Genomic DNA, 260,237 nt, shown 5'->3' with positions numbered 1-260,237 from the left:
TCCATCTCTCTCTCTCTCTTGCTCTCTCTTTGATTTGCATCACACAGATGTCTACAGTATTCTATAAAGCTGAATATACAGGCTCATGTAGCAACTAAATACACAGAGGTTAACCAGTTCATCAATACTATGTATGCAGGATCTCTTAGCTCCCTACATCCCCCAAGAATATTTTCACCTCAAAGTGTGTGCATTTTGTGTACCTAATAAAGTGACTCACCGGCCACTTTATTAGATACATCTGTTCAACAACGTGTTAATGCAAATATCTAATCAGCCAATCAACAAGGCAGCAACATGGCAGGTGAAAATACCTTGTTGATGCCGAGGTCAGAGGAGAATCGCCAGGCTGCTTGAAGCCTGATAGGAAGAAACAGTAACTCACATAACCACTCGTTACAACCAAGGTCTGCAGAAGAGCATGTTTGAATGTGCAACACATCAAATCTTGATGGGCTACAGCGCAGAAGACCACACTGGGTCCCACTCCTGTCACTTTAGAGCAGGAAACTGAGGCTGCAGTTCATGCAGGCTCACCAACACTGGACAATAGAAGACTGGGAAAACGTTGCCTGGTCTAATGAGTCTCCATTTCTGCTGCAACATTCAGATGGTAGGGTCATATTTGACACACACAATAATACCACCCCACATGACCCCATATACATCAACAACTTGCCAGTGGAGATAGTAGACAAATACCTTGGCATTACTCTGGACAATAAACTGAACTTCAACTAACACACCACAGATATCCATAACCACTGTCAGAAGAGACTCCATGTCATTCATACACTCAGGTCCCTTTCAGTTAAACCTCACCTTCTGCTCCTTCTGTATCATAGCCTTATTGAATCTATCCTTTTGTACTTTGTACTGTGCCAAGCCTTACCAGCCCTTGTTGACACTCAGTCACAAAGCACAGATCAGAGCACACAACACCTGCCACCTCTATCCCCATGTTTCACACCCTCCCCTCTGGTATCAGATACAGACAAATAACCTGTAAAAAAAAAAAAAAAAAAAAAAACACACTTTGGAAAAACTTTGATTCCAGCTGCCATCACAGCTTTAAATAACCTGAGTAGAAGGTAGCAGTGTTTGTTGTGGAGCTTTGTCTGTGTAAATTGGTTGTGTTTTTCTGTGTTAAATGTTATGTTATGACCCTGTTACTTGTTAGAGTGCGTACAGACGGTGAAAACACATTTCCCCTTGGGGGAATGAATGTGAGTTAGAATCACAATTTGGCTTAAACAACATGAAAGCATGAATTCATCCTGCCTTGTATCAATGGTTCAGGCCGGTGGTGGTGGTGTAATGTGGCTTACTATATATATATATATATATATATATATATGTGTGTGTGTGTATATAGGAAAGGACTTAAGGAAGGACTTATTCAGTGTCAAGTTAGCATGCAGCTTTCTAACATTATATAACTATTATTGTCACAACTGCACCAGGCTTTCTTTCCCTTTCACCTGACGCTGAGGAGCTGGTCAGCACTCTGTGGTGCTGTAAGGCCCAGTATGCGCCCGTCACAGCGGCTCTTCAGTCCGGTGTTCTTCAGCATAAGGGGGTGAAGGAGAGACGAATGTGGTTATGGCACTAGTTTTCAATGTTAAAAAGCTCTAGCAGCATTCAAACTCAATACAGTTAATGCCACAACCTGTTCACAGTGTTCAACTGTGCATCTACCTCTGAGCTGCTGCAACAGGCTGGTGTGTGAGTGTCCACACCACCAGCACAGCTGCTGCAGAATGATTTTATTATACCCTCCTTCAGAGAGCGAGAGAGAATGGGAAATACTGGCCTTCATATTATGTTTTGTTAATTCATTGACATAATTTCAATATTTCCGGGGTTCTCCTTCACCTTATGCTGATGAGCACCAGGAATGTTCACAGGTTAGCATCAGCTCTTCAGAACTCACTCGCAGAGAACTCTGAGCTCTGACATTAATGCTTAACTTGATAAAGCATTAACATCAGCTCTGAGTTCACTCATCTGGGACTAGAAAATCATTTCTGTTGCTAGGTCGTTACTAAGGGTCTGGTTATTTGCTGTAGTGGTAAACTCGGTTCCATTACACATAGGAGTCCACTGACGTGACTGATTGTGTTCCAGTTATTAGTCACCCATGTATTTCCATGGAAAATCCTTTTCATTTTAAGAGCAAATTGCTGACAGATTAAAAAAACAAACACATTCTCTTACATAAATGCCCTATTTTTGGTTGTTTTTCTTTTTCTTTTGTTAGATTATTTGTTATTATTATTATTAGATTACACAAATTAATAGCACACAAAGTTCAGAATTAACATTTTTGTGACTGGTCAAATACATTAATTAACAATGTATCCTTATCATGTATAATAGAATAGCAGTACACTTCCTTGAATGTTTTTGCTGTTTCAAATTGGTTGTGTAGTAACATAATTTATAGTTGGACAAAAACAATAGCAGAATTGTGATTCAGAACTTACTATTACTTTCATCCTTCCAGGTCACAACTCCCCAGTTATCTTCCTCTACCCAGTCCGTGCACTTGTCCTGCTGGCTCAGTGCTCCTGAAAGATCAGATCCCTGAGGAACAGTATGAGGAGCTGGCCCAACGCCGAGCTAAGGAGTTCCAGCAATACAAGGCCAGGTAGTAGATGGGTGGGTGCTAGGATGGTTGGATGGGGTGAATTATTTAATTCTTCACAGCAGCAAAGTTAATAAGGGAGTAATATCAAATAATAATAATAATTATTAATAATAATAATTAATAATAATTCAGAATATTTATATAGTACCTTTCAAAACAAATAATGTAATATAGTCACTGAGCACTTTGTAATTAAATTCTAATTGTAATTAATAGTAATGGATAGGGCCTTGCTTTGCTCTCAAAACAGCCTGAATTCATCTTAGCATGGATTCCACATGATGTTGGAAATATACTTTTGAGAGGCTCTTCCATGTTGACATGATTGCATCATATAATTTGGCAGATTTGTCAGCAACACTTTCAAATTTGGTGTTTATTTTCTGTAACAGGCAGCTGATGAGGAACTTGTAAATCTAATAATGTCCACTCTTTCTCTGGCGAGCCTCTTTTTCTGGACAGACTGAAACAAAGTGACCTGACTGGTAACAGTAGTGGTAGTGGGTAGTGGGTGCTGGCAACTGGTAGACAGACCAGAAATGAGAAAACATGATGAATGAGGTGAAAAAATGTACGGTTGAAAACTGCCATTTGTGTTGCCAGGTAAGAGGTCAAAGCATTTGAAGTAAAATTTCAATGATATTACCTTGAAATAGAAGAGTGGTGTGTAGTAAGGGAGAGAAAAGGAATTTCAACATTATAACTAATAATAAATTCCTGAATCACCACACTTATATCATCCCATCAATGTGCTGAAAACAGTAACTATTACAGTGTATAGGTAGAATGATGCTCTTTTTGTGGTCCCATTACCATTTAATTACAAGGATTGTACACCCAGTTATTACTGAGAGCACATTATGCAGATGAAGTATGATTATTGTGAACAGATTAGCCTATTGTTACCACACGTAACATTCTTAAATGTTCTGTCCCTAGTTACTCTCATATATGTTTCCCTAATACTACCCTGTTTACTATGTTTATTGTCCCATCAATACCCTAATTACAGAACTTAGAATCCAGCGTTAACCTGCATTACCATTTTTTCACAAAGTATTACTAGGTTATTACCTCATTAAGTAAAATATTGCTAATTAATAACACTTGTCTAGTCAGTCTCCTTGGATCTAAATGAACAGCTTTTTTTCTGGGCCCAGAAAACAGACTCAGTGCATGAAAACCAAAACTGTAATGAACACTTTTTTCTGAATGACAAATTCTAGTAACAGTTTAATATAAGTCTATCTTCTGACATTTTGTTATTACAGTATCCGGACAGTCTGCTGCACAAATATATTACCGCAGAGTTACATTGTTACAAAGATAATATTCTCTCATTGCATTGTTGTATTGTGAACTGCAAACCACTCACCCATCTACTATGAGAAAAATCAATGTAAATTTTTAAAATTCTAACCCAACCTCCTCCTCCTCCCGCCACCCCCACCCTCACCATCTCCCCCACAGGACAACCTCTGTACTATCCAAACTACTATTTGCTGCGCCTAACTCTCCTCTACAGTATCCTATCCAGGGTTTTTACAGTACAACCTTTGACTACCACTCACATACCAGGTATGTCTGTATGTATTGTAACTCAGGGGACAATTTGTCGGTTTGAGGTTTTTATATTGCACAACAAAATAAAAAAACGGTAACAAGTTTGAGAAGGTTGGGTTCATCTGAGGTATGGAAAAATAAATTGAAAAATAATGTTGCATTACAGACTACAGACGTATACCTTGCTGGGACAAAAGCTGTAATGTAATTTGAAGCGCTTTGGAGTGGTCAAAGGTGTATTCCTGACGCAATGAGAGCTTAACATCAGGGTAGCATAACTGAGATGGATGTGTGCCCTTACATGGAAAGTATAAAAAGTACAAGGTCATTCCGCTTTCAGGTTTAGCGTTGTACGCCAGAACGAAGGAGCAGCTACAAGGTTGGTGTGATCCTATGAATAAATGGGTAATTTTTGTTCAAATTAGCCTGGTAAGTAATGAAATGGATGTACTGTTTGGCTGGTTGACACAAGATGGTTGCTGAATGTTTGACTTCATTCATAATAATTCATAATAAATGTACTACACATTGGATATACTACATATGAAACACGCTGCATGTAGCAGGTCATCCTATTACATCACATTACACTTTCTGGACACATGAAACATACACAAAACTGTATAATAAGGAAGGCAAAGTTCTGTTATAATTTAATCAGATTGATTACACTAATGACTTTTGTTGCCATAGAAATAATTACTCAGCTGGTAAAAGTGCTACTGTATTTCCATGACTTCATTTAACATCACTGCACAAGCAGCCATCTTGGTGTTAACCTTGGAGATAGGGGCAGGAGTTCTTCTACAACTAAGGGATACTGGTCCTGAAACTGCTGCAATAGATGCATATGGATTTGATTTTGAAAGCCAATATTTGAGTTTTAATTTGAAGCTGTCATGTCTTCAGTATTGCTTTCTCCAAAACTGAGTTCCTGTCAAAATGTCAGGAAAACACATTCTTTACCTGAATAGTCAAAATTTAAAGTTGATGAATATTTTTTTATAGTCTGATTGTGAACAAGAATAAAAAAAAAAATCACTTTTGGCTTTCAAAAATTCTTAACCAATGCAGCCTGAATTTAAGGGCAGTGGTGTAACTGTCCGCCCTGTTCTTGCAGCCTGTGCTAGTTGTGTGTGGAAAGATCTACACAGCAACAAAGCTTCAAAGACTGTGATTGTGCATCCTTGGTGCAGGTATGTTTACTCTGAGTTCTCTCTAGTTTACTCAGGTGTGTCTACCCTAGGTATCTTTAAATGTGTCCAAAGGCATCCTGTCCACAGAGATCCCAGCTGAAGGGGTAACAGTCCAAGGTGAGATGCCAATAACAGAACTAACACAATATAGTTTGTAGTCTGGGTCAACTTACTTCTTACAGACAACTGGTAAACAAAACATGTATTCAAATCAAAAACCTCATTCACTGTCTTCTTTTGAAGTAACAGTCATAGAGCTGCTTCTCTCTCTGTGCAGCATTGTTATTGTGAAGAAACATGATCCACATTACCATATATTATTCATTTTTTTCTTTTTATATTGTTATCATTTCTGTTTCACATTATTATACTTACATATTATTTGTACTGTCTCATTATCAGCTTGTCAGCACTAATCTGTATGATAAGTATAGAATTTATTAAAGTGCAAATACAGTTACTTATTGATAAATTACCATTGAAAAGAGTATTAAAGAAAAGCATTCATAATCTGAAGTTGCTTTTCATGTCATATGGAAGAAAATGCATTTAACGTGTGACATCACTGTAAGTCATACAAGCATCCATCATTTTTTATCTAAGGAGCTAAAACACTGGTATTACCTTTGAAGGCACAGCCATTTGATAGGCATGATTTCAACAAACTGAATACAGCTGGCATCAAGCACTCAAAGCATCAGAGTCATTTTGTTAAAATCCTTTGAAATGAACTCTTTTCATGTTGTGGTAAAATGACAGGTGACGGCCAGACGAGCTTGATTATGGAGTCCAGCAGCCTGTTGACACTCAATGACCTCCTGGCTAAAGTGTCCTATACCAGCACTGTCTACCATATACACACTGGAGACCTTGGTATGTGTCCAAGAAATGGAACCTGAGCCAGAAAACAGAATTTTTATCTGAAAAATCTAAATTCAGTGGCAGAAATTTTAAAGCACAATATGAAATGCAAAAGTACTGATACAGTAGATGCAGTTAAAAAGAATTAGCGCACTTGCCAATTTACAGTGTAATTGTGTGAATCAGGTATCAGTAAAGTACTTATTGGTTCCTATTAGTAGTTAAATATAACTATAGTGGCCATTTTAGATAAAAGGCCAAGTGTGGGTACCCAGTGGGAGACAGTGAGTAGAAAACAAACATATCTTTCTCAAGTGGCTCAAACAGTAAATCTTTAATGTTTAATGAGTAACCTATAATTATTATTTAGATGTTTTACTACACAGTACAAACCAGGAATGTGGGCTGTAATATTAGTGTTCACCTTTTCTCTCTTTTTCTCTATAATTCCCAATTGTAACAAACTGAAATTATATGTTGTTCTCTGTAGTCTTGTTCTTTGTCACTGTACCTACATTTAACTAGGAACCAGTGAGTATGTTATTAGTACCGATTCATAAAATGAAATGAAATTGTATTTTATGTGTTACCTGAGTTAACCTTGTTTCCTAAATGTCATAATTTATTACCACCTAGCTGTTCCTCTCTCTGTGCTTAGCATCCTTCAAGTTTGAAAACCATGAAGCCGTGTTTCCCATCACCATCAAACAGCCTCATGTACCAGTCCTGTATGACATGGGAAAAGGTAGGAGGGCACTCATTATAGTGGTCTGAAGTTAAAAATCGAGTTCACATTCAGTTATTTATGTCAGTAAATTACTGCTTATGTACTGTGTGGAAGAACCTGTGTGGAACCTTCAGAAAATCGTCCTGCAATGTCCTGCAATCTAGTCAAAATTAAACCATAAATAACAAAGGGAGCACAAAGATGACCCCCTGACTGACTATAGACTAGTTTCATGATGTACATTCACAGGAAAATTTGATGTGTAAATTTAGAGTTGAATATTTAATATAGGATTTTACACTCATCAAACAACACTTCTCAGTATTATTTGTTATAAGAGTGTTAGTGTAATGCTATTCATTAATACACTGACAATGAAAAATGTAGAGAACTGAAACCCACCATGTTCAATTGAATTGAATTGAATTGAATTACTGTATGTGCTATAAAAACATCCCATACTTTTAAAAATATGTTATATCTGCCTGGGGCACATTTGCCTTGAATAATGTATGTTTAAGCATACAGCCTTTCAATTCAATGTGATTTTGTTGGTGGAAGTGTTTTCCGTTAGTTGTCAAAATAAGACATCTGGCATTATGGACCATTTTTGAAATGCAAACTGCAAAAACTGCTCCAATAACTAGCTAGCAATCTCATTTTAAATCCTGCTGAAAATTCACGCTGCCTTGTGTACTCACCTTATCTTTTTTATTGAAATGATTCTTTGCCTACTTCCCTGTGTGTCAGACATCAGCTCTCATGTCACCATCATCACAAAAACATTCCTGCGGTACACAGAGCTGAAGGTGTTGTTGAACAGTATCCGGCAATTCTATAGCAATATAGAAGTCATCATTGCAGATGACAGCTTTGAACCAGAGCACATTACTGGAGAACACATCCGACACTACATCATGCCTCCAGCACAGGTAGACACATACACTTTTATTTGACATTTTGGTCTGAAGTGGCATTTACAAAAGATATATGTCAATTAATTTAATTCTTAAGACATGAATCAATCATTTCAGTTATAAAACCAAGAGACCCCTTCAGACTGATAGAATTTGATTTTGGCTATTAAGTATTAACCAAACTTACATGTTCAATACATTAGCTTCTATCATATTTGATACATATTGACCTATCAACCATCTTCAAACAAGTACAAGGACATGCTTTAGAATAATACAGCACATAAGGAAGCATTATATGGAATTATAGTGTGGTTTGTGAAAAGGCAGTCAAGACACTTTGAAAGGTTTTATTAGTTTAAAGTGTTAAAGACAACAGTTACGTCAACTGTTTTTTTTTTTTTTTTTTTTTTTTTTTTTTTTTTGTTGTTTTGTTTTTAATGCTGTGGCCGGGTATGGTATGTTTTGGAGAGTGATGTTTGACAGCACTGTCAGCCATAACATTATGACCACTGACAGGTAAACTGAGTAACATTGATTATTTGGTTACAATACAATGTTCTCCTGAGAAACCTTAGGTTCTGGTATTTATCTCAATGTTACTTTGACACGTACCACCGACTAAATATTGTTACAGACCAAGCACACCCCCTCATGGCAAAAGCACTCCCCAATGGCAGGGGCCTCCCCCAGCAGGACAATGCTTCAACCACACTGCAAAAACTGCTCACAAATGGCCCTAGGAAAATGACAAAGAGCCTAATGTGTTGACCTGGCCCACAACCTCCCCAGATCCCAACGTGATCCAACATCTGTGGGACTTCCCTAATATTGTGTAGTTCCCCCCTTGTGCTGCCAAAATAATTCCGAGCCGTCAGGGCATGGACACAGGACCTCTGTGTCCTGTGGTGTCTAGCACTGAGTTGTTGGTAGCAGATCCTGTGGTTTGTGTGTGGGGCCTCCATGGATCTGGTTTGTTCCAGTGCATCCCACAGATGCTGGATCAGATTGACATCTGGCGAGTTTGGAGGCCAGGTCAACACCTATTTTTCATGTTCCTTGAGACTCTCTGTGGTTGAAGCATTGTCCTGCTGGGGAGGCCCCTGCCATTGGGGAGTGAATTTGCCATGGGGGGTGGGGGGGTTTGCGCTTGGTCTGTAACAATGTATTGTCAGTGGTAAGTGTCAAATTACCATCTAGACGAATACCAGAACCCAAGGTCTCTCAGCAGAACATTGTATTGTTACAAAATGATCAATGTTATTCACTTCACCTGTCAATGGTCATAATGTTATGGCTAATCGGTGTACAATATAACTACATGCAGAAAGAATCAGACCAGTTCCAAATGTTACAGGTATCATAGGTAAGGATATTAAGCATCTGCAACTTCTTTGCTGATTATCCTTAGATGTATATACTACCTTGGAACAGTTCATTTTTTTTCCTTTTTTCAAAAGTTTAACAACATTTTGACATCACATCAACTCCTCTGTGTTCTGCATTTAATTGCACTTGTCAAATGAAATGAACATTACAAAAGATTTCAGATGTGAAAAATGTCTCCTCCCTCAGGGCTGGTTTGCTGGCAGGAATCTAGCTGTTTCCCAGGTAACCACCAAGTACTTCCTCTGGGTGGACGATGACTTTGTGTTTACGGAGAACACAAAGATAGAGAAGATGGTGGAGGTGATGGAGGCGGTCCCAGAACTGGATGTGGTGAGAATAAAATGGATAATGTCTGAGGGGTTGGCTTGTGTTTGTGATGAAAATCTTGTGAGCTGAAGAAAAGCGCTCTAGGAGTTCAGAACTTTTATGCAGAACAATTTATTTAAGCTTATTGAATACAGACTAAAACAAATAGAGTTAATGAAAGAAAATAAATCTAAAAAAGCAAAATAGTTGACAGTGTCGGCTGTTTTAAATAAATGTAAAATGTATTATTTATGTAATCAGGTTTGAACAGATTTTTTTGTCATGTATTCAGTGGAGTTACAGTGGTTTTATGTTATTCACTTGTTATTGCACATATTCCAGTTTCATATCCGACTCTGAGTCCTCTCTGATTTTAATTTTTGATTAAACAACTGATTAGACAACTAGAGCCTATCATAGTATGTGGTCTGTCTGTTCTCATCAGGTGGGAGGATCAGTACAAGGGAACCAGTTTTACTTCTCTATTCTCTACGAACAAGGAGAGGAAATGGAGGGTGGGTGTCTGTACAGAAAATCTAAAGGAAAATTCCATTCACTTCCTGGCTACCCAGAGTGCTATCTGGCCAGTGGGGTGGTCAATTTCTTCCTGGCTCGTACAGATGCTGTACAGAGAGTGGGCTTTGATCCTAAGCTCCAGCGGGTAGCACACTCAGGTAGGTTTACCCCCAAACAGAGTTGTGACACCAAGTCCACATCCTTCAAGTTTTTGTGAGTCATGATACAAGCAGATGTTTTTCTAAAAGGGTAAATATCTTTCACTGATTCTAGAGTTCTTCATGGATGGGCTGGGCTCCTTGATGGTGGCCACGTGTGGTCAGGTGTCCATTGGCCATCAGCCCAAAACAGGCAAAAACCCAGATGCAGCTCGCTACGCCAAATTCAGAGCCTCCTCACGGAGCGACAACACATTCAAACTGCTGCTTCACTTCTTCAAAAACCACCTGAAGTGTATCCGATATGGATAGAAGATGACAATCAGGTCATCAGCTATAGTTTAGACTTCTCTAAATGAAGACATCATTTAGAGAAGTCAAATGATGGGGGGTAGGGGGTAACACTGAGTTGTAAGCATAAATGTCAAAATTTCATGGCTATGTCAATTCATTCCAGTGGAATTCCTGTGGTTATTGAGGAAGAGGAGTTGCAGGTACAGATGCATCTTTTGAATAAACTGTGTGACCTTATCATCTTGTTAGATACTTCACTGAGCTGAGCTTAGACAATTTTATTTTCCCTTTTACTATTTTTTATTGAATAAATTGTGTAAAATGGTTCAAAAAAAAGAGAGAGAAAGTTTAAGGGGAGCAAACAGAACAGAGATGAAATCTATGACTGACTTGCAAGAGATTAATTATGGGTTTACTAATGGGTTACTAATTCCTGGTTCGTTCACCAGCTACAGCACTTCACTCACTAGCTCTGATAGTATATTCTCTATGTCACAAAACTTCTAGCACCACATACTTTGCAAAGAAGAAGATTATTTCTGCCATACCACTTTCTGGTGTGACCAGGCCTTTAGTATGGCTGCTGTATAACAGGACCACCAACACCACTGATGGTTTCATTAACTGCTTCCACAGAAATTTTGCTATTCAAATGAATGCTTCAGCTATTGGCTTTAACTTCTGCATCTACCCTTTCTCTCTGCTAATTTCCGCTATTTTAAGCATTGCTTTAGTCGTTACTTTTGACTTTAAACTTTTCCGTTTTTCTTCTGCATTTCAACAATAATTTCAGCCTTTCAGCTTTTAAGTTCTTCTTCTGCAGTTCAACAATTTCAGTCATTTTCAGCATTGCTTCAGCAGTCCATTCAGCTCTCAGCATTCACACGCATTTTCCACAGGAAATGCATTTTCTAGTTTATGATCATAGTTTTGTTATATTGAATTTTAAATAAACTTACAGTGATTAAAAACGGTACTTAGTGCATTTTTCATTAACTACAGGACACTTGCCTGTTTTTTCCAAATTGGCCATATCTGTGTAATGATTCTAACAGGACACTTTAGTTTTTTCATTGTCATTATAATTGATAAGTACATAAGACAAACATAAGCACAAAATCTAATATCTGATTGATTACCATTCTTTAACATGCTGCTATTGGTAAAATTCATACCAGATATGCACCCGTCAAGAAAGTTTGAGTTTTTAGTATATAAAACAATGTATTTTGTAACACTGTATTTCTACTGTTTATCTCACTATTGCAGTGAAAGATAAAATATTTGTTGCTTCCAAAAGTTTCCAAAATTGTAAACTCCTGTCTGTGAATGTAACAAATCTCTGAGTGACTCAAGCCTTTGAACACAATAATCTGTTACTTAACTTGACTCATATTCCACTGTCAACACAACGCACACCCCCAGCAACACTCTTTGGTAGTGACCTATGTCTCAGGCACACCTGGTTAACTGATTTGACTACCAAACATAAAAATGAAATTATACTGGGAAAGAGGGAAATGGATAGATGAAGTGGGCCATCCACTAAGCATAGGGTCTGGGGTTGGATCTCTGTCTCCTCCAGTCAGCATGTTGACATGTCCTTGAGCAAGATACTGAACCCAAAATGCCCAGGTATGAATATGTGTGAATGTACCACATGAATGTGTGTGTTGATGGGCAAATGTAACATGTAGTGCTCTGAGTGGTCGTTATGACAAGGAAAGTACAATATAAGTGCAGTCCATTTAGCATTACCATTTACCAGGATAAGCAGCATAAAATTACTCCTTATTGAAAGTCAGTGTGATTCTGAAATGCTTGGTAAATACAAGTCCCAGACATAGATGGTGTTTGGTCTGAAGTACTTTAATGACTCTAATATTACACCCAAATACTCCCTTTGGCATTTAAAAGTGCATTAGAGCCAGGACAAGAAAAGTTTTCTCATCAGCTGCCAGAAATAAAATTTAAAAAAGTAGTAGTGTATTAAAACCTTTACTGCCTGCTTTCACAATTCTGCAAGCAAAACAACAGTCAAATGGCAAATTCTTTCTTTTAGTATTATTTTTCACTATTTTATACTTGTGAATTTCTCTGACAACATAAATACTGATCAAAGGAGAAATCCAGCTATTTAAGGAGGCGCACTTGCAAGTGAAAAAGAGAGGTCCTGCTGGATCCTAAATTTCCCACATTGCAACTAAATGACAACTTTCTGGTAAATGCCAACCTCTTTCAAGCTCTAACCCATTACTTATATCCTCTAAGGGTCACAGAGGAGCCATTCCCAGCTGACACAGGGTGAGATTTTGGATACATACTGGACAGGTCGCCAGTCTAGCACAGGGATCCTTCCAACTCCACAGGCCCAATGGTAATGCAGGCTTTCTGTTAAAAATGTTTAGTTCCTGAGCCAGAGCCAAGACAGCTCTGATGACAGCACTACAACATCATCAGGACTGTTTTACCAAATTATAAAAAGGTCCCTCTAGAGCCACAGAGTACATCATATGGGCAACTGTTTTTACAGTCTTCATAAGACTCATTACAAAGAGTAAATTAAGCTCCATGAGTAAAAGCAGAATTACATCTGTATTGTGCACTTAGATGTACTGGAATTCAAAATAAGTGATCACAGAAAGATGTGCAGGCATTACAGTGCCTGGCTGTGCTTGTGAAAGCATACAGTACAATATGATGGAAAAGCTCAGTTTACCTGGTCCATATTATAAAGTTCTCTGAAGAATATTTAGTGTATGAAAAACACTAGATTTATCAGGCAAAAACAGACAGCAAAAGTTGTCTTTTCAAATTACACAAACTTGTGTACATGTCATTAATGTTTCTTGGAAATACTATAGTCTATATAAGAACTAGAATGCTTAGAGCTGCACACAGCTTTAAAAATAGAGGATGATTTAAAGCTTGTCAAAATACTGCATAACTCTCCACAACACAGGAGGTTCAGTTATGAAGTTTCAAGGTAGAGAAAACCCACAGTAAAAAAATCCCCATCAAGAAAAACACCCGTCACAGTAAAAATGAGAAAACTATCCATAGCTCTCAGGGTGAACAAGAAACTCCAGAGCCTCAGAGCTAAAATAACTACAGTGCTAACAACCAGCAACTGGGAGGAGGAGCTTCAAGATCCTGCAGCAGGTGGGGGGAGCTGCTGGGAGGTGGTGAGGGAGGAGGCGTGGAAAGAGTCAGGAAGGTTCTTGGCGTACTCCACCAGCTCATAGGAATCTCTGATGTCTGTCAGGCCAAACCAGAAGACGGTCCACACTCCATTAACAAAGCTCCCATCACAGTGTTTAAAGTACCTAGACAAAGAGAGGGAGAAAGACTGCGTCAAATAAAATAGTTTATTTTATTCCTTTAGCTATAATAATAATAATTATTATTATTATTACTATTTACATTTTGACCTGTGACTTGATTATTATTGATTATATTTTTCTTTGGTGTGCCAATTTCTACCATTGACCTGTCACCCACTTAAGACGGAGGCCTGTATTTTGTTTGTGCCACAGCACTACTGAGAGGAATGTCAGTTTGTGCCAATGCTTAGACCTTGTCTTGCTATTTTCTGGGTGGACCCTGCACGCCTACAGGTTATAAGCCTGTTCAGGTTTACCACACTTTCATGGTGTGTCTGAAGTCTGGAGAGTCAGGCTTCTTAGTCTTTACCTTGAGTTAGCCACTGCACCCCTTTGCTTCTTGTTGGTTAGCCATCCCATCATCCCTTGCAAGCTCTTCCTTGTGTCATATTTTAAAAAAACACATCACTAAGTACTTGCTCTCTAGCAGTGGACATGCTTTCAGCTATTTGTTTAAAAGGCATACACCCCCAATTTTGGATGGTATCTAGCTCTTGCTCATATGTGGCTTGAATACACTTATTGTAAGTCGCTTTGGACAAAAGCATCTAATGTAATATATACAAACATGAAAATGTTAAAAAGTGTATGTGTCTTACCATGGGTTGATCCTGTTGGTAGCTCTAGACCTCCAGAACAGTTTGCCCAAGTCCTGTCTGATACACTCCCAGAGGATGTGGCTGGTGCCTTGGCCCTGCTTACTGCTGCTCACTACAAACTTGTCAAGGTAGGGAGTACCGCCGTTCACTGGCTCCATGGTGATGATGGCTGCCGCACTGTAGCTGCAGGGGACAGAGGCATGTAAAATCTTTAAGAGAGAGGCTAACTTGGTTCACTCATATATTTGAAATACTCACACCCATGGGCCTTTGTTTAGTGATGAAGATAGGATGCAGGCTATAAGTGGATATATATATTTTTAAGGATTTGTCTGATGGACATTTAAGACAATTGGACATATTTTTTTATTTTTTTCCCAGAAAGATGCACACACCCTTCAGAGAGATAGATGGAGTGCAGTCGTCCTTTCAGAGAGTCAATGTAGTCTCGCCTTAGAGTTTTATCAAATGACTTGTTGATAAGAGCCAGCAGACGCTCCACATCAATCCCCTCCAGAGAGCTATACCTGCACACACAAGGGAAACAATCATCTACTTCAAATGCTATAAATTACTCAATTGCAGTGCTTTTTTTCTTTGCTTTGAGAAAACAACTCAATACCTTAAAAGGGGTAATGACTTGAATTTAGCGTTAAGGTTGAGATTACAAATATTTGTGTGTATGTGCAATACCTACTTACCGGTGTATGGGGTCTCCATTTTTAAAGAGTGTCCCAGACCCTAAGGAGTGGGGACAGCAATAAGAGGCAGTTATGACAAACCTATCAAAAAAATAATGAATGTTGATTGCTGTTGGGTGGTCAAAATTAACTAGCCGTATTGGCTCTTGGGTTCACCTCAAAATGGAAAGCTCTCCGTGCATGAGTGTGTTTAAATGTGGGAGAAGCTCAGTGAGTCAGTCAACAGTCTCACCTCTGTGGCTGAACAGCTCGGTCAGCAGCGTGTCTGCGGAGGTGATCACTGCAGAGGATTCAGTCGGGAGCTGGTTGAGCAGTCTGGCTATGGCGGTCACTTTGCGGCGCTCTGCAGTGCTCAGCCACGGTGCCGTGGACAGACTGGGCAGGTCGCTTGGCAATGACACTGTGTCCAGCACCTGGGTACACAAATACAAAATGTTCAGGAGAAGCTGATATACGGTTTCCTGGATTTATTCTGCAAAGGGAGCCCTCAGTGCACATAGTCAAACTAGACTGTTTCTGATTGTAAAATCAAATTTGCAAACAAATACAAATGCTTGTACTGTCCACACTGTGTCTATGGAAACAGTCAGAGCAGAAGTAAATGTTTGTACCTTGTGCTCTTGGCTGCGGAGGCCGCCTGAGTTGTTCAGGAACATGACTTTGTGAGGCTGCAGGGCTCGGGAAATAGCTGCTGTCACCTCGGTCGGGTCCAACACTACTGAGCAGCCTCTGTCATCCCTCCCCACCGGACAAACCAATGGGATTATCCCACAGTCCAGACTCCACTGTAGTAGGCTGTTGTCCACAGCAACGTAGGGTGGTGCACTGAAGGGAAGGCAGAGGAAGAAGATGAAGACAGGGTCAGAGGGATGTCAGAGGACTGTAAACACGATTGGGATGAAGAGAGAGGAAAGAATGAAAGGATGGAAGAAAAACAGAGAGGGAAAATCACATTATGAAAAAAATATATGTGAATATGTCAAAGGAGCATTCTGTCCACTTGCTTTTGCAGACTCTATGAAAGTAGTGAAGAAAAACATTTTTTAAAAACAGGGGCAGGACTATTCTATTCAAGATTCTCTAAGTGGTTTGTCTCCTCCTTTATAACGTCTTTGCGTTCACCTGCTTCCTCGCGGTGCCTCATGCAGTAGGAGGAAGGACTCAGCGGAGAAGAACGGGAGGACGGTGGTTGAGTGCTGCTGCAGAGCCTCGGTCAGCTGCTGGCTCCGCTCCACCAGCCCTCTGCTGCACCAAGACCCTGCCACAGGTTCAGCGGGCCCCATCTCCCCATACTCAGACCAGCTCATCACTACCACAGGCTTCATATCCATCCGCTGCAAGAAGGAGAGCCCAAAGGCCAGGCTCTGAACCATCTCCCTGCTGTCAAACACAGACCTGTCCACCTGGGAGAGACAGAGACAGGCACACAAGTGGACAGACAGAAAGACATTACATTTTTTAGTTAAGCACAGTATCAAACTAAGCAGTTCGCTAACAAAAGTTTTCTCACGGTCTGAACCACAAAGCAGGTTTGATACAGCTAGCACAGCAGTCCATTTCTTATATGTGTCTAAAGAGCTTCTTGTGATGTCACAGTATGCTGGGCTTTCTCAGTTTTCAAGTGACCCCATAAATGTGGGGTTAAGGTCAAGTGGACTGTGGAGGAAAGTCCATGACATTCAGGATGTCTTGGTCTTCTTTGGTCTGCATGTAATTTTTGCAAAGCTTTGCAGTGTGATTGGGGTCCTTATCCCGCTGCAGAGTATCTCTGAAGAATGGACTGGTACTTCTCATTGGTTAGGATGTAGTCAGTTCAGCACACATGTCCAGCTCCAGAGTAGGAAAAACACACCCAGACACTTTCACTTGGTTCTGATATCATTTTCCCACTATCACAGTGCTAATTAGTAAGCAATGATTTGCTGGAAACTTAAGGCACACAGTTTAATCATCAGGTGAACACAGGCTGCAAGTTGAGGCCTCTGGTGAGTGGAGCAAATACACCTGAGTGTCATTTATAGCAGTGACCTTTTTAAGCTCATCAATGTCCCAAATTTGCTAAAATGTTGTTAATTATCTAGAACAATAAGATATAATATCTTAAATATTTCCTCTTCATTTTACATGACAACTTCTTGTATTTAATTTTTTTTTATCCTTTGTGATTATTTAGAGTTGTCCATTCGTTTGGACACCACTGCACATTTATGTGACATTTTATGTCGGATACGTACTAGGTTTAGTAACTAGCCATGTCACGGTTTTAACAAAAAGGGGGGGGGGGCTTGCTGAGGATGAGGTCTTTTGATTTCAAATATTATATCCTGAAACATTAATAGGACATTCGTATGGATATTCGTCTCATAAACTAGAACTCGTGCGGCTTTATTCGAGACAGAACTTTTAAACAGTTTTCAATGTATCTCCATGTCACTACCTCCAGTACGGCAAAGGCAGGAGACTGGATCGAAGTCGCTCTCTGAAACTGGGTCAGCCAGTAGCGAGCCTCCCGAGGGTCTCCACCAACTTCATTTAGAAAAGCCTTAACGTCCCGGTAAATCAAATTCCGGTTCGCCAGCACATGTCGGTCTGCGGCGGAGAAATACCCCAGGTGCTCCTGCTGGGCCAAAGCCGCGGTCTTTCCTCCCGTGCCGGCCGCGTCAGAGCTCACCATGCGGCCATGGGGACTGAACATCCTTCGTTGTCGCTGGCCGGAGCTCCGGGTCAGTACTGGGGGAGACGGACTCGTTAGATACTTTCCTGCCATAACCATGGCCCGACAACCGGAGGAGCCGCTGTTTACTTTGGCCATGCTGCCTTGATATCCGAGTCCCGAGCCCCTTGGGCTGACGTCTGGAACTGGGGAGCCGAGCGATAGCCCTCGGGGCCCGTAGACTGTTTCATTCAGCGCGCTGCTGCTGCGTTGGCATTTCTCAGATTTCACCAGAGCGGAACATGTAGTGACAGTGGGGTGCTCTGCAGCCACACTCAGGATTGTGTCTGAATGTTGCAGTTTTGTTCAGTTTTAATCAGATTTTCTTCTGGCTTTTGACTTGACAAAACTGCAACAATGGGAGAAAAATATTTTGAGGCTTGTACGTCACTCAAAATATAGCCCAGTTCTTTCTGTTAGTTTACATTGAGAGACTCAAATCATAAGAGAGATAACTGTACCTTTAACTTTGACATGAAATTGTAGACTGTTTTTGGAATAAAGGACATAAGGGGAAGCAAAATATATCACATTTTATATATTAGGGTGGTATTTGGTTTACAAATGTACATTTCACATTTAATGAAATAATACCTTAGAGGAACATGAAAAAGAGCCCAAGGTGTTGACCTGGCCTCCAAAGTCCACAGAACCAAATCTGATCCAGCATGTGTGGGACCTGCCTAATATTGTGTAGGTCCCCCTCATGCCACCAGAACAGCTCTGACCCGTCCTGCGATGTCTGGCACCGGGACATTGGCAGCAGATCTGGGTGCATCTCACAGTTGCTGTTTGGAGGTTGGAGGCTGGAGGCAAGGTCAATACCTCGGGCTCTTTGGTCAGACATTTTTGAGAAGTTTTTGGGGTGTGGTGGGAGGGCAGTCCTGCTAGGGGAAGCCCCTGCCATTGGGGAGTGTTGATGCCACAGAGCTGTGTGCTTGGTCTACAGCAATGATTAAGTGGGTAGTACATGTCAAAGAAACATCCAGATGAATGTCAGGACCCGAGGTTTCCAGCAGAACATTGTATTGTAATGAAATGATCAGTGTTATTCACTTCACCTGTCAGTGGTTTTAATGCTGTGGCTGATCAGTGTACAGCCTAATACGTGATTAATGTAGCAATTACATTTACTGCCCTGTGTGTTAGTGTTGAATTATCTTATTAAACTTGGCATATACTGCTTATTATACTTAAGCATCTCACCACAGGGTCCACTCAGGAGGCTGGCTGTTCTGGAGCTTTCAGTTAAATTACAGCATATGGAATGAAGGAATTACAGATGTAAAAAGTTTTCAATCTCAGCTTCAACACTGATTTTAATTTGTGGTCAGTGCATCTTAGTTTTATCAGGATATGATTGTTTTATCTTTAAATTCAAATGCTTGGGATTAGTGTGGTTTTATAAGCCCTTACTGGGCAAAATGTTTTTTTTTTTTTTTTTTTTTGTATTATAGTGCCTGGATGTAATTTCTGTAAATTTTGTTTGTTTGTTAACAGGATTAAAATCTAGGTCAATGTCTACATCCATAATATAACAACAACACTGCTGTTGTTATTGACAATGGTCTCCATTATATTTTTCTATATACTTTATGTATTTTGGCCCATGGTTAAGGTAAGGGCTGGGGTTTTACTATTTAGTGTTAGAGCTGTGTGGTCTCAGGGCCTGCATAGTTGCAAAAATGTATGATTTGTTAAACTCATGTTTACAATATGACATTTTTAAGTTCTCTAAAATTTGTATGTGTAAATTTCCGTATATAATTAGGTATGCAATGCTTGTGCTAACTATAATTGCAAGAAGTTGACATCTCAAAGTTTTATTTTTTTGCTATTTATTTGGTGATCTGACCAAATGTGAATGCTTGTGACTAACCTAACTTTGTGTGCTTTGTCACAGTGCCCTCTCTTGGCTCTAAAATCCCAGTGGTCTGTTGTATACAGCACAAGCGATGACTTAAACCCCCAGTGCCATCTATCATAGCCACAGTGCTCTGCTCCCCCAGTCTTCCTGTCAGCCTTCCTCTGGTTATCTCTGGCCCTTTCTACCACAACACTTTCCCAGCTTCTCTCTGGCCCCAACACCATATCGAGCACAGGTTTGGCAGTGCTTGTCTGTGGCCCCAAGAGATATCTTTGGGCTTAGTGGCCTGTCTGCTACAGGCATTACTCTAGGGTACCTCAGGTCTTTCAGTCTCTGTGTCTACCCCTGACCTTGCTCTAGTTCTCTATGGCCACAGTGATCTAACTGGGTTAATGGCCCACAGGCCTCTCTCTGGTCACTGTGGAAGTTGTAAGCCTTGGTCTTGACTCATGGAGATGTAGTGCCGGTTTTAGACCACTAGGAAGTGCCCTCGACTTACCGACCACACTAGGCTGTAATGGTGATGTTACTGTTTCTAACAACTGTTCTCAGAAGCCTGACTGAGAACACTGTACAGGGGATTGCAGTGATATCTATTCACTGCAAGTAAAGAATGATAAAACTTCTCTCTGGTTATGTTTAGGCATTAATGGGACCTATTTAGGTTAGAAAAACGTATGCTGTGCAGATGTAGTACTGTCCCTCAGAATGTTTTTGGTTAAACAAATAATGTGGTAATGCCATTTTGAGGAGACAGTGTTGGATATGTGAAACCAAAAGATATTAACCTTTTGGCATCTAAGCTCTGCACATCTGGTCGATCACTGTGCCAAGGGGTGTGTTTAATTGTCACTATTTAGTATTGACTGAAAGTTTTCTCAGACATTACAGGAATTGTTCCCTCCAATTTTGACATTGGAAATGAACTGTTCAACCATCCAACAAGCACTTTCCTCCCAAGAAGAATGACAGCATCAGTAATTTCAGCCATGCGCCCCAAAACAGTACATGTGGACGCACAAGTGACAAGAAGCCCACTGACGACCACAGTAATTATGGTCACAAAGTCTGCACAGGGAGGAGATCTGCGTTGATGGATGAGTCACCTAAACATCAGACTTTAACAGGAGACCACTGTTTCTTTGCTGTTTCCAACCATCAGTCTGTTTGTTTGTTTTTTTTAAACCTTAATCAACCTTATTATTGATGATGTCAAAGGTATCCTAACCATTTTAACCCCACCTCATGTTCGCTTAAACCTAACCAGTTTTTGTTTGTACCTCATCATAGATCAGAACATTAAAAAATATATTTTTCAACAATTATTTTTGGTTTTGGAAGATACAGATGAAAATGCTCCTGTGTGTCATTCTAGATGGCATGGACAAACAACTTATTCTGTGATTTAATTAGAATGACTTGTAAACTCTTCTCTAACTGATCAGAGTAGTCACAATAACTATGATATTAATTTCTACTGCTACAGTACCACAATACTTATTAAAGCTCATATGATAGATTCCATATATTTGTATGAAGTAAATACAGTCCAGTCTCTTGCAGTGACACCAACACAGCACAGCTGATTTAGTTCTGTGGTGATAGTTTGGCAGTAGGATTGTGTAATGAGGAAAGAGATCCTTTTTATTCCATCACAAAGTATCAGAGCAGTTTTCATCTCCCAAGCCAAAAGCTTCTGCTTACTGTATCTTCAGCTCTGCCTCTGTTATTCCTCAGATGCCTTCACTGCCCCCACAAACCATAATAATACTGAGACCTGCCAAAGTCATACTGACAACTAGCTCACTGACTTTGCCATCACTTCCATTTGTTTGTTTTTGAGTAAAAATGCGCTGACTGTTTTTGGCCATGCAGTTTATAGACTTTATGCACTTCAATATGGCAAATTTATTTATAACTTTTTCTGGTCATCATTGCTTGATGACATCATGCTTCTGTCTCTGTTTGCTCCCTATCTCTGTCTGTCATCAGGCAGGACACAGTGGACTACTGCCCCGGCTGCCCTCAGGCAATCATGCGCTCCACTCTCAGACACACGCGCACACACACACACTCAGTGAGGGCAGTGCAGAGGTGCACGTACTGTATAATCTTCAGGAAGTGATTAGGGGGTGTGAGATCAAAGGTTTTGTGCGACAGGAAAACATTCCTCACTCCATCTCCCCTTGAGGCCAGGAGGACAGACAGCTTCCTCATGTTTGACTCTGACTGCTTCGACACAACTGATGCTTTGGTAGCTTTCATGGTGCCGAAAGTCCTCACAGAAAACCATTACGGCATAAAATCATTTAAACCAAAATGCTTGATTCTAAATGGTTTTAAAAGGGACTTTAATCGTTTTAAACAAACTTCATGTTCTCTGTAATTTTGGGGGCAGGAGGCACTTTTAAACATAATGTAATGTGGGATCCACATCCTAAAAAAGTGAGTGCACAGATAAATTACTGAAGGTGCTGAAATACCTGAAAATTTTACTTCCTTCAAAACCACCAACATCACAGCAGACGCAGAGTCTTATCATCATCAGTCTTATCAACCGAATGCTTATAGATAATTGTAATAGCTATACACACACACACACACACACACACACACACACATATATATATATATACACACACATATATATACACACACACACACATATATATAAGCTATATATATGTGTGTGTGAAACTGAGAAGGCTTTACGAAATATGCAATATACATATGGCAGGTATAAAATCTAAAGAATCTGTAAACATGTATCATGTAAAAACTTGATCAAATGTAATTGAATATATCAAAGTTAACTGAAATATCAACTGGAAGTGGTGGAATGTTATTAAGTACATTTACTAACTGTAATTAAGTTTAAATTTAAGGTACTTTTACTTTCTCCATATTTATCTGAGAACCACTGTCCCTCTAGTTATTGCACTGCAGATTAATATTTTACATACAAAACAGGTTGTCATCTAATAAATGATAAAATATTGTTACAGAATAATCTAACCAGTGTCTTAAGTAGTAATAATCATTGAAATGCTGTTTATATGTCGATACATTAGTAAATATAACTCTACAATATATACTGTATTGATGTAACTCAAGGTCTTGGGAAGTACCACTACATATGTAAAAAAAAAAAGTTGTCTAAAGCCTTTTGTGGCTCCAGAGGGAACTGTGTCTGATCAATGTCCTCAAGTGATGGCAAGGGCAGAAAACCACAAGGTTAAAAGTGAAAAAATCTGAAGGTGTGGAGTTTGAAAGAAGTGAGTTTACAAGATTGTAGCCTGCTCCTGCCTCAAGACTACACCAGCAGCCACTAACAAAACTGCATTATGGGTAAATTATGGGTCAGGTGTCATGTTTTGACAAGGAAGAAGAATGTGAGGAATAAAAAAGATCTTGAGTTCTGATGCATCAGTTTTGCTGCAATGTCAGTCTAACAGTGTTATAGGGAGTACAATCCTAAACTGGTGGACTACTCTTTTAACATTTTAATTGCAGGAGTTTTACTTGAATGGGGATATTTTCATATTGTGGTATTGCTACTTTTAGTTGGATAGATGGATCTTTATACTTGTACCAGCACTGGAAGATCTTAAATCTATTCATAAAGTAACAGGATTTTTTCATGAAATGACAAATGAATTATAAAATAAATTAGTTATGAAACAAGGAACAGGCCTAAATTTCTCAGTAAGTGGTGAGATTTTCGTTTTTCCATTGTATTACAGGTGGTATTGCTTCCAAAACTGGAGGTGTGACTGAGGTTGAAACTGACATTGAGTGAAATTTGTGGTTTTGAACCTTAAACATTTCTGTCTACAGAATGTATTATTGTGAATATTCCAGGATTTTATTCTATGCAAACAGAAAGGATTGAGAGGATCATCATGCTTAATGTCTGTTCATTTCAGGCCCATGCACATATGCATGTACACAATCTTTAATGAAATGATTCTTTGCCACTTGCTATCATTGACAGCATTTGTCTTTTGTCTTGAACCCAAGATATGAAAAGTATGAAGAACAGTAGAGGGCAGTAGACACCAGGGGCTGTATGTGTATGTCTGTGTGCGAGTGTGTGTGTAAGTGTATGAACGTTTATCATTGCAGTGTTTCTAACTCTCCTGGAAGTTGGCCCAGCCACTGTTTGACTGACAACAATGAGCAGCAGCGTTAAAGTCAACATAAACTGAAAATATGATGATATGGCTCAGTGAATATTCAAGTTAAAACAGCTTTCAGGACTTTTGAAGTGACGTGAGCTTCAGACGTAGTTTCAACATTCTTTACAAAATGTGACATTTATTGTACACCAATTTTCAAGGAGTCTGATATCAAAGTACTGCAACATGATTTTCCTGAACTAAAACAAATGGGAAACAACAGATTAGTGCTTGGTATTTGTAGGTTCTACTTGCAGGATTTTCTGCTTTAAATTGTCCTACAGTTAAGTGAATATCTGGGGGCGGTTTTTGGCATTTCATAGATTTGACTGTTAATTGAGAAAATAATCTGCAGATTTGGTGTGATTTAAAGTAATAAGCAGTTGCATCCTTACTGTAAATGGATGGATATGCTGCAGGGGATGGAAGTAACTACAAGTGTTCAAAATGCAAGTTGAAATGTAAAGACATGCTTATGGAAATGATCAGACTTCAAAAGTGAGAGACTTTCAGATAATAAAGTTAGTGACCAACTGTCTGAACAGAGGACCGGTTTAAACTTGAAATATCATTCAGGTCAACCCACCTGCACTGAAAAATGACAATAACTATGTGGCCAAAATTGAGTTAAGACTCAAATGTGAGCTTTTGACAACTCCTTTACCACATAAGAAATAATACCATAGAGCTGCTGCAGTCAACTAGACAGCCAAAGCAAGCAAGCTATATTAAAGCAACATTATGCAACTGTTTCACCTTAAAGTAACAGCTTCAAAATCTTTTTAATGGTACACTGAGTTGTAACAGGGCGAATAACACATTCACACCATGCACTTGGGTTAAGTGGGCATGAACTCTCACAAGAGGTGTGTAACACTTGCATAAAGTGTGTAATATTTTATGGCACTACGTCACACACACAAGAAGCTAGCTCGGTAATTTTTTCTTTCATTTATCAACCCCTTTGATGAATTTTGTGTCTGTTGCCTGAATGATTGACAGACTTTGTTTTCTGTACATGAACTGTTCTAGCTTCTAGCGGTACACTGCTTCCAGTACCCATAACTGCTGAGACTCAGTGCCCAACAGAATCTAATGTGCCAGCATCTTGTAATTACCACATGTAGCTGCAGCTGCCACTGTTGCTGGTGCTCAGCAAAAATTATATAGTGTTGCTTTAAGTGAAAGTGGGCTAGCACTGGCTCCCCTTAGCAAGGTAAAGATAAATTTACTTATTAAATTTTTCCTAGCTGTAAATGAAAACTAGACATTCTGATTAACATTCTGATTGTAATTCAATGTGTTATTCCACATAGCTAGATGAAGTGGTAGCTAAATCCAGGCTACATGACCTATGTATCACTAGTTAGGAACTCCTTTGCTGTCTAGTGCTAATTTGCTTTTAACAGGGACTGAGAAACTTGAGAACCCTGGACCCCAAAAAGTTTTCTGTTGTTCCACTAAAGGGGATTAAATGCAAACTATGAGATTTGCTTTAATCCCTTTAATAGTTTGCTTTAAGTTTTTCTTCTATCTTGAAAATCTTTCTGTTTTCCTCTTCTCCCACCTGCCTGCTCACTCTGCTTGTTTCCTACCTGTCTGCATGTCTGTCAGCCTGTCTGTGTGGGTGGTCATTTAATCACAGACTGTATGTGGTCCTTCATCCTTCTGAGGGCGAGAGGGCAGATGGAATTAGAGCTTTAGAGCATCTCTGATTAGACAGGCAGCAGCTTGTGTGTGTACAAATCCATCAACAAGGGGTGTTAACGTGATATTTCTCTCTGGAACAACAGTTTCATCTTTTCTCAAACACATGACAAAACTCTACTAGGCAGTAAACATGTGAGTTTTGTTGGTGCATGACATATGGTTTCGATACTGATGTGTTTCTAATTCAGTTTTTGTTGAAAACAGGGCAAAATATGTTTGAAAAAGTCTGGCCGTCACCCACATCACAAACACAATAAAGATATTCAAAATCTCCTTACTCATTAGCTACACTTCTTATGCTATTACATTGAGTAAAGAGTGTGAAGTGCGTGCTAACAATATGAATGTTAGATAACTGCTGGGAAAAAATAATGGCCAAAAAAAAAAGTCATAAAAAGAAATCACTATATGAGGTGGCAATAGTAAAAGGGCACAGCACATATGGGGATGGATTTTCAACTTGCAAAACAATTTGGGGAAATTTTGGCTTGTTAAAACTGAATGTTTTACTCTAAAAAGAGAAGAGAAAGGCAAAAGAAAATATATTTCAACTAGAAATAGACTTTTTTATGGTAATATTACTTTAATGCACTGTGCACACTACTATTGGTTATGAGGCTATATTATTCCTTGTATTTTAATGTGTCAATTTGGAAAAAAAAGGAAAAAAAGAAGAAAGAAAGAAAGGATAAAAAAGGTCCCTCTCTCTTACTTAATGGTATGGAGAAGATAGATGTGGTTCTCTTTGCCCATGTTTAAAGAATAAAATATATTTATATATGGAATCTAATTTGTGGTTCACTCAGCTTATAGAAGTTCCATTTAAATGGTATTGCTGGTGATACTCTATATTTTTTTTATTGTCAACCAATCCCATGGAAAGACCAGAACCAACAATGACCTACTAACTACTACTGTGAATCTAAAACCTGATCTATCTCCATTGTTTTAAAAACACATCATTGAGCCACATCACTGCACTGGGTAACATGTTCCTTCATGACCATGAATAATGGGGGCTGTGGTTTATCTTAAGTCAGTCCCACATACACCACTGCTACTGCTGCTGCTGTAAATGCTCACTAAAAAAACCAAATGTGAAGCAATCCGCAGCTGAAAATAGCACCCAACAAATGTTCTATTTAATCCTTTTTGAATAACTTTGGATAAAAAATAACAGTGTGTTCTGTGCATTGCTGCAGGTCAGAACTTGCTATTGAATCTTTATCACCACGTTGGTCCAGAATGAAATATCTCAACAACTACCAAATGGATTGCCATGCACATTCATGGTCGCCAGAGAATGAATCCTACTGACTTTGGTGATCTCATAACCTATCCTGTAGTACCACCATGAGGTCTACTGGATGGATTACCATGAAATTATCACACAATTAACACATTCATTCAACTTGTTCAAGACTTTGCTTTATGACCAAATACCTGCAAAAAATAATGGCATTCCCATTAGTTTCAGCTGTAGTTTGTGTTTATTGCCAATTAGCATGCTAGCAAGCTAAACTAAGATGTTAAACATTGTATAAACATTGCTCCTGCTTAACAGTAGCATGTTAAGGATTGTTATTTCACAAAACCTGGGCAAATAAAACTAAAATAGCTATATGCCTAGCTAGATTTTAGAAGAGGTAACTAAGAACAGATATTGGTTTTAATTATTTGGGTGAACTGACCCTTTAAACTGTGTACTCTAGATTTCAGTGTTTTTTTTTGTTTTGTTTTTTTTTGGTTTGTTTTTTTATTCCAGGCCAAGTATATCTCTGACCCTTTGTTCTAAACATCGCTAAAGAAAGAGATAGTTACCAACATCTATACTAGCTGTTTTGCATACCTCCCGTTCATGCTGGCACCTGCACAGTAACAACCTAAAGCGATGAAGAGTTAAAAAACAACTTCACAACGGTAATTCCTAAAGTACTCAGCAGAAGTGACAGTGTATAAAATGTAACATTTTTCACCAAACAAAATGAGAGACTGCTTTGAAGCCTGGCAGACAGCTTGTGGGCACATGCCCCCCTGACAGCGTAGACACCCACAAATCCCCAGCGGTGCCACCCTGCCACTCTGCCACCCTGGTGCCACACAGAGACTTGAAACACTAAATTAGAGTCAGTTGGGATGGCAGATTTCGATGCAGAGTCAGGGTGGGCCCATTGGTGTGGTTGGATATGTTGGTGAAATGTGGTTATGTGTGGGTATAAAGTATTTATTTTGGTGATAGAGGGCTGCCTGTGTGTGTGTGTGTGTGTGTGTGTGTGGTCTGTGTCTGTGTGTGTGTCTAGCCTGTATGTCCAGCCATGTGATCTCCTAATTAAAATGTCACTCTACAGCAGATTGAGATCTAAACAGGCTATCAGGTCTAACTACTGTATATTTTACTGCAAACAAACACCCATATCTCCCCACTTTATTTGTATTTTAGTGAAATGCAGTGAAAATGTGCTTAAAAAATTACACATTTCTAACTGTTCTGGTTTTTAAAGTTTATGGATGTCCTCTTCAATCTCATATATCTTGTGATTTTCTTGTACAAGAACTGTCGCCCCCAGAAATATTGGTGACACCTCATATTAATGCATATTAATGCCTTCTCTGTAAGCTATACTGCCACATGGTGCCATTTTAGTTTATTTGGTTAATTGTGTGGATATTATTTAGTGTTGGGGTTTTAACAGTTTTGAATCATGTAACTTCATTATCTTTTTCATTCATTTCATTCATCAAGCGCTCATGTCTCATCATGAGAGTTGCACTCTGAATTTGAAATGCATCAAACAGAAGAGGACAGAATCACTGCAGAAGCAATGTTGTGGGTATTTATTATTTATTTATTTATTTTGAGAGTTTACGTTTATGTTAACACATTTGTTCTATTGCATTCATGCTGATGAACAGCTCAGTGATTTAGAGCTTCTGTTTCCCTCACAGGATCATCACTGGCTGTTTGACATGACTGGAGTCAGTTAGCTGCATGGCCTCAGTGGAAACTGGAGCAAAGTACATCAGATGAAATTTGAAATGATTTAAATGCTTAAGGTGTCAAATTGTTACATTATTCATAAGCAGTTGTTTTTATTATGATCATATTTTTCTGTTTTGTTTATCCCATTGAGATATTGCTGCACATTTAAATGAACTCAGTGTGTTAATAACATGCATAATTGTATTTCTAGTGTAACAGACTTTCTGCATTTGACCCTGGGTATATGATATCATTTATTGGTCATCGGGATTATTTTGATAGTCCAGCACTGTTAAATTATTCAGATCCAGTCTAACCAGGACATTGATTGGACCATTTTAGATCATGTAGCCAATATGAAGCTGTTCTGCTGTTAGCTATAAAGCTAAAGAATGCATACTGTCTACATTCATTTGTGCATAATCGCTAAAAAGCCCTGTTGATGATGGTAATGACATATTTCTATCTCCCAGGAACACTCAGGAAGGACATCAGTGTGATGCTCACATGACATCACACCCAATCTCAAAATAGGAGCTCACTGTTTTTGGCTTAATTTTACACCTTTGACATATCCAGACAAATAAATATAAAAAATGAAATGAATACATATCCATATTTACCAGAGTAAGTATCCCAAATATTAACTTTAAGGGTATACAAGCATGATGAGTGTTGCCTAATTTCTGGCCTGAATTTTCCAGAATAAAGGCCATCAAAGAAGGAGAGTTTGAGTTGTTAATAGTTTCTGTGCCCTGTAATAAGAACAAAAAACAAAACAAAAAAAAGCTTTTTTGTTGCTGTTGTTATTGTTGTTATTTCTGGTGTTTTCATTTTGGTGAAATCAAATGCTCTGTGTACCTTTGTGTCCTTTCCTCAAGGGAAGAGGGAAGTATAGGGAAAGTGTGGGATAAACACATCTGTTGAATTAATTCCATGTGTCAATTTAGGCAGTGCAAATTCATAAAATCAACATTTTAAAAAACGGACTCCTAATATATTTATTTATTTGTTTATTTATTATTAATTTTTGTAAAATTGCAAGAAAATCTGAAATTTTGTTAATATCTCATATAAAGCACAGTACTCATTTCATTTTTGTCAATTTTATCCAAACTAATAAAGTTTGTTTTTTTAAAGAATATACAAAAATCTAAAGAAAGGAATTTGACTGTTTGAATGACAGGTGATCTCTGGGAATGGAAGTGCAGAAAGACTACAGCCATGTCCGCTTAAATTGTTGCCAAAATAGAAAAAGACAAGGAGCTTGTGGAACACCACTTCAAGTTAGAGCAGTTATTCATTAAAAATCATTTGTTTTCACTTAGTGCTATGTCTTTTGGTAGGAGTAGTGCCTGTTACAAAAGAAATTGGTACCCATTTAATTCTCCTCACGACTTAAGTTTGGATCTCAGCATAGCTATTAGAAAACACCTTTCACACGCACACACACACACACCATAAACAGTCACTGAAAAATGCCCTCCTTGTATTTCATCCAAGTGTTTTTTTTCGTACGCACAGAACACCCGTCTCTTTTGTTTTTACCCAAACTCTGGTGAAATTCCAACTCGAGGCGAATGGGGCAGGAGAAGGACGAAGGAAAAACATGTTGGAATTTTCTTCTCCTCTCAGATCTTCAGGGTTTCACAGCAGCAATTACACAGAAGTGTTACCAGATGCTTCTCGCCATTGTCGGACCAAAAAACCACGTATCTGCACAAAGTCAGTCTGTCTTTCAGGATTGGGAAAGGGAGACACTTTTTTCTTTTTCTTTTTTCTTTCTTCTTAAATTATGCCAATGCAGTTTTGAAATTTCACTTTGGATTTTTAACAAAATACCTCAGGGTTGATGAGGCTCACTCTGCATACAAACCAACGGTGAAACATCCGTTCTGAGGAAGAAAAACATTGAAATTGTAGTTACATGGTTATTTCCTGACAGCAGCATTTGGTTTCTGCAATCTTATCTTATCCTTGAACCTTGACTCCTAGCTCTCTCCAATTAGTTTAAGAAAAACACACTTAGATGCACACACACACACACACAGATATGCACATATTCATGCATGGGCAAGTTGTGGATTTTACTGTTTTTATCTTGACTGTACACACATGTATTAGTATAAAATAAGTATGTAGATATACCTGTACTCCTACACACAAACACACACACTTATGTAAAACTACATTTTCCACTCTCACACCACATTGCAATAAGCAATTAATCATGTGCAATTCACTGTGTCATCCATCACACAGCTAAAACAATACAGAGTGAGAATAAACACTGTTATCTCTGTCTATAAAGCAGCACGTATAAAACAAAACCTCTTTGGCCATACATGTGAAATATTGTAGGATTATTAACACTACTGTTTACTGCAGAAAGTTTACTTCGTCAGGTGAGTTTAATCTGCAAAAAACTCAAAAGACAAAAACTGTAAAGACATCTCCGTCTAAAAACCTAATTTTGCAGTGCAGTAAGAATATTTAATGATTACTAGAAAAAGGTTTATTTTTAAAATTGAAATAAAAATTCATATAAAAGATCATGTTACTAGAATTGTTGCTGATCTTACTAAATTCTTGAAACAAGATGTCTGGCTCTCTGAGATCATTCCACAGCATCTCTGTTGGTTTAACATCTAGGCTCAGACTGAGTCTCCCTGACATTATCTGTAAGATACAGTACTTTGATAAACTTGGGGATTTCAGTTCCTCCCCCTTGATAATGGCGAGCTGTCCAGGCCCAGAGGCAGCAAAGCTCCAAATCAAGATGCTCCTTCCACCTAATTTCACCACTGGGATGATGTTTTCATGTTGGTATACAGTGTTCTTTTTACACCACGTCATGCTGCTTTTTCAGTTCACAAAACATGTTCCCAGTAGTGTTGTGGTGTATCGAGGCGCTTTTTGGCAAATTTCTGGCACATAAGGATGTTTTTCTTCTTCTTCTTCTGTGGTGTCCACGGTGGGACACTATGCACTGTTTAGCCAGGATTTGTGTATGGTAGACTCATGAACAAACCCCTTAAACTGTTGGAAATCAGAGTAACTCTAACCAACACCTCCAATCTGATTTCATTGACTCGACTGATTTGCTAACTCCTGACTCCAATTAGCTTTTACTAGTCTCAGGGTTCAAACCTACACTGTGAATGTTTGAAATATCATTAATAATCTCAGTATTCATTATAGACAAGACCTATTATTAATTATTAGTCAAAATCTGACCATGTGGGTTAAGGTTAAAGTCTCCACTTACACTAACCTGCTGCTGGCTGAAGCTGTATATTTACACACAGACATGACTGGCAGCAATTTTCTTGCAATTTTCAACTTGCAGCAAGAAGAAAGTGAATAGTTGTATTAAAAAAAATAATGGCTCCTATTTTATTTTTCAAGCTCTAAAGATGTAGAGAAAATGTGCTGAACTAAACTAACAAACAACAGCATAGTCAATGACTGATCCACTCTACAGGTAATTGAGCTTGAATCTACCTGGCGTAGCCAAACAGGTTATCCCCACCAGCTGTACAAGGCTAATGGAAAAAAAGGTTGATTATGACAAATCAAATATTTCTGACACTGGTCGCTGTCTCACTGGCTTAACCTCAGAGTGTATCAGCTTTCAGTTTTCGAATGCTGGGGAGCTGGAGGCCGTTTGTAAATGGGAAACTAAATACCTAATGTGGGCACACAGAGGGATTATGGGTATTTTTGGTTATGTGGGTAAGCTCAGTTTTCTGACACTGGGGTTTTGACCCAGAGCAGAGACACATTTGATATGCGCACACACACGCACGCACACACACACACACACACACACACACACACACACACACAAATGCATACTATAGTATACTGTAAGCATGCACATACATTACTCCCACACATAGCACCCTTCCTTCTCAACCCCACCAACACACTACACACACTCACTCACTCATTCACACACCCACAGAGAAGCCGCCTATGCTCTCAGTTTCTTCTGGTGTCTCGAGGGAGAGGGTAATTGCTGCGGAAGCCAAGCTACTGAGAGCCAGTCGTCTCTTTGGTTGATAGGGATCAGTGGGCAAAGACGTGTGGAGTCTAGAACTCTTCACAATCTTAGAACACAACAGTTTCCCACCTTCTCTCCTCTGATTTTCTCTGGAACTTTTATTACCTGTGTTAGCAAGCTCCCCCCTGAATGCATCATTAAGCTCACTAGTTACAGATTTAGTTACAGTTCAGTGACAGATGGAGACTGTTTGAATCCAAACAGTCAAGGGCTGTCTAAAGATGTGAATTTTTGTGTTGAAATATTTGCACAGATTTGACTGCTGGACAATGTTTATTTGGCCGGTCAGCAGCCAATGTACCAAATGTACAGATATTAGATATAAGCTAGCTAGTAGCTAGTAATGGATGTCCTGACCATGTTTAGTGGGAGAATTCCTTTGTGCTTTTGTTCAGCTCAACCTCTGACTGATCTGAAAATTCATCCCCAGTTCCTTCCTTTCTTTTCTTTCAGTCTCTCTGGTGTCTCACCTAATCTCTGTACATTAAGAAGCAGATTTATAAAGCCACAGGAATACGTTCATATTTCTTTGTCATTGTGAGCATGTTATGGTGACATTAGCAGATTAAGAGCTGCCAGCATCACTGTAGAGTCTTGTTTACATTTGTTTTCTAGCTGGTGTCACAGTTGAACCAGAAGCCCTCTACAGAGTCGTTCTTTTTTTTCCCCTTAAAACGCTCATCTGCTCCAAGAGAGTGCCAACTAGGAAAACCACACCGGTTTCCCCTGGTGTGTTGACTGTCCGCCTTGTGCTGCATGCAAACAAAGTTTCACCACCTCCAGCCAGCAGCCACCTGCACAGATCATCTTCAGTGCTCTGCACAGGGGGAAATTTAGAGCATGTGTTCCCTGTTCGATGCAGTCGTGGTATAAGCACATCAGTGTGCTTCAGAGATCAAAGTTCTGCCTCCATAACCTTTAGATCCCTAAAAGTACCAACTGCAATTTTTCAAACCCAGTCTTTCTGTCTCACTAAATGAGTCATTTTCCTGTCCCACTTCAGTCTAGTGACAAGATTATCAGAGCTATCAGTAATATCAGTTTTAAATTTGAGTTTAGATGCAGGATAAGACTTTATTGAAACTTAAATGAAAATATGTCTTACTACTATGACTACTACTACTACTACAACTTCTATTAGTAATAATAATAATAATAATATTATACTGAGTATACACAACTACAGTATTATCATGTGCCTTGTTAGCGAACATGTTGTTAGCTGCCTCTTCATATATCTACAGTCAGTTAAAGAGATGCAGAGTCACACATGATTTTATAGAATTAATCAGCTCTGGACCACCATTGAGTTTGTACAGCTCTGATTGTTAGGAGTAACTACATTAAATGCTGAAAATTAAACACTGTGATCAGGAATTAAAACCTGTAAAAATACCACAACATATTAAAATTCCCCACTGTATTTGTAACCACTGAACTACCACCATAAAAGCAAATTCTATTTATTACCTTTCATTTCTGCTGTTATCTGCTGATTCATATCTTGAGCTGAATGTGACAGTTTTAACTCTGAAACTCATGACTAGGCGGCTGAGAGACAGAGTGGAGGAGAAGTAAAGAAGGGTGAGGAGTAAAATAGAGAAACGAGAAAACAAAAGTAAGACATGGAATGAAGAGTATAAAGAGATTGAAAGTGAGAATGAAACTAACAAAAAGAAGGGAGAAAAGAGCTAATTTAAAAAAAAAAAAAAAAAAAAACGTCTCTGACGCTAAAGTGAGAGTAGTGACTCAGCTCCAGAACCTCGTGGGAATTTATTCATGTGACTGATTGTGGTATTCTAGGGAGTTTTGAGTATGTGTGTACAGTATGTGTTTAATGTAAGGTATTTTCCTTAGTTTTTCAGCATATAGTCTCACTGACTTGTTTTATACACATGATATATACAAACAGGATTTGCAAGTATACAAAGTCACACAATGGAAAGGAAGTCAGGTGGAAATGTGCTGTGACAAGCAACCACCCTGGCTTTGGTATAAATTAAATTGTAGAGGAGCCAACATGCACACCTCCTAAATACAAGTATAAAAGAAACACACATGCAAACATCTCCAAACATCTGTATGTTTGCTTTTGTGCAGCCCAGAGAAGCATAATTCTGGCTTTATTGGTAAGCCTTAAGTCACGGAGGCTTGTAGAGAGGCCAGCATCTCTCAGCAGCACTCTGTGGAGCTCTCATACCAACCGAATTGGATAATAGACCTTTAGAAATCAGACGCTAAAAGAAAAAGTACCGACAGAAAAAAAGTGCAATATTTACAGGCACAAAAGAAACAGTAATGCCAATGTCTCAGAACAACACCTGTGCACATTCAATTACATGTAGCCCAGAAAATCGTGTTACAGCCAGATGTATGATAGGGTGGGACACACATGGCAATCAAGCAAACTACACCTTTGCACACACTTTGATCCTTTATACCTTAAAGCACCATTAATTGATTAATTTCAGCCACAGGAGAACAGGTTGTAAACAAAGTGCTGACAAATCATCACCCTAAAAAGCTAAAATGTCAAATATGTCAGCAAACAGTAGCCTAATTACAGTCCAGTTTCTGGCCACCCAGAGCATGAAAGTTGTCGATTCATTGACTGTGATTCTTTAATTTCTCTGGACTTTCCACTCTTTTCACCTGTTAAACATGTTCACCTGCGTCCAGCAGCTCGTGCTTTTGAGCTTAAAATGTTTTGTCACAGCACATCACAGCTTTTTAGCCAAAACACACTTGACTTTTGTGGCATGGTTGAATTTGGAAGGAGTGATTTGGAACAGTAAACCATAAACAGGAAACCAAAACAATGAGCTTAAAGATGCTAAAACATTGTAGCACTGAGGGAGAGATACAGGGTTGGGTGATGATTCTCTGTGGGTTTGGCTTTACATGTAAACCCTTTCAGAAAACATAGGGTTAGGGTTAGGGTTAAATGTACAAATAAAATTTAGAATGAAGCAGCTATTTGTAAAACTAGAGGAAGCCCTCTCACGTTCAGGCTTATCCTTACAACTGCAACACTCAACAATACTAATTACCATTTAGTGAATACAACATCCATGTTACTGCATCGTCTTACCTCTAAAGTATTAAACCAGGATATTTCAGTTAATTTCACAATACTGATTAAAACTCTACACATGCTGTATCCCTGCTTTTTGACTTCTCTCAAAATCTTTGGGCATTTTTTTCTAAATCAGCATTGTGTTCATTTTGACCAGTGAGTGATATGCTGAAGTACTTCCTCTCTTACATGTGGTGGCCATGCTCTGCACTAACACTGGAGGACATTTGTCTTTTCATCAACTCTACCTTGCAGTAACGAACTGTAAATTGTCATCCTCAGCACAGCATCAGGGCGGTTTGAGAGGGCGCGGCATAAACAACCTTTCAGAGGGATTCGGTTTGATTTGATTCCCTTCACAGTGGGAGGACGTCTGCACACGGGTGGACAGCATGTTTTGAGTTCTGAAGCCAAATTGAAGAGAGGATTACCTTCGGCAACACTAACAACAGAGTAACTGAGAGATACAAACATTTCTCCAGAGAAACCACACATGTACACAAACACACATGTGCTGAGATACAATGTTGCATAAGAGAAATGGTTACATTTACACAGACAATCCCAATGCACATGTCCACAAGAAGATATGAAGTGGTGTATGTTTAAGACACAGAAGGGGAAAGATGCCAGCATTTACAGAGGAGAAAATAAATGCAAACACACACACACACAGATGGTGACAGCAGGGCAGACCCCCTAGTCTGTCCACATATGGCTGCAATTGACCAATAGGGTGGGTGGATAAATGGCAGCCGACCAACCGGTGGTATAATTATCTGACCAGCCTCTTTATGTAGCTTTAAATAGCAGTCTTGTTTACACTAAAAATAAACTGTCATCTCAGCCTGCCGACATTTGACCCCTGACACCTGACCCCAGGCCAGAAAGGACAAAGGTCGGCCATCTTGGACTTGGCGCTAAAAATAGGAGGCACACCTCTCTTCACCCTTGAACCTGAATCAAAAAAGAAAGGTGTTTTGGTTTCCTTGTTAGCCCAAAGGGGGTTAGCAATCCACCATTTTCAAAAACTGTGCCACCTCCTCTTACAGTTCAACTGAAAACACAAAACTAAAACTCTTTGGCATGGTACTTCAGGGAAACTCTTAATATTTTTCAACCTTGTGTTCATTCTAACTACAGTTCATGTTAACTTTGAACCCATTACTTTCACTGAAGATGAAGGAAATGCTAACTCTGGCAAAACATGTATTGGTGCAAGTAGTGTAAGCTGCCTAAAGCTTTCCAATAAAACATGAGTTTTACATATGTCATTTCAAACACTTGTTCAGAGTTCAACCAAAAGTAAACACATTCGCCCCCTGGATTAGCTAATATAGTTAAATGTATAGGTCTACGCCCAGAATAACTTAGACTAGAAACTAGATTGGTATTCAGTTTGCACATGCCATTTTGTTGACATATGTGAAGCTGTAGATTGCTGTCAGTTGTAGAACAATTGTTAATACTAACTGGCACTAAAAGTTGTGTAACTTAACTAAACTGCAGCAGTGTGTCTCTCTAAAGTCTGCAGGCAGCAGGAATAGTACCCACAGACTAACAAGCTAAAGGCTAACAGGCTAACAAGTATTACTTTAAGTAATATTTTGGCATTATTTTTCTTTCAAAGTTGAACATTTTCGACAGAAAATTTTGCTGTAAATTTTGGAAGCATTTAGATTATTCTCCAAAGCACTGTTGGTGGTGGAAATGTCAAGGTTGAGATCCTATTGCACCCCAGCATTCTCCATCATCTGAGCCATCATTTTTTAGGGACAAAGAAAAGTTGAACTCAGTCTTTTTCACTTTAACGCACTCTTTCTACTCTCTCGTTCTGTGTCTGAAAACCAGATCACCACCTGTTCACCCTCAAAACACCCTCCCTCTTTGTGTTTCACACACACACACAAACACAGAAAAGAGTTAATGACCCTGACCTGTGATTATGATAGCCCGTGGCTTTCACCTGCAGCTCCGCTCCAGACACACTCACACAAGCAGCGGCTGCTCAGACTCAGTAGACCCCTGACCCTGCAATAACACAGAGGGCCAGATGTGGTGGTAAAAATCTCTCTCATACACACATACACACACTCCCTATAGACACACAGAAACACAGTATAGTGGATGGAGGATACAAGTGATTCATTCTCACATCTGAACAGCTTCTTACATGTACCTCATTGGAATCAGTGAGGGTAAGCAGCCTACATCCTCCAAAATCACCATACCAGTGAATCAACACCTCTCTGAAATATGCTGAATAAGACTGTCATGACAGAAGATTTATTGCAGGACTGCATAGTTTTAGATTAAACTGAGTGTATAAGTGTATTGTATATTAAATGCTGCAAGATTAACATTCTCTTTTCATATATTGAAACTTCTTACTGTTCAACTGGCCAAAGTCAAAATAGACAGCAACATATGTGTGCAACAGGGCAACAGAAATTTCTCCTGTGTGATCATATTTCCAGTTCATGGATAAGTATACTGTATGCAGGGAGTTTTAGCCAGGTTTTACTAGCATATCCTGTGAGTATTAAACAAAAATCTTTTTTGCCAAAAACGTTTATGTTATTATATGTTCTTTGCATTGATATGGTTGGCATGTGTCTAATCTGTTTGATTATCTTAAGGGAAACTGTTACACTGAACGTGAAGCAGCCCAGACACTGGAGAATGGAGCATGGGGTAAAGTACTCTTTCAACAACGTCACATTTGATCAGATATGACATGGAAATTACTCTTTACAAAATCACCGCCTGGGCAAAGAGTTCATTATAATACCACAACTCTGTTCTAAGGTTAAATATTTCTCTTTTCCCTTCTTTGCTCCTCTTTGGAAGCCCATCTACTATTTCAAATAACCACACACATACAGTATACTGTACACCTCTACACATTTTTCATCTGTACTGTAAATTCTCTAAATTATTGCACAGAGTTTACAACACAGAGGTCTATACAGTAACTTCTCTGAGAAGATCAAATTATTGATGCGGTGGCATACTGCACCATAAAAACTTTTAATTAACTTGTAAAAAAAAAAAATTCTGCCCATGTTGTCCCACTTTCTTTTGTTTACATAAACATGAGGGTTGAACATTTCTGTTTTCAGAGGAAATGCAACAGTCCATTTACTCAGTATTTCAAGAGCTTGCAACCTATCACTTAGTACTCAAAGACAAAGAAGCCCTAAAAGTGCTATGTATGAAAACATAACAGCTACAGAGCTTGCATGTTAACAGATCCATCTCCATGACAACAGAGCAAGCTCCATTGGCTAAAGACGACTGTGTGATTTGGTTGAAAGGTCCAGAAAAACCTAGTAAGTGCACCCTGAGTTGGGATTAATATTCTTGTGTTTTGGAAAATAGAACATTCTAATATGATGTAATGATGTTTGCTCAAGGATGGTGAGATTTGTCAGCTGTACTTTCCACAAGGAGTCATAGTGTTTGGTTTTATGGATGAGAGAGAGCCTTATTACATCATTCATAATTCATGAAGAGGTTTCAGCACATGGCTCTATACTCAGTATGTCACTAGGTATGTTACTTTAGGTCTTACAGTGGTGGTACAGAGTGATGTGTCTTTTCACTCATGTACAATCTGCAAAGAGTACATCAATCAAAGAACAGACAAACTTTTCATTTGAACTCTTATGGAATTGTAAAGACGATTCCAAAGTCATTTGAGATGATACATTTTGAATGACTTTGGGGACTTTAACTCAAGTCCCTCTGCAACGTTGATGTTTTTTGTGAAATGTCTCTGTAACTATCGGATAGACTGCTAATAAATCTAGAAATACATCAATGTTCCCCACAGGATTAAATGTAGTTAATGCTCGGTCCACCCTACTCACCTAGAGCCATCATCCAGTTAAAATTTTAGTGTGTTTAATACTTCAGTTTGTGACCAAATACATGCAAGTCATCATCCGTGGTTATACTTTATGTTTTATGCTAATAAGCAAATGTTTACATGCTGACACACTAACCTTGTGAACATGGTAAGCATTATGCACACGTTAACATGCTGGTATTAGCCTTTAGCTAACCTAACACAGCAGGTACACTAAGAGATATAACAAGAAGATACACACACACAGCTCAGACTTTTTTTTGTGCCATATTTCGTCACACACTCTCATACTTCCTCTTCCTCCTCCTCTCTATCTAAAATCACATCTGTCTCTGCCACCTGCAACAAAACTCAGACATCCAATGGACTGATCTCCTGATCTGTAGATTTTTCTTTGTTTTTTTTATCGTCATCATTTAAGGGTCACCTCACAGGTCTAATTCCCTACAGCGTGCAGACAATTGGGTCAAGAGGCCCAAAGTTTGGGGACACACTAAAGGACAGATGTCTACACACAGAGGAAGCTGGGAAACTAAAGGAAGCTATGGTGACAAACCATTTCCCCTGTTCAGCAATTACCAACCATTCAACTCTGCACTGAGGCTCATTACATCCAGGCCTGGAATGACATTTGGAAACGGTTGAAGGAGGCCCGTTCAGCGCTGCACTTTGTTGTTGTTATTATTATTGTCTGTGCTGAGAGCAGCCCATTAGCACATACTCTGGTCCTCCCTCTGCCTCTCACCACCTGCAGCTGTTAAAGAAGCAGATCAAATTGTTGTCCTTAATCGGAAATTGGGTTGGGTTGAAAGTGATTTGCTGTCTTCACTGGGAAATAGCACAGTCCTGCAAATCAGGAAAAAAGAAACTATATTAGTTTATACAGTGGTAAGGTACTAAACAGACATATTTAAGACCTATGAAATAAGGGTCAGGGTTAATGGTTGTAGAGCTGAATAAAGAATTTTAACATTAGTTAAATAATGTTCTGGTTGAGAATAATTATTATTTATCATTATTATTAATTTAAAGTTAATCTCCATTTTTTTCTTTTTCTTTTTTCCAATGATCAGATAAACATTTAAAAAAAAAAAACCTTATAACTATATAACTATAAGCAATTACAGTGTTCTGCCTAAATATACAAATATATCCATTAAACAGGACATTTTAGTTTTCCTCTTTTTTCTGACAAAGAAAAACCATTTTAACTATCACTTTAGGAAATATTTGTTCCTCAAAAATACACACTTCTATAGGCTCCCTATCTTTTTTAATATAAAAAGCGTGTATAGTTTAAAGTAAGTATAAATTTTATATGATGCACAGTGATGCTGTATGGTTTAGGTGAGATTAAAGACATGGTCCATTTCATGTTTAATCCATGTATGATTTCAGGATTTCCTGTTATATACAGCATAAGAAGTTCTATGTCTGACAATTATTTCACCTCTGTAACAATATTTTTACTGTCTTATAATGACACAATATATGAATATATGAAATAAATGTATTTGATCTCGGTATACTCACTGATCATTTTTTATTAAAGTATGTATTTTAAAATATATTCACCAGGCCATGAAAAAGATGGCATCTTTCTCCGCTACAGAAAATATGAAAAATCAAAGTGAAGACACTGTAGGTGTATACAGGCTCACAAGTTGATGTGCTTCACCACTGTTAAGAGAAAACATAGAATAAGTATTAAGGTGTTCAAAAAAGTTTAGTATAAATAAAACAATTTCTGCTTAGTGTTTGTGTGCCCAGTTCAAGCTACTTTTTTTAAATTTAAATTTTTAAAAATGTATTTATTTATTTTTGACCTAATGGAAAAGAAAGCAGGTGTTACCAAGCTATTCACATCTGAAGTGAAATGAGATGAATTGATGGTTTTCAAGAAGTGGTGGAGGAAGTACTCAGGTTCTTCACAAAGTAACAATAAAACCATAAAAACATCACTATACATAAAGTCCGGCATTCAAAATCCTACTTAAGCAAAAGTGCAGATGTACTATCAGGAAAAAAGCATCAAAAGTACTTGCTCTGCAAAACATGACTAATTGCAAAGAAATTACAGATACATATATTTATATTAATTGTTCAGACTTTTCTCAAATCTTTTTGTGAAATATTGGTTGGACTGGAGGGTAACAACCCAAACATGAAATGTGACGAGGGGCCCCACCAGACACTGCTGAGGGGTCACGTTCCAAAAAAAAGTTTAGATTTTTAAGTAGAATTGTATTTGATAAGCTTATTATATGTTTAATAGGGCTGCACTACTTGCCCATTATTACTTTAAAACCTACATATTCAGTCTATGTGGAATAAGATAAACACAGTAAATCCATTAAGTTGGGACGCTGGAACTTAAAATATTTTTGGCTTTACTGCTGGATATTAACTTAAATGATTAACTGATTATTTCAGTTTACTAATTGATTAATCAACTAATAATTTCAGCTCTAATAGTTTTAATGTAAAATCTTAAATAAAAAAGTAACATGTAACTATAAAACTATAAAACATGTAACTGTTGTTTGCAACTGTCAAATAAAATGTACAGATAAACACATTCAAGTACAGTACAAGTACCTGAATGTTGTACTCAAGTACAATAATATGTACCTAGTTACTTTCCAAGAATTATTTTAAGAATAAATATCTTTAACATTTATCTTATTCTGGCTGTCAGTGTCTAGACAGATGGCGCTGCACTGCAAATACAGATTAGGCTTTGAACACAGTGATTCTTTCTTTGTCCTGAAGAGGAAGCATGACGGCAAACTTACTGTTTTATGTAGGACACAGTTGTTTATTTGAAATGAAAATGCCATGTGCAGTATAAGAAGTTCTATGTCTGACAAATATTTTACCACTGTAACAGTACTTTTACTGTCTTATAAGTACATGTGGGGTGAGCACTTTTATGACACAGTAACTAAATTGCTACACAGTGCAAGTCACTGTAAATATATTTTCTATATCTCAGTATACTCACCAATGATTTTATCCATCATTCATCTATCCATTCATCTGTTCATTTGTCCTGAAGAAGAAGTGTGAACAAGACAAACTTGTATACCAGTCCAAGTCCTTACAGTATCTCAGTATCACGATTGAAAAATAGGTTAAATGGAAAACAAAAATGATACAAAATGATACAAAATTTTAAAAAGTAAAAAAGCAGTAATAAATTCAAAACAGTAAGTTCAAAGTAAGTGTTGATAAAGTTCACTTCTTTGTTCATGTCTGCTCCCTCGACATAGGTCGGAGTGGTCCACCTGACTGGACCAGAAAAAGTGGTAAACATCCAGATACAGCTCCAGACAACAGAGTCAGTTTTAGAATTCTACTTTCTTCTGATGAATTATCTCAAATGAAAACTGACAGTTTACTCTGTTGATTATTCAGGATCTGGAAAGAGATGCTGATGATTTAAAAAAAACATGAAAGTTAAGTTACCTCCACTGTATTGGACTGGCAGAAATGTCTGCGATATAACCATTAATGTGGGTAGATACTGCTATAGGTAAGTTAAAAGACAGACAAACTCAGTCTAACCTCAGGAGGGAGGTAGAGGCTTCCAAGTTTCACAGCCTCTTTTATGGAAGGAAAAGTGTCAAAATTTCCCCCCAGCTTTTTCCACTGCTGACATGCTGTGCAAAGAACGAGAGACACGCACGCACACACACACACACACACACACACACACACCAGGCTGGCCTGTTAGAGCTGCAGGAGAACAATATCACAGACACTGAAAAATCATTTTGCACAGTTGTTTGTGAAGGCAGTGAGGAGAGCGAGGTAGGAAGAACCAAGATGTCTGCCTCTGCATGTGAGTGTGCCAACAAGTATATGTGTATATGTGTGTGTGCTGGGGGAAGGTAAGATATGGAGACTAATGTTTACTCCATGGGAATACACATAACAGTTCAGCTTTGTTTGCAACTGCTGTGGAATAATAAATCCTTTCACCCTTTTGTTAGGTTGCTGTTCTAGTTTTATTTAATACAGTTTTTACATCACTGAAATATCCAGACTTATTCAGTTCAGTTAAGACGTGGTAACAAACGCTGGGTGCTTTCCATTCTGCTAACTATTATTACCTCACTTCCTCACTTTTTTTTTTTTTTTTTACTAGACGACAATACCCCTGCATTTAGAAACGGTTTATGATGGGTCAGCTGATAGCAGTCCTCCACTTTGGTCTGAACTGAAATATCTCAAAAGCTATTGGATGGATTAACATTCAATTTGAACATTAATGGATGAACAAAGGATGAATCCTGTTGACTTTTGTCTCCTGATTTTTACTCCTGCACCATAATGAAGTTGACCTTTGTGGTTGTGAGTGAAATGTCTCAACAATGGTTGGATGGATTGACATGACATGACATGACACACGTTCAAGTCCTCCACAGGATGGATTGTTACAACTGTTAAAACTGTGATGACTTTTCATCTAGAGCACTTCATTATTTTTGCTATGAGAGCTACAGTGGCAGAGCCTGAAATAATGAAAACCATGCAGTGTTGGGAATTGGAAGTTAGCCTACTTTGCTGGTAACCATAGCAGGTTTCTTTGCATATTACACATAAATGTTTGGATGCATTTAAGACAGTATTCTTGAAATTTCCTACGTTCATCTGGTATAGCTCGAATCTTTCAATTTTTTTGTTTTGTTTGTTTTTTTATACCACCATGCAAGCTGCCAATTAAAGCTTGGTGCTCTGAGAATTAATGATCTAGCGTTATCATCAGGTTAAAATCCTAATTTGTCCAGTGCTTTGGTTTAGTAACAAGCATTTGTAGCTTCTGCAGTGCTACGTTTTTATGTGCTAATTAGGAAATGTTAGCATACTAAACTAGTTTATCATGGTAGAGATCGTGATGAACTTGCTAGCATGTTTGATATAATGACATTAGCATTTAGCTTAAAAAACACCTTTTCCTAGGTGTTTGTGCTTAGTCAGCCTTTGTCAAACCCAAATTCTAGAATTGTTCCCTGTTCTCCAGTCTCCACTTACAGAAAATGTCAATGAAACAGAAATATTGATTATTAGTATTAGATAACAAGAGTTTTAGATTCTTGATGGTGACACGAGGGACACACTCTTTTTCACATACACAGAACTGTTGGCAGCAAGATCAGTACAAAACATCAAGCGTGCACTCATATCTGATCTCAGCTTCTACAGTGTAGTTCTGGTCTGCTGACTCTATAGCCAGGAGGGATATGTGTGTGTGTGTGTGTGTGGTCTAGGTATTACTCATGTTGTGGAGACCTAAATCTGCTTACACAGTCACATTATGGGGACAAAAAAGCAAGTAGCCATAATGTAAACATTTAATTGTAATATAGGTTTTATGGTTAGGGGAAGGTTAGGTTTAGGTAAAGGCTGGGTTAAGGTTTGGCATGTAGTAGCTATGGTTAAGTTTAGAATAATCTCCAGGGAATTAATGTAAGTCAATGTTATGTCAGTGTGTGTGTTTGTATTTTCAGTATGCTCTCCAGACTGTTTGGTTTGTGCTGCCAGTGTGCTTGTGTGTATGTGTATGTATCATCACACATGTGTGAGGTTTTGTGTACGTAACGTAATGTGTCTCTGTCCAGCTGCATGGGTGTGTGTGGCCCTGTGTATGTGTGTGTGTGTGTGTGTGTTCCATCTGGGTGGTCAGCCAATACATTAATGAGCACACACGTAAACAACAGCCAGCTAATGAGGCACAGTAGCCATGAACCTGATGTTTATTTGTGTAGTTACACATCAAAATGATGCCGTCAGCTACAGAGCCATATTATGTTTCTGTTGATTTTTGCTACATCACTCCCTTGGTCTGTAAACTCAAGTTCAAAGAATTTAATCCCAGAAAGAGAATCCAAAGTACAGAAGAAGATGTGATTTTTACCCTCCAACAACTGTCAACGCAAAAAAACATAATATTAAGAAAACTATGGTAAGAAGAAAGTAAGTTAGTGAAAAAGTAAGTAAAAATGTGCTTGGAATAAATTAATTAAATAAGTTGTGAGTAAGTGTGAATGTGCTTTTGAGCAAAATGTGGACCTGCATATAGAACAATAGCAGAAGACAGCAGCTGTTTGTGCAGCTTCATATGGTATTCTGAATATTTCACAAAAACAAAAATTGAATTTGCTTTTCTTCTCTTTGCAGATGATATGCTTCTGTTTGTCTTTATTTAACTGTGACCTTCAGCATACACTGGTGAGGTTTTCAGTTTTCTGAAAAACTGTTTATTCCTCCCACCAGGGTTGGGAATGAATTGCTGCCCGAAGTGAAGGAGTATCTCAAGGTCTTGTCCATGAGTGTGGATAAAATAGAGTGTGATATCGACAAGTGGATTTGGTGCATTGTCAGCAGTAATAAAATATTGTACTGGACTATTGTGGTGAAAAGGGAGTTGAGCATGAAGGTGAAGTTCTCATTTAACCAGCTGATCTACAGTCCAACACTCACCTGTGGTCATGAGCTTTAGGTAGTGACCGAAGGAATGGGATCATGAATGCAAGTGGCCAAAATGAATTTCCACCATAGGTGGCAAGGCTCACCCTTAGAAACAGGGTAAGGAGTTCAGACATTTAGAGAGAGCTTGGAGTATAACTACTTCACATTGATAGGAGCCAGCTGACTTGGTTCAAGCATCTGATGCCTCCTGGGCGTCTGAGCCTGTCCAACAGGGAGAAGACCCTGGGATAGACCCAGAATACAGTGGAAAGATTGTATATCCCATCTGAGCTGGAAATACCTTGAGATCCCCCAGGAGGGGCTAACAGAGATATGTGTTCTGTCCACATCAAAACCACAGAGAACCTGGAATCTACCGTTGAATTTCTGCAGTGTATATTTTCATTGCTTTGAGCAGCACTAGAACTAATACCTCAAAACCTAAGCCAAAAAGTTGCATGGAAGGAAGTGAAAAATAAATTGTGTTTGTGTGTGTGTGTGTGTGTGTGTGTGTGTGTGTGTCTGTGTGTGAACTTGACCTGGATGAAACTGACCCTTTATATCAAATTTATTCAAATTTTATGATAAAAAAACAATAGCTGTCATATTTATTTAGATGTATTTGTAAACGTAAATGAAAAAAAAAAAAAATTGTACTTAAACCTACAAACTGATTGGCATTCATTTCCCATACCCAGTTTCACCATGACACTCAGGGGATGTGAGGTATAAGGAGCGAGCAAAACAAAGCTTGACAGAGTGAGAGAGGATGCCTAAGAAAGGAAATCTTCTCTCACTGTCACTCTCTCTCTGTGTGTGTGCATACATTGTTGAATTAAGAGATCAGAGAAAGAGAGCTGAGATTACCGGAGAGACTCTGAGGATTAAAGTGTTCAAACATGACAGCCAAATGCCAGATTTTTTTCTGAGCATCACAAACATCACGTGAGCAGTTATGGAGAACCGTTACAGCCCTGCTGCAACATTATAAAAAGGGAAATGTCAACCTAAATTAGATTTTTAAATCAGATGAACAAGAAGAGTCCATCCCAAGATTCCAACTGTTGGAATTTATCTAGCTTCAACAAAAATGTTCTCGTTCAAAGCTGGTTACATTCAATATTCATCAACAAAACATCATCTGAACATGCTAGCAGTAGCCAACTACTTTGCTCATGTGTATTAAATCTCATTGATTAACACTTAGTCAGTCATGGACATGCGTGTTTCTAAGGTGAGAAGACTGATGTATCTATAAAAACAAACTAACATTGTGCAGTGGAAACAGGCTTGGAGAATAAATCACGATGTACATGACGCATATGACTTAGAATTCCACCTAAATCTGGGCAGATGAATTGTCATTGTGAGTACACTGGCATGCTGGTGTTATTACTTGAAAGTGCTTAGGTACACCCTCACAGAGCTACAACTGTATCCTCATATTCTTGTTTTGCCCACGCCTAAGCACAGGCAGGACTCAGGATGTGAACTCTTGTGTGTGTAGAGTCAAAATCAATCTGTTTACTCAACATCCACCCTGAGCACCTTCCTTTGACTTCAGTGTTGTATAAAAATGTTACCTGAAACATATATAAATAAATATAATCCCAGCATGATGAATGATGTGACAGCAGGACAAATTCGTGGTATACACGTTATTTCTAGATGACAGGGTTGCATCAGGTTTGTTTTTATTTTGAGTGATCGCTCTGGCAACAGAAGCATGACAAGCATTTTAACAGTGAAATTATGATGACTTTGTCTATTTCAAAAACAAAACAATGGGACCACGAGGTGTGTCTCTGTATAGGCACAGAATGCTGTACCTAATTGAAAGAGGAGACACACACACCCCGAATGCTACACACCTCTTACATTGTAAGTTTCAACCAAGGTGTTCCCTCACAGTTACACCTAAGTTTCCACATCCCCAAAAATAAAGCACTCTGATCTGCTCTGGCGCTTGGGTAAAAAGTTATTCTCTTTCAAGGTTTCAAAAGTCCCCATTTGGATTAATTAAAATCAATCTTATATTTAATAACATTGTCAAAGTAATGAGTCAAATCAGCATTCTTGAGCTTCCTCACGCCTCCGTGTTGAGGACATGTGCATCTAAGACCTCTGTTGGCTAACTTAATGATATGGCACTTCTAGACTCTTTTTGGGCCAGTGAACTTCCGCATGTTACATACGGAAGTTGTTTGGTCGCTATGCTAAAACTGCTTCACAATCCAGAGTCAGTGCCAGAGGTTCGGTATATCTGTGTCCAGCTCCCTCTATTTAATCATCTGGTAAAACATGCAAACATTTACAGCGATTTAAGGCAGCTTCACAAATGTAACCCATCAAATGGGATTTGAGATGACTAGCCAACTGTACCCACCAGCAGCCAGCACAGCACAGCAATGTGATAGTGATAGTGATTTCAACTAGAAAAATTTGTTTACATTTCCAAAAAATATGGTCACTAAGTTATGCCTTTAACTCATATTGTCCCCTCTTGATCTAACAATGCAGGCAAGTGAGGCAAGTGAGGCAAGTGTTGGTGGTGGTGAACAGGTCTACAGCTCCGTGTGCCACTGCATTTGCTATGTCTCACCCACTTTTGACCAGTCTAATCACATCGGGATCTAATTTAAATCCCTCTTGTACATCAACCCCAAACAAATATTCTGTTTCACTTGGAAATAGAGAACTTCTGGGTTCTGTTCCAGAAGTAAGAAAACCTCTGACATGTGTAGTTACTCTAATAACTAAAAATCCAGACTTGGAACAGGCCTTTATCAACAGTATGTCATGTGGATCGCCTCATATGTTTACATAAGGATGGTAGATGGTAAAGGATGGTTAAAAAAAGAAGAAAAAAAAAGATCTAGTATCATTGTATATTTGGCCTTGAATGAACACCATTTCCCACATTGCACTTTACATTTGTGGGTTAAATGTCATAGATTGTCAGACAGGACTGAATACTTTAACATTTTCAGTTCGCAGTGATTACAGTTAGCACATTGAAAAAATGACTTAACTTTGTGAAAAAAAAAAAAAACAATGGCAATTTCTTGCAGCAATTGTTGCCGTGGATGCTAATTTTTCTCAGCATACGGAGAATAAACTCCAGGTAAAAGACTGAATGAGAAACTGAATCAAGTTACGGAAGATGGTAGAACAGAGGCTTTCCTGGACATGACATTATGACTATATATCACATACTAAAGTCAAAGACTTCAACTTTGCTGTGACTTAAGGAATCCTTCCATCTGGTCAGAGATGCAGGATTTTGAAAATAAGGTGCAACAGGTTCACATTTTCATCTCTCTCATGTGCAATAAGCACGTTTAATTCTATTTACTATAAATGTCCTCTTGTTTTCTCACTCAGTGTTACATTTTAGCTTATCCCCATTGTTAGTGTTACTTTTTTCTTTGCTTATATTACATTAACCCATGTCTTTAATTGTTGTTTTTAGCATGTTTAAGTTTTATACTTCCATACTGTAAAATAATTTCTTCTTGTGGGATAACTAAGACCTGAATTTAATATCTTTTAGATTATTTAAAACTAACCTTTGGTCATATATGAAATCAAATTGGTGTTACTTATGACTTTTTTTTCACGTACTGTCATGGCAATGATTTTACTGAACATAAGTTAATTCTTAAACTTGAAAACAGTAGTGTGACAGTGCAGACTAGAGCAAATTTGGAGTTGGAGTCTGGACTTCTGCAGCCATCAAGTAGACCTTGAGTTTAAAAAAAAAAAAATTCTCAAATTCCACATTTTTTGGTAAATGTTTTGTACACGATACATGTGTGCATTGTACAAACAAAAATTCATACAATATGGAGAGTACTGGCTCTCACTCACTCTCTTTCCTAACAGTATGGGAGTCAGTCTGATTTGCATCTGATCTGTAAGCCGTGGAGTTCAACTCTGGACAGGCTGATAAATGACGGCAATTAAAGCTTTCTCATTAATGTTGTTTTTAATTCAGACCATCCACACAGGGTATTCATCATCTCCCTGTGGTACTGCGCGTGCACCTGCATGTGTTTGTTTATGTGTGTGAGTGCGTGTGTGTTTTGATAAAGAGACAGAGAGAGTGAGGGGAAGAAGGAGAAGCAAAAAGGGAAAGTGAGAAAGAGAGAGAGAGAGAGAAATCAAGAAACAAAGAGACAGACAGAGAGAAATGAACATTAACTGTCCACCTCCTTAGTCTGTTTCTTTTGGCTTAATGTCTGTTACTTGAGTGGAGTTGGAGAAAGGAAGTGAGGAGTGAGAGAATTGCTCAATTTGTACAGATGCACGCAAGATCCACGACAACTGCGCGCACACATCTCTTAATGACGAGTCTGTTAGATTGAGGTTTCTTGTTTTCTTCTTCATATACAGTCATTTAGCTCCATGATAAAGTTGAAGATAAAGTTTCTCCCCTTTTTGGAAGATCTTGTATTATTATCATTACTCTCATGAATAATGTTGATGATGATGAAGAATTTGGTCATGATGGTGATCTTAATGATGATGATTGCAATGGTGATAGTGGTGATGGAAAAGGTGTGTTGGCCATGATGACAATGATACATTCATCATGCCCAGTGTTCACCAGTAACACACTTCTGAGTAACACATGTCAGTAATGTAATAAACTGTAGTGTTACAAGTTGAAATTCTGTTAGTAGAGAGAATATAATATTTTCCAGATGGAAGGGGTTCATACAGATGATGGTATGGGTGTGTGGGGACTTTACAGATACTGGCAGCTTTTCTGAGGCAGCAGTTGTAAATGTCCACCAGGCCTGGGAGCTGCATCCCAGCAATCTGCTGTGCACTGGGAACGACAATACTACACGGAGAGCTGCTTTTGATCAGTGCAGCAGTGTTAGTGCACCAGGTGAGGTCTTCTCAGATGTGTATGCCCAGAAACCTGAAGCTGAACACTCTCTTGAACTTGTTATCCCAAGACCTTCCAAAGATGATGGTCTTTGTTGCATTAAGGGGCAGGTAGTTCTCTGAGTGGAAGCTCACCAGGTTCTGCACCTGTGCTCTGAAGGCTGATTCTTTGCTGCTTAAGATCAGCCCAATTACCACTGTGTCATCCATGAAGATAATGATGCTGAAAGCAAATACAGGAATCCTTGTGCGAAGAAGGAGAAGAGGATGGGGCTCAGTACACTTCCTTGTGGAGTGCCAGTATTTGCTGTTATAATGGAGGACAGGTGGGGGCCCAGTCTCACCACATGACAATGCTCTGACAAGAAAATTTGGGATTCAGTTGCATAGATATGAAGCGAGGTCAATCTGGTGGAGTTTGGAGGAGAGCTCCCTTGAGATGTATTGAAAGGAGACCTGGAGTCTACAAATACAAATCTCACATATGTGTCCTGTCTTTTCAGGTGAGTCAGGACAGTGTAAAGAGCTAAGAGAGATGGTATCTCTGATCTGTTAGCTCTGTAAGGAACTGGTGTGAGTCCAGGCAGGGATGATGGCTCTGATGTTGGGAGTGGACCAGCTTTCAAAGCAATTTGTATTTTATTACACTTTCATTTAATGTTGGTGTGAGGTAACTGGATTGTAATTACATTCATATTCTAACTCTTACATGACTTTGACAATTTACATTCCAAGGTAGTGTAATGAGTAATGTCTTCACAAAATATTGGGTTCTTGAAGCTTGGTGATCACTCAGAGGGCTAACTGACAAACTGTAGGTGGTGACCAGTGGCTGACAGCTTACACACTAGCTAGCTGGTGTTTAGGTCACAAGCTCAATTTTCTCAGCACTGTGCTGTTCACTGCTTCTGGTATTTTGCTTTGCTGTCACCTTTCTATATAATCGCTGTCAGTAAGATAGTTGGCTCAGTTGCTAATGAAACAAGTTCACCACTTAATTTAAGGACATATTGTCTCCTACCTGGTAACAGTACAGACTCCAACAGAAGAGGTTAAATATGATGCAATACCCTCTCCAGGTTTTGACTTTCTACTTACTACTTTCACAAAATCTATATTGCCAATAGAATCATCATTGTTAAAGTGTGACATTTTGGTTACGCTGAATTCCCTGAACCATTACTTTCTGCTGCTACTGTGACAATGTCATCATTAGATATACATATACATCTACACAGCCTTTGTGGCCTGAGTTATTGTAAAGTTAAAAATGGAAACAACAAAAACATCAATGGAACAATGGAAATAAGACTTTGGGCTTTATAGTGTTTTTAACCTCGATGATTTTTGGATGTGTGTAATGACTACAGTGCAGTGTTATATGTGTCTTTAATCATCAAATAAATTCAATTCAATCAATCACTGTGGCAAGACAAATTCAGGGACAGGGATAAAATCTCCCTGAGTATAGTGGGAAACAAGCAACCTTATTTTCATCCATTGGTAGAGGTATATATAAACTGTTACAAAAGGCTTATAGTCATGAACTCAAATGAACTGGAACCCCTGTTGGAGCATAACTCAAACCCAAATGGTGTGCCAGCTGATATTTTAAAAATCTAGGAGAACATGTAGCAAAGGAAGTGCTTTGAACTTACCATCAACAACAACAACAAACAACAACAACAACAACAACAATAACAAACCTGTTTTAATTGAAGGTATTGCAGTTAGCATAAGTTAAACCGTATACATTATTTTAATCTTATAATAGCACCTTCCATGTTAGGTGACATAAGTACTAACAAAGCTTTCTTCTGCTGTGCATGTAAACATCTCATTCATCACATTGTTACATTCACTGGAGTACATATGTGGATGTGTGCTTATAAACATAAACTGTGTTCAGCACAATTGTGTGCATAACTGCACCATCGTCAATTGAGTACGCTGGGCTGTGGAATGTCTTCTTCTCTTTATCTTCTTCTCAGACCAATTAGCTAAATCTACTCTTCAAAGTGGACACACCCACTGCAACCCTCTGGCACACAGTATTGTTCAGAGGATGCACACACACACACACACACACACACACTGAACCACGACCTGACATTTATGCATACTCACAAATAGAAATGTCTGCTCTCTCACAATTAAACACGCACATGCATAAGTACACACCTAGAAACATCAAAGCTAACACACCTATAACCACCAGGCTATGTGCACACACCTTGAAATGAACGTAGGGTGTGCAAATGAAATAAATATGGAAGACATGATGGTGTGCACACTCACACAGACAGGAATAACAAGTACACACATTCCTAAGGACCATTGCATCTGATGCATTTAAGGATTTGTACTGCAGGTGATTAAGTACTATATCTGGTGACCTCCCTACTGCGAGCGCCAAAGTGGTAAAAGATTCATTTATGGTTCATTTATGTCCAGATCTGAGTTTGTGTGTCCTCCTTCCCTCTCACCCTGCTGCTCTGCTGGAACACATTAATAGTTTTCCAATCCGTTGTGAATTTGCATATTGCTTTCCTCTTCAAAGTGCAGCTGTTTGTCGCTGTTGCCAGGGTACAATTAGAGCACCTGTTTTGACATATGCAGGGAAAATGAGAAACAATATACAGGCAGGCAGAGACTCAAAGCAGCACGACCTGAAAGAAGTTCAGTCTTTACAACAATCTCCCACATTCCCTTCCTGGAAAAGCCTCACCACTAAATATTCTTAATAATGTAAATATGCACACATAAACTTACTTTTCTGGGAGTATATATAAGTCATATTACAGTTGTCCATAATTGGACAAAGCAGGGTTAGGTTTGGAAAAGGTGTTCATTTAACACATTTATAGGTGAAGTACCCATTACATATGGTTTTTAAAAATCATATGTTTAATAATCTATTTATAATCAGTATAAGCAAGTAGTGCCTTATAGTCTACTCTGTGTCTTTGTAAAATGCTTTCTCTATTTGACCCATTACACCAGGGAAACTTGCTGAATGGATTTTGACACCAAACCTTCTAAAGGCATATTTACAGGATCTTGCACTGCACATTCTGAGTAAGTTGGCACCATATTTACACTTCAGAATTCCTAGTTAGGCTGCAGGACGGCAGAATAAAGAAAGCCTTCACCAAAGTATCCAGGATTCATGTATGACAGCAAATACAAATGCTTCTGAAGTGTCCTTAAGCGAAACAATGAATACAGTGCCTACCAGCTCCAACAAAACAAAAGGATTTGAAGGACCACTTCAAAACAAATTTGCCGACAGTGGAGATGATGATAATTACGAGGTATTTAATTGCTCTAAAGTGGTTCAGCAGAGTTTTAACAGAGATGACTTACAGGTAAGTTCACTAAGTAATCCATGGATTGTCATGTGCACATGCAGATGAATGAAACAAACACACTTAAGTATTTTGTCAAGTATTGTGTCATAGATTTATACTCTTGATAAGTAGAGGTTTTCAGACTGATATAATTTCACACACTGTTCTTTAAACAAACAGTTCTCCAGCCTTTGAGCAAATATGGTTCCTGCAAACCTGAATAACAAAGAAGTTACTTGGGCTGAAATTAAAAAGAATGTATGTTTCACTGGCTGTGAATGTACAGATGGTTGGATTAATCAATCAGCAATCATCCTCTCCAACAGATAAAGGAGCTTGTATGAATATGGAAATTATTCAGATAAGTCTTAAAAGCTGTGGAAAATAACATTATTATAGCACAATTTCTTCTTCCTCTACAGGATGGATGTGAAAGTGCTAAGTAAGCCTTATCCCACATTACTTTCAGAATTTGCTTGGTCTTTATAATAAAAATTGTAATAAATAGTATGAGCATCTTTGCAAAACATAATGTTAGCTATTGAGCATGGCATGTCGTTTTTAGCTTTGAAGCATGGCTTCTCGGATGGCAGTGTTGGTTTGTGGGACAGACTGGACCAAACTGGTGTAAGTTTATTGTTGGAGCAGTCCGATAAACATATAAAGGTAAGCTGGTTTGGGCAGTTTGCAATTTAGAAGATGTCTAGGTGCTGATTAAGTTACGTTAAAGTTTTTACATTTCTAGGTTAAATAACTATCGTCTCAACAGCATTTTGACTTTATAGAATCACTACACATCCGAGCTGTAGCAAGTTCTAAATGATCTGGACATATACAAAAGCTCTTACAAACTGGAATATATTGCATACACTTTAGTGATGTTGTGCAGGTTTACAAGTGAGGTGTCACTGCAGTAATCCACATTTAAACTTAGCAATGACCTCTTATTCACCAGCTGTATTAGTTTTGCTATTCAGTGAGGCTAACTTGCTTATCTACACTGCATTTTTTATGTTGTAGCTTGAGTGCACGGCTAATGTTACTATGGCTATGTGGTTCCACAAAGTGATGTTTAACTCACCCAGACTATTTCTGCCCTCGGAGCTGCTCTTTCTAAAGACCAGTTTGAAGAGGTAAATATCTAATCAGCCTCAAATAACGGCAGTGGGCATGTTCTTTAACAGAGAGGAGCTGTCTGTCATGATGAACAACCAGCATTTCACTGATAAAGAGTCACTGCATCTGGTCCCTCTGTCAGCTGTGCGAGGGGACAATTAGGACATGCTACACTTTCCTCCCAGGCATGTTCTCAGTGTTAGTAGACTAGTTTAAATTGTTTCATGAATACGCCAAGGTCAACTGGAGGATAAGGGCAACATCTGAGAACACAGCTGCTGAAACTGCTATCATCTGTTCTTTCATCTCATTTAAGTCATTTAAGTAGACTGTTAAGTTCATGCAATGGTCAGAATTTAGTAATTGTAGTATCACAATATTGCCTTTAATAAACATCTTTGTCAAGTAAAATGAGCACCGACACCTGACGCTGAATTTCTGGTTTATTCTCAGTTTGTTTCTACACACCTGTTAATAATACCTGCTGGTGTGCAAGAACATTTTTTAAAACAACGGATTAAATAGGCAGAATTGACTTGACAAATTGGAATGAACCTCTAACATGGCAAACTACACTACACTGTAGAATTAAATCCTTTGAATGCCTCCACTTACTTTGGAGCCTGAGCTCACATTTCAAGTCTCCAAGACTCAGTGCCAGCAAGGTTTAACAGACTATCTAAACAGAGTGTCAGCTAGCCATGGTAAAACTTCAGTTATACTATTGAATCCCTCATAAGGACTTCATTTATATTGTGTCATTTTGATGATGACTGTGACTGTGCATGTTTAATGTAAGCAATATGTCTTTTCTGGAGTGTTGTTGCTGTCATTGTGGATGAGGAGAAATGTAGAGCACTTCTGTGTTCGCCTGTACATGATGGTTAGACAGAAAATATACCGTAACCTCCTACAGTGCCAACATCATAACACAGCATTCAGTAAGTGTACTACTATGCACTCATTTTAATAATATTATAAATGACAAATGTTGATTTTTAATACCAATGTGTAAGTAGCATTTTACTGTTGTGTCTGCCTGAGGTGAAGCTAGTGTTCTTTAAATGACTGTGAATTAGGTAGTCCAGACTGAATCTACTCATTGTATTTTTTAAAATAAAATCTTAAAAGTAATCAGTAGCTACAGAGAAATATAGATGAGCAAAACAGACAATATTTCCCTTCACATGTAAAGTAACATGTATTTAAGTACAGTACTTAAGTATAGGTACTTCCACCACTGACACCAATGCACTTCTGGTTGTGCCTGGGCATGTAAAGCACAAGCGTAACCTTGCTGTTGTAGACAGCTGTTTTCATACAAAAGTGTATCAGATGCAAATGAGGCATTTGTCTGAAAATGATCACAATGCAACTGATTTAGCCCCATTAAAACAGAGTTACACTAGACACACAGATGCCACTTTAGGGAGAGAGATATATGAGCCAGAATGAGCACTTATATACAATTTTGACTTGTCTATAAGGAAAAACAGAGGCATAAATGATGACAACAATGATGGCTAAAATGTATTTACATGTAGCTGTTTCAGTTTCAAGGGCAGCATGGTGGTGCAGTGGTTGCATGTCCTCCCTGTCCCTGTGTGGGTTCTCTCCAGGTACTCCCACAATCCAAACACATGCAAGTAAGGTTAATTGGTGACTCTAAATTGCTGTAGGTATGAATGCTAGTTTGTCTAAATGTGTTGGCCCTGCGATGGACTGGCGATCCGTACCGGGTATACCCCACCTGTCACCCAGATAGCCCAGGATGGCATACTGAGACAATTAAATAGAGCAGATCCATTTTTAATGTTGTTAGTATCACCTATCCCTCTATGAGTCTGAATGGTAGGACCTACATCCCTCTACTGAAATACACAATTCAAACACATGAGAAACTACTTGCCTATGTTCATATCATCCATGTTTGATCTCCTCAGATCAAACCTGCTGTATGGTTTTGTGTCAGATTGTCTGCCAAACTATTAGCCTCAAGTTAAGAGGATGATTGGCTCATTTTACGGATGAACTCAGCTTGGTAAACCACACTTGCAGCATTGCAGTGTAAAATAAATGGAGGAGGACTTCAAACCTCAGTTGTCCTCAAAGTCTCTCTCTCCTGTCTTTCTTTGTCTCACACACACCCTCTCCCCTCCCTCCCCTCTGTCTCTTGCGTGCACACTCACACACACGCACACACACAAACATGCAAGGAGACACACGTGGGAGGGTAGACGCCATGCTGTCTGCAGTGTGTTGAGGAGTATTGTTATTAACTGTGGTGTGAATAGAGGCAGCGGTACATCCCCTGCTCTCCGGCTGCTGCAGGGCTGCAGGGCTCGCCTTTGTTCTGCACTCCATAATGGCACGCCATAATTACAGTCTTAGCAGAGAAGGCACACAGGCAGCATCTACCTTACCCCTCGCCTCACCTCACCTTGCAGGGTAAGAGAGGTATACACAGGCACATGTTTCTTTCATGTGTACAGCCATGTCAATACAGTCCTGAAAAAGAAAGTGCACCCTCTTTGAATTCTAGGTCATAACAAAAAAAATCATATGGTCCTGACCAGGTCTTAAATTTAGGTAAATACAACCTCATATGACATATTACACCATGTCATTATTAATTAACAAAAACTAGACCAGAATGCAGAAGCTGTAAGAAACTAAGTACAACCTATGATCCAGTAACCACCTTTGGCAGCAATAATGTGAAGTAATTGTTCTCTGTATGACTTTATCAGTCTCTCACATCGTTGTGGAGGAACTTTGGCCCACACTTCTTCAAAACGTTACTTCAGTTTTCAGCTTTGACTGGTCCATTGCAGCACCTTGATTCTTTTTCAGTCATTCTGTTTCACATTTGCTAGTGCGCTTGGGATCATCGTCTTTTTGGATGACCCAATTTCGGCCAAGCTTTAGCTGTCGGCCAGATGGCCCATTTTACTTGAGAATACTCTGGTATACAGAGGAGTTCATGGTCGACTCAATGACTGCAAGGTGCCCAGGTCCTGTGGCTGCAAAACAAGCCCAAATCATCAGCCCTCCACCACTGTTGTTGTTTGACAGTTGGTATGAGGTGTTTGTGTTGACATACTTTTGGTTTTCGCCAAACATGGCGCTGTGCATTATGGCGAGACATCTCCACTTTGGGGTCATCCTGTCCAAAGGACTTGGTCCCAGAAGTCTTGTGGCTTGTTCAGATGCAGCTTTGCAAACCTAAGCTGCCATGTTCTTCTTAGAGAGAGGAGGCTTTCTCCTGGCAACCCTTCCAAACAAGACATACTTGTTCAGTCTTTCTCTAATCATACTGTCATGAACTTTAACATTGAAACATGCTAACTGAGGCCTGTAGACTCTGAAATGTAGCTCTTGGGTTTTTTGCAGTTTCTCTGAGCTTTGCATGGTCTGACCTTGGGGTGAATTTGCTGGGACATTCACTCGTGGGAAGATTGGCAGCTTTCTTCTCAGTCTTTCTCACTGTAGAATGATGGACTTCAAATTATTTAGAAATGGCCATATAACCCTTCCCAGATTGATGGCCAGCAACATTTTCTGATCATCATTGCTGATGTCTTTCCTCCTTTGCATTGTGTTAACACACCTGAATGACCTGCAAAGTGTCAAACTTCTGCTTTTATAGAGGTGGTCACACTTCCTGATGATTAATTAATCGAGGGCATTTGATGAGCAGTACCTGGCTGCTGCTCACCCTCTTAATTCCTATGGGAGCAGTAAGGATGTACTTAATTTTTCACTGCTTCTGCATTTTGGCCTAGTTTTTATTAAATAAATAATGACACAGTGTAAGATGTCATGTATTTTTTTCATCTGAGGTTGCATTTACCCACTTTTGAGACAGACATTTTTTTTATTATGTCCTGATATGTAAATCCATAAAATTCAAAGAGAGTGTAGTTTCTTTTTCACATGACTGTATGTCTGTGATATTACTGTCACCAAGACAGGTTCCCATGCACTTGTTGCTTCTGGCAAATTCTAAAGGGTGCTGGTCTGTTTATCTTCCTCAGGCAGCTCTTCTGTTTTCTCAGTCATGGACAGTGATCAGCATAGACTAGCAGTCATTAAAACTGCTCCATAATTGACTACTGATGATGACACTTAAAGGACAAATAAAACCTCTGCTCTCTCTTTTATTTCCTCTGTCACCAAAGGGTACGCTTCATCTATCATCTGTCTGTGTAAAAGCAAAAATATTTATTGCAGCTCTGAATAGTCATACTCCAAAGCATGGTGCAAAGCCTGTCATCACAGAGGCTCAATCATTTATTGAAATGGGGATAATGGCGCACACTTTCAAACAGTCTCTCTTTAGGGGCATTCATGGCATTGGACTTTATTGTATACACAACAAATGACTGAAGTACTTGTGTAAAGACTGAGGAAAGAGTTTTCAAGAGAAGGTTAGACCCTCCCCTCTCATCTCCTCACACCTAGCCAATTGCTGTGTGAAGCAGGCATGGTTGTCAGATTGTTGGTTCTGAAAAGTTACAGAATTGACTGATGTAGAGGCCCCAATTCTGGTAATTGGAAAGGCGGTTTCAGACACTATTTAGGCATATTCAGACAGAAAGTGAAGAGAATATTTTGCCTTGCATTGTTTGTCCAATGGTCCTTCAATGCAAACAGCAACATTGGCCGTAAACTAGCTAGTGACAGTCACACCAACCCAGTATGTGGGAATGTGCTTTTCTGTGTTCTTTCTTTTATTTACCTCCATTGCTCCAGATTCACGAAGCCTTGCTATAATTGAAACTGTTATTACTCATGTTGAAACATTTTCAAGGCCAAGGCCAGATAAACACACTTCAGAGTCTTGGGGTAAAAGTAAGCTGTGGGTCACACCCTTTACCCTTTGCTAAACTGGTGTGAGCTAATTTGATTACAGTCATTATTTTTAAGAAGGTGCACCATGAAAATGTGATATGAAAAAATATATTACAGGTGTAAAAACTAGATTTTGACACAGGGCCCTCTTATAAGACAAGTCCTCAAGATTAAATTAAAATGCAGGGAGCTTAAACTATGGTTTTGTGGGAAACCAAACCATCATGTAATTAATTAGATTACCACATAAATAATGCACACAGTAAACCTGCCAAAGGGTCTGAGCAGTTACCTGTTACTAATGCAGATATTCTAACTGAGTCTGGAATTTTAAAATTCAGCTTACAACCTGGGCCTTGTATTTGGTCATCATTGCTACCAGTTATGATAACTTGATTTGCTGAGATCTGGGGAGAATTTGTCCAACAGAGCAGGAACACAGACAGTCTGACCTCCAGATTTACCAGCTTTGTTTGAAGAGAAAATGAAAGCAGTTATTTTAAGTTATTACCACCATTCAAACATCCATTATTTTTAGCAGATGTACTGTTGTTACCAGTGCAGTGCACACATATTTTTTTTTTATCCAGTGTCTCATTGGATAGAAAATATGATCAATTTTGGTTTCACTTGGAAATAAGTGTTTTACATAATCTATCTAACCAGAGGTGCCAGCCTGTTCCATCATCTGACTAGTCATGCTTCCAGCCCTTTTGTGGCTTTATTGTCACATCCTCAGATCTCAATGTAACTTGGTGAATGACATGTTATCAACCAAAATGACAAAAATAAGACAGTGGTTATTTAAAAAAAAAAAAAAAAAAAAAAAAGATACGTCCCTGATTTTATGAGTTCCAAACTACTTTGTTTCCCATTATCAGCTCTAAAAGCTCAGTAATCCCAGTCCAAAAGGAATCATTTAAAAGTCTCTGTGGAGTGAAAAAAGGGAGGAGATGTAGAGAATAAAATGAGGTTATAGAAAGGAGGGGAAGATCATTTAAAGTTTGGTTTGGGTCAAGCTCAGTACTTTCTTTGACAACAGTATTTGTTTTTCACTTCTTCCAATATAAAGGACATGGCGTCCATGGAGAAGGATTGCCAGGCCACAGCTGACTGAGCATAATTCAATATTGCTGTTGTGTATTCAAGATTTACTATATTTAGAAGACTATTTATACAAAGTGATTGCACACAGATATGCGGGGTCATCTAAGTATTTTAAAGTTGTTTTCTTCTCCTCACTCCCAAAATAGTAAGACATGTTCCTGGAGAATTAGAATTACACATATAGACATGATTTGGTGTAGGCTATCCTCTTTGAATAACTCTGTGATGAGTTGAAGGGTTGGTCTTTAGATATTTTTCTCTTAACAATGGTTCAAGTGACTAAGTGTTATTTGAAAAGGGTCACAGGTAGTAAAGAATCAACACAGAATTATTACCAACTCTGCACTTTCCCTCAGCTACATAGATATTACTTTATTGTCTTCCAGCTAAAAGCAAAAAGCTCTGATGGACTCACTGCGTACTACAGACATTTCTAGACACACAATGATGGCATTATTCACTACTGTATTTTTTATTATCAGTAAATTCATTTCATTTCTTTCATTCATTCATTCTTTATCTTATCCTATGGAGCCTATCCCAGCCGGCATTGGGAGAGGGGCGGGGTACACCCTGGACAGATCGCCAGTCCATCACAGGACTCATTCAACATATATTCCTGCTGAATTCATGTCTTTTAATGTTACTCAAACTGGAAGAAAATATGTATTTGCTGGAGACTTTTTTCAGTTGCAGCGTAATAAAGATTTGGTGCTCTAGTATTTCAGGCAACAGAACAGTACAAAATATGGGGTTCGATACAAAACAAACTACAGTGTGTGTGTTCATAGCAATAACATGTCAACCAGTGCAACACTGATGTGTTTTTAATAGTTTTTGGACAACACTGGAGCTCTGAGGTACAGAGGAATACAGAAAGTACTTGTATGATTCACTGTTGGTTTTGGTCTTTTAATGGAATTTTTTTGACAACTCATTGAAATTTTTAATAATAATAATAATTTAATATTTTATCTACCCCCATCCCTCCCTCATCCTCTCTTTCTTCTCCCTGAAGCTGTAAACTGACCTGCATGTGTTCCCACAAGCTACTGTATACAAGCTCCATCTCTCGCTGTCGGACAGTAACTTATCTCCCCCTGACACTGGATGACAAATTGCCTCCCTGCAGGCCAACAAATCAGTGTGGTTGTTTGAGCGCAGTCATTAGCTTATGTTACTTATTGAATCAGAGCTGTTAGCAATGTACATCACACAAAATGACTTCAGAACATACAATCTGTGCAACCAGAATAAAACCTATACCACTTTTGTGTTGTGATAAAAATACCCAAACGAGTCTTTCAGTTGCTTTCATTTTGACATTATTTAAGAGAAATAACCCTCTGTTTAGTGCCTTATATTCCAGTCCAAGTACCTCTCTCAAAACTAAGACTGAAGTAAATTCGGAAATGGTTGGACACCTGGAAACCCTGGGCCTGAATGCCAAAGAAAACCTTCAATTTTCAGACTTGCACAATTGAGTTTTAAGAGAGCGATAATGTGCTCCCATGTTGCACCTCTCTCCAGCCCTGCCAACTAACTGCTTCACCTTTCAGTCTGCACAGGGGGGTGGGGGGTTAGAAAGAAAATTTGACGACTTAGCAAGATTGTGCCACTAAATAACAGCATTGACACAGTGAGGAGGGTGTGCCCGGCGCTCACAGAGGTGAAGTCAGGGAGGGGAGGAATGTTGGCTGCAGATGAAAGCAGGAGCGCAGGCTGGGATGTGTAATAACTCTCCACACATCAGCCTGTTGGTATAATAAGCCGGATCCTAGAGGCAGGAGAAGAGAAACAAGGAAGAAACATGCCAAAACATCTCTCACTCTGCTGTGTTTGTGGTGTGTGTGCGCTCTTCTCCTTCTCCACCTCTGTCTGCCTCCGTCTTTCTCTTACTGCCTGCAGTAGGTTCAAATTGTTATTTTTGTTCCAGTTGGCATGACAAACATTTTGCTGTCAAAACTGTGCAACTTCATTTTGATGGGAGTCACTGAGATTAATTTTTAACATTCATACTTCATATTCATTTCGGTGAACTTTCTAAGCAGAACTGCCTTGAAAATAGGGAAATCTGAATTTTAGAAAATCTCTCCTCTCTCTCTCTCTCTCTTTCTGTGTGTGTGTGTGTGTGTATGTGTGTGTTACCTCCTTGCAAGCTAGAGTGACAGCAGAGTCTTCAAAGAGTCCTGTCAAAACCAAGATTAGTGACTAAAGAGGGACCCGCAGGCCTCGGGGCAAATATAAAAATGTCTGTATAGCCTAACTTTTACCTCATGGTGGAAGAAGTATTCAGCTCTTTTACTTTGACTAAATAAAGGTGCCTTTACTACACATCAAAAATACTCCATTACAAGTTAAAGTCCTACATTAAAAACCTTAATCAAACAGATGTATTATCGTGAAGATGTTTGTCTGTCCAGTGTCTCAGTCATCCAGGTCATGGTAGTCTTAAGTGCTAGAGTTGAAGGCAACTGGACTTCTTTTAGGTTTCTTGAAGATGTTTCACCTCTCATCTGAAAGACTCCCTCAGTTCTAGAGGCTGGTTGGGGAGTCCCAGGTATTTAACCTCTTGGAGGTTATTATCCCTTATTACCCAGTGTACATAGAAACATGTCCCATGTGACTGATACATTACTATATGTGTATATATAGTATTTTATCTATATAGCATTATTAGATTGTTAATACTGATGCATCAGTGTGTCAACAGCATATACTAATTAGGTGGAGCAACATGTATTATATTATATTATAAGCTGTGTACAACCAATAAATGTATGGTTTATAATCATAGTTTATTATCAACAATTATGAGTACATATTATTACTTCTATATTATTACAGTATTACAGTCTGTTGTAAACCATGTATTAAATGTTTTCTATGTGCTTGTAAATGTAAAATAAAGTATCCCCATCTTGCCCACTTTAGTTTAGTCCTGTAGTTCAGTAGTTCCCTCTCTGAAGGTCACTAGATAAACCTGCTTCAAGGGGAAAAACAAACTTCTACCACACACATTTATGTTATTTTTGGACACTTCTCTTCTCTAGTCTTTGCTTTTTATTAGAAATTGGATACTCTTACCTCTATGGTGAAGGTAAACAGTTTATCTGAGACAGAACTCACTACACACAGTTTTTGTGTGGAAGCACAAACCAAAAAGCTGTGAACTTACGGTTTAATCTTTAACAATGTATATGAGCTTTTGTGTTTTTAGACAAAATCTACAGCTGAAAAGGAAAATTAGAATAGTTGTCAGACAGATATCACGGAGTGAAAGGTACAGTATTTATCTCTGGAATAAACTGAAACAGAAGAATAAAGAAGAATAAAATGGAAATACTCGGGTAAAGCAGCCTACAAGTATCTCAGAACTGTCCTGAAATAATAACTGCTACATCATTTTTTCCACAGCTGAGCACCGGTGTACCCACAACACCGGTCTGATTCCACGAGACCTCGTTAGCTTGAAAAGACCGATTGCATGTTGTGTTTATTGCTGCTTCAAAATAAATGTAATGATGCGTTCAAAGTGCGTCGCTGCTTTCCTTGCGTTCGTGTCAGTAAAATTCACTGAAGCTAAAGTGAAATTGGTGCAATAACTGGCTTCATATAGACTGACCGACCTGCTCAGAAATCAAGACTCCACAATATTAATGGATTTCATTAGCTAGCCAACATTTTAATGCTCTATCTAATCCGCTCATTGGAATACTTAGCAATAGTTTACTGTAGGGTTTATATGTAGGGTTTGTATGTGGCCTGTAATAAATCCTATTAATAGACTTCAGTGGCATTTTATCATTGTTCTTGTGCAACTGGTGATCAAAACCGATTAATCCGGATGTAAAGATCGCTCTGAAATAACTTCATTCTACATTTATTATTATTATCTTATATGGATCTAGTCGTGCTGAGTTTTGTTTGTTTGTTTGTTTGTTTTTGCTTTAATTTGAAAGCAGGCCCACAGTCCGGGATTTCCACCTCAGATGAGCATAATGACCGTGAGCTGAGTGAAATTACAGTGTCCGAGCCTCTGCTCTGACAAAATCACAAGTTCTGAGTTTCTCTAGAAGAGCGATGTTTGTTGTAATTGTCCCCCGCGTGGGACCACAGGCGGTGTGCTCAGCGCGCTTGTGTGCGTGCGCGCGCGTGCGTGTGTGTCTAGGCAACGGTTATTACGTTGGCGTAAATTCGGGTTGATCGGGTCGATCTTAATTTGGTTTCCAGAAGGAGTCTTATCGCTTCAGCTTCATTTTGAGCCAAAAAAGAAAGAAAGAAATGGAACAGTAAATGATTTTTTTTTTTTTGGTAATCTGATTCTTAAGGATCAGTGTAAGTGTGTGTTTAATAAAAATAATTTGGATAAAAGGGTCTGTGGCCTTTAAAGCAGCAGCTTATGAATCTAATTTGGTTGGATCCGCCTTATTTTGCTTTTGGCATGGAGGAAGAATTGTATTTTGGAAAGGCGCTGCGGTTTATGAGCCAACCTGCCTTGGTCCTTTTTAAGACTCATGCCCAGCATTGGTGGATAGTTATTCTGAATATGTAGCCTCGCGTCTTTTCAATCACTCGCAATTGCAAACATGATTTCTGATTTTACTTAATTTTACTTGAGAAACGATTATGGCCAGATATATTCACCTACAATGCGCCTGTAGACTTATTTATAGATGATGCAGATGTTTCTGACTCAAAGGCCACAAACAGTCATTTACCTCCTCACAGATCGTATGAAATAACTGGCAACCTATTCGAACTGTTGATAGTTTTTTTTTATTAATAAACAGTAACAAACCTGTTCTTCGCCCTTATTTTATTTTTCTGTGGGCTGGATTATTTTTTATTTCCTCAGTCAGTCAGTTACTTCATTTTAGGCAATTGCTCACCTAATGAAATCAATCGGTCTTGTTGGTTTTCCGCCCAGAATTGAATACTTGCAGAGATATATTTTAATGGTTAAAATGGCTCTTAGTTTAAGGCCTCTATTGAAAGTGGATATTAAGGCCTATTCTCTATTCCAGCGCCGAGGAGAGCCGGCGGTCCAGCGCTGCAGCTGATTGTGATTTGTGTGACACGGTGAAGCGCCGCAGCCAATGAGCGCGCTGTGTGTGACAAGTGGAAGCAGAGAATGGTCTGTGGAGAGGCACAGCGCGCTCTGAAGGAGAGGAACACACTCCGCGCTCTGTGCTGCCAACAAGCTGCCTCAGAACACAAGAGAAAACGAACTCCGGACCGGTTGTTTTTGGACCGAGAGAGGAAGGAAAAAGAGCCCGATTGAAAGGATATTCAATGTGTTTTTCAGCCTCCTCGTCAGGAGTTCCTGTTTTGCTCTCCAAGTGCTATCCTGCTCCGCACGTTGGCTTGTCATGCGTCTGGTCCGTCTCTGTCGGACTCCATGGTTTGGGTTTGAAACGCTGAGCGTCCTGGACCCGTCAGCTGGGATGTAGCGGAGGGTAGACCCCCTTAAACCAGCTTCATACCCGCCTACCCCATCAGACAGGAATACAGGTGACATTTGTCGAAGGTAAATTCAGTTTTAAAAAGGTTGATGTTGGTTTATGGAAACTGAAACACTTCTCTGAGAGTCTGCTGACTGTTTTAAACATTGATGATGACTCTCGTCCGGAGGTCATAGCTGACCCTTTTTATTTCCCGCCACATCACTGCCCCTCACCCCAATGATGACTATGAGCTCTATATCAGACACTTTAGTCCCGCCTGATCCGTCCAAATCGGCGTTTTTGGAGTTCGGCGGCCACAGCTACCCCGGACACCCCGGACACCAGCAGCCCTCCCCCGGCTTGTCCCACAACCACTACCCGGTTCACGGTCTTCACGCCGTCGGACCCTCGCAGCACGACGGGCCCTTCTCCTCCGGCGCGACCTCATACGGTCGCCCGCTGGGATACCCGTCCTACCACAGCCCCGTGAGCGCGCACCACCCCGGGGCCTACTTGCCCTATCAGCACGGGGGTCACGGCAGCGCGCTTGGACACACCAGACTGGAGGATGCGGGTAGGTTTACGCAGGACATTTTAATGGGGGGAAAAAGTCGAAAGATTAGTGTTTGCACTTTTCTTAAAATGTTACTGTTGTCACCAGTAGTATGGCCTAAATGTTCACCATGTGGATTCAGAGCACATGGGCCTAACAATTATATAAACATCGGTCATTTAGCCTATCAGTGTCTTTTCAGGCGGTGTTGAGTTGGAGTTGAAAAAAAAAAGAAAAGAAAAGAAAAAGAAAAATGAAATGAAAGGAAACGAAACAACGGTTTTTAGTAGCGCAGAATCTTTTGTTTAGTTGGGTCATGGCTGTTTGGTTTTTACTGATCCCACTCTACTAAAAATACATAGGCTTTGATTTACTAATGATTGTGTGCTGCTTTGAATAAAGACCAGTGTGACGGTTATTGACTGAACCATCACACAGAACATTAGATGCAACAATAGGAACAAAATAATTTAAGGAAAAGGTTATTCCTCACAGATGTCTTATTTAGCTCCATTAAAATAGTTGAAGTGCGTCAACAGTTTAAAAAAACACATGAAAATAAACCACAGCAGAGTAGCTATAATAATTGGATCCACACACAGGTCTGCCACAGTGTCGTGTTTAGTGTACTTTGGGGTTGGACAGAAGATGAGTTTAAGGCCTGCACAGACCGTGCGACTCTCCACAAGAAGCAGCCGACACCGGCCCTGTGGTGTCCCGCAGCGGCCCGGGATCTGCTCTCTCTCCAAACCCAAATCCTCATCCCATCATCTCCCAAATAACAGCTGCCCGCGCTCCCTCTGCACAGACTGAAAGGCCTGGGATAATCACATATAGTAATAATTATGATAACTGCGTACCTTCTAATACTTTTACACCCAACAAGATTAACACAAAAAAATGTTGACTTAAATTAAACCAAAATGTTACCAGAACCAAAAACTTTTCCTGTGCGTCATAGATTTAACCTATCCTTCAAAATAAAATAGCCACTGATCCCAACCTTTGTGAAAAGACATTTAACTTCAGATCAGTTTATTTCGAAATACAACATTATTTTTATTTTTTGGTTGTTATAATGACTGTGGAATATTGATGACTCATATGCACACCATTCATATATAGTAGATAGTACATTTTGTAGTTTATATATAAAAAGTTAGGCCTACATTAAAAAAAAAACAATAAAATCCCATAAAACTAATAAATCAAAATTTAATAAAATGAGAAAGCAAAAATCCACTTTACACAGACAAAACTAAAAGATAAAAATTTATACAATCCACTCATTTTTATAAAATCCTTAATCGCTCAGATATTTGAGGAGTATCTTTTACTGCAGGCTGAAGTGGCTGTCTACTATCAAATACATATGTTACATTAATTGATAACAGATGTAGAGTTTGATCATATACCACTGCTAGACTAGGCCTACTACTAATATACAAGCGGCCACAACACAAAAACCAGTCAACCAACCATCTATCTATCTATCTATCTATCTATCTATCTATCTATCTATCTATCTATCTATCTATCTATCTATTCTGAATACATCACCCATTAAAACTGATAACTGGTTTTAATGTTGTGGCTGATTGCTGTTTATTATTCTTATTCTTATTATTACTACTACTAATAATAATAATTATTATTATAATGCTAATAATAATATTGAGGAGGAGCTGGAGAAGAAGACAAGATGAACAAGAATACAAAACACATCTCAATTTTCTGTTAAAACTCAGTTTCTTTCATTGTTTCTCTCCGTCTTTGTAGACACACATCACTGCTCGCTTAATGTTCTGATGTGGGGTCCTGGAGACCCGGGCCGTCTTTAACTCACAGTCCTTTTTGATTCATTTTTGCTGTCTTTCTACTGTATCCGCGCTCGTGTCAGTTTGACAAAATATGAAGCTGTCAGGAACCCAAAATACAAGAAAAATGACACATTGTCTAGAGAAATATGGGCATATATATATAAGCACATTTCCAAATTTATATACAAAAATACAACAAAAAAATTATATTCAACTATAATACAGTTTATCCACATGTTAAGTGATTTCATCCTAACTTGTTTTTATACCTTGTTCATTGAATGTCTGTAAATCACTGAAAATATGGATTATTTAGAATTTTAAAAAAGTTCTTTCTGAAGAGTTTTTGTGACAGACGGACAAATGAGACACAACAGCACTTTCAACTGGTTTTCTCAGCCTCTTGTTACATGGTATATAAATCAAATTCCATAACTATAAATGAAACACACTCATTGTATTCATCAATGAATAGACAGACTCCAGCTCAAGAAAGCCACTTGACATTGTTTTATTATCATTATATTTCATGAAATTTCCCAGTCTTATGAGAAGGATTTTGAACCGATGACATGATACTTTCTATATCAGTGATTTGTGTGGACAGTTCTTGTTATACAGCGCTATGTGTTCTAACGCCCAAATCACACACACTTTGTTACTTCTGTGTTTTCTATCGTGCATCCAGTTTGTTGCAAATGGGCGGGATACCACTTGACCACACTTGTACATATTGGGTCATAATAAGGTTATGGTCAAGATCAGAAAAAATAGTTGATTTTACAATTATTATTTTCATTTTATTTTATGTTACACATACAGCAGTGCAAACACAGATGATGTAAAGCAAATATCAACAACCAATTATGCTAATTGGAAATGTATACCCTCTTAACCTAACTAACACAGATGGTGAGGGTCTTTCTTTTTCTCTGTCTCTGTCTCCATGCCTTCTCAGTGGTACAGTGGTGCTGTCTCTCCTGGTCGCATTAGCTGCAGCTCAGTTACAGAATCTGAACATCTTGTGGGGCCTTGGCTTGTCCACAGCTGTTCTCTCCTGCCACTGCAGGCTATGAGCTCATGTCATAACAAAGATCAGTGTGGGCAGAATGTACACTGTTGTGTAGCTTTCTTTTAAAAAGAAAGAAGAAGAAGTAGTAGTAGTAGTAGTAGTAAGCCCTTTTGGCTGAGTTGCATGTATGACTAAGTAACTGAAAACCTAATTGGTTAGAAAGGACAAAGGGGATTTATCTTTTTGCCTGCACCCACTGTCATACATATCATTCTACAGCATTCTTAATAAACCATATGTTACATACTTAATTGCACTTGGTTTATAGAATTCCATCTCAGATGTATACAACATATTTTTCCTTGACATCATAGCGGCTTGGACTAATAAAAATCCACCAACACAAGTTCTCATCATACTAAAAATAACTGGGTCAGTGTTTAACCTAGAGTGGGTTAATGTAGCCCTGACACAATACTGCATTGACTTTATGCAGTACCAGTGGATTTTTTGTGTTACTGTGGGGTTACTGGATCAAACAACCATTATGGGTGTTTGGGTGCTATATGACCCCATGTTATAGGTTTTTTTTTTTTTTTTTTTTTTTTTTTTTTTTTTTTTAGCAATTCAGCAATTTATTTTTTATTTATTTTCATATCCATAGTCTACATATACAAAAATGCAACAACTACTATTGTAATTTTTCCATTTTGTGCTAAAACTTTGGTTGAGTTTTAGATGACTGAGGTCAAGTTCACTTGCTAGTTTTCTATGCTACGTGGACATACTGGACAAAAAGAAAAGACAACTTACATAACTTATAACATATAAGTACAAATTTCCTGTGAGATCAGGCTGAATATTCAGTGAATAAGCCGACAAAGCTTTTTTCTTTAAAAGACTTTAGGTTAGCCATGGAAAGATCGTCTCTGCAATGCGAAAGTCAAACTTGTGTCTCCACTGAAATCCCATTGTTGATATTTATCTTCTCTCCTCTCCTCCAGAGCACGAGAAGCCCACGGCGGTCATAGAGAACGGGGAGGTGAGGCTCAACGGGAAGGGGAAGAAGATCAGGAAACCTCGCACCATTTACTCCAGCCTACAGCTCCAGGCGCTCAATCAGCGCTTCCAGCAAACCCAGTACCTCGCCCTGCCTGAGAGGGCCGACCTGGCAGCCAAACTGGGCCTGACGCAGACCCAGGTAACATGGTGGATGACACACAGAAACAGACACAAAATAATAATGTGGACTATGTCTCCTCTTCCACATTCAGAGTAGAACACACTCAAATGATAACCTAACATATATTAGCCTTTTAAAACAGTTTATAAACGCATGGAAACAAAGGAAAATACACTTCCTGATGAAAGCAGGTACTAAAGGAAGAATTTTATGAGGAATTTTTATAAATCATTATATTGGTGAAGGTAAAAAACATATATAGTTGTAATGACGAGTTGGAACCATTTACAGTTTGAACTGTTGGTTAATTTTTCTAATTGAGGGTGTGTTCACCTCATCCTAATTTTATATGAGACACTGTGAGAGGGTTGCCTAATAAATCACTGGAACACACGATCATATTTGTATTGATACAACATATGGACACAAAATATACACACATTCACAAAAGTGACATTTGATTTGATCTATTATCCAGATACATCACGTCTTTGATAGGTTCAGTTGAGTTGTAATTAAAGTTTTCTTTGTCTCACAATGAAAGGTCACTTAGGGCAGAATAAAAGCCCAAACAGGCGGTGGTGCATTTTTGTTTACTGATGTCATCACACATTCCTCTAAGTTTAATTAGATACTGACATTTACAGAGATATAATTATATGTTATGCGAAGTTTAGTCATGGATTGTTTGTCATGAAATCAGTCTTGAAATACAAAGGACATGAAACCAATGACAAGAAAAGACAGAGGTAGGAAATGAACATCACAGATTCAGAGGAACAGGACTGTAGCCTGTGTGTGTGCCTTTGTGTGTGAATGTGTGTATATGTGTTGGGTATTAATGCCTGAAGACTTGTTTCTGCCACTGGTCACCTTCCCCTCTCCCCTCTATTTGTCTGTTTTCCATCTCTCAGAAGTGGACACACACTCGTGCAGTCACAGGGGAATAAAAGTCTAATGGCGGCCATTTTGTCTGTCACATGAAGTCAGTGAATCCACATTGGATGCTGACTTGTTGTGTGTTGATTTCAAGCCTATTGTTTCACCAGTATGAACAGCATTCAAGTTCAGAATGGATTTTTATTTGTAACAATAATCCTGTAAACAAATATCTGATTTCCCACACACATTGGTGTCAGACAATAGCAGCCCCACTTCTCTGCATTTCATGAAAGCATTTTTTGTTCTACAATTTGGGAAGTGTGGGAAAAATCCCCTGATGGACAGAGAGAGAGAGAGAGATTCTGATATTGCACTTATTGCACATATTGTATTTTTTAAAACCTTTTTTCCTCTTCTTTCTCATCTGTGAATGACAGAATAGTCTAAAAAGACTTTAAACCCATATTAATAAAATAATAATGATGATAATATTACTACTACCAATAATAATAATAATCTAAATAAATAATTTCCATTTTGAACTAAAAAATATTTTTTTAAGGTTACAGATAAATGATCATTAAGGAAAGATATTTTTAAGGTTGACTATGACAATAGCACCAGCTGACTTTCACCTCATACCAGTAGGTATTGCTAAATTGATTTTAAAAAACTGTTTTTGCAGGTATTATACATTTCTATGACATGATTTAATATCAGTGGTATGCAGTGACTTTTACAGACAGGCAAGTTGAAGTAGTGAATAAGTATTCAAACTGACAGTAAACAGATTGACTGTGCTGTGTAGAGAAAAAAAATCACCTTAATGGAAATTTTCTGAATATTTACCATCAGCTGACAGTGACACACTCCCATGACAATGCAGAAACTAAAAGGCAGAACAGAATAAAAAGGCTTTGGCTTTGTTACATGTTCAACTCTAAACATGTAAATTGAATAAACATATGAAACGTCAAGGAAATAATTAAACATCAAGGTGTAGTGAAATTCTCTGTAAAAGCTTTCCTTGCAAAAGGAATTATTAAAAGCTAAGTAAAAAGCTAATGTTAGGCTAAAAACAGACTACCCCTGCTCACTTGATGTCAGCGTCACCGTCCCTAAGCCTCCAACTTGTAATTTAATTTCCTTCTAGAAAGTTAGTAATAGTTTGCCAAAGCGCAACCATGAACACAACGAGGCTGCAAAGGTGGACTGGTGAGGAGATACGTTTTTGTGTGCGGCGTTATGACAGCAACAACCTCTGTAGTTTCATTTAACCATTTTTAAGACACATATAAGCTTAGAGCACCACAAGTGGGGTATTTACTGGTGTATTTTACGCTGTAGAATAAAACATGTAAATGTCTTGAACTTGTTACCCACATACCATATTTCAGGCATCTGACCAAAAACCCATTCAAAAACTCATTGAATTTGGGACAAGGGAACCAGAAGTGCTAAAATGCTAACTTTTTAGAACTCACTGCACCACTCTTAATCCAGATCCTTTATGGGTTAGAACAATGTTCTGAGATGTAAAGAGAGATATTGTGTCCATTGGTATTGTTGTAATTGCTGTCTGTTACTAGATTTAACTGGTCAAGCACTGCTCGACCTGGTATGCCACTGCTTAATAAGCTAGTCAATGCGTTTTGACTTTGTAGACTTTGTACTTATAATATATAAATCACTGGCAAATGAAATCTTTGACATTATTTACAGGTGTTATTTACACCAAACATATCATGACCTGCTTTCTGCACAGGGGGAGCACCAGGTCAAAAAATGTCAAAAAGTTGAAAATAAAGGTTTGAGTATTGAGCAGGTGTCTCACTGAGGAAACATTAGATAGGATTGTTTGGGAATAACGCATCTGAAATATGATACGTGTGTACTGACGATACATAAGCAGCTGATGTCATCAGATGAACTGCCCTAATCCTGTATGAATTAACTACAGCAGCTTTGTTTACATTGTGTGTAAGAGATGATCCATTCATTTGTCTTTGCCTTTTGTAGTGGCGTAGTGGGTTTGAATGTGGTCTGCTGCAAGTCATACATGCATGAAGCACACTGTTTTGTTTTATTTTTACCTCTTTCTCTCTCCGTATTTTGGATCAGAGAAAGTAGGCTTTAACTGACTTTACAGTATGTCAGAGTTCAGCTGATACTGTAGTGCAATTAAAGGATAAAATGACTGTAGTTTGAGGACTGCAGACATATTTCTGTGGGTTTGGAACAAAGAATGTGGGGGCTTTTTTAACTGCTGCAGAGGGGTTTTGCACAGTTTGCCTGCAAAAAAAATACTTTGGTTTGACATCATGACTTAATTGTGAACTGGTTTTACAGCTTATTTAACAATCTAAACTCAGTCCAGAATCCTGAGGAATTATGTTCATAGTTCACAATGTGAAGGACTATTTCTTGGAATCCTGTCTTTACTGTGAGGTTGTAAGGTAACCAGCAGGTTACCTGGATGTCCAGGAAGTCACTGCTCACAGAGACGATCCAGCACACAACCGCTGGTAAAAACACAATGTGTTTATTTCACACCTTGGCAAACGTCAAGGTGTGAAATAAACACACAAGAAATAATATGCTAATCAGAGATTCTTGGAGGTGCTGGTATGTGGATTTTGTAACTTTTTGGACAGAGTTGTTTCCACCTGTTTCTTATCTTTATGCTAAGCTAAGCTAACCAGCTGTTGGCTGTACCATTAGGCCACCTTCATGCCAACATTCACTCTTTATGGAAAAAAACGCAGCCCTCGTCATTCATTTGAATGGAGGAAGCAAGCATGGGGGCGATGGTGGGTCATCCAAAACACAGCGTCATACAGCAGAAAAAGCTGAATCTGGTTCAACTTTTACAGAAACTCCACATGATGTCATGTAGCAAGGCTCTGCAATACACATAAACTGAAGGGCACATTCCTGGTGGATTACTTAGTAAAATGAATGTGTGTTTCTGCTGTTTACCTCGAGATCATCATGATGAAAGATATAACAGTAGCTGCTGATAATTTTCCAGAATTGTAAAATCCTTTCTGTGAGGACTACAAACTGCTGTGCTGTGTTTTTCTTTCTAATAAGCTTTTAAACACATAAATCCTCTCCTCCATCTGACTTCATTTTCTCATATATATTGTCTCATATGTAAAATGTACACAGATGCTCCCACAAATGTGCTATTTAAAGCTTTTTCAGTGTGAATGCTGCCTCATATTTCCTGTTCCCAAAATGTGGAACTACTCCCTCACCCAGGCATCTCAGTTTCCTAACTTTAGCTCTGCCTTAACCATAGTTTATCCACTTAAACCATGGTCTTCCATGGTCTTTCACTAACCTTAAATAAAAAAGGAAAACTATGGTTTATTACAACTTTTTGTTTTGGTTTTATTTGAAATGATACTGCAATTTTGTTAGCTTGAATGGATTAAATTCTCACCACACAGAGACTCATTTCAGGGTATTTGTGATGTTAAGAAAAAAAAGCATTCAGTGTTACACAATTGTTCCTTTCCTTGCGCATGGAAAACAGTCTTTCTGGTCAGTTTGTTACTGCAGTACTGACAGTAGCCACTATGCCAAAATCGCCTTACACACCAGTGCTGTTCCTGGCAGCTTCGTAGACTGTGATTTAGAACAGACAGTTTAAGTCTCATTTTCATTTTCTCCTCCAAAAATCTGTCTCTGTGGCTGTTCGTGTTTGTTGCCCTATTGGCAAATGTCTGACTGTACTTTCTTCAGTTATGTGCAAAAGTTAATTAGTTTCTTTCAGGAACAATAAATCCCAGCAGAGCTTATTTACCGCAGTAAATACTTATTTGTGGAAAAACAAAAATATTACTTTTAAAAATATAACACAACTTATTTTTTTCAGACTTGTTTTCTCTCTTCTGGTGGTGACATAGAGAACAGATGGAGACAGAACAGCTTCTATTGAAACACACATTCATGTTGCTCTCAGTCAGCTGTAATAAGGCTAGCGTTCGTATACACTATGTACTGTGCATATGCACACATTCCTCGCATGCATGGGTACACTGTAGTCTGTACGGACACACACACACACACACACACACACACACACACACACACCCATGCATCTACTCAAACATGTAGCTTTTTCTTACACATATAAAGATGGAAACATAAACACACACAAACACACACACTTTAAGATAGTGATCGTACACCACATCTCTATCCTGCCTCTATGCCATTAGGCTGCCAGCCAACCACTGACCACTTTCCATCGAAATCTCTAATGTTCCCAGACGCAGCTGAGAAATGGCACGTAGCACAGCTCTAACATTTTTCCCTGAAACTCTCACTCTATCTTAATTCATCTTGCACACATACACACACACATGCTCACACTGCCCATACGGCTTACAGCACCCACCAAATGGAAATCTTTTATTTCTAAAAACCTCACACAGCACCACTGATCATGGTCCATGCACTTAAAAATATACAGACACACACTGCAAATCATGGGTGAATATGTTCACACGGACATATACACACACTCAGTGGCACCTGGCCTGTGTCTCAGCCACCCTCCTCCTCCCTAATGTGGGTGTCATTAGCCACGCTCTCAGGGAAGCTGTCAGCTCCATGTTGCTGCTGGAATATGAAACCAATAATTACAGCAGAAATCCTCTCACTGAGGCTGCATTAACTTAACGTGCTGTTGATTGACTCCTGGGCTCATAAGCTACACTTCACATACTCACTTTAGGTTTTCATCTGTGAGCTACCACTGTGATGTACCACTCCAGGTAATTATTATAGATATTTTTTTTATTTTTATTTTTTTTCCTGGTAAAAAGTTTAAAGTGCAGCTACAAGTTTATTTCTGAATGACAGCATTATGTGGTATAATCATTGCAGTATTGCATATTTATGAAGTGATAGTTTAATTTTATGTATTTGCCACCATCCATACTAACTTCTAACAGGCTGTGATTGACGTCAGCAGATACACTGGAACAATAGAGATCAAATTAAAAGTCAAATTTTGCTCTACATGACTTCTTGGCTCTTTAAGCTAAAAGCTGGGTGTGAAAGTTGGGTGCCTTTTTTGATTATTGGGTAAGGGGATCATTTTTTCCATATATTTAGAGTCAATTAAACCCGTCTGAAATTAGTTTTTTATAGAATAGAATATCTTCCATAAACCACTTCAACCATCTTCATAAATACCCATAAAATCCCAGGGTAATAATTCCCAGGACTGTCAGTGCGGAGGAGAAAACAATTTTAGTGCCAAGAGTGTTTTCTCTTCTTTTCCTTGCTCTTTTATCTTTCTCTCCTCTGCTGCTAGCCAGGGCTTTTCCTCTGTGCTACACCAGTTCCTTGGCTGTTTGTTTTTCCTTTATGGCACAGTTAAAACCTGTTTCAGACAAAAGTATCCTTCACTGACTGTGCGTAATTATTTATGATTCATTTGTTCCCGCTAAGCTGACAGGTTGCCCGAGAGGCATATTCGTGTAATTTGATGCTCAATTTGCAACCATGCTGGAAACAGAGAACATGCCACTTATATCAACAACATAACTGAATCATCTTTAACCACAGATAAACGATTAAATCCAGGTCAATATTTTGGTTTATTCGGGTAGTATTATGTCTGTTTTATTCACACAGTGTCACTGCTGAACTGTGAATTATATGTACTTTAATGTCACAGCTTCATGTGTTGTAATTATAGCCTGTTATAACCCTGTAGGGTCTAACCATCTTTAGGAAGTGTTCTACAACAAACTCATCACACTGTATGTGCTGGGATTTTTAGCTCCTGTGGTATGACTATGATATTTATATAATAGTGCTACATGTGCAGCGTCAGTGGTAGTCTGTAGGCAACGACATAATTATATGGTATGTTAATGGTGTTTTACTGTAATGGAAGACTTGTTATGCTATAACATTTTACAATCACTTTTTTGTCTGTATGGCACATTATTACCATAATTTTAGGTTGATTTATTGCATCATTATGATATTCCTCTATGGTGTATTTCTGGCTGGTGAGTGTAGTTCAACCTTATCTTAATTTATTGCATTTTTGCTTTCCATAGTGTATCATATTTCATGATATTTATTTAGATCACTGAAGTGTGTCCGTCATGATGGTGCTCAAACTTAGTCTGCAAAACATTCTGTGTGACAGATTAATTTTTAATACTTCTCAGTTGCTGGTTTTAACACGAGATGAGCAGCTAAAATATAAAAGCATTAATATACTTTAAGCTTAAATCTAGATAGTTGACAGCTGACATTAAACTGGCACTCATCCTTATGATAACCTATAAACTCAGCTGTTGAATGACAGTAAATTTACAACCACATATTGTATGGTTCTTGATAATGGTATGTTAATGTAATGGTAGGTTAGGTTACCTTTGTGTGAATGTTGTTGGCTGGTTCGTATGTTTTCGTGGTTTGTCCCAGTTGTTTTGTTGCTGCTTCTTCTCTGTTCTGTTCTAGTCCATGAATCTCTTACTGTTTACCCACATAAAATGGCTACTTTAGCTAACATTACCACCAGAGACTTAAGAACCGGTAACGTTAAGTAATGCTACTGGCAGAGAGCAGGCGGAAACATACCAACAGAGATGTTACTGAAGGGCAAGAGGCTTCTTATTAGTGCAACAGGTCAAACAACTAAATCAACTTTATATGAGCACATATTTTCGAGTAGCTGAGGATGTGTTTTAGCAATGAGTAATTACAATGTGTAATTTTCTGGATTCATGTAAATCACTGAATAGTCATTGGACTGCATTGTAATTCATTTGTGTCCATCTTTCACATAATCATTTAGTTATTCTTCGCGGACTAAAATTGTTATATATTTCATCAAAGTGTTGTCGTCAGATGTTATTTGTGTTTTCGGTCTCTAACACACATCTTCATAATAATTTTCATATATAAAATGAAAACACCCACCTCAGTCTCAGTGCTGGTTAAAGATTAAAAAAATAAGACTCAATTAAATTAAAGGCAGACCAGCCGAAGTGAATGCTGCTCTGTGATATTTATTATACATTTACCAACCAACGACCTAAAAACATGTCACAGGTTTGTAAATCATCCTGGTGTCCCAGGGGTTGGATCATACAGTTGCATAGTCTCCAGTTTAAGTCAGAAGACCCTTTGCTGCATGTCATCCCATTTCCCTCCCCTTACTTTCTGTCTCCTGTCAAAATCTAGGCAAAAATGCCATCATGTAGATCAGCTTATAATTTCTTATGAACTCTTTTCCTTTCTTTGGTTCTCAGGTGAAAATATGGTTCCAAAACAAAAGATCCAAATATAAGAAGATCATGAAGAATGGACCCTGTGGACCTGAGGGAGACCACTTAGCACCCCCACCACAGTCCTCCTCTTCTCCTTGCTCCCTATGGGACATCAGCATGGCTGCAAAAGGTGCACCAGTGCACTCTGGAGGATATATGAACAATTTTGGACACTGGTACCCTGGACACCAGCAGGACTCCATGCCAAGGACTCAGATGATGTGACAGACAGGAGCACATAACACTTCCAGGACAAATTATGGATTTATGCCAACGAGCTAGCTCTAGCAAACTAGAGCTGTTAGGGACACAGACCTTGTTGAGAGTCTGAGCCACTCTGGAGGCAAAAATAGTATAACTGTCAGAGATGTAATGTGGTGAACAGATATCGTATATAAATTCCTTTTGGCTGAAAAAGGCAAGGGGAAATTGATCAACTACAAGGGTAAATTCTAAAGTATAAACAGCTATGAGAATCGTTTTATAAATTTGATACAAATATTGTTTTGAAGTTAGCATTTTAGCATTCACAAAATAGGTTATTAGGAGGGTATCCATAAAAATGACTTGATCTGGCTAGATGTTAGCACCGCTTCAACTGTAGCATTTTAAATAAACCAGCCAGAGGTTAGCCATGACAAGTGACAAATCATAATTTGAAATCAACACATTGGCTCGAATCACATTTGCAGAGTGATTAGATATGAACATAACAATATGTGACAACTGAGCGCTCAGTTTGTATGGGCCTGACCTGAGAACTGGCACCACATAAAGTCATAGCACTCTGCAGTAAACTTAAGAAGATGCATTCTCCCCACAAATTCAAGTAAGTCATGCTAGTCCATAACTGTGTAAAACTGGGCAACTAGCTTGCTTTGCTTTGTCCTGACTACCACACCAAAGAAGTCTGTTGTTTTACTGTTATGTTTTTGTTGTTCATTTTGTCAGTTTGCTAATTTGAAATTGTGTATATCTGACTTCTCAAATGTGTTTTTTAACATTAGCTGACATTAGCCACCATATGTTACTGGTCATCGGCTGTAGTGGCAACCCCTAAGTGTATTAAATGGGGAAAAGGTTTGTTTAATTGCTTATGAATTCAACCTTTTTTTGTAAGAAGAAGAATATGTTATTTCTTCAAATATCTCCATCAAGACATATCTCAATTTAAAATAGTCAGTCAGGTTATTTCTGCCTCCAGAGCAGCTCTGCCTGCCAAGACATTTTGGATAAAGCTACAACTCAAAGTTAACACCAGCCCTGCATCTCTAATACTGGACTATTTCAGGTTTTTTCTGTATTTTCAGTGGGTTACTGTGGGGCAGGTAAACATGTAAAAAGAAGGGTTTTTCAGGGCTTCTTCATACTTGTTCTTAATTGAACTAAACTGATTCAGATTCTGGTTTTCTATCACTAAACACTAATCAAATTAAATAAGTAAAGATTACAGTTCTTTTGATTCTGACTGTTGTTTATATTTCATGAATTCTGACACGGTTTTGTGTGACACATTAATGGTTCTATGTAGCATACAGACCTATAAAAAGCCATTATGAAACAACTTGATTACACCAGCAGGAGTTCTAATAATGCATAAGAACAAGCAACCATTTTATGGTACTTATAAACCCCTTAAGAGTACATGGGAAACAGGCATGGAATTTCACTGTATCATTGCATCTATTATTTCATTTTTTTTTCATCATAATTAAAGATAATTAAAATAAGATCAAGTCAAAAACAAAATGCCAGACATTTATTTGAAATCATTATATATAAAAAAAACCATATAAGATACAGCAGGTCATTCAGAACCAATGTGCTGATTTAGCAGTTCTCATAATTAATATAATTGACAAAATTAAAATAATTGTGCCTTACACTCCAGCCTGTTATTGTTCAGTTTTGTCCCCAGTCGTTTTTAAAGGGTTTGGAGGTTTTGGTAGTAAATAATGGGCTGTTAGATGCAGGGACGTTGCCATGCTACACAACAGGGTTTAATTAATTGTGGTTCTGCACTTCTGATTGTGAACAACTTTTCATCTTTATTTTCTTTTTTATGCTTCAATGGATTTTAATGATGGTTCCTTTTAAATGTGTCACTCTAACACTTTGTTTATCCTGCTCTTCTCTTGAGACCTGAAGTAGGAAACTCCCTATGAACCTCTGTTTCATGACTCAGCAACCTCTTAAAATACTGAATTAATATTTTATGTTATATGGGTCAGGATACACTTATTTGAAATAAATCAAACCCAGTGATCATTTTGTTTATTGAACTTACACCAACCAAGGTTGTAATTTGTTTTTGCATCTCGAGCCTTAGAGATCGTATCAATGTTAGACTTCAGTAATGTTTTGCTGAAACTACATAGTCCCTCTCAGTGTAAGGTCTTTGTGTACCCCAGTGTCTTGGAGCCATTTTCTCTAAAGTTGTAAATCAGAAGAAGCAGGTCACATCTTTGGCCCTGCAAACATCTGGAAAAGCAAAAAGAGTCGTCAAACATCGTCAATGATTTTATAAAATGACCATGTCAATTATAGGTAATTTAGGACACAGCTTGTTAAATAAAGCTTTCACTCTGACGCTGTAATTATCTGTAATTGTCAGTCAAGGGAATATCCCTCTGCCTCAGGCCCTAAAGGAAAAGGGTAGGAAATAGAGGATTACATCAAACTGGATTACTGAGGGCTAATTCTTTCACAACAAATTGATCTGTTGAATGAATATTAAAAAATGCATTAATACATTGCTGTGTGCTGTTTGTGGTTAGCTTTTTTGTTTTGATGTGACAGGTTACACACTGACAAGTTAACAAGCGACCATACAGATGAATTGCGTCTGGCAAAAGCTATTATTATTTCTATTAGTGGAGCGTTACGACAAAAATAAACCTGGTCGTGCTAGACCATGCAGTTGTTGTATAACTTATTGTTCTACATGCTTATGCTGGATAAAACTCTGATGTTAGTTTACTTTTTAGCATTCACCCTCCAAACAGAAATCCAGCTGTTGCTTTACTTCTTCATCGTTTTATTGTTGGTCGAAGGACAGTTCTTGACTTCTTTTAACGCACAGTGCTCCAGTTGGTATTGGCTCTTCCATTATCCCCAACATGTTTGTTTTCGGCCCTTTTTTGTTGTTGTTGTTGTTTTTATGTTTGGGAACGTGCGTCTCAGCCAACATATCATATACCATATCGGACCATTTAAGAAAAAGTAGGATGTAGCTGCCAAAACTAAAGTAATTGTGGGTCTGGTACATTATTGTTATCACTGAAAACCTGTTTATTATTACTATTATTATTATTATTATTGCACACATAGGTTCTTGTTGGCATATACACATGATTTTCCAACAATCCATGTTATATGAAGAAACTGCTTTTCTGCTTAACAACTCACACACATCTGAAATGTAACCTTGACTACACAGTGCAGTAGTCAGTTATTTTGTACTTGTTGTACACAGACAGTAAGGTGTCAGAAGCCAAAACGGGTGTAAAATCCTCATCTTAGAAGTAACTAGTAATTAAAGCTGTCAAATAAAGAAAGAATCAGCAGCTCTAAAAGTTCTAGAAGTAGAAGTATAAAGCAGCATAAAATGGAAATACTCAAGTAAAGTACAAGTGACTCAAAATTGTACTAGCAGTGAAACTAGTCAACTAGTCAACCCAGCTGGCCTATTCTGGTCTTAAAGACTCTAGCCAGAACACACTCCTGGCCATGCCTCATAACAACAAATCCTCCACCTCTTAAACAGCCAGTGGCAGGAACACCAGAGGCCTGTACTACATAGTGAGGTTACTGGCTTATCAGAGTAACTTCAGGAGTAACTTGGTGACGTCAGGTGTAACTTGCTGATTAACCTGTACTACCAAAGGTGGATAGGTTTTACCCAGGGGTCTGCTGCCATGGTAATTTACGCTGCACCTCTAAACTGCTCGGAGCAGTTTATGTTCGTGGTTAACTCTGTGTTACTGGTGTTACTTCTACCTAAGCTCCGCCCCACAGGTGGAAGAACCAGTCAATATTGGCACAACGACTGAGAAAGACTGATTCCATAAGACGGGGGTTGTCTAAAGATCGTCAGCATGTTCTGCATTTTCCATTTTCAATTTCAGTTATTTTAATTTGTTATTTTTTTTCTCACAGTCAAAAGCAGAATTGAACATCATTTGTGTTGCATATTATTGATTTCACTAATCCTTTAAATGGGCGTGGGGGGCATTATTGTCCTGAAAGACAATATAATGCGACACGCTGTTGTAATTGTAGACTGCATACCAAAACATGCAGCATTAATGATGGGAAATATGACTGTGTAGCACTTTATAGAATGTTTCTATTTTATCCAGGTTCAGTTTCTACTGAGGCTGAAATACTGTAAACATGAAGTTAACTTCAAACTCTGCATAATCACCCAGAGGAATTGAAGGAAATGTGTGTGTAATGAGAGCTCATCTCCCTCTACCATAGGCCACAAACTTGTCAATCACATATTGTGTTTAAATAATATATCTTTAAAAAAAATACATCCAATATCATAGTTCATTCAATTTTCTGTTTTTGGGCATAATATTGAACAGGGCAGAGAGGTACTGAGTACTGTAAATGTGTTTGAACAGCAGATATTACAACTAGAGAGTTAAGAAATTACTTTAGAGGAGGGTATTGATGAGTTTTATGAAAACACTTGTATTTTGTCAAATCAGTCTCAGGGTCTTGTCACAGTAAATAGTGACATTTCAGCAGTCTGCCGTAAATGAAATGCACTGTTGATGAGACCAAAGTACTGTGGCTTTTATCGCGTAGAGTTTAAACCCTGGTCTATACAGTTTTACTCAAGATTCAAGCGCCTTTTATACATTTTAGTAGCTATAAGACAAACCTTCATCACAGATTAAATGCCATGCCATTTTATTTTTGAGGGAGAATCTATGTGCGTTACATGTATTGTTTCTTAGTGTGTATACCTATCTGTACACTTTATTTTGTACTTTGATATTCACCAATCAATACTCATTAGTGTTGGATGAACATACTTGTTAGCTGAAACATAAACAGTGGTTATAGAACTGCCATAAAAATCTAATTTAAGACAATTAAATGTGATTATATTTTGCATTCATAAACTGCTTATACTCCATTTATGAATGCCTCATCCATGGATTTGTTAACAAAGAAATGACTTAATGAATGTCCATATATCTGTCTATATAGTGCGTATAAATGCTAAGTGGGGTTGGGAACAACACTGCCCTGTTGGTCCAGTAAGTGAAGTAGTCATTTGTACCTGAACATGAACTAACCTCAGTGTCAGGAAGAGATTTGGGTCTTGACTGTTGGCCTCACATGGGAAACTTTCTTCCTCTTCCTCTTAAATCTAGTGGAGACAGTTGATGACTGTCTTTTTAAGGGGAAACGCGTTTTAGGGAACCTGAGGGTTTGGTCACGATATTAGTGGACATCAGAAATAAAAATGTAATCTCTTATTCAGATTTCTGGCAAACCCTTTCTTTGAGGAAGTACAAGGACTATTAGGTGTTTGGGAGAAATTATGGTTCAGAGACTGATTATTTACATATTGAAAAAACTGTTCAGTGTTTGAGGAAATAACATATTTCTTTTTGAATACTAGTTTCTCCTGTTCCTCATAGCTCTCATAATATATTTTTACACGTCTTTCTGCATTTTCTTTTCTTCTGAGGTTCAAACATCTCTTTCAAGAAGCCACGCCATGGAAATTTTAGAAGGCTCTGACTTATTTAATCGGCTTCTGGGAGCAGCATCCTGTTGCCCCTGGCAAAGTTCACACCATAGAGTTTTATGGAATACTTTGCTCCACAGACTTCAGACACGTCGTATTGTCCTAATGAACTGAAGAAAGAGCGTCCGGGGCTGAGGGAACATAAACATGATTCAAACTGTCTGCAGAAAAGACAAAGAGAGAAAACTAAATGTCTCTCATACACACAGGTAGTTACAGAAAAGTGGCAGAGAGTTTTAAAGCAGCATAGTTAGATTGTGTAAGGTCTCAGACAGAGATTTTAAGATAGACTTGGAAAAAAATATCCCTCAAGATCAAAACTGTATCCAGATGAATTACTGTTTTAAACCTGCAATGTAAAACTTTTGTCTCCTTCCTCTGGCAGTGAGAGTAATTACACAAACACTGTTTTCACAAGCCGATGATAAACCATGTTTGTCCTCACTGTCAATCACTTTCTTAAAGTCATCCTTCCACTAAACACATTTCTTTTCTATTTGGTGTTCTGGATTTGGATGCTTTGCAGGATTTTCTGCCATACTCCAGGTTGCTGAAGCCTTCTCCATCTCCGTTGCTAAGGTTTCTTCGCTTTTGGCTGACATTAAACACGTTGTTTGTGGTGCACTATGTTGCCACAGATACTAGATTAAAAACTCTGGTATGCTGTGAAATATACAGAGATTTGAAAGTCCAGCATTAAAAATATTTGAAGAAGAAACTCTTTATTTTTGAACCCAGGCCTTATTTTCCTATGTTTTTGGTTGTAAATAACTGATAAGGACAATAATCTTTGCAAAGCTCTTTCCACTGCTGAAAGTCACACAGAAACACAAACACACTAACCAGTCGAGGCAGCAGTATTCCAGCAGCTCCTGTTTTTGATAAAATTACTTTTTTTTTCTTGATAATGGTATTTGGTAGCGATAGATAGCAATGTTTCTCATTAAACAAAAAGGATGTTACTCTTAATTAAAGGTCCATATCCATAGGAATCCTGTCCACAATGTTATCAGACACTTATAATGACAATTTAAGCCTGTCAGTGGCAAAAACAAGCACTTTAGTAGATCTACTTTGACACTGACATATGCCCAGTAGGGTTACATTGCAGGAGCTTTTTGCAGTGGCCAGGTACTCCTGCTCAATACTGAACTGATTCCAAATTTTTGTCCCTGTCAATCATTGACACCCACAAACATGGAAAAATAATGCCCAAGTTCAAAAGTACATACAGTAAATTAAGTTAATCTTAACATAAATAAGCATATCAATCCAAAAAAGTGAAGTATAAATAAAATACTAAAAGCAGTAAAATTGTCCCTGAGAGTGAGTTGCACTACTGTACATTATATATTCTTAGATTATTATTACCCATTAAAAAAAAACATATGAATTATTTGTACTCTGGATCCATTTTCAGATAGTTTTCTTGACTCAGAATTCAAAGTGACACCGTCACAATGTGTGTTACTTCATTTGTAAACAGTATCTAAAGCTGTCAAATACATGTGAAGTAAAAAGTGCAATATTTCCCTCTGAAATCTGGTGGAGGAGAAGAATAAAGTGACGTGAAAAGAAACTGCTCAAATAACTTACGAGTGCCTCAAATTTGTACTGAAATACAGCACCAGAGCACATGTACTTAGTTACATCCCATCACTACAAAGAGGGTAACCAGTGGCGATGCAACACAGACCAGAGCTGTATACCCTTCATAGGAAAGTGACACTAGAGTCCAAAAACAAGTCTTTAAGAGGTAAAAGCATTAACTGTGGCTGATGGTGTGCATTGTCAGGATTTGAAACATGCATAACATACAATGTTTTGCTCTTAAAGCAACATATTTTATAATATTATTAGACTTTTTTCTCAAAATATAACATCATTTTTTTGTATTATGACTCAGATATGACTGATATTATGTTTCTTTCCTAGCTGTGGCCCTTTTACTCCATTGTACTTTGCATGTGATGCTACTTTAAGTTTAAACAAACTTGTTGCACATCAGTGTTCGGAGGGTCTTGTCAAGTTTTGCATGTGTGCTAAGTATTTTCCAAACATTTCTCTGTTATAAACGCCATATAGATTGTGTTTGATTAGTTTTTCAGACAGAAGCTGACGTAGTGGGTCAAACTATTCATACTTCACAGATGGAGTAGCTGTGTTGAAGAGGGTTTTACCCACCTTTTGTTTTTTTCTTTCACCACTACAGCCCCATATAACCTCTTAACCTCTTACTGGAGTTAAGGTCAGCAATAGGGGGTTGGGTTAGGGTTAGAGTAAGTGGAAGGGGGTTAAGGGAATAAAGTGGATATAATAGGGGATGAAGCAGCACCGTGACACTATTTACTTATTTTTCTGGGAGCACTTAAAAGGAGAAAATGATTTGTTTTTATGCCTGTTCAATATGTTCAGAAATAGTGTTTCCCCCATCTCTATGTATTTCAGTGTAGATTTTCCTACTGTTTATGTAGAAAAATAACAACCAAACATGTGGAAGGTGAATAGGAAATGGTGGGGCGAGACTCAAGAGCTTGCGTGAGGACAAAAATGTAAAAACTATAAAACTAAAGACTTCACAACTTGCTACTGGGCAGATGACAGCATGTGACCCCCTAGAGAGTAGAAAGTAGAGAGAGAGAGAGAGAGAGAGATTCACAGAATGAGACATATTGAGAAAGGGAGACGAGAGACGAAAAAACACATTAATTAAAACAAGTCATAAATAGCAGGGGTCACTTTAAATTTGCTTGTTAAACTTGACCCATGCTGTGCGTAAACACATACACGCTTAGTTTTTAAGTGCAACTGAGATACTGCAGAGCTTTGCTTGTGTGTGTGTGTGTGGGAGTGAGCCTTCATGTGTGTGTATGCACATGTGGGGGTTTGCATAATACATTATGCATCAGAGTTATACCGATATATTTGATATTTGATATTGATCAGTCATGTTGCCAATATGACAAAGGACTTCACATTAGCATCAACAGTAAAACTACCATGCAATGAATGTTACTAAATGAATGTACTTGGAAATGCCATCCATTTGCATGAGTGTAGTGAAACATTTCTGAAACACAGGAACTATTTTCAAAACTCAAGACAAATTCTCACTCTACAACTGTACCGCACACCTGTCTTTTTTTAAGCATGTGTTTTGTAAGTGTAAGAATGGCTTGATTGTTTTATGTTCAGAAAATTCATGAATTGGGAGTTTCATGCCAGGATCAGACAGACATTTTCTCATTTTACTCCATGTAGTGTGTTAGTAGAGCATCAAGCAGTAAAAAGCTAGCACGCCTTCTCTTGCCCAGTTTGACTCTCTGAGTAGCCACAGTGGAATGAAAAATGACTTGTACAGTTTCTAACAATCCCACAGTGCAATGTATTATATTTTATAGATGCACAAGTGAACACTCGTGCGACACTACACCTGTCAAATGAAATGATCATGAAAAATCTGGAGTTACTGCTCTCTAAAGTTCCCCATGCAGCATGTGACTACTTGTAGTGCTGTGGAGAAGTGTTTTGCTGTGCTGTGTCATAGCTGGCTAAAAGTTTTCACACGTATGTGTGTGCGAGCCAGTGGGGCAATTTGGATCCTATGGTTTAACGTTATTTCACTAATCAACAGTTGGTGGCAGTGATGCAGCAAACAGCAGTGTGCCAACAAAGGCAGTGAAGAAGAAGAAGACAGCTGGCAGGAAACAACTGACACAAACAATGTATGATTTGAAATACTGTAAACAAACATGGCTACTGCACCATGAAGACAGAAGGCTGTAGGTATTTTGATGCACATTGAACAGTGGCGGCTACAGTGCCTTACTTAGCAAACTGCTGGTGACCTGTAGAAAATTAAACTGAAATTCATAGTTGCATTAAGTATTGTAATAGATTGCATGAGACATGAGCTTTAGCATTAGCATTAATAATGATGTACATCCAATACAAGCTAAAGTTATAAGAAATGCTTTTAATGTGTCTTACACAGATACTGACATTTAGTGTGTGCATGTTGTCACTGGAGAAGTAAGTAGTGCTGATTGTCAGAGTGTGTTTATGATGTCAGTGCACTCTAAGAAAGAGGAGTGCACTGTTTGATGCAAATTGTATCCAGTGGGTGTAATGGGTTAAGTTTTATCAAGTGCAGTCTAGATTCTGCTTCAGATTATTTCCCAAAATTCAAAGAGCATACTTTAAAATATGACATTTCCTATGGCACACAACATATTATGCTGATATTTATTTGTAAAGAATACAGGTACAGGTCTTAATATCGGCTTTCAAAAACAGATATCAGTCCAAACACGACGTGCAGATCATGGCTGGAGGCAGGGAAAGGAAAGTAACAGTCAGCTCCCAATCTTTCATGACATTGTTATAAACTTTCCTTCCGCTGCTAAGTTTTCCTCTGCGCTCAGTTCGCAGCAGCTGATGTCATCACCTCGTCTCACCCTCTTCAGTCTGCCTGTGAATGCCAAAGAGCGGCGGTGTAAAACTGCCACCTCAGCTCACCTTCCATATACTTCATCCAACTTTTCACGGTGACATAAATGATCAGGCATTTGTTTTCTCCACATGCACGAGAGACACTTTAAAACAGAGGATATGCTTTAAACAGGTCATAAAATTCACTGAATTCAAAACCATGAAAAATATAAAATCACAAATTGCCTTTGGAATCGCATTTCTGTTAGATGCATGATAGTGGTTGTTTGTCATAATGCGTTAGCCAGAAACCCACAATGGCCTAGGTGAAAACTGTTTTTCCTGTGAACTGCCAGTCACAGGTCGCTACAAGCCCCTGTTTGCCCTCTGCGTCTGTCTCCCTGTGATGTTCAGGTACATTCTTCTCTGACACCTGGAAGCTGAGGGCTCAGCACAGGAAGGTAAGAGCCTAAACAAACATGGAAGGTGTCCTACTGGATGTGTAGTTTAGGGTCCACACCCTGCACACTTGTGGTGATGAACATGATATGATAATGTGGGTGTCTGCTTGGTCTCTATACGTTAGGTCAGATTTTTATTCGAAATCTGAAATACTGCAAGAACCTACAGCAAACAAGAGTAAGAATGTACAACCACACAAACAACACCATGGGGCTACGCTTTGAGCTAAGATCATATGTCAGCATGCTAACATGCTCAAAAAGACAATCTTAACATGCTGATGTTAGGCACATATAGTGTTTACTATGTTCACTGTTATAGTTTAACATGGGGGGGATTAAATAAAAGTTGTTTTTATCTTTGCAAATGCAATATGGAGAAATATAGCATGTTGTTTTAAATGAGTAATGATGCCAAAACATCTAAGAAATAATATGAGGAAGCAATTTAGATTCAATACCCGAATTAAAGCTGTTTGCTGGCTTTTTAAAATGCAACTTCAATAGATAGCTGAAGTCCTGACATCACAGCCACACTAGCCTCTGTACCTTTAGTTTCCTCTAAATCAGTGCAGTCTGTCATTCTTTCAGCATTTCTTCCATCTGTCCTACTGGGGAAAAAATGAAGCGTGTTCCTTGGGTTTACTTTCCATATCGTAGGACAAATAGCCAGCCACTGCAGCAGTTGCTACAAAAAATGGCAACCCTCAAGTTTTTCACAAATTTTAAGGTTTAATTTGAGAGCTGATGGAAAAACTACAGCACAACCAAAATGGAAATTCCAGCACAGACAGCTTTTAGACCCTGCATTCACAGAATTCTTAAGACAACAAATTGATTTCTTCTTCCAAATGAACACAAATGAAACATCTGCTGCAATTAGATGGGAGGCATTGAGGGCCTGTATATGGGGACATACGATAAGTTTCACCAGTACAAAATCCAGAACAGCAAAACATCAAATGAAATCTCTTGAATCTCAAATTAAAAACCTAGAAAAAGACCTATGTAAAAACCAGTGTAAAGACACAAAAATACAGCAGCAGCTGCTCTTATTCAGACATAATGCCTTGAAATATCAGCAAATAAACCTCCATCAAACTTACTGAAACTACAGCAGACATATTGAGACCAAGGAGAGAAGCCGGCAGATTCTTAGTATTTGTATAAGCACCAGCAATCAGAGAGGGAAATAAGTTATGCAGAGGATGATTAAGGTAATACTATCATTAATCCTACAGAAAATAATAATGCATTCAAATGCTTTTACAAAAAACCTATTCTTGTGAATGCTCTCCAAATTTGGACAAACAAAACCAATTCCTTGGTAAGCTAAAAAATCCAAAGCACATCACAAGAATGAAAATTAGATTTAGATACAGACTGGAGAAGAAGCTATAGAGTCAGGAAAAGCTGCAGGCACTAATGGCCTCTCGACTGGCATTTATAAGAAATTCAAGGATAAACTACTGACACCTATGCTGGAAATGTTTTGTTTTGCAAGGCATTCCAGAATGGAATTCTTCCCACCTCATTAAGAGAGGCCCCAATAATTCCTCTACCAAAACCCAGAAAACCAAATACCAGATGTGAGAATATGCATCAAATCAGTCACCAAAACTCAGGCACAAAAATTCTTAGCAAAGAGTTAGCAATTAGATTAGTCCTCAACTACAACATATGTTGCAACAGATCAGTGTATTATGAAAAGTACTAATAGCAGTGGAAACATTTTTTTGTTTTCCTTCAGGAAAAAAACTTTTTTTTAAAAAGGCATTAGAGTGGTATCAATCTTCTCATCTAACTTTAAATGACCAAAACATCTCATACGCGGTCACAAAGAGAAGTATTCTGAGATCCTACTATTTGGGTCCATAACATTGTTTGAGAGCGTGCATATGTATTTCATCCTTGTTACACCCTCTTTTTGTTGCCTAACCTGTGGGTTTGGTTGGTTTAGAGCCTGGAGAACAGCTTGTTTGTCACACACACACACACACACACACACACACACACACATCTCTCCTCCCCTTTCCAACTGTGTGCCACATGAAAGCACTGTACACCCCTCTCTCTCTGTGTCAGCGGTGTGTTATTAGTATCCAGAGACTCCAGAGTGTCTGCTGCACTGTCACCTCCCACAAACTCCTTTACACGCACTCTGTGTGTGTGTATAATATATAGATGGGTGCAACCTGTATCTGTTGTCTGACTCACTCTGACAGGCTCTCCAGGAAAGCACCGTCAGCACACTATCAACTCCTTTGTGTGCGTGTTCACTGCGTTCACACGTAAATACATGCAGAACATAATACACTAGTAGCTGTTTCAAATATAGACATTTTATTTCTTACTCAATTTCTGAAAAACAAATTCTTTTAAGGCACAAACTGTTGCCAATTTTGATCTACAGTGGACTCTATAAATAAAAAACCTGAGTACAGCACGTGAATACAATATATACAACTTATTTTTCAAATATGTAAGCACCAAATCACTATCACTTTTGCTCTTGATGGGTATTTTTATAGATGTCAGGGCTTTGCAGTGTCTGTGAGGAGGAATTAAAGGGCCATTCCAACAATTTTACACATGAAGATCAGATTACTTGTTGTAGGGAGTATTACACATCTTGTTGTGAAACGTCTCCTATACCACTGGAGAAGCTTTGTTAGGCCTGAGAACATTACCCTGATGATATCATAGTGACATCGTCATGGTTATCTCAGTTTAACCACAGAAAATGGGCATTTATCAGACCTAGAGGATCAATTGAAAGACACTACCAAGTTGCATTATATGTATAATTATAATATTATTATAAATAATTATCAAATCCTTAAAAAAAATCTGTTTAATGTAATATTTGGAGATGTTATCTTAAACCAAAGGGGTCTGACAGTGCCGGGTAACAGACTAAAAACAACATCACATTTTGTACGTATCTCTCTCTGGTTGGATATACCCATAGATTTTTACCAAAATGATCTTCTCTCTAGTCTTCAAATGCACATCACTTGCCTTGTGGTCCAGTTTTGTAGCAGATGTCCATGTGGCTTGAAAAACATGACTTTCCCCTTTCATAGTGTTTAGAAAACATCAGCTCAGGATCAGGTGGGAGAGATTTTTTTTTTTTTTTTAAAACTGCAGTAGTGTAAACACCTTTGAACATCTGTAACCAACTTTTAAAGGCCTTTAAAAGAGTACTCCACCAATTTAACACTGCACTCCTGTAGTATTGTTGGACTCACAATGGACAGTTTTAAAACTGTTTTTTTTTTTTTTTCATTCCACTCATTCTTCTTCCGTGTCAATGTCTGGCACTTACATTGCCCACAATGCAACTCAACTGCCAACAGTTTGGTCTGAGATTCAGCTGTGTTATGCTAGTAGTGGCTCATATAGCCTCAAGTCACTGAGATTAGGAGCAGTCTACAGAGGTTGCTTCATTCTGACTTCACATCTGCAGATTTTTTTTCTTTTTCAAACTCGTAGTCTTCAGCCCCAGCCAACATTGACTTAAGTGACATCACTTGAGGCAGTTTATCAAATTCAGGAAGCTCCCTCTGGAGACACAAACAACTTTTTCACATGTACAGTAGTGTAGACTCAGTGGAGTTACTCTTTTACAAAGTCCTAATAATGATGGCATCCTGTGTTAGTACATGTAACAAAAACTGAGCTGCAGACATTAAACAGAAAAACACACAAGCGGGTGAAATATGGCAGCCACATGTTTACTCTATTCAGTCCTAATCTAGATGACATGAAATTAAAAGTTCAACTTTAAATCCACGGTTTAACTTGTTGGTTCTTTGTGACGTTCTTGCCCACTGCTGTGCGCACATTTTTAAGCCCGGGCTTACCTCAACACACTGAGAGCACAAGGCTGAGCTCTTCACATCCACATGCAGTTCTACTTATATCTGCCACAGACATGTCTGATAAAAAAAAAAACTTTACACAAAAAATATATGGACACAAATATTTGGTTGTGTTGTTCAGTCCATGATGTTCCTACTGGTGGAAATTCACTAAAATTCAGCGATTAATGTATATTGAACATTGTACTATTAAAGAAACTCACTCTCATGGTTCATTTGAGTGTCTCTCTGGGTTTGCTTCCTCTGTTGTCCACCTTGACAACACGTCACTTGATACACAAGTGACGTGTTGTGTGTATCACGTCACTTGTCTCAAGTGACGTGATACACCACAACTACATCAAACAGTCCTGTTTTAATTTAAAGCCCTACATATCTTAAAGTTTCCTGTGCTGGTGTGATTGGCTTTAATTTACTAAGGGAATTTCAGTAGTATTCAGTTTGGAGGCCTTTACACACCAGGGTTGTGACAATTAAATAACACAAAAATGCAGAATACTTGCCTGCGAAATATCCAGGAGCTGAAGCTCCACCACAGCCGGTTCCAGGCATATTTTAGGATGTTGGTTTGAGGTCCTGCTGGGGATGATAGCACCACATCTGAGGAGGCAGAGGAACAACTAGGGAGACGACTGACCCAGAGTAGCCTCTGAGAGTCTATATGATTGGTCTATGCTTTCAAAAAAAAAAAAAAAAAACACTTTTTCACCACAAACTATTTTCCCCATTATATTGTGTGAAAGTATGACAAAAACAACAGCTCGAAAAAATATACTGACGTGTGAATTAATCACACATAAAATGCCCCCAGTGATATAAAGACCTTTACTGTGAAAACTCTGTGTTAGAGGCCACTTCCAGAGGAACGATTTAAGCTGGAGACTGAACCACTGCAAGTTTTTGACATAAATATGGTCATATTTAGAATATTAAATATACAAAATATTATCAGTGATTTCAAATAAAAATAGCAGTATGAGTCTCAGCACTTCTCTTACCCTAAGCTCCGTTATAACAACTATGTTATGAGTTTATAAACTTTGGAGATGAGGAGAAGAGGGTAACTGAGGCCAGCATTTTTTCAAACCACATTTACAGCAGAAAAGCCTGTTTTACAATGTGTGTCAGGTTTTACAGTCATGACTCATGTCTGATGATCACTGTTAGGTGTTTTCTGGTCACTGCAGCTCTCCAAATTATCCAAAAAAGCCACCTGGTGTCTAAGCACGGGGCTCGGGTCAAATTGTTCATGTTTCAGTAAACGGCTCCCATACTCTGTGTGGCTGACGTGGCTGCTGTTGATGGTGTGTGGTGCGTTGGGCCCGACGATGGCAGACCTAAATGTGCACCCTGCTGCTGGTACCAGTTCTGGTGCGTATACTCCCCCATGTAGGTGGGCGAGGAATCAACTGGAGGCTGATAGGGAGCCTGCCCCCTGCTGGTAGGATCCAGCATTGCATTATTCTTGATGCTGCTGCTGCTATTACTGTTGCTGCTGCTGCTGCTGCTGCTGTTGTTGTTGCTGTTGCTGTTGCTGTTGTTGTTGTTGTTGTTACTGTTGCTGCTGGTTTCCCACACAGCTGGGGATGGAGGAGAGTTGCAGGCCATGGAATCGCTGGCTTCTGGACTGTGCTCAAGAGGAATTTCCCCGAGTGGAAACTCTCCGTTCTTGTAGAGCTTCTTAAATTTGGAACGACGGTTCTGGAACCAAATTTTGACCTGGAGGGAAGAGCATCAAACGTTGAAGCAACTTCAAGAAATTGCTAAACTTTCTCAACACGATGTGCATGTCTTTGCTGCAGAAATTTTGAAAAGGTATTTTATTAGTCATACGTAAGAAATTACCTAACTGGAATAGAACTTAAAGCAACACAGACATATTATCACTGTAGTAAATTATTAAGGCAAACATCATGTATATCGAGCAGGCATGGGGTAAAATTAGCATTACCATTATGTTCTTGTGTGTTCACCAGCTAGTCACAAACTTTGGTGATGAGCTGGTAGAGTACAGTGAATTTTTAGAGCTTTTTTCACAAAGGACATCTGCCCGCTGCTGCTGGAAATAAGCTGATGAGAGCACTCAGACTGAACTAAACAAACAACAAACTAAGCTGAAAGACACTAAAATCCACCATAGAGCTGAGAGTACAGCAAGTCAGGTGATAATTCTCTGTGGGTTTGTCTCAAGTGACGTCTTTTATATTCCATGTGGTGATTTAATCAATTTTAGCCTCTTTTAGCTCATTGTTTTGGTTTCTTCCCTGTAGACTCCATTTTTAGCAACATTGTTTCCAGCAGCAGCAGACAGTTGTTTTCAGTGAAAAGAGTCTGGTAAATCCAGAGTATGCTATCTACCCAGTACAACACAGCAGAAAGGATAGTTACTGATGAGCTGGTGAACACAGTGGAGCATTTAGCAGCTAAAAATGCCAGTGTATTTCTCAGGAGTTGGTGTTCACTAAAAACCGAGTTAGAAGAACACTGGAAATACATTCATCAGGTGGACAGAAACACAAACTTCAAATGAATAATCATTTGCTCTGTAAATGCTGGATGTGTAAAGATTCATTTTTTGCTAACACATTAGCCCTAACAATGTTAGAACATCAGTATTGTCTTTTTAGGTTGTTCTGTTGCCATTAAGTGATGCAGCTTTAAATGAACTTTCAAAAGTCTGTTGGCTTGTTTTGGTAATTGGATCTCCACGTGTACAACATTTATCCAACCACTTATTTTCAGCTGAGTTTCTTCATCTAAGGCAAAGGCGTGTCGTCAGGACAAGTAAGGTAAGCAGTGCTTGTCCAGTTAAAGCTTAAAGATAGATATCAGTTGGAACGATAGCGAAGTGGAGGCGATATCTCTCCTCATTTCCCACTGACCTAAAATGTAACTACTGAACAGTTGTTGCCTAAAGAAAGAATACAATTTTATCTTTTCCTCTAGTCATAAACCAACAGGGCAACTTGTAAGTAATATTTACCTTCCATAGAGCACAAGACATTACAAGTGATAATATTTCCTTTAAATGTCATATGATACTATGAGAGCTATTGTGCTGTTGCTATTTGTATAAACGGTACTAAATTGTGTATTGTGCCTTTGTTTTCTTAGAGCTTGTGCATGTTACCCATGCATTACACTGAACAATGATTTACAGTAGCTATGATAAAACAACCCGCGCAGCAAGTTTTGTCTTTTATCATTCAAGCCAAGATAATTCATATGGTAGTAAATCATTAGGGCAGGAAGTGCATAAACCAAACTGACACACAACAACTCACCTAGATTCCTGCCTAGATTCTAACATATATATCTCTATTGAACTGTATTGTTCAATAGAGATATCTTGTATCTTCAATATCTTGTATTGTATCCTGTTCCATTCTATTCATAATGTAGAGCCTAGTATGGTATTGTATTGTGTGGTGTTGTATTTATGTATATTCTGTTATCCTAACATATCTTCTGAATTATATTTTTAGTATGACCTGTAATGCTAAGATACTTTATCGCTCATAATGTCCAAATTCAACATTTGGCTCAGGATCTTTTCAGCTCTTCTTCAGCTTCTCTCATAGTTTTTCAGTAATCCCAGCTCAAGTTTCATGCTCTTTTTAGACTTGATCGTTTTTTTTGCATTGGTGTGTATTGTGCGCAATGTTCAAGACCTAGAGGGGGTCAGTTCATGCACTCTGCCTCCTCAGCTCCCGAACTCACCGTCTGACCATTTACAGTGCACACACTTCAGTTTTCTGTGGCACTTCAGCCTCTACACAATAACTGACACTTCACCTTTTTACATTTATTATCTGTAATGAAATGTTAGTTCAACTAATTTCTGCTTTAACTTGACAAATTGACCATCTGGCTGCTCACAGGTTTTAAACTTCAAATGTTTAAAATGTTTTCTGCCATTCCACCTCAACTGCTTTCAGCTCTTACACCTGAAAACACACTTTAAATCCTTTCATTGCTTCAGCCTCAACTGACAGTTAAACTGCTTTCAGTGCTTCATTCAACATTCATGTGTAAAAAATGCTGAGACTTTCTAATACATTTACAGTGTTTACACCTGTAGTTTTCAGTGTAATAGAACTGTAACATCACACTGTGTTATATGATACTGTATTTCTGTGATTTGCACTGGCTGGAGACTCACCTGTGTCTGTGTGAGGCCCAGCTGTGCAGCTAGCTCGGCCCGCTCCGGCAGGGCCAGGTACTGGGCTGACTGGAATCTCCTCTGCAGGACTGCCAGCTGGTAGCTGGAATAGATGGTCCGGGGTTTACGCACCTTCTTGGGTTTACCGTTGACCATCCGAACCTCCATGTCTGGTTCTTCTTTCACTGCGAGAGGGAATAGTAAAAGCCATGTAATATTCCTGTAACACCCCCGGTGTTTGTGGAACCTTGCAGTCAGAATTTTGTACAAAATGTAACAAAGCAAATCTGAGTTTTTTTCATTCAAACAATTAAAGTATTTTTCTTCAAAGAATGATATGAACTTGTATTGGGTCTCTACAGGGCAGTCTGTGCAGAGAAGTTGTAGCACAAAAATAACCAAGGCCGCTACAACCCCGAAATTTCAAAGAAATTCCGCCAGCACTCTGAACTTATAATTTTGGTCTGACTGTCTCCCACAGCCGGGGAGGGAGACAGAGATTTATAGGTGCTTTTCATGTAGCCTGGAGGCCCGCATGTATACATCCTTCCCTGTTTATGCTGTTATTCTTGTGTCTGATTTGTGTGTGTGTGTGTGTGTTATCCTTTAGAGATATCACCTAACATTGCTCAAATATATTTCTGTTCTACTTATAAATATATGAATACACATATAAAGTTTTTGTGCAATTTGTGAGGGGAAATATATCTTTGTATTGTAATATTTCATATATTTGAGAATTTACCTTCACTGAACAGATTTAACTAAAGTGTAATTTAAGTGTTCTTATACTCAGTATATTTAAATTGGACTACTTTTGGACCAAAAGAAACAATAAAAGTATTCAGTAAACAGATTTTTAAATTGGGGTTAGGCTTTGAAACAGTATTTATACCTTCACATTGGGAGATAAAAATCACAGGAGTTATAAGTAACAAGAAGAACAACATCATCAGCAGAAGTTAATTTAAATAATGGTATGAATTTTCTTGTGTGTGTATAGACCTTGTGTTTAGTGTCAGGTCCATTTTTATGAGAGGATTGGGTGCTGTGGGACGGATTGGACTCATGACCTCAGTATTTCTGAAACTCTTGCCATGGCGCTGTGCCCATTTGTTTCTGTAGTTTATTTTAACTTCTCTTCTTGTTTGTGTATTGTGCATTTTTACATAATTGTTGTTTTTTTAAAGAAAAAAACAACTATTCACCTATAAATGTACTTGTTTATTTATTTATTTGTCAGGGCGTGGCCACAGGCCTTGCGTGATAAGGAGCCGTCCTTGTTGGATGATTCAAAGGCCAAGGCTGACTGACATGTCGTGACACCTGATGTGCGTGGCTGTGGGCCAAAGTCCCCTGAGGCCATTTCCAAGAGTCAGCTCCAAACTGGAATGTCAAAAACAGAACACCAGTCTGTCGAGTTTGTTTTCACTCTGTAGTTTGCACAGAGACACCCTCAAAGCTCAAAAAAGAGCCAACAGAAAAAGCTTTTGAGCATAGTATGGCAGTACTTAGAGGGGAGGTTGAAGAGCCAAAATGATGTTTGCTCAAAATGACCTTTATGTTCTTAGAATACTATTGCAGCATCTGTGTATTGAGTTTATGGTGACATTATGTGCTCGTCTTAGTTCTCAAGATATTCACTACAGGAATTTCAAGTTTTTATCCAAAAATATTTTCTTGTACACATTATTGTACAATTAGTTTATTTATGTTTAAGTTATGTGTTTAGTGAGCCAGCTGTGTATAAATGAATTAGTTCTTCATTTCTTGTATAGGTGAAGTTGACTAATCACTGGCTAGATCTAGGCCATGGCCTCCATCCAAAGGCCTATGGGGCTGATCTTAGATTTCTATCGACATAAAATCTCAAATAAGTTCAAAGATAAAAACATAAACAGGATATGGTTCAGTGACCCACCATTTACAGTGACTGACAATGTAAAATGAGACAAAACAATAACTGAGCGAATTTCTGTCTGTCAAATTCAGGGGCATTTTCTTGTTATTCTCACCTTGCCAGTATTGATCTCCTGTTTCCTGACAAATGCTTAAGCAAACTTCCATTAGAATTTATAGAAATTCAGCTGCAATCTGTGACGTCCCTGACATGTAAAACCAGACTCTGCTCCACTGACACTAAACAGCACGCTGAGTTTATTTGGGAGTTCTTTGTCCAGCCAAGTAAAAATCTGATTCAACTTCTGAGCAGGAGACTGCAAACCTCACTCGCTCCATCCAACACCCCATATTTTTCTGTCTTTTTATTACTGTTTAAAGTATCAAATCTTCAACCCTGAGCGATAAAGTCTATAAAATATCTACAATATCTACATCTTATAGTATAATAAATGTCTGTGAATATTACTTCTGCGTGCTAAATTGTTCATTTGGATATAGTTTTTTATACATTTGGTAGAATATTATTTTTATAGCTGAGTAAAATACTCCTCTAATGAGAGAAAGTGAGATGTTCAAGAGAGCATCAGCTAAATGCTCCACACTATGTATTAACGTGTGGTGTAAAGAGATAGTGAAAACTGAGTGCGTTAAACTCAGTATTATTATTTAATGGTTTATATGATTAAACGTGAGCACTCGCCAGACATCAGCCTCAGTGTCAAGACAACTTTCTCGGTCTAGACAAAGATGGAGAAGGTCTTCTACACAGTTATCTGTAGGAGGGAAAAACTCCGCGCGTCTGTGCAGTAGTTTGAAAACCTTGTTGATGTCTTCATGAAGTTATTCAAAAGTTAATGTCCAGCCAATAATCTGTCATACTGTTCCCACTGTAAATAGTGGAGGGAAATATTTAAGTTGGGATTAACTTACCACTGTCCTGCATCGCTGACTGCACCTCCCTGCTGAATGCCCCGTGCTCTCTGTATGTTGCATGAGGGTATGGGTATTCTGTCTTGCTAACAGGGTACGCGCCGCCTGGACCCATCCCGTTCAAGTTATAGTGGTGGTACGCGTACGGGTTCATGTGCTGAGCTGAGTACGGCTGCTGTGCCGGGTAGAAATCCTGCGAGCCGTGGAGCGCGCTCTGGCCACTGTAGAAGCCCATGTCTGTGGATGAGGACTCCGGCAGGGTTGGGGAATCCTTGGTGGCCGAGATGGAGCTCCCGGCCGCGGGAAGCGAAGGTTTCTTCTCCTCGAAGACAGGTGAGGGTTGCCCGTTCATTTTCAGGATTGTTGTTGTTTTCTTTTTGCTTTTTTTTGCTCTGAACTCGAAACCAGGAGTGTTCGGAAATCCGCACGCAGTCTGGAGCTGGCGTTCCCAAACTCCCTTGACGCAGCAGCCAGGCTGTCCACCGTGGCGGCGCCCAACCCAACTAGAGCTCCTAATTACAGGGCGCGTCGAGCTGAGCCAAGCCGGGCAGGACTGAGGGGAGTGGATGTCTCCTTCTCATTGGTTCGCCTGCTCGCTCCCTGCCTCTGCCCCGAGGCCAAGACAGCGCTGACTGTCGCCTGTCTGGCTCCCTTCTCTCCCCACAGAAACCTCCAGTAAGCCTCTCCTCAGGCCTGCACTAGGACGCATAAACAGTTGGCAAGCCTGTAAAGTCCTCTAACTAACATTTACTTGGACCTATCTCGAAGGCTTAACAACATCCGAGATTCTCAACAGAGTGAAGACTTACTAACCAAGCCGCGCATAATGGTGTTGTGATAAGGATTGTTTACGCATAAGCTCTACAGTGCTGCCTTCCATTCTAATGCAGATACAGAGCCAAGTGCTGCTGTCGACCCATGTTGGGAGTTATTTACAGTTAATTAAGGCTTATTTAAAGAAAAAAAAAAGGCTTCACCCCCTTTACTTGTGTTGTGACTTGGGCCCCGGGCTTCTCCCCTGCCTCAGGGAAGAGGAACAGCCCACAGTAAACCCACAATAAACTTGAGGTGTATAAAACATGGAGGTATGCTGCAGGGACACACCATAGTGATACACAAGGAGAAAAACTTCCACAAAGTACCTCACCTTAAAGAGTGAGGTCAAATCTGAATGCACATATCCCTAATTACACAAATGTGTTGCTGTACAGTTTCCATTTGTTACAAACTACAAATCCCAGTAACTGCAATACAAAAATACACTTGTACACTCAAAAGAGAAGGTGAAATTTCTCTCTCACTGAAAGGTTTAGGAGTTGAAGTCAGTCAAGTGACACCAGATGTCACTATTGGGGCTTATTCTGTCCATTTCAACCATTCCTTTATCACTTTCAGCAATCCATTTCATTATTTGAGTCTTCACTGCTTAGTTTCCCTGCACTCTCAATTGCAATGTGCATTCTTTAGTTGTTTCATCAATATGCAGTTTTTTCTTTTGTTGTTGTTTTGTGTGAATAAAACTTTTACCTAAGTATTTTTCAAATGAGTTGAGCTTCTGTACAATCTTTGCACACACACCCTGACAACTACAGAAGGATCCCTGGTTGGGAATAACTGGTCTAGAGTATGAAACTGCAGACAACTGAGCACAAGAGAAATGAAATACATTTGAACCGTATCTCTGCACAGAAAATAATCAAACCTCATGTGATATGAGGCATGTTAAAGGAGCACAGAGGGGAAAAAAAACTAACTCATTTCATTTCCAGGATCCTTAAATCACACAAGTTGCAGGTTTAATTTTTTTTATTAGCATTTGTCTTTCTCTATGTCATATATGGTAAACCCTCAAGTCCTTGCAAAATTAAGTTCCCAGAAATGTACAGCTTGATTTTCTTCAGTGAAACCCGCCCTTTTCACATCTCAGAACAAAGAGTTCTCTCTCCAGTCACATCTCAAGCATCAAAAGCACTTTGTGTGACTGACCAAGCTCTCGGCGGCAAGGTTTATTCTGTTCTTACGCATTATAAAAAAGGGGGACAGTGTGAATATATCAGGCCTTGGATGATGCTTGGCAATTGTTATATACAAACAGGTAGTGGGAGGAAGGGGAGAGGGGGTACGAGAGACCCCAGTATGTTGATGAATGTCCTCCTCTCGTTGTGGCATGGTCCCAAGTGGACAGAAGAGCAAATTCCCTGTATGGTCCACAAATCCCAGAATGCCTTGTGACTGAGTGAGACCACTCAGGGAGAAACAGGTGAGGGGTGGGCCAAAAGGTCACAGTAAGAATGTGAGGAGAAAGAAGGGGTTGTTCTGATGGCCTGCATTTTCAAAACCATTCGTCAGGTGACCAAGTTTTAACGGTGGGTTGATTCTTCACAACCGCAGAAAATCAGAGAAATTCAAACATTCACTTTCAGGGCTGGTTGGCAAATTGAACAGAACAGGTAGAATCCGGTGAGGAACAGACCAACCAACCCACCACTGCCCCAGGTTAGACTCAGAGAACAGACTGAGCATGTTTTTGTTTTTTTGTTTTTTACAATATATGTATGTATAAGTACTGTATAGGTATTCTTTATTGTTATTTTACAAGATTCCCTGATGGCCAGTGCAGAGAGAAACAAAGGAAAAAAAGGGGAGAGGGAGGCTTGTCCAGTTTTACATACAGTAGAAACCAGTGGTGGGAAAAGAGAAGAGGAGCGCAGTGCCTGGATTTGTCCATAAGGAGGAGCACTTTGTGTCAGATCAACCCCAGTCAGATTGGAAGGAAGAGACAGTGAGAGGAGGGAGGGAGAGCAGAGGGCCGAGGGAGGACTAGGAGGAGCTGCATGTCCACCCTGTCAGTTTGTTGTTCTGTTGGGTTGTCTTCAGTTGGTCAGCTGGTTTATTTGCTTGCTGGGTTGTTGAGTGTTTGTAATCTCCTCGTCCTCCTCCCCTCGTCCCTCCCAGGTTTAAGTGAGCGATCGACGGAGGTCTGACTGGCCCATGTCACCCCACACAGGAGGACAGATGGTTTCACTCTCTCTGAGGGGAAAGACAGAGACGGGTTGGGGACAACACACACACACATTTTACAGAAACAGTTTATGGTGAATGAGCAACAAGTTATTTTTATAAAACTTTACTAACCTATTTTAGTGTTATTTTATATTAACTTACTGTCTGCAGTACCTACCTAAAACCATTTTTTTCTATGGGAACAATTATACCTTTTTTTAAATAGACATTTATTTTCTTGCATAAGAGTCAGATGAGAAGATTGATACCATTCTTATATCTGTACACTGAATATACAGCACACTCTCATGTGCACCACAAATGACAGGCATACAGTATACAAAAAGTATGATTAACTATTTATGATGGTCCATCGGCCGACTAAGGCCCACCATGATTTGTCCAGGTAAGCCTGATGGCCGGTACACCACTGAGTGTTACTGAGGATGAGGTGCTTGCCGTCTGCACTTCTTTGCCTCAAGGCTGGGCTAAACGCTGTTGACTTAGTGGAGCCGCAAATGTTGACAGTCTGTTCCTCATCTCCTTCACGTGAAATATTACAGTATTAGGCCATCTGAGGGTCTGTTTTTGGCTTTTACCTTTCCTCCTTCGCGTTATCCCTAAAATGCCTGTGTTAAAAGCTGAACATCACTGTAAACACAATGGGGGTAAAAACACTGATCTCAGACCTGCTGTTTTCCTATATTCATGTTTTAACTAACCAATGTCACTGGTGAGCTTTCCAACCATTATATCAGTGTTTCCAACTGAGCTGCCCCACTGCAACTGTATCTATCTATCAGCTGTGCTATTCATCATGGCTGATGATATGTGTGTTACTTGTAACAGCTTTACAACAGAAACCAATGGAATCAGTGAGTAAATAATCACCTTACTGACTCATCAATAGCAGTTATATGGAGGTCAAAGTAAACTAAAAGTTATCACCTCAGTCTATTACTTTGTACCATTACTGTTTTCATCTCTGCACACGACAGTGGTAATGGACAAAATGTTATTTCAGCCTGCTAAATTATTTTCAGGTCACTACAACATGTCATTCATTGAAATAACACACACAGACACCAGTGTTATCAGTTCTATTGGGGCTTACCTTATGTTAGCTTCTTGGCTTTGTTGTAGAGTGAGTCAACCACTTTGCTCATGTTCTGAATGGTCTCCAGGGCCGCCTCGTATGTCTTGTCCACCACTGGCTCATCAAAGACAATCAGTACACCTTCACCTTGGTCCAAAATACCTGTCAGGTTGGATGGTGTGGGACAATAAGGAAGGAAAACCCAGTGAGAAAATTGGTAGAATGCTATTTAAAGGCTATTAAGTAGATGTGCACCCTCTCAATCAGTTTAGTTCATTTCAGTGAGTAAGAACAAAGTATTTTGAACTCTACGAGCAAAAAGCAACAGCACTGAAACACCTAAAAATCAGTCATCTTTCAAGCTTTAGAATCAGTCATCTTTCTTTAGTTTAGCCATGAGCGTAAATAGGTTCCATCTGCAAGAGATAACCACAAAACACTAACATTTAAAACAAGGAAAACGCCAATATTTTTATTCATGTAGAGTTCACATGTGCAGAAAAGCCAGTGTACTTGTTTACAAAAAGAACTGTGGAAGTATACCATGAAACTTCTTATCCAGAATCATCTGTGATAATTTCCTCTCCACGTCTCCCTGCAAGGCAGACACAACCAGATTTTAGATAGGTCACTGTAAAAGCCTAAGAAATTACTGGAAATAGGAAACTCGTGTGAGTGACTTGCCAGCAAGCCAGGTGTATCATAAAAATGAAAGTCTAAAAGGAAACACTGAACAAAACAGGCAAAATCTTACCTTAGGAAGTTTGATGAGGGAGGAAATGTGTGCTATCTGTTAGAGAAGAGATGGACAAGAACAATGATTAAAGACACATAAGTATACTACAAGTTATTACACTAAATATTCCTGGTGTTGTTACTGAGTATTCTTTGTCTACATGAACCATGTCCTGGGTTCAGTTCTGTACCTTTCTGAACTAATTGTGGTTGAACACAGACAGATCTAAGAGGATTACCTGGACCCTGGAGAAAGGTTCGATGACCCTGATGAGGTTCTGTTCCAGCAGGTTGTCGTACAACTTGGTCAGATGGGTGCTGATAATAGGGTCATCCCTCAGCTCTGGTTTGTATTCTGTAAGTGCCTTTGGAATGGTGAAAACAGGACATTTTAATCACAAGTGAGAGGGAGGGGCTAAAACATTATCCAAACCACTGAAAGACAGATGGCGCCCCAATCGCAGCAGTTTAATTCTTAAGTGTTGTTAAGCAACAATAGCCTTTCACAGTCTCAACCATGTAAGCATACAGCATCAAACTCCAGACACAAACCTTTTCAAAGTCTGCAAGCGACCGGTTCTTGCTGGCTTGTGCCACACATTTCAGTGAGTCTGTCTGTAGAAAAGAGGAAGATGAACAAAAGGTTGAACATCTTTTACCAAGAGAGCCTGCGGAAAGTGGTACTATATACACAATGAATATGTATATGTATAAATTACATTTAACTTTTATATTGACTGTTTGCTACACCTAATACTCTAGCTACTGTTGTTACACCTGCGAAGCTCCCGACACTACATTATGCAGTTTACAATAACAAAGGCGGACTGTTCACTAGAATTTTCATTTTTGAAAGAAGGGGTCTGATTTTACACAAAAGCAGGCTTCTCAAGTTTAATCAACCACCGTCAAATTAGTTCCACAAGTTAGTTTACAATGATTTATCTGACTGACTCTGAATGCCTCCAGCTGAGTTTTATTTAAAACGTTTCACACATCATACAGTGCAAAAACACAGAAGCTAAAGCTGCATGTCCCTGGCGAAAAGCAATCACGCATTGCTGGGTCTAATCAAAACCTAATGAAGAGCAGGACAGGGTCGCTAACATTAACCTAAATTCCAACAGCATCCAAGATCAGCTCATATACAGTGGATATACTAGACATGAACAGGGCTTTTTTTTTTTTTTTTTAAACAAATTTGCTCATACTATCCTTGTCAGCCTTGGAGGTAATGCTGGGTTACTGCATAGGAAGCTAGCTTCAACTTCACTAAAGTTAAAGCACATAATCAAAAAAAAAAAAAACAAAAACAAAACACTACCCTCTGTGCCTTTTAAATTTTCTTTCTCACCAAATTCCACAGTACACTGTTTCAACGTGCAATTTGATTTGATTTGACAATTACTGCTTGGGGGTGAGGCTTAGAAAACAGTCAATGAAATTTTAATTACATTTAAAGTGTAAGTTATGAAAAATGAAGGGGTTACCTGTCTGCCAGCATACCGGAGAGCTAGCTTGCCACTGATGAGGGCTTGGACATCCTCAGGTCTGTAACAGAAAAAATATACATCTATACAAATTAAATCTTATTTTACTGCATTTTGGCAACTTATAAAAAATGGCTGATTAATCATCTTTCATTGATTTTTCAGAAAGCCGATACTCTCTTATTATTTGTGTCCTTAGATAACATCTGTTAGGACTATATAAATCAAGTCATTTTATCCAGTATGTGTCCATGTGATGTATCTGCATTTATACCACTTACGCATTGAGCATGATTTTGCAGAGCAGCATGTATTTGAGGGCTGTGATAGCTCGTGGGCTGTCAATGGAATCGTAGCCCTCAAAGGCCTCATAGAAATAGGAGTAAGCCGTCTTCCAGTCTTTCTCCTCTGCTGCATGAATGATCCCTGGAAACACAACCAAACACACAAATAAATGTTGGGTTAACTGCAAAGCATAGAGACGAACAGTAACTAGTAACTTAAGTATTCATCAGCAATCATGTTTTGATCAGCTTTTAAACTCTGTTTATGTGTTTTATAAGAACTATACATATTGTACCTGACTGCATGTCTAAAGCTGCTTGTAGTTTAGGTGGGCAGTAGATGGCGTTGGCGGTTGTCCTGGCAGAGGTAAGGGCAGCGCGGGCCTTGGGCAGGTTACTGAGCGCATGGTACGTCTTACTCTCCAGCAGCTGAACCTCCACCAGAAGGGCTTTGTCGTCCATCTTCTTAAGCTCCTGCAGCAACTGAGAGCCTGATGAACAAAGGAAGCATGGAGTTAGCGCAATGCTTTTAGTACGTTTACTTAGCTTTGGGTCCAAATAGGTGGAAAACCTCCACTGTTAGAAAATGGACACAATTATAATAAGAAATCCTGTCTAAAAAAGTTGTATTTAGGATAAGAACTAAACGAAGTACATGAGTCTACAATCTCCTTCCCCTCTTTAGTTCCCCTAGTATGTATGTTTTAGACCCAAATTATCTTTTGTCCTCTAAATATTTTTGTAATTGTCAGGCAAATTTAAAACAGCAACTCCTACAGATTGAAAACTCACCAAGTTGTAGTGCCTCCTGGTAGCACTTTGTGTCAAAATACAGTGAAATGAGACGAGCCTGAGGGAAAAGAAAAACAACCATCATCTCAGAGCCCAGGTCAACAACTTCTTTGTACATTTGTTACAACAAAAAGCAAAAATGTAAATTAACTACTGCTGGCACTGGGAAAATATATCCAGACGGAAGATTCTGAGTAGTGTTCATTACTTAAAAACTTATACCAAGTTTAATGCTTGAAACTGCTTTTTTAAATTACTGGTCTGGCCCAAAATTGTACTTTAGCAATAGATTTAATCAACATTAACTTTAATGCTTAACAACAAAAAAGCCTTTACTTCAACAGTGGTGCTTTCTGTGACTTTTAAGGACTGATAGACCAGAAGGCTGGATTAATACCCAAAGAGGGTAGGAACATCAATCAGAAAGTTCAAGAACTTTTGTTTCGATGTTGCTGGAACATGCTGCTTGAAACAGAAACAAATTTCTTACACTTCGTCAGCTAGTGTTGCCAAATTATTCTTTCATACAGCTAGGTAAACTAGCCAGACAGCTGCCAGACAAGTCGATCCAAATCTTGAGATGGCCTGTTTGTTTGGGTTGGCCACGATGAACCACAGTTAGTTTGGAAAGAAAGTTCCTAGATCCATAATTTCAGGAATTTTGGTGCCGTTTCTCCTGGTACTACTTGAGTATGAAAGGCCTGTTCTCACTTGCCCAAACAAACCTGGAAGGAAATCCTCAGCAGGTTGAACAAAGTAAACGGTAAATGGAATGTACTTATACAGCGCTTTTCTAGTCATATTGACCACTCAAAGTGCTTCACACTACAGCTTGCATTCGCCCATTCTCACACACCTTCATACAGCACTTGTTCTATCCATGTTAAGTTCTCTCTAACACATACACACACCTTCATACACCGATGACACATCGGGAGCAAATTGGGGTTCAGTATCTTGCCCAAGTATATTAAAGTCTCACCTCTAGTGCCTGTCTGAGGAAGGTCCTCTTCTCTGCCTTGGCCCACTCTATACACTCCAGACAGAGCTCAACCTCCTGACCTGTGGCAGCCTCCATGTCCAGGAACAGGTCCAGCAGGGAGCGGACAAGTCGGGCTGCCTTGGCCTTAGAGATAGAGTTGAGGAAGGGGCGCACATACTTCAGCAGACCCCCAAGCTCTAAAGAGAAGATGGGAGAAAGAGAGCCAGAAAATTCAGAAACATAAAACAGCTTAAGTAAGCTTGTGGTCAGCCTGTCACAACAGCTGATGAATGCACAAATTTTATCCTAGTAGAGAGCTGCAAAACATGAAGACACTCTCTAGTCCAAAATGTTTCCAAATTGAAGAAAACCTATTATTTTGGCATGTTTATATTTCAGTATGGAATATGATCCTGGGAAAAGTTAGGGGCTCTGATCAAGTCAGGTTTGTAACTAGGGAGTGATTTGGAACACAGTCCAGGCCTGTATAGAGTCACTTGATTTGACAGAGATCATACTTCTTCCTGTTTTACTGTTTTGATGAATTATAGCACTTCCAATACTGCCAATACTCTGAAATATTTTTCATAAAAAGATCCTTGGGTATCTTACACCTTTAAAGCAAATTTCCTTTCCTCTACAATTATCAATTTATTTCATATTCTACTTTTCATATCCATTTCAGTATATATATATTACTAAGAGCATTTTGCTACAAATACAGCAACGCAAACACTTGTTTTACTGTTTGATCTGACTCTCATGTGTACATGTACAAACACTTTCCTCCTTTTGATGAATTTTCATCAAGACAGCCATATGAGCTGAACAGTTAACATTTTAACACACTTGTCTTGCTGCTCAGCATTCACAATTTGACAACAATACCAAATCAAGTGACTACAGCTATAAATCATAGTTTGCCTAACCTGAAGAGGCCTCACCACATAAAACAAATCTGCAAGTCTTTCTTGTCAGCAAATTAGAAACTACAGAAGAACAATTTAGTTAGATCAAAATAAGTATCAAAACCTCTACAGTGTGGTCTTTGGGTCTGGAGACTTACTGATGTGGCTTCACTGGGGTATGAAAAGTTTACTTTTGATTAGATTTTTAAAAGATCTGTTTAAGCAGTATGACATGAAGCTTCGTGTAGCTTGAAGTATGAACATCATGTTCTGATTACCCGCGGCCTGTCCTGTCTTGGCCAGCAGCCCACCCAGCTCCAGGATGCTCTGCTCCTTAACACGCACCGCCTCCTCATCACTCTCCTGGATGTCCCGCTTCACTACAGTGCACATACATACACACACACACACACACACACACACACACACAAAATATATACAATGATGATGTAATCTGATCCGTACTGACATGAATCACCGCGATATACAAACAGTGAAAATGCTGATACACACTCCTTCCTTCAGTCTCGAGAGACAAACATTAAGTCAAGTTATATCAGTGATAGGCTGGGTTGGATGGCAAACAGCCAATTGGCTAGCGGATCTGTGAAATATCCGAACTGTCAAATCAAACAATAAACGATGGTGACAGCTATGCTGGTACTCTTTATTAACTAAAACAAAGCGCCAAGTGTTATACAAGCATAAGCTAACCGCTGTGACACAGAAGGTGATGTTGAAGAGCCAGCTGAGTTTTCCATTAATTTCCTTATTGGCCTGACTCCTGACAAGACGAGGACTAGCTGCTAACAACGCTGACTGCGTGCTAACGTTAACTAGCCAGCTGTCAACCAAGTTCCTCTTAAATGAATGAGCCCGGGAAGCTAACGTTAGCTTAACTGACAAGCTAGGCGGTATGTTGCTAGCCGGCTAGCCCACTGCTGCTGACTCACTGTGCAAGCAAGGAGAAAAAAGAGACGGCCAGCACTGGACTAGCTAACTTAGCTTAGCTTAGCTTAGCTGCTAACTGGCTGACAGCAAAGGTGGCTAACTCATCTGCTCCACGTTTGATGGAGGTGTATATCGTCCATGTCGGCGCGTAAAAATATTTTCTCTCTAATGCCACAATGAGTTGATTATATTTACCTATAGAATGTAAGATATCGATAGAGGCATTCCGGTCTGTTCCAAGAAGAGACTGTGCTCTCTGAAACTCAGCCACTGCCGCGGCTGCCATCTTTCCTCTGCCTGCCTCCGCTCCACTCTGCCCGGTTGTTTTCCGGTCAGGTCGTTCACATGGTTGGAACAATGCCGCCCCCCACAGGTGGTGCCGAGTTCGGCCTGCCTTGTGCATTCACATGTACATAAACTCATTTGGCAGACGTTCTTGTTCAAAAGGTCTTCCAAGTGAGGGACAACACTAAAGCTTCAGTACAGACACTAAAGTTTCAGGACCGTCGCTTCTTAAAACAGCCGTAGTTTATTTCATTAAACACTACAATACACACAAATTACTGTTAATCAACGATTTAACCTTTTGTAGCCTTATTTCTTAATCTCACAGTATTTATGCAGGCGAACTATTTGTGGCTATCCAGTGTGTTTTTGGCATTGCACGCCAGTGATGTAATGCTTTATATATTTATAATTAGGTTTTTACATGCCGAGAAATGAATGACACAAGTATCACATTTACCCACAATTATCTCAGGATATGTGCTGATGACACATTTGGATTCAACAAAATGAAAATGTGGATGCAATATTCAAGGGAGTTGATTATGTAACAGCAGTAAGCAGCCCAAGAGATCATTTAGACAGTCAAGGGAAATGTTGCACCAGACCACAGTTTAGTTTAAAATCTATTGTTGGTTCATTTGTCTATCTGCAATGTGCCATGCATTAAAAGTGCATTTGATTCTGAGTCCAGTGAAGCTCAGTTTTTATTAGGAAGTTTAATTTGATTATTTTTTATGAGGTTTCATTTAAGAAAAAAAGTGAGATGATGCTGACATAAATTTGTCATGTCTTCCATATGAATGGTAGTTGGGGCAGTATACAGTACAAAAAAGAACATTACTTACACATTAAATATTTAAAAATATACTTTATTTCACAAAACATACAGAGAGCACAAAAGACTCAAAACCAAATCTCATGAGTAAAGTCACTCATGATAGCTGTGTTTGCTCAAAGGACGATGGACAAGTAGTCACAAACCTGAAAGCAGAGAAAACAACAATAAACTTGTGATGACAAAGAAAGATCTCCAGTAAAAGTATCATCTGTACACCTGTTAATGTGTGGCATGGAAATTAACTCTCCTTTAAGGTTCATTCAAGAACCAGAACACACACAGTACAGACCTTCGCACCACAGACGCAGAGCATGACAATAACCACTTTAAATTTTAATTCCAAATTCAGTTCTGTATGAATTACTGTATGCACTGGCTTGGCAGTGACTGTACTGTACCTTGCAACTTATCATCAGGTTTGGAGAGCTGTCAGTGTTTGGTGCTACAGAGAATACTGGGTTGTGGAGACAGTCCTCCATGTGCTCAGACACCCTGGACTCCAGAAGATGGCACAGGATATCAGGGGTAATGTTCTGTTTCTAGAGACAAGGGGTAAAACATTGCAGCAATTAGCCAGAGTCATTACTTATTCGCTTAACTGAATCCTGGGCTTTTTTGCCAGTTTTCTCTTTCCTTATTTACAGGCTTATTTAGCAGAGTCACTACATGAGTTGCTCAGGATTAAGAATGGGTTAGGCTACTTAGATATGCCACAAAGTAAGTAGAAAATAATAATATTAAGTTGTATATATATTGCAGGACAATTTTTATGAAATTCTAATTCATCATCATTCTTAATGTTTTTTCCTGTCTTCTCACAGACTTTGTGTGACCTTTGTGCCTCATTTAATAGGACAGAATTTAACAAACAAACCCTGGTGTTGATGTACAGTCCACAGGGGCAGGAGATGAAATGACTGTTGATGTTCAAGTTGTTCCTACAAGAAACAAGAAGCACTTACGTGAAAATTGCTTAACCGTGCAACTTTGGCCAGCCCTGTATGCTTGCCTTTTCAACTCATGGTATGTACAATTTATATCACTCTCTATTTTAAACTGTATAACTATATAACTTATTTATAGTTAATTCATTTAGATCGAAATATGAGAAACTATCAACCTTTGTCAATATCTTTCTAACAGGCAATACTTTGACTCACGTGTGACATATGGGACAAATAATATGCATCTCTTCCATCCCTTCCACAACAGATGATATGTACTGCTGTTCAAACTGCAGGTTCCTCTCATACTCTTCAATAATAGACATTTCTAGGAGCAGAAAGAAAAACATTCAAATCGACAAGCTCACACAGCCTTGTTTCCAATCCATCTACAGAAACATCTCAAGCTCATGCTTAAATTACCACTGTATATAGTCATATTTGACTTTGTGGTGTTACAATTTTTCCATTTATTTCAACAAACATTCATTTCAATATTTTACAGTCAGAGATTTGGATGGAGAGAAAATCAGGACGATTTAGTTTACACAAATAAGATACCTTGAGACATGAGCTCCTGTTGGATTTCTTCAAGAACTGCCAGTTCATCATACTCCTTCATGACACTGAACATCTATTTAAAAGAAAAGGAAGAGGACCTCCAATTGGTTATAAAATTCTAAATTAGACAGTTGTGGACGTGAAATAAGATAGTTCAGCTCCATGAAACAACTTCAGACGAAGTCTTTGCTCTCTCAGTCAGCCATTTGTTATTGTGTGCAGTTTTTAACCTAGTGATGTAGACTTGTTTTGAACATTTGTCCGTTTTCATTAGGGCAGAGCTCTCTAAAGGACCCTACATTTCAAATAGCTAAAACTAACAGAGAAAGACACCACGAAGTGGTTGAGAGAGGAAAAGAGACCCAGGACGCGAGAAACACACCGAGTGAGGGGGGAAAGGGCCGTGATTTTGTGGGGGAGAGACTGAGAGAGGCCGACCGACCTCAGCCATGCCATCTGGCCCCCACAAGGAGGGCAGTCTCTGGTTCTCAGACTGCAGAGCGGTCCACTCCTCCTCCATCACCTCCTGGACGATGATGGAGGCCCCGGTGCCGCTGCGCTGCTGGTTCTCTCCCATCTGACGGTACCTCTCTAACAGCCGCGACCGGCTGTTTTTTAGTCTGTCTACACAGCGCTGGTGAAAACAGGAGAGACAGAGAACTTTCAATTCAAACAAAGTTCAATTCAAACAACTGTTAGCGTCGTGCCGACATGCTAGCTAGCTAACGGACAAATTTCAGTTTTATGTTTCACCTTGCGGTATGTTTCTTTCCATGGCGGAGTCGTTCCTTTATAAAGCGAACGGTGTCTGTGCAAAGCGTCCATTGTCGTCAGTACCACTAGCGATTGTAAAGTCACACGCACAAAGACTTGTTTCAAAAGGCTAGGCTAAAGTTGGAAAACACCTCAAAAACCTGTCAAAAACAAAACATTCCAGCTTTTAACCCCGCGCCCCGGAAGTTAATGTGTCCCCGCCGCGGATTGCATGATGGGTTGTGTAGTTCAGTGCTACCAAACTGATTATTACCAACCAAATTACCAACAGAGTCGGGAATAATGACTGTGTACAGGAAATACAGTCTGGTGTAATAAGAAATTCTGGATTCTTTATTTTTATTTTGGCCTAAAAGTAGTCAGATATTAAGAATACATAAACTGGAATGAGCCTATGGTTAGCCTATATTTAAACTATGTGATACAATCAAACAATGAAAAATATTTGAATTTCTGTACAGTTTTTTTCCTCTTTTTTCCAATGATTTCTGTTCAAACTCAACTTGCACATGACTGAACTTGGCTTATGTTACATATTCCATCACACTGCCAAACTGAACAAGTCACAACAGTCACAACATGCAGTGGCTTCAGAAATTATTCAGACGCCTTTGCTTTTTGCATACTTTATTGAGTCGTAGATTGACTTTTAGATTGATTAAGTTGCCATTGCCATCAAACACTCAATAATCCACACAATTAAAAAACTGAAGTCTAATCCATTACAATTAAAACTACAACAGAATAAAGTGTGCAAAAAGTGAAGGGGTCTGAAAACTTTCTGAAGCCACCGTAAACGGTTTCTGTCCAAGCTGTCTTGGACTGAGATATTTCATTCTTAATTAATCACTTAATTATGGACAAATCAGGGATCTCTGACAAACAACAAAAGCTTAGTTTGGTGCTGCAACAATTTAAATGCTGATATCTTAGAGAGAGACTAGGAGCTGATACACCATGATGCCAGAGGTCAGACAATCAAAGGCTGAAAATGTTGCATTATAAATGGATTATGTGTATATACTGTATAACCACACTCTCTTAAAATGATTTAACATTAACCATTCAGACAGTCTTGTACACCATAGGCCTTGCAGGTGACTCGCTGCGATGTGTCACAGTCCAGAGCTCAGCTATTATTCTTCAATAGGCTTCACAAGTCTCCTCCTCTCCAACTCAGCACTTTGCCTGTGGGTAGAGCTGTATTTAGGAGGAAAACTATTCAGATTTTTTAAGCTCGTAACCTCCATACTGGTTTTGGTAATGGCTGAAAAAACTCAAGTGGTCACTCTAGTGATCCTCTTGCTGACACACTGTCTGTACCTTGAATATCATGTAGAGAGTGACAGAGAATGACACCAGTGGTGTTACATCAGGTCATGTCATATATCCTATCAGTGGCTTTTGGGGAGGTTCTGGACAGTTTCTAGAAACCTGAGGAGAAAAGAAAAGAAGTTTTAACATGGGAATCATCTTGATAGCACTACAACTAAAGGAGAAGACACAGAAGATGATGACAAAGAGGTTTAAGAAAAATATGAAGATGGAATACAATACAGAATGATAAGTTCACACAATTCATTCAAAAAATGTATTTGTACCACTGATTCCTGAGGAAGTTGAATAAAACTCAATGGTGACAGACAGTTAATAAGCTCTATTTAATGACTATTCTGTATTGCAACAAAACAACACATTTCACTCCATACACCACAACTGCATACTAGACTATTATTCTTTTTAAATACATTTTTGTATTTGTTAAACTTTTACCAGAGCCTGACATCCTCACAATGTGAATTAGGGCAACTAAAAGTCAGGATGTCTTGACCTCTGCTACATCAAATTTGACTAAGGTTTTTCTCTCACAGGTCACCCAATATCATGAAAGAACAATATTAAAACACAGAAGTACTCCTTTAATGCCACAAGTTCTCCTCCACCCTATTAAGCAGTATTTTAAAAGAAAGACAAAACAGAAGGAGATTTACATGAGGGACAGAGATAGAGTGAGGTATTGTGGCGATGTGATGTGAAATACAATGCAATTTGATAAAACAGTTCAGGTTCACAAAAGGTTTGGCTCCTAAATACAGAGCAGCTAAAGTTTTTGTATATTACACATACATTTGAAGCAGAAATAATGATATCTGCTCCCAGGTTTGTAATGTCTTAACAATTTTCTATAAAGTTTCTGAGAAATTACTGTGTAATTTGGTGCTATTGTGGAAAATAAAGACAAACTTTGTTTACATTTATCTGGGTTTAGTTAATTGTATTGAATTCTGGATTTCTGGACCCCCACCCCCCCACCCCCCAGAACTCAATCCTCCCTTTAAACCTATATATTCAGTATTCCTTTATTGATGAAATAAAGACTTATCTATACACAATGGTGGAAAGGGTGGAAAGATGGAGGCCAGTGCTCACTTTGTGGTGGCACAGATATTAGAATCTTGGACAGTTTTTCCTGCAGTCCCATTTTCTTTATTTTCTATTTCTATTTTTATTATTATTCCTATTAATAACATTATCAGCTTTCAGTATCTTTGTAGCTTTTACTGGAATCACTGCTTTGGTTTCTTTGTTCTTGTTCTTACTTTCATTGAATATATTTAGCCTCACGGTTTACATACACTTCCAGCAGGCACTATAACTGGCTATGTGGGGTGGAAAATTGTGGGGGGGGGGGGTTGCAGACTGTAGCGAGGCCAGCCACTCCCTAGCTACGCCACTGCCTGAAGACAAGCTTCACCTGCTGTAAATGAAATACTTTTAGGTTCATATCAGTTGCAGGTCTACAAAATACTCAGTGTCTCTTAAGCAGTGCCATGGTATATAATGATTTTAATGAACTTACAGTTACACGTACAATATTCAGAAACTTTACTTGAGTTAAAATAGATATGAAGTAATGTTAGAAAAATACTTAATGTCTTTAAAATGTCCCTTGACTCACATATTAGCATGTATGGTGTTATATATATAGATATAGTTCAGCTCAGGCTGATGTATCAGTGTAGAATTAGTAGAATTTTACTGTTTACTGCAGCTGGTCAGGGTGGAGCTAATTTTAGTTTGGTTCAATGTGTCAACCTAGGGATCAAATAAGGCAATATTTTCCTCTTAAAAATAAAGTAGCCTATAAGTGGCCTGTAAAGTCGCAAAAAAGGGGAATCTTAGGTAAAGTCCATTAATTTCAGTTCATTTCTAGTAAACAGTCTAAGGGAATCACCCTCTCCCTCACAAAGAGAGGAGCATTTTCCCATAAAATATTAGACACAGACGCACTCATTGTGTGCAGGCGCATTCAGCATCAGTGTTACAGTGTTAGCGGAGCTCAGTCTGGCTGATTCACAAAACCCTTCGCGTTGGTCTTGTGCGGCCAGCCTCCTCCGCCACAGCAGCTTTAACACATCTGGTCGTTTGGTTCAGTACCTCGGACAGCGAACTCTCCGATAGGCTGGAGCCCGTCGGCGGCCAATGGCTTCAGTGGCGCGGCTGCGACAGCGACGATCAGCAGCAGCAGCAGCAGCAGCATCCAGGGCATCAGCCAATGAGAAGGCGCCGTTTCTCTCCCACATCCAACCCGAATAACTGCAGATGCCCGCATCAAAGCAACGGGTCTCTCTCTCTCTGGCAGGTTTACATAGCTGAGGGTATAAGCTGCCATCTATTTTTGGAAGTCATAGTAGCCATTTTTTCCTCTCTTGGTATTCTCCGCCATTGTGTTGATTAAGGTTCTTTGAACCGATGCGTGTTGTTTTATTTATGTCTGAGGGAGGTTTGTCCGAGCTGTCAGTATTGTAGCGGGACATTAATAGCCGTGACCGTTTTCGGTTCTCAATGGAAGACATCTTCCCACTCGATGCGAGCGAAGGAGTGAAGCACATTTCGCATCTGCTTTGCATCTGTATTCACATCGACGGGCGGGGGACTTTTTATAAATGAAGATTTGAAAAAGGGCAGCAGCCAACCGGGAGACAAACCGATCAGCCTGTGACACAGGGGCTTACATAGACTATTATCAGGGACCGATCCGTTTTCACGCTTTGGACCCCGGGCAGCTTGTGTTGGCGGTGTAGAAACCGAGCAGAACGGGTGGGAAGCCTTTTCACATTTTGACCGCATTTGCCCAGCAGCAAGGGGGGTCAAGGTGTGATACATGGATTTCAAAAGAAGAGTCGATTAAAGGTAAAAGCCTTTATTTTCTCTGCAAATGATAAAACATGTACCAGCCCACTCAGAAGGCCCAATTAATGCCCAACAGCCAACAATATAGACACTCCATCACTCAATGCACAAGTGTGTGACCGCTCTATTTGCATATTTAGATTAGGCTATGTTGTTCCAAAATGGATCGCACAATATTAGAGATCATATTGCATTGTTTTAGGATGTGTGTGTGTTTTGGAACACAGGCCTATGAGCTGGTGTTTCTGGAGCTACCTTACGTTGGAGGGGGCTGTTTTCAAGGCTTCCATTTTGAAGCTAAGATGGATGCTTGTGCAGTGTGCACACTTCTTTCTCATCCCTCTGTGGCCTTATCTTGGTTCTTATATAAGACTGATGAGCACTGTAGAGGCGGCAGACCCGTATTACGCTGACGTGAGCGGAGATGCACCCTTTATGCTTTATGTCAGCGACAAGATGTAATTACAGACATTAAGGCTCGACTGGAGATTAAAAGCAAACGCAAGAATAAATTCGTGGTTGCTGCGGTTCTTTCGACTAAACTACTGGGGAATGCTTATTTTACCAGAAAACCAGACACTAGACTTCTTTATATGGCCACTGAGCATTTATTACACAGGTGCTGTGGTTTATACATTACTACCATGAAGGAATGCTTATGAAGCTATATAAAGTTTTGGGTCATGTTATCTCTGAAATAAAATATCATAAAACTATGATGTTCTATTCTGCCTCATTCAAATGAGGAAAAACCTTTGGTATTTGGACCTTTCAAACAGAGTTTTGAAGAAAAAAAAATCACTTGCCTCAAGGTGAACTGACTTTTTTTGGAGCCTCAGCCATAATCAGGGAACACTCTGGAAGAACCTTGATAGGTAGATAATCACACCTCACAAAACAAAAAGGTCTCAACTCAAAGTCCACATACTAGCTATTTGGGGATTTTCAATTGAATCTCAGGGACTGTCTCACAATTTGCTCAGTTGTCATGGTAACTGGTAAGGTAAGGTCCATTCATGGCCTTGGAAAGACTACCTTACAAATCCCTAACTTAAAGTCTACTTACTGGGTTTTACAGAGCTTTCAACATCTCATCTTATCATCTTCTTCAAATTGAGTTTGCTTAGTTGTCATGGTAACTGGGACACAGAGGGAGCACCACACCACACTCTATCTCCATGAAAAATGAGCAGAACTCCAACTGCTAAGAACTTATATATTATTAAAATATTAACATATTAAAACCTCATCTTTACCTTCACCTAAATAAATTTGGTCGTCAGTTGTTGAGTTTTTAGCTGATTGGTATAATTTAACATTGTTTAGTAATGTAATGTATCTAATGGAAAATACTGACACTACTGCTCTTTGCCCACAGGTTTGACTTCCTCCAGAAGTGAGACACTTTCTCAAAGCTCTTTGTCTAGACCAATCAAAGAGCTTTTCCCTACTGCCCCCCACTCCACCCTTCCTGTGACCCTCTGCTAACCCAGACATCATGGGTACAGTGTTGTCACTGTCTCCCAGCTACCGAAAGGCGGCGCTGTTTGAGGATGGCCCAGCTACAGTGGGCCACTACACAGCAGTCCAGAACAGCAAGAATGCTAAAGATGCTGCCGCCGCAGCTGCAAAGTCCCTCAAACGGCCTTCCATCATCAGCGTGTTGCCATGGAAACGGATTGTGGCTGTATCGGCAAAGAGGAAGGGCTCGAAGAAGCTGCAGTCAGAAGGCGGGGATGGCGGGAAAGGGAGCTCTCCAGATGGCCATGCCACCGCCACATCCAACTCAGCCTCCAACAGCCTGAAGCTGAAGAAGTCTCAGTCCTGCGCTAACCTTTCATCTTACTCAACCAGCCAGGACCCCTCAGGCCACCACTACCACTACCTCCTCCCACCTGCCCACCTCCAAGACCCTGGCTAACGTAGCTACCGTTGCTGCCAAAAAGAATTCCCTCACAGGCTCTGGGATCCAGCCGTCTACTGCAGCAGGCACGCCAAAACGTGTCATTGTCCAGGTGACCCTAAATGTTTACCTTTTTTCCTATCACAGAAAATTTGGTGCTAATGACAGTTGTTGAAAACATTCTATCTTCTTTGTTACTCATCTCTTTAATCCTTCCCCCAAACCTTTCTTACTTGCCTTCTTTCCTCTTTCCTTTTCTCTCTCCTCTGACCCTGCCTTCCCCTTTCTCAACCCAGGCCTCCACCAGTGAACTGATGCGCAGCCTGGGCGAGTTCCTGTGCCGTCGGTGTTATCGACTGAAGCGTCTATCCCCAACAGATCCGGTGCTGTGGCTGCGCAGTGTGGACCGCTCCCTCCTCCTACAGGGCTGGCAGGATCAGGGCTTCATCACCCCAGCCAACGTGGTCTTCCTCTACATGCTGTGCCGTGATGTGGTCTCAGCTGAGGTGGCCTCGGAGCGCGAGCTGCAGGCCTCGCTGCTCACCTGCCTCTACCTGTCCTACTCCTACATGGGCAACGAGATCTCTTACCCGCTGAAGCCCTTCCTGGTTGAGGCAGAGAAGGAAGCCTTCTGGGACCGCTGCCTGGAGATCATCAACCGCATGAGCGGCAAGATGCTCCAGATCAACACCGACCCGCACTTCTTTACCCAGGTGTTTGCTGACCTGAAGAACGAGAGCAAGAAAGAAGAGGAGAAGACCAAACTCCTCATAGGCCTTGACCGATAAGTGGGAGCTGGGGGGGGGGGAGCAAAGATGAATGGATAGGGAGATTGATGGAGTTAAATAGGTTGAAGATGTGAGGACTAATGTAATGCATTATAGTGCTACCTTGGAGCAGTGCTGTTGTCTGGCGTCTCTACAGGTTTATGATTAACCAAATTTCCTGTTTATAACCTAGAACAAAGAGCCTCTGGGATTAAACATGGAGTTTAAATCATTTTTAAATCATTCAACAGGCTTTCAGACAGAGGCAGTAGCTGATCTTGTCTTGTCTGAAGGCAGCAATTGGACGACAGGGCCATTTCACCAAAATAAAGCAGATAAAATCAGGGATGTCATGGTTCTGGCCACATTATTAGACATGATTGGATCTGATTAGATTCTCGAGACAGACAGGTTCCTTGGTGGCATCCAGCGTCCACGTTGCTCAGGATGTGACAATAACAAGCTTTAAGGCCGAGATATGATCTTTAGTTTTTCAAGAACAATGTAACTGACAATGCAGACATGGAGAGCTTTATTTTATCAAATGCCTGGCCACTGAGGTTCATGATATGACATTAACAGGATGTGAATAAGAGATATCATTTTTATCTCTTGCCTCTTCCCGGTGACATGCATCCGTCTGACCTTCAGTGAGATAAAAAATGAAATCTGATACTCCTATTAAAATATTTCTCTGTCTTGTGACATTATTGGGATTAGAAACGCCAGACAACACTCATTTACGTAAATAAGGCTGAATATTATTATAAATATAAAGATACAGGATATTGATATTGTGTGATAGCCTCCAGGCATTTTCGCTATAGAGAAATGTCAGGGTTATGAAAAACAAGAACCACGCTGCATGAGGTCACCTCATATGTCCTTGCACATGACCACCTGCTTATTGCCAACTCCATTTTACCTTATTCCTATTGTCCTGCCCAAGCTTATTGCACTCACCAACATCAGCTGCGAGGTCCACTGTTGAAACCTAAAGAGCATTAACTAATACCATAACGTGGATGAACTAGAATCAGCCACAACACAACTGGCCTGCAAACTTGTCTGACTGTGAAATGTAAGGTGTAATTGTACTGTAACTAGTGGATTAGTTGATCTGCATCTTACACTAAGTACTGTACTTTAAAGGGATATTTGGGTTTATCCAGCCAAATCCACAATGAATTGGGAGATCAATTATTTATTTTTAAGAGTATGAAACGTTAATCCTTTGGGCACAGATTAATAATCATTAAACAAGCCCTACTGTAAGCTGTTTACATTAACAGAGAAACATGGGAAAATGCAATACTGACCCCTCCAGGGCATATTTTACACAAGGAATTATTTCATTCCTTCCTGTTCCCCTGCACTTTGTCCTGCAGTCCATATTGGTGCTGTCCTAAATGACCACAGCGAAGTGTTTTATTGAAAGAAAGAAAGAAAGAAAGAAAGAAAGAAAGAAAGAAAGAAAGAAAGAAAAAGAAAGAATTCAGTTTTAGAACACTGCACGCGTGTTGTGTGCTTCATGCTGTATGAGTGACTGGTAGACCTGGGTCGTGGAGGACATGTTCAAAGACTGGACCATGTAATCTGTCTCAACCAGTGGCTACAATACACCACAGTGAAAGAAAATGTGATTATATTCCAGGTGTGTGAGGGTGGGGGCAGATGTGACTTTTCTTCCACAACAATGCTTTCATGTTGCTGTCGCCACTCGACTCGAGGGACTGCTGTTTGAAGTGTCGACCCCCCACCCTCCTCTCTCCTTTACCACCCCCACCCCACCCCCCCAACTCATTACATTCTACATCAACCTGGACAGGCTAAAACAACACAGATTCACGTCAGTCTGGTGTGAACTGGTCCTGTCCTGTCTGATGCGGTCCAGTCCAGTTGTCCAATATTTAGAGACTCTCTGGTCCACTGAACTGATGGCTTACTTATTCACTGAGTTGTTTGATATGCATGTGTGCTTCTATAGGTTTCCTAGCATGCTGCTTTGTGTTGAGCACACCGCATCACATGTTACAGAAGAGACTGAGCATTCATCATGCTTCCCATTCCCTTTCAGATCTAAGTTAGCTCTAGCTTAGATGGTCTTCAGAAAACTCAAACATCCAGTCAAGATTCTGTATCAGATGGAATGGATATTGTAGGGGTATTGTTGTACTTCCATAAGGTTGGGGGCCTCACAAGACAGAGCAAAAACTCAAAGGTCCAAATCATAGCATTTTGCATAATGCAACTGGATAGCATCTGTCATTAGACACCTCACCTTAAATTCTTACTTCTTTCAAACCCAGTTTGTAACACAGGCTTTCTGTTAAAAATATAAAGTCTCAAACCCAAACAAATATAACCCCAATGACATTATCAGGGTTATTTCTTCAAACATGTCACATGTTCCCTCTGCAGAGATTCTTTGCTTTGATGATATCACATCACCAAGTCTAACCATAGCTAATGAAATGTCAAATTTTAGGAAAGCTCTGCCTTCTCAAACAGGGCAGGGATCTTGTGCCATATCATCTATACAAAAAAACAACAAAACACATTGAAACATGAGCCAACTCAAAGTCTCTGACTGTTGAACAAGAAAGACTTTAAAGGGATTTAATGAATAATCTTTTTCAGTGTTGTTATATCAGGTATCAGAGATGTTGACCAGAAAAGAGGAACTTTGTTTAAGAGTGATTTTGATACACAGGGATGTTTTATGTGCCACTGCAAAATGTAAGCTAAAATTTCTTTGGCCTGCATTCTGAGATGATTTTAAACAACAAACACACACACAAACAAACAACAAACAGTAACATCTGGGTGTCTCCATGATACAAGTCATTTAACTGTTTTAGGTTTTGTGTTCAGAAGATTACTAACTGGGCTGCAGTCTGTACCATGCTGTAAAAAAAAAAAAAAAAAATGTAGCCTTGATCCCGAGTCAGACCTGGCGAGCCAAATATGCACATGAAGAATGAATCCATGGCAAACAAGCTTGTTTACATGTCCTAGCTGTTTCTAATGGGTCCAACAGACAAGTAGCATTTCTCTCAATGGCATTCCCAAGACAACTGTTGATTAATCTTTTTTTTTTTAACTTCTTGTTCTTAAAGAGCCAGACTGTACATTTGGTCAGATCTATATCACTACAGGTTTACAGATAAAACATACATTTAAAGGTGACAAATCCTTGTTTCCGTGATAAGAACTTTGATGAACTTAGAGAAGTTACAGTTACAAACCTAAATTCATGTTCTTCAACAATACATTGATTTGAATATGTCTCAGATTTAGCAGAGGAACGGTGAATATTTCTGTTCAAATCATGAACTGTTGCTTGTTGATTGTGTGTGGTAAATCTAATTGGCCATTAGCTAAGCCACACCACCTTTTGTTACCATTGCTACCATCAAGCTTTTTGTTTTTGCACCATACATCATATTTTTTACAATGGAAACAATGGCAAATTTACTATCAAAATTATCTTAGTAATACATGAAACAATTGGTCCTTGATTTTAGATACAGACAAAGTCACCTTCTTACTTCTACCTGTTGCTATCAGTTATAGCTAGGTACTTACGTTAATCTTTGCTCAGTTAACTGGTTGAAAATGCTAAATGCTGTCTCCTGAAGTTTTATTGCTTCCATTTTACTCATTTTGAAATGATGTGAAAGGGCTTTTAAATATGCAAATGATGGCTACATAAGCTACTTGATATCCTGCTAAAAGTCTGAAGCTACAGCTGTGTGTTCTAGACAAAACGTTAGCATTCTCACCAGCTGAGATCCATGTAGAGGCATAGATATAGGGACACAGTATTGTTCCTATATTGCAGTGTAGAACTAGATAGTCTAAATAGTGTAATTACAAAAAAGAACAATGAGAAATTGGATTGTTCTTTCATCGCAGTATTCCCAAATTCAACAAACTGCAAAGAACAGCTGCTTACATTAGCTTGAACTTTGATAGCGTCCAGGATTGTTTTCCTTACAGTGGTGAAATGCTACACAACTGATGCACTAGTTGTGAACTTTTTTTAATGCAACATTTTACCCCACAAATTAATGTATGTACTCCTTGACCATGGAAGTAATGCTTGGTTACTACTGTAGATAGCAAGCCAGTTAGCCACACATGCTAATGATTGCAGCTTACATTCAAGCAGATAAACATACAATTTAATCTAGTCGTTATACTTTTGCCCTGGCCTTTCATGGTTGCTGATAAAAAAAAGACACCCCCCTCTAAACTCTTGAAATGCCATGTATTCTTACTTCTTACTACAGCACCATACAATGCCTCAACATGTGGAGAAACATAAGGCTTTACAGGCCTGATGTGTGCAGTTATGGTTGCTAATCTAAAACTCAACTATCACTGTTTGAGGGAGGAGTTCAGAGAACAGTCAGTTCTGTTGAATTCAAATCTGATGCCCTATCCTAGATAGAGAATACACCCCCACCACACACACACACACACACACACACACGCAGAGTGTTATGCATTGATTATTCAGTATCATGTGGATGCCAGATGTGGATTGACAGACAGTAATTATGTATTTATACTGAACTGCAAATGCCCCATTTTCCTCTGTTTGTGCTTCAACCTGTTTCAGTCCTTCCAGCTGTGCAGAGACAGTAAAAAGGAGACACGGATGCAGGGAAAAGGACATGTGTCCTCTGAATGAACCTCTGTCTAGAATTGTAGAGAGAGGTACGGGTTGACTACACCCCCTCCTTCACATGCTCTCATCACTGATCAACTCATGACTATGTGCCATATTTTATCTTGCAACACGTACAAGACAAAAACTATCGTGTAACAACTTATGATAATGATGATGAAGTTATTACAGTTTTTCTTCCTTTTCATTTGTGAATCATATTGTGTAAACAAGAATCTTTGTTGAACAAAAGTCAAGGCTACTAGTGTTACTAGAGTGCTGATGCTGCAGTCTGTTACTATGTGGATGTATGAATATGTATGTGAGAAATAAGAATAATTTGATCAACTGTTACAGGTACTTTATATAAAACCTTTACAAGCATGGTCTTCTTTGTTTATTATCAGGTTAAATGATTTTAGGTCGATGTTGGAACCCTTTGAACACAGTTCTTAGTCTGACCACAGCAAGGCAGTGTTGTTGAAGACATCTACAACAGCTGCAAGTGAAGCTGCTGAAGATAAGATTTGGTTCAGGGAGGAAGTGTTATTTATTATGTTAGTGTGGGTAAAATATTGATGGATGTTTTTATGATGCGCTAAGAGAGCCATCAAGGATAGATATAATTCTTGGTCAGCTTAATATCAAATGCAGCCTGTGAGAGCTCTTGGAAAAACTAGCCTTCCTGTTTAAACATTCTGACATTATCTGGGCAAAATACAAGCTGGGGCTGGTGTGTTTAGGTCAGCACAGTCCTGACACACTGTAAATATGTAGAAGCTTAAAAAACTTTAGAAAATTAAGGCTTTTTAAAGTTTTCTAAACTTTCTGGACAGCTGTGTGTGTCAGTTCAGTTTATAAATGCGGTGCTCAAAACTGACGGAAGCATTTAATAGATAGTGATAGTGGAGAGATGACAGATCATGGTTAGCAAGTTAAATCCTATGGGAGCACTCCACACTGAATACTCACTGTCACTGTCTGAATCAATAGCTTTTAGCCATGGCTCAACTGAACTGAACTGAACAGCTTGCACTAAAGAGACTGAATGTACTACTAATACTTAGGTGCATTTGAATGTATATGTGATCACTTAGCTTAGTTTGAGAAACAAGTGAATGAACTGAGTAGTCAGTGACTGCAAAAACCAAAACAGAACAAAAGAATCATAATCAGCAAAGTGATCATTTACACCTATAGAAAAGTTTCAGGTTTGATTCCCCCATACACCATAGCACCAAATCACTACAGCTTATACTGCGCTTTTAACAGGTATACTCAAAATATTAGTGAATGACAGTTTGTAACCCAAATTCTATGCATGTTAATGAGTCATCAGTTGGACAGTATGTTAACACACACACACACACACACACACACACTGTAAGTTCTTAAATGGTTCTGCAGATAAAGACAACAACTTAAGTTTAAGATACATCTGAAATCTTACTTTAAATGCTGATAATTAATTTCCCAATAGGATAGAAGTAAATGAAGTTAAATGAGAGAGAGAAAAAGACTCTCCACAGGTATTTCATGTAGAAATAATGGATCAGAATAAATCTAATGTAAATAGACAAGGTGATGTACTTGTATGCATTTCTTATTGAAATTCAGAGCAACATTTATTTCTTTCAGGTATATATAGTATAGTAGTAGTTTACTGTGAATCAAACCTCAACTGTCTTCATGGCATCTCCACTCTGCTACATTATTTAAACAGCAAAAATTTGACATTTGATCCAGGTAAGTAGCTATTATCTATCGTTACGGCTGTATGTTTTGTAGTGCTCTGTTTGTCCCTACCCTGTCCTCTCCTATCCTCTCATTAGCTCCACCTGGGGTACCTGATGAGCCATCAGTGAGCAGCACCTGGCGTCAATGAAGTGCTTAAAAGCTCCTTTGCCAGTATCAGAAGGAGAGGCTTCTAGTGTGGGACTGCTGGACATGCTGCCTCTCAGCTTGTTTCTTTGTTGTGTTTTTGACCTTGTACTCTTGATTTAGTCTTGGTTGTTTTGATATGTTTTTATGTTAATAAATGCCATGGGTTTGTCAGTTCTTAAGGTGTTTTCTGTGGCAATTGGGTCAATGGTGGAGTGTTGTGCACCCCATCGGGCCACCCAAGGGTGGGGTGTAACTCTATATTGTTTTCTTTCAGAGTGTCTGCTGCTACAGCCATATGAGCACAGTAGTTGTAGTGGCAACACTGACATATTAATGTTTTAGACTTTCTGTATGATATTTGCTGGTTAAATACTTAGGGATAGGTAAACCTTAAAAAGACACATGGCTGTGAAATATACTGCTGAAATTGTGTCACAGACAGCAGATGAGGAATCAGTGATGGGGCTGGACAGCTATTCTCAAGGCCTCTATCAGGATATGAAATGAACAAATGATCATAGAGCAGAAACTAATTCCATTCATTATGACAGCCTCCAAAACAAGTGATATAGAATGGCTGCACTTAAGATTGAGTGTAGTGTTGTGACACCATTCATATGCGTCAATAAAAAGGCAGAGACACGGTATACGTTTTTTTTCTTTTTTTTTTTTTTCATTCATTTCACTGTGTCGCTGTCCGCGGTGCTGAATTTACTTCACGGTCCCAGTGGGCGGTGCTGCAACTTAAAGGCTCTTATCCTGCTCAGCTGTCAGCTTGATATTTCCCCTATACATGTTGTTCCTGCTGTTCCGTGGTCTACCCTAGATTCCGTTCAGGTGCCTGTACTATGATCCTTGTTCTCGGCGGGATTTTATCACTGCGGTGTAACAGCACAGCCCCCCTCCATGAAGAGACGCGGTCTGTGCAGCGGGGGCGCTGTCCATGGTACTTAAACCGAGGCCGGATATTGACCAAAATATAAGATGTTTGATCGAATATTGATAATAATAGGAGGTGATGAGTGAAAAAGTGGCAATTTTACAAATGACTTCTGCTTATGGTTTCAGTAATTAAGTGCAAGTCAATTCAGATTTATGAGCATAATCCCATTTCAGCCTCAGCGAGGTTCACATATTCACTGTTGGTGAAAAACGAGAGCAGCTCAGTCAAATGGGTGTGCACGTGCCGAGTTTCCAAATGTGCATCGTTATTTGTCGACGTCTCGAGCGCAGCGCTGCCACATTGAGCCACATGTCGACTGTGTTTTGCCCACTTTCGTCAATCTGCCACGTGAGTGTTTCTCACGGCAGAGGATCACGGAGCGATGCAAAGAGGAGTGATCCCCACCTCAGCCGCACGCGAGCTAATGGTGACATCCCCGTCGGCACACTTCCGCTTGAATCAGCCAATCAGAGTGCGGTGCGCTGCAGCTTATATACCCCATCTGCTGCCGAGCTTTTCCGCTCACTGTCCCCGCTGTCCTATGAACCGTTGTCCCGTGCTGCATCCTTGATCTACCGAAACCGTGAAGATGGCGGCCCGGGTAAGACGCATATATATGTTTTATTTATTCTTAAAAAAAAAAAAAAAGGCTATCCCTGTGTTTTTTGTCTGGCAGATAAGAAAAAAACACACCCAGGGTGCAAAATGTCGGGCGAGCCTTGTAATTGCAAGCAGTCTTACTACCTTTTGCGCCTGAATGTCACCGTGTCTACAGTATTTGGTGTTTATTGCACATGATGTTGCAGCCCTATAACCCTGGCATGTGTCAGGAGGAATCATTTCCGCTAAGATTGCATAATAGCTCCAGCATCCGACCCCCTCCGCCTGCTAACTGCTGCCTTCGCTGGGAGGATCGCTGGATAATCCTGGGCTCTGCTTGCCCTTGAGCCGATGCGGCTGCGTTAAAATCGGCCAGTGAAAAGCTTTTACGAGCTATGCATCTGGAACGACAGGGTGGATGATTTTGTGTGGAGAGCACAGATCGGTCAGAGCAGCGCGGCACAACGTGCGCGAACAGCCCCTTACCAAGCACATCAGTCTGCATTTAATGATAGAACAGTGATCGGTGCTGCTGCTGTAGCCTCCAATCTGCGGTCTTTTTTTTTTTGCGTTGGTAAGCTGGTTGGTTTGGTTTGCGGTGGTGAGCTGACTGGTGGACTGTGCGCATATTCCGTTCAGTAGCTGCGTACCACCTGTCGACGTACAGGAAGAATGATGTCAGGTAACCAGTGTCAACCTGCCCTCACTCTCGTCTCAAGCCCCACTGCAGAGGGACGCAGAGGTGGTTTCATTTAGCAGACAGGGTAGAGCTAAGGTCCTGTTTCCCATAAAAAGCCTGAAATGGTTAGGACTGCCATAGAGCAGGTGCTCCACCTGTTTAAAGACAGGCTTTTCCAGATGTGGCCTACTTTTTTTGTTTTGTTTTTGTTTTGTAGCATCTCGAAAGCAGCATCCAATGATTTAAAATGGAACAAAGATGTAATGACTAAGGGCAGGGCAACCAAGTAATTGCCTTTGCTGCACCATTGCATTTACATATTCTGTGGCTGAAGCATTAAATTTAGTAAATCAATTAACTGATCACCTACAGAGGTAGCTTGGTTTTTCATTTTTCAGTTGTCTTCATATCCTTCTATCATGTTTCCTGCATTAAAAAAGCATCCATTTTCACAAGGGTACGTTGTGATGTCCGTTTTTGGTTCTGCTTTAGGACTCCTTCAAGAAATTGTTGGACATTCAGGAAATATGGTCACTTTGTGGAAAAGAGCTGGATGCTCAGATTGACAGCACTCTCATGTCTGTACAGTAAATACGTAGCAACTGCTGCACCTAGTTAGCTTAGCTGAGAAGAAGGCCTGGAGGGGGTAAGAGCTAGTCTTGCTCTGTCTAATAAACAAGACCAAAAGGAGACCAAACCTGTGACACAAACATCCACAATCTTGGAGGATGAAGCACTTATTTCCACCTCTGCCTTTGTGCTAAGCTAAGCTAAGCTAACGAGTGCTAGGCTTAGCTTTATATTTGCCGTACAGAGATGAGAGTGGTATCAGTCTAAACACCCAACTCTCCACTAGAAAGCACGTAAGATTCCTTTAAAATTGAAGCAGTGCAAACCTGCAACCCCTCTTCATATGTTGCACATGACAGTGAGTTGTGATCCCTGCCAGATTATATTTCACCTGAAAAAGCAAGGATAAAAGAATGTCATTTGTGTACGTTTTTTCTTGTGCTGTTAATCATCTCAGGGCCCTTCAGAATTATCTTGTGACCCCTGGAAGGATCCGGATCCCAGATTGAAAACCCGCATTCTGTCACGTTATTCTTAAAATGTAAAAAAAAAAAAAATGTACGTAGTGCTAATAGCTGTAGCATTACACAGCAAGACTGACCCATTGTGCTCATGTTGTACTGAATAAACAGTAAACATAAATCATGTGCATTTATAAATAAGGGTCTACATTTATGCCAGTATGTTCAGTGTATTCCTGCAGTATAAACTCTCAGAGCAGACATGCAGATCTCCATCACCCTTCAGTCTGTGCTTGCAAACTCGATATGAACACCACAAGCGGAAATGACACCCATGGGTTAACACATGCCATTAGGCTGGTGCTTTTATCCAAACAGCCTTGAGCTTCTTGTGCATAGATTTAATTCAGAGTTGTCTCAGTGGAAATGTGACTGCAACACTACACCTACAGATGAGACACTTATTCTGTCAGCTGCACTTTTCTCTAATAACTCTTATAGTGTTTTCACTGATAGAGTGCTGTTAAAAAAGAACAAGAAAAACTATGTATTAAGCTGGAAGGAGTGCTGATCAGCCAGTACACTGAGTCCAGTTTTTGCTGCAGAACCCAGACTTCCTATGGCAGCAACATTTTGTTTCTAAATGCTGCTGCATCTTAACAGTCTGACCACTGGCCAATTTGTGGATGAGGCACAGCACCCAAGGGAGTCCAGTCAATACTGCAATGTGTTCTCATTTATCAGTTTTTAACATAGGGACTTGGATTTACTTCTTTATGTAATTAATTAATTAAAAGGAAAACTGTCAATGCTCTCACTTTAAAAGAAAACCTTGAGGGCAGCTGCAAGGGGGGGCTGGAACCTTCTCGATGTGAGGTGACAGTGCTAATCACTGCACCACCGTGCCACCCTGAATGAATATTGAATTATAGTTCAACCTTAATATTACAAACCTTGCTCTGTATACCTGCAGTTTTATTTTATTAATCAATCCCTCTTTTGTTAGGTAGTGAGTGCTAAATGCTAAATCTGTATTAGACATGTGGTATTTCTATGTCCATGTGTAGGTTAAATCAAACTGACAGCTGTGGGATTTAAGGCCAGTGGACAGTATGGACAGACAGAGAAAATATATCTTGTCACCATCCGTGGTCAAGCACAAGAGGGCTCATCCAGATGTGATATTAGACAGTATTAGAGTGACAGAAATGATGCTCCTGTTCTACATTTAGATATGAATAAAATATGGATCTCATACTGTCTGCCAGGTTAATATAAGATCAGACTGGATTCTGTATCAAGAAATAGAGAAGATATTAATAATGCATCACATTTCCCTTAGAGAGCATACATTTGTGTGTGTGTGTGTGTGTGTGTGTGTGTGCGTGGAAATAGAAGATGCAGTGGTACATTCCTGCTCTTGGTCATCCAGCATGAGTCAAAAGTGTCCAATGGCGTGTTGCCCTGCCCTCACCCTCCACCCCGCAGCTCCAGCAGTTGATACACTCACACACACACACACACTCACATACTCTTCACCCTCAGCAGAACATGTACTGTTGCTGGGTATAATTCAGCTTGTCAGAGAGAGTCAGGACAAAAACATTTCCACAGACTGTGCCAATAACATCACAAATGACTACAAAGGAATAAAATAATGGAGCCCCTGGTCTCCATTACACAAAATCTCTCATCTCATTTATAGGCAATTTTTCTACTGTTGTTGGGGAAAATCTGTTTTGTAAAACTCCCAATTCTCATTTCCAACAGTGTGTCTGCTGTTGAATGTATTCATGAGTTTTCCATGGCCTCTAAGATTAGGTCAGGAAAGCTTTTAGTGGGTAAAGAGAGTGTGTGTACGACTTAGTCTGTGTGTTGAAATGTCTCTGGGACTGACTTCCTGTTTCTGACCCTATTTGTGCTGATTTTTCTCCAAAGAGAATTCATCATTGATGCCAAAATAAGAAACACTGTGGTTTGCCTGATTATGATCTGAGGCTGGGCTGTGCCCTGCTTTAAGCATGTAGCTGTCACTGAGTGTGTGTGGGAAGTTAAAGAGATGCAGTGTACACACGGTTTAACAAGATTCTTCACTTAATTGTTTAAAATATTTTTTTTTTGTCTTTTTGGTTATTACTTACTTACACTGAAACTGCAGGTGTTGATGCCAGATTTGAGGTGAGACAGCTCACAGTTATTGCATATTTAAGGCTGATTAATAGAGGATGGATTTTGATTTAGGAAATTCAGTTAATAAGTGAATAATAGAAACAATAACAACTTGTTGCCAGTGAAGCTTTTAGACATACAGTCTGTATCTTGGAAAGATAACCACCCTTAATTTATCACATACAACACCCTTAAGATTGAGATGCATGTGGGCGATCAGTCTGTCCATCTCAAAGAGGGTCCTCTGCAGTTTGGTGAGATGTTAATGGGTTATTGATCTGCAATGGTAAACGCTATACTGACCTCAGGATTCACACAGGGATTTTCTGTCTTTGCCTTGTGCCCTGAAGTAAACACACACAGCGTTCCTCCTCCTTCAAACACGGAGTCAGTTTAAGGTCAGGAAGGAGTAAAAAGGCTTGGTAAGACATTTGGACAGACTCTGGTTGTGGTGAAGTCTGAACTAGCGACCTTCTGTCTGCTAGGCAGTCTCACCACCAGCCATCTGGCCTTCATAAGCTGCTGGATTAGAGAGGAGCAAGACGAGACTGAAGCATTTAAACTAATGCTCAAGAATAACGTGGTTGAGCCCATATTTACCCAAAACTTACCATACTGACTGATATATGCTGTTATTGCAGGTTACTGTGGTAAGATTATAGTGCTTTTCTTTGTTTTGTTTTTTTATATTTTTTGTGCGTTTTATCAGAAGAAATCCTCTGTATTGTGTTTGGGCAGGACAAGCATTTTTAACCCGTTTCTGCTGGCAGGCATTTCTCTCTTTAAATATTCTGTCTACTGCTCTGATACTGCCACTTACTGTGCTGGACAGTATCAGAGGTAAACAGCTTAACCTGAATAAGAAGTGTGTGGGTATTAACTGGATTACTCTGTTGTGGTTATCAAGGAAACACTATTGTTTTAACTTTGTATGCTTCATGTAGTGAATCTGAAATATAAGAATAATTTAGAAATGGAAATGTAGCCTAGATTGCAAGATTTTATTGACAGTATTCGCAGACAACAGCTGAAGCATCCAGATTCATTTTAACGTCTGATGAATGGTCTCATGCATAAATTGAAATTCTTTTCATTGCTGTCAACATTTATTCATTCTTTCACCAGCCCTGGTGTCAGTGCTTTCAAGGACAACCTGGTCGATTCAATTGTGTCAGAATCAATAGACAGAGCTGGGGTGCTTATGATCCCACAGTCAGAGAAGGGAAAAAAGAAAAAAGAAAGACGCCCACTGGTGTGATGGAACAAGTGAGTGGGCTACAAAATGTGGCAGCTCTGCGGTGTGCTTCTTCATCTCCGTGGTCTCTTTCCCCTTAACGAAGTGAGCAGTTTAGTTTAGTTTAGTTTAGTTCATAATTTCCCTGTAGTTCACCCATCTATTGCTCAGCAGCTTTTCCTAAGCCTGTTATTTCTTCCTCTGCTCCAGTCTCTGTTTTAGCACCCACACACCCAGTTTCAGAGGTAGCAGATTCCATTGTCAGTGTTAGGAGGCTGTTAGACCACCTCTGCACGCTCTGTGTTTGACAAACACATTCATTCCTCCGAACAGCAGAGGAGCTTTCAGCTGTGGGTTGTTTTTTTTTTACAACCCTGATCAATCAACTGCACTTATACCCTGTCAGCCTGGGCCTGCAGCACCAACAAATACGTTTCAGTCATATATATATATATATATATGACTGAAATCTTACCATCAATAAGAGTTGATGGCATCAGTGTCACTACAGGATTTTGTGTCATTAAAATGTGTTTTCTCAGGCAGCACTTGCAGCCAGGCTACAGTACATGTTGTTCCGACAAAGCTTCTCATAATGACAATATGACGTTCATCCACATTGAAATGTTGACAAATGCTTGCATGTAGCCAGCTAATTACACAGAGGCAATTAAAACATTCTGGCAAACTCAGCTGCTGCCTTATGTCAGCAGCAGCTAGTAAATTAGCACATCCAGCACATCGCAAACTGTCCATGGGTCTCCAGAGATATATAATATATGAACTCTCATACAGTCTGTGTGCTGTACCTGAGATGATGTTTCTGAAGAGCTAACGTTAGCAAGCTGACTTTGTCATGTCATGTTTGTCTCTTCAGCAGGGGTCACTGTAGATGGATGGTTTTTGGCAGGTTGTGAGCTGGTCAAAATTTTTTTTGCTATGTTTTTCACAGTAAGGTCATCTCATAGGCCAACAAAAACAGAGCGTATGTAACAACAGCAGCCTCTTTTATCTTCCATGTATGAATGTGTGTGGATATGTGTAGGCAAAATCCATTTGTATGGAAACCTGATATATGTGTGTGTGTGTGTGTGTGTGTAACCTCTGTACATACATACTGTGTGTCTGTGTATTATGTACCTGCGTGTTTTTACAAGTGACTGTGTGTCTACAAATGCGTGTGTGTGTGTGTGTATGTGTACACGAGAAAGAGCGATAGTAATGGTTAATCTGTGGCTGTCTGAATGCAGGGCCTTCCTCTGTGAGCTCTGAGCTGTAGCTATATTTAGAGAGCCACTCTCTGCTGTGGGGCAGCCAACACAACACACACACACACTTGCACTCACACACATTAAAGCACACAGAGGATAAATGGACACATACCGAACAAACAGCAATACCAGCACCCACACCAGCAAATACACATATGCACATACGCTTTACACACTGTGTACTGTAGCATCTTCATGTGAGCCTGTGTGTGTGTTTGGTGAAGACAAGGACAATGTTCAGAGTGTGTGTTGTTGTGTTTTGTCTGCTCTGTCATCAGACTGTCTACAAGTAGACTGAGGAGGTGCAGCCCTGATATATCCAGCTCAATAAAACATGGTGGGGTGAGCGAGTGCTGGCTGATATGGCTTAAATCAATATCACAGTATTAATAATGATAATAATAAAAACAATTCTAAAAATAACTGGACAATATATGAGAATATGGGCTTGGGATGAGTGTGTAAAAATGTTCAATGTAGTGAATGCTGTTTACTGCTGTTTTATTATTTTTGTAAGGTTTAAGTACAGTTTGCTCAGACTCATTAAATTAATTAATAGTTAAACATTGTAATTAATAGCTAAACATTGTGGTAAATACAAGTTTTTGCTTGTTACATTAGAGGACTGATCCCACTCTCACATCTGTAGGGTTATAAAAAGGCTATAGTCAATAGCTGGTTAGCTTAGCTTAGCATAAAAACTGGAAACAAGGGGAACCAGCTAGCCTCCCAGTGCTTCCTATGCTCACTAATTAACATTATATCTTGTTTGTTTAATCTGCAAAAAACTACATGGTAAAAACAAACAAACAAACAAACAAACAAAAAACAATATACATTTTCACAATGGGTTATGCACAAAGCCAGTCTCCCTGTATACCCCTGTTTCCAGTTATGCTAAGCTATACTAACTGGCTGAGGCCTTATATTAACCAAATATGCATGAGAATTAAATCGATTCAATTCTTGCCAAATTGTCAAACTCTTTATGACAGTGGTTGCCAAGGATGCACATTACCAGGAGGATAAATGTGGGATATAACTTGAGTTTACTTAAACAGACATTTATCTTGTCACACACAGGTGTAACTAATAAGAACACTAACTGCTGTACTGCAGTGATTGCTGGAATAGAACCAACATTAAAGTTATTACTTCTACCTGTGCATTGAGTTGTAGCAGGAGCAAGGGAGTGAGTTTTGTTTGGCTTCCAAAGGGGAGCAAACAGTTGTGATGTACCTTCCCATGTGAGTAGTTAGTGGTTCACACAGTACACTGTCCTGAAACCACAAAATCAGCCTTTGACTGTAATGGTTTATATCTTATCATTCATGGACAGAGACAGTACAGTACCTAGTAGGGTTGTAGTTGAATTCTACCATTCATAGCTGTTATAAAGCAGCAGTCTTTCTCGTTTACCGCACTGCTTGTATGTGCAACATTTTGTTTTATTGCAGCAGAAGCCATTGATTTTGCTTGACACAAACAGTAGGTGTCATGTTTTTTAGATAGTGTGGAACAGTCAGGTGCAGTTCAGGCTTCGAAGTGTACCTGCTGATATCTGATGACCTTTAAATGACACTGTAGACTGCTCTCTGCTCTAGCTGCTGGAGCTAATGTTCACTTCACAAACTGACAATTTTACAACAGGAAATGAAAGCAGAAGATTAAAAAGCACTCTACAATACATGATTAATTGGTCTCTCACCAAAATAGCTCCAAAGCTAAACATGGCTGCTGCAGATTATTTGTGGATTGCCAAGCAGTGCATATAATAATAATTTAAAGAAAACACTGCCCACTTTTCTGCAATGGATTTTTGCCTCATAACAATCTTTCTTTACAAGCACAGCCCATTTTTAATATATAAATTGTGATTCTTATTGATGCTTTTCAAAACTTATAAAGACGTGAAAAATATTTGTATTAATACATTTCTTTTTACGGTATTTGATGAATTGCCTCTGAATAACAGACACTCAGGAATAACAAACTGAATAGCCCATAAATCATAGCCCATAAAAAATTACAGCACTGTGTGCCCTGAAACCTTCTTGATTTAATACCATCTTCAACAGCACACTGCTCAGAAATTACTAAGTGTGATTCATTTAAATGGGAAAGTGAGTTAGCTCTTATTAATTCCATAAAGTGCTCAGAGACGTCTAATGACAGATACTGAATGCATGTCTCTCAGATTTAGGTGCCAAGCAGGAACCAATCACAGGCTTCGATGCTGACTTTGAGTGTTTTCTATCATTTAGAAGTGTGTTTGTGCTCAGCCTTTGTATATATTACTGTGTAAATTCCAAAACACAACTCAAAGCTTGAAAATGCAAGCAGTGCTGATAGACTCAAGTGCAGGACTTGGCTCATATTTCATTCACTTGGATGGAAAATTCAGACTATAATGGCTTCAAATCTAATTGCAGTGAAGTAAATGCAATAAATCTGTTTGATATTGATTTTTCTGATTCTGTGGCAAGATCACAAAGCTAATTTGAACTCAGAGGTTGAGATGTATTAGTTTAAGTGACTAAGATTAAAAGTTTGTAGGTTGTGATTATTCATTTATTTATTTTCAGTTGTTTCCTCATATGAGTGAATGAGTTGAGTGTTTATGTGTGCTCCTGTGGGTGCGGACAAAATAAAGAAGAACATATTTTCCTATAATGGACTGACTGTGATATAATCTGTCACTGCTTTCTGTCCTGTGCACACTCATCACATTACTTAGCAAAATATTAGGTTTTCTAACATGTAACCAAACTGACCGAAAGTCACTTTTATCCTGTATATTTGAGTAAATATGTATTTAACTGTAGTTGTGTATCTTTAAATTATGTCAGGAAAATTGAAAAGAAAATTAGGAAACATTTGAAATGGCTAAATTCCACAACAAACTAAAAATCATGTTTTACTACTGTAAATCCAATACACACCCTCCTTTTAGTACTGGTTTGGCTTCCACCAACTCAGCTCTTTATGAGCTAGCCGCTAACATTGTCCATCAACTAGGCAGTAAAGTTGCAGCTTGAAAAACCAAAACAATGAATTGATGCTAAAAAGCTCTATAGAACTGTGGAGAACTGCTGAGTTGGGTGATAATTCACTGTGGGTTTATCACTGTGAGCAACCCCTTTCATCCATTGTTCAACATAGCAATATACAGACAGGTGACAACTTAAAAGAAAAGCCAACATAAAGTGTCTTAGTTAGTTGTTGGGACACCACAAGCAGCTATAACAGCTTCAGTGCACATCAGCAGTGACTCTGCAAGTCTCTGGATCTGTACTGGAGGGACTGAACACCATTCTTCCAAAGGATCTTCCTTCTTTTGGTGTTGTGCTGATGGTGATGGAAAGTGCTTGAGAATGTCAGAATCTCCCATAGCTGCTCAACTGGGTTGAGATCTGGTGATTGCAAAGGCCATAGCATGGGATTCCCATCATTTTCTTACTCATCGAACCATTCTATGACCCCTTGTGCCCTATGGATGGGAGCATTACCAGCCTGAGAGAGACCACTTCCATCAGCTTAGAAATATTTCATCATTAGATAAAGGTGATCACTCAACAACTTTGTATTGATTTGCAGTGACCCTTCCCTCCAGGGGTACAAGTTGACACAAACCAGCAAAAGCCAGCAAAATGCCAGCATAACAGAACCACTGGATTCCCTCACTGCAGGGATCAAGCATCCAGGCCTGTAGCATTCTTGTGGTGTACACCTCACATGCACTCACCAACACAATATGGTGAGGGACAACTAACCAGAGCATATCACTTTTTTCTCTGTGGACCAGTGCGCATAGTTTTTGCACCACTGAACTCTCAAACATGCATTCATCTTTGTAATGATGGGTTTATGCAGTGCAACACTGCATCACATCCTGCACTGACATTCTTAGTCACCTAATGAAGAATGGCCGTAAGAGTTCCTTACATAACTACACTCACTGTCATCAACTGTGTGCAGATGTCTTTCTCCTAGATCTAAATGCAGATGTCACTTTAGTCACTGTTCCTATTGAAGCTCATGTCATTTGTGCCCCAACAATGAACCTCCTCTCAGAGTTACCTGGACCCTTTGTCTTGCCATCTCGACAAAAGTGTTTTCTCTTAATTTGTCACCCATCTGTGTCATAAACCCTCAGCTCTGAGGCAGCATAGGCTTCATCACCCATCGACTGCCAGTGCAGACAAGTGACTGAATACACCCCAGAGGCACAGCAGGATGAATAATTTAATGGGATGCTGGAAAAAGAGGAATATTTACAGTGAGTCGGGGGGGTGGTGCTGGGAGTGACCGTTCAGTTATCCTGCCACTCCCTGCCTCTGCAGTGTTACACGCAGCACACTGTCAAACAAGAGAAGCTCTGGGGCTCAAGGGTGGGATGATGACGAGTACATAGATTTTATTTATTATATTTTTTTATTGAAATTTGATTCAGGGTTTTGAAATGATGATGAGTCACCAGAGAAATTTGGCTGGAAGATAATGATGTTTACTGAAATGAACACAATAACTGATTTAATGAGGGCAGCTGAAATCATTTCACAGAAAGCACTGGGACAGTTTTTTCACTACAGACTGGAGATCTGTTTGAATTAAACAGAAGAAACTGAATGGAAAGGTGATTTTTTTTTTTATGTGGGGGCGACTGTTGTAGAAGATTGTAGAAAAACTGAGCTTTTCAAAGTACACATTACATAACTTAGAATACATTTACAGAGATAGCTGCACAGAAGCAGCTTTGAAGGAAATAAAAGAAACACCTGAGCCAACAGATGTTCTCATATCAGAGGTCCAGACAAAACAGAGACATTGGCTGAAGCTGTATTTTCTCCAAGTAAATCAAACAGAGAGACTGAAGAATCTTTTTATTATCTCTGCAGCCAAACTGCAGTCACAGCACACCCTCTCACAAAGCAGGAGTCTATTGTAAATATTTTCATTATGGAGGAAAGGAAAGAAGGACAGAGGAAGGAAGGAAGCAATGAAAACAGATGGATGGGCAGAGAGAGGGACCCATCTCAATGTCACGGGACCCTGGAAATATTTCAGTGATTATTCATAGTTATTCACAAATAACTGTGATTTTTTTCTCTCTGACAAACTAGAGAAGTGATTGGCAACCTTGGGACCTCCCCAGAGGTTGCCGAATGAATCTAAATGGTAAATGGACTGTCCTTTCTCTAGTTGTATTAACCACTCAAAGGAATTGCATGATGCCAAACAAATCACCAGTATGTTTACATTTCCTGGTTTGAGTTTTAACTCTTTGGGCTTCTAAGATTAAATAAATTATCCAACACAGCATAGATTACTGTGCCTGACCAAGAAACAGTCAGATTTTGTTACCTTTAGACAGAGCCAGGGTAGCTGTTTCCCATTATTTCCAGTCTTTGTGCTAAGCTAACAGACTGCTGGCTCCATCTGCATATTTACTGTACAGACACGAGAGTGGTATTAATCTTATGTAACTCCCAGTAAGAGTGTATTTCCAAAAATGTCAAATACAATGGTTTCATTAAGTAAAATAGCTCATCCAGGACTGTATGAGGTGTATTGGTATTGTGCTGGCTACCAAGGATGATCAGTACTGTAGTTGTGCAGTCAGGCACAATGAGACACCTTACACTTTGCTTCAGTTGTGATTTATTGATGATTTGCAATTGATGCTGGTTTTATCTAAAAGAAAATAGGTAACACTGTCATTAAATTAAATACATAGGAACTTTACTCAGTCAAACCATTGCTGCCAGGAGTGCCCAGGGTTCTGCTGCAGGGATAACAAAGGCATTTATAGAGGCTCTGACAAGCCTGACTCCTCCTATTTCCTGCTTTGCTGAGACTTCTCCTCCTCCAGGCCTGCTCTCCACCACACATTACCTGAATCTGTGATTCAATTTCAAGCATTTACAATACCTGGTAATAGTTATTATAAAATGAGAGTGAAAATGTGGTTTTTATTCTTTCTGTGCCTACAAAAGATGCTTCCCTTTAAGTTCCACAGCTGGTGATGAAGCAGGGTGTGTCCCTCTGTTGGAGGTAGCTCAGAGCTTCCTCGAGGCAAAGGTAGAAACCGACCAGAAAATAGAGCAGGGAGGCAAACAGTGAATTCATGTAAGACAACTGATGTTGATCTGACTACTTGTTAAAAGCTTTCTGTATTTCTTCTGACATTGTTCCACTACCTGTGATGTTTTGTCTGTTTGAGCATGCCAGTTAATGCAGACTGATCCAGTCCTAACAGTACAACAGTACACAAAACATAAAGCAATAACAGGACTAGTACTGGTGTGAATAAATGCCCTTACTATACCATAACCGAAATAAATTCTAATTCACAAATATGGGATTTTCAAATGTATTTATCAACATTGACTAATTCATTGATTGAAATATGTAATTAAATCACCTAAGGGCACATCACAGTAAAAGTTCCCAGTATCCCCAGTATGGTCATCTTGATGTTATTTCCCCTTTCATCCAGTAACAATAAACATTCACCCATCAGAGCACAAAACCAACACATTCTTTTCTATGTATCCATGTATCTTACCACAATAAGACAGTTGGCACTTTGTCTCTAATGTGGGGAAGATGAACCCTGTGATAAACATAACACTGTTTGTTTGGCATGGCACGCTGCATATGACTCACATCATCATACCACTACCAGATTTGGGGTGTAACTTAGAACTGGAAAATGTGTAAACATGGAAGTTGGAAAAGAAAAAACATGTTTTTCCAAAAAAAAAAAAAGAAAGAAAGAAAAGAAAAACAATTTTGAAACTGCTCAAAGCAAACCCCCAGCTCTGGCCTGCATGCACCTGTCATCATCCCAACTTGCAACTTGAATGCACCTGTCTTCGGCAACAACAGCTTTGCACCTCAGCCTCAGCACCTTGCTCCTTTAAGTCCCCCTCTGTCTCAAATACTGTCTTCTGTCCTTCCTCTCTGCTTGCCTACGCTGGCGCCCACAAGGTCGTAATATTTTTCAAGGTATGTATGGATACACACTTGTTGAACTCTCAAAACGAGCTGCCATCTTCCTCATCATGTGGAATATATTTCCTATTTCTGCCCGATAGCGTGCTGACTGTCTGTGGCTCCCTGAATGGAAAGTTGGTTGTATAGAGGATATGCGTTGCTGCTTTCAGCCCCCCGTTGTCAGGCTGGATAGCTGGTTAGCACCTCAGGAGACGAGAAACTATACACATAGCAGCAGCCCTAGAATGTCTGGCACCATTGCAACCCAGTGGCTGAGCTGCAATGTCAAGCTGGTGTCACATGCTGACTGAATGGAAATGCTAACTCATTAGCATCCATTAATCAACTCCCCTGTCGCAATGCAACCTGCGCAGAATGTTTAGTCTCTGAGGCCCAGAACAAAATGGATTTGTTCCATTAGGAGCTTGCCATTTTGATTCAGGTGGCAGGTAGTCTGACAAAGGTTTAACCCAGTGAGGTAGATTGGTATTATAGCACATTAGCTACATTTAAGTTGATATATATGAAATTAGAGATTTTGAGAGATGTGGTAATTACATGTATGCTGCTTTAGGCAACAAATAAAGTGGTTGACAATAAGTTACTACAGAGACTGTGGCCAGTGTGGCATTACTACAGTTACTGTGGATTCCAATGATGAGTTTTCATGGTGTAAAATGACTCTAAACCTGGATGAGAACCATGGAAAACCTGAAAACCTACCCAAACCTGTCATGTATGGTTTTTTTAATTACTATTTTTTTAATAGACCCAATCTGTAAGGGACCTGATGAAAGTCAGCTCCCACTCAGATAGACCCAAGGGCAATTGGACCCAATCCAAAATGCAGTCAACCTGAACACAGTCAAACAGAGAAAGTACGATGGCAGCACCATGGTGATCCACATGTTGTCACAGTTGAGAGAGGTGATCACATGACTTTTCCTCTGGCGCCATCATGAGGCTGACTGATTTACATTTTGAGTGAAATGTCTCAACAGCTATTAAATTTATTGCCAATGAAGTTTGGTTCAGACATTCATGTTCCCCCGGGGAGGAATTGCAAAAAAAAAAAAAAAAAAATTGTGATCCCCTAATTTAATCTAGCGACATCATCTGATCAAAATGACAGGTCGTTAACGTGCTAACAAGATCACCTGAGATGGTGAACACAGTAAACATACATGCTGAAGATCAGGATGTTCACATTGTCACTGTGAGTATATTGGGAGCCAATCAGCAAGTGTGTTTATAGGGCCAACGACAGAGCAGATAACAGGCACTGTAACATGTGCAAACAAACACGTCTTTTAGAGAACTAAGATAGAAACTAGTATTTAGACAAATCTTGGACACAAAATGAACACATTATGATTGGACAGCAGACAGCAGTAGTGGTCTCTCTTGGCCTCTCTGTCTCCATTTTTATTTATTTATTTTTTTCATGAAAACTTTTGACTGTTGGAATCCATTACAACTGATAAGAACCCAAGTGAATGTTCTGTGCTATTATTTGTAAATGCCAAAATTATACCTTGACTCGTTGTCATCTTGCACTAACATGCCTGCTACAAAGTCAGTCACTCCCTTGGAAGTTCCTGAGCCCATTAAATGAGGAGAACTACATGTTGAGCATGGAGGTTCATTCTTGGCCTTGGGAACAGCTGTGTTACAAAGTCGTCTTAACTCCAAGGTTTTACCACAGCTTTCAAATGCATCCATCTGTGAATCGTGAATGATCACGTGACCTGGAATGTCAGTCATATGATAGACGGCCTTTGACACTGGATGCATTTTCTTCTCCTTAGTCTTCCTCAGGTTTTCCCTACAGTTAGATCACATGATGTCAAATAACTGATGAGGACCCAGGTTTTTGCAAGAGTCGTCTTTAAAAACTGTATTGAACAAGGACTAGACACTACAACCCCATTGCTTCTGGATTTAAATTAACCACATTATGAAACTTATTCACTGTTCTCTATGTTACTCAGTTGTTTTCTAAGGCATCCCATCAGTTTGCAGATAACCATGACAATCTTGTATTTGTATTCCAACTATTTCATGATGCTTTTGCACTTTACTTCCCTCTGTATCATCCATATTGATTTTTGTGCCATTCTGCTGTCCCTGCTGAAAGCAATATTTCCTATCTCCATTACCACAAAATGTTTTTCATAATGTATCACATCTGTATTCTGTTCCACAAAGGGAATTGTTTTTCATACCACAGTTTGTGGCACGCCCTTTTCAACAGAAAATGGTTTTGTTTGCTTGTCCATGATTATACTTGAGATATTTGCAAATGAATTTCAGCGAGTTATAAATACACTGATCCCTGGCTAGAAACAAACGTAACAAAATAAGAAGAAAATGCAGACAGAGGGCAGGGTCTCTGCAGATAAATACACCTCCACACACTTCTTGTGGGGGAAAATCCTGTATAATTTACATAATTTATATTTTTGAGGCTGTAATAGTTGTGTTGTTGCATTGGTTTCTATGGCCCATGTTGTATTTCAGCCTTGCTGTGTAAGATGTTTGATGTAAGTACACTGATCAATGATAGAAATTCAGTGTCCATGACAAAATTCCCTTTAGGAAAATAAATATGACTTAAGACAAGAGAGGGAAAGAATTTGATTTTTATCATAAGTGAGGCCCCTTTAAGGCTTTCTGACACATTGGCCTTGCTCTGTTGCACCTATGTCTGGCCTGACTACAGGGGTGCAGGTGATGTGGGCATAATGCCAGCACTGCAGTGTTTTCTATCAGTTTGTCTCTGTCTCCGTTCCCCCAGTTCCTCTGTGGATCCACTGTCTTTCATTTTCTAATACATAGTTGTGTGCAAAATATTACATTGTTTCTATCTTTAGCTGATACGTTGCTGTCTCTATCCCTGTGTCTGACTGAATACCTCAGGATACAGTAATCACTGTGTTTTTTAGGGACTCTACATGTGATTGGTGATTGATGAGAATTTGCTGTTAACGGCAGGTTTATTTTATAGGCACGCATGATGAAAGAGAAACGAGAATTGTTTCAAATCTCATATGTAGTTTGGTGCGTTATCTCGTTTTGTTGGCTTTAGAAAGGATACAAATCAGCAGGCTGTTGTTTAACAAAATCAACATTTTGCTACCAGTGTTTTAATCAATGGTAAGATGATTTGTCTGTTTGTACATTTGGCCAAGAATCAAGACATTACCAAAGGATTGAGAGAATCTGGGAGAGGTGAGCAGGCAAAAAATCGGTTGCTTACTAGATTTTTTCCTGTGATCTGGAATTTTACCCAGATGGTTTTTGTTTCCTGTCCATAGCTTCTCTCCCGTCCAACAATTTAGCTGTTAAAAGCTCTGTATTTTTGTGTCATTTTGGCAGGAAATCAAACTCATAAATGCTGATCTTAAATAGCTGCAGCTTCAGTAGGAGTGGATATTGTGCTTAAATGCCACCTGGTAATGGAAACACACTGAGCACAAGTTGATACCATCGCAGCAAAGTGACCTGATTCTTACCTGCTCATCAGTTCTCCACATTATTTGTCTGAGGCATTTCATTAAAAATAATTAAGGCCAGCTGGTAGGTCACCAGCATGTGTTCCAGATAAAATCTACCAGGATAGATAACGACTTTCTCCACCTTCAGAAGGCCACTGCTAATGCTTGGGTATATGTACTGATACATAGATAATAAAATAAATAACCATTTTAAATGTAAACATAGACCTAGCTTTAAATGTATTGCTCAAACACTGCTTGAATCAATACACATCAAATAGGGAGCACAGAGGAGACTATCAGTGTCCACAGTGAGCACAGGTATGATGTATTTGCTGTAAAGCCTCGCAAGAACAAATGACTTAAAACACTTTGTGGTAGAGTGTGCCTCTGATGGGACAGAGCCATTCAAGCCTGTGATAAATAAGCAGCTGTAAAGCATGATTTATTGTCAGAGGCTCCGCCTGATTGCTTAATACAGCTACCATGGTTACCACATCATGTGCTCAAGCTGCAGAGATGTGCATTGGAATTTCTTTATCTGCTGAACCTCCTGGTTGATTTTTTGTACCTGCAGCAGGTATGGTGGTTCTGCACAGGCTTTTCAATTTGTTTTGAAATGAGAACGTTTCAGTGTGTCTTTGACCTACATGAGCAGGAAAGATGGTTTGTTAGTCAGTCTGTCAGACCTTCATCAGAGCATACACAACTCAACAATGAGCAGAGATATAAAGTCACCTTCCAATCATTGGCAGTACGCACTACATCTGTGTCACCCCTGGTGGTTTAGAAAGGCATGGAGTCCGGTATGTATAGAAAAAACATTACTAAACATCATGCAAAACAGTAATCCTATAATCACCATATAATCAGCTTCAAAAAATATATATATCAGTGATATCCAGATAAAATAAGAGAAAAATCTCAAAATAGAATACAGAGCTATGGAGGGATATCAGGCATAGGCCGTCATAAACCACAGATCTAAAGATTCTATGACAATAACAAAGACAAAAGCTTACAATACAAAAGTTAAAAACATGTAGAATGATAAGAATCTTACCCTTGGTGTAGCTTTGAGTTGCAGGATATTCTGAAGCACAGTTACAGGCTAGAGAAGGATGGATTTGATGCACAAGTCAAATGCACAAGATTTATGTCCAGTTTGGCTTTTCGGCACAGTTTTAATGTCTGTTAAACTATTCCAAATATTATTGCCAATCTGTCTATCTCTTACCATCTGGTGATTACAGCTGCTCATCAGCTATTTCACATCTTTTCTCCATCGCTTCCTTTGGTAACACTGACAGGTTTCCTCTAATGATTCTTCTCTCACGTTGGGAACTTTGGTTACAGTGATACAGTGATTTATGTTCTTTTCAGGCATCGGTGGTTCTGTTTTTCCTGAACCTGTTCACTGCCTGCCTGGCATGCTGCAGATGCCAAATCCATCTTAACAGTTAACCAGAATATTGCTGCAGAGGTGGTAATATTTAAATATGACATGAACCATTTGTGAACAATTTCCACACACACTGTAACACACCATTTTTTCTGTGCTTGTCACTCCAATGGCTGAATTGCTGTTTGTAAATCTATTGTTCAATAAACCAATTAAAGCAACTGTGAGTTGCATTGTGGGTGATGTAGGCACCAGGTTTTGACAAAAAAAAGAAGAATGTGTGGAATAGAAAAGATGATATCCCTGGTTCTGCTGCATTGATTTTGATCCTGATACTTTTTAACTGTCCGTGGTGAGTGCAATGTTAAACTGCTGCCGCACTCTTAACATCCAGAATGCACTTAGTTCAGAAATCATCCAACAGTACCGCACAAGTGAAGCAGCAACAGCTTCAACAAAAGTGGATTTTTGTTACAATGGATTTTTTCCCTCTGATGTGATGTTTCACAAGCCCAGAATTCATGTTTGGTGTCCACTGTTCTCCTCCTCCTCCTCCTCCTCCTCCTCTGTCCCTCTCTTCATAGACCATGCAAGCGGCGCGATGCCCGACAGATGAGCTGTCGCTGACTAATTGTGCCGTGGTGAGCGAGAAAGATCTGCAGTCAGGACAGTGAGTAGTCATTATCGCCTATTCATCATTGGGTTTTTCAATATAGGCACCTACCTGTGCATCTCTCCAGTCATTTTCTCATCTATTCAAACACCCATCCATCCACCCACCTTATCACCCATCATTCATCCAGAAGGTCTCTGTCAATAATCTGATGTGAGGCTGCACTGACATGTAGTATGTGATTATCATGATTATTTTGCTTTACATTGTAATAATGATAATTAAAGCTGCAGGGATTTGATGTTTATACCTACCTTTTCAGCCTGAATCACAAAGTGTCAAAGTAAGCTTTGGTAGTCTTGATTTCATACTTTAAGACGAGGAAAAATAAAATAAAACTGATGCTTGCAGTCTAACAATTCCTCAATACTAAAGAACAAAATACTTTCTTTGTTTTGACATTTTCTGTTATCGGATCCCTGATGAGTAAATTGCCAGTTAATGCTGCAGTACACCAATGCATCATTTAATCTGCATCCCCTACGCATGCGTAGGCAATTTAAACACAACACAGGAATGGTGGACTCTGCCAGAACCAATTAAAGCTACTCCATAGATAGGCAGTGACAAAATACAAACGCATTAAAAATCTACTGCAGCAAAAAATGCAGAGCATTAATAGTATGAAAAAAGGGTTTGATATAATGAAAATCTAAAGGATAATAACTTAAATCAGTGTTTTGGGAGGTCTTTAGTCTGTCATACTTTCACTGTAAGGGGTCATTATCCATATGAGTCAAACAGAAACTTAAAAACTCAAAAATATTCCCACTATGCTAATTGCTATAGAGGCTGGTAATACTGCACTTTCAGCTTTTTAACTTAACATTTATCTATAAATGAATGCAGCACAGGTTTGTATTAACTCAAGCTGAAGGTTCAGACAGTTATCGCTGCCATTTGGATTCACTAACATGTAAAATACTTCAGTGTTAATCTCAATCAATCAAGTAGGAAATTACACAAACCTTTATTTTCTCAGTGTGTGGCGCATCTCGTCCCCGTCACACAGTTTGGGGCCACTGTGAAATAAAAGCCTCTCCAGTCTGTTTTGCCTCTGCAGCATAATTAGCATTCAAATACTTTATGTCACTGTGATCCTGCTGCATTTGTCTCTGCTGCAGCAAGAAATGTTGCTGATGGAAATTAATGGGATTGAGCTGCTAATAAAAAACAGAAGCTTCTAATGGATAAATAAATAAAAACACACTGGAAAAATAACATCATGTAGAGGTTAACTGTATCCAGATGCTCAACATGTATGCACTTTTTGATGTGCATGTTAGTTTCCTTTCGGTCACTACACACAAGAGCACAGTATACCTATTTTAAAGTAGAAGCTACCTGACAGGTCTTAAAATAAATGTGTCATCTCAGTTTATCCTGTGAATATATTTTATTGCCATGGCAACTATCTTCATCATTTAGTGCCACCAAACAGTAAACAGTGGTGTTGGTCTTGCAGTGGTGCATATGCTTCATTAAACCTGCACTAATCTGTATTTTTTAAATTAACAATGGAACAAATGACAATGTGTAATGAGGAAGGAGTCACTCATAGCGACAAACACACAGAGAACTGTCACCCCCTGTGGAGATTTGGAGTCTATTTTGGATGATTGCCTTGATTTTTCAACAGGCAGCTTCTTACCCTGCAGACAGACAAAGTCAGTGACAGTCATGTGCTCGTCACAAGAAGAAATGATGAAAACATGTAATGATCAGGGTCCAACTGTCTCCTATCTCTGTAGACATGTGACTGTGAAGACAACACCCAACCACAAGTTTGTGTTTACAGTCAAGACCCACCACACTGTTGCACCTGGAAGTATCGCCTTCAGCCTGCCTCAGGTACCCACACACACAGACACACACACTCTCACACATTATTAATTACTAGTTGTTGGCTCACTGTTCATCCTTTCCTAATATTTATTTTCCTTATCTCTCTTGTAGAGGAAATGGGCCGGTCTCTCCATCGGCCAGGAGGTGGAAGGTATAATATCCTCTATTTGACGGCTGCATCTGATGGTTAACTATACAAACAGAAGATCGCAGCTCTGTTGGCTGTGATTGACCAGTCATTAAGCCCTGCCCCCTCAGTTACTGTAGCTTTTCATTTACATATAACACCTATACAGTTCACAATCAATAACTTAGTCATTTTTTTAAACACTAGGTCCTTTGTTTCAGTCAGAGGTAGACAAAAGTTGCTTTTCTTTTCTGGGCTGCAGCCATTGATTTTGCTGCTGAAATTATAACTATTATCAGGCAGGTCAGCTGTAGCTAGCTAGCTGAATAAGCTAATAATAGCATCCAGCTCCATGAGCTGGTTGAAAAGACTCTTTGAAACTGGCTGTGACCATTCAAAGGCAGAGTCCTGTTCTACTGATACTCTTCTATAATGTAATCTGTGCTATTATCTGTGCTAGTCCAGTGTTAGATGATGCTGTTCTTAGTTTTCTTCACATGCTTTTTGCACTCCTGTCGTGATACATTCTTTTCATTCCAGTTCAGTGTCTATCTGAATAATTATGGTTATTGCATAAGATGATTTGCCCCTGTCTGTCTCCTCAGTGTCCAACTACAACTTTGACAAGTCCAAGCAGTGCATTGGCGCCATGACAATCGAAATTGACTTCCTGCAAAAGAAGAGCACTGACTCCTCTCCCTATGACTCAGACAAGATGGCTGCCGAATTCATCCAGCAGTTCAACAACCAGGCCTTCTCTGTCACCCAGCAGGTTTATATATTCATACGCCTCAAAACATCAGAGCAAACACACATATACATACACAGACAATGTTGCTCTGTAGGTTTTTTGATCTTCCTCTTGTTTCTCTGTCTCTCAGCTGGTATTCAGTTTCTGCGACAAGCTGTTTGGCTTGATGGTGAAGGATATCGAGGCTATGGATGCCAGCATCCTCAAAGGAGAGCCAGCCTCTGGAAAGAAACAGCAGAAGGTATATTACCTGTATATTGAGATCAGTCATCAAAACCAGTAAAGCCAAACATGTAACTGCTCACAGCCCTTTGTCAAATTTGGGTTTTGTTGCCACAACATCTTGAGACTGTTGTCTGGCTGTTACTGAATCGTACTGTCTCTCAGTGATCCCTTTTACTTTCCCACTATGATTCATTTCTAGTACATGTGGGCTTTTATTGATTGCTCTGGACAAACACATTACCTCGCCATATTAATACCTACTAGAGAGTCAGCTCAAAATTTAATTGCTTTTGTGAAATGGTGCAGGGCTGGTGCAGTTAGTCATAATTAATCAGGACAAAGGCATTTGATATATTACAGCATACATTCTTAATGCTACATGGTATACGTTGCATTGCAAGGACTAAGTGCACACAAGTGCCAACATGAAGACAATATACTCCAAATCCATAAATGCAGCAAGTGCTGAAACACACACAAAAGTGAAACTACCAACATTACAAAACTTTCTCCCAATTAAGAAATGCTGAATATATCAAAACACATACAAGCAGAGAGAAATGTGCTCCAAATGCTGCACTTTAGATTTGAACCACGTTCTTTAATGTATGTGATTTCTCTCTGCTATAAGTTGTTATTGCTGTATTTCTGTCTCAGTATTTGTTCTTTTGCTCTTGTGTGTATTATGGGCCACTGTACATGAATATTCTAAACAAGAGTCCTGTCCTAGCTAATATGTTAATCAGGAGGTGTAGGGAGATATTTCTACATCGTAAGAAAATGGAAAAGGAAAAGATGAGCTCCAGGTCACAGAGTGCAGAGGGCACACATGAACATATCATATGTGATTATCGTTAGCTTAAAGGTAAATAAAGGAAGCTAGGAAGCTAATGAAGTCTAAATGTTAAACAGTAATTCTGTTCTCTCTGACAGATCGACATTGGGCTGATGGTGGGCAACAGTCAGGTGATTTTTGAGAAGGCAGAGAATTCTTCCCTCACACTAGTCGGTACGTTCCTTCTTTCTCCCTTCAGGAAGAAAAAAAGTCACTTAATCACTTAATATGGTCATAACCACACTGATTTTAAAAGCTGAGATTCGTGTTGCACAACCATCAAACTCAGGGTGTTGAATGAACAGTATGAGGCCCTGCCCAGCCATCATGTAACAAACCTTATTTAATCTATTTGCTCCACAAGATGGCAGTAAGAGTACATTCCAGTTTTCTCTCACAAATGCATCATGTTTCTCAAATCCCCTCAGAAGAGTTCACACCCCTGCACTTGAAGACCAAATTCAGCTTTTCATTGATTATTGACTCTCCTCCCATGACAAACATCCAAATCACCCTGAACACACAAGAAAATTAAAAACATGGTTTACTTGCAGAACTTTTTACAAATATCTTGTATGTAGTTCAGAATAAAATGAGTCATCATCAAGTAGTCACTGGTTTGAAAATATATTTCTGAGATTTGCGGGCTAAGTTCCCATCTGCATTTTAACAGGTAAGGCAAAGACCAAGGAGGCACGACAGACAATCATCAACCCAGACTGGAACTTTGAAAAGATGGGAATTGGAGGTCTGGACAAGGAATTCTCTGACATCTTCCGCAGAGCCTTTGCTTCCCGAGTCTTCCCTCCAGACATTGTGGAGCAGATGGGTGAGAAACTCCACCAGTCCTCACTCTTTTCTATCACTTTTCATATTTTCACCTTGCCAGATTACATAGGTTTGCTGGTTATTTTGACCACAGTGCTTTTTATTGGATGGTTATGAGACAACTTGTCTCTATTTTTAAATGTATTTATGAGATTTAAAATCTCTCTGTCCTCATGAGACATGTATTCAATGCAGGTACTTCTAATAAAAATGTATTTTATTTTATGGATCAGACATTGTTTGGATTATTCAACCTTGCAAGTGATTTCATGTACGGTGTATTCCCTGTGGTAGCAAAATTTAATATAGAGTACTAGAGTGGAGGAGACAGGGTTAGTCATAGTAAGCAGCTATTTTTCACCACACACACACACACACACACACACACACACACACACACACACACATACACACACACACAAAGACAATAACATATAATTTCTTTCTTGGCCTTTATGATTCACTTTATTAATCTAGTTTCTTTGCCTTATGGCTCTGAGCACAGAAAACTATTTTATAACCTAACATGTAATCATCTTTTCCCTTCCCAATGTCTTTCCCTCTCCTCTCCTATCTCACCCCTGCTTTGTCCTCTGATTTCTTCCTTTATTTATTGCATCCCTGCTTTCTAATTCTTCCTGCACTCTTCATTTCCCATCTGTCTTCTTTTTCGACCTTCCTTTTTTTTCCTTCTTCCTCTCCTTCTCCTCCCTCCTGGCCTTCTTTGCTCCAGGGTGTAAGCACGTGAAGGGCATCTTGCTGTTCGGCCCTCCAGGATGCGGTAAAACACTGATGGCCAGGCAGATTGGCAAGATGCTCAACGCCCGTGAGCCAAAGGTCGTCAATGGCCCAGAGATCCTCAACAAATACGTGGGAGAGTCTGAGGCCAACATCCGCAAACTGTTTGCTGAGGCAGAGGAGGAGCAGAAGAGGGTGAGAGAAGCTCAGTGCACATTTTTATATGTTTACTTCACAAAACAAAAATTTACCATTTTAAAACTCCACTTGTCTCCAGCTGGGAGCCAACAGCGGCCTCCATATCATCATCTTTGATGAGCTGGATGCCATCTGCAAGCAGAGAGGCACAGGTGCCAGCAGCACGGGCGTGCACGACACTGTGGTCAACCAGCTTCTGTCTAAGATTGACGGTGTGGAGCAACTCAACAACATCCTGGTCATCGGTAAGTAGCATCAGAGGGATTCACCCATTTGTCCTCCTCAGCAGCTTTATGACTTCATGATACATTTTACTGATACGAGAGCAGGAATCTGTTTCACACACATTTCAAACCACATACTTGCAGCTTATGCATGAGGCAATTTACCATGAATTGTTCAGAATCCAAAATACTTTCACACAGTACTTCTCAGTCTCTTTGGTGTCATGGTTCATATATGTTTTTATCCTCTGGGAAAATCCAAGGCTTCACATGATTTCTACTTGCTGGGGTCATGTTTAAGTTAATGGTTGTGAACATATTGATGTAAGTGTTAGGGAGAGGGGCTTTTTCTTCCCTTTTCTCTGTTTCTTGGAATAAGAGGTCACTGAATGAGGTCAGGATGTTTTGCTAGATTATAAAACATGTAAACAAGTACCCTATATATACTGATGTTTAGAGCTGTTAGGGAGAGAGATCAATATTGGCTCGGATCCTCTCACAAGCTGCCGCTGTGTTTGTCTTGATGCTGAATTTCTTTGTAATAAACCTTTATATACAAGAAAGACAGTGTCAGCGGAGATCTTCTCTTCATCATCTTCACATCATCACCATCGTTTATACTACACTATCAGCAGCACAGCCTTGTTCCCCAGTGTCCTCTGTTTTTATTTACACTGACAGCCCTAATCTATTGTGGAGTATTATAGATGTCTGGGAGATTCTCACTGACCCTAATTCATATTATGTTGTTTTTTCCTTTAATTTGTCACTCATTTTTTGTAGTGTTGAAGCTGCAAAACCCATAAAAATTTTGAATATAAGCAAAACATACAAGGACATTTTTTTTTAATAATTGAAGTGATAAATGCCTTTTATCTCCAAAAAAAGTGGTGTGTATAACACAATATTGGGGTAATCATATGAAATAATTTTAACATCATTTATTTAGTAAATATCAGTCTGCTGCTCTGTCTCATAATTCCCCTTCTTTCTGTCCTTCCCTCAGTCTCTCTCTTTTTTTTCTTTCTCTCCAGGTATGACCAACAGACCTGACCTGATAGATGATGCCCTGATGAGGCCTGGCAGATTTGAGGTCAAGATGGAAATTGGTGAGTGTAAAAAAAAAACTCTCTCTTTGTTCAACGTCCTCTTTTTTTTCCTTAGGTCACATGTTTCTCATGATGTTTTACATATTGTTTGTAATATAACAGGATCATTGATATGAATATCAGCACTGACTCTTTCCTGTTTTTCCTCTCTCTTTCCCTCACTGCCCTCTTCCCTCATTCTTTCATTTCACTCCGCCTCCAACCTCTCATACCCCTTCCTGTCTTCTCTTTTACCTTCCACCCCTCACTACCTCATTTTCTAACCTTCAGGTCTGCCTGATGAGAAGGGCCGTGTCCAGATCCTGACCATCCACACCAACAAGATGCGAAGCTTCAATCTGCTGGCTCTTGACGTTAACATCAAGGAACTGGCAGCTGAGACCAAGAATTACAGTGGTGCAGAGTTGGAGGGCCTGGTCCGGGCCGCTCAGTCCACCGCCATGAACCGACATATCAAGGTTGGTTTTGGATGCCAACAAACACAGTTTACAAGAACCAGCTCCTGTTGAACTGTGTTCACTGTAACACTTTTTAAAATAAAAACTCATTAAAACAAATCATACTAACAGATTGTGACCTTTGCCCTTCAGGTCATAGCAGTCTACCAGGGTCAACTTTAGGGCATTATCCTTCTTGTTTACATCACATCATTCAAAATATGTTATCTACACCACCCATCTTCATCTCCATGTGGAATCATGTGACTTGCCTAAACCAACCCTGTGATAAATAAGCACATCTTAGTGCTACCAAAAATTTTTGCTGTTACAAAAGGCACAGAATGTCCAATCAGTATGGTTCTTATATACGCTGTCCTCACATTTAAAAATGTATAATGTAAAAACATATAGTACCACTGTAATGCATGCCACCAACAAATGTGAATGGGATTTTTTTTTTAGAATCCTTTTATTCTATAGATATGAATGTATCTGGACCAGAGTTCACAGACGGCAGAGACTGTTAACTTGGCATTGTATTGATGCAGATGTATATGTATGTTCCTTTCTAGGCTACATCTACAGTTGAGGTGGACATGGAGAGGGCAGAGAAGCTGCAGGTCACCAGAGCTGACTTCCTGGGATCCCTCAACAATGACATAAAACCAGTATGTAGCAGTTCTTTTTGGAGCTTATTGTAATTAGTGTAATCCTGTGCTGTGAAACAACAAAACATACTCAACAGTGCGTCCTCGTGTTTCTTTCAGGCCTTTGGTACAAACCAGGAGGACTACTCCAGCTACATCATGAATGGCATCATCAAATGGGGCGACCCAGTCACTCATGTTCTGGATGATGGAGAGTTGCTGGTGCAACAGACTAAGAACAGTGATCGTACACCACTGGTGGCTGTGTTATTGGAGGGTAATAAATCACAAACACACGCAAACATACAGCATGTGGAGGTACTATTCAACTCAGAAAAGTTGTGAATGATAAAACAGTGTACAGTTTGACTGAAATGAGCTTATTTGCACTTAATCACTTAAATAACATCCCAGCTTTCAAACTGATACAAACACATGCAGACAGTAAATTGTACCCCTGGTGTACCCAGGTCCACCCCATAGTGGAAAGACAGCCTTGGCAGCCAAGATTGCAGAGGACTCGCAGTTCCCCTTCATTAAGATCTGCTCTCCAGACAAGATGATTGGACACTCAGAGATCTCCAAGTGCCAGGCAATCAAAAAAGTAAGTGTTGTGATGTGTTGTAACCCCTACAGTATGCCAGCAAACAATGAAACATTTACATTTAGGAGAATGGCTTATGGAACCTATTTAATCTGTCTGATTTCATTTTTTTATTCAACTGCTCCTTCCTTTTCACCACTGACTCCTCCCTTTGTTTTTTTCCCATCCATTATTACCTTCCTTTCTTCATTCTTTGCTCCCTCCCTTATTCTCTTTCAGGTCTTTGATGATGCTTATAAATCCCAGCTCAGCTGCGTGGTAGTGGATGATATTGAGCGTCTGCTGGACTACGTCCCTATTGGTCCTCGTTTCTCCAACTTGGTCCTTCAGGCTCTGCTCGTGCTGCTGAAGAAAGCTCCACCCAAGGTCAGAGTTCATCAGAAACCTATTATATGTTTCCATGCTATTGTCAATAAATCCTATGAAAAGACCAAATTCAATGATTAATTGATAATGTAAACTATTGTGTTAGTATCCAAAGTCTGTTATACCTTACTCCTCTGCCATATAACTCAAAACAAAACAACAAACATAAACATTCAATTTGCAATTTAGACAAGCAAAAGCAACAGGGAAAAGAATAAGTAAAGGTTAAGGGATATAAATGAACAAATAAATGTGGAAATAAATGAAAATGCTTGTTATTATTCTTTTATATTTTGTTATTTGTCTCTATATTTCCAGTTTTTTTTTTATTATTTTATTTGTTTGTCTTTGTATTTCCACATTTTTCAATTTCCTTATTTATTCTTTTATTTGTTACTCTTTATATTTCCATAAGAATTTTACACATATTTTCCTTTATTTGGCACTCCTATGACTCAATAGACTCCATAGAAGAGTATATTTATACCTTATAACTAAAAGTGTCAAGTCTTAATGTGTGCCTGTGGTCAAAGCTGTCTACTCTCATGAGTAATGATCTACTCATATTGCATTTTTGAATGGACAATTAATCTTTACTCACCACGGAATTTGTTATGTGTATAGGGTCGGAAGCTACTCATCATTGGCACCACCAGCAGGAAGGACGTGCTGCAGGAGATGGAGATGTTGGACGCCTTCAGCACCACCATCCACATTCCCAACATCTCTACTGGGGAACAACTAGTTGACGCCTTAGAGGTATAAACACACACATACACATTCATGCAGTCACAGATGTTCACTGTAATGTAGTCTAACATATACACATTTGGATGCTTGAAGGTAAAGATGTTTACAGTGCATTCATACAAGGACGCACAGATGGATGTGATGAATTATATACCATCGTCCATTCTCAAGAGCACGCATTCATCCACACACACAGCCTTGAAAAATCCTTAGTGTATTCAGGGAAAAGCTGAATTCACAAAAGTCTCTGAGAAAAAAGAAAAAGAGGTTTAAACATAATTAAGAGGAGGTTTTCTCTGGCTCCTTCTCTATTTCTCTACTTTGCCTTTAGGCTTCAGGTTTTGAAACTAGTCTTAAAAATCTTCATGTCTCTAATGTCTTTGCTGTTCTTGCAGCTGCTGGGGAGCTTCACAGATAAAGAGCGGGCCAGCATCGCACAGCAGCTCAAAGGAAAGCGCGTCTGGATCGGCATCAAGAAACTCCTCGTGCTCATCGAGATGTCACTGCAGGTACAAAAAGCACCAAAGCGGTGATAATAGTAACAGTTTCTAAACCACCATGAATGGGCTTTGGAACACGGAATGGTTGATGTGTGAAGGTTGGAGTGGCAGTCAAAAATACACACCACTACCTCACTATTAACAGAGAAACAGTTTTTATAGTAGACAGTTAAAAGATCCAGATCTGTTTTGTGTTATATTACAATCACTTTTTCAGTACACATGATCAATGCATCACTGTAAGAGAACCAGTGGCACTACTGGGTGGCCTCCATCATGAGAACCAAGATGTCCAGAACTCTTAGCATATGGCACAATTTGACAAGAAGGTTCATACCACTCTAATGCCTGTACAATAAAATCAAAGACTGGAAACAAGGGGAGACATTTAAGCTTCAGTCCAAAGGTAACAAAATCTCCCTACCAGCACCTCTGAGGCTGCATTCAGACTCACTGCAGCCCTTCATCTAAACATCTTTCAAATCAGTACTGGTTAATTAGCCAGTCAGCTCAACCAACTGCAATACAAACATGCATGTGCAGAATGAAGAAATTCATTGCGTCAATACTTTTTAATATTTCAGAACAGCCTGCCCGAGGCCAGAAAGAACTGAGGGAGGCAGACAGTTTCATGATCTTTTATCATATGTAAACTCATGTCACTGGACAGTGAGGGACATTTATCTACTACTGCGTTTTAGACAGAGGAGCTCCATATTGGCACCAGCTGTGGTTGCTGGGAGATTATTGATGTCAGGGCCCCATATTGATTTTTCTCTATTATTTGCACCACTGTTTGTTTCAACTGTCAACAAACTCTACAATCTCTCTCTCTGCTATTTTTTTTTTTTGTTTCCAGATGGACCCAGATTACAGAGTGTCCAAGTTCCTGTCTCTGCTCAGAGATGAGGGGGCGTGAGTACAACAGCCCTACACAAATTAACTCTTGTTTCACTCTCATTGCTTGTTGGCAAACTCCATCAATTTAAACCCTCTTTTTTGTTCCTATCTTCTTCCCTTTTTATGTTTCTCCTCTATTTCCTTGTCAGCTTGTTTTCTTTTGTTTTACATGTTGTGATTTCCATACACATTACTGACAGAACATACAGGAACAAGGCTCAGTAATGACACATAATAATTCATATTGATTGATTCCAATATTATCCACACTGCACACAGAGTGGATGTTCTCATTTTCCTAACAAAAGGCTAACAATCAGTGACCTCATCAACTTTTGACCTTAACGGCTTTATTTTGCAATCACCAGGTTGAATGAAGGAGATCAAATCAGAATTTAAGGTGCCCATCGCTCTCACTGTGCACTGGTAAGATCAACAACAAAGCAATAAGCCCAGAAGGTTAGAAGAAGAAAATCTGTAGTTTGCCAGTTGGCTATTAGATTAGCTTTTATACATTTAGTATCCCTTCCACCCTAGGATTTTGATTACAGTAGTAGCTTTAAATAACCAACCTTTATTGTGTTTTAGTGTGTTTATAGTACATTTTAAATGTAAAACATCACACTGAGGTGAACGTTTTTCACTTTACACAATTCATGTTTCACTCATTTTAAAGCTAAGAGCAAGACTATCAAACTTATGCACAACAGTCACTACTGTGGTTACCAGTTATATGGTAAATAGTAAGAGAAGCAAGCAGATCAAGTAATATTTGCTAACATTAGCTACTTGTCATATCAAACCAAGGATGACTGTATCAGCAAAACTACTGAGAGTGAGCACCAGAGGTTTTTCTTTCTTATAACTATCATAACTATCATATAATTTTTTTTTTTTCAGTTAAGTTAAATAGTCTTGCTTAAAATGTCTTACACCCTCCCTCTGTTCTTCCATCTTCACACCCCTTTCCTTAGAAAAATAGCTTTTTACATTATCATCCATAATCTTTTTTAACAGCTAATTAATTCAATTTATCAACATGACATTCGAAATCCCATGCAAGCCCTGAATTCTTACCTCCCCTTCATCTTCATCTTAGCATTGTACAGTCATGTGTGTTCATTTCTAAACATGAATGATTCTGTGTAGTAATGCTGTATCCTGAGATCTTACTCCACATAGACTAGGTCTTCTGCAGAGATAAGTTGTTCCTCTGTTGCATAGCTAAATAACAATATTAACATTGTCTTGCTAATATATGACCTATTTCACTTTAGAAGTAAGAGTTAATATGGAGTGTGGTTGACAGGACTATCAGACCTGACTCTTACAATTAAAATGCTATTTAATAATTCTGTAAAACGAGAAGATTTTAAATCACATATCACAAAATCAACACAATGCATTAAATTCACTTTGCTAATAACATCAGGCTAAATGGCTAAATAGCAACAGTTAGGTAAGCATAATCACATATTTTCCATGCAATCCAAAATCCAAGAATGCTACTGTCAAACACATACCTCTCAGTGCATGCATATGAATAAAACCATGTAATACCTGCTGTACTTACACAGGACTGGTAGTTATGTTTGTCTCTTGACCCCCTAGCATTGTAATTTTTGGCAGCTATTTTACACAGTAACTTCCCGTTACCTGATTGCTTTCGACTGGCTGCAACTAAAGATGTTTACAAGCAACTGAATTACACATTACAAGTTATTCACATGGGAATGTGAACCGTTCGTCCCATGTGACGTGACTGTGGCATAAGATATTGCTGTAACCCAATTGAGTAAATCACTAAAACTGCTTGTCTTAAGGACTTAGAAAGGACACAAACTCCACTTAATAAATATCTGGTGGTGATATAACTATTAATATTGGGATGTTTATTAATGGAGAGAACCAGGGCTTTAGATATGTGCATTTGTACTCATTTTCTCCTTTGGCAACAAAGCATATCTATCTCAAATCCCAAGCAATGGGATCAGGAATGCAGTGTTACCAAGAGAACAAAGAGTAATGGTTCCTTGTGTTGGCTCTCTTCCTCTTATGTCTTAGGCTGTTAAATTCTGCTCGTCGCATTTTGTTTCACTCAAGACACGGCCCAGCATTCTGCTGGTGTTGTGTGAGTACACTGGAGTTTGTTGGAGGCTTGGGGGGGGGGGGGGTGTGTGTGCTGAGCAGGGCCCCTCTTAAATACGAAGTCTACCCATGACTGAAACTACTTTTGCCTTTCTTCTCCTACCTCTTCCTTTTTCTAGTGACCGCAGCTTCTATGAGTAGAGGGGCTCGAAGAATGAACCAAGCATCTTGCCATCAACAAGCCACCCACAGGACAAAGTAAGGAAGAGGAGAAGAAGAAGGAGAAGAAGAGATCTTCCTCCTGTCTATTCACCCACTGATCCATTTGTTCATCTATCTAAATACACTCCTGGTCTAAGAGAGGCACATACCCGTCCTCTTTATCTCAGCATGTTTCCATAGGCAGTATCACTCTATCACCTTCCTCCTACTGATCCCCATTGTCAACTATTGACATATCACAGCAAACTACTGGAATTCATACTGTTACAAATCTGTTATCTGTAAAGAAACTGCAATAGATGATTGTAAAAAAAAAGTGCTGTTTTGTGCATCATGCATAAAAAGAACAAAAGAGTCATGTATGTTTTTAGCTATAGTATTTGATGTATTTGTTGCATATCTATTGTCTAGCTGAAGGTAGTTATTGTTAGTGCGATATGTGTTAGTGCGATATGTATCCTAACACAAGCAGAATACATCTAAAAGTGATATAAATCCCAAAGCCATTTGAAAATTAAGAATCTATGAGCGGCTTTTAGTGAATATGTTGTGGCTGTAAAAAAGGAGCTGTTCCATGTGTAAATGTAATCCCTTTAAATATACAGTATGTTCATGTTCTGTAAATAGTATATATAGACAAAATGAACTATATCATGAAAATAATTTAAATGATCAGTCTCAAGTCAGTTTGGTACTTTATCAGTATGATTCTTCTTCCCTGTTGCTCCGGAGATATTGACTTTACCAGGTTACTGTATTAGTGAAAGTAAATGTTGGATTGTTGGCCTGTCTGTCTGTGTTGCGTACAGTACAGTTCAGTCTAGCTAGTGTAGCTATGGAATCATCAGTGTTAAAAATAAAAATTGAAAAAATCTGCACTTGTAACATCGACTCAAAAAAAAAAAACCTTTAGTACTTATCTCAGCGGTTCTCAAGCTTGTGTCCACTCGTGTGCATGTGTGGGGAACTAAGTGCTGCATGTGTCCAGTGTGTATGCAAGTGTGTGTGAGTGTGATGGCAGAATAGGTGTATTTGAGTGTGTGTGCGTGCGTGTATGTGTGTGTGTGTGTGTGTGTGTGTGTGTGCATCTGAATCCAGGTTTGGAAAGTCGGTGGTTAATTTATGGGGTTTTTTTCTCATGTCACGTGTTCAGTGCTTGTTGTCCAAAGCTCTTGTTTTATTCTGACCATCGTTGATGTGTGTATGTATGTGTATGTGTATGTGTGTGTGTGTGTGTGTGTGTAAATATATATCAACATGCAGATGTATTATTGCAATAAAAAACACAGATGCACAAGAAAGACACTTCCAGCATCTTGTCTGGTCTCATTTATTTACTGATGGATCCATGTGTAGATGTATACACCTGAGTCCAATATTCACTTTCTTTTAGCTCTGGTTTTGATCTCTACCAACTCCTGAGGGAAGTTTCGGGCACTTTAGCTGTTAATTACCCCACAATGTATTTGCCTGCTGTTGGTGACACTGAACCAAAACAGCAATGTTGCTGTCTGGAAAGCTAAACAATGAGCTGAAATGCACTATAAATGTAAATAGTTGTAAATGTGTCTCTCTTTGTATAAAACACTGCATATTCATTCTCTGTGGATTCATCAGAACAGGTGACTCCAAGTGACATCACCACATTGTTTTGACAGTGTCATCTGATGCATTACCATGCTAGAATATCAATTATAGCTACTTTAAATGCAGTTTCAATGTACTTGTTCATTTCTTTAGTATTTCCACTTTATGCTACTTTATATACTTGCACCTTTTCTCCACTACATTTATTTGAAAGACTTATGAACCTTAAAAACCTCATAAAATACAATATATTGTTATGCATTAAACTAACAGACAGAGCAGCACGGTAGAAGAAATATTCTGATCCTTTATGCAGGTAAAAGTAAGTAAAATCCCTAGGTGAAAATACTCCAGTACAAGTAAGAGTTTCGCCTTTAAAACTGTACAGTATGTGTCTAAGTATAAGTTACATGTAATATATGCTAATACTAATATAACACATAAGTATATAACAGTATAATGAGGCTACATATGTAATAAGTGTTTCAATATAAAAGATACAGTACCCACAATGTAGGCAAAAGATTATCTGTCAGTGTTAGAATGTTAGATGTGAAACTACTGGATAATTATTACTGATGTTTTAACATGAAAACAACATTAATGTTGTAGTTGGCTATGGTGGAGGTGATTGTAGAGGTTGTACATACTGTTGAGTGGTATACATTAGTGTATGACAATGCACTGAGTTAAAAATATAACATTTCCTGCTGAGTAGTGGCGCATAGTTCATACTTGAAGACAGTGCCCAGGCTTACTGTCCATACAACACCCACACCATGCAACTTGTTCACATTTAACTGATGGATCTCTCTAAAGCCCTATCATCTGGAGTTTTCTATGGTGCCAGCCTGGCAGATCACAAAAGCATGGTATACCAAAACAGCTACCATGTTACAAAAGACCACAAGTGGCCATTGTAAGGTTTTTCTTTGGCAGATGTAGCAGGATAACCGATTGTCCAAACCTCTCTTTGTGGCATTATGATCCAGTGTGAGCTCTGGTTTATGCTGCCCGTGCTTCCAGATCCTTCCACCACTGTGTAGTGTATTCAGGAGAAACTTATTTTGTTCCTAAAATTGTCAGCTACTGTTTGGTCTACAAGTTTGTTTAATATAACAATATGATGTGAAACATCTCTGTATCATGTCCAACACACACCATTTTTAAAAATCAAACAATGAAAATGTGTTTGCTTATTATTTCATGTGGCCACGTGGTCAGAGTAAATAAGTAGCATTAAATATAAAATATAAAGTAGTAGTACAAAGAAATATACTCAAGAACAGTTCTTGTTTCTAACTACAGTATATGTGTTTTTTATCACCACTCATTTTGCTTTGAAATTGCAGATGACATTCCCCTTTAATTCTCCAGGCTCTCGTGATTATGCAACCCCCGGCACAGTACTACTCTCCGGCCGGTGGAGGGCGCTGCGGAGCCTCGTGATGAATCACCCCCGGCGGCAGCCCCGCTCCTCCTGACCCGCATTCACCCGTACTGTACAGGCAGGGGGGAGGACCGAGCGCAGAAAGCTAATAAACGCTCTAGAGTTTCCCCTGCTGACCGTGGCCATGGCTTTGGCAGTCCCGGGCAGGCACAGCGTTCCCGTCTCCACACACCTGAAAGCGGACTGAAAAGGGGGCTACCACCGGGAGAGGCATTCGCTACGACATTCGAGAAGGTAAACCAACTGGACTCGCTTTTATCCCTTCGCATTTACTCAGCTTTTTCTTCACGTGTTAAACATACATGTACACGGGCTTTATGTTGACGGTACAGGAGGCGGTTTTATATCGGAGGTCGAGTATTTGAGTGTGTGTCAATTTATCGCAGTTAAACCACCAAAATACAGTCAAGGCTGCGTTATGTGGACGGCGGTGCAAGGTGAGTGTCCTCACGTCAACTCGGGCGCTGCGCCGGCCTGATTACCGTACTGTACCTATAGGTTAATGCAAGGCAGCTCGGACAAAACACCGTAGCTCTCTAACAGCTCCTCTGTGTGTCATTGCGAGAAAGTATTACTGCAGTTTGACCTACATGCCTGCCATGTGCTTCCTTTACTACTGTCACACTGAAGGGAATTGGGTGATGTGGGGCTGAAGTGCAAGGGTTTTTTTTTTTTTTTTTTTTTTTTTTTTTTTTAAACTGGAACTAAATAATCATTGCCGTAAGAAATCTGTTAACGTTTACTCAGCCGTAAATGACTGTTTAGTCTGGACTTGAGAGATATGACACCCAAGAGGAAACGTGAAGGTAGAGAGATAGGGCTTTGTGCCAAGATGCAGGCTCATACAGGCTGTACAGTACTTATACATATGTGACCCTCCCACTGTGTGATTTACTGCGCAGCCACTGTTCACATTCCTTTGCCGTGACTTACCCACGTAGGTCTGCGTGTGTGCAGAAGTGTGGCAAAGTATGCTTCTTGTAGACTTGATATGAATTATGTATGTGTTACAGGTCAGCATGAAATACAAAATGTGGTTAGCAGTCTATAGGGAGAGGCATGGCGTATGGGTAGGATTTAATGCATGAGTTACATATAAAACTAGTAGTCTGTGCAGTGTGTGTGTGTGTGTGTGTGTGTGTGTGTGTGGGTAGGGTAGGTTGGGATTAGCAGATGGACTGCAATATTATCATTCACAATGAGGGCTGCATCGTCTGCTTGACTGCTGCTTGACCAGTCAGATGTGATTCATTTTGGTCACAGAGCTATAGTTTGAGATATTCAGGGTTACATCTGGTGACGAGGGGAAACATCAGAGCAGTGTGCAGAGCTCAGGCTAACATATAAGAAATAAATAGCAATCTTGGGAGATTCGGTGTTCGCACAAAATATCAACACAGCATGCTAGTGGTAAAGGTTCTTCTACCTCCAAGCGTGCATCATGCAAGACTTCAGACGTCATGTGACCCTCCATCACTCCTTGTGTGGAGTGTGCATCTAATATTCCTCATCTGGAAGAAACATGACACCTTTGACATGATGTCACCCATTTGTAATTAGTCTTTTTTTCTTTAAAATCTAGTTAAGAAATTCATCATATAAAGGTGTCCAGAGAGGTAGACCAGAAGGAAAAGTCTCTTGTAACTGTAACTGGCTGTAAAACTTGAATGAATATGAAACCACAAATAACTTTTCCCCTGCAGTGCAGGAACCTGGCTTACATTAAATTACACAGGAAGCACTCTCTCAACTTACACTGTTTACAAGAGTTTCTTCCAGTAACACAGTTATCATTTTCGTAGCCAAACTGGCAGTTTTTATTCATTTTCCACAACCTTTCCAAACATTTTTCAATCTGTTTTGAGTGCTTCCTTCAAACCTTTTTTCTTGGAAGGAAGGAATTTTGTCCGAGTGGGCATAATTTTTTAAAAACAGCTTTCCAAACAATTACATCATATTTAATAAATCATATTATTATATGTTTAGGAGCACACAGCAAACTACATATATTACTATTACATGTATTAATTCTCATAATAAGTCATGCTGAAAACACTACTGGAATGAATCACAAACCAGTTGATGTAAAATAGTATGTATATACAAAGCCATAATCTCTGCCAGCAGCCAGACGTGACCTCTTTTGATGTCTATCCCTATAACACCCCCCTCCCCTCCATTCCCATAGCATGCTGCTGCGAGGAAGTGTCCTGGTTTTCCGAGGTTGGCTGAGGCTTAATGTATAGCGAATAGGGAAGGGGAGGGGAGGTGAGGGAGGAAGGGGGAGGGGAGACAGGAAAAGAACCCCCCCACCCTGCCTTAGTCTGAGGGAAATCAGTTACATAACAGGGGCTGTGAAGGCACTGCCCCAGTCCCTGTGGTCCCACAGCCTGCTTACATCACACATATGTAGACAGAGGGGAGGAGGGGCTTAGAGTCATATATCCAGTTACCCAGTGCTGAAAAGTACTAAGTTAGTACCATAACAGACTATCACAAGTTACCAGAGCCCACAGTGTCATGTCCCCCACTAAAGTCCAAAACCCCTAATTGTGCAATTTACAGTGATATTAAACTGGGAAAACTGGCCCTTGCAAACCCTCTCAGGTGTTTTCAGTTCTTTTCAGTCTGCACATGCCCACACAGTCCTGAGAAGAGTCAACCACAGTAAGTGAAATCATATGATGCAATTTACTGAGTGTGCAGAGCTTTTTAATGGATCTTTTTCAGCAAACATTTTGACATGTTGTAGCAGGAAAAGCACATGTGTGATCAATAACATTAATGGTGGCTACATACCATTTTGTTTTGCTAGTTATAGAGCCCTTTCATTGTACACAATGGCTCAATAACATGGCATACTGGAATCCTTAAATAGAATAGAATAGAAATAAATGTAATTAGTTACACATTTGTAATCAGGCTGTTTTTTTTTCTGCTGACAGCAGTATTTAATACCATTTCCTCCAATATACCCTTCCTTTGTGCTGGAAGAAGAGTGTATGATTGCACTGAAATATGTTCATTCATTCCTGAGTTCAGTAGCAGAGAAGCTTCTTTACATATGCTGCTTCTGAAATAAAGAAAGAGGTCTTATTAGTGGCCACTCCAAATTACCTCATCAGTGTTGGTAAATACCCTGTTCAGTTGAAAACGTGGTGATGGAAAGTGATGCTGCCTTGATGGTAATTTGTCAGCACTGAGCCAATTAACAGAATACTCTCAGCTGTCCACTCACAGCTGAACAAGAAAACAGCTAAAAATAAAGCTCTGCACAAAATCAATACAGGCTTTGAAATGTAAGGAACACTGTGAATAGGTTTTAGTTTTAACACCTTAAATTAGATTTCTGTAATTAAGTTAGATTTATATACAGTACATTAGAGTGAAACTCGGTGGGTGGTTAAAGGTTGCTTCACAGGTCCTCTGTTGGAGCCTTCCAGTCAGCTGAGGCTTTTCTTTGTTGATTGCTTGTTTCTCCCTGTGCCTGCGTGAGTGTCCCACAGTCCAAAGACATGCAGGTTAGGATAATTGGCGACCCTTAATTGCCTCTGTGTGGATGAAGACTGTAAATGGCTGTCTTTCTATATACAGTGCATTCAGAAAGTATTCAGACCCCATTCACTTCTTTCACATTTTGTTATGTTGTAACCTTATGCTAAATGCTTGTTGCATCATAGTCGGCTTGAGGCTGTAATCGCTGCCGAAGGTTCTTCAGGTAAGTACTGAATAAAAGGTCTAAGTACTTAAGTCTTTGTGATATCTCAGTTTTCCTTTTTCAAGAAATTTGCATTTCTAAAATTCAGTTTTTGCTTTGTTTTTTATGGGGTGTTGAGTATAGACTGATGAAGGGAAAAATGGATTCAAACAATAAAGGAGTTTAAATGCTTTCTGAATGCACCGCATATGTCAGTACTGTGACTGCATCCTATTTAGACTGCAGTCTGATTCTCACCCAGTGCCAGGTGTTGATTCTCATGTCTATCTAATATACTCCAGGCAGAGTAATTACATGGACATGAAGTCTACAGTTTTGGTCCAAATATTAGACGACTGTGTCTAACGGCCTTGATAGTGATGTCATTAAAGGCTTTGCAATACCATGGTACACACACACAACACACTTACACACACACACACACACACACACACACACACACACACACACAGATAATTTGACTTATTTTGCCTAAGTAGACCTCTTCTCAGAGCTCTGTATGGATGCATACAGATTGTGTTTGATTGACATCTCCCTCTCTGTACTGTTAGCTTTGTTACACCTTTTAGTGTGTGAGAGATTACGCCTTCATTATTCTCATTATTACACGGTGTCCAGTGACTCTGTACGTCATTCTGGGTGTAACTCTTCTCAGCCTAAGCAGTGCTCTGTCCTCCATTAGCCAGAAATATTGAAGACTCCTGTGTGGGTGTGAAGGGCCTTTATAGCAAATGATTCAAGAAATATATATCATAAATGTAGGGAAATTCAGTGTGCCAGTGTCCTGTCATTGTATGTACCTATACTGGGTTTTTAAGGCTGATACTTGATATTTGAGTTGATAGCTGAATTAAAAAAAAAAAAAAAATACATGGACATTTTCATGTTTCCTATTTTCTGCCATTCTGACTAAATAGTCAATTCACTGGGAAAATCAAGGATTAGCCATTAATGAAAAATAATTCTCAGCTGCAGTCCTATGTGTGCCCAAGCATATAGAAAAAAGATGAGGCAAAGGAAAGAAAGGGATGGGGAAGGGATAAACACTGAAGAGCTTGAAATGATAATAGCTTTCCTCTGTAATGTTAAAGGATTGTCGGAAAGACAGAGAGAGAGGAGGTTACCGCCTGGTGGAAGAACATAATGTACATAATGCCTAACTGACTACAATATAAAGCAGGCTGTACAGCTCTTAACTGTGCTAACACACTCACAGTCACATCCACATACACTGGTACTAGTTTCTGTGGAATGTTCTGTTCTTTTCTCTGTTTAATGCAGCCTCTATTCAATTAGTGTCAAACAGCAAACATGCATCCCCCACACAGAAAATTAAACATCTGTCAGAGAGCCATGGACAGTTCTCCCCCTAACTGACAGGAAATAACTTAAATCAAGGAGTATCACAAGATATCTACTAGCATGTAATTCTAGGACCATGACATAGTGCTGTAATTGGGTTTCAGTTTTAATGTCATAACATGTTGTCTTACTTGTGTGATTTAGAGGAATATGTACTAAAAACAGGGCATATTAACAGTTGGGGTCACGTATGGAGAGAGTTTGCGGAGTTTGTGTTTTTTGCAGTACTTTAGTACAAATGTATGTGTTTAGGGACAAACTCAACACATAATACCAGTTATTAATTTTCATGGATTTCATGGTTTGGCTTGGACCTACGGAACACTGCTCAATTCATATTCTTCTATTTAGAGGCAGGGTTTGTTTGTTGTGCCCAGAAGGCTAGGCTTGATGAGCTTTTTACCTCCAAGCTCTGTCCTGAGGCTGATGTGTCTGTAAAACGGTAAATGCTCCCTGTGTTTTAGATTGAGTCTCGTGTATCGGATATTTAAGCTTTGTTATGATTTTTAGCGACCGTGCTAGCATTGTGGTTTCAAGGATTTCAGTGTTGATCTGTGAGTAGGTCCACCACATTAGTGCAGGCTGAAATTTCTCACCAATAACTAGATAGACTACCATGACATTCATGTCCCCCTATGTATTATTATTATGTGTTTGTTTTGGTGATTTGTTAACTTTGCGAAAAGGCAAAACATTTTGTAGAAAAAGGTTTATATTTCTGTAAGTATACTGTTGAAAATGTTTAATTGGATATCAGTATTTGAGTCTAAGTGTAATTAATTTGTTGACGCATTGAGATGAATCTGTTGTCTCTCTGTGTGGATGTGTACATCAGTATGTGGGATAAAGGGAGAGTAATATAAAAGGGGATTTAAATAGAGCTATTATCTTGAAAACTGGCCAAGGACATATTAAGATATTAAGGTCTGGAACAAAGCAGAGAAGACTGGAATTTGTCTTGGAACACATAAACCCTGGTATTAGCATCAGGTCTGGGAACAACACTTATTTGTTGTTATGGCTGACGAGTTAGCAAAAAGTTGCTTATTTGCACATCCAGCAGATACAGAGCAATATTATTTTTAATGTTATTTCTGTGGGTCACTACAAGCCGTTGTCCTCACATTACATACGAGTGATTAATCGATTGTTGATTAAAAAATAGATTAATGTACAGTGTACTATGTTTAAAGTACTTCCATCAGATGTCTTGTTTGTGATTCTTCGATCAGAGAGTTATTAAAAACCCAGCTTAATTGCTTTTTTAATGCCTCCGTTCCAGCGACGGCCGTGGCTGAAGGCATTATGTTTTGGGTTTTGGGTGGGTCTGTCCTTCTGTCTGTCTCTGTTCCCTTCTCAAGAAATATCTGGAATGTTGCACAAATGTTCATTTAGACTCAGAGATGAACTAATTAGATTGTGGTGGTCAAAGGTCAAAGGTCAAGGTTGCTGTGAGATATATCAGGAACTTGTGGAGGGAATTTCATTATAAATGGTTAAAACATCCACTTAGACTCAAGGATGAACCAATTTGAATTTGGGGGTCAAAGGTCACTGTGACCTCACAAAACTCATTTTAGCTTATTGCTCTGAAAAGTCACTTTTCTGGCCATTATTCAACTCCAATGACTCATGAACAGAAGGGGAGATTGTGACCATATTTCACGTTTGATTGGATAATGAATTGATGCTGAATGATGATTGACACTCATCTTGGGTGCCCACCTTTAAAACTGGTGATTGTAAAGATCTTCTGTGCTGCCAGGTTGAACACTTCACAATTGTTTGCCCAGGTGTCACACCTGATAACTCACACATTTGTCAAATTAGTTCAAACCTTGAGGTTAGGATGCGTCTCATCATCGTGTTTCCATACTTTTTAATAACAGTGATTGGCCCAAAGAGGGGTGCTGCGTCAATCATTTATTTCTTCATCCACACATCACATGCAGCGTCCTACACTCTACTGATCAGATTTTGATTAAGCTGATCTCACTGGTGCATCCTGACAGTTCTTCACATGATTGTCCCAGAGGGTAGACGACATTATCTGTGAGCGTGTGCTGTTGCCGTGTTTATCGAGGCAGTCTCTGCTCCCCCCATTAGTTTCTTTCCTCCCTCCATCCCTGGCTCTGTGGCTGTACAGTCACTCTCTTACGTTCAGTAGCATCTCTCAGGAGGCTTGTATTGTTTTAGGGGATAAGAGGAAAGACAAAAAAACTGCATCACTGTGTTGACAGAAAGACTTTATAAGAAGCTCTCAGCCCTCCAGGGGGGATTCTCTCACACGCATCCATAAACAGAGAGTAGATAGTGATCCTTGTGCTATGCAGCAAACACACATGCACTGTCACATGGAGAAGGGAAACAAGACTGGCGTCAGGAGTGGTCCGCAACAGGAAGCGGTCCAGGAATTACATTAAAAGGATGGACTCCTTGTTCAGGATGAACAGCTGCACAGAGGTCGAGCCTTTTGCTCCTCCACTCAGGGGGTTTCAGCAAATTTGTACAGTAAAGCTCACGCAGTGACTTTTGAAAGAATATTTTTCTACCGTCTTGCTGTTCTCAGCATGAGAGAGATGGGAAATATAGGACAGAGAGAGAGAGAGAGAGAGTCAGAGAAGCTGTGTGGGGAATTGAGATCAAGATAGAGGGGGACTGAAATAAGGGAGGCACAGAGCAGCAAAGGTCGTGTTCCAGACGTGCATCCACAATGCTAGAAGCATTTAGCGTGGCCCCCCTACTCCTATAACCCACCACCAGAGAGTAAATTGGACGGAGCTGGGTGTGATGTATTTCATCAGTTGCACATTTGCAATGCTGTTATTGTTTTTCATTCACATTACATTGTCAACTCTTTCTCTGCCAGTGCTCTGCTACTCATTTATTTACCTCATTTATCTGCACAAAATCAGAGGTTTGTGAACCTAAGTGTTTGACATAGCAGGGAAAATAAAGGAAATGCAGAAGATAACAATAAAGGACAATTATGTAATGCCTATGTCATAGAACATACACTTTGTTTAGTATTTAAACTGGAAGACCATTGTCCTGTTTTATTGTATTCAGAGATTAGACTGTAATGTTGTGTTGAGTTTGTGAGGTCAGTTTTGCCTTTGTTCATTCAGTTTGGTTTGTTCAGTTCAAGTCAACTTTGTCTAAGTTTAGTTGTCTTCAGTTTAACCAGCTCCAGCTCTGTCTCTCACACAGGGCGGAAGCAAACCTCCAGTCTAACTACTGATCTATTTGTCTTGCATCGAGTAGTTTTTTTTCTGATTTTCTGACATCGTACAGTATATTTTATAGTAAAAGGTGTTCTGTAGCATTGAATGCTTTGCTAACTGCTGGAGAGTTTTTTCTGCTTGATGATAAATTAGTTTGAGTGAAGGAAATGGCAGCTTAAGGCGGTTACCTGTACAACTGATAGGGTTGTGGTCATGGCAGACTCTCTATTGGGAAGTTAATGATGTAGAAACAACATGCAGCCTGATAGTGAAGGTCAGTTTTGGGTCAATGTGATGCCTGCTCGGTAACAGGTTTTTTAGTTATTGTGCAGGATGTGCCACAGGCTAGTGGCCTGTCAGACAGGCTATATCATTAACACCCATCAATTGACTAGTTAGTAGATTAAGTGTCTACCTGATGTCAGAGCCATGTGATTTGACTTGAGGCACGAGTTGACTCGCTTATATAAAGAGTCTGAATATTCACACTGTGGGCTGATTTCTTTTTTTCTCCCTTTTCATTTAAACTAAATCAGCTTAACAAGTATATCAAAGACACACATACACACACACACAATGCGGCCCTATATATTCTACAGCTTCACATAATTTAATATATACTGATTCCAAGCTGAAAGAACTGGTGTCTCCTGATGAGTTTAAAATGATAACGAGATAGGCTCCGTGTAGTCCACGCTTAAATAGGTCTGACCGCTGAACTGAATTTCATTGAAATCCTGTTTCTGAGTGCTAAGAGAACACATTTTGACTTTTTCTATTTCAGTTGTTTTCTATAAATTACACCAAAGGCATGTATTTGTGTTTTACACAGTGTTACGCAGTATACCAAGCATATAAGTGAAAAAAGGTCATTTGTTTGACCCATGCCACATGGCTGAAAATAAAAAGTTGATGGGCATGAAGAAATCTTTATAAATTCTTTCACTGAAAAATACTGACTGGAAATAAAAAGAATTCAGTTACATCTACTACAGTCCATTCTTCAGCTTCAGCAGACTTCAAAAGGAGAGTCTGAGGTTATTTTTCACATCATTTCACTGAAGACGCTCTGCTATCAGATGATTGTGTCAGTGAAGTGGTCTGGCCTCTGTCTTCATAGCACAAAGTTGGTTCTGCTCTTTTCATCTTCATAGCTGATTCCAGTGGAGACTGTTGAGCAGCGAGCAGACCCTGTTATCTGAAAAACGGCTAATGCTCCAGTGCAGTTAAGTCAACTGCATAGTTTTCAATTGAGGTTACTTATATTTAAACAACACAGTGTTTCCCATGAGTTTTAAATCTTATGCAGCTGTGAAATTGTATTCAAATGATTTACTCTATGAAAATGGAAATTCTGCAGTATACACTGTTGTGTGTTGCTTCAAAGAAAGACAAAAAGGATGGTCAAATAAAAACTAAGTGAAAATTGCATGCACTTAAAAATTTGGCACACGCGCACACACACAGACACAGACACACAAACACACTTGTCTGCACACATACGGATTAAAATTCCTGTCATCATACGATGCCGCTAAATCTATGTACCTTCTGCACATGATGCATTCTAGTCAGATTGTTTATTTCAAGCAGAACCTGTGGGTGAAATCAACATTTTATTAGTTGGTGAGATAATTGTGTCATGCCTGCAGGGCACAGCAGGCAGCAACAAGGTGGAAAGAGAACAAGAGGGGTGTTCTTTGGAGCCAGCACACAAGAGAAGCCTCAAGGCTTTCTGCTGTAAAAAGGTCTTACAGATAGATCTTTGTAATGAGATGCTCCGACATGCACTGGCATGATATTTAGCCATGATATTTAGGGCTTTCCAGTGTTTTAAGAAAACTGTAAAAATAACAATGAATATACTATGTATTGCTTATACTGACTATGCATTTATGATCAGTATTGTGTAAAAGTACAATACAAAATTCAGTTGCATATAGGCAAAAAAACAAAACAAAAAACAGAAACACTCTCATTAGTCACAATGACGAATGTGTCTAAATTAGCTTGAGCTTACACAACATACATTACTGGTGCATTACTTCTTCTTGCGTTATCCTTGTGAAATAAAACAACAAATCCTCTATTGGCCTCTAAAAAGGATTTGAGCCACAGCGCTCCATGGCAACAATGACCCCTTTAAAACACGTCACTACGACCTCAGTTACACTTTAAGTACATCACAGTATGTTTTAATCACTTTAGTCAGTGGACTGAGCAGCTGTTTGTACCGTCAGTCTCTGAAACTATAACATTAGCTAATGGTAGCATCTGAAGCATAGACTGAGAGATGATAGATGATGTCTGATATCCACAGCTTCTGCTTGCAGATATAATTTACCAGCAGTTTGTGGAAAACTACATAGCAGTCACCGCCAACTTTACTGCCACAGTCATGAAAAGGGAATTTTAGGGTATCCTGAAAAATAAATGGTTCTAATTAGGGCTGAACGATTTATCAAATTGAACCAAAATTGCGATTTGAACTAATGCGATTTGCAAACTGCAAAGGCTGCAATTTTTTATTTTATTTTTTTTACAATGTCAGTGGATGAGTCATTATGCTTTTTTTTTAGCTGCCTCACAGTTCACACACAGAACACTGCAGGAGCAACAGAGAAACATGCTGTAAACTCTACAACCACCTCTTGTATTAAAGTGACCAAGCAACAAAACTAATGTTAGAGTTAGATACTTTTTTGGCAGAGCGACTGTCAGAAAAATTGCAACTGCAAATTTTTTCCCTAAATTGTTTTGTTCAGCCCTATTTCTAATATAATATATCTAGTATCACATATTACTTATTTTGTAGTGCTCACCGGGTATACAGTTTCTCAGTATTGTTCTTTGTCCCCTTTGGATTTAGCAATGATCACCTAGAAAATTACTGATGGGCATTCTGGCAGTAATCCCATGTTAGCCACTCATTCATAAGACCTAATCATCCTTTGATTGCCCTATATTTGTTCTACATGAGCAGCAAAGGTTTTTTACCATTCCCCACATTTTTGAAATTATCGGTGCAGTAGAAGAAGTGTGTGTGTGTGTGTGCTGACTGTAAAATGGTAACACCCCTGCTGTTAGAGAAATGTACAGACAATGGATAATGGTTGTACTGCCCACACTGAGTGAATGTGGAGAAAGCAGAGAGATCAGCGCAGCTGCGTGAGTCTCAGATTTTCGCCCTTGATGCTCTGATGTGATACAATATGACAGGATGTATTGTGACGTGATGGAGGTTGTAATCAGATTTGATATAAGTGTATGTCTTATGCAGCCCAAATTATTCTCACACTTGTGAGTCCCATTGATGAAAATTTACAACACATGTTCAGTGCTCCCTTCATGGCTGTGTTCACATTGTCCTAATTTCCTCACATGCAACGTCTGAATCACCATGGGCCACTGAAAAGCTGGATGGAGATGCACTGCATGGCGTGCCAGTAGCATTTGGAATATTAAAATCAGAATTCATAAGCATTGACGTGATAACAAGTAAATCTAAGTGCACTCATCCTCTTTCAATAATACCAAGACCTGCAGCTGCTTAGATAAGATAAAATAATCCTTTATCAGTCCCACAACATTTACAAATTAATGAACTTACAAATTAGCTGTGCAAGTGTTAGTGATGGATAATGCTTTCTGCAGAAATTGCATTGTGGTTATTGACTGCATTGACTGCCGCTCCAAGGTGCACTAGAATTGGCTGAACAAAGAGAAACTGGAATGACTGGCATATATTGTTGGGGTTAAGGCACAAGGTCATGTTAGAGCTCAGTTTAATAAAACTGTTCTATACTCAGTACTGAAAAAAGTTAAAAAGTAATCAGAATTTTTTCTTTTGAATCCATTATTAAAACTACATAGTTGCAACTTTCAATGAAATATTGATTAAATGTACTTTATCTGACACATTGAAATAAGAGGTGCAGCCCATTTACTTTTACTCATAATACTGAACTGGTCTTGAATCAGAACTGTAAAGCTGATTCCTTTATGGTATTTATATGATATATTTGAGATTCTCCTGAAATTGACATGAGGTGATCAGAGATGGAAGTTGGTGAGATTTTATCGACACCACGGCCATTATCGATTCTGCTTATTGGTCCAGTTCTTTATATTGATTTTTTATCAAATTTTCCCCTAACGATTTTTAATCAGTTTCCTGTGTGGGTTTACACAGATTTTCAGCATCAGTGCCACATAGACATCGGAAATTTATGTCATCCCATATCTCACTTTGCATATGTAATCAATTTTATTATTACAGTGTAGTGTTCAATTTATTGGTCAGTCGAATTTCTGTAATAAGAAAAAAATGTTATATCCATCAGTTCATTGTCACCATCTAAATACTTTTATAGGGTAGTGGGTGTTTAACCCCTTCAGAGCCACTGAACATGTACAGTAAGATGCAGACTCTCTCCTCAGTCTAAATTATACAGTCCTTCAAACGTTGCATAAATAATTTATGTTACACACCCTTCATGAACATGCAAGTACACCACAGACCCAAAGGCAAAAAATACATTAACAGCTGAAAAGATGTGTCATCATAGACTAGGGCTGCACGATTAATCATAGTAAAATCGTGATCTCGATTCAGAGTGCTATGCAATCTTATTTCTAGATGACAACGATTCTGCTGCGTTCTCATCAGGGACACCCGCTGCATCAAAACGAATGCTCCTGTCTCCCTCAGCCAATGACAGTGTGTCATTACACCACGTGATTCAGAGCAGCAGAAACTCAAATAAACCCACCGAGAGACAGTGAGTGACAGCGTCTAATGACAGTGTGAGGCCAGACGTTGTGTTAGGACAAATAAAAACGGCAAGATGAATCCAGAAGAAAACCCTGCTGATGGCACTGTGCCCATGATGAAAAAGATTAGCCAGTTAATTCTACCATTTTCTCTTTTTCAATTCTTTCTCTCTCTCCCTCTCAGCTCAACCAGGTATTCTGCAGCTTTATAATATTTCAGCAGCGGCAGTAATATTCCCGCAGCAGGCCGCCGCTACAAAATGATAAAGTGAAAACACTGCAGACAGACTCTGTCAGCCGGTTTTAACCGGTCTTATCACCGGTAGTTTCTGCTTTAGATGTGCGGTTTCTCGTGGCGAGCTTGCAATTGTCATGCAGGCAGGTGGAACTGTCACACTGTCTGCATCACGCTCCATTTTCATTAAGTAACTCTAAAGTTAGTTTTGTGGTATGGTCATTTTAAGACAAGATTTGGTTGTAAAGTTTACAGCCTGTCACACTGTTGTCTGTGAATTCTAAGTCAACTAAAAAAAAGTGTAACAACTCATCACTGTGAGTCAGATCAGGGTACTCCTGACTAATGTATCGAATAGTCGACATTTAGGGGGCAGACTTATACAATTAATTACCATACCTGACAAGCTCCCATAGACAAAAGGAAATTACAGACTCCATCAACTACCACTTAGCCAAACATCACAACAGAAGTCATCTCAAGGCGTTTTTCATATAGAGCAGGTCTAGACTGTACTCTTTAAGATATGGCTTGTTCTGTATCAGGCACCATTATATCTTCTGTTCCATTTCCTTGTGTATGGGGTAAAAATAAAAAACATAACCATAAAGGTTATAGAATATGTTCTACAGCTGTTAAAAATAAGTTCTTGCTCCCTGATGGCCAAGCTAATTACATTGACATTGAACAGTCTGTTCCTTCCTATATGGTTTTTTTTCACAGTCAGATTAGTCACACTGCATGTTAGAAATCCTGCCATTCAGACAGTTCTTCAGCTAATCTACCACTTATCCAGCAGGCCAGTCAGAAGAGTGGAGCAGGGTGAGTGAGACAATGGACTTCCAATGGTCCACTAATGAGGCACTTTCTCTTCAATCCAAACCTCTCTCTGCCTGCCTCTTCCCCTCTGGCCTTGTTCTTTTGTACTCTTTACCCATATCTTGGATCCACCTCACATAGTGACAGGATTCAGATTGCTGTTACCTACTGCATGCTTCTACTGCAATGCACAGAGGTGTGGAGGAAATAACTGAAGTTGAAGTACACAATTTGAATCAATTCTGATTTGATTCCAGAAATAGTTTTGTGTGAGCCAATAACATGTTGACACAAAAGGTGAGTGCTTGAGCACAATTTTTTTTACTGGGATTAACTTTAACTTTGTAAGATGAAACAGCAACGAATTTGAAAATAGTGACAAATGTGATACAAAATTTTAAAACTGAGATTAAATCCAGATCGGTCTTGGATTCAGTCAGGGTTGGCCCTGGTATGCCAGATGGTAGTGATAATGCATCTGACAAAACTCCAAAAGTAGAACTTCTGCACCTCAACGGTTAAGTCACAACAATAACAAGTTTCTTAATGTTTCTTGAAGAAATGGCTCAACATCAGGCTAGAATACATCTCAAACAACTTCTTGAACTGGATCTAGCAGTTTGATTTCAATCCATGTGAATGCTTCTTGGATGGGTTTTTACTGAGCTTTTGAGCAATTATACAACCAACCAATGCACAAAGATGCATTAAGTGACTAAATATAAATGATATAAATCTCAGTTGCGGAAAACCTGAAACAGTTAGACATCTGTGTTACTCATATCTGCCAAGACAATTATGGCAGAAACTCCACAAATAGTGATCATGTAAAATCCCAAATTAACTTAGTTGAGCATCAGCATAAAATCTATTAAGGATAAAGATATCATGTTCTGTTAAATATTAATATTAGAAATACAGTCCTTCCAAATTTATCAGAGCGCATTCAAAATACATACATTGTCTTAATGTCTTTATGTACAGCAGGCATACGTATTTCTCTGTAACTCCATGTAAAGACTTTATTACGACAGGATAGGGTCATTAACCAAGTATGTACTAGTGTGCTCTAAAACCATGCTTACAGTCTCAATAGCATAGCCATAATAGTTTGGATATTGAAACTGACCCTATCTCTCTAAAACTAGGATGTGAATGACCTCACAAATGCCATTTGCTTAGCACTTTTGAGTGCCTCATAGTATGACAGTGACATTTTTTACAGGGAACCTCAAAGTATAGCTTTCGATGTAAAATTTCTGATTTTTTTTTTTTTTTTTTTTTTTTTTTTTTTTGCCAGGGGGATTTTTGTTGAGTCAACTAATAAATCCCTTTTATTGTCATAGCAGTTGTAAAAAGAGAGATCCAAAGGGAGAATGATGTGTACAAAATGTTCAATTTATTTTCAGTCTTGTTCACACACAAGATCAGAGCTAGAAATGAAAGCTTCTGGGCCCAAGGCTGACAACTTCAGTCGCAATGCAATGTTTCCGACAAGCGATATGATTTATGTTCAGCCCAGCTGTGCATCGGAATATCCATTGTTAACTAAAGGAGACAGCTGTTTTCCCATGCTTTGGATCTGGGGTATCCAAACTATTCATACCATGGGTTATATGGAGAAATAATATTCCTGTGCCCTGAGCCTTTAAGCGCTGTGTCCTGTACTCTTGAATCTGCAGTAGGATGATTTTATCCCCATTGAATTTCACTCACCAGTAAATATTTCTCCTTTTTGGAAGAGTGATGCTTGAACTGAAGAATTGCTGTCGGTTCAGGTGAAAGTCTTTTTTTTTTCTTTTTATGTAAACCTTTCCACATGACTGAGGTAGAAAAATTGATGTATCAATAAAAATGAAATGCCACAAAATGTAATGGAGACCATTAGCAATGTAACAATATCAAAATCTCATGATACGACAATTCCTTTATAACAAGTCCACAATACAATATTTATCGCAGTGCTTTTAAAAAAGGCAAATGAAGAAAAAAAATATGTTTATTGAACAATGAACAAGGCATTAATTGTGCAACAAACATTCAGTAGCATTCCCAACATGAAGGTAACCACAGTCTGGCAGTGTCTGAGTATTGTTTTTTGTTTATCTGCCACGTTTTCCTCTCTCATTTTGTGACAAAGGAAAACCGAAATGCTTCCACACAAAGGATGATGGGCACACATGGGACAGTGGTTCTCACTTCCCTTCACTGTACTTCACCGTGGCTGTAACAAAACTACAGTTTTGCCCAGAAGACTTATTGTTTGGTATGGTTTGGTCACTTTTGTTATCGCAATATTGTGAAATTGATGATACTGATACATCCTTAGAGACCATGGAAGCTTCTGCTCCACTGGAGAGGTCAAAAATAGCATCAGATGAAAACATCCGATCTGTGTGGAGCCTTCCTTAAAAGCTATTTGTGAGTTTTGCTATTGCTACATAGCCAATGTTAGCGTTATAATGCATTTTTTTTAATTACATTACGAGTTCATCATCAAACTTCATTCCCCTACTCGCCAAGAGCTATCTGAACAGCATTGACAACATTTTGCTTCTAGTTCTATCACTTCTTCATGCAGAAGTTGGCATGCTAACTAACTAGCCCTGGCCTGGCTGGCATGTTCTGTCACCTATAATATGCTCAGAGGACATATTATAACCTCTTGTATTGTAAACACAATGATGGTTGAAGCTCTTGGCAAGTGACCATCGCCACCACCTGCTCCTCCAACAAACCATGTTAGGCGGCAGAGAAAGAGAGCCCCTTTGATTAAAAATACAAAACAAGCATAAAAGCCATGAATCTGCCATGTTTTCACATTGCTTGCATTCATTTTAGGTTTGGCCGTTAATGACATCATTGTATTGCGTTCTCTTCTTTTATAATGGTTTAATGGCACCTGAGTGGGGAAATTGTGATGATGCACTCAATTCAATTAACAGTGAATATCAAATGAGCTCGCAAATTAAACAGATTCTCTTTCCTTTGAACTACTGTATGTCAAAAAGATTTTTTTTTGTATGTCCTATTACCATCATGTTTATTGTCTGTGGATGGCAACACTTACTTGGTAAAGAAGATGTGTACAACCAATGAACCCTCATAATGAATGTGACACCTAGTTTTAGGAACTGTATTTTAATATATTGTCACTAGCAGACCACGTATTATGTTAATTTTAAAATACCTTGCAGACTATATAAGTTAAGGCAAACAAGTTGTAATTTGGATTTGTAATTTCTGTCCACTTCTTCAGACTGTAAATCCTCGACAGTGAATGTTGTGGTTTCAGGCATTTCTCTGGGCATTTCATCCTCTTTGTAGCTTGTGTAATTGGAAACAACTGCCATAACAGAGCAACACATCTGGCACCCATATAAATGATTTACAGCCACTTGAGACTTGAGACTTGAAAACAGTGTAAAAGAAAGGTTGCTGCTCACTGCTGAGGCGGGAGAAAATCAGAAGGCTTAGCTGTTTCTGAAACTGACTTGAACTTCCTCTTGATATATCTATCTCAGTGGCTTTCTGTAGGGCTTTCAAACCCTTTGGTGTAGAAGCTCAGAGTCGAATTTGAGTTTCTCTGTGAAGCATCAGACTAAATGGATTTTCTGTCTTTTCTAATTGAGAAAATGAACATAGTGAGGCCATTAGCAAATTGGAAAAAAGTCAACATTTAGTTTCATTTTCTTGTGTGCATCTTCTTCCCTCTATCTCTGCTCATCTGATTGTTTTAGACTTGTTGGGAAGTCAGCTACAGAATCAGTTTAAACGTCATCAGCATTAAAAGAAATTTGAATCACATGGCTGAAGGCTTAGTCCCAGTTATCATTTGCCTCTGCCTTGAAGCAATTTTATGCTGACATACAGTGTGAAACTATGGACAGAAAGTTCCACTAAATGGGTAGGTGGAAACATCAGGTGTGTGTGTGGATTTACAGTTGTGTGACTGAGCCAGTCAAATTGAAAACCTGTGAAGCTCTATTAAACAGCTTTGGTACGTTTTCAGATACCACCTGTAGCAACTTGGACTCATCCTCAGTGATGAACTCAGGGTCACAGAGTGTTTCAGGTCATTGATCATCAGACACTCTCACCTGGTGGAACTAGCCAGGGATGATTGGTCCCTAGCTTGTGTCCAAGTCCCTGGCTTGTGTCCGTAAATGTCAGCAAGTTCTTTTGGAAACAGTTTGCTGTCAGTATAACATGTACTGACTCTACTTAGGCACAGCAGTGCACTATATAGGTAGAGATGTGGGGCAAAGATAGCTTAATTTCTTATTACTTATCTACCAATATATATGCTGATACTGATATACAATAGCTTTTAAAAGTATTCAGACCCCTTCACCTTTTGTTTTAAATAGATAAAACAGGACATTTTTGCTCAATAACCCATAATGACATGAGGTAAAACATAGCAAATGTATTAAAAATCAAACATGTAAATTGTCCTCTACAAAAGTATTGAGATCAGAGAGTTCCTTGGACTTTAAGGCCTGTTTTTGACCGGACAGGTAGTGTAAATTGTGGGACAATTAAAGAACAGGATGTACCTTATCACAAAGGGTCTAACTACTTATGTTACTTATGTAAATGAGAAAGTTTAATTTTTAATATTAACCAAGTTTGCTAAGATTTCGAAAAAACCATTTAGAATTATATCTACAAAAGATGAGGTCTGAATTCTTCCTAACATGTTTATATCAGTGATAAGCAAAAAAAAAAAAAAGGATTAATATCAGCTGTGGTGATGTATTGGTTGAGCTTTGGAAACACATAGCATGCTTATGTTGAGAAGAGAATACCATCAAAGTTGAGTTATTGACAGCTAAGAGCGTTACATTGGGAAATGTCTCATCTGTATTTAAATACCACCTTAATGTTAGGCAGAAAAGAATTTCCTACCTAATAACTAATATGACTCATTGTTCATAGTTAAAAAGGACTCAGGTTGTTTGTCAGGTGTAAGAAAACATCCTTTTCTTATCTCGTACATTGTTTCCACAGTGCACTGACAAGCTGCTCTCACTCAGTCTGTAACCTGTATGTATTTGTCTGTGTGTGTGTCTGCCATCGTATCAGAGACATCTGTGATTTCTAAGCCTTTGTGACGTTCGTCTCCCAGATCAAAACAGAGCAGTCAGATATCATGCTCCTTTACTACTTCCCCACAAATATGCACAAATGCCTGTATGTCTGTGCCTGTTGGGGGTGGGGGTGGGGGGGTACATGCGTACATCTTTATGTATCTTTTGTATAGCTTTTGTGTACACTAATTTGTTTGTGCGTGAATTCCCTTTGTTGTTTGCGCTCATCAGACTAATCTTGTCATTATTTGTCCTGTTCTGACGAGGAATGATTGGGGCCCCAAAATCTTTGACAGTCCAACAAACACGCCAGCTCGTTTCCAGAACATCATTCAGAAGCCTGAAGCATTAATGAAGCAGCTCACAGCACCCAGCATCTTTGAGCAATGTTTGGTCATCTGTTGTTGTTTTCCAGACCTCATTTACAAAACCATAAAGTGCTATGGGGTAGGTTTGGATAATCTGGTGAGAAGCCCAGATAATACGGGTGGGCCACAAAACAAGTAAACCCTTGTTCCCATCATCATCCCTTTTTGTCCTGAGTCTTTCATCTACTCTTCCTGATTGGTTGATGCTGCATGATTGATTTGAACGTCAAAACTCCAGCTGACAGCTGACCGCAGGATGAACTCATCATTAGGTTGAGGTCAAAGGTGGCATTGCCTTGGCACTGCAACATCTGTGTGATGACCTAATTTGAGTTGTCCAAAGTTGTTTTTCTCAGACGGATGATGTGGCAGTGAAGCCAGTGTTTCGTGGTAGATAACAGTGTTTGGTTGTGATGTCCTGAGCTGACTGGAAGGATCGGGGTCAATTTAGGCATTTTTAGTGGCTCAGTATCAGCTGTATAAAGCCCAAACAGTTTCCTTTTTTGTGGCTTGGATTAAACATACAGTATATATATATATATATATATATATATATATATACACAAAAATCTAGATTAGTGCAGTTTTAAGATGGTGACCACTTTATAACTGTTGAGCAGTCTCTTTCTTTTAGACTGAGTCTTGTCTTTAGGTTGTCCTTCTGATGGCTGTCATTTACACTGTAGATTTACTCAACCTAACAACAGTTGAGACATACTGCTGTGTATCATTCAACATGGTACCATAGTCTTCCTTTCTTCTGTGGCAAGCCTAATATATGTGTGCAGTTTTTGTGTGTACAAAATGAATGTGATATGTTAGACAAATAGCACCTAGTGGAACAACACTATACTCTAGATGCATTAGTCATGAACAGAGCTTTTTCATGTAATCTGTAACTCTACAAACTGATTTTGATAATGATATGTTTTTCCTTGGAACATACTATAATGCCTGGTTATTGCTGTAGGAAGTAAATTAATTAACTTGTAATTAACTAATAATATTATTAAAAATCCAAAGTTTGACAGAGCTTTTGCGCCTAGAAATGTTTGCTAAGCTATGATTGGATTACCTTTGGGGGTGTGCTTTAGGAACTACTCAGTTAACTCAAATATAATTTGTTGAAATAGTTCAAACCATTGATTGTGTTTTTGTGGTTTTAAAAATTAACCTATTGTGTGTGCTAATGCAGCAACATGGTTGTGTTGGTGAGATGGTTTTGGTCAGTCTGTGTTATGGGTTGTGACCAAAACCTGACGTGTTGCAGTGTGCAGCAGCAGGGGTAGCCGTAACCCTGGCTGGAATGTGGGACAACACTGTGTATAGATTGCAGAATAGCAGAGCCAGTAAGTGTCTGCCCTGAAGACTGGCTATAGAGTTGCAAAGTGGGTCATTGACCTCTCAAAAAGACAAACACTTAACTGCATGTGATCTCTATTACTGAATAGGATTTTTGAGAGTGGGAGGATGAAAGGGGGTTGACATAACAGGAGGTAGACCATGTCATGGTCACATGTACATTGCTGGAAAAATCTGGGTGTGGAAAAGAAATGGCTTTCTTTTCTTGCTGGCAACTGTTGAACAGACATTGTGAAAGATTAAATAAGTCATAATACAAGTTCAGGATCTACTATGCCCACATATATGAAATATGTTGTTGCTCAGTCTTCATCAGGAGCACATTTAGCTTTTAAATGTCATCTGTGAACCAGTAAGAAAAACCCAGTCATGGAGTGATGGCATTTAAATCAGAGGTGCCATGCTGCTGATTGGGTGTCTGCTGAAGGTACGGTTGAAGGATTAGTCTGCAACAGCCACTTAATCAGTGCTCCCTACACTGATTATATGCGCTGAATTAATGACAGCAGTGCTATCGGTGCCATCACTGCAGTGTTTGAGTACATTTTAAAAATAGGTAATGAGACTAATGACTTTGACTTTTACTGTTTGCCTTCAGCTCATTTTGTCATGTTGGAATACGGGAAAAACATCTAATCTTCAGCCTTAGGACAAGATCATCTAATGGCAACAGATTTTCAGTTTTTGAAACTGTCAACCTTCAGCTTGGATAGCCCATTTTGCACAGTGTATAGGCCCTGAAGATTCTCATTTTCAGCTTTTTTCCTGTGAACAATGGGTTCCTTCATAAACACACAATGTCATACCTAAGTTAAAGTGGTCAGTTGCAGGCTACTGTGTCAGTCAAATCTGGTTAAACCACACATATGTAGTCCTGATGAGGCAGATTAGCTTTTTATAATTAATTTTAACTAAATATGTTTTGTAACTTAGCTTTAAAGCAACACTATGTGACTTTTGTTCAGCAATGGCCTCTGCAGTCCTTCTGCGGTCCTAGATTGATCCTCTTTTGGCACACCATCAATAATGCATGCAACCCATGTTCAGCATTTTATTTAAACAATATAATTATAATGTAATTTCACTACTCTGTGTGTGGCTTCTGTGCATAATGCCGCCATATGGATTTGCCCACAGTGGGTTGACCAGTAGGCTACCTGCAGAATACACTCCTCTGCTGGGACTCAAGATAGCTCATTTTGCTAGCTATCATCTAAATTACCTAATGACTAAAGGTAACCATTTTTTCTGCATTATAACTACACTTTTATTTAGGCATCTGTTTGGAGATTTTGGGTGAAATATACAGACAGGAAAAGTGTGTGTTAGCATTTGACTGTTTAAGAACTCATGCTCTTTTTGTGTGGCTGATGTGTTTTGTCACACTAAAGCCTAGGTGACTACACTTCAAAATACAATTTTAAGTATTCACCTCAGTGATGAATGATATGACACTCTGTCAGCTATGAGCTTTGCTGCCCAATGAAAGTAACTGGCTAAAGTACAGTTGAAAGCTTTTTGGCTCACTTGATCAAAACAATACTGAGCTCTCAAGGACTGCTGCCACACTGTGCCAGGGACATTACTTGAGGCCATTTATCTTCATTTGATGTGACTGAAGTAAATTGCTTCATGCAAAGAGATGGTGTCAAATTTTGTTGAAAATAATACACACAAATTGGGTGTTGAAGAGTGAGGTTTTTGAGATGATTCAAAGGCATTTTTGCATTGAACGTGATATTTTCCTGCATGCCTTGAATGGTATTTATCAATAATTAGCAGCAACCTCAACCTTTTTCTTTTGATAACTTCCTTCCTCTCATCTCTTTCTCTGCTGTCATCCTTTTCCTCCATCTCTCCTCTTTCCATCCCCATCCCCTAAGCAATCATCCTCCTCCTTCATCAGTCTTTAACCACATCCGCTTTGGCTCTGAAAGCTGTGTACAATTTGTGTGTGTGTAGGTTGATGTATATAAGTGTGCATGTGTTGCATGAACAGGGAGTTGTTGAAGTGCCTGAAAAGCAGAGAGTGCTACTTTTTTCCCTTTCTAGCAGATTGCAGAGTTCAGTTTTCACAACTTTCATATGGTTGCCACGCAACCATAGGAAGATGTCTCCAGCGAAACCATATACATAGCTTTTCACACCAGCACTCTGCTCTTCCTCCCCATCCCTTCCCACCTCCCTCTCCTCCTTATTTTCTCTCCTCCCCTGCTAATCTTTTTCTATCTTCTTTTTTCTACCTTTCCCTCTGCCCTGATCTTGGTTCGGCTGCTGGCAAAGCTTACAGCACCCAAAGTCACCCATATTACACTCAGTCTGACATATGGGCTGATGTATATGTGCGATAGTCGGGAGATTTCTGCACACTATACAGTGAGCATGTCCTCACCCATACACAAGTACTGTGTCTCCCCATTGGTGTGAATAATAGCCGCTGCGTGTGTTGTTGCTTTCATGAGTGAACATCCCCATTTCCTGCATGTGTGTGTGTGTGTGTGTGTTTGTCCATGTTTCCAAGTGGCTTCCCCCGTACTGTACATATCTCTGTGTGTCCTCGCATGGCCCTGCATGTTTAATCCCCTGAGGTCATACTCTATAGGGGGGTGATATAGGAGGTTCTATGCTGTATGAAACATGCAGGACCTGCTGTCTGTCTGTCTACAGTCACTCATGAGAGACGTGTTACTATAGAAAATCTAAATTATCAGGGTTTAAAGCTCTATAAGGCTACACTATCAGTTTTTTTCCCCCGTTAGTTGCATACATATGCATGTATGCATACACAGACTGGATAGGTTTCACAGTGAACAACAATGAATGCCATCCAATGGAACCACATTCTGTCACAGAAAACATACAGATGAAAGAATTAGCTAATTGACGGACAACATTTTTCTGTAGATAAAAAAGGGTAAAAAATATATATATATATACACCACTAATTATAATTAGATAAGTACATCTAGGAGCAGTTCTCCTTTTAATAAATAACAGTTTAGTATGTTTATTCAATTCAAGAAACTGAATTACAACAAGACCATGTGAAAATAATTTTCAATGATATGTTGCCTACAGGTTATCTTACAGCTGAGCCTGAAATACTGGTAATATAACTGCACACAAGAAGAAATGAGTGATCTTTTATCATCCATGATGTTTGGTTCAAGGTTGGTTTAACTTGTATTCTTCTCTACAGCAGTGTTACAGTGTTAAGCTGTGAACAAAACTGTGACATATTATCACTTTATGAAGTGAAATGAGAGTGGTGAGGCTGTATGTCAGAAAAGCAAAACAATCAGCTGATAGATGTTAAAACACTCAGAAGATGCAACTGCAGAGTCTGGTGCTTATTCTGTGTGGATTCATAACTTTGAGTACTGAGTGAGTTTATGATTAATAAGTTTATAGTTTTTCACTTCCTGCATATTTAGCTTTCTTGTCTTTATTTTCGTCACAGCAGGAAGTCTTTTTTCTATGTTTACCTCATTTAGATAGAGGAACTGACAGTTGTAATAGAAAAATAGAACCATCCCTATAAAATTTACATACCCACATCTTGCATATTGTAGCTTTTTTGAACCCTGCAATGGCATTCTTGTCCCTGTTTCCTGACAGTAAATAGTGTCAGACTGGTCCTCAGGCACCACATGCTGTGCAGTAAATGGAGTCCAACCTGTCCTGATACTTTCCATACTGTTTTCTGCCTGTTCTGCTCTCTATCTATTTGATTTGTCATCTGTCAGGGTGTTGATGTTGCCATCTAATACTATTACTGTTTACACCAGTGCATTTGTAAATACATTCATAAGCTGCAATAAACTATTCATTTACATTTTATAATTTAACCATGGCTAAAATACCCAAACAGTAAAAATCGATGAATCAGTGTGATGGGCTCTCAGGGATTTATTACCATTCTACCAGTTGCCTCAGCTCTACAGAGCCTTTGAACTTTTAGCTCATTATTTCCATTTACCGGCATGCTAATTTTCTAAATGCAAAATTTGTGTTTTTTTTTTTTTTTTTTTACATGAGGCTACGTCCATAAAAAAGCTCTGATGAACTATGCTACATCTCCATACTTCCTCATTATTATTGATGAAATATTGTAACTTGAAATGGGTCAAAGTTGACCTGAACACAAAAGGAGGGTGAATGTGTGTTGATAGAATATTGGACTGGGGAACACAGCCTGAGAATGTAGATACTCTATCAGTGCTGAGCTTTCATCAAGCAGCTTACTTGGAAAGTTTTCTGTTTTGTGTGTAACTACACAAACCCGTGGTGCTGAAGGTTTCACCTGCTGTTAACTCACTCTCTAATCCAACATTTGTTCACTGGTCAGAAACACAACACTAAACAAATGCTAATGTTGCTCCATGTTTGGTTGGATAAATAGGCAGCTGTTGGCTAACCATATCATACCATAGCTAGCCATATCAAGTTTATAAGATGATAATTTGTCAGTGTTTTCAGTTTGTGCGACTACCTTCAAGTGGCAAAAAACATTTAACTAAACTGCTTTGAAGGTCTCATTTCATTATCTACAGGTTGTGTCTTTGTATAAATTGAAAAAATAATGCCAGTTATCAGTGTTCTTGGTATTTGTTATGCTCTGTTGTTGAGATATAAAAAGGTAATTCCACATAACTGGTTGTAATTTGATTATGCAAGCTTATATCAGGTGGACGTGCCTGCTCCAAGAAACCAGGCTGCTGTTGTGGAGTCAGTGGAGCATGAAAAACAGAGGCGAAAAAAGGCACACACACTCCAACACAAACAACAAAAGCAGATGAAGTAAAAACTGACTTCCAATTACGCTTGATGCTCCAAAGCAAACGGCACACACTCTCCTGCTCACTCTTTGAACTAGATAATATTTTCTGACTTTTTTTGAAAGCAGGATATTTCACATTTGTAAGCTCTGTAATTTTATCCTTGTTGTTTAATATTAAATCAGGTGTATAAATCAGGCTATTACATTTAATTAAAGCTCCTATGGCATAGATCCTTCATTTCATTTACTGTAAAATTCTAATTTTAACTACAGTCTGACTTGTTCTGCAGTTGAACTTGTCATCCTAATTCCTCATAATTCCTGGACTGATAATCACACATGCTGATCTGTTTGTAGTCCATACTGTCCCGTATATCATCGTTGTGTTCTCATCATTAAGCCTTACTCAGCTTCTTCACATCAGTACATTCAGACCCTCTAGTCTCAAGTAGCTCAGACTGCTCATGTGTCAGAACCTAGATACTGATTTCCCTCTTTTTATTTTCTTTCTCAAATATTTCCTGGTAAGAACCATGTGATTAGATACTAATTTTATGGAAAATAGGGATAATGTTCTGATCTTAGACTATAATTTTTCTGCGTTGATAATAAAATCTGTTTTTAATTCCCAGAGGCATTTTCTTGAAAAAAGAATTTAAACCCATAAAAAACATTTATGATTAATTTAATGTAAACTTTATGCTTTTTACAGGCTATGTTGAATTGCATGTTTGTCCACTGCAAATTGAACATGTATGCATGTGTAGCTGAATGACATTTGCTGACATTTTTATTCTGTTCTTTCATGCTAACAAAACACTGCTATGCCTCTGAGGGATACTTTCCAGTTTGAGAAACACAGACTCATGACTTATAATAGTATAACAGTATAGCATTCAATTTTTTTCAATAGTAGCACTTGATATTGTACATTGATATTGCATTTATACCTAGTGAATTCCTCTTCTTTTTAATGTATCATATATTGTTACTCTACTTTTGTTCTGCTGTAGAGAGATGATATTTCTCAGTATAGTTGTACAATAGTAATAAAAGTAATAGTAATAGTAATAGTAATAATTGACTAACAAGCATAGGATCCAATTTTTACATCCCAGCTACTTGCCAAATTTAAAAAAAAAAAAAAAATGCAAGTGCAGCTTCAAAGCAGTGACATACATTTTTAATTACATTGACAGATTATGCTCTTCTCATTTTTAGCCTTTTCGGAGCAAATGTGTCTCTTGTCTTAGTGAATACAACTGAAAAACATTTTATTTAGCCTGGTCTCATTTCTAGGGAAGAAATAAGGCCTCACGTGCATACACACACACACACACACACACACACACACACACACACTTGGCAGAGTACCAACAGCTGTCACTGCAGAGTGTGTAGGCAGAGTGGTGGGTGTTTCCTAGATTTCACTTCTATCCACATCCGAAAAAAGCCCCAGATACAAATACAGCATGGCCTCATCGCTACCTGCTGCCAAATACTGAAACAGAGCCTTAGCCAAGTGACTCTCTGCTCACTACACACTCTCACATGCACACTGTTGTTCCAGGTTAGTGTGCCAGTAGTAGTAGAGGACAGGTCAGCAGGTTCAGGGACAATAAAAACAGCACAATGATAGTTTATTGATGACTGGAGGATAACTTCCCTTTTTGGTCTCCTGCTTTGTCTCCGAGGTCAAATGTCAGGGTTAGATACAGAATAAAAATCATCCCACACTCAGTCCAAAAATCATCAGTATACAGTAACAATATGCAAAAGTTGGGAATGTAGAAGATTGTTACAGTGAAATAAGTATGTTTTTATTCAGGTATAAAAATTAATTTTCCTCTTGCTGTGATCAGAAAAAATATTTTCACTTTAGATGATAAAACTCAGCACTGTTTTTCATTCATAGTTTTTTGTCAGTGGTAGGTAGTATAATTAGTATAATTTTCTGTCTTCCACATATCTGCAAAGACATGCTTGCACAAATCTTTCTTGTTATTATGTAATCTTATTTTTTAAAGAATAGGGCTGGAAGTATTCTGTAATTAATGTCAAAATCCCATAAATAAACAAAACCAACAATGTCTTGGATGAGAGGTGAAATGTCTTCAAGTGTCTTGAACCAAGTCCAGTTGCCCTCGATTCAACCCCTCTTAGGTAACCATGACCTGGATGACAGAATCTTCACAGACAAAATCAACAATGAGTTGCTTACCCTGTCATACCTATTTGCTTAGGTCTATAACTAACGATTATTTTTATTGAAAGCATCAGAAGTCAGCAGCTCAACAAAATCATCAGCATTCATCCTCTGGGGACCATGAATGTCTATATTAAATTTAATGGCAATTTATCTCGTAGTTATGGAGATTATTTCAGTCTGTACAAAAGTGGTGGTTCAGTCAACTGACTGACACTGTCATTCATTGAGAATGAAAATGTATTACACCACTATGTATGTCCGTATTGTGATATAATATTTTATGTACTATTTCTATCGCGTACCCTAGGTGTATCTGTTCACCATGTGCAACATTATGGTTCCCTGATGTGGAGTTCTATCGGGTTTTGGATACACACAATACTTGTCAGTGTAGTTGGGGAATTGTTGGTTTTATGTTACCTGGGAACCTTGTGACAGTTTAATAAATATTAAAACTCATCAGTCTTGTGCTTGAATATCTTTAATGAGAGACAGAGAAGAATTACTTGTCAAGAAATGGGAATGACATGCCTCAAAAGCCTGAATTTTAAATCTTGGATCTGGATACATTGTATGTGTCTAAGACCACTGAGCCACCAAGTCCCCCCCTTTCTTTTCATGTTTTTCATCTAATGTGTCTCTCTATCTCTCCCTTTCCAGCAAATGGTTGTTAATTTTGGTGGCGGATGGTCATTTGTTTTTTACTTTGCAGCCAATTTGGCAGCAAACCAGCCATCAATTGTTTTACATTCCAGCAGTTAGATAGTAATTTCTGGTACACTAGCGATAACAGCCTGTCCTGTAAATCTGTCACTGTAACTGATGGGGGAGGGAAGTCATTTTGCCCATGGTTACAGAATGATGCATATTGTACAAAATAACTCTTTCCTCTCATCCTGTTCGCTCCCTCCTTCCCTCTTCCCTCATGAGATTAATTTTGATGTCTCTTTCATTTGTTGTTTCCTGCAGTTAGTTAATTGGATGCGCTGCTGACGTTTGCCTGTGTTACTCAGAAGGAGATTTTTTAAATATCTATTGTATTGCATTATTATATAAAGACATTAGAATATTTAAATTTGTGAAATTAGGATTCATTTATTACATGCAATAATGTAACTATTAATAGGTTTCAGTTTTTCCAAACCCACCCCTAATGGGTGAATGTAAAATTGAATATGTGAGTTCTGTTTGAGTGTGTGAGGGCAGGTTTGTGAGTGTAGGAGTTTGTGTATCTGCCTGTCCTTCCAACTGTTTATGTATCGATAAGTGGTACCCACAGTGTGAAGGGTGCTTGAGGCTCAGTCAGGTGGATGGAAGGTGTTCATATAAAAAGGTGACATGTGTGTCTTAAGAATGTTCTTGAAATGGAGGACATGCTTTGGCTCATCAAGGATAGTAAAGCCCATACCTATATGTGTGTGTGTGTGTGTGTGTGTGACTGATGGTGTGCATGTCTTAAGCATGAACCTAACTTGTGTTTGCATTTATGAGAAAGACAATCACACAAAGAGAATTATGTGTGCCTGTCAGAAACCCAACCCTAGAGCAGCTTGCACAGATGGAGGAAGATTAACAGGGAATGTGTGTGTGTGTGTGTGTGTGTGTGTGTGTGTGCGTGTGTGTGTGTGTGTGCATGTGTGTGTGTCTGTACATTTTGTGCATTCAGATGTGGGTTGCCAACAATAGATTTTCCACCCAGTAGCTGCTTTACATACTGAACAAGTACTGTAGCTTTTGTTGTTGCAGGATGAACATTATGCATTTGTTCACTATTTGCTTCTATCATCACCACAGCACAGTGTGACATATGCAGGATCTCAAAATCATTTTCCCCTGTTGCTTCATGTTTGCTTCTGTGCACAAAACACTTTTCTTGCACAACGTGTCCAGCATGTCAACATGAACATGTCATAGAGGAAATCCTCCTTTAGAATGCTTGTTATTGCAAACACAGTTTAAGAGCCACCAAAGATTGATGCATATATAAGTATGATTAGAGGTATTGTCATGATCCAAACAGTACTTTGGTGCTCCTAATGCAACTTACTGCTGTATACATGAAGTATACTTTTTGCTACTGGTATAATTTTGGCGTTTGCCCAATTTACATGCATTAAGAACAAACTCCATCTCCCTTGTGATTTAGAATATGAGAGGGAAGACTATAAAATTCTGTGCTTTTCTTCCATCTGGTTTCTCTTCATGCTTATTCAAGGTTGGTGGTGGGACTAGGAAGTGACATTACCATTACCCATTACAAGACTAACAATGCAGACTTTTCAAATCTCCCATGTTTCATTTTCTGCACTCGGGCTCTATGATTATGGCCAAAATGATAATCACTGTTAGAGAACCCAGAACAATTCTAACCACTGCACCACCGCACTGCCCATAATCACTATTATCTTGATCAATATTGAGATCACAATTATTTTACACAATTATTCAATTCAATTACACAATTTATTGCACTTTCACATTAAATAAATAGAACACACAAGTCTCATGCACTCTTTGTGTACGATTTATTCTAGCTTAACATCACTTGCCCTAAATCTGAAATGCTTCCAAACAACAGACGATGATGTGTTTCAAGGGAGACCTTGATTTGTTGTGCAGCAAATTACGGTGTACACATTTTAAACATCAATATAGCCGACAATCATGTTTATTTAATTGTGAGAAGCCAAAGTCGTGATTGTGATCAATATTTAATTAATTGTGCAGTCCTGTTCTGCACTGGTTATTTTAATTCAGTGTCAGTTCACTCCTGCTGCAGCTTGATATCAAACAAATGTCCCAACATAGAGGATACGCTGTTTTTGTTCTTTTTTGAAGTCTATCCATCTTTTAATTTTCCAAAGCTTATTCCATTCACAATGAAAATAAAATCGGTCAAAGGCTCTTTTCCTCTCATAAATCCACTTGGTCCTCCTGGGGGAACCTGTGGCATTCCTGGTCAGATGGGATATGTTATCCCTCTAGTGTGTTCTGGGTCTCCCCTGGGGTCTCCTCCTAGGTAGAAATGCCATAGGAAATTGGCTCGCTCAGGAGTCATCTGAATGACACGTTCAAACCACCTCAAATGACTTTTTTCAGACTGACTTTAGCCCTGTGTGAAAAAAAAACCTTCATTACCCTGTTTCATTTGAATGGAGCCAGTTCAGTGGTAGTGCTGACAGAGGCAAAAAACACATGGTTGTCTGGCAGGAAAAGATTAAACAGGCTTAACTCTTGCAGCACTGCAACACAACATCACCCAGCAACAAAACGCCTAGATACTTGAACCCTTCCCTGGGGTAGCAACTTGGTTCAGCCACTTTAAAGTATGCTACAGTTTGTCCCAATAGAGCTAGAGAGCCAGAGAAATGGCAGCATTGGACTTTTGTTCAAATGCCTCAAAGAACCAAAATTTTCATTGACTTGATAAGGATCTCTTGTGGCTGTGTAAATTCTGACTGTTGTCATTCACATGCAAAGGTGGAAGTGCAACAGTGTTGTTGGGCTACAGAAACTCTTTGAGAAATGGCCAGGGTGGTTGGGTCAACAAAAGCTGCGACTTTAACACTGGAGACCTCTTGTTTCCCACAGACAGTTAACTTTTTTCACTTACTCAGTGAGATCCATTTGATGCATCGGAAATTTTTTAGGGACATCAATTGTTCCCAGAAAATGTATCCTAACATACCTGCTAAATGACATTGTCATTGTGAGAATGCTAGCATTCTGTACATTTTGAAATGCACTGAAAAACAGTGTTGTCCTGCTGATGGGAGCGCTGGGTCAGAAAATTGTTAATGCAGGTCATTTTGCAAAGCAATGACAATCGGATCTGTTTTGTTGAAGAACTCATTGAGTCAGTAATATTAAAGGACACCCTTCCATTGGGGTCCAGTTACAATACTAATAATATTGTTGTGCTGTGGTCATATTTAACCTGTTGTTGTTTTTCCATAGGTGGAGCCCCTGAAGACACCTCCTTGCACATGTTAAGAGGCGGAGCCAAGCATCGACTTTTTCAGATGGACACTGACCAACCACCAGCATTCTTCTTTTTCAAAAGACATAAGATAGAAAAATATACGCAAGACTGATACAGCACAGTTTTACCTCTCATTATCCGATCCTCCTTCTCTGATCCAATCAGAGAAAACCTCTTCAGCTGTCTACCTCCCAGAGAAATAGAAAAGGAAAGAAAAACAGCAATTTATTTTTTTTTGTCAGTTCCTCTTACTCTTCTCTTTGTGCAACATTTCTCTATTTACCTCAGGGATTTTCTCCCACCACCTACCTCCTCCACCGAAACAGCCAACGCAGTGACTGGAACACAGAGCAAAAACACACCTGTGACCTCTCACTGCTGTTACCGTGACAACCTGAATTGCCTCTCAAGCTCTCCCCACTGCAAACGTGAAGACCAGCAATGACCTTGGACCTCTTACCACCTGCCAGCTCTGACCTTCTCATTGCCTAAATTGTACTGATCCATACTTGTAGCTTGCACCTTGGGCTAGTCATTACCAGAAAGAAAAGGGTGATATTGCCTGAAAGGCAGCTACACACTCACAACAGCCTCACCCTTCTATATACCTGGCAACTATATACCTCAGCAGACACAGCTTCTAGATTGACACTCGAAACAGAAGGGAACTTTTCAGTGATAGCATTCACTATATCCTGGTGCTCAGTCTACCCAGCAGGTAACACATGCTTACTAGCCTGGTGCTTCAATCTACCCAGTGGACAACTCACTCCAGCATCTTCCATTTGCCTTAGAGGCAGGAGTATAGCAACAGTAGCCAGGGAGGCCTCCAGAGAAGCAGAGCAAGAGACTCAGGAATACCCCCTGGCAGGCAACTTCACTTCATTTGCTTCTAAGCAAAGTCACATCATACATGAGCCTCATGGTAGCATAAATCAGCAATTTCCCAAGAGGCCTTTGGAGATCACAGAAGAGACTCATAAGTTCCCCCTGCCTTGAGCTTCTTCTTCACCCTGTGGAGCCTCCAGAGAAGTAAAGCTACACACGGAGCAGGAGAAGTTCTCGGGATCCTCATCAGCTTTTCTTGCTCAGGAGGCAAAACCACAAAGGATAAAACACCTCTTGGCAGATTTAACTCAGAACACTATAAACATTGGAAAAGTAAAGAGAGAAAACACCGAGAAGATCTGTACTGTGTGACGGCAAAGAGAAAAGGAGGGAAAAAACAAGTAAAGAGAAGAATGCAGTGGTGAGTTTGTCTTTTTGTTTTCTGTGCATGTTTATCAGCATGCTTTCTTCTCATTTTTCTTCTCCCCAGTAACAAGAGGCTCTGCAGGCTAAGGTGCAAACAGTGTATCAGTAATATGATGGGGATGAGTCAGATCCACATATTTCAATCCTTTCTTGCATCCATCATTTGCCATTTTATACTGATGACAAAAGAAAAATACTCAGTTCTCATATTTTTCATTTCTTTATGTCATAACTGACATTTAACTGGCATTTCTGCCTTATTAGATGATACAGAGTGGAGAGAGACAGGGTATTAAGAAGGATGGAAGGAGCACTGTGCAGTAAAGGTCATTAACTGAATTTGAACTCTCTTGCAATGTACAACTTGGCAAAGAAACCTCAACAGAACTCAGGGGATTTGACACAGAAACAAACCTTGGGGAACTTAGGTTGAAGCAACCCTAACTGAGTGATCTGTACACATGGCAATGCTTCAGTTGATGCATATTAGTGGTTGTCAAGATTTGGCTTTATATTATTACATTTATGTTCACCTGTTATGAGGATTTTAATTTTACAACATCCCTGAAAAGTATCTCAAAATTATGTGATGTAAGATTTTAAATTTTACATCAAAATGTGGATCAATTTCAGTCAAAAGAACAATTTATAAACTCATATTCTCAGCTATAAGATGCTTATTACAAGTTTTACCTTTGTAAGGTGTAATATATCTTGTGTAGAAACTGGGGAACCACCTGCTTATAATGAATCCACAAGGACATTTGATGTTTCACATTTTTAGTTTGTCTGTTGTCCCTACATGTCACCATAGGCAAATGATGACATGTTTCTTAGTGTTGTGTTTACATCCTGTGGACAGTAGCTATGTGGATAGTCAAAAAGCTCTGAAACTTTAGCTCACATTATGTCTGTGTTTAACACTACCAACCTCATGTGACAATACAGCATATATTTGAACTGTTTTAGATTACATAATGTGTGAAGTTGATCTCAAGCCAAGGTAACTGTCATTATGAAATAAAACAACATATTTTAACATTGATTTCAAGTAACAACGAAATTAAGCAAAATTTTTTGCTCTTAGATTTATTCCATGCATTTTTAATTCTTCCTTAAGTCCAATGCATTATTCTTTTTTGTTTGTGTGCACATATTGATTCACTGCTCTGCTATCAGGAGGAGAGGGCTGGTTGTTTTTCCTGTACCAGCCACATGTTAGCTAGAAAGTCAGTCACCTGACTGAATGGCTGAATTCTCTCTCTCCTGGTGAACAGCAAATAATAGAAGGCTTAGAAAATAAAGAACATGAGGTTGATATTTGCTGTTTTTAGTAACATATTTCAACAACTATTGGGTGGGTTGCCATGAACAGACAAGACACATGCACACACATTCATGTTCCCCTCAGGATAAATCCAGAGCTATTTTATTATACATACCTTTGACATATACACATCAACAAACACATAACCACAGAATGCTCAGTCCTGAAAATTTGTTAAAATTCATGGAAATGTTTGTTGTGAGCATGTTGATACTGAAGTTACTGTATAGCTCAAACTGTATTTCATGTGTGATTCAGCATTAGAAATTCAGTATATAATTTTATATAGATATATCAGTTATGTGCTGTGATTCTCTGATATATTACAGAACTCTGGTAATGTTCCTCACACTGTTCTCTTATTGATTGAGTGGGGAGACAGGAGTACAAAGAATAATGAAGATGGGAGGTAAAAAGAGAGAAAATAATGTGAGAGAGAGGACAGATAGAGACAAAGAAGGATTCAGCTCCACCGTCAACAGTGTCCAGGCCTCACCTCAGACACCCTCTATCCTCTCCCTCCATCCCCTCCGTCCGTCAGTCCGATGGAGTCAAACATATGTTAGCCTCCGTCATTGATAGTCTCCTCACATCATAGCGCCATAACTTGTTCCCACCCTCTGCTTTGTGTTGCCACGGCAACGCACAGCCTTCCTCCATCACCTGTGGCTCAGATTTGCAGTAACGTATAGAACACAGAGCCTGCATCAGCCAATCAGATCGCTGGCTTGTTTCTGTGCCAATACAGGCATAAGCACTTGTATCTCTGTGTGTTTGTGTGTGTGTTTAGAAGTATGAACTAATTGAACTGATTGGTTAAGACTGCATTTGTGGTCTCGTACATTGCTAAGTGGACCAGTTGTTCTTCTGCCGCATTAAAGGGCACATGGGGCCAACAAAGCTGGATGAGATCTCCAGATCTCGTGTGTGTGTGTGTGTGTGTATGTGTGTGTGTATACATGAACATGAAACTGGAGCATTGGATGAGTCATCTGTGGGCTCTCTGTGACTATTGCTGCTATCATGCTGAGTGTCTGTGTATATGTGTGAATGTGTGGACAGGATTTCTCTGGCTGACAAATCTCTGCAATATAAACCAGAGGTCATTTTTTTATAGGTATATCTTTCCACAGGGGAGAATGAAAAACACTTCTCCCACAGATTTTTTTTTAAATGTATGGAACATTAATACTCACTGAGTACTTTGTAGTTTTATCCTGTGATATATCCTGTGCATATGTCAAATTGATGTGTAATGGTTTATCCTCATCTTCACTGTCTCCTTGTAGGTCTTCATTTTCTGTAAAAATCATTAAAAAGCAAAACCAGCATGTTCAGTATACCTTCAGTTGCTAATGTAGTCTAGAAGTGCTAGTTAATGATTGATGTGATTTTGGATTTGGAAAGGAAATGAAATTAATATCTCCTTCCAACCACTCTGGGTAGTGAGTATTGCTATTGTTACACATGCCCCAGGCACAACATTTAACCATGGCGAGCTGGATGTCCACAAAACCTTGAAGAGCTTACCATCGTTCTTCTGTGGATTTAGGCTTTTGCTTCTGTCTCTTCATGTAATCCCAGAATGACTTGATCTTGTGACAGGAGATGAATTATTGTTGATACAGTGCCTACCCCCCTCAGAAATTTTCATGTTTTATTATTTCAGAGAGTTGAATCAAAGCAGATATGATGTAGCTTTACTGCTGTGGTTCCCCTTTCGTCTTCACAAAACTGTTCAAGCCTGTCAGGTTGTATGGGAATTACGAGTTAGCAGACTTTTTCATGTCCATCCACAAATTCCCAGTAGCGTTGGATTGGATTGTTTATGCCATACTTTTTACTACAAAGGGTCCCCCCCTTTTGGACTCCAGCTCTTGATCTCCTGAAAGGTCAGTACCGTCAGGAGGGATTCCTCAGTGGCACAAATTCCATCCATCCATCCATTATCTGTACTGTTTATCCATTAAGGGTCACGGGGGGGTGAGAGGCAAGGTACACCTTGTACAGATCACCAGTCCATCGCAGGGTCAACATATACAGACACTCACACTCACATTCACACCTACGGGCAATTTTAGAGTTAGGAAGCCGGAGTACCCGGAGAGAACCGACACAGGCACAGGGAGAATGCAAACTCCACACAGAAAAGCCCTGAACTGGGGCTTGACTCTGGAACCTTCTAGTTGTGAGGCGACAGTGCTAACCACTGTCCCACCGTGCCGCCTGGCACAAATTCTCAGGTCAAAATTATCCAAACTCTGTGTGGAACAGTAGCATGGATAAATTTTCACGTCCTCTGTTATTAAAATTAAAATTCGATGTTTTTGCCTAAAAAATGCACAGTTTTAATCTTGGTGTGTCCAGGCCTTAAAACTAAATGGCTGCATCAGTGGTGGACTTGTGACCATGTAGGCACTACACAACTGTCAAAGTCAGGATGCTGTACTGTTCATACACAACTCTTGTCTTGTAATCAGGAATCTTAAAGTCCTTGGGGTTTGCACACTACATGACTGATCAGCAACAGAGGGTCAGAGACTACAAGATCTCTAGATCTCAAGATCGCTATTATCAAGTATATGAAAATAAACTTGAAAATTAAAGCTTGAAACATGAGAGATTACATTATACCATGCACGAGGCAGGATTTTCTGTCTTCCAAAATGGATATCCACAAGAAACCAGCCATCCAGGGTGTTGTTGTACAACCCCTCCCCAGGGTTTTCCCTCATCCTGTGACTTGTGCCCTCATTGGCTGTGGCTCATCGCAGCACTCATTGCCAGTCACAACCAGGTCACAACACTTTTCACACTACTGAATTTGGACTCCCTGATAGGTCGAGGCATTTAGCCTGCTAGATATCTCCTGGGCATCTGAAAAAAAGTTTTCAGTAGTCTCTTTATACACATATCAGATCTTAAGTGTCCCCCCACCTACCATATCCCACTTTAACTTCTGGTGTTAGGCACTGTATATCTCTGATATGTGAGCAAATAGAATCTGTTGTTTTGCACATAAAGGATACTCATTATTAAATCATAACTTTGAGATTTAAAAAACAATGGATGGTCTGGGATGTTCTAAAAATATCTCACTTCAAGGCAAATAAAAACAACAAGATCAAAATGTCATGCAGAAAACTGGGAAAAAAACTGCACTGGATAATAAAATGTTAAGGATAACCAAAAAGCATCTTTGAAATAGAACTTGTACTGTATGTAACAGCACAGAATAAACATGTGTCCTGTTTTTAAGAAAAGTGCCTTTCCCCAGCTGCACTAGAGGACAAGAAAAGAGTGAGGATGCTCAGTCTGCACTTCAGGCTCCAGATTATTGTGAACACTGGTACAGATCATTATGTCCATGACAACACTGACAAGAGCTTGACTAATAGGAATTAACATAACAACCTACTGTGTGACTGGCTGTAAATAATTAGAGTACATTCAATTGAAATATAAATCCTTACTAGTCTTTTTTATAATCCCTGGGTGGGACATCAGCAGCACAAATTGAACTGAACTTTATTGCTTATCTTGTTATTAGAGATGTCCTGCGCCAGTTTACAAGCCCTGTGTCAGGCTGTTTTTATAACTGATTAATATGGGCAATAAAAAGCCAGAGATGAGGTCCATCTCCAAACCTTTGTTTATTGCAGTCCTTGTATGAAAGGTGCCAAAAATGCCCCATCATACACTGCATATATATATATATATATATATATATATATATATATATATATATATATATATATACTCTGTGTGACAGAGTGCAAGAAAACTGAACTGCTTTGGCTTTGGGGGCAGGAGTAGGTCCAGGCATCCTTCTGTGTCTTCAGGCACAGTATTAAATGTAGGTCACTCAGTTTTGTGGGAGCATTCAGTGGCCAACACACTATAACTGTAGTTAAGCGCATAAACATTAAAAAATACACCTGAAGCATAAAAGTATGCTTTTGGTCAAAGTTATGCAGGTATAGCCTGTATAGACCTTGTATACAGTAGTACTGGTTAAAACGAGGCATACTGTATCTGTTGACTGAAAAACACAGCTGTGTAGAGGCGGCTTAGGAGATAGAGCGGTCGCCCACCAACCGGAAGGTCGGTGGTTCGATTCCTGACTCCTCCAGTCTGCATGCCGAAAGATACTGAACGCTGTGTGTGAGAATGTGTTAAAGAGCACTGTGTATATAATAAGTTCTGTGTGTGTGAATGGGTAAAGGTGACATGTAGTGTGAAGCGCTTTGAGTGGTTGATATGACTGGAGAAGTGTTATGTAAGTACAGTCCATTTACCATTTAGACAATGCTACTTTTGACTGAAAACCATTAAAGGTTCAGGTTTGTTCAGGTTTAAACACAGACCCTAAATGAAATGGCTAAAATATAGAATGATATTGTTGGTCAATTCTCATATCACTGTCAACCTACACAGAGGGCCAGACAGTGTTACGGTCTGTGCATACAGTACACACATTTAGTTTTCTAATTTGCATGAGGAGATTCTTCTTTATGGTAACAGGCCTACGGAACAGGAATGTGTTCCCTAACCTGTTGTGCACCTCCCGTTAAGTCACTTAAGCACATGTCATGCATACACACAATTCATACGTTCACATTCGTTCTTTTCTTTATTCTTTTCTGTACTTGCCATTCCCTTATTTTCTCTTCTTTGATTTACTGTCACTCTATTTTGGACTCTCTTTCTCACCTGCCGCTCACCTCCCTCTTTCCGTTGATTATACCATTCTTTCTTTCATATCCCTTTGTTCCATTTCCTCTCACCTAGTTTGTTTCTCATCCCTTCTTACTCTCGCGGTTTTCAAACCATTCTTTCTTGGTTTCTACAAGGCTTTCTTTTTGCCTACAGGCACATTGATTGAAACTTGGATGCACATCAAGTCCTTGGCAGGCCTCATTCCAGTATGTTAGCATGATCTGAGGCCATGCTGTCAGTTGTCCCCCTATAGAGCCTCTGCTATATGGTAAATAATATGAAGGCTATCAGCTGCAGATTGAAACCAAGGCTGTCACTCTAGTCTTGGCTTCAAATTCAGTTTGGCTCAGGAGGTGGTGCAGCAGTTTTTGGATCAAACCCTGACATGCAGGTTAGTTAGTTTTACTGCTGGTCTGTGCAGTTTGCAGTGCTTGAGTTATTCCTTTTTTTCTGGCAGTAAAACCTAGAAAAATACTACTAACTTTGAAATGTTGTTAATACATTAATATAAGTGCCTTCAGTTAAATAACGTAGTAAAACATTTTCTAGAACGTGAACACAGTTGTATGGAAAGATATAGCTGCCACACCAGAAAAAGAAATATGGATCTTGTATCATGTAATTTATTATTATAGCAAGATGTGTTCACAATAAAACAAGATGGCTTCCACGTTATTACAACATACAAACTTATTATGTTATAACATATGCTATTATAATCAACATGCTATTATAATCTACACAAATTGCAGAAATCTGAAAAAAATCCTGACCTTTATGATTTGAACAGTGTACCAAATAGCTCGTATAGCATCGTTTTTTATCAAGGAATGGCTTCATCCTGTCTGTGAGTTTTTGTGCTTGCGAGATTTGCCATCCCTGAATTTTAAACTTAAAAATATTAAGGTGCAGAATTGAAATCTGCAGACAGAAATGCAATCCAGTATTTCACCATGATAACTACATTCAAAGTCATACATGACAGTTGCCTGGTAGCATTATCCTGGTTCCTCTGTCTCTTTGCCTGCCCCCCCCCTTTCCATCTACTGCCTGTCTTCCTGTGGAGATGCCCCTGTTTATATCCAGCTATTCATGGTAGATTAGTCAATCTTCTGGCTGTTGATTCCTGCAGTGTCATGTGTCCTTTTCCCCTCTTATCCAGTGTCCTTATGTACGACATATATGTCAACCTGCTGCTCATATGTCTGCCACTACTGACACACACTGACAGCACACATCACATAATGTGATGAACATATCCACACCATGTAGAAACATGGATATACAGATAAAGAATACAGCATGGACACATAGCCTCAAACTGATTGGTATCATCATGTACAACAGTATAGAGTATAATATGACACAGCACATACTGATAAGGTGTCTATTTCAATGTCACTTCTATATGCACATGAACCAGAATAATAGGTGCACTACAGTCCGAACACCCAAGACCTTTTCTGCTTTGTGCTTATTGTTGTCCTTGTGCAGTTAAATTAGGGCACTGAGTATTTTAAGAACAAAACATGAATTGCTACTTTTGCTTAAAAAAAGTTGGAAAGGAGGCAGTGACATACAGGATTGAAGAGCAGCTATGATCCAACATAGCTCACCCAAACAACAGAGTATCAAATTTAGTAATATTTCGTAGTATTGTATTGGGTTATTTTCTAGCAGCCTTGTGTAATTTGCACATGATTATGAAAATAATTCCAATATGTTCTCCAGGTCTATATAGACCTGTATTTGGTGCGCTTTAATGCTCATTTCAATAGTCAGTGTGGTTGAGATAAAAAGTCTGGGTGAGCATCATACGGCCTGACCCTCTCTCCTGAGCTCTGGTTTGGAAATGTGGAGGACTTAGGGCTGTTTAGTTAGAGTTTAATAATAAATCATACATGTAGATTTGAGTTGGTCTCTTTTAAAACAAAGAAGTGCTTTTGGAATGATTAGTTTTGCACAAGCACAAACACTGAATGTTTATCACATAGTATTATTTGTTAAATATAAAGTGAAATTAAACCTGTGAATCACAAAATCTGGCTTCAATTCACTATAAATCGAGGTGGTACTGATCTAGTGGCTGCCTATTGCAGCAGTTCCCTTTAATGTTATACATCCCCCCTTTGTGATTAATACAACACTCTATCTGTCTAGCTAAGCTATCTATCCAACTACTTCACCATCTGTTTCACCAGTTTCCACAGTCTCCAAACTGTTTGCGTGCGTGGGTCAGAGTTTCCATACAGGTATGCACATTCTCCTGTCAAGTTTGTTTATAAATCTCAACTTTTCCACGAGAAGTGTCATACACGTTTCAAGCCCATAGGCAGTGTTTATATGTGAGGCCCCATTACAAAGCTGCTAACAAAGCTATACTTCGATATCATCCAGAACATTTCACACAGTGGAGAAATACTATACAGTCAATGTGCTATTGTAAATGTTTTATTTCTCAATGCACTTTGTTACCCCAGGAAACAATGTGCTTCATGGCCCTGGAGGTAGTGTTAGGTGGCTTGTAGGATCCATTCCATTGGCTGATATGGCAGAAATTTTAATCTATAGGGAAAATTTCAGTTGATAAACTTCTGTATGTAATTTGTTTTAGATTTGCTCTGAAATCATTGTCCTTGCTGAAAGTACGCAGCCAGATACACACATTGATGTGTAGTGAGGTCTTCAGAGATATAGCACGCAGTTTTTAATGTCAGATTTTCACATTTCTTACCCACATTATAATAAATTGCTTAAGCTGCCCTTTAATTTACCCCGATAATAGAGCTGAACATTGAAAGTAACAGCATAGAAAACAGAACAAACCATTAAAGATAAAGTGATAACATGAAAAACAAACTCATGAGCTTGAAAATAGCTCAACTTCTGAAATATTTATGAGCTGACAGATGTTTGCTGTTTACAATTTCTAAATCTACAGGGCAGTGCCAGACCATATATGCAATGTGTAAATGAGGTATGAAAATAAGGCTGTATAAAAGTGTGTATGTAAATTTAGAGAATGAGAAAATCATTATCACCATAAGAGAAATCAGTCACTAAAGTACGTATCTAAAGTAAGTGCTGAAGAACATGTAATCCAGTTTTATTGTTTGTAATTTTATCAAGAAGAGAAGAAGAACGAAGTTGTATCATAAAATGTGGGTTTTATATTCTCTACTGGTTCATTTTTACCTGTTTGGACTTATTAAAAGTATCTGGATAAAAACTTATGAGAACTAAGAGCCCCAGCTCGATGCTGCTTTTTGTAAGGGTTACGAGGTGTGATGTTGGAAGCCACACTTTTAATGCCGAAATTTAATTTTTGATTTTTTTCAATGTGTCCATGGGATGGCACGGCATGTACCCCACCTCTCGCTCAATGTCAGCTGGGATAGGCTCCAGCCTAAAAGTACATATCCCTCTGAAATGTTGTGAGGTAGAGGTTTAAAGTAGCATAAAATCTAAATAGTAGTACAAGTACTTTCAGTACACTACCATTTTGCTACATTACATCAATGCCCCATGTAAAGATTCTGCAGCCTGCAAAACACAAAATTGGAAATGAGCAACAGCAAGTTGTGTTTTATACCCAACAGAATAATCTTTCTAAAAATCTAATTGCTGTTGGTGATATTATATATATTCACAGAGGAGCAGCACACAATATAATTGAACAGCTGGGAGAGTCAGGCATGTCTCTGTGCCCATGGTGATGAATGCTTCTCTCATAAGATTGAGACTGACTACTTCCCACCATTTAGCTGTTTATTTGCGCCCTTCCACTTAATGCAGAGAGCCCTTCAAAGCTGTGAGCGTGACTTCAGGCAGGGTGACCCTCCATAATGAAGGGCTGGTGGGGGGGGGTTGGCCTTGTTGGGGAATAAAGCCATGGACACAGTTACACTGGCAGGTTTGGTTTTATCAAGGCTGTAACTCTGTCTGTCTCCATTTCTTCAACCATAGCTTGTCTTGGTATTCTGTGATGTGTGTACACTGTGGAGTTTTTTTTACTCAGGTCAGTCATTGTCAGACAGTATTGTACACTGAATGCTGGTGTCTGTGTTTTGTATTGTTGTGTTCTTGCACAGATGGCATAGCAGCAAATGTCTTTATTCTTACTTTATACATGCCTCAAGTTGCTGCTTATTAGTGCAACAAGCAGCTAAATCAACTATGAGAAGATAGTTTTGGGTGGCAGAGGAAGCATTTTACCAATTCGGAAATGCCATGTGTGATTTTCAGGATTTGAATAAGAATGTGTCATTGTTCCTTTGTACATTTGTGTGTCTCTGTCATAATTGTTATTACATTTTTTGTAATATTTTGTCATAGCTTGTATATTCTGCCTTTAAACTGGTGTGAGTTTAGGACAAGGACAGAGAAAAAATGTCAAAGTTAAATAACTGGGAAAAGATAAAAGAGAAGCAAAGGTTATTAAACAGGAGCTCACATACATCTAGACCCTGGGAGGCAGTGGTGGAATTCAAGTTTGCTCCACGTTCATTTCTCAATTCCTACACCCACTGCATTTTCAGAACGACTTAAACTGATAGTATCAGATATTAGATTGGCCTGGTGAGGAGCTGAGAGAGAAATTACAGGTCATATATAAGGAAAGGATTAGAAGAGGAAGGGGAGGTCAGTGGGTGGAAGGCTGGACTAGAGGTTATTAAGTCCATCCAATAACAGAACAGTTGCAGCTTTATCCGCTTCACCAACACTGTGTCCCCCGGGTCATAGAACTGTTTATCCTCAGCAGCAAAATCCTGAAGAAGATTCTGTTAGAGATACATCACAAAAAACGTGAGCTAGCAGAAGCACAACAGCATGACATTTCGCAGCAACTTCCAAAACACCAGCAGGTGTTTTGGAAGTTGCTGCGAAGCATCCACATTTTAGAATTCATAACTTCTTTGCAGCAACATCCATATTTGAAGCATTGTCTACTGTCAAAATTTGTGTTATATCAGCGTTATTGGCCAAGCATGTCATGGAATCATACAGTACATGTGATAACTTCAATTTCACCAAAAAATATATTTAATACTTTTTAAACATAACTGCCATCCTCTTTTTTGGCATTTTGCACTGCATATTTACATCTGCCTCAATGCATCATGGTACATGAAAATATTCTTTTATGGCACTTGAAAAGAAGAAAAAAAAATCACGTATGTATTAGGTCTGATTTCAAAAGTTATGGGAACACAGTGACGTCTGGGGCTCCTCCACCAGGATATATGCACAGAATATTAAAGATAAGACATGTTTTAAGGCAGATGGCATGGTGGTGCAGAGGTTAGCACTGTCGCCTCACAGCAACAAGGTTTGAGCCCCGGTTTGCCCTGGGCTTTTCTGTGTGGAGTTTGCATGTTCTCTCTGTTCCTGTGTGGGTTCTCTCTGGGGACTCCATTCCTGTGAATGTGAGTGTGAATGGTTGTTTGTCTATATATGTTGGCCCTGCGATGGACTGGTGATCTGTACAGGGTGTACCCCACCTCTCACTCAATGTCAGCTGGGGTAGACTCTAGCCCCCCCGCTGGATGTGTTAAGGCATACAGTATAGAAAAGAGATGTGTTTATGTTCTTAACCCCGCATCAGAAAATAAAATGAACACAGAAAGCATAAATAAAATATAGTTCATTGCCAGAAATGACCACTGTCCTCTACTGCTGTAGCTTTCATCGATGTTCAGTTGTAGCGTCATTTAGTTGAATAATACAGTTACACATTGACAGTTGTACAGTGAAATGTGTGAGAGAATCTTTAAATGAATAAAAGAAACTCAAACTATAACAGTGCAGTGAGAGAGGAGTTAAAATGAAGAAATTACAGTAAAATATTACAGTTGAGTTAATTATTAATTCCACAGTCCTCTATTTATTATTTTTTTTCTTGCCTGGCCAAAAAAGGCTGGGCATCAGATTATGATTGTTCCTACATGTTTCCAACAGCAGGGTCAATTATGCAGCTGTGGCAGGGCTGCAGCTTCTACTGAATGAATAACATCAACAGTGGACAGAGAGATGAGGGGGAGCGCAGTCATTCTAACACATCCACATAAACAGGAGAGGAGAGGCGAAAGGAAGGTCAGCCATGGCAGACATTCTTGGCTGCCCTCACACTGGCTGATCATTAGAGAGGGAGAGAACAAGGAGGATGGAGGGGAAGGAGACAAAGAAGGAAAGGTGGAGGATGAGAGACTGCAGGGATACGGAGACAGAGGGGAGAGGAAACTATAGAGCTTTGATTTCAGAAGGTCAGTCTTCGCCTTTATGTTCTCAGCGTGTGTGAGCTTGTTTAGAACGTTAAGAACAATAACTACTGGAAAAGAAGTGCTAATTTTAACTGTGAAAGAACATGCCTGTTGTTTTTGTGTCTTTATATGGCTGTGTCTTTATTGTGTGACTTTATGCACATGTGTCTGTGTTTGTCCTGACTTGCCTCCCTGTGTCCACTGTCCTACATGTGTACATTACAGCACAGCCTTACACCCTGCTCAAACATTGTTCGCTTTAACAGATTAATGCAGGGCTTTATCTGCTGTCTTTACCTCCTGATGAAAAAGTGAACCATTCAGTACATTCATCTATTAAGTATCTTACAACTAAATTAGACAACATCTCAAGGCCACGGAGTATTTACACTCAGTTTATACCTTTGTATTAACAGCCTAACATCTTTCTTTTTTAAATGCAGTTGATTTTTTCTTTCAGTATATCTATGACAGGCAGTTTTCATTGCCCCTCCAGTCAGGTGCAGAGAAGGAAAAGTAGCAGGGTAGGTGCAGAGAGAGAGAGGCATGACGCAAAAATACTTTGGAAGGTGAAAGGGACCAGTGTGTGCTTGTCTTCTGTGCTTGGGCACTGATGTGGCCCACTTACATGCACGGTCAACAGTTGGAGCTGCAGTAGTGACTGTGATACACAACTCATGGAGACAGTCAAGATACTTTAAAACCATCCGTGCCTGGTTGGTGTCAAAATGATACTCCTCCTCAGGGTCAAACTTGAAGATGGACATGATACAGATATTTTTAGATTCAGTGTGACTTCCACTTTCTAAGGATGTCTTGTAATGTCCATCATGAATAAACATTCATAAATCTGCTTAGGAATCTTAGAAAAAGATCCTCGTCATAGCTCAAAATAATCCAGTGACTATCTGCACATAATCAGTTTAAAATGATGATAAAACACAGACAAGCAGCAAATCCTCTCATTTGAGGAGCTGAAACTCGTGACTGACTCAATTACTTGATTACCAAATTGTTGCAATTGTCATTCAGTTAATTGATCAACAAATTAATTAGCTAATTGTTTTCCTCTATACTTCTGTGCTATCTATTTAATACTGTATGTATAGCTATTAAATGAATGACAGCATACTGATACAGCACTGTGACTGTGGTCTGTGTGAGCTTTCACTGCTCGATCATACAGGTAATTCTGTTGTGTGAGAGACCTTAACCTACTCATTTAGTAGGTTATTCAGTGTCCATCACAGCCATACCCCTATGCATTAAAGGTGTCCTGACAGTAAAGGTGCATATTGTGCATTGTTTCAGGGGAAATATGAGGAAATATAATATACTACAAGCTAGTGGTGATATGGTTCGTTGATTTGTCAACCAGCAGAAAATTCATTCACAATAGGTCAATTCAGTAGCTTTCAATCCTACCACGTGATTATCCTCAACTGTCAAGGAATTGCATGTTCAAATTACAAGCTGCTGAAAAAAAGCCAAAGACAAAAAATAAAGTCAAAGTCAGAAACAAATTATCTATCAAACAAAAGTTCCAATAAGTTTCCAAATGTATCCTCTGTGTTATCCATCGACCCATTATCTATACTGTTTATCCTTTAAGGGTCATGGGGGGCTAGAACCAATCCCAGCTGACAGTGGGTGAGAGACAGGGTACACCCTGGACAGATTGTCAGACTATTGCAGGGCTATTCTCTGTATTAAGCCATTTTAAATTACATAACTTTGAGTTATGGACTGTTGGTTGGACACAAAAAGATTTTATAGACTAAATGATTAATCAAAGAAAAAGTCAACAGATTGATGTAATATCAGTGTAACCATTAACTGCTATCATAGTACAAGGACACCAGAGAGTCAGACTCAGTTAAGAATGTAAATCATCTGTATTATACAGGTTCTTCCTCCCCAGACCCCTGTGTTTGGACCCACTGAAGCCTCTCTGAAAAGCTGCATCATCATCTGAGATAATTCTTTACGTTCTTTTAATCTGTGTGGATGAGCAGATGGGTGGGGCTTACCACATCAGCATCTCAGATTAGAATCAGGACCAGGGTCGGCGGCCTTGACGGCCTGTGTGTGTTTCCATCAGGAGAGATGCTTTGGGTTGTTTGAGTGTTATGCCTCAACTGAACAACAAGGACATGAAAACGTGATGAAAATATTGTATTTGTGTTCGTTTCATGTATTCATCTGAGGAAGATTAGTCTCCTCATCCCTCAACACAGATGTCTCCACGTGTACACTGTGATTTGTTTGCTGTAGTTGTTTTTTTTGTTTTGTTTTTTATATACTCATTCAAGTGAAAAAGAATATATCCTTCATGTGCTGAATAGTGGTTCCCATTTTTCCTTTTATTTGTTATTCATGAAGCCAATTTATTCCTTTCAGCCAATCTTACAGAAATACATTTAAATCACATTTTATTGCTCACAAAATGTCACACTTACCATTATCCACCCATCACCTGCCACCCACACAGGTGACAGGTGACTTTGTCATGAGTCTTGATAATACAGAGATGAGGGTGAAAAGGGGAAGAAGTGACTATAAGTTTGAAAGAGGAGCAGCAAGTTTTTTTATTGTGGCAAAGAGATAAATGGGTAGACAGTGCTCCCTCACATGCATGCATGTGTACACTGAGATGCCCTCTAAAAACCAGAAGAATATGTATGCAAGCTAACCCATTAGTGCACACACAGTTGTGAGCAGACACCCACAGACACTGTCACAAAAATGCACTCATATATGCACACTGGGAAATGCACACATGAATATACACATGCAAGTACCCACACACACACGCACACACACACTCCCATCAGTCGGTAATTACAGTAGCTGGCAGAGAAACAGCAGCCATACATAGTCAATGAGAGCAGGGAAAACAATGAACACACAGAGCAGATGATTGCTGTAAATAAAAGAATGAAAGTGGAGCGAGGGACGAACGGAGGAGGATGTGATGCCGCTGGCACAGAGTGAAATGGGGATTGGAAAGAATGAGGGCAAAAGTAAAGAGGAAAGAGATCGAGGAAGAGAAGAACAGAGGCTGGAATGAGGATCGAGGACATGGATTTGGAATTAAGTCCCCCCCCTCTTTTTCCATTTCTGTGTCAGTTTGAAATATTAATAGGTAAATTTAGACTAACTGTCTCACCACATGTATAGAGCAGTACAGAAGCAGAAGGAGCTTTTTATTAAACAAAATGTCAGAGGGAGTGTGGTGATTCTATTAGGTGAAGAGAGAGCAGGGGAAGGTGACCGGAGAAATAAAAAGGTTGACAGCTCCAGTAATTCCAAAATGACCTTTAAACGCTTTACTGTAATCTCCTTTGTCTAGACTGTCTCTGTTTTAGCACAATGTTCAATTCTGTTGTTTCATGATGTTTAGAAATTGTATAGAAGTACTTCTGGAATCCGCTTACTCTTGCCAGTGATAGCTTTAACTTGAATATCCATTGAGAATAAATATCCATGAATCATAAATTATCAGACTTTGACTTGACATGTAGGGGGAGTTTGGAGGCCGGATCAACACCTTGGGCCCTTTGTCGTGTTCCTTGAGACATTTCTTAGCAGATTTTGTGGTGTGGTTGATAGCAATGTCTTGCTGGGGGAGGCCCCTGCCATTGGGGAGTGCTGTGCCATGCCATGGGGCATATGCCAGGTCAGCAACAATGTTTATATTGGGTGGTACATGTCAAAGTAACATCCACATGAACATCAGGACCAAAGGTTTTCCAGCAGGACATTGTACTGTGATGAGAGGATCAATGTCATTCACTCCACCTGTCTCTAGTTTAATGTTGGGGCTGATCGGTTTATATCACCTTATGAAGTTGGTATGGTGAACCTGTTAGCAAATGGTCACCTACCTACATTTCCAGCAAATTCAGGGCAGCATCACCATTCTGTTGCAGTTGTGTTTTTGGTTACCAAGACAAATGAGTGAGTCCTATACTCTGTGGTTATCTCCAACAGCTCCTGAGAAAAAATATCTGGCTTGTCAACTGCTCAATGCTTAGAAGACTAGAATTTGTCTTGGAAAACATTGGTCCTGAAATATGTGTTAGGTCTAGCTATCAGCATAGGGATAGTTTGTATATTTAATGTTGTTGTTCAGAGTAATACCTCTTGTTATTAAAGTATTTTTCTGATGGTGCTTAACAGTTATATGGCTAAAATTGATATGGTTAACCTGTTAGCAAAGAGTTGCTTATTTACCCATCACAGTACCCTTATTTACTGAGATATGAAGCAATATTAGCATTAAATTTGTAATCATGTGCCTGTCTAACAGGCAAATATAAGTCTAAGATACAGGACCTGTTATTTCCAGGTTTTTTACATAAAAACACTGTCATGAGAGAAGTATAGCTCTTCTCAAATACCAATTAATGGCATTTCTGAGTATCCCAACTAATCCTGAAAATAATATGTGACACACCGAACTCAAACACTGACTATGTCATAAGTCTTTAAATTAAGGAAATGAACAGCCAAGATAGTCATAGTGTACCTATCTCTTATTCTACTGTCAGTCAGTGGTGTTTTTAGCCATGCTACTTGCATAACTCAGAATGTCATTCTCGGTTGGTCGGTTGGTAGGTCAACCACTTTGGTTCAGACTGAATTAATAATTGGATGGATGGCTATGACATTTTGTTCATACAAGTCATGCCAGTGTACTGTGTGACCCAGGTCTAGTTAAAGAAACAGGCTGAAGCTTCAGAACGGTCATTCACTTTTTGCACTGATATAATCATCTTAGCCCAGAACATCTTAATCGTTTTACCCTGGCTTGGCTCTTTAAGTCCTCCTTCCAGCCCCATGTAGCCACTGATCTGTCAGATCTTAGCTCTAGATATCAGGCAGCTCATATGTGGTTGGTTCTACATGGCAAGTCACTCATCAGCTAATATGGGCTGTATACTTCACTCACAGCAGTTGTATCACAGATCATTCCAAGACCACCCATATTTAGTGCACCCAGTAGGTATCAAAATATTAGCTGTCACATTTACCAGCAGATAATGGCTGCTGCAAACATCACTTCAAACAAATATGAACACCATTTATCATATTTAATAAAATGCAACATTTGAAGTGTTGCAATTTTAAAGAATGATGTTGATGATCTTGAGCTTTTGATAATATTACATGAATAAAGCATGAACATCTCAACTTTTAAGCTAAGAACTCTTTAAAAGGTTCAGAAAAATGGAAGTCTGAATCTGAAATGTCCTTTCAAGTCAGGAAACTCTATCTGCTGATGAAGATCATGTGATATAAGCTTCAGAAGAGTTGAAATTGTTTTGATATAAAAATTAGTATTTTTAATGGATGGATTTTCTTCCCTTTTCCTTAGGATAGTGTGTGATAATACTGGAAATATTAACCTTTATGGCAAAGTAAATCCTGCTTGTTGGAAAAGATGTAATATCATTGTGTTATGAGTGTTATAATGGATCAAGAACATGAGCATATTTAGAGCTGCAATGAGTTCATTTGGAATGAGACACAGGCAATAAATTTCAGCTTTTTGGGCTGCTTCCCCTCCTTTTGTATGTACTGTTTTGTTGCTGGTTTTGCTCTGTCTCAATAGTGATTATAGAGAAAGTGTGAGTGATAATGGGAGAAAGCAGAAAGAGAGGTGGTTTGGAGGAACCAGAGAGGAAAAGCTAGAGAGGTAGGGGGAGAAACAGACAGTCATCTTTGATCATGCTGTGCTGCTTCTTCTCTCCATCTAATCAGTTTGGACGCCATCCAAAACCTCCCCACTCTGAGACAGATTAGAGTGTGTATGTGTGTGTGTTCATACAAGGGTGTGTTTTTACTTTGGTGCATGCTGCTTATTCTGCATATGATGGAGAGAATATGTTTCACAGAGACACAGGTGGATGGTGGTTAAAAAGATGTCAAGGAAGTATCTTTGTGTGTGTTTTGCAATATTTGTTTCTCATAATTGCCAATTTACACACTAATTCATAAATGAAAGCATGTTTTAATCCCTCATTTACAAAAGTATTCAGTCCTTTTGCCTTTTGCTCCAAATTGTGTTCAGGTGTCTTGGTGTCCAACTGTGGCAAGTTGAATTGACTGGATATAGTTTTGAAACACACATACCAGTGTATATAAGGTCCCATAATTCATCACTACATGTCAGTACAAAAACCAAGCAGTGAAATCTAAGGAACTGTCTTTTGACATCTGAAGAATATTGTGATCAATCGCAGCAAGGAAGGAAAAATTGACCCCTTTTAGCTGAACTCCATGTCTGGCCAACGCTAAGCACTGCTCATCATCTGGCTAATACCATCTTTACAGTGAAGCATAGTGGTGGCAGCATCATGCTATGATGGTGCTTCTCAGTGGCAGGAACAAGGAGACTAGTCAGAACTGAGGGAAGGATGAGTGCAGCCAAATAGAGAGGTCCTTTAAGAAAACCAGAGTGCACATGACCTGAGACTGGGTGCACATGACCTGACCAGAGTGCACATGACCTGAGACTGGGTTGACTTTTCACCATTCAGTACAGCAAGGATCTGCCAGGAGGAATGGGATAAACTGCTCAAATCCAGGTGTGCAAAGCTAATAGAAATTTACCCAAGAAGACTCTAAGCTGTAATTGCTGGCAAAGGGGCCTCTACAATTTAGTGAATTAAGGGCCTCAGTATTTGCATAAATGAGGGATTTCAGTTTTTCATTTTTAGTTTGCAAAGGTTTCTGTTTTTACTTTTTTATTGTGGATTATTGAGTGGAGGTTGAAGGGCAAAATTTGCAATTATATTCATTTACAGTCAAATAAAACACTATAAAGAGTGCAAACACTGAAGGGATCTGAATACTTATAAGGCCACATTATTATTATTTTTAGTCTTTCTTCTCTTTGGGGCATTATGATGCTCCATGTTTTGCTATGATGTTGCCAAGGATTCAGTTTGTTAGCTGTAGGCTAAAACTTGAGCCCCATTTTTTAAAACCCTATATTTGCTTATATTTGGCATTAAAAGTATGGCACAATAGCAATTAGCAGTTCCTGTTTGCATCAAAGAATGTACAAACAACTATTATGTTAAAACTTAAAATGCATTGATTCTCAGGGAACCTCCGTAGTTATAAAGAGCATCTTCTTTTGTGTGATTTCTAAGCAGATTTGTAGATGTTTGTTTATGATGGACACCAAAGATAGCAATATCATCAGAAGTCATAGTGAATCTAAAGATATGTCTGTTTGTTCAGGTTTTGTAATATAATGCAGCAATGCAAATGTTTTTCAAGCTCAAATACTATTTATTTATCTGGTGTCATATTGATACTAACTTACTATTAGAAATGTCTGTCTTGACTTACTTATTTCACATATTTATTGTACTTATTTTACAAATCCTGATCTGAAAATAGCTTTGAGGGAATGCTTTGAGGTAACTTTGAGGTCCTGGAAACACACAACTGAACCTGATGGTGAAGTTGTTCATTTTGTGGCAATCAAATCATGAATAGTCCATTTTTGCTGTTGGTGTTATGTCGTATACATGTGTAACTACATCGTATATAGACTATTACCTGGTGTGTTACAGGGGTATGAGGTCCATCTGATCTCTCACCCTCTGATGCCATCTACTGTCACATCTGGAGAAGTGGAGCTCAGCTGCTTAGCTCAATTTCAGGCAGCACAAGTATCTTTAAAAATAGTGGGAATGCTGGCAATATTTAGTCCTTCTGTTCTACAAATGTGCAATATTACAGTATGCAGCATGATGTAGCGCATATCTCTTCCCCTGAACTCCATTGTCATCCAAAATCTATTTAAAACTCATAGGAGGAGCGCAACAAAGTTGCACTCTAACAAAAGAAGAAAAGTAATTGCCAGTAATTTTCATGGTGAGGCAATAAATAAGAAATCATCTAAGTAATTTAAGCAAAATGAAAAGTGTGGTCTCTTTTTTTCTGTCTTAAGTCACTTAAGTATCAGTTTAACTAAATATCTTGTTGGCTTGCCTGATCGTCAGACAAAAATAAGTAGGACTACAACTAACAACTATTTCTACTGTTGATTAATCTGCTGATTATTTGCCTGATTATTTTTCTGCTAATCATCTAATGGTAGAGTCCATGAAATGTAAAAAAAATAGTAACAAACCATATCACAGCTTCACAGAATCCAAGGTGATGTCTTCAAATGTCTTGATTTGTTCAAATATCAAGTTTAGAAGGAAATATCACAAATGAAAGCAGCACATCTTCTCATTTGAGAGGTTGAAACCAGAGAATATTATCAATACCTTTTATCTTTTATTTATTATTATCATTTTTGCCATTACTTCTCTGTCGAAAACGAGGCATTTGAGGAAACCACTTTATAGTTTTTATAGACTGTTCAATTAAATATTAAGAAAATAATCTACAGATTTAACTTTAATAAAAGGTGTTTCAATTGTCTGGAATTTTAGAGTTATATTTATTCCAAGATTCAAGAAAGATTAGTTGCTAAATAATGTGCAAAAGTTAGAAAAAGTTGTATGAAATTGTCTTTTATTTCTGTTATATTGTAAATATTTAATACAAACAGTACTTAGTTTTCATCTTAATGCACATTGAAAAGTTTTGGGGTGTAGCTGATGTTAATACTAAGTGTTTTAGATGGTTAAGTCAGTAAGTGAAATATTATATGATGACTGTGCAACCTGACATAATAACACTATTAAGCCCTCTGGTGCTGGAACAACATCATTATTTGCCTCACACAAGTCATCATTTTGCACATTGATTCTAAACTGTGACAGTGTGACTAATATACATAGATAGTTGTCTGAGTACAAATATGCATGTAAATTCTTGTCTATATATTTAGACAAATATTTCCACAAAGTATATGAATCAAACTTACACAAATCCGCCACCCTTCATAAACAACTATATTTGAGATGTTTTCAGTGGTCATGCTAAATGATATGAGGACAGCCTGTAAAAGCCAGGCTCGGTGCAGGAATCAGGTCATCTCAGGTCACACTTATATCCAGACCACCAGTGTTGTGACTGTGGTGCCCTCATCTGGCTCTCTGTGCTCCTACCTTGGTATTATGCATAAAGCAAAGGCAGACTAAATGTGATGGATTTGTGGTTTTATTCATTCACAAAGAGTGAAAGGTTTCTTTGTTATTAATTATGTTATAATTAAGTTTTATCATTATCATTAACTTACAGTGGTAGTGAATTGACTAATTGAATGGATTCTTCTTTTGTTACACATACAGTAACTCTCCTAAAGGATCATCACTGTTGCCCCAAACTATGAATAGACAGTAATATTTTAATCTCTGGCAAGTGTCCATGCTGTTAGCAGGATAATCCACTCTGAACCTTGCAGTCATTGACACATGACACAGTTAATAATGATTAATAACGTGGAGTGCATTATTTTTGTCAAACTTTGGAAGACGGTTACTAGTCTGTTTTTAAAGACAAGCCATGACAGATGGGGTGGTCAGGTGTGACCTGTGGTTTGCTGGACTTGGACATTTTACAGTGTAATGCATTTAGTGCTGCATGCAGCACAGCATGGTCAGAGCATGAAGCAGCCACTAGATGGAAGCAGGAGTTTAAACAGGCTTGTAGTTACTCTTTAATCCCCAAATATTGCTATCACATGGACCTTAGCTGAAGTACTGTAGTCACTTTAAGAGTATGTGTAAAAGTTCCAGCAGTATTATAGTAGCTGTATGCCAGTATACCAAGATCATCACTGATGATACATCCACTATGTTTATTGTTTCCTGTAAAATCTTTGTTTGCGGGTATACAGTTTGAATCCCAGGCAGAAAAGGGGGTGTCTGCCAGTTTCAATAAAAGTTACTACATAAAGAGGAAGTTAAAAAACATAAATACACTGAATGGCTGCTGCTGTAATACCAGTCAGTAAATAGTATTGACAATGAGGTTTGATACAATGCAAATCTTGGAGATTATAACTTTAAATTGATGCAAAAACATGACTCCATGACAGTCTGTACACTTGAAGAACAAAGGAGACATACTTCAAAGTTCCCTGGTATCTTATACATCTGATGTTTGTTCATCATACATTCTGGTACAATAAGAAACTTTATTTTAGCTTATTACCTATTATTGTTTGCCTCAATTTTTACAGGTATACTTATTTATCTATATTCTTAATGAATATGTTTTTCTCTTAAAGGTGCCCACAGGGGGTTTTCTTGTAAAGCAAACAAAAAACAAACAAACAAAATAAACCTGCTCATGTTTTAATTCAGTGTTTCATTCCAAAACACTTTGTGTGTATCCTTGAAGTGTTACAAATGTGTTCAGTGTATTTACTTTCTCAACATCTAGGTGCATTGTTTGAACTGCTATAAGAACAACCATCTACATCCATTCTAGCAGGTCTGTGAGGCTACTAACATGCTTAAAATGACAATGCTAACATGCTAATAGTGTGCAGTGTTTACATGTTCACCACATTAATTAATATCTGATAATTAGCACACAGTAGATTGTACAGAAAATCAACAAGAGTTGTTGTAATTAATCTCAGAGGAGACATGAATGTGTGTAACAATTTCTAAGTAATTCATCTGACAGCTGTTGAGATATTTAAAATTACCCCATAGTGGTGCTAGAGGAAAAGTCTGGGGATCACCACAGCTGATGTCTTCTGGTGACGATGATGTACGGGGATCATGCAAAAGTGGATGGCAATCCATTCAGTAGCTGTAAATATATTTCATGCTTGACCAGAATGTTCACACAGAGAGTCATCAGTTTTTTTCTACTCAGATTTTTTTTTGTTCAGTTTCATTGATCCATGAAGAGAAAAAAACAACCTTCTCAAGCTTAAAGCAAGTGCATGCATGTTGTTGTTGTTTGCATGTAACAGAGTACCTGTCCGACAAGACAGAAAATCATGTTTTATCATTTTATTACCTTTTTACATTTTATGAGGTCTCCACATGTGTTTAGAATATATTGTTATATCTGGCTATATTAGGCTATTTATTCATCTTTAGCATCAAGGCTGCAAAATTAGAGCATAAATGGCTTTTTATTTCACAACTTAATCGGACCACTTGTTGAAACCACTACAACTTGGCAAACAAGCCAAAATATGCCTTTACTGTGTATCTGCATGGTCTAACTGTGAACTTTAGCCACAAAGAGAGGATAAAAAGCTGACAAAACACTTATGAAAATTGTGGAGTACAATTTATCCTAAATTCCTTTCAGAGGACTTGTAAGTAGCTTATAGTAAATTAGATTTGGCTGAAGTCCGTTTCCTCTAATAGCTCCAGGATTGTAGTGGTGAACAGAGCACAGTGAACATAGAGGCTGTATTGTGAAAGAAGGCAAGCCTCTATGAAGAAAGGATGAAGCAGGTTAAAGTTTCTGACCTCTGAAGTGTTGTACCTTTAAGTTAAGTTTCAGTCAGTTTGAGGGGAGTTTTTAGTGTGTGAAAAAGAATTCTCAGTCTAAAATCCCCTCAAATCAGATCAAAGTTAAGCAACATCTATAAATATAATCAAGACGTTTGTGTCTAACAAATTAATTCAAATGGTCTTGTCTATTGAATTTGTAAGACAGTTCACAAACTCAGCAAAACCATCAAACATACTGAGCTTCTTCATCCTTTACAAATACTGAGTTAAGCCTGTTAAGCCACTGAGAAGGGCAGTAATGCAACTTCTAAGTCAGACGTATGGAGGATGAAAATGATAAGAATGATGAGTAATTTAGTATGGAATAATTAATAAGAAAAAATAACATATACAGAACAAAGGTATAACTAAACTGAATAAATAAATAAAGATAATTAGAACATAAATACATGTGTACTAATGACATTCCCATCATTCTCAGCTGTACTTTGCTAACTGGCAAATGTTAACATATTATTACCCTGTGCTAAGATGGTGAACATGGTGAACACTGCACCTACAAAATCTCAGCATTAGCATTGCCATTGCAAGCAGGTTAGTGGCGTCACAGTCCCAATAGCATTGCTGCAGACATTTGTCCTTATAGTCCTGCATTATAAGCAGGAAGTAGTATGGTATAGTAGCTAGAGTATAGTAGCTAGCGTAAACACACACAAATACACAAAAGTCATAGAATATTTAAGTGTATAATGTGTATAAACGCTGAGTATTGACATGGCTGCACTTAAATATACAGGATTTACATGGCATAAATACATGAAATGTTATATAATAATGTGTATTCAAAATATAATGTAACATTTTATTTGACAAATGCTAATGTCACTAAATGTCTGTTTTCTTACTTTGTCTTCTCTAGCTTTCTATTGCTTCCCCTGATGTCCCGCCCACCATGCTCCTCCCAGCCAGTCACTGCCCAGATTCTCAGATGGATGTCTACTGAGAGGCCCGCCGGCGAATGCTAAGCAGGCTGGCGAGGTCTGGGTCCGCCTCATTGTCCTGTGATTGGCCGCTGGACGGTACTGAGGCTGAATGGAGCCAATGTCCAACAAGCAGGATAGCAACTCATCTGAGGGGGATGAGAAAGGGTGAGACAGAGGGTTTGTGTGTGTGTTAAATGAAATGTGATGGATTGTACTTCCTCTGTGTGTGCGTGTGTGTGTGTGTGTGTGTGTGTGTGTGTGTTCATTTTTGATGTAAACATGAAAAGAAAGCACAGATTAACGGTGATTTGACAGAAGTGACAGATGAAAGAATAGCTGCAGGCATGGATGGATGGATTGATGGATGGATGGATGAAAGATAGAGGTACACCAACACCCACCTTTTTTTTTTTTTCAAAGTACATGTTTGAATTATTTAAGTCCTCACATTCCTGACAGGTGCAACTCATACCATATAATATTTGCAGAAGTATGGCTAAATTTGGCATGATGCTGTAATGAAAGGAAGAACAGAATATGAACAGATGTGTGGTTGTGCAATATCAGCTATATAAATAAATGAAGAAAATCATGCGGTCTGGCTGGATGGAGGGATAGATACGGGGGAGGGATACAGTGTATTTAGTGTATTTTTGGGAGAGGTAAAAGGGAAGGCAGAACACTCCGTCACGCTGCCATCTGTGCCCTCTCTGTTTCTCCGGCACGTGCTGCAGCAACACACACACACACACACGTTCATACACACACATTCTGCCCTCACCGCTTCATTAAATAAATTCACAGAGACTGAGTTCAGATCCGATGAAGAAGCGAATACAAACACTGAGCAAGTTAAATCCCACATAATCCTTTAAATATCAAATAAATTATTAGGAAATAATTACACAAATAAATCATTTAATAAATAATTCAAGAGAGTAGAGAATAGTGGGAGAAGAACATAGCGTAGCACGGGTTCCATATAAGATGTAAGGTGATGCCAATAATATAGTAGTAATGATAGTAGTGATAATTGAAGTATTAACTGCTAACATAGCAATACAACTAATAGCAGTGTAAGTAATTTCTAATTGTAGCAGCAGGTGTTGAGTGGAGTTGTAGGAGCAGCAGGAAGCTTCTCATCACAGATCAGACTCTACAGCTCCAGAGGCAGAAATACCTGCAGAAAGAGACAGAAGAGGAGAGAGAGAGAGGAAAGAGCACAATACTACAGGAAAGGGAAGATACTGAGTTAGTAACATGTATAAAGGAACCGATCCTCTTTTAGTCAATTTTTTTTTCACTTCATAATGTTGCTTTGTTGCTTTCTTCAGTTGTATTATTAAGGCCAACCAGAAATTGAAGAGCAGCTATCAGTCAGACACAGGATGGTTTTTTACCTTGTAACTCATCAAAATTAAATTTCATTTTCTCTTTTCTATGCTTGACTTTTCCAGTACAGACCAATTGTAATAGTGCTGGGAAGGTTCATTTTGACTTGGATACATAATATTGATGATATTAACATAAATAAGTCATATTTTTTAAATGATTTAAATTGGATGTTGAATAAGCGGTATAGATAATGGATGGATATTTATACTGTATTGTATGTTCATATTCAGACTGTGGTGTAAAAGAATCAGCTGGAGAGTGGTGTATATAGGGTTGTTGTTGTTGTTCTCACAGATTTTTTGGGGTCTTGTGTTTAATTAGTCAGCCAAAACACATTTGAGGTTGTTGTCCAACTTGGCCTCAATACTGCATGAGAACAGTAGTGTAGTTGTTGTGCATTCCACAATACTGTTATGATGCCGTGCTGAATTTCATTTTCTCTCTCTTAAAAGGTAGGGGAAGCCACAAGGGCATTCACTGTGCACATTTACACTCCACATGGAAAGGAGCAATATGAATTCATATGACCATATAGTCTTTCACCTAGCACTACCATCAGACCAAAGGTTATGGTTTTCTCCAAACTCAAAATATGCTGCATACACATTCATGATTTCAGCAGAAAGACAGGTATTGATTTTGATGACCTCGTAACCTTTGGTAAAGCCATTACCATGGCTACCCTCATGAAGTAGTGTGTGATATAGCCAGCTCAGCGTTAAAATAGCATCTACCTGAGGAGATAATTGAGCTTTGGCAGAGGCCTCTCTAGTTTGAGTGTGTGTGATTTGCATGTGTGTGAGCAGATGGCTTTGTATTATTGAACACATATATATTTATGTGTGTGTATGAAGGTGTAGCAATCTGTTTTTCTGCCAAGAGAGATGTTTGTGTGTGTATGCGCATGCTAATGCAGCTACAGGAGTGTGTGTACAAATGCATGCATTGTACGTGTGTATGTTTGTGTGTGTGTGTGTGTGTGTGTGTGTGTGTGTGTGTGTGGATTAGTGGAGTGGAGAGAGCTGGATTAGGAGCAGTGAGGGCAGATGGAGCCACAGAAAGCAGAGGACAGCTCAGGACGCCTCAATATGTGACATCAACAGGGGATTGTCGCTTTGTGTTTGTGCGCATGTGCGTGTGTGTGTGTGCTTCTCACAGAGTGTCATTGAGCATGCACGTGTTCTTGTGAGCGCTGCCTCATGCCCTGACCCCTCCCCTCTGTGATTTCTGAGTCACGGAGCATTCTGGGTACACACACACACACACATTCGTGCACACAGAGATGTTGCAAAACTTCATATAGCCTAGAGAAGGGAATACTGAAATAGAATTTGGTTTTTTTTTGTGTGTGTGTGTGTGTGTGTGTGTGTGTAGGTGTGTGTTTGTGTATGTGCATGTGTCAAAATTAACTGCAGTGTGAATCCTCTTAATATTTCAGGACTCAGTTGACTTTCACCATTGCAATTGAATTAACAACTAAATAGAAGGATTGTAACTGTGTATGTGTGTGTTTGCGCATAAGTACGTATTTGCCTGTTTAAATGCTTTTAGGAGCTTTATTTCATATTGCAAATGAGACAGTTATATTTGTTTGTGCTTAGAATATCCTTGTATATTTATAAAGTTGAATACTAATTACTGACTTCAGGGCACCACTGTGGCATCAGACTATGAGTTGAGAGAACTCTGCTGATGATGACAACAAAATCAAAACTGCATCCTTTTAAATCTCTCCTCATCCTAACATCTGTAAGTAACAAAATGAAAATGAGATGAGTAGCGAAATTAAATGCGGATTAAATGTATTCAGCACACTGTATTTAGAGGTGTAGTCTGATTTATTTTACACATTATTTTATTTTTCATTAGGCACTCAATGTAAAAATATCATGTTGGTAAATCAAAATGATCATTACTGGATGATAGACATGAGCAGAGATTCTGAGTACTTGAATTGATATAATATAATCAGCTTCATAATTTCACTAGAGAAGAGTAACCACTCCACAAGAGTTGTGTTGCAAAGCTAAAGGAACAATTTGGTTGACCCTGGTTCCTGGTTCACATTCATTTGTACAGACAACTACATTATTATTGTTATTATTTGCATCTATGATCAAAAGCAAGAGGAACAGGGATGTGTACATAAAGACTTAGGGTTACAGGCTAACTACAATTCCCAGGGTGCATTTTTCCTGGAATTATCCAATCACCAAGCTTAAAATATTTTTATATGTGTTTTTAAAGCTCAAATAGCACTGACATATTTCCTTAAATAAGAAATGGTAATATAGTAATAAATGATAATGGCCAGGAGCATGGTCTGTCCTATAATGAGCATGCCAGTTAAGTATAATGTACATTTCTATCAACTTATTTAATACATTTAACAATATAATGATGCTATTTTTAACACTTTCTTGTTTTTGATTACTCATCTAAAGTATTATTGTCTTATTTCAGTCACTGTGATGTAGGACCGATTCCCAAATTGGACGCAATAGGTCATTCCCAAATTGTGTCAGATGGTGGCAGTCGGGGATTCTCTAGTGTGTATTCTGTGAGGACTCCACAAAGGCAGCTGATTGTATGGTTCCATACTGTCATGCATCTAATTGCTCCGTTGTCAAGTTGCTAAGCTTTTGTTTACAGAAATGTGGTGCGAAAAGACCAGAACAACTGAAGAGGATATGTGATGAGCATGGCCTTTGGGGAAATATGGAAGCTATTACCTGTGGCTACAAGTGATGTCAGTGACCTTTAACATAAATGCGGAGAATTTCAGTGTTCCTAATGATGCTTGACACTGCAAACATTTTACAGTTCAGCTCCCTCAGGTTCCAGCAAGAGAATTTGAATATTGGTGACTAGCTTTAGGTTGATAGTTAAGAGAAGTAGGGACAAGGACAGGGACAAGGTTGATGTATTGTCTCTCTCTTTTTAATTTTTGAGAATGGATATATTTTAAATAATTCGGAAACTGTTAAGAAGCCTCCTCTGTGTGTATGACTTGGTCAACATAGCAAAGACAAGCAATCCAGATTGCTACTCCAACATTCAGAAAGTCCTTTTGTTGTCCTTTACACTGTCCTTGAGCAGTGCTGCAAGTGAGAGCTAAAAAGCAAGTACAGATCCTGCCTGTCAGTCTCTCGCCTTTCATCTTGTTGGATAACAATGTTGTGTTAAGGGTGAAAACCAAGCAACATCTCCAGGTGCTCCCTCGAGAATCCAGACCAAAAAGGTTATGTCCACCCCTGGCAATATCACTGATTTGTACAATGCTATTTGCTGACATAAAAAGACAAGAAACACAAAAGATTAAGTTAGAGATGTGTTAGCCACAGAGCTTTACCCAAACCTGAAATCTGATCCTACTATCTCAACAACTAGTGGATGGATTACCATGAAATTTCATACAGATGTTTGTGGTTATCCAGGTGATGAATCCTAATGGCGTTGTGATCCCTTGACTTTTCCCCCTGTGTCACTATGGGGTCCACATTTGTTGTTTTGAGTAAAATATCTCAACAATCTTGCCATGACATTTCATACAGATATTACATGTCCCCCTCAGGATGTATTGTAATCATTTTTGGTGATCCCTTAACGTTTACACTAGCACCATCATCAAGTCAAAACTTTATTCTGGAGTATGTATAATACTTTGAATCATGAAAGCTGGTGACTTTCTGGAACAACACAGACAGACAGACAACAGAGACGACTGGTTTGGCAGGTGTGCAAAGTTTAGCATGAGCTTTTAATCTGTTTCCCTGGTTTCAAGCAGAGTCAGAATACAAGTTCATGATCATTTTCTTTATTATTGTCAAGATCAATGTGGATCTTCATCAAAGCAACAAAGTTGTGATCAAAGCTTAAACAGTGACTGGACTATTAAATAAGCAGCGAGGAGTAAAGCAATAACATAAAAGCGTGGACTCAGCTTAAAAGCAGGCTCCTACATACAGAACGTTGTTTTGAGCATTTCTGGTGCACTGAGCTCTTGTCTTGTCGGAGCTGATTTCATTTCTGTTGAAGAGCCAGAGCACACCTTTCTCCTGGGTGCTCCTGCTGGAAACAGCCACTGATGGTGGCAGTTGCTCAGTGCTCCTGTGCTTTCAAACAGCTTTAGACAGTCAGAGCCATGATCATGGTAGAATATCTACATGGGGTTATTTTAGCCATGGAAGCAATACACTGCATTATTCTTTTCAGCTTTTTTATACGTTTAACTCAAGTGTAAAAGTCATCTAAAGTAAATATATTTATGCACTGATTTCTAGAAGAAAAGCATTTAACTGAGCATTTAACTCCTGGACTGACAAATATCTGTTTGTTTGTTTGTCTTTGTGTTTGTTTGTTTGTGACAGCACACATTAATCAACATCAGTATTATGTAAATGTGCTACTTAATTTCCCTGAGGGAGTCATCCCAAGGGATCAATAAAGTCTAGTCTAAGTCTAAGTCTAAGTCAGATTTAGCCAAAAGGCAATTTTTCATCTGCGCTCCATGAGCAGGTAGATGCTAAACATTAAAAGAAACTAACGAAACAAATATACATCATCAAAATGCATAAAAGAGGATATAGCAAAAAATGAGTGGAAACCTGATAAAAACAATGACAAAGTATCTTAATGTATATTTTCTAAGAAACTGATAATTATACCAGGAACAGCATGGCTTTGTAGGTAAAAAAAAATAAATAGGCTTTATCCCTCTTCCACTCCTTTTCAAAAGGCCATTCTTCCTCTCTTAGTGAGGCCTTGTCCCCAGGTAACCTCTCTGTAGTTGTACATTGAGTTTAGTAGCTGCAGGAGCACAAGCAAACACAACAACAGCTGTGTATTAATTCACAAGCCTCTTGGCCATTTGACCTGATAAAGTGTGTGTGTGACACGGGCGAATAATGAAGGAAGTATTAAGTCATTTTTGTTCCAAGGTGTGAATAAATCTTTGTCAAATGTTTCCCAATGTTTACCACACCATAGTGTAAGACAGAGAGCTGTTTGTCTCTCAAAATTGTTGCCAATTTTCAAAGCAGATTTGCTGTGGAAATGGGTAACGGCTTCAGAATGCGTCAAATATCTATTTTAATGCAAGAAACTATTTAAAATAGCTGTGGATAAATGTCTTTTTAGATTGATATAAATCTTCAGATAATAAAAAGGCTTGTTGTCTCTGTCTTTGGTAGCTGTAGTACTTTTTAAAATGAAACAATAATGTGGTAAATGAAGATATCCTTACAAATGAAGTTTATATTTATATGTTACGTGTTTTACCACTAGAGATGACACATATAGAAATAAATAGCATCTCTTGTTCATGTATACATTTGAGGAATGTTACAGTCTCCTCGTTGCTCCTCACAGATCAGATGTATTATGGAGCTACATCTTGAGTGGCTGTTTAAGTCCTGTTTCATGTACGACAGGATTAATTTGGTGTTTGTTTCTGTTGCACTTTGTCGCAACTTTTTTTTTAATAGATACCAACATTTCACCTCAGCCAAATGTAAAAACTTGTGCAAAAAATGTGCATAAAAGCAGGTGGATGGAAACATACTTACTGAGTCGTTAACTCCTGCTGTGACATGGCAGAGAGACATGAACACATGTTGGACCCTGACCAGTTGTAGCTTGCCATCTCTCATGACTTTTCTGATGTACACAGTAGGTCATCACAAAGATGGTGCCAGGGATAGGATTGGATTTTACAACTTGCTGCTGTGCGCAATGCTCAGTCACTTTCAACTTTGACCTCTCTATGTCTGAGTAACTGCACTTCTGTTACATTGTCTACAGTCACAATGCACGGTTTTAAAACAGAGGATTGAAAACGGTAGAATCAGAGACACACTTTGTCTTTTTTATTCCATTCCATTTCATTCTCCTTCCTTGTCAAAACCTGCTGGTGCCTTTATTATCCATATTGCAACTCCATCACCAACAGATTAGTTGGAGATTTGGATGTGTTATTTGAGTAGTAGCTAATGTAACCTGGAGCCACTAGCCTCGAGCAGATAAGAGGAGTAGCTACAGAGGTCTGGTAAGCTCACTTCTTTCTAACTTCAAACTCGTAGTCTTCAGCTCCAACCTGTGACTGACTCAAGTGACATCACTTGAGGAAATTTATCAGGCCACTCACAGCACCCTTTGGTGCCACAAAAGGCTTTAAAGGCAAGACGTAGGCATAAGAAGTCAGGTAAGATGAGAGTATAGGTATAGCTAGTAAACATTGTGGTGCTTTTCCTGCTACCTGGGACACACTAATGATGCACTACACTACACTACACCGTGATTCTGCTCTCAGCCCCACAACCCCTGAGCACAACCCCTGATCATGTGATGTGGGCCTTGATGATGTGAACATCTGTCCACATGACCACACCTGACTGCCCAACACCCCTACTGACACACACACACACACACACACAGAAATAAACACACACTCTGCATCCAAGCTAACCCCTGACTTCATGTGACAGCAGTGTGATATAACATGGTCATGGTTGCAGGCAGGATTTCTCCTTAGTGAAATTTAATGCCATGATGTCATTTGATTTTAGTGTGACAGTTAACCATCACATAACCGCTTGTGTACTCTTTGAACCAAATCAACTTTAAAAACTAACTACCATAATTTCCGGACTATAAGCCACTACTTTTTTCACACTTTTTTTTTTTTTAACCTTGCGGCTTAAACAATGATGCGGCTAATTTATAGATATTTACGGGCTAACGAGCTTCATGCCACAAAAACATTTAGACACCTGCAGCTTATAGACAAGTGCCGCCTGTATATGTACTTTTTTTTTCTTTTTAAATTTAGTGGGTGCGGCTTATATTCAGGTGTGCTCAATAGTCCGGAAATTACGGTAAGTAAATCTTTTTCTTTAAATTTTTGTTACCTCTTGTATTGCTTGTCCTCTGTCTGGACCCATGACTGAGAGCAAGGCCACATGCCTGCATCGTCATTGTGATTCTCACCAACAGCCAGATAACCTCTCCGTTAACATCAGTAAAACCAAGCAGGTGGTGGTGGATTACAGGCGAACATTCCTCCATTAACAGGGGCAGAAAGAGAGAGTTAGCACTTTTAAGTTCTTCAGTGTGCACAATGCAGAGAACCTGTCATGGGATCTACACTCAGGAACTGTGGTTAAGAAGGCACAGCTGTGAATCTATTATCTTAAGGCAGCCCAGGAAGTTTGGTGCAGGCCAACAGAATTTCAGGGTGTTGTACAGCTGTACCATGGAGAACATCCTGAGTGGCTGCAGTTTCTAGGACAGTTCTAGTTCAAAATCCCACAACTCTAGTTTGCAATGCAGGCTTTCTCTTCAAATTTTTAAGTCTCAAAACCAGCTTGGATAAGACTGATGATGTCATCAGCGCTTTTTTTTTTTTTTTCAACCTTTGAAAAGCTCCTTATGCCCCAGAAGATGTTACACAACTGTTCACAGGCTGAGTAGTACTCCTCGAAGAGTAAAGTGAACTTCACGTGTAAAATTGGTTGTGTGCCTGTTGAATGCTCTACAGAACTGACTCAGGCATAAAATCTCCTTCATTGTTTATTCTTTTCAAAAGATCTTCATGTTTCCTTAGTGAGTCAGAGACTGAGTGACCTCCTAAACTGTTAAATTGAAATGTTTAAAGGAATAAGGAAATTAGTTTTCTTGTTAAGAGTTAAATGAGAAGATTGATACCACTACAAATAAACCTGTTGTCTGTAAAATATAAAACTATTTAAACTTTCTTTTTCACCTAAGTCCAAAACCTCCATAGTAGAAATTGAATAAATATTAGCCCTTTGGGAAACAAGGACTAACAAGATCCCAGAAGAACCAAAGTCTGAACAAAAGCCATACTTCCTGAGGACTCCTAACAAGAATGTGATAATATCTACATTCAGTGTTAGAATATACTAAGTGTCTGCACTTGATATTTAGATTATATTTGTTATAGAACACCTTTTTAATCTACTGAGTCTGGCTGTTCTTCTTAGTTATTTTATTTAATTTTTTGACCTCTAGGAAAAAATGTCTGGATACCAGCATTGTGCAACATCAATGTGAATGTGCCAGCACTGATAGTGACATAACACTGTGTGTGCGTGCATGTGTGTGTTTGTGTGTGTGTGTGTGTGTCTGTGTAACCATCAGGAGAAAGCAGAAGTATGAACCCTTTCAAAATCACTGAGGTCAGACCCCACATGACCCACCTTTTTATATGCTAACAATGCTGACACTCACTGGCTCGTCACAGCTGTGAGGCTTTTTAACTTTTACACATGACCACAAATGACAGGGTGAATTAGAGTGTGACATCACTCTCCTGCAACGAACTGGTTACCTAGTGTGTCTAACAACAGCCATGTGATTTTGACAGGACACTGAACTATTGTTCAGTCACTCTTGATAAGAACATCAGCTAAAAAGCAGAAATCTAAATTTGAAAGCAGCGCCGCAGCTTTCTGTTTTTTGTAACTACATTTTCAATGCTCTTTCCCTACCCTTCAGTCAGCGAGGCATCTGACAGATAGCTGACGCTGTGGAATTTACCTTGAGGTGTTGCTAAAACTGTCAGTGCTTGGTCGAGGTCTGACAAAAAGGTGGCATTGTCAGTTCCTCTCCTCTCCTCCCCTCGCTTAGCGGAAGTGAGAGGAGGAGAGGAAAAAGGAGCGGAATGAAAGACGACAGAGACAAGATTAAAATAATATGAAATATTCACCATTAAAATACACATTCTCAGACAGCTACAATATTCTTGAGAAATTCATACAGAAAAAAACAATCCTTCTGAAGGATTTAGTTTTTCTATAATTGTACTCTGAATGTCAGACAATCTATGATCTACAGACCAATTTGAAAAGACGGGATGTGCAGAAGAGAGGATGAAATGTTGAGCAAACCTAATGCTAACAGGATTAACAATTACAAAAGTCTGTTTACGGCATGCTTCCTGATCTCTCACTGCACTTTTATCCCATCCTGTAGAGAAAAGATTCAGTTCTGTAGTACCACTTTTTTTCATCAAGGATTTTGTGTCCTGTGAATAATGTCAGTGTATTACTGTGTCTGTGTCTGAGTCAGTACACTCTGTCTGTACTGATGCCCTCACATTCCCTCTTGCCTTTGTAGTTGCAGCTAAGCTAAATATAAATGTTTAATAGTATTTTGCCATCATGTTTCAAGCTAATTATGGACAAATATTTTAAGCATATTTATTTTAAGATTGCACTTATTACTTAATTTCATTCATAGCTGGTTGACTGGGCTCTACTCTCAAGTCTGTTCTGTCTGTCTTTGGGTAACCCTTTCAAATATCTCATAATGTATTTATTCACCTCAGTTGCAGAGAACAACTCTCCAGGTATAAACAGCTGACCATCTGTCACCAAGAAACCAAACTCACCTATTTGGTGTGGACAAGCAAATATCACTTTAAGGTGACCTTGGTTTTAGCCTTATTAAAAGCTTCCACCATCCAATGTCTTGAAAAATGCAGGAAAATGCATATTTTCACAGTACGAATTCCATCAGTTCAGCACTCGTCATGTTGTGCTCATCACTCTTGGTCAGAGTTTATATTTTGACCAGCAGCGCTGTTCCCTCTCACCAGTTAAATCCAATGGCTTCCAATTTGTTGTTCTTTTGGTCTGTGTTTAACCACTGTCAGGAATTTCACATTGAAATCTCCGCAGCAGCTAAATGGGCATAAACCCTCCTTGCTGTGGTGGGGTTTTAAACTGAAACTGCTGCAGGAAATGACACTGACAGTACCTTGATAATAAGTGACTAGAAATCATTTGTTAATTATAGCAGTATTTCTGTTAAAAATAGAAAGTCAGAGCAACAAAATGGTGAGTATGGTATGACTCTGTTAATATAACAAGGTAATAATTGCTGCAGAAAAGAAAGCACATCATTCTAAATTTACCATGTTTGCCATTATAGTACAGGTAATTCCCTTTATGTTATAAGCCAGCAACCAATCAACTGAGGGATTACTGCTTTTATTTGAAAGTTTACAGTATTGAAGGGTGCTTAACTCGCTGCATGGCTTTTATGCCTCAGATAAAGCCTACTAGTGATTATTCAGGCACATTCCTCAAGGTTGTTTTGCACCCAACTGTAACTATGGCATTCACAATAACTGGTTATGATTACACTCAGAGCTAAAAGAGATCATAGAGCAGTCTAATTCAATTGATGAGATATCTAGCATGTCTGTGTCCTCATAAGACTTCACTCAGCTGTACTGAAGAGACCGCATCAGCCTGCTGTTATGTAATGAAGTTAGCATTAAACCTTAAGTGAGTTTGGATGTAGAGTTTTTTTAGTTTTCTCCTGTGGGACAAAATGAAAAGAGCAAAATAAAAGAAAGGCGGAAATGAAGAGGGCATAAAGGGAGAAAGTGACAGGAGTCAAATGTAAAAATATCAGCAGGGATGACAGGTGACAGAGACGGAGAGAGGGCGATGAAAGAGCAGAGAAAGAGAAGAAGTGAGTGAGCCGGGCAGTGAGGAGAAGAAAGGCAAACTAAATACAGTAAGGCAAGGACAGGAAGTGGCAGAGAGAGAGTGAGGTTGAACAAGGTAGACCGGAGCATGACGAGGTGTATTGTGTTGACAGAGTGCATGTCACCAAAGTGTGTGTGTGGGGGGATGACTACACATGCACACACAGACAGGGAGGGAGACAGGGAGGTGGCAGGAGAGGCTGGACGAGAGCAACTAGAAGGGAGGGAGGGAGGGAGGGAGGGGAATAAACAGAGTAGCCATTCCTCCCAGCAGCCAGTCTGAGGCAGAGAGCTACTGCTGCCTCCGATATCTCAGCTTATAGCAGCAGCTCGAGGCTCTGCTCGACTCTGCTGCACTTGACCGGGATCGACTTGGGTGCCCAGTTCACTGAGAGGTTGATTCAGCGTGGCGGTGGCCAGGGATTTAAGGACCTCCTCTTGGCGGTTTATAGATCAGTGAACGAGCTGTCAGCCACACTTCTCTACTCTTGAAGAAGTGGAACTATTGTTATACTGCTCAACTGGAGCAGCAGGCAGTTTTCATGTAAACAAGGCTGAATGGGACACGTGTACTGACTCAACTAGACTGCTGGGAGAGCTGCTAGGTTACATTCACTTCTTCTGATATTTCTGCAAAGGGAGCATCATGCATATCTTACAGCCATACTGCATCAACAGGTTGGTGTTTTTGTGTGAATATATATCTCTGCGTCCATTTATGTGTGTTGACAGTGGGTGTGTGCCACTGCTGGCATCCACATCCATATCCAGTACCGCATGTTCACAACAGATAAAGTATTGTGTTCAGAAACTGCAGTTAAGCAGGGCTGCACTCTCTTTCAGTTTGTGTTATTGTCTTTGCTGTTTTTACACAAATTTATTACATAATCCATAACAGTAGTCCACAAATTGGATTTCTAATGATTATCACATTAAAGTACTTTCATCTAATAAAATGTCAGGACTTATCAAATAAAACAAATCATCTAGTTATTCACATGATTCTTGAAGTACTTTTTGTAAACTAATTTGTTGCTAGCCTTCCTTTTGCTAAAGTAATTAGCAGGGAAACTCCCTCAAAGTCATACATTATGTTCATTCGGTGAATTTTTTGATATTTAACATGGTGTCTCGTCAGTGCAGTAGGAGGGTCTGTAAATGTGTCTCTTTGTTTTTTTTGTTTTTCCTTATTTTATTGTGGGAGAGGTATGTATCAGGTGGTATCAGTTGTGAATGTGTGTGAGTGATTCTATAAACCACCCTAACTTAACGAAGCTTTTGTCAGAGCTCCCACCCCACGACAGCATCTTCCATCTGATGATCTTTCAGCTGATGCCCTCAGGACGGAGCTATAGACTGGCCCCTGTGTCTGTCTTTGCAACCGCAGCATTTGTTAGAACCAGAACACAGGGTGCTCGCAGGGTAGTGTTTTTATAGCCCCTGTTTGTCAATTTATGTAATTATAGCACCATTCAAAGAACCAAATTTTGACTTTGTCAGATTTTATATTCAGAAACCTAAAGACTAATCAATATTTTCTACAAAATATGGATATATGTGTAATGTGACAGGTCAGTTTGGATGGTTGTTTCTACTTTTACCCTCTTAAAAAAATTTAAAAAAGAGAGAAAAATACATGAATATAAGTGTAAAAGAAATGAACAGTGCATTTTTAGCTCTAATGAAAACATAAAACATTAGTATGTTTGGCAAAATAGTTCAATACCTAGAGTAGTAACCATGGAAACATGGTCAGCCTGACGTGTACAGCCAACTCATGAGGCTTACATTAGCCTAATTAGCTAACTATAGCTAAAAAAAAAAGTCTGGTGGAGATAATTAGCACTTCAGCAGACAAAATTGACATTGTCATTGGTTAGAAATGAGAAGCCAGCTTTAGTCGACCTCTGTCTGTGTTGAAAATAATCGTGATTTTGAGTGGTAAGACCATATTTATTGAAGTGAAAAGAAATATTGGCCTTATATGCGTCAGATGGGTGTAAGCAAAATTCCAATGTCAGGTTTCGCTATGTCTGCTGGATAAATATACAACTGTTTGTCAACATGCTCACAGTAAAAACGTGAAAAAAGGTGATAATATGTCAGATGTTGTGTTTTCAGGCTGTTCTGCTGCCCCCAAGTGGCCAAACATGAATGAATGCAGCTAAATGCTGCACAGAGCACATTTTCTCACCGTTTTTATTCAGGCGTTCACTTCTTAACACTGTAGATGTAGACAGTGTGGTGTCTGTTTTGACTGGCTAACAGCCAAATAATTATCTCAGTTGGTGGGTTTGCATAAATGGGCACTAGGCTAGATGAGGACAATATTTATCTGCCCACCGCCATCCTATAATTGTGCGTAATTTCCTCATGTTGTAGTGGCATAGATCTGTCAACACTGACACAACCCCCCCATACATGACATTTATTGAAGATTGCTTGCTTTTAACAGATGCAGAAATGATAAAGTGGGCTTTTCTGTTATGGTAGCTCAGCACACAGTGATCTCCAACCAGAGTAGACGGTTTCCCACCGTGTTACTGCCTGACCATGTGCACAGCAATAAAATTAATAAGTTTGCTCGACCGTGAAGAGCTGCAAGAACTGAGAAAGAGACGTCAGAGGATTTTTTTTCCTTTTTTTGGTCGGAGGAGGAAAGTGGATTTGACAGCCAGTGAGAGGGAAGGAGGGGAGCGAGGGAGGGGAGCAGTGTTACCTAATACTGCTGATGGAAGTTTGGGGGGTGGGGGTGGGGTGGAGGAGAGGGAAAAACAGAAATGACTGGGAGGAAAGAAGGAAAGTTGAGAGAGCAGAGAGAAAGAAATAGGGAGCAACCAAAGTGGGAGGAACAGAGAGAGAGATTTTATGGAGGAGAGAGGGGAAATGGGAATGGTAGGGTGTAGGGTGGTAGGGTGGAGCAAACAGCCAGACATGGGGGTAGACAGCAAAAAAAAAGGAGAGAGGACAGTAATCCAAATCTGCTGCCAGGAGCAAATGTAGACTCCATCCTGTGAGAGTAAGAAAAGAGGAAGGATAGAGAATTATAGAAAGAGATAGGAGGGGAGAAGAGGTGAGTGAAGGAATTATGTATAATCTGGAGTATGTGTGAAGTTTACATATGTGCAGAATATGTGCATACATGTGTTTGTACACACATATGTTCATTGGTTTAGGTATGGTTCATTCATTCATTCATCTTTCAGTATTCCATACAGACACTCCAGTGAAGCTGTGTAGAGGTGACTCATCTTTGTCAGTCCATTCAGTTGTCAAGATATTTCGATAGAAATTTTTAAAAAGTCAAGCTCAAGATGGCACCAGAGGAAAAGTCAGTAAGTAGTGGGCCAACTGACACATCCACAATGCTGTCCATAGAGCCATGAAGTAAATGGGCTAAAGCCTGCAATTGATCAATTGATCAACAGAAAGTTTATAAATGAAATTTTTGTCAATATCAAGCAAACATATCAAAAAGCTTTTTTATATTGATTTTATATCATTATAAATTTGATATCTTTGGGTTTTGGAGAAATTTGAAGCCACTTCCTTGTGTTCTAAAAAAAAATGCAACGGGCATTTTTGACTCTCTGTAGATTAAACATTCAATCTATTTTTTTTTTTTATTCCTTTCTTCCTCCTCCTCTGTCTTACCTCTATTCCCCTTCCCCCACCGCCCCCACCCTTTCTGCCCCCAGGTGGCCAGATGTGCCAAAGAGAAAGAGGAAGAACAGCCAGTGTTCGGTGAAGAGTATGTCTGGTAAGGATTTATCACATCTGCTTTCACCTCTTCGGGGTCTTGTCACCTCCAAACAAACAAGTGAACACAATTCAAAACAGGTTTCTTTTAAGATGTTCAGTCTTTTGATGTGCTGGGGGATTTGGACAGTGTTCAGTGCAGCCCATCACTCTTCAGCTAGCTTCCCTGGGCTTTGAATGATATCCTAGGTGTCATAACTATGATAATCTCCTTCTTGTCATTGTACATTTTCCCTTAGAGGCTTTGTTGAATACAAATTAGCTCGCCTAGACTGACTTGAGTATTATCTGTAGAGTGGGCTCTTAAAGAACAGAACAGTACAAAACTTTCAAATTTGCAACCAACATGAGTGATTTACACTGTCGAGCTTTATTTTTTCTATCTTACATGATCAACAGACAAATCCTGCATGCTTAATTCAAAGATGGAAAAAAAATCCCTGTAATTCAATTAAAAGACCTATCAGTATTTTTGACCATATAAAATACAGGTCTATCCACACACTTCACATCATTATGTAACTTCTAGACAACAAATCATAACTCACCTGATTATGACTGAAAACATAGACCTGTTTTTTATTTCAGTTCACAAACTGTACTGATGTAAACAAACCAGAAGCATCAGAAAACACCAATACTAGATTTTGTTGACACTTCTCAAGGCCTTGATTTTCACCAAGGCTTTATTCAGACTAAAAGCCTGAAAGCTGAACGAACTGCCCTTTTAATAAACGCTTGCATTCAGTTAAGACACAGCATATATAAAAAGGAAACACATAAAGTGATTTAATTTAGACATTTTAAATGTAATAATAAAATAGTACACAGACAGTAGGACAGATTACAAACATTACAACAGCAGTTAAAAGTGCATTTGTAGATAACAGTCAGAGAACAAGAAGTTTGCTTCTGATTGCATACCAGTCTTCTGAGACTGCCACTTAGAGACTTAAGACTCCACAGGAACTCCACAGGAATTGAAAAAAAAATGTAAACAGTAAATGGTCTATATTATTACATTGATGTGTTTTAAGTTCACCTTTAACAGCAGATTTTTACATAAAAATGAATGAGGTTTTGCAGACAGGAGCTCTCAGATGTCTAGTGCAGCACTGTGGATCTACTTTTTCTGTGGCTTCAGTTGTATGAGATGACCCACTCAATAAATCCCCACCCCTGGAGTGCTCCCTTGCTTTCCAAAAACCTCTAAGCATGTGTGTTAGAGAAAGCAAACAACTGTGATAGGGGATTGGGTCATGTGTGTGTTAAGGTGTATGTACAGGTGGAGGGGATGCTTAGGCGACTGAATGTCTGTGCTCTTCAGCAGCTCTGTGAAGGGCTTTCTATCTGAAGAGAAAGCCTTGTCCAAGCATGCCCAGATGACTGTCAGTCCTTGTGCAACGATGTGACAGCTTAGAGGTTAGAGCTTAAAGAGAATGAGTACGTACATGTTAAAAGGATCAAGAGGTTAAACTAAACCTCTCACCTCTCAAGAGAAATAAATAGGCAAATGAAAAGTCAAGCTATTTCGTGAATTCTGGGAATGTGACTGTGAGCCTCATAAGCTGTGTGTGCAGAAAAGACTGCCAGTCTTATATATGTTCCATCATATATCACAGTCTCTTGGGGCCCTATGCACAGGAGCTTCATTGAGGCCCCTGTGATAACACTCAGCCCCCCCCCCCTCCTCTCCTCCTCCACTCCCCCTTCCCTCCATCTTCTCCTCCTCTCCTCCTCATCAACTACCACTCTTCTTCTCTTCCCCTCCGGCCCCGCATCCCATTCACCACCCCTTTCTTCACCATACGTCCTCACCGTCTGCCCTGGCCCTTCCTCGATCACTCTTGTTCTTCATCCCTCTCTCAATCCATCCTGTCTTCCTCTTCAACCTCCTCTTCCTCTCCTATAGCTCTTAGCGTCTCTGTTCCAGGGTACATCCCCAGCTACCTGGAGAAGGATGAGCCTTGTGTGGTGTGTGGGGACAAAGCGACCGGCTACCACTACCGCTGCATCACCTGCGAGGGCTGCAAGGTACGGTAAACCATCTCCCATTTACTAAAATAATCTTTGACGCAAGAGGGCACAGCAGATGAGAGTGGTGTTGACTGTTCACTACACCTTTCCCCTGAATAGTTTTTGTCAAATTATAGTGAAGAAACTATAACAGGCATGGCAGGCCTGTTCAGCTTAGGGGTTCCCCACATTTAAAAGTGATGTGCATGGGGCTGTAGAAAGAGAGATACATCATACATAACCTTGTTTTTTTTTAATAACCTTATCCAAAACCACAAACACAAAAGCAAAAGTAAAAAGACTGGATCAAACTCTGCTCTAATGTGTGCTGTGTTTATTCACATGCCTGATTAACTACCTGTCCAGTGTTCCAAGGCCACAAGCCTGCTGCCTGGTATTGAAACCAGTCCTCACATAATTATACAATTAGCTTTGGCTATACAATTCAAACATAAGCCTATAGGCTATAGGCCGCAGGTATGTCTCAGAATAGAAAAATAAAGTCTATACAACTGTGTGATCAGCTTTAGCTATACAATGTAAACGTGAATGCATGTTCAGGAGTGTGCAGTTATCTTCTCTGAGCTGCCACTTATAAACACTGTTGCCCATTGCCGTTTATCAAATGTACTAAATAGCTGTATTTCACCCTCACTTTTGACAAAGTCACAGAACACAGCCCTGAGAGTGGCGGGCAAGCAAACAAAACACACACAGACCAAGAGATGTACTACCCCAGCTAGGCTAGCGAAACTGACAGATTAGAAAGAGTTGCACTGCAAGCTAGCTCATCAACTTGACAATACTGTCATTTGCTGACATCAAACTTGGAGAGGAGAGAACAGAAGTTTACCCGATTGATGTTCCTGCCATTCACTCTCATTGTGCCCCACAATAGTTTAAATTCAAAAAAGGTTTAGTCATTTCCTACAATAGCTGGGCACTGTAATCACAAATGTGACTCAAAGAGAGGCAGCAGGGGTAACATTATATTATTTTCCTTTTAAACATTAATTCATACTACACTGTAATGTTATGGCAGGAAGCCTCTTGATGGCAAGTGTGGGTGTTAGTATCCGTTGAGCAGAGGTCTGTTATCCAATGAATGGTGTCCCGTAGAGCAGCCTATCCATGGTCTCTAAAAATGGCCTCAGCTATTCTTGTACCATCCTGCTGTACCCACATGGGAAAGGAGGGATATTGAAATCCCAGTGTGGTGCTGAATAGCATGAATAATTTGTGTTTTCCCTCAAGGCATACACAAAACTACAAGTGTTATTGCAATGGTATATACTATTTTGCCAAATAGCAGAGCAACTTTTCACCTGCCTCCCTGATACTTCTTTGCTCAAAATCATGTCTTTGTATGCCACTTCAGCAGTGTGATGCTAAACAAACTGCTCCACAGTGATCTTGTATAAAAGCAGTTACTGAGAGACATTCAGTCATGCCATCACTTCATTACTTCTTGGTAAGCAGGGTCCTGTCACACATTCACAAGCCTGCCGTGTAATGTGACCCATTTAATGCGCTTGTTTTACGCTAATCAAAACATAAGAACATTTAATTAGTGGATTTCATTTCAAGGATATAGAGTTGCAAATGTCCCTCAATCGCTGTTTTTTTTCTTTGTCCTCCTTTCCTTTCCCCAGGGTTTCTTCCGCAGGACCATCCAGAAAAATCTCCATCCATCTTACTCCTGTAAATATGAAGGATGCTGCATCATTGACAAGATCACCCGCAACCAGTGCCAGCTGTGCCGCTTTAAGAAGTGCATCTCTGTGGGCATGGCCATGGACTGTAAGTTATGATAAATTCACATATTCTCATCACTACTAGTTTACACAGAGATCCATGAGGTTAAGGCTGCTACTATCTCTGTGCAACTGTTGAAAACTTATTTTAAGCATTGAGTATATATATATATGTTTGGCCATGCTAGCTTTATAGCTCTACAGTGGGCTGTTCAGTTCAGCACTTCAGTCTAGACCTTCTTGGTCCCCAAAGGATGAATTCTGCACATTTTGGTTATCCCCTGACATTTCCTCTAGTATAAGTAAAATGTCATGAGTCTTGAATGGCTTGATATGAAACGTGATACACGACTCAGGAACTACTATTATTATTCCTTTTTTGTACTACTTAGCAAATGTTAGCATGCTGACATGTTAATCCAAGACGGCAAACATGATAGTACCTGCTTGATTAGCATGTTAGCATTATCATTGTCAATGTATGCATGTAAGCATGCTGATGCTAGCATTTAGCTCAAAGCACCACCTCAACACGTACAGCCTCACAACTTATTAGCAAATGTGGCAAATAGCAAATGTCAACATGCTAACATGCTAAACTGAGATAGTAAACATGGTAAAATTCATACCTGCTTAGCATTTTCAGCATGTTAGCACTGTCACTGTGAGCATGTTAGGATGCCATCAGCATTTAGCTCAAAGCATTGCTGAGCATAAATACAGCATCACGGAGCTGCTAGCGTGGCCGTGGATGTTATACTCTATTCCTGTATAAAACCTCTCTGCACTTGTGGCTATTTTTAGATCAAAAAATATTACTGGTAAAAATCTGAGGTATATTGGTGGCAGAATCTGTGTCAGAATACCTACTAGTTTGTAGAACAGAGCATTTAATGTCAGATCGTGTGTATGCACAGCTGACCACCCAGATTAGTACACTGTTTTGTGGTCTTCTAGTTACAGAGATACAGAGTACACACAAACATACTCACCAACATTGTCTCGTTTCATGTTGGAGGTGATATTAGTTTAGCAGCGCATCTGTTCCTGTGGATAAAGGAAATGGTTTCCTTTCCTCGGGATATTTTGATGAAAGCACAAATACAGAACATCTGGACTTCACTTCCAGCACACTGCACTTAAATTATGTTTCTTGAATTCAATTTACTGTAATAGCAGTGGTCCTTTAAATTTCTGTGCTGTAATTTGTTGCAGTGGAAGACTGCTAATGAATAAACAGATAAACAAACAAGTTAAGACATATCTAATAAACTCAGACACATATCTAATAAACACGCTGCATCCTGGCCAGCCTGTAACAGCTTTTGAGTCACACAGATCTCCTTGCAACCATGACTGCAGCCATTATGAAGGGACAATGAAGAATACAATGTACACAAACAATAACAAAATATATGATGTAACATAAACTATATGTGATATGTTTTCTGTAAGACTGTTGTGGAGGTCTAGATCTTTTCATTACTGTTACAAGCTTTGCAGTTGCAGCAGCACATGTACAGCCTTGTGTACAGCTTTTATACAATAGTTCAGCATTTTTTTTTTTTTTTTTTTTTTTACTCTGCCAACACAATAGCTCCCTACGGCCAAGCGAAATCCTTTATATCCGTCTGACATTCAGTGTTCATCTGACACTTTATTCTGTGTCCCTGTCAATATTTCACTGAATGTTTTGAAGGTCATCCAGCCTCAGTTCTGAGAATGTTAAAAATCTAGTAACCTTTCTTTTAGATCTGTCTGTTCTTCTGTTATCACATTGAAACTTACTCCACTGAAAGTCACACGTTTGGACACGTTCCTGTCAGAAATGTGAGGTTCAAGTGATTCATTTTTTAGTGATGTTAAACATGCACAGAGAAGAGTGATGACATTCATATATTCTGAATGCAGAGCTCTGTGGTTAAAAGCACTGACTGAATGAGTCATCCAGTCTTAGTGCATAAATGACTGATAGCCATGCCAGTTAAAGTTCACGATAATGGCCAAAATGTACATCCCATGTACATGCCAAACCCTGCAGTTAACATTATTAATAAAGAGATGACAACCTTAACTGGGGCCAACAGCTAAACAGACTAGACAGACACCCACTCATCCTCCCCTCAGTCGCAAATTGACTTTCCTAAATTTTACAGCTGTTTAAATGTTTGGCTCTGTGGATTGCAGCATCAGTCGGTCCACCACTTTGGTCCACAATGAAGTACCTTAGCAACTGTTAGACGGGTTGCCATGCAACATTGTTTACACGTTCATGTTCAGGAAATGTTGTAATAACTGCAAACTAGCTAATGTCAGCATGCTAACTTGCTAATCTGGCAATGGTAAAGATGACACTATACCTGCCTAGCATTGTCAGCATGTTAGCATTGTTTAAGTGTTAGCAAGTACAGTCTTACAGGGCTGCTAACATAACTGTAGACTCCTACTACTGTTTTTGTTTTAAGTAACAATAGACACACAGAAAAACTACATGAACACAACACACTCAAGCATGTAATCTACATTCAGCACAGACAAAGCAAAAACACATACACGACAAACAAAAGAGTGCAATTAAACTCAACCACTGACAGGTCAACAGATAATCCTATAAATAAAGAGCAAACAGAAGAAGAAAGACAGGAAAAAATAAGTTCTGATAACCTCCACTGTAGCATCTCTGTATTAGCTAAGCTAATGTTCTCACCCTATCCTGCCTATCAGTGGTGTTAGATGAGTCGAAGCGTGTGGCCAAACGGCGTCTGATCGAGGAGAATCGAGAGAGAAGGAAGAGGGAGGAGATGGTGCGGACACTGCAGATAAGGCCAGAGCCGAACACCGCAGAGTGGGAGCTGATCAGGATGGCAACAGAAGCTCATCGGCACACCAATGCCCAGGGCTCCAGCTGGAAACAGAAGCGCAAGTTCCTGGTAAGCTTTTAGTTTTGAGGAAAGTCAATAGCAGTGGTATTGTTGAGTTTATGTTAGTTTTAAGTTCACTATCAAAGTAATACACACAGGCGTACATGCTAATCCAGCATACTTTTAATGGTGTCAATTTGCCAAAATGTGAGCAAATATATGCTAAAAAAATAATGGGTCTCAAGCTATAGCCTACTTAAAACTTGGAGCATGATTATCCCCCAGACAAACAATGATAACTGTGTGTCACAGTAGAGGGGCACAGTGTACGACTCCGAAAACCTTTACTATAAAAGATTCAGGACAATTTTTTGGCCTACTGCATTGTAGTGTTTACATCATACTATTTGTATATCTACTTTTACATACTAGAAACTAAAGCACTGGGATGGAAAACTATACATCAACTCCTCATTATCCTTTGATCTTTTGCAAAAAGTACAGCCTCTAACTGATCCATGAAAACAAAAACCAAGAAAAGTAATTGATTATGACATATTTTCACTAACAGGCATCCAAATCTTAATCACACTTGAAGAATCTGTCACTGAGTTTTATTAATTGCTTGCAGTATGCACGCAGTGGTTCATTCTTTTCTGTAGCTCGTTATTCCGAACTGTTCGGCCTACGGTATGTTGAAAGTTGTTTCCACTTCAGAAACCAAGCTAACGCATGAAAGAAACCGACTTCTTTTCATTTTCAAAAGAAACTGTTTTGACAGCACTTCTTTTCATCAGCAACTCACTCTTTTGCGGTCCATGTGATCAGTGCCACGTGCAGATACACGTGTCTACACTGCCAATGGTTACCTTGAGACAAAGGTCAGATGACGGTTACCAGGCAACTATTCCATAAAGGCAAAGGCGGGTATACAGTCAGAACAGTTTTTGAAGGTCTCCTGAAAAATAACTCAAGGGGTGTCTAGTCCAAGATGAACAAAGAGGAGAAGAAAACCCAAGAGAAAAGATAAGATTCCAATGGGAGCACAGATATTGTCCATTGTCATGGCAACTTCACTGCTTTATACTTTGGATTGGCTGTGTCAGCCAATCCAGTGTCACCAAATTTTGGAAGGTTATATCACAGGAAAAGCATTTTTTTTTTTTTTTTTTTTTTTTACTAAACAGTGCACATTTAAATTCTTGCCCATAATCTTGTAGATACTATGTCATTTCATACATTATACACTTGTCTGTCATCCTAATATCCTGCTGATGACCCTAATGCTGATGATTCTCTCTAGTGATCAATAAAGTATCTCTATCATTGTTTTGCCCAAAGCTGTTTCCTGTCTGATATAACTCTCAAGTTCCCATTTCATCAAAACAGGAAAGACAGCTGGTGTGTAGCTATGAATGGAAACCTGTGCACTGTAGACAGATAATTGGATAACTTCTTACCTCAGCCCCGTTGCTCTGATTGGAAGAGACGGCTAAATGCCTTTTAATTTGTGATCCTCTGTGTGTCTGATCACACATTGACCTCTTAAGACTATGGTCTACTGTACTCCAGTCTTTTTGATTACGTAGATTAAGTTGTTACAAGCAGTGCTAAAAATGCATTGCAAAATCATTTAGGCCAATGAGTGTTACACTAGCTTTCATACTGATATTCACTGTCTTCTCTGTCTTTTATACACTAGTGTAATTGAAATTGGTTTCAGACTTTTGGCACATGGGTCTCCACATGGCATAGGTGTATATTTTGTGCTCTTTACATCTGTAAGTAAAGAGTATGTCTTTCAAATTTCAGGTTTTTCTTCTCTTAGTCAGTGTTTCACCATAGTAACATCAGTTACAGCAAAATGTGTCCATTCTCTATGGAAAACCTGTAGAATGTAAAGAATGTAATGTAAAACCGCAAGTCATTGTTTTCATTCATCAAACTTGCTCAAATATTAGCATTTCCTTCTGACATTTAAGCACCAAATTGTTCCATTACCATTGTGATTTCTTGCTTCTAGCCGGATGATATCGGCCAGGGTCCTTTGGTCCCCACGTCCGATGGCGACAAAGTGGACCTGGAAGCCTTCAGTGAGTTCACCAAGATCATGACCCCCGCCATAACGCGTGTTGTCGACTTTGCCAAGAAATTGCCCATGTTCTCAGAGGTAGGTCCAGTGGGTGGTGTCAGTCAACACTCAGTCAACATAATTGTGGGTTCCAGTCTCTCATCAGCTGCAGTACCTGGTACTTTAAAAACATATATTCATCCACAGTTGCTCATAGTATTAATGCTTACATTTTTGGTATGGCTTGCTTGGTGTGTACTCCATTCTTAAGCTGGCACTGCTCTGCCCCATATGTAAATCACACAACGTCCTCTGCACCACAGAATTTTATTTAAGAAAGAGATATCAAAAATCTGAAGTTTATCAACTGATCACAGCTTAGCCATAATGCAATCAGTCCTTAATTCACTCGCTATTTATAATAAATAAACTGCCAAAATAAATAATAGTGTGCTCATCATTATTTTGTGATATCACTGACAAGTGTAGAATCTGGTTTTAATTTGTCTATGGTAGTTATGCTACGGACATTCTATTTTCATTTCGAAATAAAGGTAGTTTTCAAAGGCATTTAACACTAAAAATGTGGAAATTAAATTTAGTGCCCAAGATAGGAAAAAAGATTCTGGACATAGCTTCTCTTGGACTTTTTAACAGCATGTGAGCCTCTGCTTGTCTCATGAACACTGTTAAACAGCTAATGAGCTTGTTACCCTAACTGTGCTCTGTTGATTGGGTACTTCCTCTGTCTCCAGCTGTTTGTCATACGATTTGTCAGCTGGTATCATACCAAATAATAATCAACCCCTTCCCCCATCCCTTCTCACTCTCACACTGGCTCTCTGCATGATGTGATGACTCACCACTCACTGAAATTGCTCTGCTCTCTATTCAAACGATCTATGATTGTGTGTCTGTGTGTGTGTTCCAGCTAACAGAGTGCAGTCATCATGCATATTGTAGGGGCTTCCCAGTTACATAAAGTGTTGTAGGTAACACTTGATTGCTTCACTACAAGGAAACACTCTAAGATAATTATGTTTGGGGTTGAAGAAAAGCTATAATACCATAATATCTTACTGTACAGTTCAAAGGTAGAACTCTCTGATGTTTTGTTCTTTAGGTCATTATTATTATATTATTATTGTTGTTATTATTATTTGGTCACTTGCGGTCAGCACAACAAGCAATAAATGCAACATTAACAGTAACTTATTCTCAATTATATCTATATATTCACTCTTAAACGTTTTTCATCTTTGCTAACTCCTGAGAAAAATATTTGGCTCATCGGCTGGAAATGTTCCACTATGTTTACAGGTAGTCACTAACTTTATCTGTCTGTGGCTGTGTGCTGGGCAGGTTTTGTCTTCATTTTGTTAATTAGTTAATTTGTTAATTTTGTTCATTTTTTTCCCTGCCCCACCAAAAACAGACCAAAACAATAGGCTGAAAGACGCTAAAACAGCCGAGGAGAACTCCACCAAGCCATAAGCTGCTTTATTTTGTGTTAGTCATTCTGTCAAAGTAGATGATAACTGAGGTGATCCTTTAGAACAAAATGTTTCATCATATCTTCACGTAATTTCCTGTCATATCTTGATGACCTCTCATGTAATGGCATTTCCTAGCTGCCTTGTGAAGACCAGATCATCTTGCTGAAGGGCTGCTGCATGGAGATCATGTCGCTGCGCGCTGCTGTTCGTTACGATCCAGACAGCGAGACTCTGACACTAAACGGCGAGATGGCGGTGAAACGTGAGCAGCTGAAGAACGGCGGGTTGGGCGTGGTGTCGGACGCCATCTTTGATTTGGGCAAGAGCCTGGCTCAGTTTAACCTGGATGACTCAGAGGTGGCGCTGATGCAGGCCGTGCTGCTCATGAGCTCAGGTGTGGAATAAGCAATGTGATCATAATGCTGCATGGAAAGACTTGTTTGTGATCTTGATATTTAAATTGATTTAATTCATTGCTTTTACTTCTGGTGTTATGGCATTTGCAATAATTTTTAGTATTTTTAGTTAATAGTCATTTTTGTATTTTGTTTTTCCATTCTCATCTCACTTCTGTACAGCTGAAGTTTCCTCCATCTTAAATAGAGCATACTGGCAAAAACAGAGTAAAATATTCAATAACAGACACATTAATAATACAACAACTGAAGGCTTTGCCACTTCTGAATTCACATCACTTGACTGAGTCATAGAATTCACTTTTTGCCATTCCGCATAAACATACTTTGTTGTGCAAAAAAAAAAAATTGTCTTCTCTGTGCACCAGTGTCATAAGATCTGTAAGAACAAGGAGCCGTATGTCGTGCTGCATCAAAGGGGAACTCCCCAGTTTTACACATCCAGATCATTCTACCAGTCGTGTTGACTCCTCAGCCTGCGACACTCGTTATGTAATTTCCTCTGTGACTCTGGAGGAGCTTTAACAACTCTGAGAATATAAAATCATCACATCAAATTTCATTCTACTTTTGTTCAAGGTTGAGTGGAAATTAGTCAATACATTCTCACTTTCATAAAATAGACAATAATAGGTCATATCTGAAAAACTCAAATTTCATCGTCAGACAAAGGAAGGACATATATAAGATTAAATTCTTTGGCCAAAGCACAAAAACAAGGTCTTAGTTTCCCTGTGACTTAGGGGTTGAGATGCAGACTGTAGTCGAGGCTCCAAATTCAAATCCAGCACCAGATTTACAGAAAATCAGTATCAGTTAAAAAAAAACATCCATTGTTGTTCCTGCTTTTTTTCATTTTTTTTTTTTAACCCTTTTTTGCCTTTACTCAGTAGTTTTAGCGCAGACAGACGGAAATGGGTGGAAAGAGAAGGAAAGGGAATGACATGTAGTAGAAGGTCCAAGCTGGTGGGAGTCACACCGGGGACCTGCTGCTCAAAGCATATGCACCCATGTGGTATTCACCCTAGCCCTTTGACCATTGGGTCCCCCTTTCGTCTCCATATCTCTCCACACAGATCTTGTGTTTTCATCTGCTGCTGTTTTCTCTCCAGTTGAAGCTTCAGTGGACATTTAAGTCAAATGCTTCATCTAGATCATGATTTATTTCAGATTAAATCTGTCTCTACTGCACTTTGTCGCATTTTGTTTTTATTAATGCACCAACTCTTCCACCTCATCTGCATTTATGATAGCTCAACTCTTTTTTTTTTTTTAATTTTCCGCATTTTCCACTCAGTTCTATGTAATTCTATGTAATTCTTTCTCTCTCTCAGACCGTTCAGGACTGACCAGTGTGGAGAAGATCGAGCAGTGTCAGGAGGCCTACTTGCTGGCGTTCGAGCACTACATCAACTACCGCAAGCACAACATTCCCCACTTCTGGCCCAAGTTGCTGATGAAGGTGACGGACCTACGCATGATAGGGGCTTGCCATGCCAGCCGCTTCCTCCACATGAAGGTGGAGTGTCCCAATGAACTCTTTCCCCCACTCTTCCTGGAGGTCTTTGAGGACCAGGAAGTGTGATTTTTCGGCACCTCCTAAAAGAACCCTGGATGCTGAAGGCACGAAATTTGGGGTGGCTTGGCGGCAGAGGAGGTGCATGGGAAGGACAAGTGGAGAATAAATAACTCTTTTTTTTTCAGTGGGAACGTGACCTATAAACTTTGTTTTTTTGTCCCTTTTGTTTATCAAACACCCACAAGACCCTCCAACTGCCACCAGCAAACACACACATCAACATCACCAGAGAGAAACACACTGACAATCTGCCTCTGCTTTTTGTCATTCTGAGGGGTAAACACACACACAGAGTACAGCATTTATAGGTAATCACAGATTAAAACTCCAAACACACTGCCATGTACGCACAGTATATCTATATGCAAACACAAATCTCATCCATTAACTCCTTTTGCACCTGTATGGACAAACAGCTGTACTCTGTTCCTGCGACTAATGTAAACTGAGGAGCTTGGTTGTGGCTCCACTCCCTCCACACCCATCTCTCCCCTCAGAAAAGAGTAGTTTTTTTATCTGTGGGACCTGACCATTAGCTCCTCAGACATCCCCCACCCTTCCACACACCCACCTCTCTTGCATCTCTTTAACTGCAATGGCGAGTGACTTCCATCTGCACGTGCAGTCCATCCCTCAGTCTGCCAAGGCCCTGTGAGTGTTTGTCAACCTACCTCCCTCACGTACTGACCTCTCTCTCTCTCCCTCTCTTTATCTCAACTACGCACAAACACACACACGAACACACACAGAGTATGTGCACAAAACACACCCCTACACTTTTACCTCATACCTTGTAAAATGTATTTCCTCATTTATTGTGTGGGTGGTAGCAGTTTAATGAGAAACCATGCTCACTAACCCATTTACCTCTCTGCTAGCATTAAAAGTTACAGTGGGAACACTTTATATAAAGTCCTCATCCATATTGTGCATTACTATGTCTCATATATACAAGACATTATAGGTGTGTTGATAATAAATGAAAAGTTAAAAGATGGTATGGACATCATGATGCTTTCTGTGAATATACTGGATAGGGAGTGTGGTTGAGTTTTTGAGGTTTATTTCATCATGTATTAAGAGATATGAGACTTGCATCAGTTTCCCCAGAGGATGATTTGTATTGTCTTTTCATCTGGTCTAAATGTCTAAATATCACTTTGGCTTATGACAAAATACCTTCACAACTAATAAGCAAGTTTTAGCATTCCAAGCCAAACACTAAACTAAATCTGTTTTAATATTAAAAATAGACTTTCTGCAAGAGAATAAGTAATAATGATGGTGGAGACCAAAACAGTGCTTAAAAAACTTGCATGACTCTAAATAAATACAAATATTAGAGAAAGATATGCATGTACCTATGCAGCTGTTAGCTGACAAGGTCTTACAGCGTAGTATTCATAGCTTGTTTCTTCATCCCTCAACTGGGCACAAAACTCAGTTACTATGGGATAAACATTGTCATTGTTAACATGACGGCATTTACTTTAGTGACTTTGTGTCATGATAATCAATATACATATATATATATATATATATATACACACAAGTATATGTGTACCCTTACTGTATTTGAAGTAGACAGTGTGAAGTAAGCACATTCCTCATTCAGTATGTTAACAGAAAGCTCTGTTTCACTGAGACTTGAACCTATGGAAATTGTTGTTACTACAATGTATTAGGTTATGATACATGTTGAGCATTTTCAAAGTAAAATGCATTGAGGCTACAAGCTACATAGAAAGTGTTTACACAACTTTTATTTTGAAATTCACCCACTCTACTTAAAAAAACAGTAATTTATTTGAAAACATAATTAAAAAACTATTATATGACTATATAAAAGCAAACTACAAGACAAAAGACAAGTAATCTAGGGTATATATATACATATATATATATATATATATATATATATATACCTCTCTGACACATACCTCTTGTTTTCATTACCTCACACACACACACACACATACATGCAAGTTACACACACCCAGTCACTTGTTTTTTTATGTGTATTACCTCAGTTGTTTTGTTGTTCATCTCTTCCTCCTCTCACATAACCACTGGGCTGCACCACACCTGCTGCCTCTGTGTGTGTATGTGCGTGCGTCTTCTCATTAGAGCCCTACCCTGTTAATTACACCATAGCCCCGCCTCCTCTCCTCCCCACTGTCTTGTGATAGGTTCAGCGTTGGCAGATGGTGGTGGTGGAAGGGGATGTTGTCACTTACCTCAGGCCTTCCCCTCTTTGCTTGTACCTGTTTCAAGTCCCGCCCAAAATCGACAGATTCTACCTCACCTCTCATCTCAGTGCAGCTGCCCCTCTGTCTGCAACACTAACATGCATGCACAGACACACACACACACACACACACACACACATATATATATATATATGAGTTGCCAACATGGACCCGTTGAGAGTGCTGCTCTACCAACAGTGTACAGCAGGTCTTTTAAACAGACCGTGGATCAACATTTGACAGCTGACATGGCAGACTTTGTATTTTTCTCCCCTCTTTCATTTTTATCACACACCCCATGGGACCAACAGTCAGTTTGGATTCTGTTTTTACATAGGAACCTGAAATGACAAAGGGGGCAGGGGTGAATTTGTGACTTTGCAGTGTGCCGATTGAACTTAAAGGAAATTGTCAGGGGACAGCAACAGCTGGAAGCTGGAACTCCAGTGGAAGCCATTTTGGCCCGATTGGGTCAGCCCAACGGACTATGTGGGTGGTGACTGGGAGGTAAAAAAAACAACAACAAGTGAGTCAGCAGTATTTGCCTGCGGATATGGTTTCATCCCGGCTGAGGGGAGGGAAATGGCGAATAAGCAACTGTGGTGGGTAGCAATGTGACTCAGGCCAAGCCAAGCCAATAGCAAACCACCACAAAAAAATGTACCCTTTTTCTCGCACCTACTGTACATCTTAAGAACCTTCCCTCACTGTCGCAGCAGAAATGGACACCAAGCCATTTAAAAGACTTCTGAGCGACTATCCTATCCCAGAGACTTACATTATGAATTAAACACTGCTGAAATAAGCTCCACCAACCATATCCCAACTTGCCATCCACTACAAATAACTATCAGGTTTTTTTCTGTTGCACTAAAACCACAATGTCTGTATCCCTTAGTAGCCCTGACCCCTTCCTTTAACCTCCTCCCCCACATCTTTCCTGTTCCTGCCTGTCTTTAGCAGTCTTAATAATATTCTCTAAAATGTGTCTCTCACACACACATAAAAACACTCAGTCCGTTAGCTCATCTCTTGATTACCTGTTGAAACCAATAAGGACTGTGACATTGCCTTTAGGCACCGCCATTCTCAGTGTTACTAATCTACGTTGCAGGGTATTTAAATAGAACCGTAAGCGCTGATTATACAGGGATATAAACACACACAGCAGCAGCAGCAGCAGCACACACACAGCAATAGGATGATCAAGCAGTGCAGTTTCACACCCACCCTCTCCAGGTCTGCTGTGTTTGTACCGTACTCTGCTCACTATCACTGTGAATGAAAGCCATGTTGCAACCGGGGTCATGGCTCAGACAGGGGACCGCTGGCTTAGTAATTCTGACATGTAAATGTGCCTCACAGAGGTCGGTAATGCAATGCTATACAGTATATAGATAGCATATATTTATAGATATATATACAGTGTGTATATGTGTGTATATATATATATATATATATATATACACAAACATATATGTTTCAGTTATTATATGTGGCATTAGAGCTATCAGCTACCAGCTCAAATCAAATCATTAATCTGTCTGACCAGTCATGTAGCAGACGTGTCAGAGCTCAGTTTATCCACCTGTATTAAATATCTGTAAAATAATATGTAGAAATTGTTTTGCAGCGGACATCGTAGTGTATTATGATGTTTGTTTGCCTTGTGGTGATCACCAACTAACCGTCGTAGTTTACTCACCTTTTGCATACCTCCTAGATCACTCCATAGTGCACAAGTACCTTAAACAGAGATTTGTTTGTCCTATTTTGGGACTACAAAGATGAGTCTGGTCCACATAGCTTCATGATCTGAGATTTAGATTTGAGCTGGCAGCACAGCCCCCCCCCCTCTTTCTCCCTCTCTCTCTCTCTCTCTTTCCCTCTTTCTCTCTCTCCCTCTCTCAGCCAAATGATCACTGTAGAGATCCACCCCCTGTCCTTTAAAAAAAAAACACACCAGCACCACAGAGCACACTGCCTTCAGCCATGATCAGCTGCACCAGCATAGCAGAGAGACAGACCAATAGTCAGAGACCATCCACCTCACCAAAAAGCCATTTTACCTGGACAACAATGCTAGCTATCATAATACTATGTTCAGGCAGCAGGCAAACCCATTTAGTTCTTTAAATGTGATCTGTTAGTATGTTAGTAGTTTAAATCTCTATTGACTAGGCTGAATCTGAGTTTGGACAGTATATTGGACTACCGGACAACCAGGTGCACAAGGCTACCAACTTGAGATGCTGCAACAAACTAATGGCATGGAGTGCTTGTTCTAACTTTTATGGCTTCATTACCTCTGTGCAGTGAATTCATGAGAGAAGTTCTGAAACTTTATTCTTCTCCTACGAGATATATCTAAATTCATAATAGAAAAATGGATTTGCTCTGCATGTCTGACATGTCTTGGGTGGTGATACACAAGGTAATTTTGCAGGCAAAGCCGAATCGTAATGCCTCCCATTAAAGAGCCACAGAGTTTAAAACATTTTTTTCTCGTGACAGTAAAACACTGTTTGACTAAAGCAGCAGCAGTTGAGGCCCTTCTAAAGTTGTGCTCTGTATCACTACCCTGTCTCTTTCCACACTTTCTAGCTAAACTGCAAAACAAACCGAAAAGTCTCGAGCTTATCCGCACAGTGACCACAGAATTGTGTTTTCTTTCTCTCTCTGTCTGTCTCTTAGATTAAAGTTAGGGTTATGTTACGTTTACAATGAACTAAAATGTGAACTCGATGCTAAGCTCTGCCTCTGCAGCATGCAACAACCACTCTGACGCAGTTCAACTCTCATGCAAATTGTTTTCCACAAATAAACTACTTCTACTACTTTTATTACTTACCCAGGGAAACATCTCCTCTTCATATCTCTCTCCCAGTCCATGCATCTCCATTCCGTCACCCCAAACGTTCCCATTCTACTCTCCTGTTTTTTTCCCTGTCTTCTCCAAATTTACAACCCCAATCCCATTCCCCTCTCTATTTATTTCACTCTGTCCTCTTGGTGTACACCTCCTTCCTCCCATCTCACCACACACACTCACAGAAACCTACGCCAGCTCATATTAGCACTCTTTGGTGGAGAAAGATGACAATCCCTGCAGGAATATGTCCACATGTGGAATGTAAAATACTGAAATTGTACAATTAAAGACACGGTGTGAAGTCCCACACTCATGTTGTTTTTGATGTTATTGATGTAGCTTTTGTTGTGCACCAAGTGTTAGTTGTTCTGCTTATTCTAGGGTGGATGGGTTTGCAGGTGGGGTTAAAACCCCAATCCTGTGACAGACTGCTACTGATAAGTCCTTTTTTTATAAAATACAGTATGATTATAAAAGACTTGTGGTGTGAGGATTGAAAACCCTGAGTGATGTAAAGCAAGAGACGAAGTGACTTTGTTTTGGCTAGAGAAGAAGCAGTTTTGTATGATTATTCTTTGATGTTGTTATTAATTTGCATCTGATTTTCTTGGTAAGTGAATGTCTGTCTATCTGTGTTGATGCTTTACTGTGAGACAATGGCTGTGTATGCACTTTCAGACCATCATTGGTGCAGTGGTAACTAGTGCTCAAATGTCACCCAAGGGTCAGAGTTCACTTCACCTTCAGTTCAACTAATTGAAAAATAAGATCATTCAAACAGTTGTTCATTTCTCACACATGTAATCCTATAAAGCATTTAAACTTTAAGGTTGCCTTATTCTGGTGTTAAAATCTATAATGAACAGTGTTACATATTCATAAATACACTATGAAAGTCATATTTTGGAATAAGACCATTGACCACATTACATGTATGTGATATAGAATTATGTCTACATTTGGGTTTTCCCACCTTTTTTGTCAGTTCCCACCACTGCTCGCTGTGGTAGGCTGAGTCACTGGAAACATACCTTAGTACGTACTTCCTCCTGAGCCTTAAATTAATCTTAATTGAGCAATGGTTATCATAATTTCCTCCAGAACACAGGAGATTTTTAATCTAGCAGCTAACAGCTAACTAGCTGATATCTTGATAGCTTGTAAACAAAACAAAACAAATTACACTCACAATCATGGTGAGTTTGGAGTCCCCTCAGACATAAGATGCAATACTCTTTGATTAGCTGTAACTGAATTAGGAACTAATTAGGAACTGAATGTCCCCTTGTATCTGCTCCCACATTTTAGTATTTAGCATTTCAACAACCAAGATTTCTACACACAACAAACACTCATAGTTGCTGAAGATGTTCTAGGTCTCACAGACAAGTTCCTCTTCACACAGACTTTATCTGCACACTACAATCCACTACAAACAGCTAACTAGTTAACTAGGTTTTGGGCTCACTTGACAACTTGTAATTATTATGTAATTAAATTAGCAACTAAATAACCGTTACATTGCATCTGTTCACACAGTCAAACAATTATTATTTCTACAAACAGGATTAACGACTCTGTTACGTGTGAGAAAGACAATATGTTGTATCCTTTCAATAGAAAGCCAGCCACGAAGCTTCTTCAGCTTCTTATATTCACACATATAGAATAATGCTAGTCACTCATATGACAAGTCAACATATTGTTGGCATGCGCATTGCTTAGATCTAACACCTGTCTGAAGTCTGTTCCCACTCTCATATTCAGCAAGGTGGATGGACAAAACATTATGTTTTGTTTCCCACTCACAGAACAACACATTTTACATACAGTGTCACTAAATACTTTGAATGTTGTAGGTGTGGGTGGGGGGATTAAACCTTATGTTTAACTTCTTTTTTTTTTTTTATTAAAAAGCAAGATGTTTATATTTTCTTTGGACCCTCCCCCTTGACTACAGAAACTACAATACCATCCATCCAATTTCTCAAAAAGTACTATTGATACAATTTGATTTACCATTAATAAAGAAATGAGGTGAAGCAAAAAGACTTTCAGATGGTGTACCATAACCTTAAAATGCAACCATATTATGTTTATGGAATAGTTACTTTAATCATTTAAGTATTTGATCCTTTTTTCTACAATTCATATGCAAAGGAAATCCATATCCTTAATATAAATCCATTATCCAGTTTGTCGAACTGAAAGTGAATGAACCTGAATCCTGCTTTCCACAGCTGCTTGGGCTGTGTCACTTGCTAGGCTGGGCATCTGGCTCAATTAAAAAAGAAAAAAGAAAAAAAAAAAAGAACTCCTCTTCTCATCTTAGACCAGGGCTCATCTTGCGATGTAAAAATCTGCCATATATTAATCTCAATGTTGTGACAAGAATATTGCTTTCAATAAAGGTTAAGCCTCAACATATAAAAAGGAAAGACATTAAGAAACACATTGAAAAGATCACAAAACAGAAACCAAAAAAAGAGAGATTTATACAACTTTTCATACCTCATCACACTGCTTTGTGCCAGAGTAAAGGAGGGAGAGTAATTAGTCTCAAGCATGGAAAATCACCGGTTGCTGGCAAAATATGGACCCAGTGGTCTCAGGAAGATTAAAATGAGGCCCCAATTTTTATTAATAAAAGCTGGTGTTTTGAGGAGGTTTTGTCGGGATGGTTTAGTTTGGAGCTCCTGGCCAAAGCCTCTCCACATCCCTTAAATGTTACAAAAATATATATGTGCTTAGGTGTGCTAACTCAAAATGTTAATTTGTACAGGGTGGGTGAATTTGGTAAAAAAAAAAAAAAAAAATGCTTAAAAGATCTGTTCAATTTGTAAGATACATCATCATGACAATGTTGTTTGAAAATAACTGCACTTACCTTGTTATATCTATAAGCAACTGATAGCATGAAATACAAAGCCATGCTTTGAGTATTTATCATCAGCCGGCAGATATTTATTCCTTCTGTTCTGTCCTGACAAACCAAGAGAGGACTGAAGCTTCATCAGAACACGGGTTGGGGTGCATTGAGTAGTTTGGCCAAATGAAACGCTTAAATGCAAGCTTAAATTACAGTCTCAAAATAATCAGCAGAGGCAAAGGAAATTAAAAATGGTGCTCCTGCCTCCCAAAAGCTTTGAAGAGAGATGTTTTCTCGCTTCATCTTCAAGTGCAAATATGCAATTATTCACTTGTATTTGTGATCAGTGTACATTAATACAGGCCAGTAAATTGTGCCTTGAATAAGAAAGGTTTAGGACCCCAAATCCCGGGCCACTATTCCCATGATGAAAATGTCCTCTCTTGTTTTTGTTTGTTGCTCCCTGCAGCTCCCCTTCACAGTGACTTATGCAGTAAGCACACAACCCGGCCCTAATTAGCGCATCTGAGAGGCATCATGTGAGGCCCTGCACAAGCAGTAGGCTATTTCCTGTTTGCCGAAGCAGCCATAATTTTTTGGCACAGCACAGTGTTGAATGTAAAGCTGAGTGAGAGGTGGGTTGAAGCACCCCAGACGAGAGTTTTGATGGTGTATTTGATAATGCTGGTCATGGGTTTGTAATGGGCACGGTTGTTGTTTGTCTTGTTTTCTGTGACAAATCATTCATGGCACAATCAGAGAATGGCATCTCAATGGCTCAAAGCTGTTTGTGTTTGTGGCTATGTGACATTCATTTTCAGCATTATAAAATTATTTGATATCAACTTGCCTACTTTGTTTCTGTTCAGAATATGATGGTACACATGACTGATGGACACACACACAAGATAGAAAACAAGTCAAATATGATGAAAATCAAAATCAAAATCTAACATACAGACATTGTCCACAGAAAATACTGTATAAGCAGAGCTGAGCTGTCCACTCACTGTAAATGAACATGAACAGCATTATGAATTAAGTCACTCACCTCTACCAGATTTAATTACTGACGCCATTAAGATAAACATCACATTTCAGTTTCATCTGTAGAAAAGTTAATATTCTTGTCAAACATTAATATTAGTTTTGTTTCACCTCAGTACAAGTATATCTGGAAGAATATGCTACTTTTAAAAGCTTTTTGAGTGCTGAAACCTGAAAAACAGAAAACTGCAG

The 260,237-nt window shown here is 39.2% G+C and overlaps 9 protein-coding genes and 1 long non-coding RNA gene across 15 annotated transcripts; 5 read left to right on the top strand and 5 right to left on the bottom strand.

Moving 5' to 3' along the window:
• Nucleotides 1-4,210: 4,210 nt before the first annotated feature.
• Nucleotides 4,211-11,227, top strand: LOC108898575 (beta-1,4 N-acetylgalactosaminyltransferase 2; the record flags this gene model as incomplete). The annotated part of the gene is made up of 8 exons (XM_051074075.1): nucleotides 4,211-4,228; nucleotides 5,460-5,526; nucleotides 6,169-6,282; nucleotides 6,929-7,015; nucleotides 7,748-7,929; nucleotides 9,490-9,633; nucleotides 10,055-10,283; nucleotides 10,399-11,227. Coding segments are annotated over 8 exons (1,038 nt in total), but the record flags the coding sequence as incomplete, so codon positions are not given.
• Nucleotides 11,228-12,430: 1,203 nt separating this feature from the next.
• nags (N-acetylglutamate synthase) lies at nucleotides 12,431-19,369 on the bottom strand. The gene is made up of 8 exons (XM_018698516.2): nucleotides 17,698-19,369; nucleotides 16,383-16,663; nucleotides 15,872-16,085; nucleotides 15,493-15,673; nucleotides 15,261-15,300; nucleotides 14,955-15,086; nucleotides 14,560-14,742; nucleotides 12,431-13,903 (listed from the first exon to the last, which is right to left on the bottom strand). The coding sequence occupies exons 1-8, from the start codon at nucleotides 18,070-18,072 to the stop codon at nucleotides 13,723-13,725; spliced, it is 1,587 nt and encodes a 528-aa protein (XP_018554032.1). The 5' UTR covers nucleotides 18,073-19,369; the 3' UTR covers nucleotides 12,431-13,722.
• A 47,284-nt stretch (nucleotides 19,370-66,653) lies between these two features.
• Nucleotides 66,654-82,476, top strand: LOC108898574 (homeobox protein Dlx4a). Its single transcript, XM_018698499.2, has 3 exons — nucleotides 66,654-67,539; nucleotides 71,355-71,551; nucleotides 79,708-82,476. Exons 1-3 carry the CDS (start codon nucleotides 67,203-67,205, stop codon nucleotides 79,948-79,950), a joined length of 777 nt encoding a protein of 258 aa, XP_018554015.1. The 5' UTR covers nucleotides 66,654-67,202; the 3' UTR covers nucleotides 79,951-82,476.
• Nucleotides 82,477-94,111: 11,635 nt separating this feature from the next.
• On the bottom strand, nucleotides 94,112-102,915 carry LOC108898584 (homeobox protein Dlx3b). Its single transcript, XM_018698514.2, has 3 exons — nucleotides 101,269-102,915; nucleotides 98,437-98,621; nucleotides 94,112-95,993 (listed from the first exon to the last, which is right to left on the bottom strand). Exons 1-3 carry the CDS (start codon nucleotides 101,618-101,620, stop codon nucleotides 95,529-95,531), a joined length of 1,002 nt encoding a protein of 333 aa, XP_018554030.1. The 5' UTR covers nucleotides 101,621-102,915; the 3' UTR covers nucleotides 94,112-95,528.
• A 141-nt stretch (nucleotides 102,916-103,056) lies between these two features.
• LOC108898583 (26S proteasome non-ATPase regulatory subunit 11A) lies at nucleotides 103,057-111,864 on the bottom strand. The gene is made up of 13 exons (XM_018698512.2): nucleotides 111,705-111,864; nucleotides 110,837-110,938; nucleotides 109,651-109,847; nucleotides 108,669-108,726; nucleotides 108,173-108,367; nucleotides 107,874-108,018; nucleotides 107,593-107,653; nucleotides 106,655-106,717; nucleotides 106,342-106,467; nucleotides 106,122-106,157; nucleotides 105,911-105,962; nucleotides 105,386-105,529; nucleotides 103,057-104,298 (listed from the first exon to the last, which is right to left on the bottom strand). Exons 1-12 carry the CDS (start codon nucleotides 111,793-111,795, stop codon nucleotides 105,387-105,389), a joined length of 1,269 nt encoding a protein of 422 aa, XP_018554028.1. The 5' UTR covers nucleotides 111,796-111,864; the 3' UTR covers nucleotides 103,057-104,298; nucleotide 105,386.
• Nucleotides 111,865-112,650: 786 nt separating this feature from the next.
• On the bottom strand, nucleotides 112,651-115,110 carry rpain (RPA interacting protein). 2 transcript variants are annotated; one of them, XM_018698497.2, is made up of 7 exons: nucleotides 114,894-115,110; nucleotides 114,523-114,774; nucleotides 114,141-114,213; nucleotides 113,796-113,907; nucleotides 113,510-113,573; nucleotides 113,034-113,174; nucleotides 112,651-112,778 (listed from the first exon to the last, which is right to left on the bottom strand). In XM_018698497.2, exons 1-7 carry the CDS (start codon nucleotides 114,963-114,965, stop codon nucleotides 112,749-112,751), a joined length of 744 nt encoding a protein of 247 aa, XP_018554013.1. In that variant the 5' UTR covers nucleotides 114,966-115,110; the 3' UTR covers nucleotides 112,651-112,748. The 2 variants fall into 2 exon arrangements, with proteins under 2 accessions (XP_018554013.1, XP_018554014.1); XM_018698498.2 differs by having other exon boundaries at nucleotides 114,583-114,774.
• A 3,229-nt stretch (nucleotides 115,111-118,339) lies between these two features.
• LOC108898585 (cyclin-dependent kinase 5 activator 1-like) lies at nucleotides 118,340-126,546 on the top strand. Its single transcript, XM_051074080.1, is given in 5 exon segments — nucleotides 118,340-119,108; nucleotides 120,487-120,957; nucleotides 120,960-120,990; nucleotides 121,038-121,123; nucleotides 121,308-126,546. Coding segments are annotated over 4 exon segments (960 nt in total). The 5' UTR covers nucleotides 118,340-119,108; nucleotides 120,487-120,606; the 3' UTR covers nucleotides 121,800-126,546.
• Nucleotides 126,547-129,766: 3,220 nt separating this feature from the next.
• LOC108898576 (vesicle-fusing ATPase) lies at nucleotides 129,767-163,537 on the top strand. 2 transcript variants are annotated; one of them, XM_018698502.2, is made up of 21 exons: nucleotides 129,767-129,881; nucleotides 143,258-143,275; nucleotides 148,747-148,832; nucleotides 150,587-150,686; nucleotides 150,792-150,831; nucleotides 151,413-151,579; nucleotides 151,689-151,799; nucleotides 152,717-152,792; nucleotides 153,292-153,447; nucleotides 154,180-154,379; nucleotides 154,462-154,627; nucleotides 155,641-155,715; nucleotides 155,986-156,173; nucleotides 156,728-156,823; nucleotides 156,923-157,079; nucleotides 157,273-157,406; nucleotides 157,626-157,772; nucleotides 158,397-158,531; nucleotides 158,918-159,031; nucleotides 159,882-159,937; nucleotides 162,190-163,537. In XM_018698502.2, the coding sequence occupies exons 1-21, from the start codon at nucleotides 129,870-129,872 to the stop codon at nucleotides 162,209-162,211; spliced, it is 2,256 nt and encodes a 751-aa protein (XP_018554018.1). In that variant the 5' UTR covers nucleotides 129,767-129,869; the 3' UTR covers nucleotides 162,212-163,537. The 2 variants fall into 2 exon arrangements, with proteins under 2 accessions (XP_018554018.1, XP_018554019.1); XM_018698503.2 differs by lacking the exon at nucleotides 143,258-143,275 and having other exon boundaries at nucleotides 129,769-129,881.
• A 1,732-nt stretch (nucleotides 163,538-165,269) lies between these two features.
• On the top strand, nucleotides 165,270-258,443 carry LOC108898577 (thyroid hormone receptor alpha). 4 transcript variants are annotated; one of them, XM_018698505.2, is made up of 10 exons: nucleotides 165,270-165,503; nucleotides 197,170-198,443; nucleotides 223,079-223,307; nucleotides 238,755-238,816; nucleotides 240,749-240,849; nucleotides 242,484-242,631; nucleotides 245,310-245,515; nucleotides 247,470-247,616; nucleotides 249,149-249,407; nucleotides 250,764-258,443. In XM_018698505.2, exons 3-10 carry the CDS (start codon nucleotides 223,252-223,254, stop codon nucleotides 251,012-251,014), a joined length of 1,230 nt encoding a protein of 409 aa, XP_018554021.1. In that variant the 5' UTR covers nucleotides 165,270-165,503; nucleotides 197,170-198,443; nucleotides 223,079-223,251; the 3' UTR covers nucleotides 251,015-258,443. The 4 variants fall into 4 exon arrangements, with proteins under 4 accessions (XP_018554021.1, XP_018554020.1, XP_018554023.1 ...); XM_018698504.2 differs by having other exon boundaries at nucleotides 240,728-240,849; XM_018698507.2 differs by lacking the exons at nucleotides 165,270-165,503; nucleotides 197,170-198,443; nucleotides 223,079-223,307 and adding an exon at nucleotides 235,306-235,734.
• Nucleotides 241,462-245,381, bottom strand: LOC108898579 (uncharacterized). Its single transcript, XR_001963456.2, has 3 exons — nucleotides 245,293-245,381; nucleotides 243,578-243,632; nucleotides 241,462-242,530 (listed from the first exon to the last, which is right to left on the bottom strand). It is a non-coding gene; the product is annotated as an uncharacterized LOC108898579 (long non-coding RNA).
• Nucleotides 258,444-260,237: the final 1,794 nt, after the last annotated feature.

Source organism: Lates calcarifer, linkage group LG11 (assembly GCF_001640805.2).
Source record: "Lates calcarifer isolate ASB-BC8 linkage group LG11, TLL_Latcal_v3, whole genome shotgun sequence".
Taxonomy (NCBI): domain Eukaryota; kingdom Metazoa; phylum Chordata; class Actinopteri; family Centropomidae; genus Lates; species Lates calcarifer.
This window is presented reverse-complemented; position numbering and strand designations above follow the sequence as displayed.

What these genes read in the sequence shown, in the direction of transcription:
- nags (XM_018698516.2), bottom strand. Translation starts at nt 18,072, where the DNA reads ATGGCCAAAGTAAACAGCGGCTCCTCCGGTTGTCGGGCCATGGTTATG. An exon ending in CGAGCTGTTCAGCCACAGAG is followed by an intron (nt 15,301 to 15,492) that starts GTGAGACTGTTG and finishes CCCACTCCTTAG; the next exon opens with GGTCTGGGACACTCTTTAAA. An exon ending in AATGGAGACCCCATACACCG is followed by an intron (nt 15,087 to 15,260) that starts GTAAGTAGGTAT and finishes TTGTGTGTGCAG; the next exon opens with GTATAGCTCTCTGGAGGGGA.
- LOC108898574 (XM_018698499.2), top strand. Translation starts at nt 67,203, where the DNA reads ATGATGACTATGAGCTCTATATCAGACACTTTAGTCCCGCCTGATCCG. An exon ending in CACCAGACTGGAGGATGCGG is followed by an intron (nt 67,540 to 71,354) that starts GTAGGTTTACGC and finishes CCTCTCCTCCAG; the next exon opens with AGCACGAGAAGCCCACGGCG. An exon ending in TGGGCCTGACGCAGACCCAG is followed by an intron (nt 71,552 to 79,707) that starts GTAACATGGTGG and finishes TTTGGTTCTCAG; the next exon opens with GTGAAAATATGGTTCCAAAA.
- LOC108898584 (XM_018698514.2), bottom strand. Translation starts at nt 101,620, where the DNA reads ATGAACGGGCAACCCTCACCTGTCTTCGAGGAGAAGAAACCTTCGCTT. An exon ending in GTCAGCGATGCAGGACAGTG is followed by an intron (nt 98,622 to 101,268) that starts GTAAGTTAATCC and finishes TCCCTCTCGCAG; the next exon opens with TGAAAGAAGAACCAGACATG. An exon ending in TGGGCCTCACACAGACACAG is followed by an intron (nt 95,994 to 98,436) that starts GTGAGTCTCCAG and finishes TCTTCCCTCCAG; the next exon opens with GTCAAAATTTGGTTCCAGAA.
- LOC108898583 (XM_018698512.2), bottom strand. Translation starts at nt 111,795, where the DNA reads ATGGCAGCCGCGGCAGTGGCTGAGTTTCAGAGAGCACAGTCTCTTCTT. An exon ending in TGCAAAATCATGCTCAATGC is followed by an intron (nt 107,654 to 107,873) that starts GTAAGTGGTATA and finishes TTTCTGTTACAG; the next exon opens with ACCTGAGGATGTCCAAGCCC. An exon ending in TCTGGATAAGAAGTTTCATG is followed by an intron (nt 105,530 to 105,910) that starts GTATACTTCCAC and finishes CCAACCTGACAG; the next exon opens with GTATTTTGGACCAAGGTGAA.
- rpain (XM_018698497.2), bottom strand. Translation starts at nt 114,965, where the DNA reads ATGGACGCTTTGCACAGACACCGTTCGCTTTATAAAGGAACGACTCCG. An exon ending in GGAAAGAAACATACCGCAAG is followed by an intron (nt 114,775 to 114,893) that starts GTGAAACATAAA and finishes TGTTTTCACCAG; the next exon opens with CGCTGTGTAGACAGACTAAA. An exon ending in ACAGGAGCTCATGTCTCAAG is followed by an intron (nt 113,908 to 114,140) that starts GTATCTTATTTG and finishes TTCTGCTCCTAG; the next exon opens with AAATGTCTATTATTGAAGAG.
- LOC108898576 (XM_018698502.2), top strand. An exon ending in TCGCCTTCAGCCTGCCTCAG is followed by an intron (nt 150,687 to 150,791) that starts GTACCCACACAC and finishes TCTCTCTTGTAG; the next exon opens with AGGAAATGGGCCGGTCTCTC. An exon ending in CCATGAACCGACATATCAAG is followed by an intron (nt 156,174 to 156,727) that starts GTTGGTTTTGGA and finishes GTTCCTTTCTAG; the next exon opens with GCTACATCTACAGTTGAGGT.
- LOC108898577 (XM_018698504.2), top strand. Translation starts at nt 223,252, where the DNA reads ATGGAGCCAATGTCCAACAAGCAGGATAGCAACTCATCTGAGGGGGAT. An exon ending in AACAGAAGCGCAAGTTCCTG is followed by an intron (nt 245,516 to 247,469) that starts GTAAGCTTTTAG and finishes TCTTGCTTCTAG; the next exon opens with CCGGATGATATCGGCCAGGG. An exon ending in CGTGCTGCTCATGAGCTCAG is followed by an intron (nt 249,408 to 250,763) that starts GTGTGGAATAAG and finishes TCTCTCTCTCAG; the next exon opens with ACCGTTCAGGACTGACCAGT.